This window comes from Quercus robur, chromosome 6 (assembly GCF_932294415.1).
Source record: "Quercus robur chromosome 6, dhQueRobu3.1, whole genome shotgun sequence".
Classification (NCBI taxonomy): Eukaryota; Viridiplantae; Streptophyta; class Magnoliopsida; order Fagales; family Fagaceae; genus Quercus; species Quercus robur.
The window spans coordinates 25,260,778-25,532,946 of NC_065539.1; the positions used below are offsets into that span (position 1 = coordinate 25,260,778).

Below are 272,169 nucleotides of genomic sequence, written 5' to 3' on the forward strand. Positions count from 1 at the left end.
TCAATTTCTATGTACAGAAACTGAGTTTAACAAACTCGATTTCTATACATAGAAACCGAGTTTATTAAACTCGATTTCTATGTATAGAAACCGAGTTCGATAAAACTGAGAATCTGCTCATCATTTCTGCTCAAAAAATCTCAACTCAACATTACACCCAAAAAAAAAAAAAAAAAAAAGAACATAAGAAACAGAAAATAAGCAAAACCAACAACCCATTTCTCTAAAACACAAAGACAACCAAAAAACCACATAGAAGAGATCAAATGAGAGAATGATACCCTACGATTGTTGGGACGGCGACGGCGACGGAGTCTCAGCTCCGGTCATTCCCGCTCCGTCGCCGTCCATCTCTCTCAGATCCGGTCATTCCCGCTCCATCACCGTCCGTCTCTCTCACTCTCATTCCCTCTCCTGCAGCTCCGTCACCTGCTCCGTTCCGTCACTGTCACCCCTCCGTTCCGTCGCCGTCGCCCCTCCGTCGACATCGCCCCTCCGCTCTGATGCCGTCGCCCCTCCATTTCGTCGCCGTCGCTGTCCCAACAACCGCAGGGTATCATTCTCTCATTTGATCTCTTCTATGTGGTTTTTGGGTTGTCTTTGTGTTTTAGAGAAATGGGTTGTTGGTTTTGCTTATTTTCTGTTTCTTATGTTCTTTTTTTTTTTTTTTTTGGGTGTAATGTTGAGTTGAGATTTTTTGAGCAGAAATGATGAGCAGATTCTCAGTTTTATTGAACTGGGTTTCTATACATAGAAATCGAGTTTAATAAACTCGGTTTCTATGTATAGAAACCGAGTTTGTTAAACTCGGTTTCTATACACAGAAATGGAGTTCACTAAACTCGATTTCTATGTATAGAAATCGAGTTCAGTAAACTCGATTTCCTACTTTGTCCACGTCACCTTTCTGGGTAAATCGAGTCCACTGAACTCGAATTGTTAGAAATGCAATAAGTTTGAAACGTTGTCTAACTTATAATATAGTATGTGTTTTATAGTTATTTTTTAAAAAAACCCTAAAAATAGAAACTGAAATGTTGGATGAGTTGTAAAATAAGATGTTAAAATAGATAAAGTAAGTTTTGAGATTGTTAAATGGAACTTTTTTGGAATCCCGGATGAGAATGCTCTTAGCAACTTGTTCCATCTCAAGATTTTCAACTTTACCGTTAGTACTATTTCTCTCTTGCAAATTGTAATTTTCACAGCCAAGAAAACCAAGCTCCTACTCATCCTCCAAAATCGATGGATAATCTTCTTAGGATGGAAATGGTACTGGTTTTTTCATTCTTTGTGTATGATGTTTCAATCTCTGTGAATCCATCAAGAAAAGGGTAAGCTTGGACACTAAAAGGACATTCAAAGGTGGGTACTGCTAGTGTTGAGAATCTTACAAATAAAGAAGCCAAAACTGGGTTCTCTTCTACGGCAACGAAGTTCCACCAACTAGGGACTCTTTCGCTCCATTAGGATTAGGGTTATGGCGTGAGAGTGAAGGAAAGGGATTTGGGTCTAACGAGAGAGAGTGAGAGTTAGGGATTAATTTTCCCCTAGACAAGAATAGAAGTTAGTTTTTTTTAGTATGACGTGGTTGTACAGTTGTTTGTTGATATGGCATAATTTTTATTTTTATTTTTATTATTAGTCCGTTAGACACGTCGGATATTTCCATCCAATACATAACGGTAAAGATCAAATTGATACGAGACCAAAAAGTTAGGGACCAAATTGACACAATTGAAATTTTAGGGACCAAATTGACATGATGTAAATGATATGGACCAATTATGTAATTTACCCTAAAAATAACCCATAGCACTACTACAATTGACAAATTATAGTGAGTAAGCATGGGTCACATACTAGTTGGATTTCAATTAGAGTATAATTTTGTGTCATATGTCATTTTTTATCTAAGGTTTTTTTTTTTTTTTTTTTTTTTTGGTGCCAATTGAGTTATTTCAGTGTAGAAAATGGTGAGTCAAATATAAATAAACCATAAAATAATAATTATATATTTAAGTCTATGGATCTGTTTGAGGTCCACTTATTTTGCTGAAACTGAAAATTTTTTGTTGAAAGTACGGTAGATAAAGGTAAATGTTAGTTGAAATAGTACAGTAGGACTTATGAATAGTATTAAAAAGTCAGTAGGATCCATGAATAGTAGCAAAAACAAGCTGAATAGTAAAATAAGTTGACAAAAAATAAGCTAGCCAAACAGACACTATGGGTCCGTTTAGGATACACTTATTTTGCTGAAACAAAAAACTTTTTACTGAAAATACTGTAGATAAAGGTAAAAGTTAGCTGAAATAGTATAGTGAGATCCACGAATAGTATCAAAAAGTGCAATGGGACCCATGAATAGTTCTAAAAATAAGCTGAATAGCAAAATAAGTGGCCAAATATAATCTATTCAAACACAAGCTATATATATATAATTAAAGGAAGAGAGAGTTTAAATGATTTTACTTTTGAGCCTTTTTTCCTTTTAGCTAAAGATAATTCAAATTTATAATATAACAAACTAAGTGGGTCCACCTGTTACAGTAAGTCATGTGCTTTACATGTGCTATTATTTAAGTAACTAGGGGGTGTTTGGTAATATTGTTTTAGTAACGTTGTTTGTATTTTTTGGAAATACGTGTGGGTGAAAAAATATGTGGAAATATGTGTAATGTTGTTTAAACACTGAAAATCGTTATCGTTTAAATAACAACACTAACTGAGACATGTCGTTTAAGCTTCAGCTCTTCTAGTTGTTGGCTGCTGCTTCTCTGTTGGTCTTTGATAATGTGAGAGTGAGAGAGGGAACAAACGACATTCTTCTCTATTGGGATGTTCAGGTCACAATTTGAATTTGTTTTTATTTCTGTCTTGTTTTTTTCGTTTTAAATTATGAATGTGATGTTAACGGCAAAAATTAATGAACACAAATACATATTGGCTATTGGGATTTGGGTGTGCTGTCGCTCTTAAATATGAGGGTGTATTATCAATTTATAAACGTTGTTTTAAACTAATATTTTTTTGATTTTTCTAAATAGTGCAATACCTTTGAATTAAAATTGCTTAGGCTATCTATCAAAAATATAATTAGTAAAATAATTGCTTAGGCTAAAATGACAGTTTAATCACTTCATAAGAAAAGTATTAAGGCCTCGTTTGGTAACGGTGTTTAAATAACAAAAACTGTTATTTAAACACCACAACACGTATTTCCACAAAACTTAAACAATGTTGCTTGAAATCTCTTACCAAACGAGTCCTAATTATTTCAGTTTTTAGAAAGTTAGGCCTGGAGTGGTGAGGCTACGGCTACTTGGACATATAATATATTCTTATGGCGTAGCGTTGGGTATTAGATGCTTTGTATAATTTTTTTCAAAAAAAAAAAGATGCTTTGTATAATAAATTGGATTGTGCATCTTTGCCTGAATTTCATTTTATTTCCTTGCCCAACACATCCTTCCTTTAAGAATGCCAGGAAACATCCTTCCTTTAATTTTCCTTTGAGATTATTTTTCAACTTTTATTATCTCAAAATTTGCTGGTTATAACTTTTGTTATTACTTTTTCTAAATAACACCCAAAATGATCACCGAGGAGAAAGCAAGCTTAAATTAGTTTTTTTTTTTTTTTTTTTTTTTTTTGGGTATATGTCACCATTTGGATGATGAGAATATATTACATAGATAGTTGATCTTACAAAGAGAGCAGTACTGATTGTTGCACATCAGAGTGTATGTATTGTGTTTTTATTTCATGATTTCAATTGTTGCAAACTTGTGTCCATATACACTGATGTGCAACAAGTATAGATGCTTTCAGAAGAAGTGCAAAACAAAAGCACTTCCATTTTTTTCAACAGCAAAAAAAAAAAAAAAAAAAAAAAAAAAAAAAAATCTGCTATATATTATCATATTCTTAGGCTAAGTGATGAACTCTTCTTCGTAGGCTTTGCACAAGTAACTTGGATGAGGAAACGGTACCAAAAACCCCAAGAAGAGAGCCAAATGCAACGAGGGTCAAGTTGAGAATTATGAGAGGTTTTGATATTTGACCCCAACAAATCTTGGTGTGGAATGCACAAGGAAAGATTACGCAGATAGCAATGCTAACAAGGGAACCAGTAAGGCTGAGAACGTACTGAAAATATGGAACAGAAAGAGCCAGTGCTAGTATTAATAGAAGTAGAAATGAACCTACGCAACCCCTTATGATCATCTTTAGCTTGGAACTCATTGAAGCCGGAAGGTTATGCTCAAGTTGAATGGAAAATGGTGCTATTTCCAATGCATATTTGGTCATGGGTGTCAGCACAGTGGCCCATAATGCAATCTTTGTCACTAGAAGATGTGGAGGCATGCTGAGAGTGATTTGAGAGTTGACTTCTGGCCCAAACAATTTGGCTCCCAGGAAAGCTAATACTGTATATAATGCTGTCACTATTGTGAAGCTGACAATAGATACCTGAAATTCCAAGATGAATAAATAAATAAAGTAGAAAACGAAATATTAGCTCTATTTTTTTTATTTTTTTTTTATCAAAGGCCAGCTAGTGCTATCTCTCTTCAGGCCTTTCTCTAAATTCCCAAGCCTCATGTAGAAAAAAGATTCTCTTAATTTGTTTGTAAAATAGGGAGGTTCTAATATTGCAACATAAAGATTTAATATTTAACCAATTTAAATGTGATTGTGTTCTCATGTCATTTGAAATCAAGGGGGAAGGGGGGATCTTTGATTTTTTTTTTTTCTTGTTTGTATGCATGTGCCTGCGCACTTAAACTCCTTTGAGGTTCTGAGTGTAACACAAAACTTTTTATGTATTATTTTTTGTCTAAACCTTTAATTGTGTAACACTTAAAATTCGTGGGATTTTTTCTAGACTTTATCACTTGACATGAATTCAATCTTTAAGTTTTTTTATTCTGGACTTTACTGCTTTGACATCTATTTCTTATTCAAGGATCATACACTTTACCACCACAAGCTAAGTGATGTCTATAGAATATTAAAGCCATTCTTGTATAAGGTTAATGTAGGGCTGTTCACGGGTCAGTCCGGGTCGGTTTTGGCCTCAACTCGGATCGACCCGCTCAGATCGGGTGGAACAAAAAAACACTCGTAACCGACCGCCGACCACCACAGGTCGGGTCGGCCAAGCTTAAGGGAACAAACGGTCGGGTCGATCGAGTCCGATGATGAGCGACGGCGAGCGGAGGAGAAGTTCTATCTTCGCCGATCTGAGTTGAAGGCGCCAGATTCGAGTAGATCAGAGTCTATCTTTGCCGATCTTAGTAAGAATAGCCGGATTCAACCAAATATCTGAGTTTATCTTTGCTGATCTAAGCCTATCTTCGCTGATATGAGTCAGATCTAACCATATATCGTCGGATTTGAGCAAATCTAAAGAAGGAGGAGAGTAGATTTGGCCGGATTTGAGTGAATCTGAGCAAATACCATCGGATTTGAGCGAAGGAAGACAAAGGGTGGCCGGATCGGAGCTAAGGAACTCTAGAAAGTCGCTAGATCTAGGAAATTTTAGCTTTTTCTTAGCATTTGTCAGTCGGATCTGGTGGCTCGGGTTTTAGAGATCAAAACCTGCCACTCGACTCGTCGAAGTCAGGTTTCAGAGGATAGGAAACGTCACCGTCCGCCGGAGGTGTCGGATTTGGCCGTGATGGGTCGGGTCTGGTCGATTTGATCAGGTCTCCGGGTTGCTTGGACAACCCTAGGTTAATGTATAAGAGCGTTGTACATCCAACTTTATAAAAAGAGGTAGGACTATATACCTATGTATAAGGTAGTATTTGTTACACACATTTAATTTTTTAAAATTGAAATCTTGAGTTGAAGATATAATTCAAATTGTGTCTTCAACTCACAATGAAATTGTGTCTTCAATTTACAATTTTAGTTCAAAAGTTAGGTGTGTAAACTATATATGTGTGTGTGTGTGTGTGTGTGTGGAGGGGGGGGGGGGGGTGTGTATCAACTGTCAAGTGCTTTATAAATGGGAGACGAATAAGAGGACCTGCATAGTGCATACCTTGGTAAACCTGGATGGATCTTTCATTTCTTTATATAAATTAGGGAAAACAATGTGCCCTGCATAGCTGAAGATATATAGCCCAGATATTGCAGGAATGTTATGGAGCTGGAGGACTGGTATCTTGTGATTGGGTTTTACACCTCCAAAAATGGAAATGCATGGCACTGATATAAAAATAAGAAGCGACATGAGAATTCCGGCAGATGAGATGAAAGATATTGAAGATAAATTTCTCAACCACACACTAGGGAGTGCTATTAAGACTGCCATCATTGTTAGGAGCTGAGATGAAGATAGTTTAGCCCGTGGCACCTTAATCTGCATCCCTGAAAGTACTGTAATAAGGTTGTCATGCAATGATATTGTATAGGACACTAGTGCCATGAAAATTTCCAAGTAGATGAAGGTTGCAGCTAAAACTCTTCCTTTTGTTCCAAATGCATGTTGTCCAATATCTGTAAAACTTCTTGACTTGGGATTCTTGTCAAGACATTTTCCAAGTAGATGAGAAGTATATGCACATATTATCCCAAGTCCTATAAGCAGAAAAGCAGATACCCACCCTCCTCTTTCCAGTGCATATGGAGTTGATAATTGCCCCAACCCTGTGAGAAAATAAGTAAAAACATAACCAATTAAGTTGCTTGACATCAACAATGGATTTGATAACTGAGAATACAAATCTTCTTTCTCACTTAGTATTTCACTTTATACTATATCTCTATTGCAACCTATTATATGCTTGATTTAAAAAAAAAAAAAATTGTTTGCTTTACGAGGAGAAAAAAGGGACGTGTGACAGGCTACAATTATTAGAACATAAAATGGAATATCTTGAAATTCAAGGAGAAAAATAATTAATTGTAGGTGAGAAAACAAAGAAGAAAAATGAAGAAAGAAAGATAATACAAGAAATTACATGGTTCAGCCTAAACGCCTACATCCATGTAAGAAAATCTTTGCTGGCTATATCTTCACTATATTAATTAAATTATGGTTACAATGAACCTTAAGTAGGAGATATGTTTTAGGAGATAGGTTTAGGTATATATAGACTAAACACTATAATTGGACTCTTGGGCAAAACAAGAGAAATGCTAAGTTAACAACATTTTCATAATAAATCCTAAGTGGCATATTGTTACTAGCTAGCTGGTAGCAACTTACCATTCAAGATTTGTTGTAAATGTAACATTTCCTAAACACATAAACCTATATCTCTAATAGAATACTGAGTGTTTGTTTGGCCAAATAAAATTAGCTTTTTGTCTCCGTTATTTTTATTAAAAAAATTAACAAATCTTTTTTTAATAAATAATCTAGTTTTTAGCTTCTTCTTTTTTCATATATTTAACATAAAAGTTTACAAAAATTATACTAATTAGATGATGGAAGAACTTGATTACCTATGAGCATCCCAATCATATTAATGACAGCATGAGCAAAAGAACCAGTAGCCCCCACATTATGCTCAATGGCTATGTCATTTTCGACAGACTCTAAGTTGCTGTGATTACACATGCATGGTTTGCTTTCCTCTAAACAAACATGGGAGCTCACCCAGTTCACATCCAAATTGGCACCACGCAGTGTCTCATTAAGAACTTCATTACGGTGGGCACCATGCAGTGTCTCATTAAGAACTTCATTACGGTGCAGAAGACAGTTTGGTTGAAGGCAAAGTAAATTTCTTATGGACTTTGATATCTTTTTCCACATACTCTTGAACAAGTTCCAACAAGATTGGAGTGATGGAATTGAGGGAACTATAAGGCACTCAAGCTTAATATACAAGACAATGGATGGACCTTGCCAATGAAGCATACGGCCGGGTATATTTATAATAAATCAGCTGCCCACTCCTAGTACTAAATATTAGATATAAGAATCTAACTAGAAGATATAGTGGAAACTTTGTATGTGAACCTTGAAGATGAAGTAAAAGGATTGGGGAATATTTATAACCAAATGCTAGTAGTACACGTTATACTGCTTACCATTTGTAAGAATCTTTAATTGTAAAATATGCTTTGGCTTTGCTTGTGTGTGAGAGAGAGTTTTGATCTAGATTAATAGTGGATGCTAGCTATATAGCTTATTGGAAATTTGATACAGGAATAGGAGTTGCCAAATTGAACAATTTCTAAAGCATGCAGCCCATGAACATCAAGGTAATCAACTTGATTGGATGCATTTCTGACGAATCTATGGTCCTGATTTAGGAATCAATCAAATTAGTTAAATTGCACATTCCCCCTTTAGGAATATAAGATAGATAAAGCTAGCCCTTATAGGATAGTTAGCAATGTCCTTCCATTAGTTTCCAAACATTGTAATGATCCCCTTTTTGTAAGGAGCGCTGTACTTTATCCAATGAGGCTATGTGCTATTATTTTCTCAAATGAATGAGAAATCTAATTGTTTGAAATATGTGTCTGAACTCACAAGTTAAAGATCTTAATACTTTCTTCTAATAATAATAACAATAATAATAATAATAAAAGATATAACATGTATAATAATAACTTTAGAATCAGAATTTGGTAAAGATGGATTATAAAATCCATGTTTTACACCATCCAATAAGAGATTGTCACATTAGCTTTTTACTTAAAATTCAATACGTTCTACCACACCTATTAGCATTTCAATAAACTTCTAATTTGGTTCGATTTTTAGATGAGTATTAAAATTTTTTTTTTATTTTTTTTTATTTTTTTGAGAAACAGATGAGTATTAAAATTGATTGAACATGCTTATTCTTTAATATGTGATAAGATGACGTGGCATGTTAGGATTGGAGGATGTGAAATTTGAGTTTTACACTATAGAATTTAAACTCATAACTTTATTTCCTTTCAATAACAAAAATATCACATCCATTGCTATCAAAAAAAAAAAAAAAAAAAAATCACATCCACTCATTAACATCTGGGTGTAGACACATTTAAAAATGAATTTTCTTCTTTAAAAAAAAAGAAAGAAAGAATTTTTCATTAATTTTGACCCCCAAAAAAAAAAATTAATGGAGGGGATAAAATTTTCATTAAAAAAAAAAAAAAAGATAAATAGGGAAATTACAATGTTTCAAACTAAAGAGAGAAATTATCTCTTAGGTTCCATAAGAGGGATGCATGGCTGCGCAGCCTGCAGGAAGAAAGGTTCACGCATAGGAATTTCCATTTTAATTAATCTTATTCACACGATGTGTTTTGTTATATTATTCTTTTATTTTAGGAATCCCTGAATTTCCTTCAGTTTAATTGTTTGGAGGTTTTTCTCAACAAAAAAAATAATTGTTTAGGGGAAAGTTTTTTTTTTTTTTTTTTGAGAAAGTTGTTTGGGGGAAAGTGATGCCATGGGCCATGGTGAGGTGTGATATACGAATACAACCCAAATCTTTCTCCTCCATATATATATATATATATATATACATAGAATCTCATGCCAAAATATTTGTAAAGGAAAGCTACGGCAAAAGATTCTAATGATAATTTGATCGATCAGATCTGTCATGCATTACAGCGAAAACTAATTCTACCGTTTACATTGGAAAGATTCTGTTGAGAATAAAGAGAAAAAGTATCATAGAGAATATAGAAAAGTGGAAGCATGTGAAAGAAAGAAAGAAAATGCAAAATCATTCAGCCTGACGAGATAAAAACAAGGAAGTCGACACCGTACTGTACCAGCCAGTACGGCCGGAATTCTTCATACCTGTCGATGAACCGGTACCGAAACACCTTCAAAATGTACCGCTCAAGATACCGGCCTATATCGGACAATACCGGCCGTACCGGAGTATACCGGACGTTGCGGCCGGAAAAGAGAAATTCGGCCGGTACAAAAACTAAAAGGAAAAATAGAAGAAATGCATGATTTGAACAAACCCCAGTGCAGCAAGTTGCCACCACATTGACATCGCCGATTAGATCTTCTTCTTCCTTTTTTTTTTTTTTTTCTTCTTCTCGTCTGTTGTCCTTCTTCACTGCTCTGATTTCTTCTCTTTTTTGCTGAACAATGAACATTGCTACGTGGTTTCTCTTTCTTTGTTTTTATTTGATTTTTTTTTGAAACCGGAACCAAATGACTTTCATTAAATCAAAAGACTAGAATCCAAATACAGAGCATCCACAGCAAGGGGAGGATCCTCCTCCATCCATACAATATCATTATCAGATAACCTAGCAAATTTTGCCAAAGCATGAGCAACACCATTGGCACTACACCTAACACAGCTAGTTGAGATGGATCTAAAACCTGCAGCCAAGCACCAAATATCTTCATAGATCAATCCAAGCCAAGAGAAGTTTGGTTGAGCCTGTGAAATTGTCTTCATAACCAGGGCATTATCACCTTCTAGTATCACCTCCATAAAACCAGCGTCTATAGCAAATTCCAAAACTTTGCGACAAGCCATCACCTCTAATTCTTCACTATCCCTCACAGCACCTCCCTTGGCAGATACAACAGCCATAACTTCACCATTCCTATTGCAAATAACAGCACCATATCCCGAAGTCGCACCATTATCAAAACTGGCTCCATCAAAATTCAGCTTGAAGAGCTCTCCTTGTGGTGGCTGCCATGCTTGACTTGTAGGGATGTGGACTGATACAGGTACACTCAGTTGGTCTTGAGCCTCAACAAACTCTTTCAAATAATCTGATGCACGTTGGTGAGATCGTGATGGGTGTTGGAAAACACCCCCATGCAACACCGTGTTCCTCTGTAGCCAGATTTGCCAACAAATCACCTAAAATAAATCCCATTCCTCCAATGACAGCTTCGGCATAAGACCAGCTACTAGCTGTCTAAAATCCACTTGCTCAGTCCCAAATTTTTGAAATCTGATAGCACTACTCGCCCGCACATCCTGTGCAACCCTACACTCCCAAAGCACATGCAATACCGTTTCTGTAGCTCTATGACAGAAGCAACAACTCCCATCCTCCACCACCCTTCTCCGAACCAAATTATCCCGTGTAGGCAATATATTTTGACATGCTCTCCAAGAAAAGAGTTTTACCTTATTGGGGACCCTTGCTTTCCAAACCCGTAACCATAAGGAAGTGCTTGCTCTTTGCACTGAAGTCTCTCCTGAGGAACTCTCTGCCATCTTCAATAGCTTAGCGACACGGTACCCGGACTTCACACTATAGCTGCCCTTCTTTGTAAACAACCATACCAAGGAATCTTGCACAACCCGCCTGCTCAAAGGAACCTGTAGAATAGCTTCAGCATCAAACTGATGGAATAAAGCCTGAATCCGTTCTCTATCCCACTGGTGGATCTGCCAATCTATTAAGTCTGAAACCCTCCACTCCCAAATATCCTCCTCGGGTTGGAACAAAATTTTTCTAGCTGGCTGATTAGGTAACCAAAAATCCTTCAGAACATGGATGGAAGCACCATTACCCACTCTCCAATAACACCCTATCCTCAAAACCGGTTGGGCAGCCAGCAAGCTCTTCCAAACGTAAGAGCTATTTTGACAATCCTTCGCCTCAAGGAACTCACACCGCGGAAAATATTTTGCCTTAAAACAATTATACAAAAGAGAGTTTTTATCTTGCAACAACCGCCATCCTTGCTTTGCTAGCATAGCTAAATTAAAGGATCTAATATCTCGGAAGCCCATCCCACCCTCTTTCTTTGACTGTGTTAAAAAGCTCTAGCTTTTCCAATGAATTTTCCTCTCTTCACCAACTTGGCCCCACCAAAATCTGGCACACATAGCATCCAACTCATCACATAATTTTCCAGGAAATTGAAACATCCCCATCGTATAGGTGGGAATAGATTGAGCCACTGCTTTTATTAGAATCTCTTTCCACGCCCTAGAAAGCAACTTCCCTTTCCAACCTTGCATCTTTTTCCAAACTCGTTCCTTAAGGAAAGCAAAAGAATCATATTTCCTCCGTCCAATCAAAGTAGGCAGCCTCAAATAAGAATCAAACCTTTCCACGGCCTTCACCTTCAGTTTATCAATAATCCATGCTTTTTGCTCCACAAATACATTGCTGCTAAAGTAAGCAGAAGACTTCTCTAGGTTAATGCATTGGCCAGAAGCATTAGCATAAAGCTGTAGAGTATCTGAAACAACCTGCACTTCATCTTTATTAGCCTGACAAAAAATCAAAGAGTCATCAGCAAAAAGCAAATTAGTTATACGAGGAGCATTTCTACAGACTGCCACTCCATGCAACTTCCCATCTAGTTCTGCTTTAGCAAGGAGCGAGGTAAAACCTTCAGCACATATCAGAAACAGATAAGGAGACAACGGATCACCTTGGCGAAGACCTCTAGAAGGAATGACATTGCCATAGGCTTTTCCATTAATCCGAATAGAGAAGGATGGTGTAGAAACACACCTCATAACCCTATCCACCCAAACCTTCGGAAAACCCAATTTTATCATCATACCCTTAAGAAAGCTCCATTCCACCCTATCATAGGCCTTACTCACATCTAGCTTAAGGGCTAAAGCCCCCTTTTTCCCCTTCCTTTGAATATGCATGGCATGCAAAGTCTCATAGACTACAAGCACATTGTCAGTAATAAGGCGACTTGGTACAAATGCACTTTGAGAAGGAGAAATTATTTGTGGCAAGATCAGCTTTAACCTGTTCGCCAAAACTTTTGAAATGATTTTATATATCACATTACAAAGGCTAATCGGTCTAAAATCTGCCATTTTTTCTGGTTTCTTTACTTTAGGAATTAGAACAATATGAGTAGAATTAACATCAGGCTCCATATTACCAGAATGTAAAAAATCTAACACAGCATCAGTCACCTTATTACCCACAATATGCCAAAATTTTTGATAAAAAAGTGCATCATACCATCAGGTCCAGGAGCCTTTGTTGGTCCCATTTGGAACAACGCTACTTTAACTTCTTCATTGCTATATGGCCTGGAAAGCACCTCCTGCATATCATCTGTGAGTTTATTAGTAGCTGTAGTAAGGCAATCTTCCATTCTGTCACACGTGCCTGCTTTAAAAATATTCATGAAATAATTTGACGCCACCTCTGCCACTTCCTCAACTTTTTCCACCCATACCCCATTAGCATTCTTGATTCCCTCAATATAATTTCGTCGCCGTCTTTGGGAGGCTTTGGAATGGAAAAATTTAGTGTTCTTATCTCCATATTATAGCCAAGAAACTCGAGACCGCTGACGCCAAAATATCTCCTGCTTCAACAATAAATCATCAAGCTGTTTGCTCACCAGTAGGAAGTCACTTCTGCTTTCTTCAGTCAACTCACATTCATTCATCAACTCCAATTTCTTTTGTAGCCTCTTAATCTCCTCAGCTTCTGGTTTGGTCTTTGAAGAACCCCAAGCATAGAATTCAGCCCCACAAGTTTGGATACAGTCCTTAACACCCCTCAAACCTAAGGTGTCACCACCACCTTTTGCCCATGCCTTAGTCACGACTTCCTCACAATCATCCCACAACAACCAATTCTCTTCAAACTTGAAGCCACCAAACCCCCTTCCTCTAACTTGCCGATCCTTCATAGTTTTCAACAAAATAGGTAGATGATCAGAAGCATGACTGAACAAATGAGACACCGAACTTGCAGGAAAATTTTCCATCCACACCCTATTAGCCGTAGCTCTATCCAGCCTTTGTTTTGTATGGGTTGAACCTAGCCGCCTATTAGTCCATGTAAATTTATGCCCGGAAAACCCCAAATCAGCCAGCCCACAATCCTCCAAAGCAACCCGAAAATCCTCCATCTGATTATAATAAGGTGCATGGACACTTTGTTTCTCAGATGCATGAAGAATGGCATTAAAATCACCTATACAACACCAAGGACCCTCAATGAAAGACCGTAGATGAGTTAAAAGAGCCCATGACTTCCGCTTTTCATTTGCCTCTGGCCATCCATAGAACCCTGTGAGGTGCCACACAAAACCATCGTCTTCCATTACCTTTGCTAAAATATGGTTATCGGTAAAATTAATAACATCTAAGTTCATCTCCTCTTTCCACAGTAATGCCAACCCACCACCCGAATTTGGCTTTTTCAGAATCAATTTATTTTTAAAAGGTAAGTCACCACAATGCATCTCAAAACCACTTTTATCTAACCTTGTTTCCATCAAGAAACATACATCAAGAACTTGTTCCCTCACTAATTTGTGAAGGCTTTGAATTGTCCAAAGGTTCCCATGCCCTTGGCAGTTCCAACTTAAGAGCCTCATTGCTCTCGGCAAGGATGATTCAACACCCCTGCCGCTTCTAACATGTGTAAATCCTCACCAATCTTCCCCCTCTTGCCTGTACTCATTGTATCTTCTGCCTCCCCATCAGCACCCATAGCTAGCATGTTCCTTTTCCCCAATATGGACCTAGCTCCTTCTTTAATTAATTCCACAGGCCCAACATCCATACGGGCCAGCCTAGTCCATGTGGATTGCTTTTTAAGTTTGCTCAGCCCAGCCCCTTCTACAATGCTTTGCACGTGCTCTGGTTGAAGTGATTGCACCAAGTTAGTCCCCTCATCAACACCTGAATTTGGAACACCTAAAACTAAGGAGCAAGTGTCTCTGTTTTCCTTATCCAACCTTTCAAGCCCATGATTCTCGACCCTAACCTCGTGATGTGCCAAATCATCTCCACCTAAACCGGTTGCAACTTCCCCAACTGCTGTCCCTGTTTTGCACTGGTTGCTTTCCTCACCGCCGCTGCTCTCCTCCCCCATCGCCATACTCTGCAAACCCTGAGTACCTTCCCTCGCTTCATGGACATTATCATGCTTATTATCCTTCCCAAACCCCCTTCCTTGTGGTGACCGTGCCCTTCCTCCCATAGCCTTCAGCCAGTCGCCATAGCCACACTCCACAGCAGCTCCAGTTTTTCTTTTACAAAAGTACTTAGCACAGTAACGGAGATCATGCCCTATGAGACCACAGTAATGGCAAAAGACAGGCAAGCGTTCATACTTGAAGTTTACCCAATGTTTCCTCCCATCCGACCCTGCCAGAAAAGCCCCTCGCCTTATCTCTTTTTCTAACAGAATCGCAACCTTAACCCGCATAAAAAAGTTTTGACTCTCATTGATGCGCCGCTTCTCAACTTCCAAAACCCTACCCAACCGATTCCCCACCTCCTCTACTACCCGAGAAGTTCTCATGTCAAAAGGAGCCCCCCAAATTTGAACCCACAAAGATATGGATTCAAACTTGACATTCGCCGCCGTCATCCCCGACTCCCATCTGGTTAACAACAATGCTTGATTATCAAAACACCAAAGACCACCGGTATATACTCTGTCCAACTCAAACTCTGATCTGAACTTGAATTGAAATAGGTTTGACCCCACCTCAGCAACCTGCACTCCATCTTCCAACCCCCATGCTTTTTTGATTGTACTTAGAGCTGCTCTTTTATTAAACGGTTTGCAGGTTAAGAACTTGCCAATAAGACTCAAAGCACAACTTTCCAACTCTTCTCTCCGACCTTCATCTGATATTGGAATAGTCTCTTCTTCCCCCAAAGTTAATGTCATCTTCTCTAAAAACTGTGAGACGTCGTCTGCCATGGCTGTATAATCCGCAAAAGAAAAGGAAAAGAAAGGCAGCCCCTTAGGAAACCCTAAAGGAGAGAGCTCTCGTAGCCGAGAGAGAAAACGTTTTTATTTGAAATTTTCGAAATGTTGAAAACTTATATTTTTTTAATAAAAGATGGGATGGTTCAGCCTTTACTTCTTTTTCAGTTTTGAGCCCCACGTTGTGTGATGCATTAATTGCATCACATCAATAGAACCTTTTAGGTTTTTTTTTTTTTTTTTTTTTTTTTTTTTTTTTTTTTGAGTAGCAACTTTTTAGTTTTTTTATGCGAACAATTAAACTTTTTTGCTTTATATAAATAAATAAATAAATATATATATATATATATATTTTTTCTTTATATGCAATGAACAATTGAAGTAATGTTTTACGATAAACAGAGATTTTTGAAGTAATGTTTTATGGTAAATAGAGATTTTGTGTGTGTATAGATATATATATATATTAAATATATAAAATAGCGGTAAACTCGAAACAGTACGCCGGTATTGACTGGTACCCAAAACATATCGTATTGCTGGCCAAACCGGTACAGCCTCTAATGCGGTATTGACTTCCTTGGATAAAAATCTTTACCATATTCTCAAGTAGTTTTATATTACAATCAACCCTAATAAAGTATATATATATATATAAGAGTCAGGTCAGGGACTAGGGTCAGTCCGAGACAGATTAGGTGGAGCATCACAGATATACATCTACTTAAATTAGACTAGAATAATAGAATTCTATTTCAGATCTTAAGATAAAAAATAAATAAAATTAAAAAAAGATCTTAAGGTAAATAATAAATAAATAGATAAATAAAGAAGGAGAGAGACAGACTTATAATATAATTGAATCTCTTATATCATTACACATAATAAACCACAAAACAAACCCATTAATATATATATATATATATATATATATATATATATATATATATATATATATTTATATCTTCAAAAGATTCTACATAAACCACAAAACAAACCCATTAATTAATTTTTTCTCCAAAAAAAAAAAAAAAAAAGATCTGCATTAATTTATTGGATATTGAATAGAAGTGGTTGATGTCACTAATTCCATACCGTAAGCATGCCCAAGTTGCAGATTAAGATATTACTACATGCTTTAATTCTTCGATACAGTTCGCATCTTAAGAGGGCTAAGAGAACTAGTTCTCTCTCTTTTTTCATTTATAACTTTTTAATAGGATTTGTTTGCAATGTGCCATATATTGTGCGCATCAGTGGGAATAAGCATCTCACACACACACACACACGTACACACACACACACACATATATATATATATATATATATATATATATATATATATATATTAACAAAATCGATCTCAATTTCACTTGGGAAGTTATATATGTTGATTACCTAAAACTTCAAGATATATAACATGTTGGCAAATATGCTTTTTTGTGATCCTTAAAGTCTAAATCCTAAGGCACATTAGGCCGACATTCCCTAAAGCACAATAAGGTCGAATTTCTCTAGCGCACCACAAAGAAAATGATTGATACATGTAACCAGGCAAATAATGTAAATTTTATAATATTGATTAATTATAAAATAACTTTTTATCACACATTTAACATAAAAGTTATCAAAAAATAAATCTTTTGATAAACACTATGCAAATAAGTTACCGGAAATAAGCAAACTAAATCTAAACGCACTTTAAATCATCTTGATTGAAGAGAACTGTGATAAATTAATCTCCATGAGTTCTGCATTTGATATGAGATTCTTATAGTTGAATTGAGCTTGATGAACATGGAATATTTAAACAGATGAATAACTAGAACAAGACATGACCACTTCCTAGTTCTCCTTTCCCCTCCCAATAATTATCTTATATATCCGGCCAATATGGGTTTTACACCTTCTACGTACCCTCCCAAAGTTTAAGGCATCGTTCAATTAAAAAGGAAGCAGTAATTGTACAAGATACTAACAAGAAACAATAGATAGCAATTATTCCTCAGAGAGTGAGAGAGAAAAACCTATATCAATTAAAAACAATCCAAGTCAAATTAATTATGCACCATTTTGGTCCATTCTTGGTTGAAACTTGAAACTTGAAACTTGGAAATAAAAATCTTTGTCTTACTCTTCCCGTTTGGTTGGATGGAAAACTGGAGGATTGTTTTTATTTATTTATTTATTTTATAATCAATATGAGAGGATTGTTGTGGGAGCTTTTATTGTTTAATTGGGTGGATAGTTTATGGTAGATGTGGTTGTTTTCCACTCATGCCTACTCAAACTTATCCTTCCAAAATTAAAGGAAAATAAGAATAAAAATGTGTGTGAGTATCAAAAGACATTATTACCCTTATTACTCTATTATTTCAAACTACAACAAGGGTATAATAGTAATTTACTTTCTACCATTCCACTTTTCCATCCCTCCTACTAATAAGTGTGTGTTTGGCACTTACTTAAAAAGCTATATTATTTTATTATTCAACTTATTTTTGTTATTATTCATGAGCCCCACTACACTTATGATGGAAAATTAAAATTTTTTTTATTCTCCCACTTTTCAATCATCTCCAACTTTTTCCCATTCTCCCAACTAAACATCATGTAAAGTGCCTGATTTATTTTCTTTTTTTATTTTAAATTTGGGTTACTTTATAAAGATTAAAAAAAATGATATTTTACGGGCAATGGAGTCAATATTGTACTGTATCGGCCGGTTCAATCAAAATTTTTTGTGCCGATTAGTGAATCGGTACAGAAACCTCCTCATTTTGTGCTGCTTTACATACCAGTTGGTGACAGACAATACCGGATATACTGAGTAATATCGGCTATTTTAGTTAGAAAACAAAAATTGATCTATTTAAAAACTATTTAAAAAAAAAAAAAAAAAAAAAGAGAGAAAGAAGGAAGTTAGATTTTTCTTGGTGATGTCACTGACAATCACCACCATGACAACACAGATCGCTTGTCGCTAACTTGTGATACTTTGGAATAATTGGAATCTATAGTTATATTTTATATTTCCATGTCAATTCTTTGGTTTAGAAACATATTCATTGTCATTTTTACTACCAATAACGTATATGGTAGGGGTGATAATTCGTGTTCGCGTATTAAATTTTTGTCATGTCGACCTGTGAATATTTGACTATATGAGTTAACACTAATCTGACACGTTTATTAAATAGGTCAAGATTCCTCAACCTTAACACGACATATTTATTAAACGGGTCAGTTGTGTTGACTTGTTTATCAAATTTTATCAAAGTGGAAAAAAAAATACAAATTTTATTGTTAACCCAATTGATCTAAACTATGAAAAACCAAACAAATAGATTTTTTAAATATAAAATTTAGAACTAATGAATAATTACATCACAAATAATAATTTAAAACTAAAGCATATCTTAATATCACAAATGATTAATCACAATATGTCAAACAAAATAACATACAACTAATAAGTTTATATACCTAGGGTTTTGAAGGATGTATTAGTAAAATGACATTTAGTTAGACATGTCAAACGAGTACCATGAGTTGGACCCAAACACAACACGTTTATTAAACGGGTTAATCGCATCAACTCAAATATGATACGAACCTGTTAAGTTTCAACCTATAACCTGCTAAATTCATGTCATGTCAGGTTCATGGGTCATGTTGGATTTTGCCACCCCTGGTATATGGTAATAAATTCATTATTTTCATCATTGTCTAATTACGGGATATAATTATATAAAATTAAGGAAAAACAATACTTATTAAATGTAAGGTTTTGAATTATCAACTTTATAGGACTTATCATTTGAAAAGTTTACTATCTTGGATAGATTTAATGGAGAGCAATAATAATATTACCCATCTAACAAATTCTAAAAAGAAAAGATTGAGATAAAAAATGATGATCAAGTATTGTTTATGGGAAATAATAATTCAATCATGGAAGACTTTTATTTTCCTCTCATTTTCTAGTAATTCCATGATAATAGCAACACCATAATTAAAAACCAATTTTTATCAACATAATATTGGAATCATAGAAAAAAAGAAAGTGCTAGGTCAAAGGTGTAGTATTTCTAAAATCAATTATTGTACCTACAAGTACCAAAACCTCCCACATTATCATCACATACACAATATATAAATCAAAATGCAAATTGAATCTAAAAGAAAAAATAAATTTAAAGAGGAAAAAGAAAAGTTTCTCAATGTCGAAATCCTTTATTATTTCTCATGTGTGAACTTCATGTCATTTGCTTAGTGGTGGGTCAATCTTTAAGAATGAAGATCAATAAAATTACGCCTCTTGCTTCCCATAGCACGCATATCAAGGTGGTTGCACACTTGCCGCTTGAAATAGTAACAATCATTTGTGAATGGTAAAAAAAAAAATTTAGCCATAAAAGAAAAAAAAAATTTTCTCCATCACAAATACTTAATTTGTTCGTCATAAGATATGTATATGAAAAATATGTAAAGTAAGAAAATAAAGTATTCAATGGTGTTGAGGGAGGGGAAATATTAAGGAAGAGGAAGAGGCCTTGTATGTTTTGGTAATTAAAAAGTGTATATATATCTAGTAAGTTGAATAGTTAATGCGATGTTTTTTTTTTTTTTTTTTTTTTGAAAAAAAGAGAAAAACCTCGTCGAATCTAATGTAGTAGCATAATAGTAGGTTTGAATAAAGGCCTTTTGGGCTACCATATAGGTTTATGGAAAACTTTGAGACTTTTCATATTCATTATTAATTTTTTTACCAAAATTTTTTTTGGAGAGAAAATAATTTCTTTTATAAATGAGAATTAGATTTTCTATTCTATATTTTTTATATTCATTTTCAATATTTTTCTAAAAAAATCATTGTAAAAATAAATATATACATATAAATAAATAAATAAATAAGTAGATAGTTATTTTATAACCTACCATTTATATCTATTTTTTTAATTTTTTGTTTTGTAATTTTGTTTGTGAAAAGTAATTAATGGACATTGAAAGCAATAAAAAAGATGACTTGTCTTTGTTTTATGTCTTTAGAAAGAGACGTATGTCATTACTGTGTGCATCTTCCAATTTGGAAATCTAATTTTTATATTATATAATATAATAGATAAATAGATAGATAGTTATTCATAAATAATGACTATTCCTTTTAATAAAAAAAATAACTAAACTACATTTTAGCTAAATTACAGTTGACTAAACATTTTGCTAAGTGTTTGGGGTTAAAGGGATAGGGGTTAGGGTAGTTGTTAGAAGGAGCATTTCTAACCAATATCCAATAAGGAAAAAAATCAGATTACATATTTTTATTTTTTATTAAATACACGTTTAAAGGCATTTTTTTGCTAAATATTTGGTTTTTGAAAAAAAAAAATTTGTTTCAAAGCTTCCATCACAACTTATTTAGTTATGTAACTTTTTTTAAAAATTTTATTTTATAGAAAGTCAAGTTCCAACATGAAACTCGATTTTTTTCTAAAATCAAGTTCTATACAATTTAGTGGAACTTGAGTTTAAGAAAATCGAGTTCCACACTTACTATGTGTATGTTTGGATAGCAAGTTTAAGTGCTGCGTCTGCGTATTCTCTTCTTCTTCTTCTTTTTTTTTTTTTTTTTTTTTTTTTTTTCAGCCGCAATTGTTGACCGGTTTTTTGTGAACAGTGCATAAATGTACTGTTCACGGGTCCCACAAACTCCACTTTTTATCAACTTTTTCATTAAAAATAGGTCCCACGATACTATTTACACATTTAAAAATTATTTTGCTACAGTGTTTTCAGTTTTCAGTTTCAGCAAAATAAGTTCTATCCAAACAGACCCTATATATCACTGAATTGCATATATAAAACTTAATTTTGGAAAAGTCCGAGTTTGGAAAAAGGCTATTAAAATAAGTTGCAAAAGAAGATGTGCATGAATTCGAGGGAATGTTTCTTGGCTTTCGCACTCAATTTAAAGTCACCTCAGTCATTGGGCATGTGTTCAGGTCATTATTCTCTCATAAATCTCCCAAAAATTGTACTTTAATCAATACTATACTGGTTACTTGATACCCTTAAATTCAACTTTCTTTGTTTACTGTAATGTGCTTGTTCAATGTAGGCTTAAATGAAGTGTTTGCTTTGGTCCTTTATATGACAAGGCCAAACAAAAAACTGACATGTTATCACTCCATAGGGACTAAAAGTGGTAACTTTAAGCTTTTTTAGGGACTAAAATTGCAATAATGCTAAGACCACAACTAAAGCCACAACTTGTCAACGGGGCAAGTTGAGTGATGGAGTTGTGGATCCACTACTCATAACTTACCACATGGACAAATTGTGGCAAAAATTGTTGTCCTAGCATTTTTGCTAAAATTGAGCACTTTAAGTTTTTTTGGGGACTAAAATTGCTCACAGGTTAAAGTTTAGGGATCAGCAGTGTATTTTGGACTTCTATGTATTATTTGGTCTTCATTGATTCTTATTTATGCTTTACAATATTTGGATGCATCCATGTACTATCTTTAAACGATTTCTTGTTACAAGTTATGCCATCAGTGTTTTTTCTTTGTAATTTTCCAGTGAGCATGTGCTCTCTTCCACTAATAAATTCAAAACTTGTGCATAGTTTGAGCATAGGAAGAAATGCTAGTTCCAGTTGAGAGAAAAAAAAGTGAAATCTTTTGTTGGAACACATAAAATGTTTCTGTTTTCATAGAAACTGACAAGGAACCAAGTGAATTCTGTTTTCGCAGATTTGAATATTGATTTTAAATTATAATGTCATCATTTGCATTCGTCGTGTTCAGTTACTCGAGTAGTTGTAACTTGTAAGTCTAATCATCTGAGAGAAACTGGAAATTTCCAGTGTTTAGCAAATGTAACAAGTAGCATTAGTTTTAATTCACCACTGCTTTTGAATTGTTAATTCTATCTAGTACAACTTTCTATGCTTTGCCGGTCTCGATGACTTGTGGTTAGATTTTTCAATGTACTGTTTTTTCTTTGTGTGAATCTAGTGTAGATTTTCCAGCAACATATCAAACTTGGACAGCCACCGACCCTTTGGATCTTTTCCAAGCTCAAATTACTAAGGCAGAATCAAACCCTAAGGTATAGCCTTTTTTATGCTTCCTTTCTATTTTTAGTTTCTTTTTCTTTCCATGTTCGTCTTTTTTTTTTCTTCCTCCACACCCTCCCCCCCCCCCCCCCCCCCCCCCCCCACCCCCCCCAAAAAAAATTCTGGAATTTTTTTACTAATTTAAAAGGACTGGTTGGAATGAATTTTCCTTTGTGGCCCAAAACCTTTTTTATTTTTTGATAAGTTGCCCCAAACCAGAGTTCTTGCAGTAGTTGGCAACTTGGCATAACCTTTTACATGCTGAAATATTGTTGCTGGATATGTAAGCTGCATTATCCGAGATTCTGAGTACATGAAAGATACGTACATATAGAACAGATTTGGCACATGAAAGCAGTTTTTCTATGGTTTTAACTTATATCTGGTTTGAAGATTAATCTAGGGAAATCTGAGTGCCAGGGCTTGAAGTTGTGGTCGGTTTTTTGAGGTGTAAGGTAGCTCACTTGCCCATGACTTATTTGGGTCTATCTCTAGGCTCCACTTTTAAAGCAAAAGCTGATTGGCCTGGTGTTCTAGAGAAAATGGAGAGGCACTTGGCTGGTTGGAAGAGCATGTAGCTTTCTAATGGTGGACAGCCCACATTGATTAAGAGTACTTTATCTAGCTTGCCTACTTACTATCTATCTCTGTTCCCAATCCCAATGAGTATTGTGCGGCTCATGGAGAAGTCACAGCAGGATTTTTTTTTTTTCTTTTTTGGTTGTGTGGGGGGAGGAATGGGAAATATGGGGGGTTTAGGCGTTTGGGATTTGGAGGTATGCAATGGAGAGGGACACTTTGTGGAGACAGGCGGTGTATACCAAATATGGAAGAATGGGGGGGGGGGGGGGGGGGGGGGATGGTGTTTTAATAATGTGCAGGGGATCTTATGGTGTGTGCTTGTGGAAGACTATTAGGAAGGGATAAGACACCTTTCAATGATTTGTTAGCTTTAAGGTGTGGGATGGCTCTTCTGTCAGGTTTTGGCATGATTCGTGGTGTGGGGAGCTCCCTTTCAAAGAGATTTCTCCTGAGCTTTATGCTATTTCCCGTAATAGGAATGCTTCAGTAATAGAGCTCCTATCTTTCTCAAGGGATAGTCACCGTTGGAATTTCAGTTTTAATAGGTTGGTACAGGATTGGGAGTTAGAGTGCATTTTTTATGGATCTGATTTATTCGACACCAATGAGACGGGATGGAATGAATAGGATATGTTGGAAAGTGTCTTCTGGAGGTATTTTTGAAGTTAATCCTATTATAAGGTGTTGCATTCTATAGCTAAATCGGCTTTTCCTTGGAAGCTTTTGTGGAAACCTAAAGTTCCAAACAAGTTTAGTTTTTCTATGGACTATGGCGTGGGGAAAAAAAATTAACCATTGATGAGGAGGTGCCCAATCATTGTGGTCATTGGTGTTGCATGTGCAAAAAGGATGGGGAGTCCACAGATCATTTACTATTACATTGTCCTGTAGCTAGGGAGTTGTAGAATATGTCACTCTTGCTCTTTGGGGTACATTTTTTTATGCCTAGTGGTGTTAAAGGAGCTTCTTGCTTGTTGGAGTATGATCCCTCATTGCCTCATGTGGGGTATGTGGCAGGATAGGAATACTCGGACCTTTGAAGGGTGTGAAAGATCAATTCAGGATTTGAAGCTTGCGCTCTTCTAGACTTTGTTTGAGTGGACAAATGCATCAGAAAGTTTTTACTTTTTCTTCTTTGCTTGATTTGCTTGATAGTTGTAATTTTCATGTGTCATAGTTTTGTATGTTCGCTGGGTTCTTAGCACACTGCCTGTGCTTTGTTTCTTTGTACTCTTTCTTTTTTTTTTTTTTTTAATGAAGCATTATTACTTATATAAAAAGAAAGTATACATAGTATTATTTGTTTTATTTACTTAGCCAAAAAGAATTATTTGTTTTATATGGAAGTATTAAGAAACTATGCGATGTGTTGCTTGTATTGTGTGGTTCTTGGAAGTTCGGGAAGCTGTTATGAGTGTTTGAATATAGAAGATTTTAATGAATCAGATATGTGGACATATCAGTGACTGTGGGCATGTCCGCTTGCTTGCATCAGTTGACATCTTTTGCAAGTTCTTGTCCCATGTCATGCATGCAAATTTTTTTTCCTCCCGCAAGAGGTGCAACAAGTAAAATTTTTGGATTTGAATTTATCTATATTACTATTTAAGGGGCCGATCATGTTTGGATCGAATTTTTTTTTTCCCCAAATACCCCTACACCTGGACAAAATTAGAGGACAATCAAGTAAAATTATATTTCTAACTTTTAAACAACCCACTACTAAATAACTTCACATCCACTAAACCACTACAACTAAAATTCAAATTTGCTACAAACACTCCTATCAAAATCAGGCAACCAACTATCCTCTTCTTCTTCCTTTTTTCTTTTTTCTTTTTCAAAAAAAAAAAAAAAATCTCTTTTGCAGGATCTCCTATTTTTTTCCCTCTCCTACACGATAAGTTGCTTTTTTAAAAAAAGCCTTACTTCTTTTTATGGAAGAAAAAACCCTTATTCTTATCCCTTTTTTTTTATTTATAATTATTATCCTTATTCATCATTAAAAAAAAATTCTTTTTTGCAACATCTTTTTTTTCCCTCTCCTTCACGTTAATTTCGTTTAAAAAAAAAAAGAAAAAAAAGAAAAGAAAAGAAACACTCTTACTTTTTTTTTGCTTATCCTTATCCAGAAAAAACTCCATCAGGAAAACTCTCCACGTGTTTATTACAATAACTTCCTACTAAATATTACTAACATCCCAGTAACAGTGGTCACTAACTACAACAAATTTCTCCTAAATTCAAGCACCGAATTTTGCTATTGAAATTTTAATAAAAAAATAATTGAAGCGTAGTATTTTTTGTTCGGGTAATTCTATAGTACCCTCCCCTTTTTTTGGGGATACAGTATCCACTAGTAAGTAACCTGCTATATTAGGTTACCAAAACATCACATTTGATGGTACCATCCTCTTCTTCTTCTTTTTTCTTTTTTTGTTTTTTTTTTTAAAAAAAAAAAAATCACTTTTGCAAGATCTCATCTTTTTTTCCCTCTCCTACACGTTAAGTTGCTTTTTTAAAAAAGCCTTACTTCTTTTTTTGGGGGAAAAACGCCTTATTCTTATCCCTTTTTTTTATAATTATTATCCTTATCCCATCATTAAAAAAAATTCTTTTTTGCAAGATCTTTTTTTTTTCCACTCCTTCACGTTAATTTCATTTTTTTTATTTTATTTAAAAAAAAAAAAAACTCTTACATTTTTTTTTTTTTTTTTTGCATATCCTTCTCCAAATAAAACTCCATCTGGAAAACTCTCCATGTGTTCCTTACAATAACTTCCTACTAAATATTACTAATAGCCCAGTAACAGTGGTCACTAACTACAACAAACTTCTCCTAAATTCAAGCACCGAATTTTGCAATAGAAATTTTAATAAAAAAATAATTGAAGAGTGGTATTTTTTGTTCAGATAATTCTACAATACCCTCCCTTTTTTTTAGGGGTACGGTACCCACTAGAAGGAAACTTGCTATATCAGGTTACCAAAACATTACATTTGATGGTACCATCCACTTCCTCTTCTTTCTTTCTTTTTCTTTTTTTTCTTTTAAAAAAAAAAAAAATCTCTTTTGCAAAATATCCTCTCTTTTTCCCTCTCCAACACGTTAAGTTACTTTTTAAAAAAAGCCTTACTTCTTTTTATGGGGGAAAAACCCCTTACTCATATCCCCATTTTTTTTTTATAATTATTATCCTTATCCCATCATAAAAAAAAAAAAATCTTTTTTGCAACTTTTTTTTTTTCTCCTCCTTCATGTTAATTTGGGTAAAAAAAAAAAAAAAAAAAAAAAAAACTCTTACTTTTTTTTTTTGCTTATCCTTATCCAAAAAAAAACTGTATCTTGAAAACTCTTCACGTGTTCCTTACAATAACTTCCTACTAAATATTACTAACATCCCAATAACAATGGTCACAAACTACAACAAACTTCTCCGAAATTCAAGCACCGAATTTACAATTGAAATTTTTATAAAAAAATAATTGAAGCGTGGTATTTTTTGTTCGGGTAATTCTACAGTACCCACCCTTTTTTATGGGGGTACGGTACCCACTAGTAGGCAATCTGCTATAACAGGTTACCAAAACATCACATTTGATGGTACCATCCTCTTCTTCTTCCTTTTTTCTTTTTCTTTTTTTTAAAAAAAAAAAAAAATCTCTTTTGCAGGGTCTCCTCTTTTTTTGCCCCTCCTACACGTTAAGTTGCTTTTTTAAAAAAGTTTTACTTCTTTTTATGGCGGAAAAACCCTTTATTCTTATCCCTTTTTTTATAATTATTATCCTCATCCCATCATTAAAAAAAATTATTTTTTGCAACATCTTTTTTTTCCTCTTCTTCACGTTAATTTCGTAAAAAAAAAAAAAAAAAAAAAAAAAAAAAAAAAAAAAACTCTTACTTTTTATTTTGCTTATCCTTATCCAAAAAAACCTCCATCAGGAAAACTCTCCACGTGTTCTTACAATAACTTCCTACTAAATATTACTAACATCCCTGTAACAATGGTCACTAATTACAACAAACTTCTCCTAAATTCAATCACCGAATTTTGCTATTAAATTTTAATAAAAAAAGAATTGAAGCGTGATATTTTTTGTTCAAGTAATTCTACAGTACCCTCCCTTGTTTTGGGGGTACGGTACCCACTAGTAGGCAACCTGTTATATCAGGTTACCAAAACATCACATTCGGTGGTACCATCCTCTTCTTCATCTTTTTTTCTTTTTTTTTAAAAAAAAAAAAAATCTCTTTTGCAGGATATCTTCTTTTTTTCCCTCTCCTACACGTTAAGTTGTTTTTTAAAAAAAGCCTTACTTCTTTTTCTGGGGGGAAAAACCCCTTACTCTTATCCCCATGTTTTATAATTATTATCCTTATCTGATCATTAAAAAAAATTCTTTTCTGCAAGATCTTTTTTTTTTCCTTTCCTTCATGTTAATTTGGTTTAAAAAAAAAAGGAAAAGAAGAAAAAGTCTTTTTATTTTTTTTATGCTTATCCTTATTCAAAAAAAAAAAACTCAATCAGGAAAACTCTCCACGTGTTCCTTACAATAACTTCCTACTAAATATTACTAACAGCCTTGTAACAGTGGTCACTAACTGCAACAAACTTCTCAGAAATTCAAGCAAAGAATTTTGCAATTTAAATTTTAATAAAAACATAATTGAAGCGTGGTATTTTTTGTTCGGGTAATTCTACCATACCCTCCCATTTTTTTGGGGATATAGTACGCACTAGTAGGCAACCTGCTATATCAGGTTACCAAAACATCACATTTGATGATACCATTCTTTTCTTCATTTTTTTTTTCTAAAAAATCACTTTTGCAGGATCTCCTTTTTTTTTCCCTCTCCTACACGTTAAGTTGCTTTTTATAAAAAGAATTACTTCTTTTTATGGTGGAAAAACCCCTCACTCTTATCCCTTTTTTTTATATAATTATAATCGTTATCCCATCGTTAAAAAAATTCTTTTTGGCAACATCTTTTTTTTTTCCACTCCCTCACGTTAATTTCGTTATTTTTTTTTAAAAAGAAAAACTCTTTCTTTTCTTTTTTTTGCTTATCCTTATCAAAAAAAACTGCATCAGGAAAACTCTCCACGTGTTCCTTACAATAACTTCCTACTGAATATTACTAACAGCCTAGTAATAGTGGTCACCAACTACAAAAAACATCTCCTAAATTCAAGCACCGAATTTTGCTATTGAAATTTTAATAAAAAAATAATTGAAGCGTGGTATTTTTTGTTCGGGTAATTCTACAGTACCCTCCCTTTTTTGTGGGGGTATGGTACCCACTAGTAGCCAACGTGCTATATCCGGTTACCAAAACATCATATTTGATGGTACCATCCTTTTCTTTTTTTTTCTTTTTTTTTTTTAAAAAATCTCTTTTGCAAGATCTCCTCCTTTTTTCCCACTCCTACACGTTAACTTGCTTTTAAAAAAAAATTTTAAAAAGCCATACTTCTTTTTTCTGGGGGAAAAACCCCTTGCTCTTATCCCTTTTTTTCTAATTATTATCCTTATCCCATCATTAAAAAAAATATTTTTTTGCAAGATCTTTTTTTTTTCCCTCTCCTTCATGTTAATTTGGTTTTAAAAAAAAAATTTTTCTTACTTTTTTTTTTTTTTTGCTTATCCTTATCCAAAAAAAACTCCATCAGGAAAACTCTCCATGTGTTCCTTACAATAACTTCCTACTAAATATTACTAACATCCAAGTAACAATGGTCACTAACTACAATAAACTTCTCCTAAATTCAAGCACCGAATTTTGCTATTTAAGTTTAAATAAAAAAACAATTGAAGCGTGGTATTTCTTGTTCGGGTAATTCTACAGTACCATCCCTTTTTTTTGGGGGTACGGTACCCACTAGTAGGCAACTTGCTATATCAAGTTACCAAAACATCACATTTGATGGTACCATCCTCTTCTTCTTCTTTTTTTCTTAAAAAAAAAAAAAAAAAAAAAAAAAAAATCTATTTTGCAGGTTCTCCCTTTTTTCTCCCTCTCCTACACGTTAAGTTGCTTTTTTAAAAAAGCCTTACTTCGTTTTATGGGGGAAAAACCCCTAACTCTTATCCCTTTTTTTTATAATTATTATCCTTATCCCATCATTAAAAAAAATTCTTTTTTGCAACATCTCCTTTTTTCCTCTCCTTCACGTTAATTTTGTTCTAAAAACAAAAGAATAACGCTTACTTCTTCTTTTTTGGCTTATCCTTATCCAAAAAAAACTCCATCAGGAAAGCTCTCCACGTGTTCCTTACAATAACTTCCTACTAAATATTACTAATAACCCAGTAACAGTGGTCACTAACTACAACAAACTTCTCCTAAATTCAAGCACCGAATTTTGCTATTTAAATTTTAATAAAAAAACAATTGAAGCGTGGTATTTTTTGTTCGGGTAATTCTACAGTACCCTCCCTTTTTTTTGGGGGTACAACACCCACTAGTAGGCAACCTGCTATATAAGGCTACCAAAACATCACATTTGACGGTACCATCCTCTTCTTTTTCATTTTTTCTTTTTTTCTTAAAAAAAAAAAAAATCTATTTTGCAGGTTCTCCTTCTTTTTTCCCTCTCCTACACGTTAAGTTGCTTTTTTAAAAAAGCCTTACTTCTTTTTATGGGGAAAAAACCCCTAACTCTTATCCTTTTTTTTTATAATTATTATCCTTATCCCATCATTAAAAAAAATTCTTTTTTGCAACATCTTTTTTTTTTCCTCTCCTTCACGTTAATTTCATTCCAAAAAAAGAAAAAGAATAACTCTTACTTTTTTTATTTTGCTTATCCTTATCCAAAAAAAACTCCATCAGGAAAACTCTCCACGTGTTCCTTACAATAACTTCCTACTAAATATTACTAACAACCCAATAACAGTGGTCCCTAACTACAACAAACTTCTCCTAAATTCAAGCACCGAATTTTGCTATTGAAATTTTAATAAAAAAATAATTGAGACGTGGTGTTTTTTATTCGGGTAATTCTACGGTACCTTCCATTTTTTTTGGGGGTACGGTACCCACTAATAGGCAACTTGCTATATCAAGTTTCCAAAACATCACATTTGTCGATACCATCCTCTTCTTCTTCTTTCTTTCTTTTTTCTTTTTTTTGAAAAAAAAAATCTCTTTTGCAGGATCTCCACTTTTTTTCCCTCTCCTACACGTTAAGTTTCATTTTAAAAATGGCCTTACTTCTTTTTACGAGGGAAAAACCCCTTACTCTTATCCCCTTTTTTTATAATTATTATCCTTATCCCATCATTAAAAAAATTCTTTTTTACAAGATCTTTTTTTTTTCCTCTCCTTCATATTAATTTGGTTTTAAAAAAAATAAAAATAAAAAACTCTTACTTTTTTTTTTTTAATCTTATCTTATCCTTATCCAGAAAAAACTCTATTAGGAAAACTCTCCACGTGTTCCTTACAATAACTTCCTACTAAATATTACTAACAACCCAGTAACAGTGGTCACTAACTACAACAAACTTCTCCTAAATTCGAGCACCGAATTTTGCTATTGAAATTTTAATAAAAAAATAATTGAAGCATGGTATTTTTTATTCGGGTAATTCTACGGTACCCTCCCTTTTTTTTGGGGGTGCGGTACCCACTAATAGGCAAACTGCTATATTAGATTTCCAAAACATCACATTTGTTGGTACCATCCTCTTTTTCTTCTTTTTTTTTCTTTTTTTTTTTTAAATAAAAAAATTTTAAAAAAATATCTTTTGCAGGATCTCCTCTTTTTTTCCCTCCCCTACACGTTATGTTGCTTTTTAAAAAAAGCCTTACCTCCTTTTATGGAAGAAAAAACCCTTATTCTTATCCATTTTTTTTATAATTATTATCCTTATTCATCATTAAAAAAAAAAATTCTTTTTTGGAACATCTTTTTTTTTCCCTCTCCTTCACGTTAATATCGTTTAAAAAAAAAAGAAAAAAAAGAAGAAAAGAAAAGAAACACTATTACTTTTTTTTTTGCTTATCCTTATCCAGAAAAAAACTCCATCAGGAAAACTCTCCACGTGTTCATTACAATAACTTCCTACTAAATATTACTAACATCTCAGTAACAGTGGTCACTAACTACAACAAACTTCTCCTAAATTCAAGCACCGAATTTTGCTATTGAAATTTTAATAAAAAAATAATTGAAGCGTAGTATTTTTTGTTCGGGTAATTCTACAGTACCCTCCCCTTTTTTTGGGGATACAGTATCCACTAGTAAGTAACATGCTATGTTAGGTTACCAAAACATCACATTTGATGGTACCATCCTCTTCTTCTTCTTTTTTTTTTTTGTTTTTTTTTTTTTTTTAAATCTCTCTTGCAAGATCTCATCTTTTTTTCCCTCTCCTACACGTTAAGTTGCTTTTTAAAAAAAGCCTTACTTCTTTTTTTGGGGGAAAAACACCTTATTCTTATCCCTTTTTTTTTTTTAATTATTATCCTTATCCCATCATTAAAAAAAATTCTTTTTTGCAAGATCTTTTTTTTTTACACTCCTTCACGTTAATTTCATTTTTTTATTTTATTTAAAAAAAAAAACTCTTACATTTTTTTTTTTTTTTTTTTGCATATCCTTATTCAAATAAAACTCCATCTGGAAAACTCTCCATGTGTTCCTTACAATAACTTCCTACTAAATATTACTAATAGCCCAGTAACAGTGGTCACTAACTACAACAAACTTCTCCTAAATTCAAGCACCGAATTTTGATATTTAAATTTTAATAAAAAAACAATTTATGCGTGGTATTTTTTGTTCGGGTAATTCTACAGTACCCTCCCTTTTTTTTGGGGGTACAACACCCACTAGTAGGCAACTTGCTATATAAGGCTACCAAAACATCACATTTGACGGTACCATCCTCTTCTTTTTCGTTTTTTCTTTTTTTCTTAAAAAAAAAAAAAAATCTATTTTGCAGGTTCTCCTTCTTTTTTCCCGTCTCCTACACGTTAAGTTGCTTTTTTAAAAAAGCCTTACTTCTTTTTATGGGGAAAAAACCCCTAACTCTTATCATTTTTTTTTTATAATTATTATCCTTATCCCATCATTAAAAAAAATTCTTTTTTGCAACATCTTTTTTTTTCCTCTCCTTCACGTTGATGGTACCATCCTCTTCTTCTTCTTTTTTTTCTTTTTTTTCTTTTTTTTTCTTTTTTTTTTTTAAAAAAAAAAAAATCTCTTTTGCAGGATCTTCTTTTTTTTTTTTTTTCCCTCTCCTACACTTTAAGTTGCTTTTTAAAAAAAGACTTACTTCTTTTTATGGGGGAAAAACCCGTTACTCTTATCCCTTTCTTTTATAATTATTATCCTTATCCCATCATTAAAAAAAATTCTTTTTTGCGACATCTTTTTTTTTCCTCTTCTTCACGTTAATTTCGTTTTTTTTTAAAAGAAAAAAGAGAAGAAAAGAAAAACTCTTACTCTTTTTTTTTTTTTTTTTTTGCTTGTCCTTATCCAAACAAAACTCCATCAGGAAAACTCTCCACGTGTTCCTTACAATAACTTCCTGCTAAATATTACTAAGAACCCAATAATAGTGGTCACTAACTACAACAAACTTCTCCTAAATTCAAGCACCAAATTTTGCTATTGAAATTTTAATAAAAAAATAATTGAAGCGTATTATTTTTTGTTCAGGTAATTCTACAGTTCCCTCCCTTTCTTTTGGGGGTACAGTACCCACTAGTAGGCAACCTGCTATATCAGGTTACCAAGACATCACATTTAATGGTACCATCCTTTTCTTCTTCTTTTAAAAAAAAAAAAAAAAAAAAAAAAAAAAAAAAAAAACTCTTTTGTAGGATCTCCTCTTTTTTTTTCCTCTCCTACACGTTAAGTTGCTTTTTAAAAAAAGCCTTAGTTCTTTTTATGGGGGAAAAACCTCTTACTCTTATCCCTTTTTTTTATAATTATTATCCTTATCCCATCATTAAAAAAAAATTCTTTTTTGCAAGATCTTTTTTTTTTCCTCTCCTGCACGTTAATTTGGTTTTAAAAAAAAAAAAAAAAAAAAAAAAAAAAAACTCTTACTTTTTTTTTTCTTGTGCTTATCGAAAAAAAAACTCCATCAGGAAAACTCTCCACTTGTTCCTTACAATAACTTCCTACTAAATATTACTAACAGCCCAGTAACAGTGGTCACTAACTACTACAAACTTCTCTTAAATTCAAGTACCGAATTTTGCTATTGAAATTTTAATTAAAAAATAATTGAAGCGTGGTATTTTTTGTTCGAGTAATTCTACAATACCCTCCCTTTTTTTTCGGGTAAGGTACCAACTAGTAGGCAACCTGCTATAACAGGTTACCAAAACATCACATTTGATGGTACCATCCTCACGTTGTGTAGTACTAACATCACTTGTGATTGTACTTTTGTCACATTTGATGATTCCTTTATTTTTTCTCACATTTGATGGTACCACCCTCACATTATGCATTATCAAAATCACATGTAACTGTACTTTTGTCACATTTGGTGGTTCCTTCATTTTTTTTCCTCACATTTGATGGTACTATCCTCACATTGTGTAGTATTAACATCACATGTGATTGTACTTTTGTTACATTCCCTGGTTCCCTTATTTTTTCTCACATTCGATGGTACTATCCTCACATTGCATAGTACCAACATCACATGTTACTGTACTTTTGTCTCTTTCGATTGTTTTTTTTTTCTTCTCACATTTAATGGTACCATCCTCACATTGTATAGTACCAACATCACATGTGACTGTACTTTTGTCACATTCAGTGGTTCTTTTATTTTTTTTTTCCTCACATTTGGTGGTACTATCCTCATATTGTGTAGTACTAACATCACATGTGTTTATACTTTTGTCACATTCGGTAGTTCGCTTATTTTTTCTCATATTTGATGGTATCATCCTCATATTTCGTAGTACCAATATTACATGTAACTGTACTTTTGTCACATGCGATGGCTTTTTTATTTTTTTTTCTCACATTTGATGGTACCATCCTCACATTTTGCAGTACCAACATCACATGTGATTGTATTTTGCCACATTTGGTCGTTCTGTTATTTTTTTCTCACATTTGATGGTACCATCCACACATTACGCAGTACCAACATCACATGTGACTGTATTTTTGTCACATTCGATAGTTCCCTTATTTTGTTCTCACATTTTATGGTACTATCCTCACATTGCACAGTACCAACATCACATGTGATTGTACTTTTGTCATATTCGGTGGTTCCCTTATTTTTTTTCTCACATTTTATGGTACCAGTCTCACAAAGTGCAGTTCTAACATCACATGTGACTGTAATTTTGTCACATTCAATGGTTCTTTTTTTTTCTTCACATTTTATGGTACCAGCCTCACATTGCACAGTACCAACATCACATATGACAGTTCTTTTATCATATTTAGTGATTCCCTTATTTTTTCTCACATTTAACAATTTTATCCTCACATTGTACAGTTCGAACATCACATTCTTTTGTCACATTCGGTGGTTCCCTTATTTTTTTTCCTCACATTTTATGGTACCAGTCTCACATTGCACAATACCAACATCACATATGACAGTTCTTTTGTCACATTTAGTAGTTCCCTTATTTTCTCTCACATTTGACAATTCCATCTTCACACTATGCTGTTCTAACATCACATTTGACAGTACTTTTGTCACATTTGGTAGTTCCTTTTTTTTTTTTTTCTTACATTTGATGGTTCCATTTTCACATGAAGTAGTACCAATATCATTTCTAGGATACCCTTAAAACTTAAAAAATGACTGAAATACTCTTAGAACATAAAAAATGATTGAAATACCCTTAGAACCTATAAAATGACTGAAATAACCCTAAAACCTAAAAAATGATCGAAATACCCTGTAAACCTAAAAAATTACTAAAATACCCTTAGAACCTAAAAAAAGATATAAATGATCCTAAAACCTAAAAAATAATTGAAATAACCCTATAATTTAAAAAGTGACTTAAATACCCTTAGATTCTAAAAAATGACTGTAAAACACCTGAAACCTAAAAAATGACTTAAATGACCTTGTAATGTAAAAAGTATCTGAAATACCCTTAGGGAGCATTTGGTTCGCTATGATATGTCCTTGATGTAATTCACATTACAATGATTTAACATTGAGGTTTTTGGTGTATTTTATTTTTTCTAATATTACTAATTTTAAAATTACAAAATATATCACATCATCTAAATTTCATCACTTCATAATCAATTTAATGTTGTATTATTATATTGAGATTATAATAACGTAATATTACAGCTTAATGTAACATAATATTTCCGTAATGCACTTGAAACCTAAAAAATGACCGAAATACCCTCGAAACCTAAAAAATGACTGAAATACACATAAAACCCTCTAAAAAGACTGGAATACCCTTAGAACCTAAAAAATTATCAAAATACCCTTAAAACATAAATAAATAAAAAATGACCGAAATGACCTTGAAATCTAAAAAATGACTGAAAATACCTTGAAACATAGAAAACGACCAAAATACCCTTATTCTTTTTCACATTCGGTGGCATCTTTTTTTTTTTTTTTTTTTTTTTTTTTTTTTTTTTCTTACATTTGACAATTCCATCATCATATTAGTAGTATCAACAACACCTGTGACTATACTTTTACCACATTTGAATATTTGATGGCTCCCTCATCTTTTTTCTCACATTTGACTGTTCCGTTATCATTTTAAGCAATATTAACATCACATCTGACTAAAAAGAAAAACTGAAGAACTCGACATAAAAGCCTCTCCATCGCCAAAGCTGAGAGCAACCAGAATTGAAATACTTTGTTTCTTCTTTTGTGGGTCTTGCTTAGGGTTTTGTTTAGTAGTCGTGGCTTTGGAAGAGAAGAAGCTTACAAAGAGAAGAAGCGTAGAGAGAGTTAGAGACTAATTCGTAGGGATTATTTATTTTTCTATAATGAGCTTAAAGGGCAAATGGTTCAAAATATGTTTCGTCATTCTATTTCAAAAAAAAAAATGTCCTTAAGCAAGCACAAGAAATTAAATAAAGATGATAAAGAAAATGATTCATGATCTCGCACAACTTTTGAGTGCAATGGGCTTTGATGAAATCACTCATAAACTTTCAATATGTGCTTACATGCTTGCCAAAAACACTTTATATATGATGCGATTCTTTGGGAACTAAATATAAAGAAACTAAGAACCAAACATTCTAATATTTGATTTTTTTAGTAATAATTAAAATTTTAACAATGAATCGTCCCAAAATATGCACAAATCTTAAAATTTACAAAAATACCATGGAAATTACAGATGTTCAAAAATAGTCCTAAAATCTATGAAATGAAAAAAAAAAAAACCACAAGGCCTTGAATATGACCAAAATTCCCTCATTAACATATAAAGTGACTACAAAATTATCAAACTATCCCTTAAACCTCAAAATAATAGAAATACTCATAAAACCTTAAATTTAAAAAAATGACTAAAATACATTTTTTTAACTTCCAAAATTAATAAAAAAAAAAAAAAAAGATGCAACAACTTGCTAAGTGATTTGATTATACAATAGCAACAATAAAATGCAAAAACAATGTCATGGCTATACAATAGCAAAAATGTTTTGGTTTTAACATTGGAATTGAAAACAATTATTAATTAGATATGGTGTAGGTGGGATTGTGATAGTTTGGGTTTGGCGGGGCACAATCCAATGAAAGAGCTCCTTGACTTGTCGTTCCATGGGTCCAATAGAGGCATGGTGCATTTTTCAATCTGACAAATCACCCTTACGACTGCACAACATGCATATAAATAGTTTAACATCACTTCAAAATTTATAACATACAATTTCACAAGTATTTTCTATGCATTTCCAAAAGCAGCATTAGAATAAAATATATTTAAGATTATAAACACTCCAAGGTTAAATCAAAATCAAGCAATTCAAAGCTTCACAGCAAGCGCACAAGTTTCTATAAAACAATGTTACTTTGCGTTTACATAATAATAATGTTTGAAAACTCAACAATACAAATTTGAATGCGCAAAGCTAATAATCAACATGTCACTAGCAAGTTAACAAAATTAATAGTATAATTACATGAATGACTCAATGAAATAATCAAGCATCTACGACACAGATAAGATATTCAGTCCCCTAAAAGAGTAACAATTCTTAAATCCCCAAGTTCAACACACTTTTGATGGCTAATGCTAAGATATTTATGCCACTCTAGTAACCTGAAGCCATGATAACTCCCATGCTTGCCATTGCTAGCACCAACGACATAGTAGAGGTGTATCTGATAAACATGACAATAGGAATAAGAGCATACACTTAAATTTGTGGACTTAAACTTAAGGCTACATACCAATGGCCAATGTCACCTTTTTGACCAATCTAACATAAAGAAGCCATGAAAAAAATAGCACACAACTAACTAATTCAATTTAAATGACAGGAATAGAATCAAGTAAGGTCAACAACAACACCACCAAAATTATAAAAATAAAAATAAAAAACTAAAACAACAAATATCTGAGCCTTTTACCGTAAAAGGAAAAAATTTACGAAAAAAAATGGTAGTTGCTAAATTTTAAATATAAGCTTTTTTTTTAGTTTTTGTTATGGATGTGTAGTTCAAGGCTAAATTTTAGGATTAAAACACTGTGAGGGTGCTTTTTTTCTTAACACACAGGCCCATGTAGAAATAAGGATCTTGGGCCCTTTACTTGTTTTGGTGGACTGGGCTTGGTTCACTGCAGCTAAATTGAGCTGATTACAAACCAATTTGTGCACAAGTCATATAAAGCTCCTCAAGACGAAAATGCGATTCCTCCTAAGTAATAAAAAATACTATTATAAGTGTTTTAGTGTCATAAAATGACCCTTTACTCTTACAAAATAAGTAAAATAAGTATTCATAATATTCACAATGAGAAAGAGATTGAAATAGAATATTTAAGGCTTATCTTTTATTATATAAACATTTAAAAGAATTCCTTCACTTGGTACCCCAGGCGTACTGTTGTAGGATCCCAGGCGTACTATCGTGGGATCCCGGGGTGTACTAGGCTTGTAAGAACCCAGAATACTGATTCTCTGAACTATATGATCTTTCTCCATGCTTATTATGTAATAGAGTTTTGCTCTTTCCCTTTACCTCTATAGGTCCTGCATAAAAAACACACTATACAATACACATATCTTCAAATAATTAGTAGTTTTTTAAATTAGGATATACATTTTATTACATATACATATATGTAAATGAATTTCATGAGAATGATTCAGTCACGAGGATCCTGGCCCCAATTCTCACAGACTAAGTGCCTTTGCACAAGACTTATGGGATTTAGAACTCAAGTCCAAGTGTCTTTACTTAGGCATTGCCTTCCAAGATAGTTAGGTGAGAAGGATTTTTGTGGGAGAGAGTGATATCTGATGTGTGCATGTTTTGGCATATGTTTTTTTGGAGGTTAAGTGTGTCCAAGACCCAAGTTGAAGTGAGGACCCCTGTAAAAAGACTCAGCTTTTGGTTGAGTAAAAGGAAAAACTAACAAGCAAGAATATATGTATTGAGCAGCAAGAAACAGTAAAGGAAGACAATGTAATAAATAAATACGCGAAATAATTGTTAGAGATCCTCAAATCAATATGAGATATTTTGTTATTTTTCTTAATTGTGGATTACAATGTGCTCACTAGGAAGTGTTATAAGGTCCAAATAAGCTCAAAAATTACAGACTTAGATGGCTATCTAAGCCTCTAAGACTTGCAAAATTTGAATCCCTTTGAATCCAAGTATGTTCTATAGTGGCTGTTTCTGGGATACCGAGTGCTGTTTTCTACTTTCTTTGAGTTTTTAACAGAGTTTTCTCAACGATTCTTGTTCTGATTTCCTATTGCTGAATCTCCCTTTCAATGTTGACTGTCTTCTCCTTTTATAATGTCATTATAGGGTTCAAATACCACTGATTCTCCCCCTTTGGCTCCTTGGGTCCCAAAGCCATTGTTATGTCAGCCACTTTAATGGTTGGTTCTTTCCCTGTTTCTGATAGTTTTCATCTTTTAGTGCTGTTTCTCTAAAAGTCACTTGCTGACTTTCCATTCCGGGGCATCCTTGGGCAGCTAACTTTCAATCTCTCTTCTTTCAAGGTTTCTTACTTTTCAAACTCAGCTTTTGGTTGTCTTTCTTTGTTGTCATTTTTCCCAGGTGAGCGGAATCCATTTCTGCTGGGTTAAAGGTTTTCCCAGCCACTTCTCCTTATAGTTCTTCATTCTGGGTTCCTCGAGGTACCAGCCTTTTGTTCATGAATTGTCACTCTCCAAGCTTTCTAGTTCTTTGCTGCACCACTGGGTGCTTGAGAAGGACATATCTGTTCTTCGTGTCTTGTATTTCATGGTACCCCTTTTGAGCTGTCTCAATCCCACTTTAGCTGTGCTACACGTCCCAAGGATCCCGAGCCTCTAGCAGCCTCTAGGTATCCCAGTCCAATTCTTTCACTGGATTTTTAATGGCCTTTTTGCTTGAAATTTGAACATACATAGAGCCTTGATGTTGATTCTTTTTAATGGCCTTTTTGCTAGAAATCTGAACATACATAGAGCCTTGATGTTGATTCTTCTTGCTGCATATCCTCTGGCCTGGCCGAGATCCTTGCTGCATGTCCTCTGGTCTTACCCGAGATCCTTGCCGCATGTCTTTTGGTCTTGCCCTAGATCCTCTTCTTTTTTCTTTATTATTTCTTTCTTTTTCCTTCTTTTTGGGACTTTGAGCCTTTATGGTCCTTCTTAACTTCATGAATTGGGCCTTCTTTTGTTAAGGCCCATGGTCTTTCCTTACTTTTCATGGAATGGGCTTTCTTGTGAAATTTTGACCCTCAACAAACACTACATTTTAAGATTAAATATAACTTGATAACTGCCACAAATAAAACAACAACACACCAAAAAGTAAAAAACGGATGCATCTATGTTAACAGCATAATCAACTACACATATAACATCCTATTTCAAGTTCACTTCCAATTTAAAGATAGATAATTGCTTCTGTATTCCAAAGGGTAATTTAATTGTGTGACACGAACGAATTGAACAAACAATTACACAAAAATTAAACAATACCCGCCTAGATTTTTTCGTCTCTCCGCACTATTGTTTCCATTTTCAATCTTGGTGATTTAAAGACCCCTTCTTCCTGATATAAAATTTAAAAAATAAAAATAAAAATAAAAACAAAAACCATAGCTTTCCTAATACTCCTTTTAATTGTGCCAGTATTATCTATCTATCAACTCAAGAATTATGAACCCTTTAGAATGTGTAGTAAGTAGCTGACACAAATAAATCTTAATTATTAAATCATTCTCTTTTATTGATGTTGTATGAATCATGCTTACCTTGGCTTATGTTATGCGTATGCTTATCTTGGCTTATGTTATGAGTATGCTCACCTATTCCACGTTTTAGATGTAGTGAATTATTTTACAGCTTTAACTGATGTAAATATTTCAATTTCCTACATTGATCCATCAACTTCTTCATAATAGCTTTTGTGAAGGTCATCACATGTATTTTGTAAGTAGTTTTATTGTTACAATTTCATTATGCATTTTTAATATATACATTATTTATAATATTTATTCAATGGATCTTTTTTTTTTCCTCCCCTAAAGGTTAATACTAAATTATAGCATCATCTTCTAATCAATAACACATTGATTACTACATAAATAAAATTGGCAAAAATTGATAATAATTACGAAATACTAGTCTCTGAGCACGCGCTCACGTTCGTGCTCAGATGCTCTTCTATTTTTTGGGTAAGGGTTAATTTAGAACATTTATTATAATTTAAGATTACTATATTCTCCAATCACACAAAAAAAAAAAAAAAAAAAACCTAGGGGTGCGATGATAATTTTTTCATTACACCCCTAGTTTTTTTTTTTTGTGATTGGAGAATGTAGTAGTCCCAAATTATAATAAATATTCTAAATTAACCCTTACCCAAAAAATAGAAGAGCCTCTGAGCACACGCTCACGCGCATGCTTAGAGGCTAGTCTATACTACTATTTAAGAGGCTTCCTCCTGCTTGGACCAAATTTTTTTTCTTTCCAAAATACCCTTACACCCTTAGGTTTAAGTAGAGGCAAAACTAAAGGATAGTCCTGTAAAAATACATATCTAATTTGCACTAAAACATTACCTACAAAATAAGAACACTCTCTTACTAATCCACTTTTTCAAAGCAACTATACGTTTATTTTATTTTTTTTTTTTAAACAGAAAAATAGATTATGAATTATCACATCAATTAAATAGGTTTAACTATATAAAAAAAAAAATTAAAATCTCCATCTGACCACTTTTTTTTTTTTAATTCTACCAAAAAAAGAAACACTCCCCCATCTTTTGTGCAAATTAAAAAAAAAAAAAAAAAAAAAAAAAAAAAAAAAAAAAAAAAAAAAAAAAAAAAACCCCGAGAGGGATAAACACATATATAAATCCCAAAAATCTAAACCTCCCACTAACCCACATACAGTTCATCCGTTTCCTATGCACACACTACACACCAAAACTACCTCCTCACTCTTCTTCTTCCACTCCATCTCCTTCCTAACATTGCAACAACTACAAACCAACACCAAAACCCTTCCACTATAACGTGACTGCAGTAGCCATGGCAGACAGGCAGAGTCTTCCTAGATGCACCATCGTCAACTTTCAACATTGAACCCTTTAAAGAATATTGCTAGCCAAATCAAAGTGAGTAGCATTTAAATGAATTTCGCTAACAATACATTTTTGGGTTTTTTTTCCCCTTCCTTGGTTTTTGAAAATGAAAATTGAAGTGTTTACAATTTGTTAAAGTAGGTTCCCAAAAATTTTGACACTGGCAATAACGAAGTGTTTACAATTTGTTTAAGTAGGTTCCCAAAAATTTTGACATTGACAATGACACATGATAAAAATTTTCGTATAAGTTTAGCGTCTTATTTGTTCTTCACCCTATAGTTAAATAAGTCTTACACTTTTTCTTTAATTGAACAATTACAATACATGCCCATGCTTTGGCATATTGGTCTATCTAAACATTGATGACAGCTTTTATTTTAGGAACATACGCAGTGGTGCCACTTTCCTTGGGGAATACTACAGCTGTTATTATTATATGCAGTAAGTGCAACTCTCACTCCCAGATCTTATAATAATTAATAGGTAACACTTCAAATACATAAATCTATATGTTTATTCGATTGGTAATTCTTATTTAATTGGGATCCCCTGCTTTATAGGATGATGCAATACACTTGAAAATGAAAACTGGTTGTTGTTCATATACAATTTGATTTAGAATAGATTTTCAATGATGCAGTAAATCTATATGAACAAGCCCAAGGGAGAGGCATTTGTGAGCATTACAATTTTCATTGGATACCAATTGAGTAAATAAACACTCTCTCTTTTGGTCATTGTTCAATTAAAGAAAAATTGTTTCTTTGGATGCTATGGAACCATAAACTTTTTTTTCTACACGTTGATGCTTCAGAAATTTCATGGTTGAAGACTTACTTTTCACGAATCTATTTTTTTTAAGCATTCTTTGAACTTATTATTTTACATTTTACTTTTCCATGAAATCTAATTGACATTTTTAGGTAATGCCTTGATTTCTATAAATTCTCTAATTTTTTTTCTTTCTATCTGTCTTAGGAGCTGGGAGGTCTGCCCTAGATGATGATAGTAGGAAAAACAATTTGCCCGGAATTCATAAGTCAGTTTGATTTGCACCAAGGCATTGGTATTTGTTTCTATCACCATTTTAGGAGGAATATGAGATGAGGAAGGGGATCAGGGGATAAAAGAAGGGCAAGGGAAGTTTAGAAAATTGCGTAAATATGAAATATGTGGTTACAGGCTTACTGCTTTCGATGAAATCTATTACCCTTTCTCTCTTTCTCTTTAATGTGCCCCATCCTCTTAATGTAAGTTCATATAATGTATCAAATGCTTAAAGTCATATCCATATGAATGGATTTGGAAATTCTTTATGGTGGCTTCATATTTGTCTTCTAAAAAAAAAAAAAGTTCTGTTTTGTTTTTGTTAGTTTTCATGTGAGGACTATGCTGTGAAATTTCATAAACTTTTCCTGTTTAGGAAAAATAATGTGAAAAAAAACTAAAAATAAATCACAATTACAATGGGAAGATATATATTGCATAGAATATTTTTCCCTTTTTCATAATCAAAATGGGGAGTGTATTTGGATTTTTTTTTTTTTTGGTAATGGACATTCGCACAACAAGTTTTTGTAATGGATATTCCCACAACAATTTTAAGTATTGTGTCTCATGATTTTAAACCATGGCAAATTTTTCATCCACACTAGCCTCTAAGCACGCTTGTGCGCGTGCGCAGAGGCTCTTCTATTTTTTTGAAAAAAAGTTAGTAATTTGCATCTATTATAATTTAGAATTACTACATTTTCCAATCACAAAAAAACTTAGGAGTGTGATGAGTATTATGCGTTAGCAAGTGAAATAATTTTTTCATCACACTCCTAGATTTGTTTGTGATTGGAAAATGTAGTAATTCCAAATTATAATGGATGCAAATTATTAACTTTTTTCCAAAAAAAATAGAAGAGCCTTTGAGCATGCGCATGAGCACGTGCTCAAAGGCTAGTATCATATATTTGTCTTCCAGTAATTTTATTTGGATAATTGTCCATGTAAATCAAACTTATAGTTAGAAATCATTGTTGGGTTGAAGCGTAATTCCATTTCTATGCTGATTTGGATATTGCAGACTTTCTTTCTTTTGCAATAATTTTGACCAGTTCTCTTGGTATAAGGCTCATATTTGTAGGCATTTAAGTCAAGAAGCTCGCAGCTGTGGTTATTTGGTGTTATGGTTGGATTGTGACCATGAGGGAGAAAATATTTGCTTTGAAGTTGAAGGTAACTCCCCAAAAACCCGCTATTTATTTTTCTTTCTTTCATGTGAGTTTTTGTGGATAGTATCAAGTACGATTTTCTTGTTTTTATGACAATATCTTTAACAAGAGTGTGAATGTGACACGCTGTAACTTCTACCCCACGTTGAAAGTTGAAACACTACTTCATCAAAATGTAATGCACGTATGATAGTTACAGTGGGAAGTTTTTTTTTTTTTTTGGTTTCCCACAGTGTTTCCTCAAGGCTTTCAACCAGAGACTAATCATTGTTCGTGCCAGATGGGCCCACGAAGGGGTAAAGCACTGGTCCAGGAAATTCTTTTCAAAGTGCAGGTAGCAGGACTCGAACTAGGGAGCACACCTAGTCAAGCCCAGTACAAGCACTTTGAAACCAAGAGCCCAACCAACTTGGCCAACCCCTGGATTTACAATGGGAAGTTACATGTAACTAAAACACTCCCCACGTTGAAATACCTTCCCACCCACTACAAACAAAAAATTCTCAATAGCTGAACTTCTCACAGACAAAAACTCTTCCCAATAGTTTGTCACGTGTACAAGGACTACTATTCCTATTTCTAATTGAAATAGAATTTTTGTCAGCAGCTACTATGCTCACAAACAAAAATTCTTCCCAGTCATTTAATACGTGTACAAAGATTACCGTTCTATATATTCCTAATTGACATACACTTTTTGCATTCCTCAAGGACCATGTATCATATGTATGAAGTTTACTAAAGCTTTAGTAAACACTGATACCAATTTTGATGTGTTATATTTATAAAAAAAATCACTAAATTAGGATTCTTGATGAGATCTGGAAGAATTCTTGAGATAGTTTTATGTTTAAGGGTTTGGGTAAGGTTAGGTAAATAAAAGATTGGATTTTTAATAAATATGGATGGCTGTTTGGTGTTAAACAGTGAATATAATGAGGAGAACAAGAAGATGAACCATAGGAAATCACACCAAGATTCCCTAAGTAATTACACTTAGGAAGGAGAAGGCAATCACCCCCTCAAAACTTAAAATAAGCTACTGAAAGTTTATTAAATTCAATCTCTTACTAGGATTCATAATAATGAAGAAAACTTACTCAGAATTTCTAACCAATTAGGAGAAGGACTAACATTTACTAAGACTCATTGGCCATTGCTACAATCTAATAGCGATGCAAGAAAAATATTAATGCTTTCAAGAAAGAGAGAGAATTTGAGTAGAGAGAGAAAGTGGCTTAGAGAGAGAGAGAGGGGGGGGGATCTCAACATCAATATGATCAAAGATAAAATCCTATTCAATCTTTATATATTAAGAGGATTCAGAAAGTTAGTTTTTTTTTTTTTACTGTCAAAAATACCCTTAAATTAATTAATCAACAATTTAAAAATATGGTTAAAATAGTAAATTGACAAAAGAAAGTTAGTTATTGTTTTTTTTATAGTAAAAATACCCCTACCTAAAACCTAAAAAAGTGGTTAAAATAGTAAACTGACAAAAATAATAAATCCCTACTTCTACGTTAAAATGTCTTCCTATTTCTAATAAATTTCTACTTCTACTCAATAGCTTAAAAAACTCCCCACGTATTTATCTTCTCCACATTTTCTTAATAGAATTTCTCATAAAAAAGAAACGTGTAACATAAAACTTCCTCACTTTTCTTCTCAAAAAAAGAACTTCCCACTACTCACATTTGAAAGAAAATAACTACCCCTCTAATACAATAAGGAAAAACTGTCCCACGTTAAAAAAAAAAAAAAAAAAAAAAAAAAGTGTCAAGACAAAACTATCCCATGTTTCTTTTTCAAACTATTATATTATCATTTTTTTTTTTTTGGATTTATTACATTATCAATTTTTTTTTTATAACTATTACATCATCAATTGGATTTGGATAAACACGCAAAAGCTTCTAATTGAAAAATGAATCCTATTCTCTTTGAAAAAAAAAAATCCTATCTATTTTTTCAAATTGTGATGAAAGAAAAATTACAATACTAAATCCAAAAAAACTATCCTGGGCTTGGGAGTTTCCATCTAACCTGAATTAAGTGTTTTTCATAGATAAACCTTTGGGGAATGACAATACAAGAGAACTCAGATGCAAGGATTTCAACATCACTCAACAGAGAAGGTTTGAGATTAGAATGTTGAAAGTTGCATCTATTTCTTTGAAGCCAAAGGTTCCAAATACCAAAAAGAAAGAAGATATCCAAGGTAAAGGATTTATTAGGAATGGTGCTACTAGTGAGGGCATTAGATTTAAGCCATCTATTACAGGGAGAAGAGAAAAATTCAGGGTCATTAGCAGGAATCCCTGCCTCAATCCAGAACCTTTTGGCCACATGACAATCCCTAAGGACATAAGAAATGTCTTCCACCCGAGAGCAGTGAATGCATGAGGGATTTACTGTGAGCCCTCTGTGATGAAGTGTATTTTTAACTGGGAGACCATTATGAATACATTTCCAAATGAAAAAATGCATCTTAGGGTAGCATTTGAGTTTCCAAATCCATCTGCCGTCAAAGGAGAAAGTAGGACCTACCTCTCCAAAAGCCAGATTATAGGCATGTTTAGAGTCAAAAAGGCCTTTGGCTTTCCCATCCCAGCAGAGAATATCCTTGCCAACAGAGGCTTTTCTAAGGGGAATGGCTTTCAAAATCAACAACCAACTATCAGGAATTAAAAAAGGATATTTGGGAGCAATCCCATTGACCATCAGCCATGGTGTTCTTTACCATAAGATTTTCTTCAGCAAGGGTGAGTGGACCCTGTATCAACTGCCTGAGAGGGCCAAAGGTGGTCCACTTATCATACCAAAAGGACAAGTTGCTGTTGTTGCCAATAATCCAGTGAGATCCTTTGGTGCATAGTTCCTCACTCTTGGTGATGGCCGACCAAGTTCTAGAGAACCCATGTTTGCGAGGGTGATTTCTATTCAAGTATTTCCTTTTGAGAGTTTCAGCCCACAGCTCCCCTTTACAATTTTTGAATCTCCAACATAACTTGGTTGTAAGAGACAGATTTTTCTGTTTCGCAGCTTTAATTCCTAAGCCTTCCTCATCTTTATGGCTAGTCACTTTATCCCAACCAACAAGGTGAATTTTCCTTTTAACCTCAGTAGATCCCCAAATAAAATTTCTGTTAATTTTATCAAGAGCATTATGAATTCTGGCAGGAAGATCATTGTCATCTATTAATATGTACAGAGCTATGGTATTTCAACAATGCCTAAATTCTTGTAATCTTCTGGACTTGGGTTTCCAGGGACCTAGGTTCACCTGCGTTAATAAGAGAGACTTCCTAGCCTTCATTCAAGAACGAATTGATCGATGATTTGCTAACACTAGTTGGCGAACTATGTTCCCTGAGGCCTCTGTTTATCATCTGACCAGGCTGCATTCTGACCACTACCCTGTACTTCTTAGCCTCAACCCAAGCATTGGGAACCATACTAATAGACCGTTTAGATTCCAACCTATGTGGCTTTCTCACCCCCTTTTCAAAAAACTTGTCGAGGATAATTGGAATGATTCCTTGTCTCTTCAAGCCAATAACTTAGCCTTCACTAATGCAACCAGGGTGTGGAACAAAGAAGTTTTTGGCAATGTTTTTCATAAAAAGAGCAGACTAGAAGCTCGTATCAAAGGCATTCAGCATGCTCTAGCTAGTAACCCGAACCAATTTCTTATTAATCTGGAAAGGATTTTGTTAAAGGAATACAACCTTATCCTTCAACAGGAACATGATCTTTGGGCCACCAAATCGAGATACAATTGGGCTATTCTTGGCGATAGAAATACTTCCTTTTTTCATACCTCTACCATTGTTAGAAGGAAAAGAAATAGGATAGACAAAATCATTGATAGCTCGGGTAATTGGGTGCATGAGGCAAATGAGGTTGCCGATGTTGTTAGAAAAGGATTTATGAAGCTGTTCTGTACTGAGAAACATAGTGCTCCCAGAAATTATTGGGTGCTACCCAGTTGGTCCAATGTCCTGTCTGAGGAAGCCTTGTTTTCCCTCAACCACCCCATCTCTTCAGAGGAAATTAGGGATGCCCTGTGGTCCATTAAGTCTCTCAAAGCCCCTGGACCGGATGGTCTCCATGCAAGCTTTTATCAAAACTCTTGGGCCATTGTTCATGAATCTGTTGAAAAGGTGGTTTTTGAGGCTTTTCAGACTAGCTCCATCCCTGATTATCTTAATCAAACCTTGCTGGTCCTAATACCCAAATGCCAAGGTCCTGATTCCATTAATCACTTCCGTCCTATAAGCCTTTGCAACACAGCTTACAAAATCATATCCAAACTCATTGTCCAAAGACTTAGACCCTTTCTGGACCAAATTATCTCTCCCCTCCAATCTGCCTTTGTTCCTGGGAGACGAGGTATGGACAACATGATCATTGTTCAAGAACTAATCCACACCCTCAGTTTAAAGAAAGGAAAATCTGGTTTCATGGCAATCAAGATTGACTTAGAAAAAGCCTACGATAGGCTAGATTGGAACTTCATAAGAGATATGCTAAATCTGTTTAAATCTTCCATCATACAGCACATTCTAGAAAATTTGAAAATTAAAAACTATAGGAAAGCGTTGTTAAAATTGAATTATGAACTTTGTAAGTGGGTTGGACTTGGTGGGTCAAATGAGTTGATAGATTGGACCAATTGGTCGATGGAGCATACCTACAAGGCATACAATTTGGGTTGGGTTTAATGTGGGTCAAAAATGTATTGTGGGCTCAACACTTTATATAAATTAACTGGGCCCACATTAAACCAAACAATGGGACTTACAATTTGGGGCTATTCCTATCCTAGAATAGGGAGAACCAAGCATTGTGATCCAAACAACGATTCTGCTTCAAACTTTGGCAAATCAATGTTGTGGACGACACTTGGAATCTGTCGACATCCACCACTCTGGCAACGGAACTTGCCATTGACAACTGAGGAACACAGGAAACGCTACAATTCTTCGGCAACTAACCACTGCGATCAAAGGAAAAAACACTGAGCCAAGTAGAAACATGTTGAGAACCACGGTACCCCTACTATAAAGGCTGTAAAAGGCCTATGAAGCATCCTGTTCTCATCGGAAAACACCAACTGCAGTAGCCATGGGCTTGGTTCCACTGTTTCACGACAACAACAGTTGTGAAGACGGCAGCCATTACCAACATTTCCACTCACCACCCATATAAAACAAGGGTACTACCCATAATAGTATCTTCATGATACCATGTCAAAGAAAAGAAATGAAAATCATATTGCCAAAGGGTAGGAGACTGGCGCTTTTAAAATGCACTGTTGAGTTTACCGACGTATTACCTCTCCTTGTTTACGATTCCCTGTAGTGTGGCTAAATGGTTGGAGAGGTTATAGAGAAACTATCTGTGGGGTGCCTCGAATGAAAAGTTAAGTTCTCTTTGGTGGCATGGGATAGTGTGTGTTCTATTGCTACTAGTGGGTTAGGGATACGAAGGTTGGGGAGTTTTAATCAAGCTCTAAAGTGTTTATAGCAATTTGGGACTGATGTAACTCATTTATGGAGATGGGTTATTGCTACGAAATTTCGGGAGGAATGGCGTGGTTGGACTATGGGATTAGCTAGGGAATTGCATGGGTGTAGCTTGTGGAGTATATGGGGCTGGATGGGACACTTTGCAGCTGTTTGTGTCTTTGGAGGCAGGGGATTGTTCTCGTTTAAGATCTTGGCATGATGTATGGTGTGGGAGTCATTCTCTTATTGAGTTGTATCTGGACATTTATGCTTGTTTGCTTGATCAGGATGCCTCAATCCGTTCAGTCTTGGGTTGTCCAATGGGAGGAAGGGCGGATCTGAAATGTGATGAGATGGTTTTCATTGGGAGCTGGAGGCAGTTGATTCTTTCTTAGATCTCTTGTATTCCAATATTCCTAGGAGGGTGATAGGATGATATGAATATTCAAAGGGAGTGGCATCTTTTCTGCCTGCTCTTATATGAGGCTATTCGTGGTGCACCGAAAAAACATTTTCCACGGAAGAGCATGTGGAGTGCTACGGCCCATAAGAGGGTCTCTTTCTATGTTTGGGCTGTTGCCTGGGAGACGATCCTTACCTGTGATAATCTTATTAAGCGGGATCTTACATTACTTTAGTTGGGTGGTGTTCTATGTGCTTGTGTAGTGGGGAATGGGGATACGGTAGATCATTTGCTACCAAATTTTGATGTTGCCTTGTTTTTATCTGGGTGGAGAAATTGGTTTGGGAAGCATTATTCAGCGATTTGGAATTCTGTACTGTTTTGTTTGATGTTGCTATTGTGGAAGGAGTCAAATAAGCGGAACTCATCCCTTTGAAACTTTCTGACCCTTTCTAGAAGATTTCCACCCATACAGCATAAGGTGCAACCCATAATAGTATCTTCCTTTTCAGGCTCAGCATTTCGCTAGTAATGGACTATGCAATGTGTATATTTAGTGGATTCATTAATGATAAAGTGACAGTTTTACACTGGCAGTCAACTTATTGCAACCATGCTCGATAGCTGTGAATAGAATATATGACAAGACCAATAGTATTGGTATCTTTAACAAATTGATTGCCAGTTCCTCTCAAACAAGCATTTACTTGTCAGAAAAAGTTCCTACTCTCTCAATTTTTTTTAATTGCTGCAAAATGCATATATAAATGCATGGCAGTTTGGATAAAAACTGCACGTTATCCACTTGTATTTTTTCCCCCGTCCCTTTACTATTCGCATGATGCTCACGCCAGGTAAATTTCAGGTCATGCTTTTATTTCAGGGGATGCTTTAAAACCTCTGCAAATAACATTAATTGTTTTTTGCAGTTATTGATTGCACTGGCTTTCGTATGAGGGAAGCTAGAAGAAGGGTTTATCGTGCGCGGTTATCTTCTGTTACAGACAAAGACATTTTGAAGGCCATGGATAACCTTGTTGAACCCAATGAAGATGAGGCACTGGCTGTAGATGCTCGGCAAGAGGTAGATTTGAAAGTTGGAGTTGCTTTCACGCGATTTCAAACTACTTATTTCCAGGGAAAATATGGGAATCTTGATGCTAGAGTCATATCGTTAGTTCTATTTTGTCCCTCCCATTTTATTTTGTAGTTTATTTATCTGACATCATATATTGCTTTTGTCCTTAGTGCTTTTGCTCTTTGTTTTGATGTTTGTGAATGATCAGGAAAACTCATATTCTCCGGAAATATGTGAATTACAGATATGGCCAGAAATTATATTATGGAAAATAGAATGGATGAAAGAGACAAAACTAGGATCAAAATTTAGGGGGGGAACCTCAATAAATACATAATTCTATTAGCATATATTTAATGTTAAGAAAATATCAACAAAAGAGAGAAGAAACAAAATAACCGTTTATTAATATATTTTAAATTAATAATTTAAAAATAGAATTCAACATTCTTTTAAATAACAAAAATCACCTACAGTTGATTTTGTACTAAACTTTGCAACAATCTCCCTTTCAATCCTAATTTTCTTTTGATTAATGATACATGAATTTATAAAATTTATATAATAAAATTTGTAATACTAATGACTATACACTACACATTAGCACCAATTTATTAACGCAACTATTCAATTATATAATACCCCACATAAAATTAAACTAATTTACTAATAAACAACCAACTAGTAAGTAGTAAGTTAAAAATATATATATATATATATATATATATATTTTAAGTTAAAAATTAATAGCCAAACACACCTGCCATCCCACCCCACACACTGATTAATGGCCACCCACCCACCCCACTCTCACTCACTACAAGTACATTAACTTAGTTTGTAATTTGTATTCATCTATCTTTCTTCTTTTTATCTTTGCGCATATTTTTTCTTTTCAGCAAAAATAGTCATATCTTTTTTATGAAAATTCAAATAGTGAATCTTAACACTCATAAAAAAATAGCTTGGATCTAAAAAGAAAGAGTAAGAAACAGCTAACACAGTAACATAGATGTTGTAGTATAGTTGTTTGCCAGTTGGGTTTTATCAATTTCATGGGCCAATTTGTAACTTATTGGGAGGAGGGGGGACCAAAAATAATTATTTTGGGCTCAATTGTTAAACTATTCATTAAATGTGTATACTATTACTATTTTTAATTAAAAAAAAAAATTGGGAGGGGGGCAATGGCCCCCTCAACCCCTTACTAGTTCTGTCTCTGGATGAACACCTAAAATTAAAAAAAAAATTAAAAAAAAAAAAACATAGAATGGGTAAACTAAAAATAGGGTAGAGAAAACTACAGTCTTAGTGATGGAGTCTTTGGGTTATTTTTTCTTCATCAATAACTTCTAGAGGATAGATTCTTTTTTCTTTATTAGTAACTTCTAGAGGATAGATAGAAGTGACAAAACCAAGTCAAGCGGCAAAACATAGGTGTAGGTACCAAGAATTTTTGCCTTTGGCTTTGGCTTTTTTTGGCTTGATTGTCTTGCCTTGCCTTGGCTTGAATTCTTAATCCCACATTGGAAAGATGACTTCCCTCTTAATTTAGATCGTGCCGCCCCCATCGCTGCCCCCTCCGCCCAGATCACGCCGCACCACCAAGATCGCACTGCGTTCGCACCAAGATCGCACCCACTTAACCTCACAGCCATGCTCCACCACTGCATGTCTCCAATCCACCACTGCCATCACCACCCTCGCTATCATCCAAGCTACCCTCCTCCATGCGTTTCGATCCACATCCAAGCTACCCTCCGTTGGTACCGATCTCTGTCTTTCCCGATCTGGCCGCTGCCGTCCTCCGTTGATACCGATCTTTCTCTTTCTCGATCTATCTCTCACTCTTTCTTCCTCCTCTCACCGAGTATATTATGGATATATTGTGAATAAATGATTTTATTTTGATTTTTGGTTGTATTAAGTGTATATTTTGAAATTTTCTGTTATAAAATTTGTTTGGAAGCTGAGAAAATAGCTGAGAAAATGTGAAGCATTTGTAGGAAAATGGCATTTTCAGAATGTTATCAAACACTGAAAATTGTTTTCCGGACTATTTTCCATTACTGAACCAAACACCCGGATTTTACTTTCCTTACGGGAATTCATTTTCCCCTACATTCATTTTACACTCAGAATTCGATTTACACTCAGAATTCGATTTACATCGAACCAAACGCAACCTAATAAGTCAGTGACTTGTCTAGTCATCTGACTTTGAGTTTTATTTTTTTTAATTTAAATTTTCTTGAATAAATAAATAGTTAATATTATACTATTGTTTATACAAACTAAAAGATAAAGCTTAAATGTTAAATAGTTTATTCTTTGTCAACCATTACTGACAAGAAATGAAAGGTGGTATGAAAAAAAAAAGCACTTTTTTTTTAATATAAGTTATTAAAATTCAAATTTTTAAAAAAAATTATTTTAATATTTTAATTAAATTATTTATGACATCACCGATTCAACAATCGGTCGGATCCCGATCCAACCAGAAAACTGGTAATTAGCTACTTTTTCGGTTCTTTCTCCGTACCGGTTTTTAAAACCTTGAGATTCTGTTGAAATTAAAGAGAAAAAGTATTATAAAGACTATAGAAAAGTGGAAACATGTGAAAGAAAGAAAGAAAACGCAAAATCATTCAGACGAGATAAAAATCTTTACTATATTCTCAAGTAGTTTCATATTACAATCAACCCTAATAAAGTGTATATATATATAAATAAGAGTCAGGTTAGGGACCAGGTCAGTCCGAGATAGATTAGATGGAGCATCACACATATACATCTAATTAAATTAGACTAGAATAGTAGAATTCTATTTCAGATCTTAAGATAAAAAATAAATAAAATTAGAAAAAGATCTTAAGATAAAAAAAAAATAAAAAAATAATAAAGAGAAGGAAAGAGACAGATAGTGGTACGGAAAAAAGTTCTCTGACCTAGGGTAAGGTGCGCTGAACCCTATCAGTCAGGAGATTAGATAGTGCCTACTCTTGTGGTGAGGCAGTCACAGTCAGATAGTGCAGTGAGCAGTGAAGTGTGTCCTTTCTCTAGGGTACAAGTCATGGAAAAGTTGATGGGTTCTTGGGATAAACTATCCCTTTCAAAGTTCGAAGGAAGTAAGTTTGAATTAAAAGATGAACCAGGGGCGGAGGAGCATGTTTTGGCAGCAAAGTTTCTCACTAGAAGAGCTCTTAATATGGAGGCGATCGCTAAGACCTTCACGCTACTGTGGAAAATCAGAAAAAGGTTTGAAATATGAGACATGGGTGATCATAGAGTTATGTTTGTTTTCCCAGATGCTGCGGATGTTGAAAGCGTATTGAAGGTAGCGGATTGAGGGAGAAAAGGAATATGGTGGTGGAGGAGAAAAGGGGTGCACGACAAGGGGAGGCAGACGGTAACGTGGTAGATACAATTAATGAGGGGGCAATTGGTACGGAAAGTCCAACGAATCCGGACTCCATTAATTACGGTTACACAATCATGGACGTTACTCTTAACAGTCTGGCTCACTTAAATTCAAGCAATAATAGTCAAAAGGAGGATTTTTCGGGACAACTGGAGGAAATTGATAAAGAGATTTTGAAATTTGACAACGTGCATGTTAGTGGAGTAAATCTGGCTAACAGTGTTCCTAAAGAGGAAGTGGGCTTACAAAAGGTGCATAGGGTTAATGGGCTTGGAGAAGTGGGCCTTAACTTAAACAATTGGGCTGGGAAAGAGAAACTTTTGACACCAAAAAGAAGCTGGGTCCGTAGGGAACAAAATAGAGGTGAGCCCAGTGGCAACACCTCTTCTTTACTGAAGAAAAGAATGTCCAGAGAGGATGATGTAGAAACTGAGTTTACAGAAGGGTGTAGGAAGAAGTTGACAACAGAGACTTTATCGGCAGCGGCGGAGGCTGGGTCCTAGCCCCACCGGGTCCAATGAACCTCATGGCTTGGAACTGCAAGGGGCTTGGGACCCGTCGTGCAGTTCAAGAGCTTGTAGAAATAGTACAAGCACAAGGTCCCATGATCGTGTTTTTGTCGAAAACATGGTTAGACAGAGATAGAATGGAATGGATACGATGTAAGTTAAAGTTTGATGGATGCTTCACGGTTCCTAGCACAGGTTGGGGAGGTGGTTTGGCCCTTTTATGGAAGGAGGAGGATATGGTGTGGGTGGATAGTTTCTCAAACTATCTTATAGACGCGATTGTGCAGAGAGGTACAGAGAGAGCCTAGCGGTTAACGGGTTTTTATGGTGAACCAGAGACAAGTCGACGTTCTGAAGGATGGAACATGTTATGGATGTTGAGCTTAAAGCCGAAACTACCATGGTGTTGTTTCGGTGATTTTAATGAGCTACTGGAAGTGGTAGACAAAAGGGGAGGTGCACCACGGTCTCATAATTTAATGCAGTCATTCCGGGAGGTTTTGGATGAGTGTGGGTTTATAGATTTGGGTTTCTCAGGGACCAGAGTTTACGTGGCATGGGAGAAGGAGAGGAGAGTTAGTGTGGGAGAGATTGGACAGAGGGGTCGCTAACTATGAGTGGTTGAACAGGTTTCCTACAGGTAGAGTAAGACATCTCCACTGCTTTACTTCAGATCATAGACCCTTACTACTTGCTCTTGATCCGAATGGGGAAAGTCATAAATGGAAGCGGAAACCATTTAGGTTCGAAGCAATGTGGTTAATGGATCCGGGTTGTAGTGCCACGGTGGCTAGAGCATGGACACATCAGGCAGAGGGTACCCTTATGTTTCAAGCTACAGAGAAGTTAAGGAAATGCAAGAAGATGTTAAAGAAGTGGAGTAGGAACCATTTTGGTAGTGTAAAGCAGCAAATAAAGAAGACCAAGGAAAAGTTATGGCAAGTTGAGGTGAAGTCGACCAGGGATGGGATTGATGAAGAAGCTATGAGGTTGAAGACTGAATTGAATAGGTTATGTGAGAAAGAAGAGCAAATGTGGCATCAGAGATCAAGGTTACAATGGATTAAATGTGGAGATAGAAACACTCAATTCTTTCATGGGACAGCAACTCGGAGAAAGTGGACAAACTTTATTAAAGGGCTTAGAGATAGTGAAGGGAGATGGCAATCAGAGGAGGACACTTACACAAAAATTTTTGTGGACTATTATGCTGATTTGTTCACAACTTCTAATCCTCAAAATCTTGAGAACATTGTGGAAGGAGTCCAAAGAGTTGTAACAGAGGAGATGAACTCAAAACTTACAGCTACCTATACAATGGAGGAGGTGGGGGTGGCAATTAAGGAGATGACACCATTGAAGGCACTTGGACCGGACGGCATGCCACCATTATTTTACCAGACATATTGGTCTGATGTGGGTATGGACATCTCTCATGCTGTTATTTCCTGTCTAAATTCCAGTTCTCTATTGAAGTCCATAAATCATACCTTTATTACTTTAATTCCAAAAGTAAAAAATCCGGAAAGAGTTTTTGAATTTAGACCTATAAGCCTATGCAATGTAATTTATAAAATTATTAGTAAAGTTATTGCAAATAGGCTTAAACCTCTCCTCAATGATATTATTTCTGAAACACAAAGTGCCTTCACTGCTGGTAGATTGATCACTGATAATATTCTGATTGCTTTTGAATCCTTGCATCATATGAAGACTAGTTGTTCAGGAAGAATGGGGTACATGGCTTTAAAATTAGATATGAGTAAAGCCTACGATAGGGTGGAGTGAGTTTTCTTGGAGAAAATCCTTCTAAAGTTGGGATTCCAAAACTCATAGGTGTCTTTGATTATGGAGTGCATCACTACGGTGACTTATTCTATTATGGTCAATGGAGAGCCACAGGGTATGATTACTCCAACTAGGGGAATTAGACAAGGGGACCCATTGTCTCCTTATCTTTTTCTCTTTTATGCGGAGGGTTTGGATGCTATTCTTCGGAAAGCAGCGAATGATGGGGACATCACTGGATTTTCTTTGTGCAGAAGAGGGCCGAAACTAACCCATCTCTTTTTTGCAGATGATTGTCTATTATTTTGCAGGGCCACCGTAGCAGAATGTGAGCAAATAAAAAATATTTTGAACATGTATGAAGCTGCCTCTGATCAAATGGTGAACAAGAGCAAGACAACCTTATTCTTCAGTAGAAATGCAGATGATGCCACAAAAGAAGCCATCAAAGTTTCCCTTGATCTATCGGCTATCCAACACTATGAGAAGTACTTGAGGCTACCTTCCTTTGTGGGGAGAAATAAGAAGGCATGCTTTACTCACATCAAGGAGAGGATATGGTAAAAAATGCAAGGATGGAAAGAGAAGCTGCTATCTTAAGCGGGCAAAGAAGTTTTGATAAAAGCAGTGATCCAATCAATCCCGGCCTACTCAATGAATGTGTTCAAATTACCGGTTAGTCTTTGTAAGGATATAGAGGCCATGATCCGAAAATTTTGGTGGGGAAGTGGCAAAGGAATGAAGATTCATTGGGTGAAATGGAGTACACTATGTTCTTCAAAATCTATTGGAGGTATAGGGTTCCGAGACATAAATAATTTCAATGATGCCATGCTTGCGAAGCAAGTTTGGAGGCTCTTTCATCAAAGAAACACACTGTTGTATAAGGTATTTAGTGCTAAATACTTTCCAGGAGGCAACATATTGGATGTACCAATCCCTACCAATTGTTCTTATGCTTGGAAAAGCATATTACAGTCCAGGAAGGTTATACAAAAAGTGATGTTTGGAGAGTCGGGGATGGATGAAGCATAAGCATTTGGGACCAAAGTTGGCTACCCGAACCAGGCATGAGTAGAGTGGCGTTGCCAAAATTGGATGTGGGGCTGAACCGGGTTTGTGATCTTTTCTATCCAAGTACAAAAAGCTGGAATGTGGAGGTGCTGCAGAATTATTTCTACCCGTGGGAAGTTGATGCAATTAGAAAAGTATATGTGAGTGAAGCCTGCAACCTGGATTGTCTTGTATGGCCCAAAACATCAGATGGTAGTTACTCAATCAAATCGGCATACCAAATGCTAGCAACAGAAGCGATAAATGAAGCACCATCCTCGTCTGGTGGGATAGGTACAAAGGTATGGAAGACTATTTGGAAGATCCGAGTGCCACCAAAAATCAGACATTTTATGTGGAGATTAGTGATGGATTCCCTACCAACAAAACAGAACATAGCACGACGGAAAATACCCATTGACGAGACATGTTCTTTGTGTGATGATCAGCAAGAAACAAGCATGCATGTGATATGGCTGTGCGATCAAGCAAAAGCGGTGTGGAAGTCTGTTCCAAGCTTCTCACACTTGTATCAGGTCGGATATTGGTCCTCTTTTGATCTCATAGAGGTTGTGCTTGAACAGGGTTTGGCCTTCATAATAGCGCTATTCTCAACCATCGCTTGGAGCATTTGGCAGTGACGGAATAAAATCAGGGTGCAGCAACCTTCATGGCCCTTACATGAGATTAGTAAGAAGGCAAAGGAGTTGGTGGTTGGATTTTTTGATGTTCTTCAACAGCCCACTAGGCTAGAGGTGCAACGACACCATATAAAGTGGACAAAACCTCCAGAGGATTGTTATAAGGCCAACTTTGACGCAGCTCTCTTTGCAAACAACAACACGACAGGTATTGGAGTGGTGATTAGGGACTGCAATGGGAATGTTATGAGTGCTCTAAGTCAGAAAATAATGTTGCCTCAATCCATAGAACATGCTGAAGCATTAGCGGCTTCCCGGGCTATGACATTTGCAGGGGAGCTTAGTCTTTCCAAAGTCATGTTTGAGGGAGATTGCCTACGGATTATTAATGCTATCAATACAAAAGAGCCATGCCATACTCTATTTGGCCACATCATTGAAGAAATATGGAGCGGTACTACATCACTAGTGACATGTAATTTCCAACATGTGAGAAGGGAGGGAAATAATTTGGCACATGCTTTAGCTAGAAGAGCAGTTGTATCTGCAGACATTGATGAATGGGTAGAAGAACTACCCTCGGATTTGGATGATGTATTCAATCTTGATTTAGTTTAATAAAGTTTCACTTATTTGTTCCTCAAAAAAAAAAAAAAAAAAAAAAATATATATATATATATATATATATATAAAATTGAATCTCTTATATCATTACACATAATAAACCACAAAACAAACCCATTAATAAATACTAGCCTCTGAGCACGCACGTGAGCGCGTGCTCAGAGGCTCTTCTATTTTTTATGGGTATAGGTTAATAATTTGTCTCTATTATAATTTAGAAATATTTTTTTTTTATTTTTCAAACAAATAAAAATAATTATTGTAGGGAAAAGACTTGCCTGTAAGAAATTGTTATTAACAGAAGAGATGGGTTTATTTGACCATCGAAGAAGTCCATTGTGAATTCCAATTGAGAAGAAAAAAAATCAAACCCACAAAAGTTACATGAGAATTAATTGAATTTTATAAATCTAATGGAGATGTTGTTTAGTGTTTGTCCCCGAAAAGCAAGTAAGAGGCGAAATTTAGGTGAATAGTAAACTTCACTCATGAAAAAAAAAGGACTTCTAACTAAGGAAGAATCTCATTAGATGAAGAGAATAAATATTGCATACCTTCTTTTGGAGAATAAAGCCAGTTGTATGAACAGTTTTTTTGAACATGCTCCAAAACCAATTTTTTTTAAGACGCTGGAAGAAAGTTAAGTGAGGGTAGAAGCAGTTTTCCTCAATCTAATAGGTTGGAAATAACTGTATTTGGGAAGGAGTAGGGGGTGGTGGTTTTATTTGTGTTCGTCGGATGAAAATATTTTTTGTTTTTTAGAAATAGGAGAGAAGTTTGAATCTATTTAGGACTCTAGTGGGAAGTTATATAGAGAATTATCTGGAAGTTTTTTTAGTTCTTTAATTTGAATTTATGTATTGTTAGTGAGTTTATACGGGAATGATTTTTTAAGAAACTACCCTAAAATTTAGGATTTGAAATGGAGTAAACTTCTAGTTTAGTGTTTGCTACTTTTTAGGAAAAAAAATATGTCAAACATGCGTGAAATATATTTAAATAAAGATTGTGCTAATTTTTAGGAAAAAAGTTTATTTGATATTTTTTATTTTATTGAATTTTGTTGAATTACAATTTTAACCGCATTTTTTATTTTTTAAGAATAAGGGTTATCTGATTAGATTAGGGGTATTTTTGACAGTGGTGGTTTTATTTGTGTTCGTCGGATGAAAATATTTTTTGTTTTTTAGAAATAGGAGAGAAGTTTGAATCTATTTAGGACTCTAGTGGGAAGTTATATAGAGAATTATCTGGAATTTTTTTTAGTTCTTTAATTTGAATTTATGTATTGTTAGTGAGTTTATACGGGAATGATTTTTTAAGAAACTACCCTAAAATTTAGGATTTGAAATGGAGTAAACTTCTAGTTTAGTGTTTGCTACTTTTTAGGGAAAAAAAATATGTCAAACATGCGTGAAATATATTTAAATAAAGATTGTGCTAATTTTTAGGAAAAAAGTTTATTTGATATTTTTTATTTTATTGAATTTTGTTGAATTACAATTTTAACCGCATTTTTTATTTTTTAAGAATAAGGGTTATCTGATTAGATTAGGGGTATTTTTGACAGTAAAAAAAGCAATAACTACCTTTCTGAATCCTCTTAATATATACAGATATATATCTTCAACAGATTCTACAGATCTGCATTAATTTATTGGATATTGAATAGAAGGAGTTGATGTCACTAATTCCATACCGTAAGCATGCCCAGGCTGCAGATTTAGATATTACGACATGCTTTAATTCTTTGATACAGTTCGCATCTTAAGAGGGCTAAGAGGACTAGTTCTCTCTCTTTTTTCTTTTATTACTTTTTAAAAGGATTTGTTTGCAATGTGCCACAACTTTTTGTCACACATTTAACATAAAAAAGAGGGCTAAGAGGACTAGTTCTCTCTCTTTTTTCTTTTATTACTTTTTAAAAGGATTTGTTTGCAATGTGCCACAACTTTTTGTCACACATTTAACGTAAAAAGTTGACAAAAAAAAAAAAATATTTTGATAAGCACTGTACAAATAAGATATCGAAAATAAACCAATTAAATCTAAACATACTTTAAATCATTTCTTTTTTGGAGAAAGCACTTTAAATCATCTTGATTGGAGAGAACCGTGAGAAATTAATCTCCGTGAGTTCTGCATTTGATATTAGAATCTTATAGTTGAATAGCGCCTGATCGAGAGACGCAGAACCAAAAAAAAGAAAAGAAAATCCGAACCCAAAAACCGAAGATTAAACAAATCTCATCAATCTTCTTCTTCTTCTTCTTCTCATGGCTCCTCCCAAAGTTGTTCTCATGGTACTCTGTAACATCATTATTCTAAAAATTTATCTTGTTTGCTTATTTGTTTTAGATTCTCTCATTCATACTCTCTTTTTCAATCTTGTTTCTATGCAGGTGGCTGAGAAGCCCAGCATCGCTGTCTCCATTGCTACCCAACTCTCCCATGGCCAAGTACTCCTCCTTATTTTCAACATTCTCAAACCCTAGCTTTATAATTTCTAATTTCAGATTCAAATTGTGCCCTTTAATTGTTAATTATTTTATTTTTCTGTTATTTCCTGAATTTTTATTTATAATAAAATTCTATGTCCTTGTATTGTTGAATGTGGAGTGTTAGTGAGGTTTATTCAATGGCAAATGTGTGTGTGTGCTGCAGATGTCTACTAGAAGGGGTAGCACAGATGTGCATGAATTCGAGGGAATGTTTCTCGGCTTTCGCGCTCAATTTAAAGTCACCTCAGTCATTGGGCATGTGTTCAGGTCATTATTCTCTCAGAAATCTCCCAAAAATTGTACTTTAATCAATACTATACTAGTTACTTGATACCCTTAAATTCAACTCTCTTTGTTTACTGTAATGTACTTGTTCAATGTAGGCTTAAATGCAGTGTTTGCCCAGTAATCACTTTTGGTCCTTTATATGACAAGACCAAACAAAAAACTGACATGTTATCACTCCATAGGGACTGAAAGTGGTAACTTTAAGCTTTTTTAGGGACTAAAATTGCAGTAATGCTTGGACTACAACTAAAGCCACAACTTGTCAACGTGGCAAGTTGAGTGGTGGAGATGTGGAACCACCGCTCATAACTTGTCACGTGGGCAAGTTGTGGCAAAAGTTGTCGTCCTAGCATTTTTGCTAAAATTGAGCACTTTAAGTTTTTTTGGGTACTAAAATTGCTCACAGGTTAAAGTTTAGGGACCAGCAGTGTTTTCTGGACTTCTATGTATTATTTGGTCTTCATTGATTCTTATTTATGCTTTACAATATTTGGATGCATCCATGTACTATCTTTAAACGATTTCTTGTTACATGTTATGCCATCAGTGTTTTTTCTTTGTAATTTTCCAGTGAGCACGTGCTCTCTTCCACTAATAAAGTCAAAACTTGTGCATAGTTTGAGCATAGGAAGAAATGCTAGTTCCAGTTGAGAGAAAAAAAAAGTGAAATCTTTTGTTGGAACACATAAAATGTTTCTGTTTTCATAGAAACTGACAAGGAACCAAGTGAATTCTGTTTTCGCAGATTTGAATATTGATTTTAAATTATAATGTCATCATTTGTGTTAGTCGTGTTGATTCAGCGTAAAGCGTGTAGAAGCAGAATCTGTAACACACAATTACTACAACTCTTCCACGAAACCTATGTTCCACAAGAACATTAGGCTAGTAGGCAAAATAATAGAGAAAACATCTCTAACAAACTTTTATTAATCAACGCATAATATCAATAATCAACCCTTCTATAAAGAGTATTTATAGAAATAGAATTTCTCCTACTCCTTTTAGGAAAAGAAATAATAAACCTACTTCTACTTGAGAAAGGAAAAACAATTTAACTAGGAAAAGAAAAACAATTAAAATCCTAATTCAACTAGGAAAAAGAAAATAACATAAAATATTAAAATATTTTATTCTTCCTTAACCAATCTGCATCACGTGTTCAGTTACTCGAGTAGTTGTAACTTGTAAGTCTAATCATCTGAGAGAATCTGAAAATTTCCAGTGTTTAGCAAATGTAACAAGTAGCATTAGCTTTAATTCACCACTGCTTTTGAATTGTTAATTCTATCTAGTACAACTTTCCATGCTTTGCCTATCTTGATGACTTGTGGTTAGATTTTTCAATGTACTTTTTTTTCTTTGTGTGAATCTAGTGTAGATTTTCCAGCAACATATCAAAATTGGACAGCCACCGACCCTTTGGATCTTTTCCAAGCTCAAATTACTAAGACAGAATCAAACCCTAAGGTATAGCCTTTTTTATGCTTCCTTTCTATTTTTAGTTTCTTTTTCTTTCCGTGTTCATCTTTTTTTTTTCCTTCCTCCCCCCACCCCCAAAAAAAAAATTCTGGAATTTTTGTACTAATTTAAAAGGACTGGTTGGAATGAATTTTCCCTTGTGGCCCAAAAACTCTTTTTTTTTTTTTTTTTGGATAAGTTGCCCCAAACCAGAGTTCTTGCAGTAGTTGGCAACTTGGCATAACCTTTTACATGCTGAAATATTGTTGCTGGATATGTAAGCTGCATTATCTGAGATTCTGAGTACATGAAAGATAAGTACATATAGAACAGATTTGGCACATGAAAGCAGTTTTTCTATGGTTTCAACTTATATCTGGTTTGAAGATTAATCTAGGGAAATCTGAGTGCCAGGGCTTGAAGTTTTGGTCGGTATTTTGAGGTGTAAGGTAGCTCACTTGCCCATGACTTATTTGGGTCTATCTCTAGGCTCCACTTTTAAAGCAAAAGCTGATTGGACTGATGTTCTAGAGAAAATGGAGAGGTGCTTGGCTGGTTAGAAGAGCATGTAGCTTTCTAATGGTGGACAGCTCACATTGATTAAGAGTACTTTATCTAGCTTGCCTACTTACTATCTATCTTTGTTCCCAATCCCAATGAGTATTGTGCGGCTCATGGAGAAGTCACAGCAGGATTTTTTTTTTTGGGTTGTGTGGGGGGAGGAATGGGAAATATGGGGGGTTTAGGCGTTTGGGATTTGGAGGTATGCAATGGAGAGGGACACTTTGTGGAGACAGGTGGTGTATACCAAATATGGAAGAATTTGGGGGGGGGGGGGGATGGTGTTTTAATAATGTGCAGGGGTCTTATGGTGTGTGCTTGTGGAAGACTATTAGGAAGGGATAAGACACCTTTCAATGATTTGTTAGCTTTAAGGTGGGGGATGGCTCTTCTGTCAGGTTTTAGCATGATTTGTGGTGTGGGGAGCTCCCTTTGAAAGAGATTTCTCCTGAGCTTTATGCTATTTCCTGTAATAGGGATGCTTTAGTAATAGAGCTCCTATCTTTCTCAGGGGATAGTTACCATTGGAATGTCAGTTTTAATAGATTGGGACATGATTGGGAGTTAGAGTGCGTTTTTTATGGGTCTGATTTATTCGACACCAATGAGACGGGATGGAACGAATAGGATATGTTGGAAAGTGTCTTCTGGAGGTATTTTTGAAGTTAAATCCTATTATAAGGTGTTGCATTCTATAGCTAAATCGGCTTTTCCTTGGAAGCTTTTGTGGAAACCTAAAGTTCCAAATAAGTTTAGTTTTTCTATGGACTATGGCGTGGGGAAAAAAATTAACCATTGATGAGGAGGTGCCGAATCATTGTGGTCGATTGGTGTTGCATGTGCAAAAAGGATGGGGAATCCACAGATCATTTACTATTACATTGTCCTGTAGCTAGGGAGTTGTAGAATATGTCACTCTTGCTCTTTGGGGTACATTTTTTTATGCCCAGTGGTGTTAAAGGAGCTTCTTGCTTGTTGGATGGGCAAATTCAGCGAGCATAAAAATGTAGTGATTTGGAGTATGATCCCTCATTGCCTCATGTGGGGTATGTGGCAGTATAGGAATACTCGGACCTTTGAAGGGTGTGAAAGATCAATTCAGGATTTGAAGCTTGCGCTCTTCTAGACTTTGTTTGAGTGGACAAATGCATCAGAAGTTTTTACTTTTTCTTCTTTGCTTGATTTGCTTGGTAGTTGTAATTTTCATGTGTCATAGTTTTGTATGTTTGCTGGGTTCTTAGCAGACTGCCTGTGCTTTGTTTCTTTGTACTCTTTTTATTTTTATTTTTTTTTAATGAAGCATTATTACTTATATAAAAAGAAAGTATACATAGTATTATTTGTTTTATTTACTTAGCAAAAAAGAATTATTTGTTTTATATGGTAGTATTAAGAAACTATGCGATGTGTTGCTTGTATTGTGTGGTTCTTGGAAGTTTGGGAAGCTGTTATGAGTGTTTGAATATAGAAGATTTTAATGAACTAGATATGTGGACATATCAGTGACTGTGGGCATGTCCGCTTGCTTGCATCAGTTGACATCTTTTGCAAGTTCTTGTCCTATGTCATGCATGCAAATTTTTTTCCTCCCGCAAAAAGTGCAACAAGTAAAATTTCAGGATTTGAATTTATATCATATAATTGTCTTCCAGTAATTTTATTTGGATAATTGTCCATGTAAATCAAACTTATAGTCAGAAATCGTTGTTGGGTTGAAGCGTAATTCCATTTCTACGCTGATTTGGATATTGCAGACTTTCTTTCTTTTGCAATAATTTTGACTAGTTCTCTTGGTATAAGGCTCATATTTGTAGGCATTTAAGTCAAGAAGCTCGCAGCTGTGGTTATTTGGTGTTATGGTTGGATTGTGACCGTGAAGGAGAAAATATTTGCTTTGAAGGTAACTCCCCAAAAACCCGTTGTTTATTTTTCTTTCTTTCATGTGAGTTTTTGTGGATAGTATCAAGTACAATTTTCTTGTTTTTATGACAATATCTTTAACAAGAGTGTGAATGTGACACACTGTAACTTATACCCCACGTTGAAACACTACTTCATCAAAATGTAATGCACATATGATAGTTACAGTGGGAAGTTACAGGTAACTAAAACACTCCCCCCCGTTGAAATACCTTCCCACCCACTGCAACAAATAATTCTCAATAGCTGAACTTCTCACGGACAAAAACTCGTCCCAGTAGTTTGTTACGGTACAAGGACTACTATTCCTATTCCTAATTGAAATAGAATTTTTGTCAGCAGCTACTGTGCTCACAAACAAAAATTCTTCTCAGTCGTTTAATACCTATACAAAGATTACCGTTCCTATTCCTAATTGACATACACTTTTTGTATTCCTCAGGGACCATGTATCATATGCATGAAGCTTACTAAAGCTTTAGTAAACTCTGATACCAATTTTGATGTGTTATATTTATAAAATAATCACTAAGTTAGGATTCTTGATGAGATCTGGAAGAATTCTTGAAAGAGTTTTATGTTTAAGGGTTTGGGTAAGGTTAGGTAAATAAAAGATTGGATTTTTAATAAATATGGATGGCTGTTTGGTGTTAAACAGTGAATATAATGAGAAGAACAAGAAGATGAACCATAGGAAATCACACCTAGATTCCCTAAGTAATTACACTTAGGAAGGAGAAGGCAATCACCCCCTCGAAACTTAAAAAATAAGCAACTGGAAGTTTATTAAATTCAATCTCTTTCTAGGATTCATAATAATGAAGAATACTTACTCAGAATTTCTAAACCAATTAGGAGGACTAACATTTACTAAGACTCATTGGCCTTTGGTACAATCTAATAGCGATGCAAGAAAAATATTAATGCTCTCAAGAAAGAGAGAATTTGAGTAGAGAGAGAAAGTGGCTTAGAGAGAGAGGGGAGGGGGGGGGATCTCAACGTCAATATGATCAAAGATAAAATCCTATTCAATGTATACTATTGAGTTTTATAAGGTTAAGCTTTGCTATTTAACATTTATAGCCTAATGGGTTAGTTATAATGACCTCATGATGGCACCATTTTACCATCATTCTTAACAAACTTCCTAGATTTTAGCTTGTTCATTTATTTATCTTTTGATAGGTAATCAGAGAACTAATATTAATGAGAAAAAAGAAAGGAAAAGAAAAGAAAAGTACAAGATGTTAATGATGATGAACAAAAGGAAACAATTGAAACAAACAACAAACAAAGGAGAGGGAAATCAGAAAGTTAATCTAAGGGAAAACATAAACTTGGAAAGAGACGAAGAATCAGTAAAACCCCAACATCGAGACCACTCAAAAAGATTACGCTGGCATAAAACCTTTAACTCATCCAACGTCTTCTCCATGTTCTCAAAATAGCAACGATTTTGTTCCAACCAAACAATCCACATTAAGCATCTTGGAATCAAATTCCAAATATTTGAGTTATGCTTCCCAAGCCATTGATACCAACAAGATAACAATCCCACCATCGATCCTGGCATAATCCAATGAATACTGAAAGCCTGAAGCATGAAAGTCCATAAAGTATGTGTAACAGGACAATGGAGAGGAAGATGGTCTACTGACTCCCCATCACAGCAACACATACAACACCGATTTACCAAAGGGTGACCCCTAAGCATGAGATTATCCAATGTGAGAATCTGATCGTGAGCAGCTGTCCACAAGAAGAAAGCCACTTGCTTAGGAATCTTTGGTTTCCAGACACCCTTCCATGGAAACAAAGAATCCGGAGCACCCTGAATTACTTGGTAATAAGATCGGGTGTCAAACTTATCATCACCTTTGAGCCGCCAACAAAGAATATCCCTCCTATCACCCTAAGGAATACGAGGTTAGATAAACTGAAGTAGAGATTAAGAGGCGGCTAGCTCCCAATCTTCAAAAGCTCTAAAAAACCTTAAATCCCACACTCTAATAGTACCACCTTCCGGAAGCCACAAAACCTCAGAGATGCAAGCATCCTTGGCATTTGAACACGCATAGAGCTCAGGATAGAGATCTTTTAGGGTATTATCCCCAATTCACTTATCATGCCAGAAACGGATACGGGTGCTTTCACCCACTACAATAGACAAATGCTTAGAAAAACTCTCCCACCCTTCATGAATGCTTCTCCAAAGGCCACATCCATGAGTCCTCCTGCACACTTTTGTACACCACCCCCCTTGACCCTCACCTTATTTAGTGGAGATAACTCTCCGCCAAAGATAGGTAACTTCATGCCCATAACGCCACAACCATTTCCCTAGTAAAGCTTGATTGTACGACGGCACACTTCTTATCCCCAAACCACCCAATTTAACAAGCAAACACACCTTATCCCAAGCCACCAAAGGATATTTGAAACTCCCCTCAAAAGACCCCCAAAGAAAATTCCTTTGAATACTTTCCATTCTAGTAGCCACAGCTTTAGGAATAGTGAATAGAGATAAAAAGTACGTAGGAAGACTTGAGAGAGTACTTTTTAGTAAAGTGAGCCTACCACCCTTAGAAATATAGAGACGCTTCCACCCTGATAGTTTCTTTTCCATCTTCTCCAAAATAGGATTCCAAATCGAAGCTGTCTTAAAAGAAGTTCCCAACGGCATTCCCAAATATTTCATAGGCAGACTCCCCTCTCTACATTGAAGAATACTAGCCAATGCAACTAGATTATTCACCTCCCCAATAGGGACAATCTCACTTTTCCCAACATATACCTTCAAACCCGTAAAAGCCTGATAACAAGACAACGCCAACCTTATGGACATCAACTGTTCCCTAGAGGCATCACACAATAAGATAGTGTCGTTCGTAAACAACAAATGAGAAATTTGCACACCAACCGAATTCACTGCTCCCACCTGAAAACCCCGAATAAGGTTATTCTCCTTTGTCTTCTTCAAAATTCTGCTTAAAACCTTCATTATCAAGAGAAACAAAAGCGGGGATAAAGGGTCTCCTTGTCTTAATCCATGAGAGCTTCCAAAAATACCTTCAGGGGATCCATTTACCAGGATTGAAAAACGGATAGAAGTAACACAAGCCTTAATTCACCCCCTCCATTTCAATCCAAAACCCATCTGGTCCAACAGATAAAACAAGGCCTCCCAGTTTACATGGTCATATGCTTTTTCAATATCAAGCTTGCAGACCACACTCGGTAACTAGCTCTTCAACCTACTATCTAGACACTCATTTGCAATGAGCACTGAATCCAGAATTTTCCTACCACCAACAAACGAATTTTGAGACTCTGAGATAAGTTTATCCAAAACCGCCCTCAACCTGTTAGCCAACACCTTGGACAACAACTTGTACACACTGCTCACGAAACTGATAGGGCGGAAAGTCCATAATGTTAACAACATTACTCTTCTTAGGAATTGAATGAGAAACGAAGCATTCAAAGACCGTTCAAACACAGAGTGCTGATGAAAAGAATCAAAGAAATCCATAACATCCTTTTCCACAACACTCCAACAATTGTGAAAGAAAGCCATGGTGAACCCATTAGGACCAGGGGCTTTATCACCCTCCATCTCCCTTAAGACCTGGATAACTTCCTCCTTAGTGAACTCCTTCTCTAAGGTCAGCCTCTCCTTCTCTACAATGCATGCAAAATCTAATCCATCCATAGTCGGGCATCCCAATTCAGTTTCCTCGTACAGCCCCTGATAGAATAGAACTAATTGAGAACTCACATCCGACTCATCCTCATAAAGAATACCATCCACCTCAATCCTCTTAATAAAATTAGCATTTCTATGAGAGTTTGCTAATCTATGAAAGAACTGAGTATTATTTATCTTCCTCCACATACAAAGCCCAAGATTTTTGTCTCCAGGAAATTTCCTCAAGAGAAGCCAACTGTTCTATATCTCCTTTAAGTTGGATACGACGAATCTATACCTCATTCGATAGACCCAGCATCTCTTCTCTCGCATCTAAGCCCATCAGCTCAGTCAACAAATTTTTCTTTCTAAAAGCCAAGTCACCAAACTCCTCCCTGTTCCACTTTTTTAAATCTGCTTTCAAAGCCTTCAATTTTTGAGCCAAAATAAAACCTGGTAAACCCACAAAACTGTACCCATTCCACCATTGCTGAACTCTATCAACAAAACCCTCAACTTTAAACCACATATTTTCAAATTTAAAGGCACTACGACCACGACGAATAGCACCAGCTTCCAACAAAAGAGGGCAGTGGTCTGAAATAACACGAGGAAGCACCCTTTGGGAAACATTCTCAAAATGTTCCTCCCAATCTAGAGAAACCAAAGCCCTGTCAATTCTTGACATAGAGGGAAGACCAGAGTCTCTAAACCAAGTGAAGGAAGCCCCCTCTAAAGGTAAATCAACTAATGAATTGCTCTCTATAAAGTCCGAGAATGCAAACATAGCAGGGCTAAACGACTCACAGCCAAGCCTTTCACTTGGGTACCTAATGATATTGAAATCACCTACTAAGCACCATGCCATGGGCCATTTGGCACGCACCTGTGACAACTCCTCCCACAAAGTAGCCCGCTGCCCATCATCACTGGGGCCATACACACCTGTATAAGCCCAAACAAAGTCATCCACCACTCCTCTCAATAAGACGCTGACAGAAAACTATCCAGCAATTACATCCAATTTTTCAAAAACCCTCTTATCCCAAATTAGCAAGACCTCTCCTGAAGTCTGCACAGCGTCTAAAATAGCCCAATCAATAAAAGGACTACCCCATAAACTCCGAACAAAAGCAACATCAGTAGAATATACTTTCGTTTCTTGAAAACAAACAATATCACACTTCCATTCTTTTAGAAGATTCTTACAAACCTCTCTCTTCCGAGGATTGTTAAGTCCCCTTACATTCCAAGAAAGTAGTTGTAGAGTCATTTACAACTACCAACAACCCCCACAACAGTCGAAGAAACTTTGCTCCTACTCCTAGAAGAGACACCATCGTAATTAACATTACAGATAAGCCCCTTAAGCTCCCTGAGACCTCGTGACCCTGAATTTGCAGGTCACTTGGGCACCCCATCATCAATCACGTTGAGACACTCCTGCTCCAAAAGGTGAAATAGAGCCACACATTGAGCTTCCTGTTTCACGATTGGGAAACCCACCATGTTACAGAAATTTTTCATCAACTAGGACACCCAGTTCGAAGGTGGCCCTGATTCCGTCACCTGAGTTCCTTCTGCAGAGTCCTGAGCTAGCACCAACTCTATGAGTTCATTGGGTTCCTTCCGAGACAAAGGGTCACACTCCAACACACAAAAAGCTTTCTCTCCACTACCACAGATATGGTTAGACACTTCCCTGGTCTCCCACGGTAGGAGTTGAAGCCCAAAATCTGTTTGAAATCCCCCAACAGAATCCACTGACCTTTGTAGTGTCGTATTGTCATGGTGATTACTCCTCTGAACTTCTTCATGATCATCCCCTTCCACAAACACATCTTCTACCCCATTACCTAGGTCTGAGAGAGGAGAAAATCGATTTTGAACCACCCATGGATACTGACCAAGGCTCGGTAGCACAACATTCAGAATTGGAGCTTCAATCGTTGCCATCACCGAGCCAACCACCGTTTCACCGGTGAACCCAGAGCCTCGGTTACTAAGTCCATGAGTTACCTCGGCATCGGATACTGTGCACCTAGAAGAAACCGCCTTACCGGAGTCGAGAGCAACTGCGGTGGAGCTACTCCTTGACGCCGAGACTTTACCGGTCTCTGGAGCTCCTAACACACTCTTCGGGTTGGAGGCAAGAAGCTTCGAATCTTGATCGGGGCAAGATATTGGTGATATACCCGCTGTCAAAGCCTCAGGCGTCGTCGGTAATACCATTAACTTCATGGTGGTTTAGAAGTCTTGCCCACCACCCTCGCACTTTGATTACGAAGCCAACTCGTCCAACCCATGATAATAAGAAACCTCCCCTTGGGCCTTACCACATGGGTCAGCTAACTAGGCTTTGTCATGCCCAGAAAACATATCAGGCTCACTATTAATAGACTTATGAGGATTATGTGGGTTCAACCAAGTAACCACACATTTATTACCATTTGACTTAGACACTCTTAGCGCCAAATTAGCAGGAGTAAGCTCAAACGTAAACTCATGCGTGGGTCTGCCATTGATGGAAGAGACAGTAACGCCAAAAGCACCCTTTAGCACGTTATGTCTCAAAATAGCTCTAGAAATTTCAAAATTCCTTAACTTCCACTGGTTCCTGATTTTGAAAGATTTCTTCCCATTTTGTCCACCACAATCCGTTAGACCACCACCCACATCTTCAGCAGAAGTCCTCCCTTCCACCCAAACAGAGTTTGAACTTGATAGGAATCTGTCTAATTCTTTTGTAAACAAGCACCACCCAGACCGGTTTGAGCTCGTAGGTACCATAACCCAAACACGTCAAGCTCCACTGTAAAACACAGCTATTTCTACAAAGATACCAGCCTTATTCGATCTTCCCCGAAATTCAAAAAACTTATTATTCTCTCTATATCGTTTGTAGAGATAATACTTTCCAGGAACCCAATCATGAATACCGGCAAAACATGAGAGAATCCTTTCCAATCCCTTACGGCTCAACCAAACAGAACTTTTAAAATTCCGACGACTTTCGTGAATAGCATTAGAATCAGCCCACCCACCGTCAAACGAGAAAGAAAAAGTTTTGGAATCTATGTGAAAAGAACCATTACTGCCCCCTTTGCCTTGAGGAGAAGGTTTAGGAGTAGTGTTAGGGGGAGGCGAACTGTTAGGACGAGGTGAGGGTGATACTGTAGTGGTTGGTCTAGGCCATAATGGTGGTTGTTAAGGCAAGTTAGAAGGAGGTGGGGTGTTCAGAGAAGAAGAATGTGGTGGACAGAAAGAGTGAAATGGAAAAAAACAAAAGGAAGATGGGAAGGGTGATGGAAAGAAAGGTGGTTGGTTGAATGGCAGTGGTAGAGAGGGGAGCAGAGGAGGGAAAAGTGTTGGCTCCATGCTAAAATTCAAATACAAGCTATAGCTATCTCTAAGTTTAATTAAGCACATGCTTAATTAACTTTTACAACAATAATGACATTTCTAAAAACATTTAATCACATGTTAAAGAAGCCTTACTTTAGGAACACTACCACATCAATTTTCTATGTGGGATGATATGCTTGACCACCACATCATTATGCCTAGTTGGCCACCTCATCATTGCTTCCATCATACAGCACATTCTAGAAAATTTGAAAATTAAAAACTATAGGAAAGCGTAGTTAAAATTGAATTATGAACTTTCTAAGTGGGTTGGACTTCGTGGGTCAATTGAGTTGATAGATTGGACCAACTGGTCGATGGAGCATACCTACAGGGCATATAATTTGGGTTTGGTTTAATGTGGGTCAAAAATGTATTGTGGGCTCAACACTTTATATAAATTAACTGGGCGCACAAATAATAAGAAGGCTGAATCAAACAAAAAACCAAATAGTGGCTAAAGACAAACATGGGAATTACAATTTGGGGCTATTCCTATCCTAGACTAGGGAGAACCAAGCATTGTGCTCCAAACAAGGGGTTCTGCTTCTAACTTTGGCAATCAATGTTGTGGACGACACTTGGAATCTGTCGACATCCACCACTCTGGCAACGGAACTTGTCATTGACAACTGAGGAACACAGGAAACGCTACAATTCTTCGGCAACTAACCACTACGATCAAACGAAAAAACATTGAGCCAAGTTGAAACATGTTGAGAACCACGGTACCCCTACTATAAAGGCTGTAAAAGGCCTATGAAGCATCCTGTTCTCATCAGAAAACACCAACTGCAGTAGCCATGGGCTTGGTTTCACTGTTCCACGACAACAACAGTGGTGAAGACTGGAGCCATTACCAACGTTTCCACTCACCACCCATATAAAACAAGGGTACTACCCATAATAGTATCTTCATGATACCATGTCAAAGAAAAGAAATGAAAGATGATATTGCCAAAGGGTAGGAGACTGGCACTTTTAAAACGCACTGTTGAGTTTACCGACGTATTACCTCTCCTTGTTTACGATTCCCTGTAGTGTGGCTAAATGGTTGGATAGGTTATAGAGAAACTATCTGTGGGGTGCCTTGAATGAAAAGTTAAGTTCTCTTTGGTGGCATGGGATAGTGTGTGTTCTATTGCTACTAGTGGGTTAGGGATATGAAGGTTGGGGAGTTTTAATCAAGCTCTTTTGGGTAAGTGTTTATGGCAATTTGGGACTGATGTAACTCATTTATGGAGATGGGTTATTGCTACGAAATTTTGGGAGGAATGGCGTGGTTGGACTTTGGGATTAGCTAGGGAATTGCATGGGTGTAGCTTGTGGAGTATATGGGGCTGGATGGGACACTTTGCAGCTGTTTGTGTCTTTGGAGGCAGGGGATTGTTCTCGTTTAAGATCTTGGCATGATGTATGGTGTGGGAGTCATTCTCTTAAAGAGTTGTATCTGGACCTTTATGCTTGTTTGCTTGATCAGGATGCCTCAATCCGTTCAGTCTTGGGTTGTCCAATGGGAGGGAAGGGCGGATCTAAAATGTGAGATGGTTTTCATTGGGAGTTGGAGGCAGTCGATACTTTCTTAGATCTCTTGTATTCCAATATTCCTAGGAATTTATCAAAAAAAAAAAAAAATTCCAATATTCCTAGGAGGGTGATAGGTTGATATGAATATTCAAAGGGAGTGGCATCTTTTTTGCCTGCTCTTATTATGAGGCTATTCGTGGTGCACCGAAAAAACATTTTCCATGGAAGAGCATGTGGAGTGCTATGGCCCATAACAAGGTCTCTTTCTTTGTTTGGGCTGTTGCCTGGGAGAAAATCCTTGCTTGTGATAATCGTATTAAGTGGGGTCTTACATTAGTTGGGTGGTGTTCTATGTGCTTGTGTAGTGGGGATACGGTAGATCATTTGTTGCCAAATTTTGATGTTGCCTTGTTTTTATTTGGGTGGAGAAATTGGTTTGGGAAGCATTATTCAGCGATTTGGAATTTTGCACTGTTTTGTTTGATGTTGCTATTGTGGAAGGAGTGAAATAAGCGGTTTTCTGAGGATAAAGTCAGTTCAAAGAACCAGCTTGAAGTCTTGCTAATTTGATCTTTGTTTGATTGGTCCTGTGCATGGGCTCTCATAGATGTACCACTTTCCTGGATGTCAAAGAATCACTTTCTTTTTGTGCATAATTTTTGTTATTCTTTTAGGTAATGGAGTGCTCATCATTGTGAGCCTGTTGTAACCTTTTTCATCAATGATTTTTTTTTTTTTTTACTTATAAAAAGGAAGTGGAAAAGAAAAAGAAAAGAATAGAAGAGAGAGGAGCTGTTAGGGGCTGCTCTTACTATTCATTCCATTTATAGAATGGGTGATTAAAATAAGACTAGGAATATTCTTGAATAGGACAGGTGGTAGGGACAACTCATCCCTTAGAAACTTTCTGACCCTTTCTAGAAGATTTCCACCCATACAGCATAAGGTGCGACCCATAATAGTATCTTCCTTTTCAGGGTCAGCATTTCACTAGTAATGGACTATGCAATGTGTATATTTAGTGGATTCATTAATGATAAAGTGACAGTTTTACACTGGCTGTCAACTTACTGCAACCCTGCTCCTTTTCCTGGGCTTGGGATAGCTGTGAATAGAATATATGACAAGACCAATAGGATTGGTATCTTTAACAAACTGATTGTCAGTTCCTCTCATACAAGCATTTACTTGTCAGAAAAAGTTCCCACTCTCTCAATTTTCTTTAATTGCTGCAAAATGCAAATATAAATGCATGACAGTTTGGATAAAAACTGCACGTTATCCACTTGTATTTTTTCCCGTCCCTTTACTATTCGCATGATGCTCACGCCAGGTAAATTTCAGGTCATGCTTTTATTTCAGGGGATGCTTCAAAACCTCTGCAAATAACATTAATTGTTTGTTGCAGTTATTGATTGCACTGGCTTTCGTATGAGGGAAGCTAGAAAAAGGGTTTATCGTGCGCGGTTCTCTTCTGTTACAGACAAAGACATTTTGAAGGCCATGGATAACCTTGTCGAACCCAATGAAGATGAGGCACTGGCTGTAGATGCTCGGCAAGAGATAGATTTGAAAGTTGGAGTTGCATTCACGCGATTTCAAACTACTTATTTCCAGGGAAAATATGGGAATCTTGATGCTAGAGTCATATCGTTAGTTCTATTTTGTCTCTCCCTTTTTATTTTGCAGTTTATTTATCTGACATCATATATTCCTTTTGTCCTTAGTGCTTTTGCTCTTTGTTTTGATGGTTGTGAATGATCAGGAAAACTCATATTCTCCTGAAATATGTGAATTACAGATATGGCCAGAAATTATATTATGGAAAATAGAAATGGATGAACACCTATTAAAAAGAAAAAGATAAAAAAAAAAAAAAAACGTAGAATGGGTAAACTGAAAACAGGGTAGAGAAAACTGCAGTCTTAGTGATGGAGTCTTTGGATTATTTTTTCTTTATCAAAAACTTTTGGAGGATAGATTCTTTTTTCTTTATTAGTAACTTGTAGAGGGTAGATGGAAGTGACAAAACCAAGTCAAGCGGCAAAACATAGGTATATGCTTAGGGCTTTCAATTCTACTTCGGTTTTAAGTTGCAATTTTTTTTCTCCATAGTTTAAGTTTCAATTTGAGTTTGCTGACTAATTGAGGTCTGATTCAAAATACATTGGAGGCTGTGATCTATCACAGAACTTATAATTATTACATGGTTTTTGTTCTCAAGTATTATGTTTTAATTAAATAAGAATTTGATTGTGTTTTTATCTTCCTTCTTGTCAATCGATGCGTGATCTATTATGAAATATTATATTTTTTTTGAGTTCCTTCTTTGATGCACTGTGTTGTGCCAGCTATAGATTCTTTTGCTTACGTATGTGAGTTTATTTTATTTATTTATCATAATACTTTAAATTATGACGTCTTTATTTTGTTTTGTTGCTTTATTATGTTATATCATATTTGCATTGGTATTTATTCTTGGTGGTTTAGAATTATTCTTATTAACACATTGTCTCTGGGAATCAGTTTAATTGCCTTGGGTTTGTGGATTTCATTCCCTTATAATGTCAACTTCATGTATAGTGTAATATTAATTATTACTTTAGCTATAGCTCAGGTGATAGACCAGGTGGACATGAGTTGGGTAGATCCTAGGTTTACTGTTTTTCTAACAGCATTTCTAAAAGAATTTTAATCTTATATAATATATAAAAGCAAAAGCTGAGAGAGTTCAGCCAAGACTCTAATTTAGATTTTGATTGCACTCCAATTTTGTGTTAAGTGTCATTCTAATTGTCATTATTTGATGCCAAGTGTTTCTAGATGTAATGCACTCCAATTTCATGCTAAGTGTCCTTCAAATTAAATTCTAATTGCATGTCAATTACGTTTACTTGCAAATTTATGTATCTATACTTAGAAAATATAAAAACACTCAATCAAATTTGTTATGCTTCTAAGTAATACTATGAATGTATACAGTCTATTACTTATTAAGTAGAAACTTATACATGTGTGTGTGTGTCTAAATATATATATATATATAAAGTCCTATTTGAATTAAACCAAAGCCCATAAATAAAGACCCATAAACTAAATAAAACTTATTTATAAAATAATACACATGGTCCATACCCAAAAATTGTAAAATTACTAAAATACCCTAGACTCTAGATTAACTGAATAAAAAAATTGTAAAATTACTAAAAATACCCTTTACTCTAGATTAACCAAATAAAATATTGAAACCTAATTAACTACCATGGACACTTATTCTTGGGCTTTGAATTAGCTTAGGCTTTCAAAGAGGATATTCTTTCTTTAACAATGCTATGGTTGTGCCATCAATTCTCCCCCTCTGAAAATAGCTTGATTTCATCGGGTTAGGAGTGAGACGAAGAATGCCATCAGAAGGCACAATTTTTTGAATAAGGAAGGCACTCTTCTTCAACTTCAAGATTGGCATGTTTTTAGCACATGTGAGAGTATACTTCTTGTTGCCTTCAACAAAGGGTAAGTATTGACATATGCCCAGCATGGTGTGCATCGCACTCCCGTATCCATGGCTGACCCAAAAGTATGTGACAGCGTTTTAGGGGAAGCACATCACACATAAAAGTCTCCTAAGCTTGCCAATTTCAAATGTGTTAGTGATCCGTGACACATGATAAGGTTCTGGATTGAACTCTAATTTTAATCCCAATTTCTTCATTGCGTCCCCAGATTTATATATGTTTTTGATAAGTAATAAACTTCACTGAAAAAAGATGTAAGAAAATATAGAGGAAAAAAGCACACAAGTAGTGTGCTAGAAACAATGAAAGTACATAAATCAAGCATATTAGGTAAAGAAATGAAAGTAAAAACACCCGAAGCATTTGCCCAATCAAGCAAAGTCTGAAAAAAGAGAAGTTTCAACTCATGAATTGATCTTTCATTCCCTTCAAAGGTACGTATATTCATTTCCCTCCAAATGACTCATATAAGACAATGAGAGATCATTCTCCAAAGCACCTTAGTTTTGTGTCTGTTAAACTTGCTTGACTGACTTGCTCTAAGTTCCACAATACACGACATGACTTAATAAACCCCAAAAAGTGAACACACCATATTCCACAACTCTTGAGCTACTATTGAGCTATCGGGCGGTGTTAGAGTAAGTGATCAATGGTCTCCCATTCCTCTTGCACATGCAACACTAATCCACCACCACCACTTTTCGCTTCCTTAAATTATCAACTATTAATATTTTCCCCAGTGCCGCTGTTCAAATAAAGAAACTAACTATTTAGGCGCTTTTGGTTTCCACAAAGGTTTCCATGGAAAAGAAACGGAATCTGGTGATTGTAAGGCCCTATAATAAGACCGAACATTGAAAACACCCCTAGGAGAGAGTTTCCACCATCGCATTTTTTCCGCCTCAGTTCTCCAAGATCCAGAATATATAAGGTACATAAAAGAGACTACCGATTCTAACTTCCAATCTTGAACCGGTTGAGTAAAACTGATATTTTAATGGTAGTTTGCCTTTGAGGATGATAACAACTTAGCCATTGAAGTAAATTTTTTTTTTGATAAATTGCCATTGAAGTAAAACTAGGTTATGCACTCCCAAACCTCCATATTGAACCGGTACACAAACAGCCTTCCACTTATCAAGTGATACTTAAACTCATCTCCCAGTCCGCCCCACAGAAAATCCCCTTGTAATTTTTCAATTTCTCTAGCTCACCAATCCATATAGTTGCTACCTTGAAAGTAGCACCTAAAAAGGAAGACCCAGATAAGTCAGAGGTAACAATTCCACTCTACATCTTAAAATACCCACCAAAGCTTAACATTGGGTACATCTCCAATTGGAACCCGTTCAGATTTCCCCAAATTTATTTTTGAACCAAACATAATCTGAAACCAGACGAAAACTACTTTCAAATGCCAAATTTGTTCTAGAACTGCTCAACAAAAATTCAAAGTTTCATCTGCGAAGACGAGATGAGAGATCTAACTAACCCACAAAATCTCCACCCACCAAAAAACCTAAAACAAAGTACAACTCTCTGTGTCAATTGCCAAAGAACATATTTGTTCCATGCAATTAACTTGATTTTGAAAATTCTTGCCCCTATGATAGCGGTCTTCATTCTCTTGAACATCTTGTTTAAATATAGTAAGAAGCGGACAAATGACGCCTGTCATACCCTCATCATCTTGATCTAGGAAGTCAACATTCACTTTTAAGTTAGCATTGAGGGGTTCACAAATCTCATCTTCAAGTTCAAGCTAGGGAGCATGAACACATCATTTGAGTTGTCTGTGTTCGTGTTTGACACATTTGGGACACATCATAGCCTTTTTTTTTGTTGTTGAAATATGACGGGACATGATCGAGGTGCATTTTGTTTTTTGGATTTTGTTATGGTATTATCCATTATTGCTCTTAATTTGATATATTTTTAACATTATATGAAAAATGAATTGATGCTGGACAACCTAAGCTTCCCACCTGGATTAGTCCCACGGTAAACCTCAGGTGGTGACCTTAGGCTTCACCACCTAAGGTTGTTTGTATTCACCACCAACCACAATGCAAACAACCTTAGGTGGTGAAGCCTAAGGTTGTCCTGCATCAACTTTGGTATTAGAGCTAAATCCGATCTATCTAGCTTTCAGCAACCCAAACCAAATAAGACGTACATCTCACCAATTTTAACCCAATCCAATTCAATCATCAAAGGACAAACCAATTAGATATGACATTATTCAAGTTCTTACCCCATGAGATTTTGAGCAAGCTTGAACCAGAACCAAACCCAGTCCACCGTCTATACCCACTTTAACCACATGAATTTTTCATCCCAAAAAAAGTTTCCTAGCCAACAGAGAAGCTTGCTACTTCTTCCAAGCCTGTGACCCCAATCCATGCCTAACTCTAGATTACAAGATCCATGATTCCAACCACCACAACACCATCACCCAACTGCTACAAAACCCAAAATTTTCAAATCCATGACAACCACAACTCCAACCCAACAAATTGAGAACAATGGCATTTGAAAGCCATCAAGCAACCACCGATCTCGCCACTGGAATGACGCCATCACACAATCTACCGCCAAAATCCACCGTCACTGACAACCTTCGACCCTACCATCACCGATCTCTCCATGTTGCTTCATGAAACCTAGCTTTGATACCAAAGTGCCACGGTAAACCTTAGGCTTCACCACCTAAGGTTGTTTGGATTCACCACCAAACACAATGCAAACTTTGCATGAATAATCTTTGAATAATATTAATCATAGTATGAATACAAAATAAACCATGTGGAGCTTTATATAGCTTCTAGGAATTACAATAGATAAAAGATATGCATACCTAATATGAATTCTAAACAATGTTAAATACTAATCCAATACTAATCAAATGCTAAAGATAAACCCAAATAAAGATAAAGGTAACATAAATGAAGTCGTTGAAATTGGATTTGAAGAGATGGAATGTGGAGGAGTTCGGTAATATAGGTCTTAGGGTTCAGAATCTGTGGAAGGATCTCAATGTGTTGGAAGCTATCGAGGATGATCGTGTTCTTTCAGCGGAGGAGAGTTTGGAAAAGGATCGTATTCGTGGAGAGTTAGAAAGATCAACCTTGTTGGAAGAAATCTGCTGGAGGCAGAAATCTAGGGCTCTTTTTCTTAAGGAGGGAGATAGGAACACTAAATTTTTTCACCGTATTGCAAATTCTCATAGAAGATGTAATACCATTGATAGGCTTCTGGTGGATGGAGAGTTATCCTCGGATCAGGGGATCATTGAGGGGTGTATTTCTCATTTTTATAGGCAGTTATACTCGGAGACTGAGGTCCACAGACCTATTTTGGATGAGGTTGTTTTTTCTAGCATTTCTGAGGAAGATGCCAATTGGCTGGACAGACCTTTTGATGAGGATGAAGTTTTTAGAGTGGTCCTTGATTTCAATGGTGATAAAGCGCCAGGTCCGGATGGTTTTTCAATGGCATTCTTTCAGTCTTGTTGGTGCTTGTTGAAAACTGATATTATGAATGTGTTTCATAATTTTCATACCCACGCAGTGTTTGAAAAGAGTCTCAACGCTACTTTCCTTGCTCTCATTCCTAAGAAAAATGATGCTGTGGATGTTAAAGACTTTCGGCCTATTAGTTTGGTGGGAGGGTTGTACAAGATTATTGCTAAGGTGTTAGCCAATCGAATGCGGAAGGTGGTTCATGGTCTTATCTCAGAATGCCTTTCTGAAAGGTCGTCAGATTTTGGATTCTGTCCTTATTGCTTCTGAGTGTTTAGACAGTAGACTGAAGGCAGGAGTTCCGGGGGTATTGTGCAAACTGGATATTGAGAAAGCTTACGACCATGTGAATTGGGAGTTTCTCTTGTTTTTGCTTCAGCAGTGTGGCTTTTCTGACAAATGGAGAAGGTGGATTAGGTGTTGTATTTCTACTGTTAAATTCTCCATTTTGATCAATGGTTGTCCTTCTGACTTCTTTGGGAGTTCTAGAGGTTTGAGGCAAGGTGATCCGTTATCCCCTTTTCTCTTTGATATTGTCATGGAGGCTTTGAGCCGTATGTTGGATGTAGCTATTGCGGCAGGTCAGTTCTCAGGCTTCTTAGTGGGGAATGCAACTGGTACCTTGTTGACAGTGTCTCATTTGTTATTTGCGGATGATACTCTTATTTTCTGTGATGCTGACAGCAATCATATAACAGCTCTGTGTGGGATTCTATCTAGATTTGAGGAGGTGTCAGGGCTAAAAATTAATCTAGAGAAGTCTGTTTTGGTTCCAGTTGGGGATGTGCCTAATCTGCATGAGCTAGTGGAGATTTGGGGCTGTAGTGAATCTGCTCTTCCGCTGAAATATTTAGGTCTGCCGTTGGGTGCTTCTTTTAAAGATAAGACGGTTTGGAATCCTATTTTGGAGAAGATGGAGCAAAGGCTAGCTGGTTGGAAGAGATTGTATTTATCTAAGGGGGGCAAGATTACTCTTATTAAGAGCACTCTCTCTAGCTTGCCTACTTATTTTCTTTCTCTTTTCCCTATTCCTGTTAAGGTGGCCAAGAGGATGGAGGAATTACAGAGGGATTTTCTTTGGAATGGTATTGGTGATGATCGTAAACTTCATTTAGTTAGGTGGTCGAAGGTTTGTAGGCCACTGAAGAATGGAGGGCTAGGCATTCGGAGCTTGAGAAGGTTTAACTCTGCCTTATTAGCCAAATGGTTGTGGCGTTATGGTGTGGAGAATGATGCCCTTTGGAGAAGGGTAATTGGGGCGAAGTATGGGAACGAGTGGGGCGGTTGGTGTACAAAACCTGTGTTTGGGGCACATGGTGTTTGTTTGTGGAAGTCCATTAGAAAAGGCTGGCTGAATTTTTCGAAGTTCCTTCGGTATGATGTGGGTGATGGCACTCGTGTGAAGTTTTGGATTGATGTGTGGTGTAGGGATCGTCCTCTTAAGGAGGTGTTTCCTGACTTATATAATATTAGTAGGTCTAGGGATGTTTCGGTCTCTGAGGTTTTGTGCTATGCTAATGGGAGAATTTTTTGGGACCTTCAATTTCGCCGCTTAATGAATGATCAAGAGTCTCAATCTTTGGATTCTTGTTTGGGTTTGATCTATTCCACTAAGGTGCGAGGTGTTGGTTCTGACAAATTTAGTTGGAAGCCAGCCAGCAGTAGGGGTTTCTTGGTGAGCGGGTATTATCACTCTCTTTCCCCCTCTATCGTCTCATCGTTCCCGTGGAAACTTTTGTGGCATTCGAAGGTTCCCCCCCGGGTAGCTTTTTTTTCTTGGACTGCTGCTTTAGGCAAGATCCTAACTATTGATAACCTTCGGAAGAGGCATCTTGTTATTCTTGAGTGGTGTTATATGTGCAAAAGGTCTGGGGAATCTGTTGATCATCTCCTCCTTTACTGTCCTTTTGCTTTTGAGATGTGGAGTATGGTTTTTTGCTTGGGTGGTTTTTGCTGGGTGATGCCGCAAAGGGTAGTGGATTTGTTAGACTGTTGGTCTTGCAACTTCAGGCGTCATCGTAATATAGTTATTTGGAGGATGGTGCCTCACTGTTTGATGTGGTGTATCTGGAGGGAGCGGAATGCTAGAAGCTTTGAGGGTCGTGAACGGTCCATTCTTGAGTTTAAGTCTTTTTTCTTTCTTACTCTTCTCGAATGGTGCTTAGTTTTACCTGCTTTTTCTTGTTTATCTCTTCCTGCTTTGTTTGATCTTTGTAATTTGGTTTCTTGATGTTTTTGCCTTCTTAGTACATTTCCTATGTACGGGGCTGAGTTCTTCTTTTTTATATATCTTCCTTTACTTATCAAAAAAAAAAACATAAATGATAATCTCCTCAGATGTGATATAATGTGGTGTCCGCACCATGAATGCTTAACCATATATAAAAAATAAAAATAAAAATAATATTAATAATTGATTAATATACATATCCCTATCATGTTGTGTCCTCGTTTTTTAGAAATTGTCGTATTGTCATGTCGTACCCGTGCCTGTGTCCGTGCTTCCCAGGGTTCAAGTTGCTTGGAACCCTTGTCTGCCTCTTGACTAGGATTATCCTTTTGGAGCACAACAATTGGTTCTGAAGGACATTGAAAAGACATATGGCCAAAACCATGACAAATATGACACTTACTCTAGGACTGAAATTATCTTGAGACTTATCAATAGACTTCTCCCAATTTGAACCCACAATTGTTATCTCACTTCTACTTATCAAAAAATTGTTATCTCACTTCTAATATTGCTTGCCGTTGAAGCACTCATTAAGGCATTGCCTTCACCTTAGACTTTCTTTGGATAGTAACCAATTAGTAAATTTATAACCAAATAAAATATAAAAACCAAATTAACTGCCATGGACACTTTTTTTTGGCTTTGCCTTAGCCTTGGGCTTCCAAAGAGGATATTCTTTCTCTAACTATGCTATGGCTGCGCCATTAATATACAACTTGGTAGATTCCTTTTGCTTTTCTGAGGGTGAATGTCCACCATGTTTGTATTTTGCTGAATGCATGCTCCTTGGTTTTGCTTTTCTCTTTTGCTATTGGAAGAGAAATGGATGGAATTCAACAAAGGAGAGGAGGACCACCTGTTGTTCTGCTTACATCTCTTATAGCCTTTCTTCTATCTTTCTCCCATTCTCTTGTAACTAAAAAATCCTTCAATCTTCAATTCTCACTTTCAAACTTTATTTTAAGTCTTTCAAATTTCAAAAATCAAGTTTATAATTCCAAATTCATTATTGTGGGTCAGAAGAAACCTGGTATGCGTGTGAGTGTGTGGAGGTACTTAAAGAATAAGATATAAAACTAGAGAATATTGTATTTAAACTATTCTATAACAATAGAAGTATAGAACTATAAAACATGTAAAACAAGTAAAAATTAAATATAAAATAAACCTGGTGTGTGTGTGAGTGTGTGGAGATACTTAAAGAATAAGATATAAAACTAGAGAATATTGTAGTTTAAGCTATTCTATAACTATAAAACTATAAAACATGTTCCTATCAAAAAAAAAAAAAAAACTATAAAACTATAAAAAATGTAAAACTAGTAAAATTAAAATATAAAATAGACCACAATAATGAATTTGGAATTGTAAACTTGATTATTGGAATTTTGAACACTTACAATTAAGCTTGAAAGTGAAATTGAGGATTGACGGATTTTATGGTTACAAGGAGAGGATGGGAGAAAGATAGATGAAAGGCTACAAGAGATGTAAGTAGAAGATTATGGTGGTGCCCTCCTTTATAGGAGAAATGCACTTCTTATAGAATTTTATTTCTTGGAACTTTCTCTTTGGTCTTCCCTTGTCATTAATTGTATTGTTAATTTCTCTGGTCTTTGTAGCCATCATTTTGTGTTAGATTGTTTTTAATCATGTGAGCCATTATTGGCTTTTGAATTGCTTTTGAAGTTGGATGCTGATGGAGAAATGCATGTCTTTGTATTTTGCCTTGGTTATTTGATGCCTTTGTTGTTCTTTGAATCATTTTGGATGGATGCTTAGTTTTTGTTGGTGGATGCACAACTTGGTATGTGTATGTGTGTGTGTGTATAAGTATGTATGTATGTATGTATTGCACCCCTGCATATGCACATGGGTTATAAGCTAGTTTAAAATAATTTCCATGAAGCTATGTTATTAATTGACATAATTCTATCTGCATTCTAATTTTAATTTCAGTCATCAATAAATTGTGCTTATGAATTACTTGTTTCAGCTACGGACCATGTCAGACTCCTACACTTGGGTTTTGTGTACAGCGTTATTTGCAAATAACTACTTTTAAGCCTGAGAAGTTTTGGGCTTTGCAACCTTACATGATACAAAATGGTTATGAACTTAAGCTAGAATGGGAGCGTGACAAGTTGTTCGACTTAGATGTGAGCCCTTATTTGCGTTAGCTTTGCAGTTCTCTTTCTTAACTTTTGGCAAACATAATACGAGTTATACTTGTACATGTTGCAGGTTGCTACGATGTTTCAAAAGTTAGTAATGGAAGATGGAATTTTAGAAGTTACTGAAATATCAGAAAAACAGGAAAGCAAAAGTCGGCCTGCTGGTCTTAATACAGTGAATCTTCTGAAGGTCAGAAATTTTTGCAAATTGACTTGTCTTTTATTGTCTAATATCATTTGGATTGGGAATTAATATTACATTGGGCAGATCAGAATGTTTTTAGCATATGGGTTTGAGATGTGTGCTTTACAAGCCAGATATGTTCTTAACCAGCTTATCAATGAGATACAACCCAACAAATATTTCCCATGAGGAAAATGATAAGAGATTGATTACTATAGTATCTAGGAACAGAGGTTTCCTTATTGCATGAACAGTTAAATATGAGTGACATGTGTTTTAAACGTGCTGTTTTATTTAAGTACTTCATAATTTTGGCCTAGGTTGTGAAGGGAATGTGAATAAAAAATATATCAGCCATGTCTTGGCGTGGGCAAGTGGGAGGTAGAACGAGACTGCTGCTTGAGTTTCTTGGCTGTAATATGCCTACATGTGCATGCAGACATACACATTCACATCCTCATATGCATACATAGATACTTACATATGTACATTTAGTACATATATCTGATTAATTGGCACTTCTTGGTGTTTCCAACGGAGATGTCTAGGGTTTAAATCCCACTCTCTCCCAACTATCAAATTATTAAAAAAGAAAAGAAGTACATACATCTGATTTAAATATATTTGAGGGTATATTCTTAGCCCAAAAAAAAAGTGCATTTGAGGGGTATATTATCATGCCCACACTTCCAAAAGTTGTAGGGAAACCCAAATATATGATGTTGCTTGATTATCTTCCTTATGGTAGCTGCATGATAAACAGGGTTTCCCATTATGACCAAAAATGGATACTTGAACATAAGCTGGATGCAGCTATATGTTAGCTATACATGTGTCAATATGTGCCTGCATATCTTAAATTCATAAGTATTTTTTGAGAACTCGTTCAAGTCTAGGTTGACATATGACAAATTGGAGAATTTGTCTATGTATGCTTGTGGTAGGGATAGCAGTAATTGTAGACCTATGGTTTTGGAATTGTAATTGTTGAATAAAGGTTTATGAGGTTGTGTTAAGAATTAAAAGTTGTTCGGTGAGTTATTTGATGGCAATTTGGTAGAATTATGTAGGGTTTTAGGGTTTTGATAGGTAAAAGAGAGGGCTTGATTTGGGGTTGTATGGACGAAGGAATAGAGAGGATTTTATTGTGTTCAGGGGCTGTATAAACAGTACCCGTGATTAGTAACACAATAAAGAGAAGAAGAAAAGACAGAAGAGAAACGGAGAAAATAACACACAAAGGCTACCATGTCTCAATGCTCAAAACGCTCAATAATTTTATTAATCAATTCCATCTCTCTTTGAGTAAATTGAACGCAAATATATATAGACTCTTTCTTTTTTTTTTTTTTTTTTGATAGGTAATAGATATTTCAATTAAGAAAAAGTACATCATGTTCACGATGATGAACAGATTGTATTAGAAACAAATACAAACAAATCAAACAGAAGTAAATTGCACGAAATCAAAAATGGAAATACATTGTGTAAAACTCCAAATACGAGACCACCCAAACAATGTCCTAACTGGCAAAGACTTAAAAAATCTGCAAATTTCTCAACATCGGGTATTTCATGTACTAGTTTGTTGTTTATTTATTTATTTATTTATATTATTATTATTATAAATTTTTATAGGAGTCTTTCTTGTACTAGTAATATTATGATTTATGACTAAGGTAGTCAATACCGTATCGGTACTGGCACTGGTGGTATATTCTGTACCGGCCATTAAACCGACACTTATCTAAAATGTTCCGGATAAAATATTGAGATGTACCAACTTGTACTGGTTATAATGAAGATTTTTGGGTATGTATTTCAGCTGGTACATTAAAAAATTGTTATAAAACATGTTATTTAAGCGAATATATTAGGGTGATGTATTTGTGCTTATAACATATGTGAAATTGAAATTATAAGTTTATAAATAAATAAATAAATACATACATATATAAATACACACGCGCACATATATAGATATATATATATATATATATATATATATATGGAGAGAGAGAGAGAGAGAGAGAGAGCAGTAACCTCAAAACGGTACACCGGTATCAATTGGTACGGAAATATTTTGTTTTCTTGGCCAAATTGTATCAGTTTCTGGCACGAAATTGACTCCCTTGATTATGACTTTGAGTTTGACTGGTAAACTAAAAACTTAAGAAAAGACTAACTTGGACTCAAAGAAAATAAAACCTAAGATACCTAGGATCTTCAACAAAATTCTAGACACAATTAAACTACCAAAATACCCTTAATTTGCAGGAATTCTGAAAATTGTAGATTTGCCCCTTAATATAAAATTGCCTATATCTAATGAAATAAAAAAGCATGGAAGAGCATTTGGTGTACTAAGGCCCCGAAGAGGGTCTCGTTCTTTGTTTGGACAGTTGCATGGGGAAGATCCTTACATGTGATAATTTATTTTTATTAAGTGGAGTCTTACCTTAGTTGGGTGGTGCTCTATGTGCTGTTGTAGTGGGGAGACAGTAGATCACTTACTAGGATGGGACAAAGTGTGTGCACCTATGGACAATGGTGGTTTAGGAATAAGGAAAGTAATTGCCTTCAATAAAAAAGCCTTACTAGGGAAATGGCTATGGAAGAGGGTGGTAGTTTCGAAGTTTGGGGAATAGTGGGGGGATGGACTTCTAAGCTAGGTAGGGGTGTACATGGGTGTGGTTTATGGAGAGGTATTCGTATGGGTTGGGAGGATTTTAGTAAAAATACTTAGTTTGAAATTGGGGCGGGGAATAGAGTGAAATTTTGGCAAGATTGGTGGTTTGGGAATCAATCTCCCCAATTGACTTTCTCGTTTCTGTACGAAATTGCCACTAATAGAGAGGCCTTAGTTGACTTTTCCTTGGCAAGGCAGGGAGCGGGGGGAAAGGAGAAGTTGGGCTGTTCGTCTCACTCAGAATCTAAATGATTGGGAGTTGAATGTAGTGATGGATTTCCTTCATATCTTGGAATCCAATATACCTTCAACAGATAATGGGGTTCATATGAGGTAGAAGTTGAAGAGGAATGGGGATTTTGACATCCGTTTGTTTTATAATGAGTTGAGATGTTCTTCTTCCATTGTCTTTTCTTGGAAAGGTATTTGGAAAGTTAAGGCCCCTCAATGTGTTTCTTTTTTTGTTTGGACCGTAGCTTGGGATAAGATTCTTAGAGGTGATAATTTGAGGCATAGGGGTTTTGATTTTGTTGATTGGTGTGTTATGTGTTGTTGTTGTGGGGAGATTGTAGATCATTTGCTGCTTCATTGTGAGAAGACTCATCGGTTATGGAGTTTTGCTTTTAGATCTTTTGGGATTTCATGGGTCTTACCAAGAACGGTTCCAGATATTCTCTTTGGTTGTTGAAATTGATTGGGGAAGCACTCGTTTAACATTTGGAATTTGGCTTTGTTGTGTTTAATGTGGTGTATTTGGAGGGTGCATAATTGGCGGACTTTTGAGGTACGGATAGTTTCGAAGACCAGTTGCTTGCTTCTTTTAGTGGTTCTCTGTTTGACTGGTCTCAGGCATGAGGACTCACATCTAGTGATTCTCTCCTTTTATTCCTTAATTCTCTCATTTTGTTGTAATTAATTATTTTCTTTGTTTTTTTGTTCATCCTTGTAATTTTTGGACTGCTTTATTCTTTTTATGCATAAGGCAGCTTTTGAATATATTCCTTTCTTAATTATCAAAAAAAAAAAAAAATCCATTGTGAGGTTACTTTTGAATTATGGAGTTAGTTTTTTAGATTGTTTGGGATCCATTTGGTGCTACCAAGGTTGGTGGCTGATCTTTTTTATCTAGGTGGAGAAATTGGTTTGCGAAGCACCATCTGGTGATTTGGAATTTCGCACAGTTATATCTGATGTGGCTATTGTGGAAGGAGTGCAATAATTGGGCCTTTGAAGATAAAGTCAATTCAAAGTACCAGCTTGAAGACATACTACATCGATCTTTGTTGGATTGGTCCTGTATGTGGGGTCTCATAGATAGATAGTACCTCTTTACTAGATTTCAAAGAATCACTCTCTTTGGCATAATTTTGTAATTCTTTTAGGTTTTGGAGTGCTTATCATAGTGAGCCGGTCATAACCTTTTTCATTATTTAACTTAAAAAAAAAAAAAAAAAAGAAAGAAAAGAAAAGAAAAGGTCATTCAATATTCAATCCCTCTATTTTTTTTCTTCACTAATCTAGTTTGTTGCTGGAATTTATTCTTAAACCCTTCTTCTACAATAGACCTAAGTTATCTTTGCTGTATCATGTACTTTTAATCTATTGGCTACATGGGCAGGTGTGGTAAATCAGATAAGGAAATACATGGTAGTGTAATCCTCTTCAACAAATATAATTCTGACAACCTACATTTGTTCTCCTATCTTTTTGAGGATATTATCCGACACCGCATGAACTTTAAATGAGGAACCCAAAGTCTGTCCAGAATAGTTCGTGGGCAATTGCTCACCTTACACCTTAAGACCCCAGCCAGATTTTTAACAACTATACTCTTGTACCCCCCAATGCCAACTTATTCTTACTCAAGTTTATCCTGAGGCTTGAAACTACTTCAAAAGAACAGAATTATAATTCTTAACTTTCAGGACCAATATTGCAAGACAATATATATATATATATATATATATATTAATCATTAATGAAGAGCAAATGAGAGATTTTCATTCCACTGTTATTTCTTGTCTTGATCAGAAACCATGTACCCACCTTCCATTAAACTCGAGAGCATCTTTTAAGAGGTTCACATGTCTTAGAAAATTCATGATGCTAAAGTCTGAGTTAGAAAACAATGAGGAGCATATTCTGGAAATTGATCAACTACAATCTTTTACATTTGTTACTTCTCCAAAAAAAGAAAACTTTTACAGTTGTTAAAGTTCATCTATGACCCCATCATGAAGTAACGTGTTTTATCATTTTAAATAATATATTTTTTATCGTGATAAAATTAATACTTCTTTTTAATTATATAAGCCTGGTTAACTTGTTTAATATGTAAAAGCTCCTCCTAGTATATTCTTTGTGAATTTGAGAAATAAAACTAACTTGCTTAGTTTGTACAAGAATATTTTTGAACTTGGGGATAATTCAAGTACCTTGCTTTAATTTATCCAGGTTGCTTCAAGTGGCATGGGCTTTGGACCTCAAATGGCTATGCAACTGGCTGAACGCTTGTACACTCAAGGATTTATAAGGTCTTGTAGTAATCTTTTTCCCATTGTGAAGTCATATATATGTTGTAAATGATATATATTCTACAGGAAATACTCCGAAAGTAAAGCAGATATTATAATTTTATTTGTGGAATTTTCCTTATTGGAGAACATAAAAATAAGATTTGTGACAGAAAATGCTGCAATGTCTTAAATAAAATTGATATGGTTCAGCATTTTATTAGTTTCTTAATTGTTTATTGTTCAATGTTTGGAACCTAACTACTAATAATTTTCATATGATCTTCATCTAGTTATCCACGCACAGAGAGCACAGCCTATCCTTCTTCATTTGACTTCAGAGGCACACTTGGTGCACTAGCGAATAACACGATATGGGGCAATGATGTACAGAGATTACTTGCCAATGGGTATCATAAACCGCGATTGGGATCCGATGCAGGCGACCATCCTCCTATTACCCCAATGCAGTCAGCAACTGAGGATATGCTGGGCAAAGATGCTTGGAGACTATATCAGTATGTCTGTCAACACTTTATAGGGACTGTCTCTCCTGACTGCAAGTATTTAAGTTTAAAAAAAAAAAAAAAAAAAAAAAATCTATCCTTTTTGTTTATTGTTTCATCTTATTGTCTTTGTTCATTCTATAGGGATTTTCCTTGGCACTACAAATAAGCCTTGTAGCTTATGAGCCACTCTAAGCTCAAAGGCACACTTCTTTTTTGAAAATAATCAAACAAGCTCAAGCTTGAGCAAACATAAGCTTGACTTTTATTAGGCTCACAAACAAGGCTCATGAACGAAGTTAGTAAAAATAGTCTTGAAAAAAATTTAAAAAATGTTAATAATAATAATAATAATAATAATAATAATAATAATTATTATTATTATTATTACATCTAGATAGAGAAAATAACTGGAGAAACTGAGTTTCTGTCCTGGTATGAAACTAAGTTAAGTTTATATCAAAAAACTGATTCTGCTCTTACATAAAAAGTCTATTTATAATCTTTAACTACTAGGGAATAAACTAGCTAATAGTTACATCTAGACAGGCTATCACAACATAAGTCAAAGCTGAAATTAATGAGGATATATGGCAGATTTCAAAATAAGGGGATGGCTGGCTGCCCTAAGAGGTCAGAAAGAGTGGCTGGCTGTTTGGCTTGTAGAGAGTGGCTGGTTGTCAGTCCTAATTGTAGAGGGGGGTTGGTTGGCTGGCCTAAAGGTAGAGGGTCGCTACATCAATCCGAGTATAGTCCATTGGTTTTCTTTTGCAGAAAAATTACTATATTTTTCTTGTAATTAATCAATATGATGAGGACAGAGAGTACGCAATTGATAAGCTTACCATTCACCTATGTTCATGGCCCAACCCCATTATCTTGTACACACAGATTTTAATCAGAGCCCCTGATCATACCCACCTGAAAGAGATAATGAAATCTGAAACTAGCAAACCAGCCCTAGCCATATTTTCGCAACAAGGATTTGGGGTTTTTTTGGGTGTTGGCTAGGAATTTAGGACACGACCTTTCTATGTGGGAATGGAGAAATCTAGCAAAGGTAAATGAGAATGATTCTTCTGAAAATTTCCATACCTCAAGTTATTTTTCTTTAGAACCTTATTGGATTGGTTGTTAGCTTTGCGAAACCAATCATTTTCTTATCTTCTTGATTTGCTTGATTCATGTAATTTTTGTATTTGATTTGTTGACCCTTGTACTTTTCCTGTGCACTAGGGTGTCCCCTTTTTGATATTAATAAATCTTGTTACTTAAATAAATAAATAAATAAATAAACAATTCTTTTGAAAATGTGAGATTCCATTGGTTTAAAAGTTAAACTAAAATTTTCCCTATTGTTGGGTAACATTCTCCGTTTAAGGTGTGTTCTCTTGTTGAGTGTGGTGGACTAGGGATAAGGAAGATCACTACCTTCAACAAAGTTTTATTGAGGAAATGGTGGCGTTTTGGGGTTGAGGAGAATCTGATGTGGGAGACGCAAGAAGATTTTTATTTAGTATTATTTATGTTTGCAAGTCAATTATATTTTTATGTTTTAGGTCCTATTTGTTTATTGGGCTATTAGTATTTTAATTTGGAAGCAAGGTTATATCCGGAACTGTTTGTCTGTGTTGTGGTTTAAGAAGCTTTAATTTCTGATATGATTTTATATGCGCTAGATGGGGGAAGTAGGAGTTGGAACTTACTTTTCCATCGTGAATTTAATGACTGGGAAACAGGGAGATTTTACTCTTTTTGAGCATGTTTCTGCCAGAATACTAGGGGGGGAGGGTGATGATGTTCTGATTTGGCAGTTGAATCATAGTGGTATCTTTGATATGCGCTCCTTTTATAATTCTTTATTAAAAGTCCCTTCTATTTCTTTTTCTTGGTAGAGCATTTGGTGTATTAAGGTACCTAAAAGGGTGGCTTTCTTTTTATGGATTGCTGCTAGGAATTGGATTCTTACCATAGACAACCTTGTTAAGAAAAACTTGCCTCTTGTTAATTGGTGTTGTCTTTGTCGGTGTGACGAGGAAACTATGGATTACCTTTTACTCCATTGTAAGTTTGCTTAAGCTTTGTGGAGTGAGGTTTTCCTTATGTCTGGGGTTCAGTAGGTGATGCTGTATACAATTGTCTCTCTTCTTTTTGCTTGGAGGATGGTTTGGGAATTATTCTTCAAATGTTTGGAATATGGTACCGGCTTGTCTTACGTGATTAGTATGGAAGGAATGCAATGCCCGAACTTTTGAGGACATTGAGAGACCTATTGAACTGTTGAAGACAACGCTAGCTAGGACTTTGTTTGAGTAGTCTCGTATTTGAGGGCCTCACACATTGTATTTCCTTGTTTGATTTCCTTATTTTTGTTAGTTTCTATTTGATTTGTTTGTATTCTTTCTTTGCCGTGTGTTTACAATTGTAAACACATTGCATTTTCACTATCAATAAAACTTTTATTACCTATCAAAAAAAAAAAAAAAAAATGGAAACAAGGTTATTTTTGTAGTAAGGCAATTAGGGTTTTCTATGCCAATTAGAACTAGGGTTAGTTTAGCAACCCTTTATAAGCAACCTATTGTATCCTTGTGGAGATAATTGATATTTTGATGAATGTAAAGAATGGCCATTTGATCTCTTTGGTCTGGTGTTGATTCTAGGTCCACACCCTAGGTGCTGACTCCTAGTGGTTTTCCCGCTTGGTGCTAACTCTAAGCTAGGCATAGGTGCTGACTTCTAGGTCATATCCCTTTATTTTTTTTTTGTTTCATTTTGTTTTGGTTGTCCTGTGTCTTAATTGATCATGGAGGCGTGTAGTAGTTTCAAAGTTTGGGGTGGATAAGGTGGGGTTTGTGTTTGAAGTGGGGTAGGGCTTCACATGTTTGTGGCTTGTGGAGGAGTATTAGGATGGGTGGGAGGGATTTTCCTAGTATATTCGGTTTGAGGTTGGTTTAGGGGATAGGGTACAGTTTTGGCATGATCAGTGGTGTGGAGATCAGCCTCTGAAGTTGACTTTTCCGCTATTAATTGCAATTACTTCAAATAGAAAGGCGACGATGGAGGATGTGTTGGTGAGACAAAATATGGGGGAAAGACACAGTTGGGATGTGTGATTCCAACGTGGGTTTAATGATTGGGAGGTGGAGTTAGTAGGGGTTTTTTTTTCACAAGTTGGAGCTTCATATTCCTTCAAATGTGAATAGGGGTCGATTGAGGTGGAGTTGAAGTGTTGAAGAAAAGTGGAGATTTCGACATTCCTTCTTTTTATAGTGCTCTGAGGGGATCTTCTCCTATTATTTTTCCTTGGAAAAGTATTTGGGGGTGTGAAGGCTCCACTCTCGAAGGGTATTTTCTTGGTAGATATCCTTAAGAGACTATCGGTTGTGGGGTTAGTGGATTTTGGTGTCAATAGTGTGGATAAAGTTGGAAGTGAGAGTAGTGTGCTTTTGATTCAAGGGGCGGATAACAAGGACACCAGGTCGATAGATATAGGTGAGATTGGTCAGCCCAAGTTAGCATTGATGGAACCAAGTTTAGATTGTGGCCTATCTGGTTTGGGTGTCTTGACGGTGGAGGAAGTGGCTTTCTCAGAAGTGGTTTCGGGTGAGGAGGAGAACTTGGCAGATTGTAATCTGTTGTTTACTATTATCCCTTATGGGCTGGCCTTGTCGATGGAAGTGGACAACGATTCTAAGGTGTTAGATATTGGTGGTACGCTGGATGTCTCTAATTGGGTGAAGAACAGAATCCCAGGTTTTATTAAAGTGATTGGGCTTCCTATGAATTGTCATGAAAAGTTGTGTATTGCTTATCTTCAAAGGCTGGAAAGGGAGATGGCGGTTATTAACCAGCAACGGAAGAAAGCAGTTGCTAACCAAAAAGTAGCTTCCTCCACGGGTAAAGGGAAAAGAGAGTTGATGAATTTAATTTCAACGGTTAACTATGATGGGAGATAGTGTGGTGGAAGTGTGGTAGAGACAGTTGTGGGGCCATAAAAGTTTTTATGAAGCTGAAAATGGTTTCATGGAATGTTAGAGGTTTGAATGACTCCCAAAAATGTCTGGTAGGGAGAAACTTGTTACGTGAGTAGAAGTGTGATGTTGTATGCCTTCAAGAAACAAAGCTTGCTAGCATAGATAGGCAGCTGGTTTGCAGTATTTGGGGCTGTTTGTATGTGGATTGGGTGGCTTTAGATGCTGATCAAACGGCTGGTGGGGTCTTGATTATATGGGATAGGAGGGTTTTAGAAAAGTTGGAGGTTCTGGTGGGCACGTTTTCGGTGTCAGTTCAGTGGAAAGGTGTGGAGGATGGTTTTATCTGGGCATGTTCAAGGGTGTATGGCCCAAATGGTAACAATTTGAGGGGTGATTTGTGGGATGAGTTGGTGGGTATTTAGCAGTATTGGAATGTTCCTTGGTGTTGTTTTGGGGATTTTAATATTGTTCGTTTTCCTAGTGAACGGAGGGGTGGGTCTAGGCTTACTCCAGCTATGGAAATTTTTTTTGAATTTATTGAAGATTTAAACTTGATAGATTTGCTGTTGGAGGAAGGGAGTTATACATGGTCTAGTGGTATTGACCAGCCATCCATGTCTAGGATCGATAGGGCTCTAATGTCACATGACTGGGAGCAACACTTTCTGGATGTGACCCAACGGATTCTACTACGACCAGTTTCAAATCATTTCCCAATTCTCTTGGAGGTAGTGGGTATGGCAAGAGGAAAAAGTCCCTTCCGGTTTGAGAATATGTGGTTGAAGTCAAATGGGTTTGTTGATAGAGTAGATTCATGGTGGAATCGTCATTCTTTTTCGGATACACCTAGTTATGTGTTTGCTAAAAAATTGAAAGTTTTGAAAGAAGACATTATGCAGTGGAATCGCCAAGAGTTTGGCAATGTTGGGCGCAAGAAGAAAGAATTATTAGGGGCTTTAGAATTACTAGATGCTAAGGAAGGGGTTCTTGGAGTCACTGAGACGGAGAGAAATGAGAAAAATGAAGTGAGATTGCAAGTAGAGCATCTTATTTCTCTAGAAGAGATCTCCTGGAGACAAAAATCGAGGATGTTATGCATTAAGGAGGAAGATAATAATACTAAGTTCTTCCACAAATATGGCCAATTCTCCTAGAAGGTATAACCATCTGAGTTTCTTAGAAGTGGATGGAGTGATTTATGGGGAAGGAGCAACAGTGGCTGCTCAGGTAGTTTAATTTTATAAAACTCTGTATCAGGAGACTGAGGAGTGGAGACCTTTTGTGGAAGGACTGGAGTTTGATCAAATAGGGGAGTTGGAGATGGGCTGGTTGGAGAGGAGATTTGAGAAGGACGAGATCCTATCAATGGTCAGAGATATGGAAGGAGATAAAGCTCGAGGTCCAGATGGCTTTTCTGTGGCCTTTTTCCATCATTGCTGGAGTGTAGTAGAAAAAGATGTTTTAGCAGTCTTTGAAGAGTTCTATCAACACTGTAAGTTTGAGAAATATCTTAATGCTACCTTTATAGCTTTGATTCCTAAGAAGAATGATGCCTTTAACATTTGTGATTTCAGACCTATCGGTTTGGTGGGGAGTTTATATAAAATCTTGGCCAAGGTTTTGGCAAATAGATTGAAAGTGGTGTTAGATCAACTAATATCTGAATCTCAGTATGGTTTTGTGGGAGGTAGGCAAATCCTTGATTCAGTTTTCATTGCTAATGAATGTGTTGATAGCAGAATGAAGAGTAAGATTTTGGGGGTGATTTGTAAGTTAGATATTGAGAAAGCTTATGACAATGTGAATTGGGAGGTACTTTTGAAGTTGTTGAAGAAAATGGGTTTTAGGGAGAAATGGTGTTGCTGGATTCGAACCTGTATCTCTACAATGCAGTTTTTTTTGTGTTGGTAAATGGGACCCTAGCTGACTTCTTTGATAACTCTAGAGGTTTGAGACAAGGGATCCGTTGTCTCCCTTATTATTTTTAGTTATGATGGAGGTGTTTAGTAGGATGGTGAAGAGAATGGAGGGGGCAGGTTTACTTAGTGGTTTTAGGGCGGATGGTAGGAGGGGTAGAGGGGAATGTGTTTCACATTTGCTGTTTGCGAATGATACTATTTTGTTTTGTGATGCAGATGTGGAGCAAGTCCTACAGGTTCGATTGCTGCTACTTTGTTTTTAGGCTGTGACTGGTTTGAAGGCTAACGTGGCTAAAAGTGAAATGGTCCCTATAGGGGAGGTAAATAATGTGCATGCAAAGGCGAGGGCATATTTTAGTAGATTGGCATTGTCTTTGTTAGCGTAGTTTGGAGGATGTCAACCATCTGTTGATTCATTGTGAGGTTTCCAAGTTGTGGAATTTTGCCCTTATGTCTTTTGGAGTTTCTTGAATCTTTCTGAAGAAGGTGAGTGATTTATTAATGGGGTGGAGGAATTGGTTGGGGAAGCATGCTTTGAATGTTTGGAATTTGGTGCCCTTGGCCTTGTGTGTAATGTGGATTATTTGGAGGAAGCAGAATAGTCATATTGTTAAGGATCAGGAGCATTTGGTGGATTAGCTTATAGCATTATTTACAGGGATGCTGTTTGATTGGTCTCGTTCTTGGGGATTCACTTTTAGTGATTCTTCTATTCTGTTGTTCTTAGATTCCCTTCTTATTTGTACATAGTTTGCTTTCTTTTGCGTTTTTGTATGTATCTTTTTGCTACTTCATTCTTCTTGCATGAAGTAGCCCTTTTCTAATGAAATTTTTATTGATCAAAATGGAATCACCCATATACACCAGGGGGTGTACTCAGTAGCAGTACAATCAATCTTTCAAGATTTGGTTTCTTTTTCTTTTTGCCTTCATTTTCTCCATAACCAAACATATAAAGACAAAAGAACAGAAAGTAGATGAATGGATTATCAAGGCCAAGACCTACTAAGATGAGATTTCTAAGAACACAGTGGGCCAAAGCATGGGGTTCTCACACACAGAGAGAGAGAGAGAGAGAGAGAAAGAGATCTTTGCTTGAGTCAAGATTCATGCTGGTGGTGAGGAGGAAATATGGCATGAGAATTTTTAAAGATTTGGTTGTTTAAGGTCCATTCTAGTTTTTTATTTTATTTTAATTATTAATTTAGGCCACTTGGCAGCCCATGTGGCAGATTTTATTTTTAATTTTTTTTTTATTATCACCGTTAGCCACGTTAACTTTTTTCATCCACTACTTAACGGTAGGGATTATTTTGACACAATATCAAAAGGTTCGGGACTAAATTGACATATTTAAAACGTTAGAGACCATCTTCACATATAAGGCAAATTTTTGGGACTAAAATAGGAACTAATCCTTATAATAATATTAATTGACAAGCACACACTCAGTGGTCTTGAACCCTTCCTCTATCCCATCACTATAGTGGGAGGAAGAACCATTGGAGTTAGATTTCATTTAAGAGTGCATGCTTGTGTGGTTTTAAAACAGAGCTTCAGCTTTGGCTTGATCTCAAACAAAAGCTTGAAGTTAACTCTTTTTGCTACTTAAGCCAAGCTTAATTAAAAATTTTCAAGCTATTGCTCAAACGTGGTTATTTGGATCTACAGTCAGACTGGACTCAAGCTTGGGTTTGTAGTATTTGCACAAGTAAAGCTCTTAAAGCTCTGCTCATATTCAGCACCGTTTTTGTAGGTAATTAAATGTAGTCAAGCATGAATTCATGAACTAATTGACTTATGACCACTGCATTCTCTCTCTTCTTTTGTGATTAAGTTGCAAATGCTCTTTAGGCTCAAAGCTTTTGCCTACTTTTAATCTGTTTTGAGCAAAGGTTTTTCCCCTTCATACGCATCATGTATGGTGCTGAAGAAAGCCATTTATTCTTTTAATCTATTCCAGGACAAAGGTCAAATTTTCAATTGGTGGAGAATGCTTCCATTGCACTGGGCAGCGCGTTATAGATGAAGGATTTACATCTATTATGCCATGGTTGGCAGTAACTGAGAGAAATCTTCCTCGGTTTACAAAAGGAGAGAAGATAGAAGCTTCAAAAGTGGAGCTATATGAGGTAGTAATTTTATCCTCCTAAAAAACTATTATATTTGTTTACAATTTTCCATTTATCCATTTTTTAATTTCGTTTGAGCTGTTAGAAATTCAAAATGCTCTTGTATTCACCTTTTTGGGGGTGGAGAAATGGGGCTGGGGGTTGGTTGATGGGTAGAGAGTTTGGCTCTAACATGCTGCCTCTCCTTTAAGGATAGGGTGATATGCTACTCTCTAAGATGATATTGAATAAGGGGAAAACAAGGAAAGGAAAAAGCTAAAATCAAATATCTTGATATACTGATGGTGCATTTTATTATGTTATTGATGATATCTGAATTTCAAACAATCTCCAGGGGAGTACCATGCCTCCAGATTATCTTAGTGAGAGTGAACTGATTTCCCTGATGGAGAAGAATGGAATAGGCACTGATGCTTCAATACCTGTGCATATTAACAACATATGTGAGCGCAACTATGTGCAGGTTTCTGAATCTTTATATTGCTAAATGACTTGTCTCATTTGGGACATTCCATGGGTTTGTGTAGAAAAATTCTCTTTCCAAGATTTGAATATTCTCTTTACAATGAAATTGCAGGTACAAGCAGGCAGGAAGTTGGTTCCAACCAGCCTGGGTATCACCCTGATAAGAGGCTATCAATGTATTGATCCAGATCTCTGTTTGCCAGATATTCGAAGTTTCATTGAGCAACAGATTACTCTTGTTGCTAAAGGTCAAATGGATCATTTTCGTGTTGTGCAGCATGTCCTACAACAGTTCAAACAAAAGTTCACTTATTTTGTTAAGCAGGTGAGAAAATTTCATCTTGTTGCCCCCCCCCCCCCCCCCCCCCCCCCCCCCACCTCCCCCCCCAGTGCTTCTTTTATTACTTGCTCACTGTTATCTTCCAATTAAAAAGGGGAATTATGCCTTGTGTATTTCTCAACCTGCTTATTGAAGCCCTAATCCCTGGTCCTTGGGGTTTGCTGCACAAATACTTTCCGCCATTTAGCTTTGTGTGGTGCTTGATCTTTTCCGTAAGTGTGGGATCAATGGATCATGTTCCTTTGCACTTATGTAATTGTGTTCTTTTTTGCTTTGATCACCTTCAATTCAAATACTGGTGCAACCTTTGGTCTGTATTCCATGTTATCAAATTGTTTGTAAATGACTTGCGTTGTCCTGAATTTGTACCATCTTTCGCTTGCCCTGATTGCACCCGTTCCTTTCTTTGATCATCCCCGTATTTCTATCCATCCATGTCAATATCCTTATTTCAGCTGAACATTTCTGTATATGTACATTTGTCTGGCACATACCTTACATGTCTCACTGACTATAATTTTGTTTAATAATGTAGAGAGAAGGTGACCTGTTTTCACCTTTGCTATTTATCCTATAGATTGAGGTGCTTAGTAGGATGATTACTATAGCAGTGATGGGAGGAAGATTGTTGGGCTTCAAGATAGAGGGAGGAGAGGAGAGGAGCTAGTAATTCCCCATTGATTATATGTTGTTGACACTATCTTATTTTGTAATGCAAATATGGAAAATATCTGAGCACTGAGATGGGTGTTGATTTGGTTTGAAACAGTTATGGGTTGAGGGTCAATTTGAATAAGATTATATAAGATGTAAGGTGGGTTCTTAGCAAAGGATTATATGGGCCTACTATTGTGGCCACTTAGTTTAGAATGATTTAATTGAAAGGACCAAGAGTTGGGTAGCAGTGTGGGAGAAATTCTCTCTCAAGAGGGGAAGAATTTGGGGGGGGGAGGGGGGGGGGGGGGGCGCGGGTGTGTGGGGTTGAGTCACTATTATTAAGAGTACCCTATTGAGCTTGCCCATATACTTGATGTCTTTGTTTATGGTACCAGTAAGTGTTACAAATAGATTTGAGAGACTGCAACATGAATCATCTGGTAGATTGGAGACAGGTGACACTATCATTGAGAATGGGGCAGTTTGGCCTTTTTTCCCCTCCTAAAAGCTGGACTGGGCAAAGAACTGGGAAACGGGAGTGGTTTTTAGTTTTCTAGTCCAACTGGGGTTCAAACAGTGGTTGATAAATAATTTAATTAATAATTATTTAATAATATTAAATAGAATAAATTTATATGGTTTTCTATTTTATTTTGGGATGTTTCAAAATATTTTTCAGAGGTATTTCTTGTTTTGACCTTGGAAGAAGATTTATAAACACTTGTAGTTAATTATCATGCAAATTTTCATGCCACTGTAGTACATTTTCAGTGTACTTGGGTTGGCTATTCTTTAATAAAAAGTTCTTACGTTATATATCAAAAAAAAAAAAAAATCATGCTAAATTTGGAACTTTTCTTCTCTAGAATGAAAGGCAGAGAAAAAGAGTGGCTCCTTTATTAGTACAAACATTCTTAATATCATTTTATTTTTTTCAATCTTGGATTCCCATTGGGTGCACCTATAACTTACCAATTTAAAAAAAAAAAAAAAAATCAATGAGGGACTTATTGTTTTGTAAGAAAGACTTATTGAAAGTCCCAGATTGAAATGAAAGGGGATACTATACTTCCTCCTCAAGAAATACCTCTCCATCAAGAATTTCAAAAATGAATACATTGTTTAGTTTTTGCAAGGGCCTAACATTCTTTAGTTTTTAATGTTGGGCTAGCTTATGTGTAAACCTAACATATAAGGGTTATTTATTTATTTATATATATATATATATATATATATATATTAGATTGTTACTTATCAAAAAAATAATATACAAGGTTTTCTTTTGTAAGATAAGAAAAAATTTAGTAATTAAAAAGGGGCCAAAACTGATCAAACTGCTCAAAACCAGGAAGCGGTTTGACTGGTTTTGAGCCCTTCCAATTTTTTCCTGGTTTTTTAATGTGGACCATACCAGTCTAGGTCCCAGTTCACTGTTCAACTGGTCAGACTGGCCGCTCTGGTCTGCTTTAAAAATTTAAGCTCCTTCAACTTTGCATTGTTGGATAAGTGAATATGGTGCTTTACTCAGGGAAATGACCAATTGTGGAGATGCCTTCTGAGAATTAAATATGAGCAAGATTCCCTGTGGACTACAGACGGAGTAGAATTTCCACATGGAGTGGGAGTGTGGAGAGGAATAAGAGCAGGTTTTGGGAGTCCTATAAATTTATTAGATTTAAAATTGGGGATGGCATGAGGGTGAGGGTATATGGCTTGATGCATGGTGTGGGAACAAGGCTTTTAATTGGTTAGTTTACGTTAGTTTATGATCCTTTCCAAATTGCAGCTAACAAACATGCTAGGGTTAGTGATTATTTGGATGTTAGGGGTAAAGTAGTGCATTAGTACCCTATCTATGTTAGGCAATTGCAGGATTGGGAATTATTGTCTCCCTGCCCTGTTTGATTTACTGTATTCTCAATGGGTTCAGCTTTGGACAGAAGACAGCATATTGGAAACTAGATAGAAATGGTGACTAAATCCATGTGTATGCTTGCTAGCCTGCTGTGAGGATACAGAAGGAAACCAAGCCCCTTTTGAAGTCTTGAACCTAGTACCATTGTGCTTGATGTGGACTTTGTGGAGAGAGAGAAATGGAAGAACCTTTGGGGGGCAGGAGTTGTCAGGTGCAAGGGTTAAGTCAGTATTTGTCAACTCATTATTTCATTGGATATTAGTAGATATGGATAGACCCAATGGTAATGTAGACTTTTCATTTTTTAGAGTTTGTTTGTGTTGTAGGTTGGTATACACTCAGTACACTCACTGCATCCAATGTACTGTTGTACTTATTTTATTATTAATAGTAATTCTTATTACCTAAAAAAAATCGTACTGCCTTAATTCAATTCACTCCACAGTATTCCTGCTTTTGCCTTTGTTCAATTATTTTTGTTTATATGGTAAAATTCTTTGGTATTTGGACAGAACAATACTCTAATAGAGTGTCACTAAAAAATTTGTCACAATCGTGTAAGATTACAATTTTTTCCATTCTGACAATTTGATATAATATGCACTTTTATTGTCCTTAAGGCATCAATACACAAAGTTCAAAGAAAGTTGTGTATGAATCCTTTTTTTTTTTTTTTTTTTTTAAATTTAAACTTTAATTTTTTTGACAGTGTAGCTTATGAACCTTGATGTACCTGTTAAGATCATATTTTCTGTTTTTTTTTTTTTTTTTTTCCTCAAATGGACTACTGTTAAGTTGGTTGGCCTATTGTCCAGCATATATATGAACATGTTATTGGGCACAATTAAATATAAAACCTTTTTCATCATGTTCACCACCGTGAACATGATGTTCAGTTTTTTTGAATAAAAATATTATTACCTATAAAAAAAAATGTATAAAACTTTTAAGCTCTAAAGATCTATTATATGCGAGTAGCGTCTACTGGCATAATGCAATCTGGAGTCTTAAGAGAGATTTTTTTTTTTTTTTTTCTTTTTTTCTTTTCTTCTTACAGGAAAGTATAATTTCCTTAAAAAGCACAAAAAGGGGGTGCCACCTAGTACATGGGAAGTTTACAAAGGAAGAGTCTAAGGGAGAGAGATATGAGGGGGCTAACAATTTTTACATATTTTTCTTTTGAGTGGTATTAGTGGTAATTCTAAATTACACCTGGTGAAATGGCTAAGGTTTGTAGGCTTGTGCAGCTTGAGAGGCTAGGTATAAGTCGTTTGAGAAGTTTAACTCTGCCTTGTTAGGCAAGTGGTTGTGGAGGTATGGCATAGAGACAGATGCTTTATGGAGGAAGGTTATAGAGGCAAAATATGGGAATGTTTGGGGTGGTTGGTGCATGAAAAAGGTGACAAGTGCGTATATGGTGTTAGCCTCTGGAATTTTATTAGAAGTGGTTGGTTGAACTTTTCTGAACTCCTACGGTATGAGGTGGGTGATGGTACTAGAGTGAAGTTTTTGAAGCATGTGTGGTGTGGGGATTGTACCCTCAAAGAGGATTTTCTAGAACTTCACTATCTTAGTAGGGCAAGGGATGCTTCAGTGGCGGAGGTTATGGGTTGGTTTGGTGGGAGGATTCATTGGGATGTTCGATTTCATCGTCCATCTTAGGATTGGGAGCAAGAATCTTTTGATCGGTTTATGGGCATTGTCTACTCTTCAACCGTGAGGGGCTTTGGCCCTAACAAGGTTTGTTGGAGACTAGCTAGGAGTAGAGGCTTTATGATGCGGGAGATGCAAGAAGATTTTTATTTAGTATTATTTATGTTTGCAAGTCAGTTGTATTTTTATGTTTTAGGTCCTAGTAGTTTATTAGGCTATTAGTATTTTAATTTGGAAGCAAGGTTATTTTTGTAATAAGGCAATTAGGGTTTCCTAGCCAATTAGAACTTGGGTTTAGCAATCCTTTATAAGCAATCTATTGTAATCTTTGAGGGTATAGTTGATATTTTGATAAATGAAAAAAAATGGCCGTTTGGTCTCTTTTGGTTTGGTGTTGACTCTAGGTCTACCCTAGGTGCTGACTTCTAGTGGTTTCTTCGCTTGGTGCTGACTCCTAGGTCATATCCATTTATTTTTCCGTTTTAATTTTGTTCTGGTTGTCCTGCGTCAGTTTTGGTATCAAAGCAAACACCGATTTGTTTGAAGCATCATCGCAAGTCAATCCAGAACTAGACCAAAAAAAAAAAAAAAAAAAGACATTCACCATATTTTTCCACCACTAGAAATCCAGCCACCATACCACCTTCAAAATCCCTTTCCACATCTTTGCCAAACCAACATCAGAAAACCATCTATCAATACCCACGGGGCCACACGTATCAAGCCACCAAAAGGTTACCCAACAACCAACAAACCCCACAGCCAGACTTGGTCAAGTTCTTTCAAAAGGTTCTTCACACGCCACCACCCATTGGAAAGCCAACGCTGCCATCCCAATAAATGATTGAAGCACCAACCTATTCCCCGACCACTTTGAGTTCCTCCTTTGTCTCAATGCAACACTGCTCCACCTTGCCGTCTCAGAGTACCACGTCGCCAACCCACTCCACTAGAACAGTACTACAAGAATTCTTTAATGTCGAACTCACCCAGTCATCCCAAAGTCACTGCCCACAGCCATCACAAGACCACCGTTGTTGCAACAAATAGCCAGTCCATCGAACCCATATCAGAGGTAACCCGATAGTCCCATCTGAGTTCTTTCTTCCTAGCAGCATTAGTGTCCTGTTTCACTCTCAATTAGGGGAGCCAATGTTTGACCCAACCCACGGACACGACACGAACTCGATACGGATTTTTGCGGGTTAGGGAAGGGCCTTAGCGGGTTTGGGTCATAAATGAGTCAACCTGAAAACGACACGATAAGAAACGTGTTGTAAGCGAGTCAACCCGCGTAACCCGCAATAGACACGTTTGACACGCCAATTTATTTGTGTCAACCCAAAACGACCCATTTAACACAATCCGTTTAACTAGTATAACAAATAAATATTCATTTTATTTTATATTTGTCAAATAACTTTTATATCCAACCTATATTTTAAATTTAAAAAGAAAAGCAAGTAATTACAAAAACTTACAAGAGATATAATTGGAAATTGAAACTTTACAAACCCTGAGGATATTATATTTTTGTTGACTATGTTATTTTATTTTTTTGAACTATGTTATTTTATTTTTGTTGAACTATGTTATTTTGAATTTGGGTTGAAGTGTATGCACTTTTTTTGGGGTGTAAAGAACTTATTTCTAGATAGATATTATATTTTTGTTGAATTATATTATTTTGAATGTGGATTAAAGACTTGAAGTGTATGTACTACTCTTGGGATGTAAAAGAAAAATTATTTCTAGATGGATGTCTCAATACACACTTGTTTCAACCCATAAAAGATATACCAACCCAACTTGCCACTTAAAAAAAATATATATATATATATATATATGATTAAAAAAAAAAAAATGATAGCCCAAGTTTCACCAGCCCAATTGCCAAAAAAAAAAAAAAAAAAAACCATTAGACCCAGAAGTCAACCTATGCGCTTCAACTTTGAGCAGAAAATTTAGTTTCAATCTCTGTGTTTCACTATTTTGTGCCTCATAGCTGAAAATGACTTCCTTTGATGGAAAGCTTGAGAAGCAAATTAAGGAGGTTGGGAATAGACTCCTTAACCCTCCTTCCTCCATTGATGATCTTCTTACTCTTCTTGATAAAGTTGAAAATTTGTTAGCATATGTGGAGCAAGAACCATCCAAATCAATGTGAGATGCACTTTTACCCTCAGTGAAGGCATTGATTGCTAATAAACTTTTGAGACATGTTGAAATGGATGTGAAGGTTTCAGTTGTATCTTGCATTATTGAGATTACAAGGATAACAGCACCAGATGCCCTATATAAGGATGAGCAAATGAAAGAAATATTTCAGTTGATTGTGGCAGTATTTGAAAATATGCCTCACGTGTCTACTCGCTCTTATAAGAAGGTGGTTTCAATTCTTGATACCATTGCAAAGGTCAAGTTATGCTTGGTGATGCTGGATCTTGAGTGTGATGCATTAGTTGTTGAGATGTTTCAAAATTTCTTAAAGATAATTAGGTCCAACTATCCACCTGTTGTACTTTCAGCTATGGAAACAATTATGAATCTGGTCATAGATGAAAGTGAAGACATTTCCTTGGATCTTCTTAGTTCACTTTTTGCTAGTGTAAGAAAGGAAAATCAGAATGTTTCACCTATGTCGTGGAAATTGGGGGAGCAAATAATCACTAGGATTAATCTAGAAAAGATAATGGCACCCACTCAAAAACAAAGCAGCAAGCTTGAGGGTGCACATGATGTGAAAGTTGAAGTTGTTGAATGTGCTTTTGATCAACTATCCACGGTGCTTGAAGATCTACATCTTGGTGAAGTCGAAGAGGTTAAAACCACACTTTTTCCTATGGTTCATAAGGTTCAAGATGAGATTATATTGATCCCACACATTGATTTTGTTATTCCAAATGAGTTTGATGTGGTGGAATTCAAGGTTTTTCTTTTTCTTGTGCTCCCTAAGGTGATTCCAAACTTGAAGCAAGTGTTACTTGTCAACATCCTAATCCTTCAATGCTTTAAAACTCGAGGTCGAGTTTTCTCCAACCAGAGGAGAATGATGCTGGAGACACAAGAAGATTTTTATTTAGTATTATTTATGTTTGCAAGTCAACTGTATTTTTATGTTTTAGGTCCTAGTAGTTTATTAGGCTATTAGTATTTTAATTTGGAAGCAAAGTTATTTTTGTAATAAGGCAATTAGGGTTTCCTAATCAATTAAAACTAGGGTTTAGCAATCCTTTATAAGCAATCTATTGTACACCTTAAGGGGATAGTCAATATTTTGATAAATGAAAAAAATGGCCGTTTGGTCTCTTTTGGTATGGTGCTGATTCTAGGTCTACCCTAGGTGCTAACTTTTAGTGGTTTCCCCGCTTGGTGCTAACTCCAAGTCAGGCCTAGGTGCTAACTCCTAGGTCATATCCATTTATTTTTCCATTGTTTTAATTTTTTTTCTGGTTGTCCTGCATCACTTAAAGGTTAGAGGATTTTATCTTTCTTTCCACCCTCCTACTCTTACTTCTTTCCATTGGAGAATAGTGTGGCAATTGAAGGTTCTTCCAAGGGTAGCTTTTTTCTCATGGTCTGCTTCTTTAGCTAAGATTCTTACAACTGAAAACCTTCACAAAAGGTGTATTATTGTTCTTGATTAGTGTTATATGTGTAAGAGGTGTGGGAAGTCGGTGGATCATCTTCTTCTTTATTGCCCCATAGCATTTGAGTTATGGTCTTTGGTGTTTTGTTTGTTTGGAATTCACTGGGTTATGCCACATAAGGTAATTGAGTTGTTTAAGTCTTGACAAGGTAAGTTTGGGAATCATCGCAATATAGGCTTTTGGAGACTCATGCCTCATTGTTTGATGTGGTGTATTTGGAGTGAGAGGAATGCTAGATGTTTAAGGGATGTGAACGGTCCCTGCTAGAGATTAAGTCTTTCTTTTGCCATACTCTCCTTGTTTGTAGTGTGGCTCTGTCGCATTTTACTTGTTTTTCCATTCCTGTTTTACTTGATCATTGTAATTTTGGTTCTTGATTTTTGCCCCAATGTACTTGGGTTGGCTTCTTTTTTAATAAAACTAGTGTTTAACCCGCGCGATGCGCGGGATCATTTAAAATCTCATAAGTAGAAGAAAATACAGGTAATTGCTTTACATATATATTATACATTGTTAAGACTCTTAGTCATTACAACTCTACTGTGTATAACTATAAAAATGGTTTCATTAGAAGTAATAAAGTTGTAAGAATTAGATATTTTTATATTTCTTTTAAAATAAGAAAGAAGAGAGGAAAAGAACTGGAAAGAGAAATTATTTAATTTTTTATATTTCGTAGGTAAAACTCCATAGTGTTTTATTAAGCAATTGAGAAGGAAAAATAGCACAATTGACATTATAAGGGAAATCAAACAGCCATAGTACAATTACATACACTATATTGACACACATAACTTTTTACTTTACAATAACAGAACAATAGGGGAAAATCTATTTATTTTAATAAAGCAAATCCTGTTGTCTACATTCTTCATTCAGCTTATACACTTTGAAATCAACCATTTTGGGCCATCACAGTGTCTAACATACCAAATTGTGAAATATAATTACATTTTATAGTAACGTTGTTCTAATTTGTCAGTTTTAGTCAGTACATTCAGTTTATTCTTCTAAAGGCAAAAAAATTAAAATTAACAATACTATGAAATACGTAAAGATTCCTAGAGTAAGGTAGTATATACAATAGAGTTCAGTTTTTTTTCTTCTTTGTAGCAATTTGCTTAGTAGTTTTTTGACGCTTCAAGCGACATTCTTTCAGGTCTTTGAACAGATGTTTCTCCTATTTCTATTTTTTGATTGGCTGTGTACTTGTCCTTCCTTGATTTTCTTACAATTTCCTCCATTGTTTCCTGCAATAATTTGCATTGTTATGTATCAGTTAGATATGTAAAGTAGATTATGTGTAGACTAATCTTTGAATCATATAGTAAGCAAGTTGAAGTAAATATGTTTCAATCACCTGATGTTCTTCAACTTTACTTGAGTCTTTTTGCTTATGTAAAACTTCCATCTCCAAAATTTTTGAGACCGTGAAATTTTCTTTTCCATACTTCAAATTATATTCATCAAGATGCAGTTGGAACAAATATTCATTGCCAATTATTTTTTGAATCTCTTTTGGTAAAGTATTCTCATCTAATTTCAACATCTGTATAAACAAAGTATCATTCTATTAGCAATATATATAAATATACATGCAACATTGGTAAGAAAGTATTAAAACTTCAGTTTTCAGAAAATAAATATATAGGACTGACATTTTTATATGAAATTACCTCTTCATGTATCTCTGCAAGTTCTTTTGCAGTTTTAGAAATAATTTTCTCAGCTCCTTTGTCAAACAATATGAATGTGGTTGATCCGGTTTCATCTTGTACTTGGACTTGTATTCTATAGCTGTTTTAGATACAAAGTTGTTATTAGAATGTTATATATAATTTGTGTGTGTTTTAGAATTTACAAATCAAAAAAAAAAATTTAATTACCTTGGGACTGCAAATTTTGGCTCATTTTTACAACGTTCACACCATAGAACTCCTTTGACTTGTTTCACTTTCGTCTTGCATATAAAACATGCAACATAATAAATAATAAATAGGTAAACAAAATAAATAAAGCTAACAACAAAATTTTAAAAAGCCTCCCAATAAACTGAGTGTAATAGTCTGAGCAGTACAAAAATTAAAAGAAACAAAGACTTATGAGCATTCTAGTAAGTTAAAGACATATATCAATAAGGAAATAACAATAGATTTTACATTAAAAACTCAGTAATTAACATTAAATATAAAAAATTTTACTTACTAAAAATTACAAAATAATTTTACTCCTTCAACATTCTGTTCTTAAACCATCCATCTTACTAAATGTAAAGACAATCAGAAAAGAAAAGTGAGATAAACGAAGAACCCAAGAAATGGCTCTAACAACCATATATAAAAGAAAAGCCAATAAGAAATAACAAAATGCTATTCTAAATAAGAACCAAGTAAAAGCATTGTTAAATATTATGTGTAAATAATTAAAGATTATAACTTGAGGCCAAAACATTGAATGAAAGAGAATAGATGTCCGGATTTTAATTCAATTTCAAATAACAAAAAATAACGTTGAGGATGTGAAATAAGAACTGAAATTAATGATTACATAATCATCACAAATAGAAATTCAAATCCTTCAAAACCAACATAATGTAATCATTGAGCTGCACTGAATAGTAAAATACCCAAAAACTGATCCACATATCTTAAGAAATAGGATTGGATGATTTGCAAGTTTTGGCAAGTAACAAAAAATTATTTTGGTCCTTCAGGAATTTTAATCAAACAATCTGGACTCAAAAGAGAGTTTATCAATTAGGAACAGCTACCAAGTTAAATTTAGATCCAAATCCCGTTGAACAAATGTTACCCATTTACTAAGACACAAAAAAAATATATAAATACATGCTTACTAATTTCTTCTTCATCAACTGCTTTCGTTATAGTTTTTTTGTAACATAGACTTTTATCTATAATGAAAACATATAAACTTTTAAAATACCAAGACAAAAGAAAAGGTACAAAGGAATTAAAAAGTGAAGTTCCAAACTTTAAGAAAAATAAGACAAACAATACTTTTACAGGTCAATTTACTGAAGAAAAAAAATTTAATTGAAACCAAATACTTCAAGAACAATTATGACTATATTGTGCAAGGAAAAAACTAATTCAAACCCAATGACATCAAATGAAAAAAACGTAACCCAAAAAAAAGAGAGAGACAAAAGGAAAGTCAGGCCAATCTAAACCCTTCAATATGATTCGGTATCTCTTCTTGCAAAATACCAAACCATCGTATCTGGTAGAGAAATGCGTAAATCTGTAAAAGAAGAACCCAAGAAATGGCTCTAACAACCAACATAAACTTAGTTCTCATACTTCTACTACATACATTAAAACCTAAATAATTTAGTATATTTAAGCATATAGTATCCAATATCCCCTAAAAATTTTAAACATTACTCTGTTCAAATCACATCACGTATGTACTTCTATTCTCCAATAGGCCATTCTTCAAAGCAATTAACAACATCATCTAACTATAAAGCTTTTTTTTTTTTTTAAATAATAAGTAAACTATGATAACAGAGTATAATTTTTAAAAGAACATGCCAGATCAACTGGTTTCTCATTTGATTGAAATTTAATCACATGAGAAACCATAGCAAGCTCAGATCAAATGCATAGCCAAACAAACTTCGGATTAGCCAAAAATAATTACAAATTTACTGAAAGAAATAAAAATAAATAAAATCAAAGAGAGGAAAAAAACAAATAGTGGATTGCTATTGGCAAAACAATGTGAGAGGAGATAGGAAGATTGCAAATCTGCATAGAAAAGTCATTAATTTAGTTGAAACTAAAAATAAATCTACAAAATTTATATAAAAAAAAGAAACTAATTATAATCAATTCAACGTTAAATATTTACTCAGAGGAGTTTGAATATGTACTAAATGATGAAGGCCGGGACATAAATTTATATGAAAATGCCTTCATATTGTAAATTAGAGATAAAAGGAGGGAAAGAAACACCTTAGGAGGCTTGATGTCAAAGTTTTCATATAGCTCATTGCAGAGAGTTCATCTGCCTCTCAAATCTATGGTAAACCACTTATGGTAGTGTATGATTCTAATAGAGCCATCCCAATCGACTTGGACATAGCTAAGACACTAAAACACTAATCAGCCTGAACATTGCAAGTAAAGTTGTGGCCCACTCTTAGAAGATATTTCTTTAGGGAATAAGAAAATCAATTATGACTGTTCTGTCTATTAGAGTTTCTCAACAAAGCAACCAAATAAAAGCATGAGATGTTTCAATATTAATGGTTTGAAAGTATATTTACGTTTTTGGTGAGCTAACAATAAAGAATTAGATAAAGGAAACTAAATGTTACATACCTATTTCTACACCCCCTGTTCTGCAAAATGCCAGAATAGCCATTAAGATTGCAAATTGTTCACTTTAAAATGGCTGGCTTTGCAAAGTAACCCACCATTCAACCAATAATAGTCAAATTCACAAACTCACAAATTCTTGGGAGCATATCACACTCTTAAAATACAAATTGACTTTAGAAACCAATAATAGACAAACTAAAAGCCAAATATCTAATGTTGAATTGACTTTACAAATTTACTTTAGAAGTCAAATTGATTTTAAAACTGAATAAAGGTTAAAACGATTCAAAAAAAAATCTAATGTTGCCCTTGCCATTGCCATCTACGCCATCAATCTCTGCTAAGCATTTAAAACAAAAGCACACCCAAACATAACTTTAAATGTTAACAAAAAGAATATATCAAGTATTGAGCACACACTTTACACTAAATTTTTTTGATGATATTATTCTTCCTTGAAACTTGATTATCCAATCAGTAGCTGTATTTTCTAAATTTGTCATAGTTCTATTTTCTCCTAGGCCTTTCCTAAACACATCTATTTTCAATAGGGCGATACTCCCAGTGCTATTAAAAAAAAAAAAGAAGTAATGATGATATTTTGAGACCAAAGAATTCAAAGAAAAATACTAATCCCATCTTTTTTTAAACTGTTTTTGTTTAAAGTTTTTTTTAATCAAACATTAACGAATGATAAAGAGATACAAATTAAAAAAAAGCAACAAAGGAAAATTAGGCTAGCCTGACCTTTATATTTAATCAAGTAGCTCTTCTTGAATAGATACCAACTGTCTTATAAGCCAGAGCAGAGATGATAGATCTACATTAGCACGTGAGGGAAAAAAAGTCATTGAAAATACAAAATTACTGAGAAGCAACAATGTAAATGAAGCCCTCGAAAATTTGGCATATTTATGAATTATTAGTACTTGACAGGAAAAACTCAGAGAATCTGAATTTCAACAAAAAATGAAAGGGTAAGAAGGTTTTTTAAACTGACAGAAGAGAAAGATGAAAGATAGACACACACCAAACAAATAACCATAAAAAACGATGAAGATGTGAAATAAGAACTGAAATTAATGATTACATAATCATCACAAATAGAAATTCAAATCCTTCAAAACCAACATAATGTAATCATTGAGCTACACTGAATAGTAAAATTTCACAAAAACAAATAAGCCAAAATTAATTGCAAAGGAAGATGAAGAGAGACTATAAAAGAAGCGGATGCAAACATTGTAATATGGTTTGAGTTGCAAAAAATTTGGAAGATTGTTTTACTTTTTAATAAGCTATTACCTATTTCCAATATGATGATGGTAAAGAATTTGGCTTCCATTAGCCAAGGATATATATAAATAAATATTTAAAGCACATCAAACAGTAAAACTTAAACCAAAATTTACATTATATTTTGTAAATAAAACATAATAGTTCAATGTCATATGACCAGTGAGTTTTATGAATAAGTAAACTTAGTATATATTTACACCCATTCAAAATAACAGAAACAGCTAGTAGCCTAAGGTAAATTGTAATTGCCAACTTCTAAATTTTAGTATGTATTTACTGCTTTAAATTAATTCCATGAGCTTACAGATAAATATAGTCACTATTCTACTAACAAATGTGCAATTAAACAATTAGGAAGCAAAAACATTAATACATCAAAACAAAGAACCATAAACTTTGCATATGAAAAAGAATCCAACAAATTTAGACAATATTTATACATTTTGGTGAAAACAGATTCAGTACTTAGGAAATATAATCTTGAACAACATTGAACAAACAATTTTAATTTCAATCAAATGTTTGATACCCCTTTGCAGCTTCAGTTTTGTGGTCATGCCACATTGGCTGCTGCACATACAATCTTTGTAAGTATTCTACACTATGAAACTCAAAGAAAAAGAGGTGTGCTCCAACCAAACATGATCTACTAAATGAATTACAAACAATTTCTGTCAATTTAATAGTAATTACATTCATTGTTTTATAAATGAAAATTCACCTACCAGCAACCATAAAGTTACAACAACAAAAATACATTACACTTTCAGATTTCAAAGTCTTACAATCCAATCTAACCAACAACACAAATATACATCAGAATTGAATCTCACACCAAATCCACAAAACAAAATCAATCATAACCCAAACACCTTAGGTTTTACAAATTAAGTTTGTACCCATATAAAATTATATATATGGCAAGCCACAGTATCTGAAACTTAAATTAATATATCACATACATCAATCACAGCACACAGATTTATCGAACAATAGTTCTTAAACGAAATTATGCAGGAAAATTCCTGCAGAAATTTGAACAACCAAACTTCACAACAAAGCACCAAAAGGGGAAAAATGAACACAGAGAATTAATGCATATATTTCGTCCAATTTTCACAACAAAGCACTCAAAAAAGGTAGAATGAACAAACAGAAATGATGCGTACCTTTCGTCAGAATATCGCCAATCTCTAACTCCGTATCTCAAAACCTATGAGGCGTTTGATCGTATTTAGCTTTGACGGATGCCGATTGTGATGCTCTAAGTCCGGCAGGGTATGGCAGTGGCCGGCCGTACGAATATCCACTGGTTCGCAGAGTCTGAAGAGAAGATCGATAGGGTTTTAATCGCTAAACAGATCAACAATATTCCGTAAATTGACGGAAACAGGAGAAACTTATTCCAAAATCACAGAGAAGTTTCAAAACCGAATCAAAACAACAAAAAATCATAGAGAGAAGGAGAGGGAGAGGGAGAGAGAGAAGAACGTACCTGGAAAACTCAAAAGGGGATAGCGATGATCAATCGAATCTCCACTGTGGCGCAAGTCTTTCTTCTTTTTTCTTTTCTCGTAGCGGAGTTTGATGTGAAAAGATCGCCTCTATCGTAGTATGGCTAGGGTTTTTTTTAGAGAGAAAAAAAAGTTAAGAAGACTGATGTGCAAAGAGTAGGTTTTTCCCCTTTTTCCCTTTCTCTTTCTCTGTATCGCAATATTGGCAGGGTTTTTTTATTTTATTTTATTTTATTTTAAAGAAAGAGAAAATGTTAAGTAGTCTGAAGAGATAGGCAGATATTTTAAAATTTCTGCGTTTTTTTTTTTTCTTTTAACAGGTTTTTTTTTTTTTTAATATAAAAAAGTACAGTCAAACGGTGTTAATATTTTGAAACAATATAATGTATCGCTTTTTAAAGTTACACATGTCTGAATTTTAAGTAGGGACTTTTTCTATTTGTCATTACCTCCTTAATTCTAGGAACTCATTTTCTCTCAGCTTCTGCAATTATATATATATAGATTTTTTGTAACCTATCCAATTTTTTTTTTTTTTTTTTTTACAATTTGAGGCTTTAGTTGAAATTTCTTCTTTAGTCTCTTTTCCATATTCTTTGATTGTTTTATCAATTTGGTGATAACTTATCTATATAGGATAATTTTAAAACTAGTTCTATGTAAAATGTTCTAATACTTTTAAGGTGATTTTTCTAGTTGCCCAATGCCAGATGTTGCTTAGGAAGTCAAGTGCTTAGATCACTAGTATTCAACTCATTGACGAGACTCCCATGGAAGAATCCCTAAGGAATACGAAGTTGAGTTCCCTTGAATAAGAATGCATACTTTATAATGTAGGAGGTGGTGGGATGGGCACCAAACTGCATACAACAGTTTCAAACAGGACCAAAATATGGATCACTAATGTATAGGTCCTCAAATATTTAAAAGAGAACTGTGTATCTCATGGTAATAAGGAAACATAAACATCAATTCAAAACCTCAGCTGTTGGTGACACAAAGTAGTTAGAATGCCGGATCAAGTGTGTTTGGCATCAGCTTTTAGCATTCTCTTATAGCTTTTAACTTTTAAGTCCAGCTTTTTAAAACCTCACTTTTTCCCACTTTTTCCAAGGTACAAATATACTTTAGTACACTTTTAGCAAAAAGTTAGATAAGTTGTTCCCAAATGGACACCAAGTGACTCAGCACAAGTAACTGTACATTTAATTTATTCTTTGTAAGCTAGCCTATTGCCATGATGGAAAGTTTTAGATGTGTTTATAGGAGGCTTGTAATGCACGTGTTGATGTCATAGTTTTTCATACACACACACAATTTTTCCAGTGGTTGAGGCTTTCATCCATAACTTGATACACAAGCATATAGTACAATGGCCAATGGGTACGTACACAAACTATGCCTATGCTATTTCCTTAATTCTTTTTTAAAATATTAAGACTCTTGTATTGTCTTCCCCCTCCGTATTATAAATGAGGGAACTCCTCATCATCCCTCTTAAGCCTTAGCACATTGAGCCCCTCCTATCCCTCTCCCACTTGAATAATTGCATTCTCTCTCTCTCTCTTTTCAGCACATTGATGCTCAGTCTTATTCTCACTATGTGCAGAAGTATTTTGGGTTAGGGGAAATTATAGAAGATAATCACTAGAAGCATTGATGTGGATGATGCATGGCATTTTTTTTCCTGATCTAAGAGTGCATTTGACTCAATGTTTTATTTTAGATATTTTTCTCATTGATCTGGTGTGCAGTTACAACCCTCTTGAATCTATAGCTACATTCGTTCTTAGCTCATCATTCAACTTTTCTCCCTCCTTTTGACCCTTTCCAGATTGAAAATATGGATGCATTGTTTGAAGCACAGTTTTCTCCACTTGCTGACTCAGGACGTGCTCTTAGTAAGTGCGGTAAATGCCTGCGGTACATGAAATACATCTCTATGCAACCATCACGTCTGTTCTGTGGTACATGTGAGGAGGTTTATTATCTTCCTCAAAATGGTACCATCAAGGTAATTTTATTTATTTATAATTAATTTTCATTCTTTAACGTGTACCCTTCATTACCTTCAAAATCTATTCCCCCTTTTTTAGTATAATTGGTGGATATATTTTACTATATTCTCAGGTCTTCATATAGAACATAAGGTTGGCATTGGTTTCTGAACAATAATGGTTTACCTTATATACAATTTCTATATTGCCTTTGTACTCTACTTAAATTTTTGTTCCTCTCTCTCTCTCTCTCTCTCTCTCTCTTCATATATATCAATAAACAAGGTTGGGTCCTATTCACCGGTTCATTGGAAACTGAGCTGAGGCAAAAATACCTTTTTGGTCCCTATATTTTAGTCATGTTTTTAATTTGGTCCTCAAGTTTTTATATTTTCATTTTGGCCATTTCTGTGCCACTATGTACAGTTTTAGATTAATAAAAAAATAAATTTTCATGAAGAAATGGACCCTCTCCATTTCAAACAGAAGGAGAGGATCCTAATTCATCTTTTACTTTTAGTTCTGAGAGTTAGTGGTGTAATTTAACATTATCAGCCTTGATTTCAATCTAATTAACTTTGTTTCTTTCTTTAGCCAAAAGTAAATTGGTGTTGTATTTCTCCACTCAAAATAGAACTGTTATTACTTTTTGTCCAACATGAATTTATTAGCATCTTATGTCCAACACCCATCACTGAATATCTTCTTATTTGATATATAACCAAAAAAAAAATTATTTATCTGCAGTTATACAAGGAACTTTCTTGCCCTTTAGACAACTTTGAGCTTCTGATCGTTTCCATGCCTGGCCCAGAAGGCAAGTCATTCCCACTCTGCCCATACTGCTACAATAGCCCTCCATTTGAAGGTGTGGACACACTCTTTGGTGCTGTCAAAACCGGTAATTCTGGCAAATTGGGGAAGGGAGCTGGAATGCCCTGCTTCCTCTGCCCACACCCCACATGCCGACATTCACTGATTGCCCAAGGAGTATGTGCTTGTCCAGAATGTAGTGGGACACTTGTTCTAGACCCTGTAAGTGCTCCGAAGTGGAGACTTAATTGCAATATGTGCAATTGCCTTGTCTTCCTCCCTCAAGGTGCTCACAAGATTTCCACTACTCAGGAGCGATGTCCTGATTGTGACTCTAAAATCATAGAAGTTGACTTCAACAAGAAGACAACACCTTTGGAGGATGGAGCTACCATATATGTTGGTTGCATTCTTTGCGATGAGTTGCTTCATTCACTTGTTGAGATGAAGCATGGCAAATCATTTTACAAGCGCATGGGTTCGAGAGGAAGGGGGAGAGGAGCTGGAAGAGGGCGAGGACGGAGCAGCGGGAAAAGGGTGGACCCCAAAATGAGTTTCCGAGATTTCTGAACTACACATGATATACATACTTTTGACATCTGAAACTGCCAGCGCTGTTCAACTTAGAAACTGTTTGTTGTTTTCCCTTTTCGAAGCAAAGTTGACATTTGGGTTATGTAGAGAGTGTCGTCGTCCATGACAAGGGATTATGTCTTGTTATGTGGAGTGGCTCTCATCAGGTTGAGATTTGGTCTTGACTCTTGAGGGGATTGAGTTCTTCTATCTATTTGTAATTCTTATGTAAAAAAAAAAGGAAGAAGGGTGGGGGGGGGGGGGGGGGGGGAACAAGAAGTTAAAAAGGAAAAGCACAAGTTGTGAAATTTTTCTGTACCTAGACAAACATGTCGTAATTTATGTGAGTTTATTTTTAATTGTCCTTTATTTATTACTTATTTATTTTTTAATTTTTAATTTTATAGGTAGAGGTAGTGGGGGAGGGGGAAGAGTTTTTTAGAACACATGAGAATGAAAACCATTAAATTTTGTCATACATGCATGATGCATCTGCTGGAATGTATGAAGTCATTATTTTATTTTCTCTATTTTTCCTTCGTGATTTTGACGCCTCTGTTTGTTTGTTTGTTTTTGTTTTTTTGGTTGGGTGGTGTCACCGTTCGAAGTCTCTTTTGACTTTCCATTGCAAAAAATATATATACTTTTCTTGTTTTGTGAAAATTATTTTTATGATTATAGTGATTAGGGCTGTCCATAGGGCCTGAAAAATTGAAACCACCCCGGCTGACCCAATGTCAAGGTGATCAAGTAACGGGTTTTTGGGCCTTAAGAATTATGGGTTTGGGTTGAGTAGCGGGTCCAATGATCCTGATTCGTTGAAATCAACTCAGCTGTATATATATATATTAAAGATTTGCTTGATTAGGTGTTGCACCCTCATTGTTTGGAATTCCAACCTTAGCACATATTAAGTTTATTTTTTCCTTGATCAAAATACATCTCTCTCTCTCTCTCTCTCTCACATGTGAATGGTATGGAATGGGATTAAATCTATGCATTTGGATTAAATAGTGACTTTTTTTTTGTTGATGAAAAAAGACTTTATTGAACAGAGAAACAAAGACTAGCTTCTTACCTAATAACAGAAACAAAACAGGGAGGGCAACTACCATAATAAAAATAAAATAAAATAAAATAAAAATTACAAGCTATAGACCACTTAGGGAGTGAGCTACCATATTAGCTAGCCTCGGAACCGAAGAGATAGAAACATAAGAATAAGTTACAAGAAGAGATTGCATGTTAGCTAAGATTGAAGCAATTTTCCAAGGTGGGGGGAAAATCAACTCATAAATAGCATCATGACAGATCTTAGAATTTGGCTTAATAATAACATTCTCAGTCTCCAACTTAGCAGCAAGTGATAGAGCCAATCTAACAATTTTAGCCTCTACTTGGAGAGGGAATGGTGGTTTTCGCTTTTTGAGAGCAAGCGAAAATCAAATCACCTATCCAATCTCTAGCCACCAAGGCTAAATAGGGTGAATGCATCTTGTCATAAACACTTTTGAAACATAATAATTCAAACCCTATACAGATATTTGGAAACACATCATATTTTAAACAAATATTTTTTTTTAGTATGGATTCTCAATTGATTAAATCATGATCGACTATATGTATTTTATTTTTATTTCTCTCTATTCTATTCTATATAAACCCATACCTTTTGTTACTTCCCTAATTGACATGCATTTTTTTTAATTACTTCTACTAATATTATTGTATTATTTTGGCCTCCTCGTACTTTAAAAAAAAAAAATCCACCAATAAAATTTAATTACCATATGCAAACAAAAATGTAATTTGGATAAAATACCCCTAAAAAAATTTGCCTTTTGTTTTTCCTCAATTGGAGTGAACTAGAAAAGTTTGGATTGAGTCAGATCTAAATGTGGGTTAGGGTAAGTATGTGGAGTAGTTATGAATTTTATTTTTATTTAAAAATAACCAAACAAAGAGAAAAAAACAGTGGTAAACGAATGAACATAATATATTTATATATACACACACACTATACTATACTATATAATAAAAGTTGAGATTAGAAACTGTGATTGCACCAAGTGACTTTACCAAAATGTAGAAATTTTTTAGATTAAAAAAAAATAGATATAATTCTTTTTTTTGTTCTTATCTTCTTCTCCTATAATTTCTAAGTTGATAAAATCTTAATTTGATTACAATCCAAATTCTTCATCTAATCCTTTTTTTATTATAATTTATAAGTTGATAAAAAAAAAATCAATTTGATTACAATCCAAAATCTTCAACTTATCCTTATTTTTTATTTAAATTATATTATTACACAAAAAAGAAATAACTTTATACATGTAAAAAACAGCAAATGTCCAAATGCTCCAGTTCAAACCTAAGTGCAATGTGCTGCTTAATTTGGTTGGCTTGCATTATTGCATACATTGGATTGGAGTGCCGTATTTACTCCTTGGCCTTTCCATTCTTCTGGATTGTTTATTTTCTATGCAATACTAATATGTTTATTTTTAGATATGCGAACATCTGGTAATGTAAAGAGAATTAAGGGTATTTAACTTTGTAATGAGAAAAACAAAAAGATTTATTTTTATCCAAACACTAACGATGCGTTAATTCAAACTAAAAAAGAAATAAGTAAACGTGAATGATGGCAATTAGGAAATAGGATAGATTTTAAAAAAAAAAAAAAAGAAAAAGAAAAAAAGAAGAAGTTATAATCAACTTAGAAGTTTGAGGTTATCCAAAGAAAAAGAAGTTAAACTCAACATAACTTTATCCAACTAAATTAGACTTTTTGTTCATATCAACTTCTTCAATGTAGAGTGTGTGTATGTGTATAAAATAATTCATAATGAATACCTACTATAAGGTTCTTTTTCTCTATTCTTCTCTTCTTCTACCTACAACCTTGCGAGTATGTATTTGTTTACTCTAATTATTTTTCCATTAAATTGAATAAGTTTTGTGTATTTTTTGTCTTTTGGTTAACCTAATTTGCTTAAGTTTTATTCAATTTATATAATTATTGTAGGGATAAGAGCCCAAGATCATATATTGGGCCTTGGGTTTTGTCCAAGGATATTAGTAGGTTCGAGGAGGAATAAATAGCTATTGTATTCTGAGGTAGGGGACGAGTGGAGGATGATCCGAGGAGGAACTCCTCCTCGGATACGATGAATGCAACTCAGATATGTATTCCGACAATTAAAGTGATCCTCCAAGAAACTCCAATGATAAGGACATGCCTCATGAGCATACAAAAATAAAGGAAACCTAAAAATATCTAAAGAAAAGCTGCTACCACTGCATTAAATACACTGCAGCTACTTTTCTAGCCGCATTTATGTGGAGAAGACCTCTGAACAGTACTACCTTGGTTACCACAACTCACAGAAAATCAGAGAGGGTGTCTGATAGGACAAGTACTCAAGTAAGGGCTCAAATGATCAACAAGTGTAAGATAAAGATGGTCTAAAGAAGGATATATAATGTGAAAGACTCTTCATGGAGAGGGGATCGGGAAAAATAGAGAGAAAACACTGTAGCAATCTAAATTATCTTTGTATCCATTTGTGATTAATTTATACAAGAAAGACCTCCTCAGACTGAAAGGATATTAAGAACAAAATCTCTTATTTGTGTTTGACTGTCATTCAAATCAAAACTATCCGTTGTTCAATTCATTAGAGTCTAGTTTTTTGATCCACTATCTACAAATTTATTGTATTGGGCTTATTGGGCCAATATCCCATACATATTGGGTTTGGACTGTAAATCGAGACCCTACAATTGGTGCCGTTTGTGGGAAGAACTTGTGTGATAGTGAAAATAACAGTCAACTATGGTAGATTCAGGCCCACACTAGGCAGAATCCATAGCATCTCAATGTGAAAATCCTTTCGCCAACCTTGACCGTAGGAGAGATCAAGAGGGCAACGTGCACGTTACGCATACAAGCAAAAGCCACTCTCGAGTTGGTAGTCACTTCTCTCAAGAGCAACACAATAAAGTCATGCAAAGGGAAATCGACCAGCTAAAGAAGAAATTACGCCATGCACAACGAAAACAAACTCCCACCCCATTTGATTCCTATTCCGAAGATGAGAAGGATAGCAGTTATCGACGTAGAGCAAGGACTCCTCCTAGTGAATCCTTCTCATATGAAGAGGAGCACCACAGTGAACGCAGATGCAAGAGCCCAACTCACAGAGGACTGGGAAATGATGCGATGAGCAAAGCCTTGAACCAGATTTCCAAGTTGCCCTTCACTCATAGGATTGAAATGGCAACTCTTCCTCGGCGTTTCCATCAGCCAACATTCACCACCTACAATGGGCGAACGGACCTAGTGGAGCATGTGAGCCATTTCAATTAGAGAATGGCTGTCTATTCTAAGAACGAAGCCTTGATGTGCAAAGTGTTCCCATTCAATTTGGGACCCGTGGCGATGAGATGGTTCGACAGCCTGAGCATTGATTCTATAAATTCTTTCAAGGAGCTCACTCGAGCATTTGGCTCCCGTTTTATCACATGTACTAGGGTCCCTCGGCCCTTAGACTCCCTATTATCTTTGTCCATGCGAGAAGGGGAGACCTTGAAAACATACTCGGACATGTATTAGGAGATGTACAATGAGATAGATGGTAACTTTGATGACGTCGCCATCAATACCTTCAAGAGTGGCCTCCCAATCGAGCATAGTTTAAGGAAGTCCCTAACAGGAAAACTAGTCACCAGCTTGTGCCAGCTTATGAACCGGATTGACAAGTATAAAAGGGTTAAGGAAGACCAGCAACTGGGTAAAGGAAAGGCTAAGGTTATCCCTCAGGAGATAATGGATTTCAGGTCGGATCGATTCAATAACAATCGACCTCGGAGAGATTTTGCTGGACAATCAGGGTCTACCAACACCCAGTCCGTTAATGCAGTATTCCGAGAGCCAGTGTATCAGGTTCTAGAGAAGATTAAGAATGAGCCATTCTTCAAATGGCCAAACAAGATGGCTGGAAACCCCATGAGACGCAACCAGAGCCTTTATTGCCAATATCATCAGGACGAGGGGCACACTACAGAAGACTGCAGGAATTTGTGGGACCAATTAGACCAGTTGGTCCGAGAAGGGAAGTTGAAGCAGTTGCTACACCATTCTAGTGGCCAAGCGGGGCAGACAGGCTCGGATCCCCAGAGAGATGCTTTTTCAAGACCTCTTTTGGGAACAATCAATGTCATCTTCGCTGCCCCCGGTAGGACCGGTTCCTATCCCTTCAGAGCGATGTCTGTGGTTCGGCTATCAACTGAAGATAGCAATTCAGAGCCAAAAAGAGTCAAAATAGAGGCCCCGCTGGTTTTGGGCTTTTCGGCCGACGATAAGATCGGAACTATCCAACCCCATGACGATGCTTGGTGGTCACACTCAGGATAGGGGGTATGATGTGAAAAAAGTGTTGGTTGATCAGGGAAGTGCTGTTGAGATAATGTACCCCCACCTGTACAAGGGCTGAATTTGAAATCCGAGGACCTAACAGCGTACGATTCCCTACTAGTAAGTTTCGAGGGGAAGACAGTTACTCCAAGAGGTTAGATTAGATTGCCCATATAGACTGGTTTGGATGTAGTGGAAGTGGACTTCATTGTGGTGGATGCTTATTCACCTTATACGGCTATTGTGGCTAGACCTTGGCTTCATGCCTTAGAAGTCGTTTCTTCTACCCTGCACCAGAAGGTGAAATATCCGTCCAATGGCTAGGTTAAAGAGATTGTAGGGAATCAGTCCATGGCTAGGTAGTGCATGGTGGCTGCCATCTTACATAGGCCCAATGCGGAGTCCTCGACCTCTGTTGGAAAGGACTTATAGCAATCAAGAACTTTGGTATTGCCCGACAATGGATCAACTGAGGAAGCAAAGTGCGAAGATCTAGAAAAGGTTGCTGTTAGCGATGATCCAGAGAAGTTCTTTCAGGTCGGCTCGCAGCTACCTCCCCAAGAGAGGGAAGAACTAATCGAATTCCTAAGAAAAAATGTGGATGTATTCGCATGGAGTGCTTATGAAGCTTTGGGGGTGGATCCAAATTTCATTTACCACCATTTAAATGTTAATCCATTTGTTACCCAAAAAAAAAAAAAAAAAAAAAAAAAACCTCCTCGGCGTTCATCTAAAGATCATTCTGATGCTGTCAAAAATGAGGTGACGAAGCTTAAGCAGGCGGGGGCTATCAAAGAAGTTTTCTATCCTGAGTGGCTGGCCAATACTGTGATAGTAAAAAAAAAGAACAGAAAATGGCAAATGTGTGTGGATTTCACGGATTTAAATAGGGCTTGCCCAAAAGATCCATTTCCTATGCCTCAGATAGACCAGTTGGTAGATGCTACCGTAGGCCATTCTCGGATGAGCTTCTTAGATGCCTTTTAAGGATACCATTAAATACCGCTAGCTCCAGATGATCAAGAGAAGACAGCTTTTGTTACTCCCACTGGAAACTACCATTACAAGGTGATGCCCTTCGGCTTGAAAAATGCAGGATCCACCTATCAAAGGATGATGACTAAGATGTTTGAACCTCAGTTGGGCAAGAATATCGAAGTCTATATAGATGACATGGTGGTAAAGAGTAAGATGGTGTCCGAGCATGTGGGAGACCTCGGAAATATTTTTGAAATACTGAGAAAATACAAGCTGCACCTTAACACCTCCAAGTGTTCTTTTGGCGTGGGATCAGGAAAATTCATGGGCTATATGGTGACCTACCGGGGAATTGAGGTTAATCCCGACCGAGTTAAGGCGATAATCAATTTGCAACCACCTCGGAATCCCAAAGAAGTTTAGAAGCTAACTGGAATGACTGCCGCTCTAAACCGGTTTATTTCTCGGTCTGCAGATAGATGCAAACCGTTCTTCTTATTGATGAATAAATGGAAGGGATTTAAGTGGACTGAGGAGTGTGCTTCGACATTTTAGCAACTTAAAGTATACCTATCTCGGCCACCTATCATGTTCAGTCCTGGGATGGATGAGGTCTTGTTTTCTTATATTGCGGTGGCCCCTCATGCTGTAAGTTTGGTGTTGATACGGGTTGACAATGGAGTACATGAGACCGAGATTCACTATCTACTGCTGGAGAAAGCCATCCTGGCAATGGTGCATGGTACACGAAAGCTTCCCCATTACCTCCAAGCACATATAGTCATCGTCCTAACTCAACTTCCACTCAGGGCCATACTTCGAAGTGCTGATTACACGATGAGGATTGCAAAGTGGCAGTTCTAGGGGCTTTTGACATCAAATACATGTCTCGTACCTCTATCAAGGGTCAGGTACTGGCAAACCTCGTGGCCGAGTTCACTGAACCCCCATTAGAAGAAACATCAACGACACAGAACATGGATGGAAAATCGGTTGGCACAATCTCCCTGCAAGAACCTTTATTCTGGAAGGTATACGTTGATGGTGCGGCAAATCAAAGTGGCTCTGGAGTGGGGCTAGTTCTAATCTCACCCAAGAAGCTCACCATTGAAAAGTCACTAAGATTGTGCTTCTTGGCCACGAATAATGAAGCTGAATACGAAGCCTTGCTGGAGGGAATGTCCATGATTCAAAGAATGGGAGGAAAGGCAGTAAAGATGTTCTCGGACTTGAGGCTGGTCGTTGGCCAAGTGAAGGGCAAACTAGAAGCAAGAGACGAGAGAATGCAAGGGTATTTAAGTCAGGTTAGGCATTTGCAATCAGGATTTGAATCCTTCACCCTATTGCACGTCCCTAGGAGTGGAAATACACATGCCGATTCCCTGGCCACGCTTACAACCTCCTCGACGTAGAGCCTACCTCAAGTTATCTTTATAGAAGACTTGTGCAAACCCACAGTGGTAAAGGGACAAGCGGTTCATGTTCACCAAATCAGAATAGGGCCCAGTTAGATGGATCCTATAGTACTATATCTGAGAGAGGACATCTTGCCGGAAGACAAATCAAAAGCTGATAAGATAAGGAGAAAAGCGCCTTGTTTCTGGCTGTTCGAGGACCAAAAATTGTACAAGTGCTCTTTTATGGGCCATATCTACTCTGTATTCACCCTGAAGCGACAGAGCTACTCCTTAAGAAGCTACATGAAGGGATTTGTGGAAGCCACACAGGAGGCAGGTATTTGTCTCACAAAGCCATCACTCAGGGCTACTGATGGCCAAATATGCAGAAAGAAGCACAAGAGTATGTGAAGAAGTGTGATCAATGTTAGAGATTTGCACCAAACATACATCAGCCGGGAGGAGTTCTTAACCCCCTGTCCAACCCCTGGCCATTTGCTCAATGAGGCTTAGATATAGTTGGCCCTTTCCCCAAAGTAGCAGGAAACAAGAGGTATCTGTTGGTCGGCACTGATTATTTCACTAAATGGGTTGAAACTGAACCTTTAGCAAATATCAAAGATATGGACGCTAAGAAGTTTATTTGGAAAAACATTGTTACCCGGTTTGGGGTCCCTCATTCCCTCATCTCGGACAATAGTCTTCAGTTTGATAGTAAGACCTTCAGGAGATACTGCTGTGAATTGGGGATTACGAACAGATATTCTACCTCGGCCTATCCCCAGGGGAATGGACAAGCCAAGGCTGTTAATAAGGTCATAGTGAATGGACTCAAGAAAAGGTTGGACAATGCGAAGGGAAGATGGGTGGAAGAATCGCCACATGTCCTGTGGATGTATCAAACCACGCCTCACAGATCAACAGGGAATACCTCCTTTTCGATGACTTATGGAGCCGAGACTGTTATTCCTTTAGAAACGGGCTTTCCAACACTAAAGACCAGCTCATTCAATTCAAGCAGTAACAATAAGTTGCTAGAAAGGAGCTTAGATCTTATTGAAGAAAGAAGAGAAAGTGCAATGGTCCAATTGGCATACTATCAACACAAACTCAAGCAGGGTTATGATGCCAAGGTAAAGCTGAGGCCACTAATGCCTGGTGACTTGGTATTGAAGAAAGTTTTGGGCACTGCAAAAAACTCAACATGGGGAAAGCTAGGACCCAATTGGGAAGGACCATATCGCATCACCTCTATGGCTGGTATAGGGGCATATTTCCTAGAAGACTTAGATGAGCATGTAATACCACACCCTTGGAATGTAAACAACCTAAAAAGGTATTATTATTAATGAAAATCTCCTTTATCAATAAGTTCTTTTGTTGTGTAAAGGCATCGTGCTTACTGTTACTCAATCTATTCAAGTATTAAACAGAATCTAAGTCTTGCATGGCTCTTCAGACCACAGGTTTAGAAGAAATTAATTACTTTTGACATCTATCCAAGTATTATACAAAACCTAAGTCCTGCATGGATCCTCAGACCACAGGCCTAGGGGAAATTAATTACTTTGACATCTATCCGAGTATTAAACAGAACCTAAGTCCTGCATGACTCCTCGGACCATAGGCCTAGGGGAAATTAATTACTTTTGACATTTATCCGAGTATTAAACAGAACCTAAGTCCTGCATGGCACCTCGGACCACAGGTTTAGGGGAAATTAATACTCAATGGTATCTTTTTAAGTGTTAAACAGAACTTGAAATACAAGGTATGTTACTTATTTCCTTCAGATTCAACACTCATTGTATGAGGGTTAGTTCATAATACAAGTGGATAATAACTCTCTCTTGCTAATACCTAGTTAGATTTCTTGAAATGTCAATAATGATTTACTATTAGAACACATTGGAAATGGAGCAACAACAGTTCAAACTTGTTTGCAATAATAATAAGTATGAAAAGCACAAAAAGTAAAGACCTAGGGAATAGAAGGAAAAGTTCATTCATTAATTCTAAAGAAGATGTATTACAAGCGATGACATAAGTCTCAGAAAAAGAAAACAAAAGAAGGTATAAAAGAAAGTCCTACAACTACTTTTTCGTTGGTTGAGGATCCTCCTTAGTATCAGTGGTCTTGGACTTAGCATCCCCAGCCTTGGGCTTCTCAGCTACCTTAGCCTGGGAGACTACATCCTTGATCGTGAAGGTGTCCTCAGACTGAGCATCATTGGTTGGAGGAAGGCCCTCCTTACCCCTACCTACCCCTGTAGAAGCCTCAGCGTCAAGAGTAAGATCTTGAATGCTGGAAACTTGCTTAGGAGGGGGTAGGGGCAAGGCGGTGGAGGAGGGGTCAGCTGGAACCTCTCTTATATGTTCAGGAAAGTACACATTCTCAGCCTTCCTCAGCTCAGAGTTCGCAGAGACCCCTACACTATTAAGAGCCTCTATCCAAGTTACAATGCAGTAATCCCTACACACTTCGGCTACCTCCTCGGCTAGCCTTTGCTCCGTCTCAAGCACCCCCTGCTCATAGGCTGCTTCTTCCGCGGCCTTAGCAACTTCCCTGATTGCCTGGGCTTTAACTTTAGCTTTTTGCAGTTCAGCCTTCAGACTTAGAACCATCGCTTTCTCGGTCGCCAGGTTCAACTCAGTTGTATAGAGAAGTTTGTGCTGGTCCTCAGCCTGGGCCTCAGCAGTTTTAAGCCCTGCCAAAGCGCTAAGACGCTAATGTTTTGAGGTCTTCAGCTTCTCGGCCAATTGTGTTTTTTCCTCCTTCACAGCCCCGAGCGCTTTCTTAACCTCGCACCGAGAGTAGGACTCAACTTCAGATTTGTTATGGGCATTTCAAACCCATTCCTCGACCACGTAGACTTGTTAAGTGACTTGCGTAAAAGCATCAAAGGGGTTACATATAAAAAAAATGTGAAAGAAAAAAGGAATGAATTAAGGTACTGCTAGAACCATACTTACCATTGCAAGGTCTCTTTTTAGAGACATAAACAAGCTAGGTTGGCTCGTTCACCTGAGGGCTTCCATGTCCCTAGGAAGGAGGAGAGGCTGCTCCAGAGCTTGGGCTAGATGCGTAGCGTGACCTTTGCTGGATTCCTTTATGGTAGAATTATAAGGGATAGGAGCTCTGTCCATCTCTAGCACGGGAGCCTATGTACACTGCTGTCGGTGCACCTTAGTGTCATCCCTGCTATCTACGGATTTAGCCCTCTTATCTCTAGGGTCTTTGGTCTTTTGCTGTTTGGTGCCCCTCTGAGGGAGCACCTCCCCTTCTTCCAACTCATGTAATGGTCTCTTCTTCTTCAGATCAAGATTGCTGCGTTGACCGAGATCAGCAGGAGGAGGAAGAGGAGTTAGAGGAAGATTAGCAAAAGCCTAGGCCTTGGGGACTTTAGTCTAAGTTGCGCCTTTGTTCCTATTGGCGATTAAACCCCCAAGCTTGGCCTCTTCTTCTGGTCCATATTCTCTCTTTCTTTAGAGCTTGTATCAACTATAGCAACTGTCTGTTCTGGCTGATGAGCTATGGAAAGCTTGTCGAACTCAGTCTCAGAATCCGAAAGCTTCACGGGCTTCTTTGGGGTCCTCTCTTCCTTTGCAAAGTGAAATCTGTCTATCTCCTCCTCAAGTGACAAACGTGAGAAGGAGGCTATCTCTTCCGCTGATGCTACCACTTCAAACGGAACCTATCGAAGTGGTATCGTGAACTGTAGGGGGTTTCGTTGAACGGGCAATACCATAGGTGGGAGATCCCGCCTCGCTAAGAACCGTGGTTTGGAGACGTTTATCCGAGCGAGCCTTGGATTACCTGCTCTTAATGCTTGGCCTGTGTCCTGGTATATGCGCGACAAGGGCTCGTAACCTAAGATGAGGTGAGCAGCCTGCAACTGATTATATTCGCTCACGAATATTTCCAACCTCAACAAAAAGTTGAGCCCGGGAACGTTGACCAAACTAAGCTTCGGAGAGACGTGATCTTTATCTGCAAAAACATCCAAAAAGGTAATTATGGTTAATTTAATAATGAACACTATCCAAGAAGACAAATTGCCAAAAATAAGTAAAGGGAGAGCTTAGAAAACTAAGGTCCCGGCCGAGAGACCTGATCTTAGGGTACCCCATCTGGTGTTCCTGCCCTAACTGGGCAGTGAAGACTGTCGTGCCATTCCTCGGAGACGACCAGATAATCATCCTTTAAGCCTTTATTGGACTTAGGGAGGCAAGATATCAATCTTACCTCGTCAGATCGAGATTTGAGGTAATATCCCCCTGCAAGGGAATGGCACTCGTACAAATGAGCGATGTCATGCCATGTTAGACCGAGGTTCATCTGGTCGTTTAGAGCGTCTACACATCCTAAGACTCTAAACATATTGGCGGTGCACTGATGTGGGCATAACCTATGGTTGAGAAGATAATATCTAGTTATCCTACCCATGGGAAGTGTCATTCCTCCCTCTATAAAGGCGATCATTGGAATGACAACTTCGCCCACCTCTCTATCTGTGAGTACATGGTCTGGGGGATAGTATTGTAGGCTTACTCCTGGAGGAATATGGTACTTAGCCCTAAAGCTCTCCATACTAGCTGGAGAGTCTACTAAATACTTGAATCTACCCATTTAAATGAACGAAAATGATGCAGGAAGAAATTTCTAATAAAGAAAGAAAGCGAGGAGGAAAGCCAAGAATAAAAAGGAGAATATAAAGAAACAAGGACTTACGAGAGTGAGTATCTTTATTTTTGAAGCTTTTAAAAGATTTTTGAAGAAATCTTGAGGAAAAGGTTTGGGAAGCTTTGTAACTTGGGGAGTTCTGTGAGTTGGAGCGCTTGAAATCACTAGAGAGCTTGAAGATTGGTAAAGTAAAAGGAAAACAAGTTCCCTCGAGGCTTTATATAGGAAATGGAAATGAGTGGAAGTTATCCCGCTCAAATTTCCAAGAAAAGGCTCAACTGTTGGATCTGAGCTTCGCCATTAAATCTGAGGAACAACACGCCGTCTGGAGCAATTAATGATGCTTTGTGGGCTGCGAAACGTCAGAGATAATCATGAGGCACATAAAACGGTACTCCCACACGTACGAACAATAGAGTCAAATAGTGTTAACTCTTGAAAAATCAAAACCCCACTTTTCTCCTCTGATGAGAGGAAAAAACCGAAGTTTTGAGGAGCTATTATAGGGATAAGAGCCCAAGATCATATATTGGGCCTTGGGTTTTGTCCGAGGATATTAGTAGGTCCGATGAGGAATAAACAGTTATTAGGAGTTCCCAGTTAAAGTCTCATAGGTAGGGGACGAGTGGAGGATGATCTGAGCAGGAACTCCTCCTCAGATACGATGAATGCAACTCAGATATGTATTCCGACAATTAGAGTGATCCTCTAAGAAGTTCCAATGATAGGGACATGCCTCATGAACATACGAAAAGGAAGGAAACCTAAAAATATCTAAGGGAAAGCTGCCACCACTGCATTAAATGCACTGCAGCTACTTTTCTGGCCGCATTTATGTGGAGAAGACCTCTAAACAGTGCTACCTTGGCTACCACAACTCATAGAAAACCAGAGAGGGTGTCTGATGGGACACGTACTTAAGTAAGGACTCGGATGATCAATAAGTGTAGAATGAAGATGGTCTAAAGGAGGATATATAATGTGAAAGACTCTTCATGGAGAGGGGATCGGGAAAAATAGAGAGAAAACACTGTAGTAATCTAAATTATCTTTGTATCCATTTGTGATTAATTTATACAAGAGAGACCTTCTCGAACTGAAAGGATATTAAGAACAAAATCTCTTATTTGTGTTTGACTGTCATTCAAATCAAAACTATCCATTGTTCAATTCATTAAGACCTAGTTCTTCAATCTACTCTCTATAAATTTATTATATTGGGCTCATTGGGCCAATATCCCATACGTATTGGGCTTAGACTGTAAATCGAGACCCTACAATTATGGTTTGAGAATCAATTATTAAATATACTTAGACATAATTTTTTAAAATTATTTTGTTTTATGACATGGGTTCCAATGGTGATATGTTGCTTTCATCCTCTTAATTTTGATTTAGAGAACAACCTTCTTTTTAGCTTATTATTAAGCATGTTTTGATATAAATTTGAGATAAAATTTTCATAACAATTTGATATATATATATATATATTTTTTTTTTCCAATTGAATTAGCTTTGGCTAACTATTAGAGTTGTACACTTTGACCTATAAAAGAAGGCAATCTGTCGATTTCATTTTTTATTTTTTATAAATACTTAAATATGGTTTAACATGATTTTTATTAATCATTAAATTTTCTAATAAAGAACATTGACAAATAAGAACAAGGATACAATAAAATTATATTCTACAAAGAGGTATTCAACGAATCAACAAGCTCCCAATGATACAAAATTCTTATTAGAGCACAATTGGTATGTTACAAAATAATAATTTTTTATTTAGATTTTATCATTTTATATTTGATAGTTATTATACCAATACAATTTAATCCTTTTTTATTATAATAATTATTTATTTCATTATTGTTTATCACACAAAATATATATTCTATAAATTGGGCTTAGACGCTGTGGTTGAGTCAAGTGGCTTCACCATATTGCATAATTTTTTTTTTAGATTTTAAAAAGAAAACATTTATATACAGAAAAAAAATTTAATACATCTTAAATTGCAGCAACGTAGACGTAGTGTAATCTAATTTTTCTTATTTTTTTAATTACTACACTATAAAGAAAAAAAAGGTCTAATGCATCCTAAATTATAACAACATATACTATACTAAAAAGAAGAAGAAGTTTAATGCATCTTGAATTGCAGCAACGTAGATATAGTGTAATCTAATTCTTCTTATTTTTTAATTACTAAATTAAAAAAAAGTCTAATACATCTTAAATTGGAGCAAGCATATACTACACACCAAAAAAAAAAAAGAGGTCTAGTGCAGCTTGAATTGCAGTGACGTTGACATATAGTATAATCTAATTCTTCTTATTTTTTAATTACTACTCTTAAAAAAAAAAAAAAAAAAAAAAAAAAAAAAAAAGAAGAAGGTCTAATGCATTTTAAATTTCAGAAACATAGTGTAATTTTTTTTTTTTAAATTACTACACTACACGTAAAAAGAAAAAATTTACCAAAAAAAAAAAAAGCCTAATGCATCTTTTAGCAACGTAATGTATTACAAAAAAAAAAAAAAAAAAAAGAGGCAATATAGTGTATTATAAAAAATAAAAAAAAAGTCTGTTATAAAATTTTATTCAACTAATATTAGATTAACATTAAACTTTTTGTTTATATCAACTTCTTCAACGTGAAGTGTGTGTGTGTATATATATAAAATAATTCATTATGAATACTTACTGTAGGGTCACAATTTTAAAGCCTAGGTCCAACAGGTATGGGGTCTTGGTCTAAAAAGCCCTGAGACAATGAATTTATAGAGAATGGGCTATGGAACTAGGCCTAAACGAAGTGTATTCTAGCTAAAGTTGGGCCATAAAACGATTGAAAGTAAGAAAATCCCCTTCACGTCCATAGATTCCCAGTCCGAGGAGATGCGTGGAATAAACACGGGACCTTGTTCAATGACTATGGTTCTTACACTGTTCTTCTGTTCTGGTTTCCTTTTTTTTTCTCCCTCTCTCTCTTCATAGGGACTCCCCTTTCTTATATAGTCTTCTTGAAGTCATCAGAGCCTTACACTTGTTAATCATCTGGACCCTCACTTAAGTGCCTGTTCCATCGGACATCCCCCTCTATCTTTCTATGAGTTGTGGTAGCCAAGGCAGCACTGTTCACAGGTCCTCTCCACATTAATGCGGCCAGGAAAGTAGCTGCAATGCATTTAATGTGGCAACTGCAGCCTCTCCTTGGACACCCTACGCTTCCTTCCTTCCTTCCTACAGGCCTGTGGGACTCATCCTTGTTACTAATGCCCGTTAGGGTGGGTCCTTCTAGTAGGTAGAGTGCACGTTTGAGCTATATTTGTTATGTCCGAGGAGACATTTCTCCTCGGATCGCCTTCTACGTGACTTTAGGCCTACGAGAACTGGACTGGGATCCCTTTTGGTATCCACGTCATCTCCTCGGACAAGGTTGATCATCTCGTATGGGGCCCAAGGCCTATTGTATGACTTTTGGGCCTGTGGGCCTTTGCCCCTACAATAGCCCCTAAAAATTCCGGTTTTTCCCTCTTTATCCGAAGAGAAAAGGTGGGATTTTGATACTTACTGAGTAAATTATTACAATCTCTTGGCTCACGCGTGCGGGGGTACAGCCTCACATGCTTCATTATTACCACTGGCGCTTCATAGCCCACGAGGCGCTATTAATTGCACTAGGCGGCTTTATGTCCCCCATATCCAATGGTAGGTCATTCAATCAACGGTTGACATTCCCCACTTCTTTGGGCGGGAGTAATCCCGTTCAGTTTCCCTTTGCTATATAAGGTTTTTGAGGGGAATTGCTTCCTCTTTTTAGAGAAGACACCCAAACGTTCCAGAGTACTTCAGTGTTTCCTCTCACAAAACACTCAAAAGTCCATAGCCACTTTCATGAGGATTTCCGGTGGATTCTTTGAAAGCTCAGGGGGTTTAGAATCTGTGTTCGCGTAAGTGTTCATTTCCCCGTATCCCTTTACTTTTCTTCTCTGTTGTTCTTCTCGGCGTCTTTCCGTTAGTAAACCTTCTCCGTGCCACCTAGGGTTAGTAGGATGGGTAAGTTTCAGAAACCGGTAGACTCTCCGGTCGGTATGGAAGGTTTCAGGGCCAAATACCATATCCCGCCTGGAGTGGGTCTAGAATACTGCTCCTCAGACCAAATCTTAACCAAAAGAGAGACGGGGCAGGTCGCCATTCCTATGATCGCTTTCATAGAAGGAGGAATGACGATCCCCATGGGAAGGATAACTAGGGATTACTTGCGCGGTCATAGGATGGCCTCCTATCAGTGCGTCACTAACATGTTCCGGATCCTAGGGTGCGTAGTCGCTCTGAACGAATAGATGAACCTCGGCCTCTCATGGCACGGTGTGGTTCACTTGTACGAGTGCCATTACTCAATGAGTCGTATTACCTGAAATCCAGGTCCGACAAGGTGAGGCTGATATCCTGCCTTCCCAAGTCCAACAAAGGCTTGAAGGACGACCATTTGATTGTCTCCGGAGTATGGCACGACGCTCTTCGCTACCCAGTTAGGGCAGGGGTACTAGGTGGGGCACTATAGGGTTAAATCCCTCGACGGGGATCTTAGTTTTAAGCTTTCCTTTCACTTATTTTGGTTTTGGTTTTGACTATTTGCCTTCTCGGACTGACATAACCCTCCCTTTGGGTATTTTGCAGACAAGGAACAAACAACTCCGAGGATAAGTTTGGTCAACATCCAAGCCCTCAACTATCTTCTAAGGTCCGAGATCTTTGTGAGCGAGGATGGGCAACTACGTACCGCTCATCTTATCTTGAACTACGAGCCCCTTTCTCGCGCTTTTGTGGATGTGGGCCAAGCAATAAGGGCTGGGAGTCCACGATTAGCCCAGATTGACGTCTCTAAACCGGGCTTCCTTGCTCGGAGAGACCTACCACCAGTACAACCTCCCGTTCAGCGCGTTCTCCAAGAGGTAGCCGCTCTAGGGGAGGGAATTGACTCCTCGCGTTCATCCCTCGAGGCTGAAATTGACCAATTCCATTTCGCCGAGGAGGGCGAGGTGTCAACAAGGCCCGTAGAGCTTTCAGATTCCGGCTTGGATCTTGATCGACTCTCGGCGGCTTACCCTTCTAGCCTGGTGATTGCTCAGATTGACACGAGCCAAGAAATCAAAGAGGCGGACATGGATTTGAAGCCAAGGTCCGGGCTGAGGGGGCTCATGTCCAATAGGAACAAGGGGCAATCCTCCAAGGATGCCCCTAAGGAGCAAGTTCCAGCTAAACTCCCTCCTCCTCCTCCTCCTCCTTCCACTGATCCCATGCTACAACCAATTCCCAATTTGAGGCGAAAGAGGCTAGTGGAAGAATTGGAGGAAGGTGAGGTCGGCCCTCAGAAGGCCAAACAACAGAAAAAAGGCAAAGAGCCAAAGGACAAAAGGACAAAGTCCATTGATAGTCGAAAGGAGGCTATCAGGAGGGAGCAGCGCACTTGGTCTCCTCGCCTAGAGTTGGATGGCGCCCATATCCTGTGGGATGCAACTCTTTGGGAGTCCCAGCGGGGGCAGGCATCCTACCTTGCCGAGGCCCTACAGCAGCCCCTCCTCCTACCTTGTGACATGGATGGGCTCCGAGCCACCAAGAAACCTGACCTCTTCATGTCGTTGAAGAGAGATCTTACCATGGTAAAACGAAGACTCTTCCTTATTCGGGTTCTTTATTCCATGCTCGTCTATTTGTCATTCTCGTTTTAATGATTTTTCCGTTATTTCTGTGCAGGTCGCTCAACAGGTCTTCGTCGCTGAGGAGTGGGTGAAGAAATCTTAGGAAGAGCTGAACACTGAGGTTCAGTCCCGCCTCGCCGCGGAGAAGGCTGCAGGTGCTCTCAAGCTGGATAAAGAGCGCTTGAGCAAGGAGGTCAAAGAGGCACTCAAGGCCCGAAACAGTGCCGAGGCAGGACTGAAGACCACAACGAAGCAGGCCGAGGATATACGCCAGCAGCTTTACACAACAGAGATAAACCTTGCGACCGAGAGGTAAATGGTCTCGGACCTCAAGGCACGGCTGCTGTAGGCAAAGGAGGTGGCTCGTTTGGCCAGGGAGACAGCTGAGGCTGCGGTGGCAGCCTCCTACGAGCGCGGAGTGGCGAATACTGAAGCTAGGCTGATTGAGGAGGTGGTTGTGGTTTGCAGGGACTACATCACTGAGTCCTGGGGAGTAGCCTTGGACCGGGCAGCAGTTCCTGCGGACTCCAATCTTAGGAGGATCGAGAATATCTTTTTCCCCGAGGATATTCGCGAGATTCTTGGTTCGGATCCTCCTGAGGAGCCCTCTTCTGCCCCGACCGTTGTTCTCGATTCCATCATACCTGAAGGGAAATGGGGGAACGAGGAGGTACAACCACCACCCAAGGACAAGTCGCCTGAGGACGCCCTCACTATAAAGGACGTGGTTGTGCAAGCCAAGGAGGCCGGACCCAAACCTACAGCAGGAGGTGACTGTCCTGCGGTTGAGGACCCTGCAAGAAGCTCAACCCAAGATAAAGATTAGGACAATAGTGTAGGACCTCTTTTGTAATTGTTTTGCTTTGTTTTTCATTTCCTTAGCCTTTGTTAATGTTTGTAAGATGACGCATCTCAGAGCTTAATGAATGATATAATTTCTTTTTTTGAACTTCATTTTACTGGTTCCATTTTTGTCTTTATTGTGAATGAATTCTGACTGTGTTACTAGACATCCGAGGATAACCTATTACTCGTAGTTTAAGTAATACGGCTGTGAGAGTGCTTTTTTCTTTAGCACACAGGCCCAAGGATCCTGGGCCAAATAGTTGTATTTTGGTGGACTGGGCTTGGTTCACCGCAGCTAAATGGGGGCTGATTACGAACCAAGTTGTGCGCAAGTCACATAAATCTCCTCAAGGCAAAAATGCGATTCCTCCTAAACAATAAAATACCATTATAAGTGTTTTAGTAACATAAAATGACCCTTTACTCTTACAAAATAAGTAAAATAGATGTTCATAATATTCACAATGAGAAAGAGATTGAAATAGAATATTTAAGGCTTATCTTTTATCGTATAAACATTTTAAAGAATTCCTTCACTTAGTACCCCGGGCGTACTATCGTGGGATCCCGGGGCGTATTAGGCCTGTTAGAACCCAGAATCTCTGGTTCTCTGCACTATACAATCTTTCTCCATGCTTGTTATGCAATGGAGTTTTGTCCTTTCCTTTTACCTCTATAGGTCCTACACAAGAACAACTATACAAAGCACATATCTTCAAATAATTGTTAGTTTCTTAGATTAGGATATATATATATATATATATATATATATATTAATACATATACATATATGTAAATGAATTTTATGAGAATGATTCAGCCATGAGGATCCTGGCCCCAATTCTCACAGACTTAGTGCTTTTGCACAAGACTTGTGGGATTTGGAACTCAAGTCTGAGTGGCTTTACTTGGGCAAAAGACTCAGCTTTACAAGCAAGAATATATGTATTGAGCAGCAAGAAGCAGTAAAGGAAGATAATATAATAAAGAAATATGCAAAGTAATTGTTAGAAATTCTCAAATCAATATGAGATATTTCATTATTTTTCTTAATTGTGGATTACAAATGTGCCCACTAAGACGTGATACAAGGTTCAAATAAGCTCAAAAATTACAGACTTTGATGGCTATTCAAGCTTCTAAGACTTGCAAAGTTTGAATCCTTTTGAATCCAAGTATGTGCTATAGTGGCTGTTTCTGGGATACCGGGAGACGTTCCTCTGTTTTTCTTAAATTTTACAGAGTTCTCATGGCTCTGTTATGATATTCTTCCTACTGAAAATCCTCCCCCCTTCAACATGGGTTTTCTCTTCCTTTTATAGCGTGTTTTCTAGGGCTCTAAGGTACTAGTGATTTCTCTCTTTTGCCCCTCAGAGCTCGTGCTATAACATTTTCTTAGGGGCTGGTCTCTTCCCTTTTTTCTTATGGTTTTCATCTTTTAATACTGTTTCTCTAAAAGTCACTTGCTGACTTTCCATTCCGGGGCGTCCTTGGGCAACTAGCCTTCAATCTCTCTTCCTTCAAGATTTCTCACTTTTCAGACTTAGCTACGGTTGTATTTCCTTGCTGTCATTATTCCCAAATAGTTGGAATCTTTTACTGCTGGGTTGAAAGTTCTCTTCTAGTTGCTTCTACGTATGATTTTCTCATTCTTGGTTTCTTGTGGTACAGCTCCTTTGTTCATGAATGTTTGCTTTATACTTTCTGATTCTTTGCTGCACCACTGGGTACTTGAGAAGGACATCTCTGTTTTTCATTTCTTGTATTTCGTGGTATCTCTCTTGAGCTGTCTCAATCCCACAGTAACTGTGCTGCATTACTTGAGGATCCCGGGCCTCTGGCAGCCTCTGGGTATCCCGGCCCAGTTCTTTCGCTGGATTTTGCTGGACTTTTTGATGACCTTTTTGCTGGAAATCTGAACATAAATTGGGCCTTAATGTTGATTCTTCTTGCTACTTGAATTGGGCCTTCTTTACTTTTCATGGAATGGGCTTTCTTGTGAAATTTTAGCCTTCAACAACGGCTTAGTATGAATGAGAGGATAGTAACCAATTTCCCCCAAGCCTGTGGTCCGAGGTGCCATGCAGGATTTGGGTTCTATTTTGTACTTAGTTAAAATGGCAGTGTGATTAATTTCCCCTAAGCCTATGGTTCGAGGAGCCACGCAGGACTTGGGTTCTGTTTAACACTTAGTTAAAAAAGCACAGTGATTAATTTCCCCCAAGCCTGTGGTCCGAGGAGCCACGCCGAGCATGGGTTCTGTTTAACACTTGGATAAAATGGCGTAGTGGTTAATTTCCTCCAAGCCTATGGTCCGAGGAGCCACGTAGGACATGGGTTCTGTTTAACACTTGGATAAAATGGCGTAGTGGTTAATTTCCCCCAAGCCTATGGTCCGAGGAGTCACGCAGGACATGGGTTCTGTTTAACACTTGGATAAAATGGCGTAGTGGTTAATTTCCCCCAAGCCTATGGTCCGAGGAGTCACGCAGGACATGGGTTCTGTTTAACACTTGGATAAAATGGCGTAGTGGTTAATTTCCCCCAAGCCTATGGTCTGAGGAGCCACACTGGACTTGGGTTCTGTTTAACACTTGGATAAAATGGCGTAGTGGTTAATTTTCCCTAAGCCTATGGTCTGAGGAGCCATGTAGGACATGGGTTCTGTTTAACACTTGGATAAAATGGCGTAGTGGTTAATTTTCCCCAAGCTTATGGTCCGAGGAGCCACACAGGACATGAGTTTTGTTTAACACTTGGGTAAAATGGCGTAGTGGTTAATTTCCCCCAAGCCTATGTTCCGAGGAGCCACGTCGGACTTGGGTTCTGTTTAACACTTAGTTAAAATGGCCTAGTGATTAATTTCCTCCAAGCCTGTGGTCCAAGAAGCCACGCAGGACATGGGTTCTGTTTAATACTTGGAAAAAAATGCACAGTGGGTAGTACCAAGAATACGAGCTTTCATTAATAATAGTACCTTTTCAGGTTATTTACATTCCAAGGACGTGGCACTACATGTTCATCCAAATCTTCTAAAAAGTAGGCCCCTATGCTAGCCACCGAGGTGAGACGATATGACCCTTCCCAATTTGGTCCGAACTTTCCCCACGCGGGATATTTTGCAGTGCCCAGAACTTTTCTCAATACCAGGTCCTTAAGTGCTAGTGGCCTTAGTTTCATCTTGGCATCATTACCTTGCTTAAGCTTGTGTTGGTAGTAGGCGAGTTGGACCATTGCTCTTTCCCTTCTTTCCTTGATGAGGTCTAAGCTCTTTTCCAGCAGCCCATTGTTAGCATTAGGGCAAAATGTGCTGGTTTTCAGCGTTAGGAAGTTTGTTTCTAGAGGAATGACAGCCTCAACTCCATAGGTCATTGAAAAGGGGGTCTCCCCTGTGGATCTGAGCGGCGTGGTACGGTACGTCCACAGGACATGCGGCAATTCTTCTACCCATCTTCCTTTCGTGTCATCTAACCTCTTCTTCAGCCCATTTACTATGACTTTATTGATGGATTCGGCCTGCCCATTCCTCTGTGGGTAAGCCGGAGTGGAGTATTTATTCGCAATTCCCAACTCGCTGCAATGCCTTCTGAAAGCTTTACTATCGAACTGGAGACCGTTGTCCGAGATTAGGGTGTGAGGGACTCTGAACCTAGTGACGATGTTCTTCCAAATAAATTTCTTGGCATCTGCGACTCTAATGTTTGCCAAGGGCTCGGTTTCGACCCATTTTGTGAAATAATCAGTGCTGATGAGAAGGAACCTTTTGTTCCCCACTGCTTTAGGAAATGGTCCAAGGATATCCAAGCCCCACTACACGAACAGCCAAGGGCTAGACAGTGGATTAAGGGTCCCGTCGGTTGATGTATATTTGGGGTGAACCTCTGGCAATGGTCGCACTTTTTCACGTATTCGTGTGCCTCTTTCTGCATGCTCGGCCACCAGTAACCTTGGGTTATGGCCCTGTGGGACAAGGATCTACCCCCTGTGTGGCTCCCACAAATTCCCTCGTGCAATTCCTCTAGGATAAGCTCCGTGGCATCTGGGTGTACGCATAGCAAATACGGTCCTGGAAATGAGCGCTTATACAGTTTCAAGTCCTCGGACAGCCAAAATCGAGGAGCCTTTCTTCTAATCTTGTCGGCCTCGTTCCTCTCTTCGGGTAAGACGTCCTCCTTTAAAAACAATATTAGAGGATCCATCCAGCTAGGCCCTACCCGGATGCTGTGAACATGCATCAACTCAGCCTTCACCACCGAGGGCCTGTGTAGATCTTCCACGAGTATAACTCGAGGTAGGCATTGTGCCCAGGAGGTGGCTAGCGTGGTAAGAGAATCAACATGGGTGTTTCCGCTCCTAGACACATGCTTTAGGCTAAAAGGGTTAAAACGCGTTTGCAAGCGCTTAGCTTAAACTAAATACTCTTGCATTCTTTTATCCCTTGCCTCCAATTCTCCATTTACTTATCCTACAACAAGCCTTGAGTCCGAGAACATGTTTATGGATTTCGTGCCCAGTTTCTCGACCATAGACATTCCTTCCAACAAGGCCTCATATTCTGCCTCGTTATTCGTGGCCGAAAAACCCAGCCTTAGTGATTTCTCGATGGTAATCCCCTCGGGGGAAATCAGGACGAGCCCCACCCCAAAGCCCCTTTGATTTGCCGCGTCATCAACATATGCTTTCCAACAAGTAGGCCCTTACTGAGAGACTGTGTCGACCAGTTTTTCGTCTATGCTTGGTACCCCTCCCCCTTCTTCTGATGAGGGTTCAGCAAACTCAACTACCAGATCCGTGAGGACTTGGCCCTTCACAGCGGTGTGAGGCATGTACCTAATGTCGAAGGCGCCAAGAACGGTCCCTCACTTAGCTATTCTCCTTGTGTAATCGGCACTTCGGAGTATTAACCTGAGCGGGAGTTGAGTTAATACAACAACGGTGTGTACTTGGAAATAGTGGGGGAGCTTTCGCGTGGCTTGTACGATCGCCAGGATGGCCTTTTCTAGGGGGAGGTAACGGATCTCTGCCTTATGCAACGACTTGCTCACGTAGTAGACAGGCCGTTGTATGCCATTGTCCACTTGGATCAGCACCAGGCTCACTGCATGAGGGGCCGCGACAATGTAGGCGAATAAAACCTCGTCGTCTTCAGGACTGGACATGATTGGCGGCCACGACAGATACTCTTTGAGCTGTTGGAAGGCTAAGGCGCATTCTTCAGTCCATTCAAACCCTTTCCACTTGTTTAATAAGAGAAAGAAAGGCCTACACCTATCCGTAGAACGAGAGATAAAACGGTTTAAGGTGGCAATCATGTCGGTGAGCTTTTGGACCTCCTTGGGGTTTCGAGGAGGCTGCATGCTGTGGATAGCTCTAATCTGGTCGGGGCTGACTTCGATACCTCTATGGGTCACCATATAACCTAAGAATTTCCCTAATCCAACTCCAAACGAACATTTAGAAGCATTCAGGCGTAGTCTGTACTTTCTCAGGATTTCAAAGATATCGCCGAGGTCCCTTAAGTAATCGGACACCAATTTACTTTTCACCACTATGTCGTCTATATAGACTTCGATGCTCTTGCCCATCTGTAATTCAAACATCCTGGTCATCATCCTCTGGTAGGTGGATCCGGCGTTCTTCAAGCCAAAAGCCATCACCTTATAGTGGTAGTTCCCAACGAGGGTGACAAAAGCCGTCTTTTCTTGGTCGTCGGCGGCCAGGGGTATTTGATGGTACCCTTGAAAGGCATCTAAGAAGCTCATTCGAGAGTGTCCAACGGTCGAATCCACCAATCGATCTATCCGAGGCATAGGAAAAGGATCCTTCGAGCAGGCCTTATTCAGGTCTGTGAAGTCCATGCAGACTCGCCATTTCCCACTTTTCTTCTTCACCACAACTGTATTGGTCAGCCACTCGGGGTAGAAAACTTCTTTGATAGCCCCTGCTTTCTTTAATTTCATCACCTCCTCTCTCACCACATCCGCATGCTCTTTTAACGGTCGCCAAGGAGGTTGTTTCTTAGGCATAACGGCTGGACTAACATTAAGATGATGGCAAATGAAATTCGGATCGACCCCCGGAGCCTCGTAGGCGTCCCATGCAAACACGTCCACATTCTCTCTGAGGAAATCAATTACCTTTTCCTTCTCTTGGGGCGGCAGTTCCGAGCCGACCTGAAAAAATCTTTCTGGATCAGAGCCCACAAGAACTTTTTCCAAATCCTCACAACTCGCCTCCTCGGCAAGTCCCCCACCACCTGAGGCCGGGGCTGTTAATTGCTATAAGCCATTCTCGACAGACGTAGAGGGCTCGGTACTCGGTCATTGCGAGATGGCGGACACCATGCATTGCCGAGCCATGGCTTGGTCCTCTATCACTTCTTTGACCTATCCCTCCAACGGGTACTTCACCTTTTGGTGTAGGGTTGAGGATACAGCTCCTAGGGTATGAAACCACGGTCTGGCTACAATGGCGGTGTAGGGCGAATAAGCGTCCACCACTATGAAGTCCACCTCCACTATGTTCGAGCCTGTTTGTATAGGTAGCCTGATCTGGCCTTTTGGAGTAACAGTTTTCCCTTTGAAACTTACCAAAGGGGAGTCGTATGCTATCAGGTCTTCTGGTCTCAGCTTTAGCCCCTTGTACCAGTCGGGGTACATTACCTCCACGGCACTGCCCTGATCAACTAGCACCCTCTTTACGTCATATCCCCCAATCCTGAGTGTGACGACTAGAGCATCGTCGTGGGGCTGGATGGTTCCAACTTTATCCTCATCCGAGAATCCGAGTATGGGCGAGGTCATCCCTTTAGCCCTCTTAGACTCACAGTCGTCAACTTCAATGGGGAGTTGGGCCACCGACATCACTCTGAAAGGATGGGAGCGGGTTCTTCTTGGGGCAGCAAGAATGACATTTATCGTGCCAATAGGCGGTCTCAAGGTGCTTTGCCTTGCCTCGACGCCCGCCTGCTCTTGTCGTCCAATGGGATGATGCAAGAGATGTCTCATCTTTCCCTCTCGGACCAGCCGGTCTAAGTGATTTTTCAAGTTTCTGCAGTCGTTAGTGGAGTGCCCTGGTTCCTGGTGGTATTCGCAATATAGGCTCTGGTTACGTTTCGCGGGGTCGCCTGCCATTCTACTTGGCCATTGAAAGAACGGTTCATTCTTGACTTTCTCTAAGATCTTATGTAATGGTTCTCGGAACACAGTGTGGACTGCCTGTGCCCCGGTGGATCCAGATTGCTCCGAGTAATCCCTTCTCAGCCGGTTATTGTTGCCAAATCTGTCCGACCTGAAGTCCCTCCTCTCCTGAGGGACAACCTTCGCTTTGCCCTTTCCCATTTGTTGGTCTCCTTTGACCCTCTTGTACTTGTCGATTCGGTCCATGAGCTGGCGCACGCTGGTGACCAGTTTCCCAGTCAAGGACTTCCTTAAACCGTGCTCTGTCGGCAGGCCTTTCTTGAAGGTGCTGATGGCAATGCCATCGTAATTTCCCTCTATGAAGTGAGAACCGAAAGCTTGGGTTAGGTGCTTAAAAGAATTTATGGAGTTTGGCTTGAGGCTGTCAAACCCCCTTATCACCATGGGTCCCAAACTAGACGGAAACACCTTGCACATCAACGCCTCGTCTCTAGAATGGACGGCCATCCTTTGGTTAAACTGGCTCACGTGCTCTACGGGGTCCGTCCGACCGTTATATATAGCGAAAATGGGTTGGTGGAACCGCCGAGGAAGTTCAGCCCCTTCTATCCTGCGCGTGAAGGGTGACTGAGAGATGCGGTCCAGGGCCTTACTCATGGCGTTGTTTGCTAGGCCCTTGTAAGACGGACTTTCGTGGCTGCGTTTGTGAGGTTACTCTTCCTCATAGGAGAAGGTTTCACTTGGCGGGGTTCTCGACTTTCGCCTGTACTCATTGTCCTCTTCATCACTGGTGTCCGGACTGGAGGAAGGACGCCTTCGCTGCGCTTGGCACAACTTCCTCTTCAGGTCGTCGATTTCTTGCTGTAGAGCCCTAGTATCGTCCCACTTTTAGGATGCATGACCTTTCCCTTTCGAGCGACTTCTGCTCAGGTGGGAGGTATTCACGCTACCCTCTCGTCGCTTGTTTTGATCTCTTTCCCGTTCGAGGTTCAGAAAATTGTCCTACCGTTGGGAGTCTGTGGGTCCCGTTGGCGCAGACCTGATCCTTCTATTTCTAACGATCTCACTTGCTGAGGCACAAGTTCTTCCCACAGACGGCGCCAATTGAAGGGTCACAATTTTAGAGCCTAGACCCAACAGGTATGGGTCCTGGTCCAAAGAGCCTTGAGACAATGAATTTATAGAGAGTGGGCTATGGAACTAGGCCTAAACGAAGTGTATTCTAGCTAAAGTTGGGCCATAAAATGATTGAAAGTAAGAAAATCCCCTTCACGTCCATAGATTCCCAGTCCGAGGAGACGCATGGAATAAACACGGGACCTTGTTCAAAGATTATGGTTCTTACACTGTTCTTCTGTTCTGGTTTCCTTTTTTTTCTCCCTTTCTCTCTTCATGGGGACTCCCCTTTCTTATATAGTCTTCTTGAAGTCATCAGGGCCTTACACCTGTTGATCATCTGGATCTTTACTTGAGTGCTTGTTCCATCGGACATCCCCCCCATCTTTCTGTGAGTTGTGGTAGCCAAGTCAGTATTGTTCACAAGTCCTCTCCACATTAATGCGGTCAGGAAAGTAGTTACAATGCATTTAATGTGGCAGCTGCAGCCTCTCCTTGGACACCCTACACTTCCTTCCTTCCTACGGGCCTATGGGACTCATCCTTGTTACTAATGTCCGTTGGGGTTAGGGGTGTCCAACCCAACCCGGAACCCAAGCAACCCTAGCAACCCGCCCGAACCCGAACCGGCAACTGTCCGAACCGACCACTCCGACGGTCGGTGACGGGTTTCTGAACCCAAGACCCGACGCCGGTGGGTCGAGTGGCGGGTTTTCTTCTCCAAAACCGAGCCACCCGACCTGACCGACGTTATATACAAATCTGGCAATATGCGATGAGATCCAACTGAGATTTGGTGAGATCCGGCGACATTCAAGCGAGATTTGGTGAGATCCGGCGACATTCAAGCGAGATTTGGTGAGATCCGGCGACATTTGAGGAGATCCAAGCAAGATTTGGTGAGATCCGGCGACATTCGAGGAGATCCAAGCGAGATCTCAACCACATTTGGTGAGATCCGGCGAGATTCGAGGAGATCCAAGCGAGATCTCGACCATATTTGGTGAGATCCAGCGAGATTCGAGGAGATCCAGGCTGATTTCGGCGATTTTTGGTGCAGATCTACTGGGTTTTTGCAGATTCCGGTGAATTTTTTGAAGATTCCGGCGACGTTTGCAGGTCTGGCGACTCTCAACACCGACCGGACCGACCCGAACACCACCCGAACCCAAAACCGACTCGATCGAGTCCCTCCGCCTTCCACTCGACGCCGGCGGGTCGGGTCCGGATTGGGTCCAAAACCGACCCGACTCGACCCGTGGACAGCCCTAGTTGGGGTGGGTCCTTCTAGCAAGCAGAGTGCACGTTTGAGCTATATTTATTATGTCCGAGGAGACATTTCTCTTCGGATCGCCTTCTACGTGACTTTAGGCCACGAGAACTGGACTGGGACCCCTTTTGGTATCCACGTCATCTCCTCGAACAAGGTTAATCATCCCGTATGGGGCCCAAGGCCCATTGTATGACTTTTGGGCCTGTGGGTGTTTGCCCCTACACCTACAATATAGTTTTTTTTTTTTTTTTCTTCTTCTAACTACAACCATGCAAGTATGTATTTATTTACTCTATTTTTTTTTTTTTTAACATCAAATTGAATAAGTTTTGTGTATTTTTTTGTCTTTTGTTTAACATAATTTTATTAAGTTTTATCCGATTTATATGGCTATGGTTTGAGAATCAATTATTAAATATGCTTAGACATGATTTTTTTTTATATTTTGTATATCGTATATCAATTAAATGTTTATGACATGGGTTCAATGGTGATATGTTGTTACACATATATTCTTAATATGATTAGAGATATTTTTCTATTGTTTTGTATATCATATATGAATTACATGTTTATGACATGGGGTTCCAAAAGTGATATACATGTTCCTTCTATCCCTCAATTTTGATTTAGAGAACAATTTTATTTTTAGTTTATTATTAAGCATGGCTTGATATAAATTTGATGATAAATTGTTCTATCTATTTTATTATTTAATTTTACATAAATTAGAAAAATGTTTTCATATTTTCTTTAGTTTACACGATTAAGCTGAAGCAGTTTGGTGGGTGAGTGTAACATTACTGCGTGATATAAATAAATATAATCCGAAAAAGATTTCAGATCAGATCTACTATAAATAATTTCGTTAACTCACTCACCCTCTCCACTTCCCTTCGGATGTTAATATTATATAAATAAATAAATAAATAAATAGCGAATAACACATATCAGTTCAGATCTCCTAAATCCTAATTTTATCTCTGCACTCTCCCTTCTCATCTCATCAGGTTCCTCTCTCTCTCTCTCTCTCTCTCTCTCTATAAGCTTAAAAGCTTTTGTAGATTTTTGATTCTCTTTATGTTTGGTTGGCGAGAAGAGAAAATTCTAGATAGGAATAAAAAGGAAGTGATTCAATTTGAAATCTACTCTCTCATTTTACCTTCATGTTTGTTAATTGCTTTCCCTCTCTCTCTTTCTCTCTCTCTCTCTCTCTCTCTTATATATGAATTTAATCTATTACATTTTTTCTCGGCAACCAAGCATGTACGGTCAACGTGTCTTTTCATTGTTTGTCAGAGTTGAAGTTGTCGAATTAGCGTTACATGTTCGTTTTTCAGGATTGCATGTTTTGTTCGTGATCTGAATTGAGAAACTAAGAACTGCCTTGTATCGTGCTTGTACGCCACATATTCTTATTCTTTCTATATATATATTTCTTTTCCTACATGATTTTTTCTTAGCAACCAATCAGATCAGTTATTTTCTTTCGATTTTTCATTCTATGCCTAAAACTCATTTTAGTTTTTGTTTGGAATTTTAACTTTAGATCTGATGGTTTTGTCATCAGCTACAATTGAACACATAATGGCAGTAGTAGCAAGTCATTTAGGGTCTGTTTGGTTGGGTGATTTTAGAGAGGATGGAAAATGAGGGAGAGTTAGAGATTTTCATCCTTTTTTGTACTAATGAAAACTAGGATGGGTGGCCAAATGGCATCATCTTGTCTCCTCTATGAGGAGAACTCAAGTTTGAATTGAATGGGTAGCATTTTCCATCCATGCCCACATAATTTAATTGGTCCACTTGGAAGAGTAAAGAGAGAGAGAGAGAGAGAGAGAGCACAATTGCCCCTGATGTGATCCTTATATATATTATTTATTTATTTATTTGTTTATAATTCAATTGTTACAAGTGGGGGAGGGGGGATTTGAATCCTTTTTCTCCTTATAAAGGAGACCAGGCAGTGCCATTGAGCTTTAAGGCTCTTGGCAATATCATTTGTTAATATGATATATTATTGTAATAAAATTTTAAGCACTATGAATAATAAGTTTCTTATATAATGAGTTATACTAAAAATTAACACAAAATTAGTATTTCTTTCCTTCATTTTCCCCTTCAAATAAACAAAGATATGTTATATACATCTTCTATGCTCCCACTTTTCTATCCCCCTCTACCAAACACTCATGAAGGAAAACAAGAATCTTTCTTTCATTCTAGTTTTCTATACTCCCTTTGTTTTCTATCCCCACACTTTTCCATTAGAGTGTTCCTTAGGAATGGCTTTTCAAGAAAATATTAAACTGTTATTCCTTAAATGATTTCTTTTAGGAGTGAAACATATTTTGTAAGGAATAAGCATATACTAAATGCATTGTCTGTTTTACTAAAAATATATATATTTTTAACTTTTCAGAAAACCAAAATAAACTTTACTATGGCATCAATTTTTTCTTTTCTTGTTTGAAAAATAATGTCTAATGGGTATTTTTATCTAATGAGATTAACTATTGCCCCTCAAACAAAAATTCCTGGCTCCACCACCGTTTGATAGCGTAGAGTTGCTTGTTGATATGGTTTGTGAGGCCTGCTGGTTGTGCCTCTGGGTCTGGAGAAAGTTGAAGGGGGTGGTCATGAAACATTTTGGTCATATAATTGTTACAAAAAAAAAAAATTGGTGAATATGTTAGAATTTGTAAACTATCAACTTACATCTTGATTTGTTTATTTTTCATTTTCTTCCCTATAAAATTTTGAAATTCAGCTGAATCATTGTAAATAAAAGGCAAAAAAATCTTTACTTCAGTTATATAAATCAAATAAACTCAACTTGGCCTCAATCCCAAATAAATTGGTTGGCCACAACTCAGCCCTTGTCATGGTTATTTCCGAATGCTTTTATGTAGTCAGTCTCAAGCCCAAACAAAGGAGGAGGATTGCACGTGTTTTACACTCAGCTTAAAACTTAGTTACTTATTATGAATATGAACACAACTTTGCTTATATGACATTATATATCACTTTTCTTTCTTTTTTAAACATCTAAGCAAAGCATTGTCATGTTCTATGGTTATTCTACAATGAAGTGGCTTGTATTTTAATTCTTGATATCAATTAACGAGTCCATTGTGCTTCTTTGAGGCAGTTAAGAAATGGAGAAATCTTGTACTCTGCTCATTCACTTTGACAAAGGAACGCCTGCAATTGCAAATGAGATTAGGGAAGCTCTCGAAGGCAATGATGTGCCTGCAAAAATTGATGCAATGAAGAAAGCAGTCATGCTTTTGTTGAATGGTGAAACCTTGCCTCAGCTTTTCATTACAATTGTTAGATATGTATTACCCTCTGAGGATCACACAATCCAAAAACTACTGCTGCTTTATTTGGAGATTATTGATAAAACTGATGCAAAGGGAAGGGTCTTGCCCGAAATGATTTTGATATGCCAAAATTTGAGGAACAACCTCCAGCACCCAAATGAGTATATTCGTGGTGTAACTTTGAGGTTTCTCTGCCGCTTGAATGAGACAGAAATAATTGAGCCATTAATCCCATCTGTTTTGCAAAATTTGGAGCATCGGCACCCGTTTATTAGGAGGAATGCTATATTAGCTGTGATGTCGATCTATAAGCTTCCACATGGTGAGCAGCTTTTAGTTGACGCACCTGAAATGATTGAGAAGGTTCTTTCAACAGAGCAGGATCAATCGGCCAAGCGGAATGCCTTTCTTATGCTATTTACTTGTGCCCAGGATCATGCGATTAATTACCTTTTGACCCATGTTGACAGGGTCTTGGAATGGGGTGAATTGCTTCAGATGGTTGTGTTGGAGTTGATCCGAAAGGTGTGCAGAACAAATCGAGGTGAGAAGGGGAAGTACATTAAGATCATTATATCCTTATTGAATGCTCCTTCAACTGCAGTTGTTTATGAATGTGCCGGGACTCTCGTTTCTTTGTCATCTGCTCCCACTGCTATTAGAGCTGCTGCAAACACTTATTGTCAGCTTCTTCTTTCTCAAAGTGACCACAATGTGAAGCTTATTGTGCTTGATCAGCTGAATGAGCTCAAGTCTTCTCATAGGGATATTATGGTTGATTTGATCATGGATGTGCTTAGGGCACTTTCTAGCCCAAATCTTGACATCCGGAGAAAGACACTTGACATTGTTCTTGAACTTATTACTCCCCGGAACATCCATGAGGTGATTCTTACTTTGAAGAAGGAAGTTGTTAAAACACAGGGTGGAGAGCTTGAGAAGAATGGTGAATACAGGCAGATTCTTATTCAAGCCATTCATTCTTGTGCAATTAAGTTCCCAGAAGTTGCAAGTACGGTAGTACATATGTTGATGGATTTCTTGGGAGACAGCAATGTTGGTTCAGCTGTTGATGTTGTTATTTTTGTTCGAGAGATAATTGAAACCAACCCTAAACTAAGGGTTTCAATAATAACTAGGCTATTGGACACTTTCTACCAGATCCGAGCTGCACGTGTCTGTTCTTGTGCTCTCTGGATCATTGGAGAGTATTGCCTGTCACTCTCTGAAGTTGAGAGTGGCATTGCAACCATTAAACAGTGTCTTGGAGAGCTACCTTTTTACTCAGTTTCAGAAGATGGGGAAGATACTGATTCTTCAAAGAAGGCTCAGCAAGTAAACTCCTTTGCTGTTTCTTCCAGAAGACCGGCTGTTCTTTCTGATGGCACCTATGCTACACAGAGTGCTGCCTCTGAAACTGCTTTTTCCCCTCCTACCCTTGTTCAAGGATCCTTGGCATCTGGGAATCTGAGATCCCTGCTTCTCACTGGTGACTTTTTCCTTGGGGCAGTTGTGGCTTGCACACTGACAAAGCTTATTCTAAGATTGGAAGAGGTCCAGCCATCTAAAGTTGAAGTGAATAAGGCATCTTCACAGGCATTGTTGATCATGGTCTCCATGCTGCAATTAGGACAATCTTTGGTTCTTCAGCATCCAATTGACAATGACTCATATGATCGGATTGTCCTCTGCATAAGATTGTTATGCAATACTGGTGATGAGATCAGAAAAATATGGTTGCAATCTTGCCGCCAGAGTTTTGTTAAAATGCTCTCAGAAAAACAATTACAGGAAACAGAGGAAATTAAAGCAAAGGCTCAGATTTCTTATGCACAACCAGATGACCTAATTGACTTCTACCATTTAAAGAGCAGGAAGGTAAAAAATTCCTGCATTGATTGTGAAGTTTTGTTGAACATCTTCTGCTGTTTTTCTTGTCATTTATTTGCTGTGTTGATCAATTCACTGTGGATATTTTATGATTTGAGTTCCTAGGTGTTGTTTGGATTTTGGTTTGGGTCTTAGCATAAATATAAAAGGTTGAGGCCAGTGTAATTTCTACTACAATTTGTAATTTTGGCTGAAGCCAGTCTATTCCTAATGATTTTGGGTAATTTTGAACTAGTCCAGAAACTTGTTAGTGCAACCCTGTTGGGCCAGCTCTTATATATTTTGTCTCTTTCTTTCTTTCTTCCTTTTTTTTGCTAGTTTTTAAAAATCTCCTTTGTATATGTTTTTTTAGTAAAATAAATTTTAGCGGTTTTGGGGCCAGAGAGTTGTGGGATATTGCTTTTGCCCTTTTTGGGGTTCAGTGGATGATGCCTAGAGGGGTGGTAGACTTACTAGCTTGTTGGCAATGCTGATTTTGGGAACTTCAGAACAACAAGATCTGGAAGGACATCCCTCATTGCTTGATGTGGTGCCTTTGGCGGGAAAGAAATGCTAGAAACTTTGAGGGGTGAGTGGAAAATTTTAGTCCTGAATTTGAATTTTCTCAGAACTTTATTTGAGTAGTTGCCAGTGTCAGGATGCTTCTCCTTTTCAAACTTATTTTAATTTATGGATCAATGTAATTATAGAGCTTAGTTGTGATGTACATCTGGAGTACATCCTGTGTACTTTAAGGGGGGGAGCACAATAATTTTATATTTGAGGATTTAGATCTTTCAGGGGACCAACTCACTTCTAGTGATTCCATTCTAGTGTTTTTAGACTCTCTCTCTTCTCTTGTAAATAATTTCCTTTTTCTCTGTTTCCTCTTTTTGTTGTTTGTACGTAATTATTTTGGCTATTTCATCCTTCTGAATGTAGTTGTCCTTTTTTATCAATAAAATTTTTCCTTTTCTATAATTAAAAAAAAAAAAAGTAGTAGTTTTGAGTGTATTCTCAACATGTGCACCATTTCCTTCCAATTTTTTTTTTTTTTTTTTCAGGCGATATTAATAGAGTTTGGTAACTAGTATTAGATGCTTAAAATTTATGGGGGTCTTTCTTTTCTTGGTAGAAATATTCTTCCCTATCTATTTAGCTAATCTGATTCCTGTGAGTCTATGGGTGTTTTTGAATTATCATGGCTGTATATGAATGTCCTAACAACATGTAACTTCCAGGGTATGAGCCAACTGGAGCTAGAAGATGAGGTCCAAGATGATTTAAAGCGTGCAACTGGAGAGTTCATTAAGGAGGGGGATGATGCAAATAAGCTTAACCGCATTCTCCAACTCACTGGATTTAGTGATCCAGTGTATGCTGAAGCATATGTGACTGTTCACCATTATGATATTGTCCTTGATGTTACAGTTATCAATCGAACTAAGGAGACCTTACAGAATTTGTGCCTGGAGTTGGCAACCATGGGTGATCTTAAACTTGTTGATCGTCCACAGAATTATACACTAGCTCCTGAATCTAGCAAACAAATAAAGGCCAATATCAAGGTTTCCTCGACTGAGACTGGAGTCATATTTGGGAACATTGTTTATGAGACTTCAAATGTGCATGAGCGAACAGTTGTTGTCCTCAATGACATTCATGTAGACATAATGGACTACATCTCTCCTGCAGTTTGTAGTGATTCTGCTTTTAGAACCATGTGGGCAGAGTTTGAGTGGGAAAACAAGGTATGCATTAAATTCCTTTTTTAACTTATGCTGTAACGCTGTAAATATTCTGCAGACTTAATGCAGTTATTGGGACTGAAAACGAATTCTTTACTACAAATTTGTGAAGATGTGATTTATTTGTAGCTCTTTCAGTAAATCAATTCAACCTGAATCAGTTGCATTATTGTGTGCATGTGAGCTTTTTTCCTTTTTGCTTGGTAGTTTGTTACCATTTCTATAAGTTACATGTATCTTGCGAAAGGATTTTTTTTTAATCCAATATGAGCTGAAATTTTTTCAAACTAGTCTCGCATCATATTGAATGTCCTTGATTATTTCTATTAAAACCAAACCTGCCCTTCTCCCACATGTTTATGATTTGATCCTGAATCTCTCACGACCTTTTGGTCCCATGTTTCGCTTGGAAATTAACCAGCCTCTACATTAGCAAATGTGAAACAATGTTGAAGCAGAGCCATTATAGTTGTGAAAACCCATTGTTCTAACAATTTGAGATTGATGCCAAAGATTTGTAATTTGTAATTTTTTTTTCCTCGATGCGAAGGATTTATTCTAGATTCAACTGTTAAATTTATGACACAATCATTCTTGCTTTACTATTTTGTTTATGCCATGATATTAGGCTTTTTGATAAGTGTCACAATATTAGGTTAAAATGGAGAAAAAGAAAAGGCAGTATTGGCTTTTTGCTTCATGGTCAGGAGGTTGCAGTTATGATGTATGAACATTAGGCCTCCAATAATCTATAGGCACATGTAATTGTTCGATCAAGAATGAAAGTGCATTTGAAATTGAAGATACAAATTATTATCCTTTTTTTTAAAAAAGTAAGATGAGAGTTATTAACCTAGTGGGAAGAAATATGGTCTTTCTTTCTACTCATTGAGTTTCTCCTTTGTATGAGATCAGTATATGCACTTTCATGAAGCGTGAGCTGCAATTAACTTGCTCCCTTTGTCTTTGCCTTCTTGCTTCTACTTTTTACACAAAGCTTTTTAGTTCAATGTTTGTAGGCTTTCCCTTGTTGAACCACTGTTTTCTTTCTCATTATTGGTGGATGGTGACTTTGAGTTAATGGGTCATGTGAATGTGTTATGCTGCAGGTTGCTGTCAACACTGTAATTCAAGAAGAGAAGGAATTCCTTGACCATATTATCAAATCAACCAACATGAAGTGCCTCACTGCACCGTAAGTTATTTCTCCTTGTTTCTTGGCTAAAATAATCCTTCTCAATTACTTTTCTTACTGTCAATGAAGTTCATGCATGTGTTATGTGCTGGATTACAGATCTCTTCTTCTTCATACCTTGCTAGAGTGGAGTTCTTCCTTTAATCTTTTCCCTTGTTCTAATTTTTTAGAAATGCTTGATCTTTGTAATTTATGTGTTTGATGTAATGTTTTCCATGTTCACCCCCAGTGTCTGGGCTGCTTCTTATACAATTCTGTTATTTATCAAAAAAAGTAGTTAACTTAATTCCTTGCTATGGTGTGACTGGTCGTGGCTTTAGTGCTTCACATTAACATTAAGACTTTCTTTGCTAAGAAATGATTGGAAGTTGCAAGATTTTTCTAGGAAGAAGGGTGGCAATCTTTCTCTCATAATAATGTTCTAGAGGGTGAGGTCAGTTGCCCATCAAGGGTGAAAAGCCCTTGGATTACTTGGTAACTGGTTCTAGCTAATGGGGTCAGTTACCTGTAGGAGTTTGATTAACAGTGAGGATTGTTGTACAATATGCTCTATGATGTGTAACTAATCTGAGTGAAGTTTTCCTGTGTCATAAAAAAAATAAAATAATGGTCTAGAGGGTGAGTTCATGGTTTTTAGACTATTACTCAATATGCATGATGGGTATAATATGAGATAAAGTTACATTTATTAGACTATTACTGAACATATGGTCAGGCTTGCGTTGGGTTTGTCTGAGCTCCAAAGGTGCTCAAGCCAATTTAGGTCTCATGAATTTGTGTCCAATGAAATCTGAGCTTATTTCTTATTTTTGAGCCCTAGCTTATCCCTTAGTTGGGTAGAATTGGCTTTGGGTTCCCACTGAAAGTTGCAGCCCTCCTATCTCAATGGTTAAAGAAAGTTGGATCAAATAAAACCAAAACAATAAAAGGGAATGCAAAGCCAAAAACCAGAATGAAAGCCTGAAATGTTTTCGTGGAAAAAAGTGCCCAAATTGCTTTTAAGTGCTGTCCGGAGACAATTTTCCATGTGTGCTATTTTTCTCCTTCTCAGTAATAATATCCCTTATATCCTATCCGTCTATTTTTCCTACAATCTTTTCTTTGGTGGTTGAGTTCCAGGTCTGCACTAGATGGTGAGTGTGGGTTCCTGGCAGCCAACTTGTACGCTAAGAGTGTGTTTGGAGAGGATGCTTTGGTGAATCTGAGCATAGAGAAGCAGGCAGATGGTAAGCTGAGCGGCTACATCAGGATAAGAAGTAAGACCCAAGGCATTGCTCTCAGTTTGGGGGATAAAATTACTCTCAAGCAGAAGGGTGGAAGTTAATGCAGTCAACATTAGTGTCACCTTTCTGTGTCATCACTGGTATTTATGTTACTCTTCTAAGAGGGCCAAGATTTGTTCCTTTTATTTCTTCCTAATCTCTGATTTTGCATTTAAAATAATTGTGATTTGTGTAGGTTCTTGCTCTCAGTGTAGAAGGATTATGTCTGGCCTTCAGTTTTCATCACATCATCATTTTTGAAGCTATACCAAAATACTTTTAAGCAGTTGCTGCAACAATTGCAGTATTTCTTTTGAGTTCCCTATAGACAGGAGTTTTGCTCGGAATATTCTTTTTCCATAAAAATTTAATTGTAGCTAGTTTGTAACTTAAAGGTCGATTCGCAATATTGTACAAACTGTTACAATAGTTTATTACTATAAACCGATTTCTACCCTGGCTCTTCATGTATTGGTATTTTCAACCAATTGAGTGTGGATAAAAACTTGAAAGTTATCAGTAATGTTAAGCAATGTCTACATGCTGTTTCAAGTAGCCTCGCGTGATCAGGCATCGTAACTAGTAAGTACTAAGATTAAAGCCATACACAGCCCGATACCAGGGTTTAATCTTTTAGATAAATTACCATATGATTCTTTGATGGTTTTATGAGATGAGATGTGCTTTACCCTACGCCCAGCGTTACATTTGTCTTTCTCGTACATATTTACATGTGGATGAGGCTCCCATTTCAACTTTATTATGTGAAATGGCAAATTTGCTGCTTCTTCCTCGTCATCTCCATCCTAAAAGAACCAATCACCATTGCCTCTCCCATAAGGCCATAACCATAACGACACAGCAAGCCATGTGAAAAGTTCTATTCTTCACTACTCCTTTTGCCTTCCTTTCAGGAATTTTCTTCTTTTGTGATTTGTAGCCAGTATTTGCATCTCACGTTGGAATTCCACTAAAAGTAGGAAAAATAAGAAAGAAAACCCAGTTACGTAAGAGTAGTCTAGAGCAGTTCAAATTTTTAAATTTGTGAGTAAAAGATTTTTTTTTTTTTTTTTTTAATTTGTGAGTAAAAATTTTAAAATGGATAAAAATTTGTGAGTATTTTAGAGAATTTGAAAAATAGGTAACATAGCAAATAGAATAGATAAACGCAAAACATGTTTAATTGATTCTGGCTTCTGTTAATAGTAAGTAACATAGGCTCTCTTTTTTTTTTCTTTTTTTTTTAAATTAAAAGATTATTTGTATTTCTATATTGCATCAACTGTTCTTGCTTTATATTTTTATATACAAAATGACCATTTGAAATATACATCCATTCTAGTGTAGAAAAGTGTTTCAAGTTTGGATGCCAAAAGAGAGTTAAGAAAAATCTTTGAAAAGAAATATAAACTTCTGTTAAAAAAAAAAAAAAAAAAAAAAGAGAGAGAGAGAGAGAGAGAGAGAGAGAAGAGAAGAAGAAGAAGAAGAAGAAGACAAACATATGATGATATGAACATGTGAGGAAGAAAACCTAAAAAAGATTAAGAAAATTACCTATGCTTATACCTCAAAGAGAAACAGAAAGAGGGGAAGAGATGACATTTATTTATGATTTCTTTTTTCTTTTTTGTTGAGGAATAGACATTTATTTATGTTTTGTTTTGGAAGCTGGGTCGTAGTACCCAAAAAAAAAAGATATATGATAGTACCTAAATTTATGGATGAGAAGTTATAGTAATTGTTTTATAATAGAAGTGTTTTTTTTTTTTTTTTTTTTTTTTTTTTTTTTTTTTTAATTCAAAATAAAGAAGAAGAGAATTGAAAAAATAAAAACAAAACAAAAAAATAAAAATAAACAAAAAAATAAACAAAAAAAAGTGAGATTAGGTGTAAGGAAACCACAAATTCAAAAAAGAAAAAAAAAAAAAACAGTTAAGACTTAAAAAAAAAAAAAAAAAAAAAAAATGAAGACATGGCTTAGTGATTGAAGGAAAATGGGGAGTTGTAGTAGAGAGTGGTCATATTTTGTAGGTAATGTTTTAGTGGGAGTTAAAGATGTATTTTTACTGGAGTATCATTTAGTTTGGTCTTTACTTAAACTTGAGGATGTAGGGGTATTTTAACCAACGAAATGTCCATCTCAAATAGAGAAAGCTCCTTAAATATTAGGCCTTGTTTGGATTTATTTTTTTCATCACTCATCACTTATCACTCAATTTCCGTCACTCATTGCTCATCGCTCATCACTTAAAATATCCTACTCGTTTGGTTTTTGTTTTCACTTCCCATCACTCAAATATTTCTACTGTTTGTGGGACCCATTGCTGGAGCACCATGTCAGTGAGTATAGTTAGCCTACCCGCCTCCCTCAACTCTTTTCATTTCATTTTCTTCTCCTTCAGTCACCATTGCCCTATTACTCTCCCTACACAAACCCAAACCCAGGTAAGATAGAAGACGATTGGTGTAGCGGCGGCGCCAATCTCCCACCTCCGACCCGTAGTAGCATTGATCGGCGCTGATCTCCCACCTTCTCAACCCAGCGCCGATCTCCACGTTTTATTGGTGTTGATTTTTGAAAACCCCAAGGCTTGATTTTTGTGGGTATTGTTCTGTTTGTGCTCTGTTTTTTCTGTTGTTGTTCATGCCCCTTTCTTTGTCTCTGTTGCTTGCGCTTTATTGCTTTTTTATTTTTTATTTTTTATGGTACTTGTGGTTACCTCTGTTGGTGCTTGGCTGAAGAGAAAGCACACAAAAACAAGATTAAGGAGAGAAAAGTTTGTGGGTTTGTGTTTCTGTGTTAGTGTGTATGATCTAACTCATGTGTTTATGGGTTTGATTTTCTGGGTTTGAGAAATCGGTACCCATGTGTTTCTCTCTTCTTCTTCTTTTTGATAAAGTATATTTGGTGTTTCTGTGAAGAAGAAAAGAAAGAAAAAGAATGAAGAAGAAGAAAAAAATGGCCATTGGAGTGAGTTTGTGAAGAAGAAAGAAAGAAAGAAAGAATAAGAAAGAAGAAGAAAAAGGTGCGCCTGATGTGACTTGTCTTTGACCGTGGGTCTCATGAATGTGTGTTTAATTACGAAAATGCCATTGGAAACTGAGACCGTGGGTCTCATGAATGTGTGTTTAATTACGAAAATGCCATTGGAAACTGAGTTTTGGAAACTGAAAACACCTAATATGTGTTTTCAGTTTCCATAACTCATAACTCAAAAATCAAAGAATTGAGTAATGGAAACAAAAACTGGAAACAACTAAAAACAAAATCCAAACAAGCTTTTTTGTATAGGTCCCACCATTTTTGAGTTGAGTTATGGAAACTCAAAATCCAAACACCCCCTTAGTATTTAAAAAGTTTATTTTTTTTTTTAAATATTCAAAATAAAGAAGAAGAGAATTGAAAAAAATATAAGCAAAACAAAATAAAATAAAAAACAAAAAGGAGAGATTAGGTGTAAGGAAACCACATATTAAAAAAAAAAAAAAAACAGTTAAGACTTGATAATGGTTACCAAAAAAAAATGAAGATGTGGGCTTAGTGATTGATGGAAAATGGGGAGTTGGAATAGATCATAGTCCTATTTTGTAGGAAATGTTTAGTGGGACTTGGAGATGTATTTTTAATGGAGTGCCCTTTAGTTTTGTCTTTACTAAAACTTGAGGATGTTGAGGTATTTTAACCAACGAAATGTCCATCTCAAACAGATAAAACTCCTTAAATATTGACCAATCTACCATCGTGTGTATGTGATTTGTGAGGTGGGTTTTTGATTTGTGGTGTTTGTGGGTTTTGTGGGTTTGGTGGGTTGTGGATTGTGAAGGTTGTGGGTTGTGGTGGAGGTCGTGGATTGTGGAGGTTTTGGGTTGTGGTGGAGGTTGTGGCTTGTTTTGTGGGTTTTGTGCTTGTGGGTGTGGGTTGATTGGGTCTGGGTCATAGAATCGGGTTTGGGACGTGGTTGCGGTGGATCTGGCTGGTAGCGGCGATAGTGGGTGGATGTGGTCGTTGTGGTATGGGTGGGTGTGGATGTGGTGGGTGTGGTGGCTGGATGTGCAGGTTTTTTTTTTTCTCTACTGTTGTTTGTGGTTGCGGTGGATCTGGCTGGTGGTAGGTGGTGGCAATGGTGGGTGGATGTGGTGGTTGGCGGTGCTAAAAATAGTTTGGTCGAGAGAGAGAGAGAGAGAGAGAGAGAGAGAGAGAGAGGAAGAATAAAAAATGATAAAGAAAGAATATTTAAATGAAGTGTTAAAAAAAAAATAGAAGTTTTGATGTAAGGTATATTATAAAGTGATGTGTTATATGTTATAAAGTTGGTTTTTTAGATGCTAAATGCTAAAAATTTTAAAATGTTTGATGAGAATGCTCTTAGGCTCTTAAAAGGAAGCATTCAAGGGAGAAGGGGTGAAAGGAAAAAGACAAAATTTGTGGAGTTTTTGGCCCTGTTTGGAAGCATTCAATATGTTTTCAGTTTTTAAACAACATTACACACATTTTCACACACTTTCCGCCTACACGTATTTTAAAAAAATACAAATAACATTACTCAAATTTGTCTACCAAGCAGGCCCTTTTGTTTCCCATTGATGCCCAGTGTATTTTCTGCAAAAAGTGGGAAGGTGCTGGCTGACCTGTTGCTAAGGAAAGAGGGGAAAATTTGGGGTTTTGTTTGCTGCCAACAATTCACATGCCTATAGGAAAATTCTAGAGCTTGGGCTTGGGCTTTCCAACCAAAGTTCATGGGCTTAACTTTTAAATTCACCCAATAATTTTAAAACACACCCAACAACCAAGTACGCAGCCTGACCGTGTTACTTCTGTTGGGGTTCTTTCCGTTTGTATTCATGCTGGATTAATTGATAAAGGACTTGAAGGTTTCTATTTGATAAAGGAAAAGATAGCTTAACAAGTATAACAAATCATTATGTTAGTATCATATGGGGATTAACAAAAAGCCTAAGAAGCTTGATAAAGTAATCTGGGCTTCTATACTTGGTGGCTGTAGCCAATAGAATTCACCCTTTATACTTGTGCTACATGATATAAGGAGCATAAACAGCAAAATCTTTCCTACCAAAACGAGAAGCTTGCAGTTGCATTTGGAATCATTTAAACTCCACCAGGAATGACAACAAGCTTTTCAACAACTTATATCTGGAGCCAGCTACTGCCATGCTATGGTGTCGAAGCATTTTTCCTTTTTTATTATTTTATAATAATGAAAATTTGTTCTTTCCTACCCCTGCTATGGAAACTTTATAAATTCGGTTCCTTGTTATTTTGTTTCTAGGTGAAGCAAATATGCCATCGTGACTAGAAGCTGGAAAACACCTAGTTGGATGGAAGCCCGGCTCCTCAGTTGAAGATATGTGTCTTTGGATATCCAAAGGTACTAGTTGTGCTTCTCTTTCTTATTCTCTCTGCAGTCAGTTTAGAGGAGACAGAAAGGGGGTGGGGGAATCACTTAGTTAAGGTGAATTATTGACTAGCTATCTTGGGAGAGTTCCAAATCTCATGACAAAACAATTATTGCAGATTCAGATGATTTTAAACTTGCTGTTAGTAGTGCGTTTTTCATAAGCGAGTTGGCAAGGACTAAAATGACAACAAATTTAAAAATATAACAACCAAATTGAAAGTTATAAAAACTTAAGAACCAAAGAAAATGAGGTCAAAATATAGACCAAATATGCGTTTTTGCCTAAATTGAATTGCAGCAACTGCCCATCTTTTCTTAGAATATATTTTAAAAATTTTCAGTGAATAGACTAAATTGAACCTGAATCTCAGAATGAATCAGAATCTTTAGACGGAAGCAAAGAATAGACAAAATGGTTTGAGGCTCAAAAACCATGCTCATGTAGTATCCAAACTCCAAAGCTCCAAGGCAAAGGTTAAGACGGTGCAGAAGTTAAATATAGATGGATTAGTACACACAGCTTTTAGTGCCATATCTTCCAAAACCAAGTTGTGTACTGTTCGGTTTGCATCTAAAATTTTTTTTTCTAAATTTATATGTAGCTCATCAATACAGCATTGGATTATATTCCTATCCACCCATTAAATGAATGACTATTGGAAAAATCCTTTATTTTGTAAGCTCCCCCTTATTATTTTCTTTGTAGCTACTGTTAGCATTGACTGTGATTTAGCATATTTCCATTTGACATAACATATTGAACCCACAACATTTTTGAAGGAGAACAATTCTCAGAAATCATTTGGGAAGCCAATTCAAGTTGATATCTTTTTCAGCCACCTTTACCTTGAGCTTGGGGAGGAATTCCTTGATAGGCTCCCACAACCTGGCCCTCTCTTCGTCACATACCACAAGCTTTAACTGCTCAAGATCCATTATTGATTCTGGAAACTGAGTACGCAATCTCAAGCACCCTTTCATGTTGAGCTCATTTAAATTACACAACTCACCAATGTGTTTTGGCAACTTCATAATGCTTAGGCAGTCAGCTATGTCTAGAATGCTTAACTTATGGAGGCTTCTAATTGAATCTGGTAGCTCTGACAAATCAGTACATGACCTAAGCCTTAGCACTTCTAAATTCACCAGCTTTCCAATTTCTTCTGGCAGTGCAAACAACTTATGACAGTTGGTGATGCTGATTTTTTTGAGGTGGATGATATCACACAGCCCAAGAGGCAATTCCTCCAAATCATTGCAATAGTCAATGTTTATCTCCATCAAATTTGGAAATGCATCTGAAACCTGAATTGTACAATTCTCAAAAGCCTTACCAATATTACACATAAACAAGGATATTTTCTTCAAACTCTTCAATGGTACTAGGGTCTCGCAAAGCGAAGGAATTGAAACCTTCTCTAATCTGATTCTTTTTAAATTGGGTAGAGACCCAAGAAATTGAAAATTGCTTATTTTGGAATGAAAGAAACCATAATTATTGATTATCAAAACCTTGAGTTTATCCATTTTCTCCACAAACTCAGGTAATGTATAATTCTTTGTATGAAAATTCAAAACTAAAACCTCAACTTTGGATCCTTGAATGTTGCACCAACTAGACGAGAATAATTCATCTGCAAAAATAATTTTATACAATGTGACAAGCCATCAACATTATGTAAATTACATATTGTGTATGTCTGTGTGTGTCTTTGATAGAGAGAAAATGTGCCAACCTGTTGATATAGATAATAGGCGAGCCTTAATGAGTTGCTGTTTTTGTTCTGTCCACCACTTTGGTATATTGTTTCCACTTATGTTAATAATCAGTCTTGACCTTTGTCCTATAGACTCCTGGCTGCTCTGATGCATAGCAAGCTCTCTAAGAATATCATGTTGTGTGACAAAGTCTTCATTATAATAACTTTTGACCTCACTTGCATCTTTCCTGTGAATGGGAAATATTTAAGCTTAGAACATATTCAAAATTTTCAGCTTCACGTATGAAAAATACATAAAATTAAGAATATAATGACACAACAAAGGGAAATAGATACTACCATCAGTTTTTATCTACAATAATTATATTCAAGTGTATGCCAGACAAGAAGCAAACAGGTGTAAACTATTAAAATTTGAAACACCCCTCTTTGCCAGGGCACGGTAGTTGGAAACTTTGAATATCTTGTTTCTAGATTGGCATAAGTTTCCTTTTTTCTAGCTCTTGTTAGTAATCACCTTTCAAATCAATGGTATGAAAAATCCTAAATTGGCCATTGACATGTCAAATAAACTATAATAACATATTATCAAATGCCATCAGAAGTTAATTAAGCCATAAAAAAAATATTTTGGGCTTTAGGCCAGGTATAGAGTTACGGCATAATACAACTAGCAGTAATCAAGTGAAGAAATCACACAACAAGAAAATTGTAGTATAGAGATAAAAAGCCAGCATACCTTGCCATAATAAGACTAGCCAGATTTCGAATGTTGAGTTCTTGTAAATTGGCAATGGCATGGATGCCATCTTCATCCAGTTTATACAATTCTGCCCACATATCAATGAGGGCAGCGGCAGGGATCCTTTGGTCTTCAGGAAATGAACCTAGGTCCATGAAACACTCTTTGATGATGACCTTGTCGTCGGAAAATTCTAGGCTTTTTTGAAGATGAGCAAGCAGCTCCGTATCAGAACTAAAATAAAATTGACCATCAGACCATTTCATTAGTCTACTGTGCCATACTACTTCATGCTGCCTACGCAGTGAACCACCAATCACTTTAATGACTAGGGGGAATCCCCCACAGCCTCTTACTATCTGCAATTCAAGGAAACAAATAAACTCAGTTATTGTTTGGAGGTTACAGGGGTAATTTTTGGCCCAAGCAAAGCTATGTATGAAAACATAATTTTGGCAGGTGTGTGTGTGTGTATATATATATATATATATATTGATAAGCTATATATATCTCTCACAGATTGACAAAGTACCTTTTTGGCATCTTCTTCTGCTGGAATGTAAGAGTTCTCATCATGTAGGGATGCTGAGCGATGAAAAAGAGTCATTGCATCAACATCATCTAGTGGTTTTAAGTGATATGTAAATTTAAATCTTGGAAATGCAGTTCTTGAAGTAACCAAAATCTTGTAATTGGGAAGATCAAACTTAAACTTTTCAGGAAGGGATTCTGACCCAAGCCAGACATCATCTAGGATCAACAATATAGGATTAGGTGTAAGATGATTCAGCAGTTGTGACAGCTGGTTGATTGCATCTTCATCACTTTGAATTTGAAAATTAGGCTGCATATTCTTATAATTTAATAGGTTCTGCACAATGACCTTCACATTGGGAGTTTTTGAAAGGTTCACAAAGAGAATATTGCCCTCAAACATTCCTGTCCAAACACAATGAAGTTAGAAAACTGCCACAGACGCACATTTCATACCGCATAATATTACACACATAATGGCCCAGTCATATGAACAGAATACCCAATCCCAATCGCAGCAAACAGTGAGATGTGAGAAGAAAAAAAATTATGAGAAACACCACAAATTATGAAAATATGAGAATTGCCGTTTAAATTTTTTCTTTTTTAATCATCTTCTTTCTTTTACTGCATTATATCATTTTAGGATTCAAGTCATTCAACAAGGAAGTTCAATGTATTTTGTTTTTGCTACCACCTAACGGTATACTTTACTATTAAGGATCCACATACTAGCACTATAAATAACTTCAAGAATATGCAAACTATACTTCCTAAAACACTAACAAATTAGAAAGTAAAAAATTAGACACTGACACACAAAAGAGATGGGAGTACCTCTAATTTGGTCATCCTGACAAAGCATTTGCACCAATGTGGTCTTCCCACATCCTCCAGGAGCAGTCAGTAGAAGCAGCTGCACCTCCTCCTTCAACAGCAGCGTCTTCAACTCCTTCATTGGCATATCCAACCCGACTGTAAAATCCGGGGGATCACGAACCGCGCACAGCACCCTTTGTTTCTGCAGATTAATATTCACATTTACCAAAGTCCTCAACACATTCCTTGTGCTGTGCACTTGCATATCAAGCTGACAGAACCTGACGATTTCTTCGACCAACTCTTTAAGTTTAAGGGAGTAGTATAGTTTGAAACAATAGTTCCACCACCGGATTTTCATGCAGTTGAGAACCAGCTTCTCTCCCTCCTCCATATGTTCGATCAAGCTATTTGTTTCCACTTCTGGGAGATCAAGCTGTTCACTTGATTGTGTTATTTCGTTTACTGTTGGCGCCAAACGATCTAACGTGGATTCGAGGTGTTTAAGAATGGGTTTGAACATACGGGCTTTGCTTACCACATCCTTAACAGTGACATGTAACACTGCAAAGCCCTCTCCAAATGCTGCTGCCATGACTTTATCTCAAAGATTTTATATCCAATATAGTATTTGGAAGCCCAATTGAGAAACTAAGACTTTTTTTTTTTTTTTTCTTTGAACAATAGACTTTTTTTTTGGAAACAAGAAACTAAAATAAGACTTCGGTATACCCAACTATGTAAAATACAAACTTTTTTTTTTTTAATTTAAAAAAAATTTTAGAACGAAATAGAATTTTATTCTAATAAATGAAAAGTTGCAACACAGTACAAGTAAAATAAACTATCAGTGAAACCTGAAAATTACAAAGCTAAGTATTCCCTTATGTAGTAGAGAATTCAAGGAAACGGATCGGAAGTAGAGAAGGCTTCATCTCCGCGCTAGCGCGTCCGAGATCGGACTTTTAGACTTTAGTTGAAGTTTCGTCCCAAGCAAGGGATAAATTGACTTTGTGGCAAAAGTTTACTTTGTACTAAGGTTTATTTGGTTGCGGCTTGTGGATACAAAGAAAGTTAAGAGGATGATAGAGTAGGAAGGTGGAAAAGAGTACCGGAGGAGAATTTGTATCAATTTACTCGCATACCATTATTAAAAATTAATGCACAATTATTATAAAAAAAAAAAAGATAATCACCTAAGTTTGTTACAAAATAAAAGACGTGCCCGGTTCTAAAAAAAAAAGAAAAAAAGAAAAAAAAGAAAAGAAAAGAAAGACACGTTCCAGTAAAACCCAAACCGAAAGAAGCTAAAAAGTAAAAACAAGAAAAGGAACCTGCATGTGTATCACTATCACACGCTGAAAAAAAAAAAAAAGAAAAAAAAAGAAAAAAAAAAAAGGAAGCTGCATGTGTATCACTATCACACGCTTAAAAAAAAAAAAAAAAAAAAAAAAAAAAAAAAAAAAAAAAAAAAAAAAAAAAAGAGAGAGAGAGAAGTAAGAAACAACCAAAATATCAGAGAGGGGTAACTTAGTAATTTTCTTGTAACTATTCTCCTTCTTTATACTTTCTCTTTAAATTGGAGAGATAATATTTTGGTGGGTTCATAAAGAAAACATTTGGGTTCCACTAATTTTTTTTCTCTCTTCTCCCTTTAATCAAACATTCATAAAATTTGTTCTCTCTCTTTTTTTTTTTTTTTTTTTTTTAATCATCCTCCTTAAAATCTATCAAATCAAACGGATCCTAAAAGTATTAGTTTAATAAATATTTTAAAAAAATTTTATGAAAAAAGAAAAAAATAATTAATTTTTTTTACGATTTTTTATATTTTTCATAAAAGTGGTTTCAAATTTTCCTAAAATTTGTTTTCTCTCCCTTTTTTTTTTCATCCTCCTTAAAATCTATAAAATCAAACAGATCCTAAAAGTATTAGTTTAAGGAATATTTTAAAAAATTTTATGAAAAAAGAAAAAAATAATTAATTTTTTTTACATTTTTTATATTTTTCATAAAAGTGGTTTCAAATTTTCCTAAAATAGTATGTTAACAATTGCCCTAATTAAGGACACCTATTAACAGGAAACTTATATTAATTGTTTGGTTTTGCTCACCTGTCCATCTGGTTATTAGTACTTATTAGTGGCAGACTTGTGCTCTACGTGAAAAAAAAAAATGAGACTTAAAAGTGTTAGTTATAAATATATTTATTTATTATTGGTTTTGCTCTAATCCAATTGCCTTGGGTATCAGTCTATGCTAAGCCGGATATTTAGCATGGTAAAACATACCCAGATGCCTTATCTCACAATCACAAAGGATAGTCACATTAGCAAGAATACAGTTTGCCAATAAATAATAATAAATAAATAAAAATATTTTGTTGGTGCAAACACTAGGCCCCTTGCAGGAATGATGGACTTTAAGTGCTTGGATTAATGCTAATATGTTTTATTTGATTTGAATTTTATTTGGTTTGAATTCTGATTTTATTTCTGAATTATATGTAATTGAATGCTTTATTTCTCTGCTTCTTGATTCTAGCTTTGGAAGTCCTACTTCAATAGTCTCCAAAAAAAAAAAAAAGGCAAAACATTGTGGTATGGTGAATTTGATAATAGATAATATTGAAGTGAAAATTCTCTAACTTGGTGGTGATTTCAAACAGCCTTAAGTGGTGAAGTTATGCACTTTCTTTATAAATCCCTAGACAAGTTTACAAGCCTTGGGTTGCATCAAATATGGTAGTAGAGCAAAACTTTGATCCATGTACCGAAATTCACAACCCAAAATGACGACAATTGTATGCTGCTTTTGAAACCAACCTCATCAAAGCATTCAAACACTACCACCCTCATCAGTCAATCATACCAATCCACATCTGGATCTCAACTTTAACTCAAATGCCATCACTAATGCTGAATCAAGTTCTATTGGTTCTTGCCTTGACATGTATAGAAGAAGTATTGTTCATTGCGATGGGAGTAATATGCAGCCTTCTCACTGGCGATACCTGATGAATGTCACATGTAATTAGGTGGACTGTTTGTGATCAATAGGAGTGGAAGGTGTAACATCTATCATTGTCTCAAGGAGCAATGTCTTTAGTTGTGCCATTACTTGTTACATCATTAGTAATTATCATATTGGAGAGAGAGAGTGTGTGTTTGTGTGTTTTGATCTTGTTATAATATCCCTTGTAGTTTGTATTCACAAATTGATTTGGTTATATGTTAGTGTAATAGTGAGTAGATGTGATGGTAATTGTGATCAGCCTTGGGCTGCATCAAATATGGTAGCAGAGCAAAACTTTGATCCATGTACCGAAATTCACAACCCAAAATGACGACAACTGTATGCTGCTTTTGAAACCAACCTCATCAAAGCATTCAAACACTACCACCCTCATCAGTCAATCATACCAATCCACATCTGGATCTCAACTATAACTCAAATGCCGTCGCTAATGCTGAATCAAGTTCTATTAGTTCTTGCCTTGACATGTATTTTTTAGGGGTATTTTTTACAGTAAAAAAAGTAATAGTTAATTTTCTGAATTCTCTTAATATATACAAATTATTTTATAGATTTTAGTTCGATAAATTTATTTATTTATTTATTTATTTTTATTTTTTACTGCTGTAAATACGCAGCCCATGTTCTTGCCAAAATAATAATTGTTAATGACTTAGTTCTTAGAAATCTCTTCCAAAAAAAAATTCTTAGAAAAAAGTTAAAACAATTACAAATTTTACTATAAAAAATTCACGAACTGATACCAAAATGATTGTGAATAGTAACATTTCAAAAAAAAATAATAAATGAGAGTTTGAGGGGGTGTTTGGTAGGTGTATTTAAACAATAATTTTCGTTGTTTAAATAACACAATATGTATTTCCACAACACTTTTTTACCCATACATAGTTCTAAAAAACTTAAACAACGTTACTAAAATAATATTACCAAACGGGCCATAAATCACTCGCTAGAGCTATTTCAAATTTTCTACGTTAACTTATAATTACATTTATTGTCACATCAATTTGTGAGATTTTTTTAAAGTAGAAACATGTTAAAAGTACTATAAGTTTTACTACATAATGCTTAAAAACTAGTGCGACAATAGATGTGATTGGTGAATTTCAATCACCTCATAAATGATTAGTGTCTCTTTGTGATTGGTGATACATTAGTTAATAAGCTCAATGTAGAAAAACTTGCAGTACCCATAACACTACTCTTTGTAGTAAAACTTGTAGTATTTTAGTATTTTTCTTGCTTTTGATGACACATTAGTGTGTAAGATCTTTGTAGTAAAAATTGTAATATACCTAATATCACTCTTAAAAATTTTTAGGAAGTTTTAAAACTTAAATCAAACTTGACTTGAGTTAAAATTTCACAAAACAAAGATTATTGTATTTATTTCAAAAAAGTATATGGTATATATTTTTGTATTTTTGTTACAAATTTTTTAAAGATGAATGTAATATACTCGTACTATACACATACCATTCTTTTTCCATTTCCGTATTTTTATGCTGAACTTTTGAAACGTACTTTTTAAAAAGATGCCAAATTGTACCCATTTTTATACCTACTATATTAAACGCGTATCGTATTTTATTAACTATAAGGTTGACAAATATAAAAATTTTAAAACTATATATATCTAAAAGCTAAAGTGTAGCATTTATTGCTGCTAAGCTCTTATTACGCCACCTCATCGCCACATTATTGCCACGTAATTATTATTTTTCTTATTTATATTTTGGTCCTATTTTTTTACAAAAAAATATAAATAGATTGTTAACTTTACACATTCATCTTGAGTAGTTTTACGTTACATATAATTTTGCATTTTCATATTCATCTACTTTTGTACGGCGCCGAGATTCCAAAGCCCATACTGGCCTTGGGCCCAGACCCATCTAGGCCCCGGGCCCAAGCCCATACCGGCCTTGGGCGCAGGCCCGGCAGGAAGTTCCAGTTACCTTGTGCCCTTCTTGAAACTGCCTTAGAGTAAAAAACAAGTTTTGGGTATTGAGTTCCCTGAGTTGATCGGTTAAGTTTTCCCGGTAGAGCGTATGAGTCATCCGGGAAAATCAAGATATGCACGGGAACGTGGGTTGCCGAACATAATCGGTCAAAACGGAACCAAGTTCCAAGATCATAAATGCTTCACCGCCCTTTCACCTAAACACCCACTTTAACCAAATAATACTGGACCTTCAGTAGCACTAACGGTGACTGTAATCATAATCTCCCCACTAACCTTGGCTATAAATAGAAGAAAGTTGGGAGAAGAAGGGGTTCAGAAATATTGAGAGAAAACAGCCAAGGAGAGGGTACTAACTGGGTGTTACTTTGAGTCTCTCTGCCGAGAACGACCCATTGTAGGAAATACTTAAGCCCACTACAAATAAATTGTGAGCCCAGGTGACCTAAGGTCCAGAAGTCTTGCACTTGGTTCTTACAACTTTAATTTAGAATTTATTTTTATTCCTTTTTTTAACAAAAAAAATATAAATAAATTATTAACTTTACACATTCATCTTGGATGGTTTTAATATTATATATAATTTTATCTTTACATATTTATCTACTTTAATTTAGATGTTTATAACTAAATAATGAAATCAATGAAGAATAATAAACCAAAAATAATGTCTACATATATCTATACTATATATAATAATGGAAGTTTTGTAATAAATTTTATAAAGGTCTTTATGCACTACATCTTAAGAATCTTTTCTTATTTTTTGCTCTCTTTTTTTTGTTTTTTTGGGCAATTCTTACTGTGGGGCCCAATAATCTATGGGCCAGGCCCACCTGCTCGTGGGGAGTATAAAGGCCCAAGCCGAAGAAGGCTATGGCCCAAGCTTAACAATATAAAGTACCAAATGGCCCGGAGATGCAGCCGAGGACAGTTCAGTCCTCGGCAGACCCAAAGTTTCATTGATAAAAGTAGTATAGGAACAAACTTTAAAGATCAAGAAATATCTCAGGAAAGTTGCCCTTAATACCCTTCCCAGATAAGACTCTGCACCTAACAAAACCGGATTCTTAGGCTTTATCAACTACCCCCAAACAATTTTGGGATTAGACTGATGGGACAAATATCAGTCCTGGAAATGTTGACCCTACACGTGGACGAAGGATAGCAAACGTGGGATAGTATAAAAGAAAGTGTAAAGTAATAAAAGGGAGGTTTTTTCTCCCATCTCACGGGAGGTGGTGGAAAAATTCCAGGGGTAAGAATATCTGGACAATGTATGCACACTAACACAAAAAAAACCCACCGTCGGGTAACCGGAGAAAGAACTTAGTGCTTCTCGGACCGAATCCGAGGAGTATAATCCCTCAGACTACGAAGCTGCGGGGCTTGGATGTCCAAATTGAAGCCCTTTCTTACCTGAGTTCCCCTAAAATCCGGTCTGGATCAACGCCCCGTGACCAAACGCTAACCTTTCAAGCCCACTCTCTACAAATCATATTGTGAGGGATCTTTCACGTGCGAGCCCAACATCATTATTGGGCCGTTAAGTAATCGTGTCCTTACAATTGGCGCCGTCTGTGGGGAGGCTTGCGCGTTGGCACATGTGGCGTATGAGTCAACTCTCTAGCAAGCAGAGATTCGCGGGTTTTCCCCCATCTCCGGTAACTTGCAGTTGTCGCTCCGATATAAACTTGTACCAGGGCTTACATCCTGTGGCGCCAACGGCACGGGCAGCTCTAGGGGCTTTCGACCTCAAGTCAGCTCTCCCTGTCGTGGCCAAGGGGCTGACCTGCGAAAAAAGCAGATAAGTGCAAAAAAAATGCAAAAAAAAAAAAAAAAAGTTTTGGACAGAACCAAGGCCTTGCATGGTCCTCGGACTCAAGCCTATGGGGAAACCAAGTACTCAAAAAAGTTTTGGACAGAACCAAGGCCTTGCATGGTCCTCGGACTCAAGCCTATGGGGAAACCAAGTACTCAAAAAGTTTTGGACAGAACCAGGGCCTTGCATGGTCCGCGGACTCAAGCCTATGGGGAAACCAAGTACTCAAAAAGTTTTGGACAGAACCAGGGCCTTGCATGGTCCTCGGACTCAAGCCTATGGGGAAACCAAGTACTCAAAAAGTTTTGGACAGAACCAGGGCCTTGCATGGTCCTCGGACTCAAGCCTATGGGGAAACCAAGTACTCAAAATGTTTTGGACAGAACCAGGGCCTTGCATGGTCCTCGGACTCAAGCCTATGGGGAAACCAAGTACACCAAAGAAAAAACATAAGTTTTGGACAGAACCAAGGCCTTGCATGGTCCTCGGACTCAAGCCTATGGGGAAACCAAGTACTCAAAAAGTTTTGGACAGAACCAAGGCCTTGCATGGTCCTCGGACTCAAGCCTATGGGGAAACCAAGTACACCAAAGAAAAAACATAAGTTTTGGACAGAACCAAGGCATTGCATGGTCCCCGGACTCAAGCCTATGGGGAAACCAAGTACTCAAAAAAGTTTTGGACAGAACCAAGGCCTTGCATGGTCCTCAGACTCAAGCCTATGGGGAAACCAACTACTTATAAGGAAAAACTACATTACATGGACCTTAGGATTTATCCGAGGAAAACTCTCCACTAACAATTGGGTTAATTCCTAAATTGTGAGGATTCTTAAGTCCGCTTTCGGATCTTTAGCACTAAGGGGATCGATGCAACATAGAACAATATGTCGCCTGAAACACAATCGGAGTTCCCTACTTCTCAGTCAACCCCTCGGATGGATTATTTAGAGATTATCATTCTCAGACGATATTCTCGCGCTTATCACAGAATATTCAACTGTTACCTCGGTTAGTTTCCTAAGTTTAACTTACTATGAATTATCGTCATAATGCCTGGTAGTATTGGTAAATCAGAATTAGTTGGATTATGTTTCAAGGTTTCCTGCTCTAAATATCCTTGAAGAAACACACACATGGAGCACACCCATTCACAAAGTAGTGTTGCCAAAAGAACAGTATTCAAAACATGTAAATAAATTTCCATTTTTACTAAAACCAAGAAATAGTACAGCGTACAATGAAAAGCTGGAATCAGCTTATGTCAAAGCTCACTACATAATTGAAAAGGAAGATACAAAAGAATAAAACAAAGCCGAGGAGGCAGTACAGACGAGAGGTTGGCTTCTAAAGCTAACCTCATAATCAAAAAGAAAGATACAAGAGAATAAGATAAAGCCGAGGAGGTGGCACAGAGGAGAGGTTGGCCACTGCTTCAAGACTTTGTTCTTCCTCAATGCTTTTACATGCCCATAACTCAGGCAGCAAAAGAACCCAGCCTGGGGCCTGCACCATCGAAGAAAAGGTGCAAAGAGGACCCAACTTGAGCCTCACACCGCTGAAGGAAAGGTGCAGGGAGCCGGAAGTTGAGGAGCCTTCACCAAAAATTTGCCTGCAACAAGGCAGAGGCGCTGATGGCGGAGAATCTTTCTTCTGACACACCAAAATTCTGGCATGAACAGAACCTGCTTCGGATTTTGACTAAAAGAGGGAGAGACACCCTTTCCCCTCTGTCGAAACGGAGTATTCTCTTGAATTTATGCTTCCCTTGCCCGTACCTCACTATTTTGAGTCTCACGAGGACACGGCGCCTCTGTGGCGGAGAGAGTTCCTTCTCCCCAACCCTCGCCTCAAACATGTTATGCTAAGGGAGGATGGCACTGAATATGGGAGTTGTGATTTGGGAGGAAGCTGAAGGATTTGTGCGTAGGTAAAGCAATTTTCTCTCCCATTTATTTAAAAAGATAAAGTGGTGACATTTAATTCACGCAACGTCCTAAGGAATGCTACAGACAAAATGGCTCTGGCTCAATTTCCAACGCCACTTGCAACCACGAGATTAAAGGAGCCTCGTAAAGGCGCACCTCGAACACTGGGACGCCAAAGAGTACCGCGTGACCAAAGACTACAAAAATATCCCTTAATTTGTGGGCCTAGTGAATTCACGGCCCAGGCCCGTTCCACATGGGGGCCCAGGGACTACGGCCCACGTCGAGGAATAGCTGTGGCCGAAGACAACCTCCTGCTCGGTCCCTCGAGAAATACCTTAGGAAAGGGAGAAACTGAACTATGGTCCTCGGACTCAAGCCTATGGGGAAACCAACTACCTGGATGACAAAACTAGGTTTTGGACAGAACCAAGGCGTTGCGAAGTCCTCGGACTCAAGCCTTTTGGGAAACCAACTACTCGGATGGGGAAGGTCCTCGGCTCAAATACTGTAAAGGGTTAAGGCTAGTAAGAGTGATAAGAAGATGGCGAAACGCCTCACTATTCAGTAACCTAGGATGGCTGTGTATGTTGCGGGTGATGTGTCCTCGGATGGTTATTTCCTACACCGCATTGAGCACTTGGTTCTCACCTCGGCCAGTTTTGAGGTAAATATCGTTCTTCACAGGTCGGCATTGTTGTGCCAAACAACTATATTAAAGTTATGGTTACACCTATCTCTTAACAAGTATTTTGACCCTAGTTGTCATGAATTCAAATGCTATATTTTTGTGCCGAACAGCACTTACAAATTCGTAAAAACGCTTTTCTCTTTGAAAAGGGGTTAAGGACCCAAGTATTGTACTCTGAGGTCAGCAGTGTTGTGCTCGGCCGATTCAGTACGCTCATCATAATATCCTTTCTGTTACTGCCTCAGGGGAGTTTCAGCCCTAAGAGTCATTTGTTCGATCCAGTATTATCGGGCAAGATTATTTTTATAAATAGGGAGCAAGATCTTTTTATTAGATGGAACTCTAGCCCTGTATGTCGGTCACGGTTTAAAAATAAAAAGAATTTACAAGACTGTATGTCTATGCATTGCGTTATCATTTTTGAAAACATAGAGATATAACATGAAATGTAAAATGGCAACAATTTTTATTAATATAAAGATACATTACAACATACAAAAAGGGGGCTTAAACAAGCCTATACAAAAGGTAAATTGCCGAAGCAATAATAACATCAGCAATACAGATAAATAAACAGTCAGGTGTCTTTTAAACTCGTCTTCAAAGTCTCTCCAATCTCTGCCTCAGTATCGCCCATATTGAGAGAAGAATCTTCTTTAGAAAATGATGAAGGAGAAGGAAGAAGAAGATGAAGGAGAAGGAAGAAGAAGATGGAGGAGATGAATGAGGAAGATGGAGGAGATGAGTAAAAAGAAGGAGGAGAAGAAGAGGGAAAAGATGAAAAGAAAGAAAAAGGAGCGAAAGAGGGAGAAAGAAAAGCACCAGGATGGATCTGGTGGTGGAAAGAAGAAGAAAGTGTGGTAAAAGGAGGCGCCAGTGAACGAAGAGAGGAAGAAGCAAGGGCACTCAGTCCCTGCCCCAGTCTTGACTCCTAACACACTGGTGCCGTGTTAGATATGCTCATGAGAGAGCAGGTGGTACTGATAATGTGTGTCCTCGGCTTAATCACGCCGAAAGAGTGACGTGATGAGTTCCTGCTTCGGATTTTGGCTGAAAGGAAGGCGAGACAAATCTTGAGTTTCCGCCATCTTTGCCCTGACCGAGCCATTTCGAGCTTCGTTAGAACATGGTGTTTTTGGGAGGGGAATGGCTTTTTCATTGCTTATTACTATGGTGAGTATATTTCAGGTTACGGTATAACCAGAGGGCAAAAGTAAACTCTGGAAGGAATCTAAGGGTTTCAAATTTCGTGGGGATTAAAGGGGTTCATCTGTGGGAGAAACAACTCTTGTTCCTCCTCTTTATATAGGGGACGAAGAGGAGGGTACTTAATGCGTTCAGATCTTCAGGGAAATATGCAAACAGGAATACGCCCATTCCACTTCCCCACACCATCATTAACCGTTGAATCTGAGAGGCCTCGTGAATGGAAGATATTAAAGACGCGTCATGGATAACCAAACGGCATGGGCGCATCACGAACAAATTAAAAGGCACGTCTCGTAAACCGGTACATTTCTCGGGCAGGTGAAGAATCGCCGACGTCAGTCAAGAGCTGAATTAAATAAGCCATAATAAAGGCTCGATATTATCAAAACCACGCTCTCCCATCAGGAGGTCGAACAACAGGGTTTTGAGGGGCTATTGTGGGGCCCAATAATCTATGGGCCAGGCCCACCTGCTCGTGGGGAGTATAAAGGCCCAAGCCGAAGAAGGCTATGGCCCAAGCTTAACAATATAAAGCACCAAATGGCCCGGAGATGCAACCGAGGACAGTTCAGTCCTCGGCAGACCCAAAGTTTCATTGATAAAAGTGGTATAGGAACAAACTTTAAAGATCAAGAAATATCTCAGGAAAGTTGCCCTTAATACCCTTCCCAGATAAGACTCTGCACCTAACAAAACCGGATTCTTAGGCTTTATCAACTACCCCCAACAATTTCGGGATTAGACTGACGGGACAAATATCAGTCCTGGAAAGGTTGACCCTACACGTGGACGAAGGACAGCAAACGTGGGATAGTATAAAAGAAAGTGTAAAGTAATAAAAGGGAAGTTTTTTCTCCCATCTCACGAGAGGTGGTGGAAAAATTCTAGGGGTAAGAATATCTGGACAATGTATGCACACTAATACAAAAAAAACCCACCGCCGGGTAACCGGAGAAAGAACTTAGTGCTTCTCGGACCGAATCTGAGGAGTATAATCCCTCAGGCTACGAAGCTGCGGGGCTTGGATGTCCAGATTGAAGCCCTTTCTTACCTGAGTTCCCCTAAAATCCGGTCTGGATCAACGCCCCGTGACCAAACGCTAGCCTTTCAAGCCCACTCTCTACAAATCATATTGTGAGGGATCTTTCACGTGCGAGCCCAACATCATTATTGGGCCGTTAAGTAATCGTGTCCTTACACTTACTTTGTTCAACTTTTCATCTTCTTCAACCATTGTCTTTTTAGTTCAATCTTTCATTCCAACAATAATTTTTTTTTCTTCAGTTTTCATTTGATTTTCTTTAGATTTTAATTTTTTTTTCTTTATATCTTCTTAGATTCTACAGTTTTCACTTTGTTCAACCTTTCATCTACTTCCACCCTTCTCCTCTTCCATCTGAATTTTCGTATAAATTTCTTCTTACTTCATTTCCACGTCTCTCCCCTATTCCTTCCAAGTTATCCATGACAAAAAGGTAGACATGGCAAAACGGGTGGTTCAAGTTAGGTTAATCAAGTTGCGGGTAAAAAACGGGTCATTTCAAGCGGGTTAAAAAGGGGTTCAGATTAATCGGGTTGTAGGTCGGGTTGGGTTGACCCATATTTTTCACATGAAAATTTCTTTTTATAAAGAAAAAAAATCATGTATTTGCTATTTGGAAAGTCATGTAACAAATTACTTGATGTAGAATGTATTACTTTGAATTCACTACTTATATCAAGAATGAACTCAGTTAAACTTATTAATATTTATTCAATAATTTTAAAATTATACAAATCTTAACATTGCTATCTAAAACAAAATAACACAAAGATAAATAAAACAAATGCATAAGTTTTATTTCTACACAATATCAACATCCAAACATATAAAACAAAATTACAAATGACTTATTGGATAACTCATTTGACAAGGAATAAAAACATATAAGAAATTTACAATCTTGAAAATTAATTTTATAATCTATTATCAATTGTGATTGGCATTCTATTTTAATTTGAGATATACATTAAAGTTTGATTGTTTACTTTTTGTACATGGTCTCTTTTATGATTATCATATCATTGTTAAGCAACACACACAGGAAATATCATAATTTATTTTGAAAAGCCATTTATTTTGGACATAAATTGTTAAAAATTAGGTCTAAGCATTCATAATTTTAAATCTATATTTTTAACTTTACTGTAACCTAGGTTGTCAAATCCAGACCGAATCGGATGGTCCGACCTGGTTACTCGTGACCCGTGCCCCCAACCTAGTTCTTTAGCAAGTGAAAACGGGTCCTGAAATAAATTGGGAAAAACGCATGCTTTAGGTATAGAACCAACGACCTCCTAGGAGGTTCGGACCTTTGTCCAACACATTAACCACTGAACTAGTTGGTTTCACTATGTCCTTCTTGAAATTTATATTTTATTTATTTTAATTTTATAAGATTAATAGTTTTGGATTTAATTTTATCAGTATTTACTTAATAGTATTTTCTATTTTTTTTTGTTCCAGAATTATTCTTTCACATCAATAAATATGAATATGAAAATTGTAAATTTATGTTAAAAATGATTTTATTTTAAATTAAGATGCATTTTTTATTTGAAAGATTAATAAACACAGTTTTTAAAGCTTTTTTATATTTATTATTTTCTATTCACTTTATAAAAATAACGAAAATTCATTTGAAAGTTGTTTTAATTGCTTAATATTTTTTACAGGTAAATTTCCATATTTTTACACATTTAATACATTTATTTGAATTTTAATTAATATTAAATTAGTTTTGACATCATCACGGTTCGACCTCAGTTGAACCTCGATCCTATCTTAAAAACATCGAACCTTTCCCTTTTCCGGTTCTTTGAACAGTCCTGGTTTGAAACCATAACTATAACCAGATTATCTTGACATGTACTTTGCTATTTGATATCTAAAAATCTTTACTCATTTATAGAATGCTCAACCATTCATCTTTAAATTGATTTACATGCAGTTATGTAAATGTCTCAATTATTTCCTTAAAACTCACAACAAACAATTAAACTAATATTGTCTTAATTTTATTTTTTTTACCAAATTTTTATATAAAAAAAAATGGTTCGGCTTCGGATCAGGTTGGGTTGACTCGTAAAAAACACGGGTCAGGTCCTGGGTCAACTCGTTTTTGTTTCGGGTAAAAAAAATGGGGTTCGGGTTGGGTCGGGTCAGAAAATTCTGACCTATTTTGCCATGTCTACAAAAAGGTCAATACTCTCTTTCTCCATTTTTTTTTTCTATTTTGGTGGATTTTTTTAATTGTTTCAACCACTTTTTTTTTTCTACTAATGGTTCTTTTTGTTATTGTTGATTTAATTGTCACATCACATTTGTTTATTTTTTTTGGTAAATTTGTGTCGACTTTTATGCATATTTAGGCAGTTTGGTATTCCTACTTCCAATCGCAAGTTCTTTTTCTTTATCCCATTAGTTTGATTTGATTTGGGTTGATAATTAATTGTTTTGCAAGTTAGAATTTTTTTTTTTTTTTTTTTTTAGTTATCAATTTAGATGTTAAACTATTTGACTTTACTAATTTTTGTTTATTTTTTTAATCCTTAGGGGGTGGACAAAGTACTCTTAAAAGTTGTATTAATAGTACTCTATATTGCCATTTATTCAAAAAAAAGTAAAAGTTAATCAAACGAAAATAATCGAATGTGTGACATATTTTAGCTTTTGCAATTGTATTTTAATTATTATTAATATTTTATAACAATGCATATATATATATATATATATATATATAGAAATTTAATTCTTAGATTTTGCTAATAATTGTTTATTTGATAATATGTTTTGGGTGGATGATTTAGCAATTTTTACAAAGAAAATAAAATTAATAGATTATCAACAACAAATTATTTTCTTAATTGGTCCAATTAATCATTGTTAAGTTTTATTAATTTTTTTAGTTACATTGTTCAATGTTTTGGATTGTTGGGCAGAAAAAAAAAAGGTTTGATAAACTTTATTTAAAACTAAAAGAATAATTTCCAAATTTTATATTCTTTTTAATGATTCATAAAATGTTATTAGTACCTTTTAATAAAAAAATGAATATTTTCATTTAATGAGACTACTCTAAAAAAATTATCACACGCTATGCACAGATTCACAGCTAGTTATTATTATAAAACACACCACCTGCGGTGGAAGATCAAATGAAAAAAAAGCTAACCACATTCAATAGGAAAAGTATATGTTTCCAAGATGCAACCTGTGGTTAATTTTGTGCTGCCAAGGCTCAGCATTCTTGATGCATATGAATACGTGATTTAGAATTTAGATACAAATATTTACATGTATGTATCCCAGGCAGGAAGCAACTTAATTTAGTGCTTACTGCTTGCAGGTAATGAGAAGGGCCAAGTACTATTCTTAAATAATCCAAATACACTCCACGCCCAAGTCTGTGCATGAGCTAATAATATTGTTTTTTTTTTTTTGATACTTTAGTTTGTAACATTGGTCTATCTCTCTTCTGACCTTTTAAGTTTTAACCAATAAAACCAAATTAGCTGCTAAAACCTTTTCGTATATTAAGCAAGTTTGATAAAGAGTAATGCTATGATCATAACTTTTGCCACAATTTTTGTCATAATTTACTCACATGGCAAGTTGTGAATGATAAATTTGTGAACCCACCACTTTCGATTTTTGTCATAATTTACTCACATGGTGCTAGCATTTTTCATCGATAAACTCACAATATTCATAAATTTTTTTCGGTCACTCTTGGAACAACCAATAAGAAGTTCTAAATCCTGGCATTAAGATCCATAATTTTCATAGCCCACTTTCGATTCTCAAAACCAATCCTAGCCCCAAAAAAATGACATTAAAACTTAAAAGTCATAGATAATAAGAATGAACTGGAAAATATATATATATATATATATATATATTTTAAAAAATAATAAAATTAGAGCTCTCTCTTTAGATATATAAGAATACCATTTGAGTGTACCTAGGCAAGCTGTTCATTTGCCTTCTAGAATTGTAATCTTTTTTTTTTTTTTTGAAGCCAGAATTGTAATCTTTTTACTTGCCTGCCAATATATATGATCAATCTTAATGTAAAAGTCATCCATTAAGAGATTGAAGTACCATTTGTTTCGGTACAAATCAAAAGCAGGAAATGTAATGCATTCACTAATGAGCTGAGAAGGCTTGTTTGATGAAATGTAAAAGAATTTTATCAACAAATTAAGTTTCTGATTTGGGCCTGCTTAAATTCAAACTGCATCCCACAGGATCCTTCTCATAATCATTCCTATGATCTCACAATAAATCATTTATTGAAATGGTTCTTTTGGCTGCATTAACTGAAGAGATGTCTAAGCTGAACTGAAGCACATGCTGCAAAACAGGCATCCAAAATCTAAGTGGAATACTTTTTCTGTTTTGTTATACCTTAACATCCAACACCAGAATTGATGCTAAAATTTCCCCCTCGTCGCTATGCATAGAAATCCCCTTCACCTTAGAGTACAACTAATAATTATGCTTCAAATTCTTTGTTATCTCTACTTGTTTGAGAAATAAAATTTGTTCCTGTACAATAACTGAATAACCATGTCCTCTGTTTCCGGAGCCGTGGAGATTGAAACTAAACAAATCTAAACAATCTCTAACTTCTCTTTTATTCGTTTTGTTGTTTTTTTTTAACCTTTTTATATTTAATTTTCTTTTTAGAAAATGTTAATGTTCCCAGCATGACTACTATTCTGGTAATACAGCCTATGCACACTCCAAGTAACAATCCACCTCACTCCTCTCTAGCCACTACCAACACGAGGTGAGCAAAAAGTCGAAATTTCCAAATTGTGAGCTCAGCTATAAACTAGTTTGACGAAGTTGTGTTGATCGGATAATGAGTAAAGCCCCACTTACTCTAATGAAACCTCCCTGAACTAACTTAAATTATAAATAGAACAGAATAATGCCTATTCCCTCTACAGCACTATTCTAAAAATTCCCTGTGAGCACTGAGCAGAGCAGGCACAAAAAGCTATGTGAGCCAAGTTTGACTATGTTTTGTTGATCGGCTATTCAGGAAAGCCCCCACTTACTTTCCCTGAAACTTCCCTGAAATTACTTCAATACTTCATGAATTATAAGCTCATTGAGCCTCCCTCCCTCTACACCACTATTCTAAAAAATCCCAGTGATCAGAGAAGAGCAGAGAGCAAGGTTCCACATTCAAGCTATGCAGAGTAGGTTGAGAGATCATTTCTTTAATAGAAGAAGAAAGCAAAGGAAACAAAGAGAGAGAGCATTTGTTGAGAATGGAGGCAAGTTACTTGAGAAGCTGATTGTCTGTTGCAATGGAAAGCCTATTCCCATCCGTACCTTCTCCGCTCAACAGCTCCGCCAAGCGACCAACAACTATTCTGAACATCTGGGAAAGTATTGGTACAAGGGTTCTTTTGAAGGACGAATTATTCTCACTAGGCATTCTTCAGACTATTTAGCCATCAATGATTTAGCGATTTCTGCACAAATGAGTGCTCACAGCAATGTATTAAAGCCCATAGGGTGTTGTCTTGAGACTCCATTTCCCATTTTTGTGTATGAATTTGCGGCCAATGGTTTCCTTGCTGATCGAATTTATGTCTCCCTTGTTACTAAACGACAACATCAGCCGATGGTGTGGGAGAGAAGGTTAAAGATTGCAAGGCAGATTGCTCATGCAATTTCTTATCTCCATACTGCCTTCCAAAGACCTGTCATTTACATGGCTATAGATATGGAAAATATCTTCTTAGATGAGCATGATGTTCCCAAATTGTCCAACTTTTTAGTTTCCGTATCAATTCCCGAAGGTGAAACTGATGTGGAAGTTTATCACGGCTTTCGGAATTTAAGGTTCTGCTCCCCTGAGCTTAAAACAACAGGCAAGGTAAATGAGAAATCTGACGTATATAGTTTTGGTTGGTTTCTTCTAGAACTTTTAACTGGAGAGGATTCTTATAATATTACCCGATTGACAATTGATGAAGATTCTACCTTAGTAGCATACACACATGACCGTGCTCAAAGTAGTTCCATAAACGAGATTGTGGATCCTACAATCTTGGCAGAAGACGGGGAAGGAGGTGCTACTTTAGAGCAGCAATTGCAAGCTTTCCTGGATCTTGCCTCATCATGTACAGAGGAAGACCCACAAAGAAGGCCAACTATGGTGGATGTCACCAAACAACTCAGGCGAATTGAGAGGTTCATTCCATGACTACTTATTTACTTATTTGAGTTCATCCGATCATCTGTTATAGATAAACAGATTTGCATTATTGCATATCCAAATGTTTTAGGTACAACAACAAACAAAATTTACTTCATTTTCAAACAAATGACCATGGATAGAATTTAGAATAGTTAAAAAAGCTTATTTGATGAAGAGCCATTTAATGCTATTATCAAATCCTCTCGCTACTAAAAAGCAGTCCTAATAAACTATAAGATCAGCTATTGGTATTTCTCAATCACACAGGTTCACACAGACTGGGTGAAGAGCATTTGGGAAATTTGCAGAATTTAAAACTTCATGAGAGTTTTGAAGAGCATCCTTCTGCATCATTCAAGAGGAATGTTTCTAATGATGAAAGCCAAGCAGTAAAGGAAGTCTCTGAAAGGCCTCTTGAAGCTTAATAGTGATGCAACTGAATGATGACAAAGCTTGTATAGCTTTTCAATCCGTGATTGGGAAGGTAATATAAAAGTTAGGTGGGTCACCAATAGCAGTAGTAGCTCAGGCTAACTTTTTGGGCATTTAGATTTCTAAAGAGATGAAATTGTATTGATGAATATGTATATTGTATTAATGCTATAAGAACTGGAGAATAGATTGGTATTGGCAAAGGAGTTTGATAATTGTTCTTTTGTTTGAATAAAAGGAATGCAAACAAAGTAGTTAATAGTCTTAGTAAATAGTAACTGGCGTGTGTGTTAGGTCCCAAGAATATTATCACAAAAATTACCAACCCAAAATAGCAATTACCCTCAAGAACTGCGTGAAAAATCCCTTTCTCCTTGAAGGGTAAAACAATGAAACAAATTTTAAATAATTTCACTATTATCAAATCGATTACAATAAATCTCTTGTATATGTCTTCCGGCTAAAGAAAAATATCCTTGTTTCTTCTTTTACTTACACTATTTTTCTTTCACAAGTCGTGTCTCTCTTTTAGTTGTTCTCTTATAACCAAATGGTCTCAATTAATTCCCTTCAGCCTTATTTCTTCTTCAGCGTGCAAAACACGCTCAAAGTCTTTGCCCATGAAAATGGCAAGAAGACTTTTGTAATTCCCTTCAGCCTTATTTCTTCTTCAGCGTGTGAGACGCGCTCAAAGTCTCTGCCCATGAATGTGGCAAGAAAGACTCTTGTGTCTTGCCAACCTCCTCAGTATTGAGGTATATAATAAGTGTGGGTCCATTGGACATTTAAATTTTAATCATTCACTAGTCGCAAACTCACATATTACGCGTGATAATTTTTTTTGGTGATCTCATTAAATATATATTTTTTAAAACCTTTACATATATATATATATATATATAATGTGAATCTTTACCTGTACTTTTATGTAAACTCTATATATTCCACTTATTTAGATGCGTAAAACCATAGACTACTACTCTATAATAATAGTTGTTAATTAATTTTATCTTTTTTTTTTTTTTAATAATCTCATTTGTAACGCTTCTTACCATTGTATATTTACTAACCAATAATTTGCATAATAAAGACGTTAAATGAGAGGTAGCATCGTTCATTAAATTTTCAAAAAGTAGCCGTGTATGAAATATATATATTATTTCTTATGCAATTTTAAAAGGATATTCAAATTTTCTAACTTTATTTCTTATGCAATTTCAATTATTATTGGAGAACATCACTTTTTTAGTTATGATTGGAAATATGGTTTCTATGATTTAAGTTTGGTTAGTTTTAAGTTTAAATTTAGTACTATGATTGTATTTAATTTTTTATTATTGATTTAAAAATGAACGTAAGTGAATGTAACGGTTTATTTTACTACATTGTAAAGTTTTTAATATTCTTCGTATAGACATTTCTATTTTATTTTTTACTTCTTCTTTATCTACTCTTTATTACTTTACCATCTCTCTCTCTCTCTCTCTCTCTCCCTCCATTGGCAACCTATTGTTTTTCAAAATTTGATGATGATTCTATGGCATTAAATATGCATTATTAGTTTCTTTATGTTATATTTGGTTTGATTTCCTCGTTAATTTAAAAAAAAAATTGAGAAAGATTTTTTTTTTTTTTAATTAAGTGTTTCTAAATTGACATTTGTTTTGTATTCTATTTTTCCTTTAATGTATTGGGTGTGAGAATGAGTATTTTCCTAGCATTACTCCACTTTATGAGAACAATTTTATTTATTGAATTTAAGTAAAATATTATATGTTTAATTTAATGAAAATTTGGGACCTGACCAATTATAATTATATCCCCATCAATTGCTATGATTCCCACCCCCCCCCCCCCCCCCCCCCCCCAAAAAAAAAAAAAAAAACTGAGCATTGTTGTTTCCAAGTTGAAAATTGCTTGCAGGTCATGCCTTCTAAAAAATTGACCATACTAACCATTAGCCAATATAACAAATTCTTTTTCCTAGTGCTTGATTTTAACCGATATTTCTCGGTATTATTATACAATTTGAATTTAACTGATTCTTGTCCTTGCTACTAGTTGTTTCCTACTCATTCACTCCACTTTGTTGATCCAATTTTAGTCGTTGATTTAACTGTAGCCGAAAAAAAACAAGCAAGATTTTTTTTTTTTTTGGGTTTTTAATTGATTATTTTCAAATAATTTTTTTTTTTATGTATTCACTTTTTGAAACTTATAGATATGGTTGGGTGGCAAAAGTTTCATATGTGCAAGGGTGGCCCAACATTATTTGGGGTCTAAGACAAAAAATTTATGCGAGACTTTTAATATGTAAATATTAATTAAACAAAATTATTTTAATACTAATCAAATCTAGGTTAATTTGATACATTAAATACATAATTTGATGGAGAATACCAACTAAACTAATGTTAATTTTATATAGAGAGTTGAATATCATAATTGAACCATGGTTTTAAAAAGCGGACCGGAGGTGAAACTAGATTTGCCTCCAATTCTCGATTTTTACTTGTTTTTCCCAATTATTCATGGTTTTTACCAGACCAGATTGGCATCCAGTTCTTGGTTGGACCGGTCAGATTGGTCGATCTAGTCTGGTTTTTAAAACATTGAGGTGAACCATAAATATTAATAAAAATATGTTACAATAAAAAAAATAATAAAAAAAAAAAACTTTATTTTGGATATACAATGATACATAGTTCAGTAAAGTTAAAATCTAATTTTTAATTTTATATGTTATTTTTAAGAGAGGCGGATAGATATTATTTGGTATGTGACTTTGTAGGATATCAATTTACAAAAATTAAAGTCTCAAAATATTAGGGAAGATTAATCTATAATTGATGATTTAACACATTTGCGACATTTTTTTGAAACATTTTAGAGTTTCAATTGGTTTAGGGTTCTATTGGTCTTGTACATTGAGAGTATTAATATAAATGAAAAGGAAAAATGCGCTTAAAGCACTATAAAATATTCACAATATGATGTGACATTGACTCTCATTGATGAAATTAATCAATCTAACTAAAGAATGTTTAAATCACTTTTTTTGTAATTGGTAATATGACAATTTGTAAGTCAATAGTAAAATTTGTACTTTTGTAGTATCCTCACTAATAAAAAAAGGGACAACCTTTAAAAAATATGTATAATTTTATAAAAATTTGGGTTTTAAATTATTAGAAGTGAGCCTTTTTCCCTAAGGGGAATTTTTTTTTGGGTGGGGCCTTAGGCCTAGGCCTAACTTGCCTAGGCCTTGGGCTGGCCCTGCATATGTGCCTATCTCATGCACCTATGTGAGACGATGAGACGAGCACAAGAAATACCTTCTTGTTGTGAAATTTTAAAATACTCGCAAGTGCATGAACCGTACTGAAATATAATTTGACAAGAACGAGGTCGAACCCACAGGAACTTATATGAACATAGAAAAATTAATCAAACCATAACCAAATTGCTCCTAATCTAATTTAATAAAAATAGATTGTTTTGAAATTAAAATAAACTAAGCAAATAATTAAAAGAAGCAAAAGATATAATATAAAAGCAATAAAGAGATTAAACAATCAAGAGAAATGAATTAAAGTTTTGGAATCTGCTTTATTAATTCATATAAGCATATATTTATGATTATTAATTTTTCTTAACTATTATATGATAATCTAGAAATCAATCTTGCTATCATGGAAAATACTATCATTAAAACTTATGTTTAAAAATCTAAAGCATGCTCCTCTTCACTTCTTAAGTATAAAATCAAATTATCAATTGTATCCGTTGACAAAAAAATCACAAGAGATATCCAATTTTATAATCAAGCAATAATAAACCAAAGCATTCAATTAATTAATACAAATCCTAAATCATGAGAAAAACATGATTGAACTCATATCTAAAATTCTATCTTAGTTAATTGATATGAAGTAAGAACAATTTAAATCATTAAAGAATAACTATTGTAGGAAAAATTAAATCACATAAATACTATTGATAATCTTTAACAAGAAGGTTTCATCCTTAAACTCTAATTATAAATTAGCTACTCATGGTAATTGAAATAAGACACAAAAAATAAAACACTAAGAGCATTTCCAACAAGAGAGCTAAACACAAAATGCTCTCTACTTTAGAGAGTAAACCCACAAAATAGGCTACTGTTCATTCTCCAATAGACTCTCTATATCCTGAATTTTTTTTTGGCTCATGAACAGTAGCTCATCAAGTCTGATGGGCTACTGTTCATTCTTCAAATATTTTTTTTCTATTATAATAATGAGGTATTGAATAAAAAAATATTGGAAGATGTGTAGTTGTTAAAAAAAAAAAAAATAATGAATGAAGAAATAATATTTAAATGAGATAGAGAATCTGTTGAAAAGTGTATTTAAAAAAGTGGATAGCTAAAAAGTAAAAGTCACTATTCATTCTCTAAACAGTACAAAAATTTACCTAATCAGTTGGAGATGCTCTAAAATGTTCCAAATACAAGCTCCTTGTTTGTATCTTGATGAAGTAATTGCAAGGCGCACAACAAATATTCTAGCAAGAGTTTAAGACCACAAGCGGACAAGCCACCTGTACGTCACTCTTATCTTATTCTTTATTCTTTTCTTTTTCCTTTTACTTCATGCCTTCCAGGTTTCTTCATGTTGGCTTAGCAAATGACATAGTCCCACTTTGCATGTAAAGCCGTTATTACCAACAACAAAAAGATAATATATAACAAAAATAGCATAAAAGTAAAGTTAAATATGTAGATATGAGAGTACCTAATTGTATATATTTCATGCAAATCACTTCCCGTCCTGTGACTCTTACTTTTACTCTTAGATGAATTGAATCATAAATTCAGGTTTTATAATGCCTAATTTAACTTATCTTACATTTTTTTATGAACTGTCTTTGGGCCTTTTTAGGGCTCTTGCCAAGGGAGGCGGCCGGTGCCATGCATAGCTTCATGGTATTGGAAGATATGATGATTGATGCAAACAGGCATAGCAAGGAGTCTACTATCCAACCGTAAAAGAACATTTTCCCAACTATTGAGAATATACTTTACCAAGAAAATATCCAACGGAAATTCAAATTCATTTCCAAACCCAACCCAGAAACCATCCTTCTCACCTACCCATTTCACACAAGCCCCTTCATTTCCCACCGTTCTTGAGTCTCATGGTGCAAAGAACCCAAATGCTGAAACTTTTCCAAAGTATTCAAATGCAATTTCCTGGGCATGACCAAACAACTTGGTTTGTGCATTCAGGCTGCGTTTATTTCAGTGTAAAGTATTTTCCGGGTGTAAAATATTTTTAGGTGAAAATATTTTCGGGAAAGGAAAATATTTTCTAGTGTTTGGTTGCATTTTAAAAATTATATTAGAAAACAATTTTTAGTGTTTGGTAACATTCTGAAAATGCTATTTTCCTACAAATTTTTCACATTTTCTCAGCTTCCAAACAAATTTTATATCACAAAATCCACCACTATCCACACAAAACCCACCACCACACAACACAGAAACCACCAAAATGCCACCGCCCACACCACCACAACAACAACAAAAAAATTAGAGATCAAAGAGGGAAAGCAGATCGGCGACGAGATCGACTTAGAGGAGGAGATAGATCGGCGAGTTGCGGACAACGAGATCGACCCAGAGGAGGAGATGAACTGACCAAGAGGAGGAGGAGACCGGTCAAGTGGCGGCAGGCTTCTTGTGGCGCGATCTCGACGGGACGATCTCGATGGCGTGAAGTCGACGGCACGATCTCGTCGGCACGTCTGGGGTTGGGGCGCGATCTTGCCAGTGTGTTTGGTTGCGCGAAGTCAAAGGCTCTCTCTCTCTCTCTCTCTTTGCGCGTCTAAGTCCGGAAATGGTTTGAAATGAAAATAGAAACGTAAAACAATTTCCCAGTCAAAGCCTTTTTTTTACTGTCAAATGAAATGCTTTTCCGGAAAATTCTATTTTCCATGCGCAACCAAACACACGGTGAGGTGTAAAATGATTTCCTGAAATGGTTTGAAGCCAAAACAAACGCAACCTCAGTTGCAATTTCTGACAATCCCACCTAGTTTCAGCAAGACCCAGATGACCAACCAACTATAACCTCCTCAAGTTTAGAAGGGACAAACCGGTGGAGATATTGAGCAAGCTCTTGATCTATGCGGGCTTACATTGAACGGGGACTTGGTGCTGAATGTGGTTATGTATTTTTCAACTGGGTTTGTAGAAAGGGGAGAAAATGAAGTGGGTGTTTACAATGAGATTCTTCATATACTTCTGAAATAACAATGTATCGAGGAGGTGATCCAAGTGCTTGATGAAATGTCAAAGAGAAAGGGGCTTGTCAATGATAAGACGTATGGTATTATGGTTAATAGATTTGCGGCTGCTCATATGGTATTTTACCAAATGCTATAACTCACGACTACTTGCCTAAGTCCTTGAAGAATCCAGAGGAAGTACCCGAGCTCTTGGAGAGGATATAGAGAAATGGGAGTAGGATGACTGCTGAGTGCTGACCCTTACAACTTGATCTTGAAGTTGTATATGGATTGGGATAATTAGGGAAGTGTAAGATATACATAGGAGGCGATGGAGAGAAATGAGTTGGGACCAGACCAACGATTTTATAGCATTATGATACATAGGCTTTATGGCAAGGGAAGAATACAAGGTGCTTTGTGCTTTTTCAATGCGATGGCATTAAAGGGCATGGTGCCAGAACCAAGGAGAAAAATATTGGTATATGACATGAACATTAAGTTGAAGGAGAGCAGGCAAAAAGAGGAAACAGTGTTAAGGAATAAGGATGGATGATTGTTTGTGACTAGCATTGGTGGGTCTCATCCTTCCCTCCATTTGACAAAAGAGGTAGTGCTTCCTCTGACTTTGAATTTCATGTGATTTGGTAAATACTTTCATAAGAAAGGAAAAAAAAAATTAATTCCTTAAAACATTTTAGACATGCTAAAGTTAGGCATTTGGTGAAAACTATCTTTGGTGAAGCATTCTTAAGTAGTTAGGGTACGTTTGGTATACTGAATGTAGATTACGACAGAAATTATAATCTTTATTACTAGTAATAAAGTGTGTTGTAATGTAATAACTAAACCTATTTATTAGTTTGGTTGTGAGTTATAACATTAGAATGTGTTTCTAAAAAAAAAATAACATTAGAATGAAACTTAACATTTATTTTAGGAAATATCTTACTCATACAATTATATCTCCTTAAAAATTTTTATTTTTAAATTTAAGAAAGATATGTGTTATTTTTTATGATTTTTTATTTTTATAATTGTTAGATTTATATGGAAAGTTTGTTTATTTGGAAATATATTAAGTTTTGAAATTATTACACTTACTAAGGAATAGCTAATACAACCTTTTAAAGAGGAATAGTTATTCGTCATTTTGAAGAATAGCTATTCATAAGGAATGTGAAAGTTCAAAAACGTGTACAAAAACACTTTTGAACGTTTAGACCCCCCAAAAACCAATTTAACCAACACAAGCAATATGTCAAACAACTAGTGTGCGGAAACTTAACAAATGCTATAATATGGAATTGGTTAAACAACTATCTAAGCCATAACAAAATAAACCACAGCAGATAATGTAAAGGCAGAGATAGAGAGGAAGGAAGATGCAAACACAGAGATAACACCAGATGTGTTATCGAAGAGGAAACCGAAGACCTCGGCGAAAAACCTCTCCGCCGCCCTCCAAGCGGTAATCAATCCACTAGAAAATACAGTTGGGATACAAGGACAGCAATAGACCCTCCAAGCCTAATCTACCCAATGCACCTAAGCCCTCCAAGCTTCTTGCTCCAACGAGGTTGCGCCGAACCTTTTTCTTTTCTAGCTTTCCGGATTCCGCTACTACACCGTAGCATCAACCAATGAAGATTGGCTCCTTCCTAACTGCTTCCCAGAACTCCAAACGACTGTCTCACAGAGATGATAATGGTGAGAACCAGGTTTGGTATAATGCCTCTCAAGGATTTGACAATGGAGAGGAAGAGAGTGAGGGATTTTGATGAGACTCTAAGGTAGAGATTGTGGGTGAAACAATCTGGTTTTTCTTTAGGGTTTCTCTCTCAAAATTCTCTCTCGAAGCTCTCTTTCAATCGTGGGTTAAAAGGGTATTTATACTGAAGAGGAGTGGAATGCGAAACGTCAGGTTTTTCCAAAACAGGGGTGGCTCGCGGCTTGACCTCGCGACTTGACTAAGTCGCGAGTTCCAGTCGCGAGTTAACCGTATGGCCAGTTGTCCTGTTTTGTCCTGTAGTGCTCCAGCTAGCATGACTGTTCATCTTCCAGCATGCTTGGCACGTGTGCATCTTCTGGCGGGTTGAAGCCGCGAGTCCAGCCGCGACTCTCTGTTTTCTTGCACACTCTTGAGCAATCTTCACACTATCTCACTCACTACCCTTACAACAATCCCACCTAAATACAGGGTTACTAAATGCTGAATTACAAGCAAATTTGGCACGGAATAAAGCCAATTAGATGGTTGAATAAATTCAACCTTACAATCTCCCCCTTTGGCTATTCCGTGACAAAACCCTAAAACAGACTCTAGACTTAACATGTGAGTTGGGAACAGTTGATCAAAACTCACTCACACCTAATTCTAGAAGCTGTGAAGCACTTGAATCATATGAACATAAACTCCTGAAACACAACAATACACCATGATCATTGCAAGCAGAAAATTATTAATGCATATGAAACAGGCAAAAAGAGATCAAGCATAAGATGGAGTTAATGAACAAACCATGGCTTGATCAACCAAGTGAACACCACAAAGTAGTGATCACAGTGTTCATTCACACTTGGAATGAACACAAAGACATACAAGTTAACAAGCACAAGGCAAGACACTTGTATGCTCAACACTCAACCAATGCATAGCACACATGGCATATGCATCTAGGAACAATCCTACAAGGGCACAAGAGTGACAGTACAACAACCACAATGCAGAACATTTAGATTAAAGTACTGATTTCAACATAGCATAAAGACTGCACTTAAGCATGGTACATACCATAAAGCCTACAGACTATGCATAAAGCACTAACCCTAAAAGCTTACAAAAGCACATGGGTACAAACACATTATATTGAATAAAAACTTAAACAATATAAACTAAAAGTGCATAAAGTTTCTCCCCTTCAAAGTGATTAAAGTTTCTCCCCTTCAAAGTGATGAGAAGTTGTGATGCACTTGGAACATATTTATACTTGTACCCTGAAACACTTGCACAAACCACATTAGACCCTCAAGGTAAAGTAAGTAATAAATGACAGGTATAGAAATGACTACAATGATCACATAGCAAAGCAAATGATCATCTGAACATGCATTCAATGAAGTATAATAACATAGGGATATGTGCATGTCCAAAGCACAAACATGATGCAATGAGAACACCAAAGTATAACACAAAGCACCATAAAGCCAACAAGAAAACAAACAGAACAAGGTTTTCTAGTTAACACAATGTCTTCTCCCCCTTGGTATATGCATCTCCCCTATGGAATAACTCTCCCCCTACAAATGTGCATGAGAAATAGAATTTCTCCCCCTAAGGATGTGCACAAGAGTCATATAGAAAAGACAAAATACTCCGAAACATTCTCTAGAGTATACTCTCCCCCTTTTTGTCAGGAATAGACAAAGGGTCAAGAAGAAACGAGGGCAAGAGATGAAGGTATGAACAATGCTAATGATGCATGAGGGGTGCAAGATGAATGAGAAAATGAAACTCAAACCTAAGACAAAGTAACATGCTACAAAGCATAAGGTAAGCATGACATGCTAGGATGAAACAGCAAGGTCAAGACCAATGCATGACAAGGGTAGCAAAGGTGTGTGCAAGAAGTGGCTAAGTGCAATGCATGATCAATGCATGAAAAATGCACATGTGGGGCAAAGTGTGTTAAAATACACAACCAATGAACCAAACATGTTCCTAATGAGGAAACATGAGAAACCCCAAATTTTGGTACTCATCGGAGTCCAAACAAGCGAGAAAATGTCTAAGAGGCATTTTATCGAACACCTAGCATGCACACTATAAACAAAAATGTGAAACAATGCATGAACATCATGAAAACCACCCTTAATACATGTTCTTACTGCCATAAGGGGCCAACATCCAATGCATATCAACAAAAGAAACCAATCCCATGAAGAAAAATGACAAAAAATAAGTTTTCCCAACCCCTATGATGAAAATCCCAACCAAGAGCACAAAACTCTCCAAAACATAATCTAAGGATCAAAATCAATGAAAAGAGTTTATAATTACCTTAGAGATGTTAATGGATTGAAAAACCATTCAAATTGGTTGGGTTTTGATGTAAAAATATTGAAAGAGGGGTTTTAGAGAGGATGGGAGAGGTTTAAAACAAGTTTCCCACGAAAAAGCTCTTTAAAAAGCTGATTCTGGGCGACTCGCGACTGGCGAGTCGCGAGCCAAGTCGCGAGTGAGCCGCGAAACCTCTCTGTCTGAACTCGCGGCTTAGACTCGCGGCTTGCAAGCCGCCAAACCGATCAGCCAAAACTGGCAGCTTGCTGGCAGCTCACGCAAGTAGCCAAAATGAGTGGCCAAAAAATCTGACACTTGTTTTTCAAACCAGAACATGTTTAAACATTGAAAAACAAAGTAAGCACTAAACATAAACACAAAAAGTGATAAAAATCACTTCCAAAAACATATAAAATGATTAAAAATCTTTTTGGACTAATCCATATAAGATTGAGCACACACACATCGCATTTAGACAAGTACAATCTAACAAATGAATAAGACATTCATTGAACATTAGGCATGTGTGTTGTGTGTGTGTATCAAATGTGGAATAGTCCTTAGTCTAGAGTGAAGTTTCAATGATCAATTCAATCAAGTCATACACAACTAGTGCTAAGTCAAGTGGTCTATCTCAATTATAGAAATGAGCATATATGACCTCCCACAAGAAAATGATTACATATGATGAAGCTTTTCATTTGGCTTCTTTACAATTCATAACATTTGATCATTTTGAATCAAAACATCTCATTTTGAGATTGATGCCTGAAATTTGTGATATTTCAATTTGATGAACAAGCCTTTGGCTTTTTGGGCATCATACAATTTCATTTAAGTCGCTTTCCCTTTTTCCTAGTCGAATACTAGTATGTGCGACGGCTTTTGCAGCTCATTATCTCTTTTCATTTTGAGATTTACATTTATTGAGCTCTTTAAGCAATAAAAATAAAAGAGTGGGAAGAGATATAAGCACAAGTCTACGCATGTATCAAAACCAACATGACTATTGACAAATCATTCATGACAAGCTTGAAGATCGATTTACAACAATCACACAAAGATGTCAAGATTTTTCCCACAAAGATATAAGTGCAAAAACTAACAAGCTAAGCTCGTAAATGCACAAAGCCATTTGTACAAAGGTACAAGGTCAAACTCACATGTGATATGTGCTCAAACATATACGATCAAACTTTTTGAATTTTTCACTTTTTATGTGGTTTTGGATTTTTACTCACACAAAATAGAAACATAAAAGTAAGATCAAAAACGAAACAATGCATACAAATAAATGCAAGATGCACAAAATGCATGAAGATATGACATTTAATGCATGAAGGGTCCTACAAAGATCGAAAGAATTAGATCAAGGACCAAAAAAGCAAAAGCTCAACCATAGGAACCCTTCCTCATCCAAATGGAACGATTGTTTGGAATGAGTGTCTCAAGAGAAGCGAGACGAGGGTTGGAAGAATGAGAACCGGAGATGCACATAGTCAAGGAGTTAAGAGCATTAAACATTTTCTTTAACAACATGCTATTTTCACTCAAATCCAGTTTACTCTTTTTAGCACAACTTCCAAAAAGCTCAAGTTTCTCTTTTCTTTTGATTCTCTTAAGAGCTTGAAACTTAGAGCAATGAGGTCTTAGATGACCAAAGGCACCACACTGGTGACAAATAATGTGTTTAGGTCCACTAGGCTTTTTGGGAATGGATCTAGCAACATGGTTTTGTTCCCTCTTCAACTTATGACATTGAGGTCTTATATGACCAATCACACCACAATGGTGGCAAGTTGGAACAAACTTAGATCCATCCACAGCCTTAGGTTGAGACCTAAACGAAGGCTTTGACTTAACAGCCTTTCTCTCCACCTTTTGATTTCTTTTATGTGGAGGAATGTACACCGATTTGTCCTTTAAGGTAGAACACACACTAGGCACAAAATCGGGTACCACAACATGATTGCAACAAACATTATCATCCTTTTTAACAATAGGTTCAGCAATCAAACACTTGGCATGCATCTTAAGAGATTCATTTTCACATTTAAGATCATCAACAAGTTTGTTAGACAAAACAAGTTTAGCATCCAAATCCATATTCAAACATTCAAACTCTTTCAGCTTTTCAAGAGAAATTTCAGCAAGTTTTTTATATTTCTCAACCAATTTGTTGGATTCATTGAGCTTAGCAATCAAATCATCCTTTTCACAAAATAACTTGCTCAAATTCTTTTGAAACTTCTTAGCATTTTTCTTGAAGAGTTTGTCAACAACACCCATAGATTCAAATAACATGTCATCACACTTATGAGGATTAACACTCATAGAGGCATTTTCACAAACACGTGGCATGTTACATTCATCACCAACCAAATCATGCAAAGAGTCATACAAAGCACAATCCATGGCAAATAAACACAAGGGGTCAAGGATCACACTTAGGTATTTAAACCACAACAAGTGTACCCGCTCTGATACCAATTGAAAGTTCAAAAACGTGTACAAAAACACTTTTGAACGTTTAGACCCCCCAAAAACCAATTTAACCAACACAAGCAATATGTCAAACAACTAGTGTGCGGAAACTTAACAAATGCTATAATATGGAATTGGTTAAACAACTATCTAAGCCATAACAAAATAAACCACAGCAGATAATGTAAAGGCAGAGATAGAGAGGAAGGAAGATGCAAACACAGAGATAACACCAGATGTGTTATCGAAGAGGAAACCGAAGACCTCGGCGAAAAACCTCTCCGCCGCCCTCCAAGCGGTAATCAATCCACTAGAAAATACAGTTGGGATACAAGGACAGCAATAGACCCTCCAAGCCTAATCTACCCAATGCACCTAAGCCCTCCAAGCTTCTTGCTCCAACGAGGTTGCGCCGAACCTTTTTCTTTTCTAGCTTTCCGGATTCCGCTACTACACCGTAGCATCAACCAATGAAGATTGGCTCCTTCCTAACTGCTTCCCAGAACTCCAAACGACTGTCTCACAGAGATGATAATGGTGAGAACCAGGTTTGGTATAATGCCTCTCAAGGATTTGACAATGGAGAGGAAGAGAGTGAGGGATTTTGATGAGACTCTAAGGTAGAGATTGTGGGTGAAACAATCTGGTTTTTCTTTAGGGTTTCTCTCTCAAAATTCTCTCTCAAAGCTCTCTTTCAATCGTGGGTTAAAAGGGTATTTATACTGAAGAGGAGTGGAATGCGAAACGTCAGGTTTTTCCAAAACAGGGGTGGCTCGCGGCTTGACCTCGCGACTTGACTAAGTCGCGAGTTCCAGTCGCGAGTTAACCGTATGGCCAGTTGTCCTGTTTTGTCCTGTAGTGCTCCAGCTAGCATGACTGTTCATCTTCCAGCATGCTTGGCACGTGTGCATCTTCTGGCGGGTTGAAGCCGCGAGTCCAGCCGCGAGTCCCAGCCGCGACTCTCTGTTTTCTTGCACACTCTTGAGCAATCTTCACACTATCTCACTCACTACCCTTACAACAATCCCACCTAAATACAGGGTTACTAAATGCTGAATTACAAGCAAATTTGGCATGGAATAAAGCCAATTAGATGGTTGAATAAATTCAACCTTACAGAATGATTATTCCTTGTAATAAAAACATAACCAAACTAAAGAATAACTAAATCATAGAAACAACTATTACATTACAGCGCCTATTACAGTGTACCAAACATGCCCTTAATACTTGAGAAATGACATAGACAAGATTATTATATTTTTTACATAGACAATTTTATTACATGGAGTTTAATTGCCAATTGATCATGAATTTGCACTTGGAAGTAAATTTTACTCTCTGGACATCTTGCTAATTTTTGTCTAATATATATTTATTAGGATTCTAACTATAATTGAAAATATAAGTGCTATATGGAGAAAGGTGCCTAATGATTTCCATGTACATCTGTGTACATGTCATTGTCTCATTAAGCTTTTGAAAATGTAAAAGGGTGTAAATGGTTGAAATTTATATCAATATCATGGCATGGATTCAACTTGAATATCTCAGTATCAAGTAGAAATTCATTATAAATATATAAATATGAAAAAAGAGATGTGCCAAGTAGCAAAAGGGTATCATCTCAACGGCTTCTTCTTTCGTAGGAAAGAAAGATTGAAAGGGAAATAAAACTCTAAGAGCACGTTTGGTAGACTGTAATAAGCATTGTAATATAATAGTTATTCATATGGTTTAGCTATTCAATAGTTTGGTTATGTTTTTATTACAGGGAATAGTCATTCTTTATGAATAGCTATTCTTTAAAATGAGGAATAATTATTCCTCTCTAAAGGAGTTGTAATAGCTATTCCTTAGTAGATATAATAATTTCTAACATTAATATATTTTCAAATAAATAAACTTTCCATATCCACCTAACAATTATGGAAATAAAAAATCATCAAAAAATAATTCATCTCTCTAAAATTTAAAATATATTATTTTTTAGGAAATATATTTGTATGAATGAGATATTTCCTAAAATAGATCATAAGTTTTATTCTAATATTACAACTCACAACCAAACTAATGAATATGTTTAGTTATTCCATTACAACACCTTTTATTCCTGGTAATAAAGATTACCATTCCTGTTGTAATCCACATTCAGTATACCAAACGTACCCTAAAATACACAAATAAATCATCATATACACTTTTCTGTTTCTCCGCTATTGCCTCTTTTACCTTCAACTTGGAAGCATCCTTTCGGAACTAGAAGCGAAGCAACAAAACAAGTGATATTTTTACTAAATTACTATTATTGGTTTGGTAATAATTTTTTTTAAAAAAAAGTAAAAATTAATAAATATAGAAGTTAAAAATTTGTGTTAGACAGAGAAGGGTAATATTGCTCTGATCTCAGTCCTTGTTCACCTGCCCCACTCTACTTTAGTGCTTATTACAGTTTGACTATATTATAATGTCTTTGACGTGAAGGTCGAGGCGACGATGATTTTTTTTTTTTTTTAAATTTTATAAAAGTCGATCCTTTTGATGAATTATTTATGGTCCTGCCTGTGGTCCCTCAAGGCTTTTAAGGCACTAGGCCCTGACGGACTACATGTTGGGTTTTTTTAGCATTTTTGGGCGGATGTTAAAAATTTTGTCTGCTCTAAAATAAAGGAAGTCTTCACTAAGGGAACTGTGCCAAAGTATCTCAATGAAACTTTGGCCACTTGAATCCCTAAATGCCAAAACCCAGAGTCATTGGGGAACTACAGACCTATCAGTTTGTGCAACTCTGTGTACAAGGTCATTTCAAAAATCATTGCAGCACGTATTAGACCTCTACTCGATAAACTTACTTCCCCATTCCAAACTGCATTTATACCAGTGCGAAGAGGTTTAGATAATGCTCTTATTGCTCAAGAGCTGATCTACACACTTGACAATAAAAAGGGAAAAGTGGGTTACATGGCTGTGAAGTTGGACTTAGAGAAGGCTTATGACATATTAGAATGGAGTTTTATACATAAAGTGTTGCAAGCTTTTCACTTGCCTCCTATGCTAATAAAGATCATCATGAGTTGTGTGATATCATCAAATATAGCTATTTTGGTCAATGGGGGCGCTTTAGAATCTTTTGAACCATCTAGGGGCCTTAGATAGGGGGATCCCTTATTGCCGTACATTTTTATTATGTGTATGGAATATCTAAGCCACCTCATTGAGCAAAAGTGTGTGGCTGGTTCTTGGACACCCTTAAAAGCTTCTTGTGGTAATCTAGACATTTCACACCTTCTATTTGCTGATGACATCATTTTGTTTAATAAAGTTGAAGTTGCAAAGTGTGAGGCCATGGTTAAGGTTCTAGAGAAGTTTTGTTCCGAGTCTGGTCAAAGAATCAGTATGGAGAAATCTCGCATCTACTTTTCAGCTAATGTGAGTAATAGTGTAAAAGAGGAAGTTCGTGAGATATTGGGCATCCAAGCAACTCAAAACATTGGGAAATACCTTGGCTTCCCTATAGTACATAGAGAAGCAAGCACACGGCAGTACAACTTTATTGTTAAAAAAGTCATGAATAAACTTGCGGGTTGAAGGCGAAGTTCCTTTCCTTTGCAGGACGGGCTATCCTAATTAAATCTATAATGCCTGCCATCCCCAACCATGTGATGCAAGGGGTGGCTCTCCCTATGCATGTATGTGATAAGTTGGATAAGATAAATAGAGATTTTTTGTGGGGTTCCACGAGTGAGAAGAGAAAAATGCACCTTGTTGGCTGGAATAAAATTGTCAGACCCAAAGAGGAAGGGGGTCTTGGAATACAAGAAGCTAGAGCTAAGAATATAGCTCTTCTTGCCAAACTGAATTGGAGAATGTATTAGGATCAAAAGGCACTATGTGCTAGATTAATCCTGAAAAAATATTGCTCCTCCTCAAGAGTAAGAGCTAGAGATCCGGATAAGCTTCCTTCATCCCCTAATTGGAAGGCAATCAAACTGGGATTTCCTGTTTTCCTTAAAGGAGTTTGTTGGGGAGTTGGTAATGGCTCAAGAATTCGGGTTTGGCTGGATAATTGGATAAAAGGTGAGTCTCTTAGAGAATTAATTGAAGGCCCACTGAAACAAGAAGATAATTTGCTGACTGTGGAAGATATCCATGGGGATTATAGTTGGAAGTGGGAGCTATTGTCCTTTGATCTCCCTAAGTCCATTAAGGATAAAATTAAAGCTATCCCAATTCAAAACTATGGCATTAGGGAGGATACCATAATGTGGAAGCACACATTAGATGGTGAGTTCTCAAAAAAATCAGCTTACCTTTTATCTTTCAAGGGAGAAAATTCTAGCCCGGTCTTCAAGGGAGCATGGATATGGAAGCTTGATATTCTTCCAAAGATTACTACCTTTCTATGGCTATGCTTACACAATAGTATTCCTGTAAAAGAGGTTTTGGCCTCAAGGGGCATTATGTGTGATAAAATTTGCCCATTATGTAAATCTCAAGAAGAAACAATTCTTCATCTTCTCAGAGATTGTGAGTTAGCCCGTGATTGTTGGAGGAAACTTGAGGTTCCACCCATGTTAGTCTCCTCCTTTTCCAGAAATCTAGAGGATTGGTTGCAAGCCAATTGTCTAAGCAACGTAGGGCATAAATTTGCCAACCCGTGGAGCACACTTTTCCTGTTCACAGTATGGTCCCTCTGGAAGAACAGGAATAAGATAGTATTTGACAATGCCATTCCCAACGCCTCTCTCCATAAAATCTGCTTAAGCCAAGCCTATGAATACTCATTTTATGTGAGCAAATCTAAAATCATAGCGCAGAAAGTTGTTGTTCCAGTTAGATGGAGTAAACCTTTGGAGGGGTGGTACAAGCTTAATACCGATGGTGCTTCCTTTGGGAATCTAGGCAAAGCTGGTGGAGGAGGCATTATCAGAGACAACCAAGGGAATTGGGTGAAAGGATATTCTAGAGCTATTGGCTTCACTACCAGCATCATTGCTGAACTGTGGGCTTTGAGGGATGGGTTGAACTTAGCCATTCAACTGGGGATACAGTAGTTAGAAGTTGAACTTGATGCCAAGGTGATTGTGGACTTGCTTAAGTCTAATAAAAAGCCTAACATAGCCTACTCCCCTCTCTTGTTTGACTGCAGGTTACTCCTCGCCATGGTTCCATAAGTCAGGGTAGCTCATGTGTTTAGGGAAGCTAACAAATGCACTAATTTATTGGCTAAGAAGGGTTGCTCCTTGCGGGATGATTTTGTTCAGTTTGATTCTCCCCCCTCTTCTGATTTTGAGTCTATGCTAACCATGGACTGTAATGGTCTGTATGCTGTAGAATTGTAAATGCCAATGTGGCTGCTGTACTAAACTAGCTTTAGCTACTTTTGTTTAATAATATTCCCTTTTAACCAAAAAAAATTTATGGGTTTCAAATTTTCAAATTTTTTTTTAATGAATAATTGATTCAGAAAGAAAATAATAATAATTGTATTATTATTCTTTGAAGATTAGGTCCTGTTTGATAGACTATCTAAACAACATATTTTCAATTTTTAAACAACACTACCCACATTTTCACACAATTTTTTCACCCACACGTATTTCAAAAAACTACAAACAACATTACTCAAACTCCTCTACCAAACGGCCCCTAAGTAAGCTTTACCTTTCTTTCTCTTTCCCTTACCTTTCTTATTTCCTTTCTTTTCCCTTTCCATGACTACAACTAAACATAGAGTTAGTTCCATTTCCGCCCAAATTGGGTAGATGCTAATACAGTTGGGCCCACAGAAATATTATCATTCCAACTTATTCACTTTTCTTTTCTCTTGTACAACCAAACGGAGGAAATGATATCCCTTCCTTACTTTTCCATTTTTTTCTCTTTCCTTCCCTCATTTCTAGACACAGTGTAAGGGAGAGCATTAATTACGTAGGATCCACCACTTTATATTAAATAACAAATATGTCCTTAACATTTTTTTATAAATTATAAGTATTCTAATATATGAATTTTCTCATTATTAATAAGGGTACAAAGGTAAAAACACACATTTTTCCCTTTGCAAACCAAACAAAAAAAAAGATAAAACTCTAACATTTTCTTCTTTTCTTTCTTTCCTTCATTCAAACACATCAAAAGGAAATATTTTCTCTTCTCTTTCCCTTCCCTTCCCCATTTCCTTTCTTTTCCCTTTGCATAGCTACAACCAAACATAGTGTAAATACTAAACACAATTAACTCAACCATAAAAAATCACAGTTTCTAAGCAATGCTTATATCTTTTTTTTTCTTTTTTAAATGTTTCCTACATCTTTCAAGAACTGTTTTTGTTTTTTTTGTTTTCCCAGCAACTTAACTAACTTTCCAATTAATGCTTTGAAATTGTAAACTAAATACTAAAAAGTAAAAACTGAAATTTGGAGAAGCAATAACTGTCTATTCCCTTAACACTTAAAAAGTTAAAATTCACAATTATTAAAAAATGAAGAAGAATCATGAAAATATTTCGTGAAGAAAAAAAAAAAAGAAAGCAAAATATGAAAGATGCGTACCTCCATCTCTACTCATACAAGAACCATTGCAAGTTTTTTGGTTCTGGAAAAACTTTTCTTTTTATACTAAATTGTATTAGTTATACTTTCACTAACTATAGTCAAAGTTTGATATAAAGAATCTTTTTAAAGTTTAGAATATTCCATCATTGATATTAATGTTAAAGCAAGATTTAGGTATAGTACTTAGGTGCTGTTCCTTAAGTTTCCTTTTTAAGATTCTGCCATGTGGATTTTTTCTCATGGGATGGAAGTGTATTTTTTTGTTAAATAACCACATGGCTAAATCTTAAGAGGAGAACCTAAGGAAAAACATCTAAGGTAATGTACCTAAGTTTTGTCCTTAATGTTATATAGGGAAGTGTTATTTTCTTTAATTGTCAAGAGAGAGGAGTATTTTTTTTTCCTCCAAGTTTGGGATAAAGTGTCATTCCAGTGTGAACAAGGATTTAAGATCTGACTCAACACAATGAGATTATTGATTTAGTATTATTAATGTAGAGGTCACAATTACATAAGTACCTGCAATTTACAACCTCAAGAAGAGCTCTCTTCTCCCACACTAAGTATATCTCTTCCCATCCTCAATTTCTTCTCTTTTGTCTTTTTCTTCACTCCTATAATAGACCCACCCCTTTCCTTCCTAACCTTGATATTTACAAAGCAGGTGAGGGGCGAATTTCTAGGTACGAACAAATGTGGTAATGGGTCCTTGTTAAATCATTCGCCATGTTAGTTCTAGGGGTAGAGGGTAGGTTTGGCACTACTTCCCTACCTCTAGATATGCCATTTGGTTTGTAATGACCCAAGAAAAAGAGCTAGTCACATCTACGCTATACCTCAAAAGGACTAATCACAATTGAGACTCCTTGTAGTTGTTAATAAAGCCCAGATCTATCCAGTAAATGCTTGATGTGGGACTCATCACACACCCACACACATCACACAATCAATCAAATTGGGGCATCACAATCTCCCCCACTTAAATCTCTAACATCCTCGTTAGGGCCCACTTTGTGGAGTAGTGTCTCCGAGCCCACATAGGGTTACTGGGCCAGCTCTGATACCATATGTAACAACCCAAGGAAAAGAGTTAGCCACATCTACGCTATACCTCAAAAGGACTAGTCACAATTGAGACTCCTTGTAGTTATTAATAAAGCCCAGATCTATCTAGTAAATACCTGATGTGGGACTCATCACACACACCCACACACATCACACAATTAATCAAATTTGAGCATCACAATTTATCTAACGACCCAAGGAAAAGCGCTAGTCACATCTGCACTATACTTCAAAAGGACTAGTCACAATTGAGGCTCCTTGTAGTTGTTAATAAAACCCAGTTCAACCCAGTAAATACCCTATGTGGGACTCATCACACACCCACACACATCACACAATCAATCAAATTGGGGCATTACATGGTTGATGTCCGATGGGTAGGATCATTTAGTGTGGACGTGACATATGCCTTTTTTTTTCTTCTTTATAGACGTCTTTCCCCATCCTTATCTCGCTTGGCTTGGTCATCGATTAGCTAGAGCTATAAGATCCTCTTTATACCCTAAGAGCATTCCCATCAAACATCTTAAAAATTTTAGCATTTAGCATCTAAAACACCAACTTTATAACATATAACATATCACTTTACAATATCCCTTACATCAAAACTTCTATTTTTTTTAACACTTCATTTAATATATTCTTTCTTTATCATTTTTTATTCTTCCTCTCTCTCTGTCTCTTTCTCCTCTATCTCTCTCTTTCTCAACCCAACACTGCCAGCCACCACATCCATCCACCCATACCACATCCAACCACCATCGTCGCCACTAGCCACTAGCCAGATCCACTGCAACCACAAATAATAACAGAGAAAAAAAAAAAAACCCTCCACATCCAAAGCCACCGAATCAACCTAGACCCACAAATCAACTCAGCACCCAGACTTCTTGACCTTCAACCATGACCTCTCCCTCACGCACCTCACCAACGAGATCAACAGCCGCACCATCATAACTGTCTGCGCTGTCAACAATGCCGCCATGTCCGACCTCCTCTCCACCCACCCATCCATCTACACCATCAAAAACATCCTCTCCCTCCATGTCCTCCTCGATTACTTTGGTGCCAAAAAGCTCCACCAAATCACTAACGGCACCGCCTTGGCCACCGACTCCACCCCTGGCTCCTTCCGCTTCGTCAACATCACTGACCTCAAGGCAGAAAGGTCGACTTTTTCCCTTAAGGACAACAACAACCAGATCAACACCACGGAATCAACCCAACAGTGGAGAGAGGCATAGAGAAGGAGAGAGAGAGAGAGAGAGAGGAAAGCAGTGGAAAGGCACGGCACACGAGAGAGTGAGAAAGAGAAAAAGAAAAAAAAAATAATAAAAAACTCTAACATCTTGCTACAGTAGGGTGTCAAAGATGAGACTCCATTGTAGCTGAATGCTAAAATATTTAGCATTTAGCATCTTTATTGTGGGTGTGTTTTTATGATTTGAGGTGTTAAAAATGCTAAAAAAATAGTATTTAGCATTTTTAGCACCTTTGATGAGAATGCTCTAACTGAGGGGACTTAGGATTGGACAAGGCATAGTGCTCATTAGCCTGCTGGGATAACTACATGGTTGGCTTCCTCAATTAGACCTAGTGGACTGACTTCCCTTTGCCCATGATCCATGGGTGTGTTTAATAAGTAGTTTGTTTTCCCTTCACAAATTTCGACCTAAAATTTAACAAATTAAATTGTATTGCTTTTCATCATTAAAAAAAAATACATTGCTTTTTAAATGTAGCAAACTAAATTTTAAGATTTAAAATTTTTTTTTTCTATAATCATATTTCAAGAATTTAAAAAGTATCAAATCAATAATTGAGGAAGAAGGAATTTGAACCTTGAATGTTTATGTTGAAAACATAAAAAAGTACCAACACTCTTAGGCATAATAATAATAAGAATAATAAGAGCCTGTTTGGTAAAAAATTTCTAATAACGTTGTTTAAGTACTATAGAAATACATGTGGATGAAAAAGTGTTGTGAAAATATATGTACTGTTGTTTAAATAACGAAAACGATTGTTTACCGTACCAGCCCTAAAATACTTTGTTTCACTCTTTTCACCTTTTTGTCCTATATAACATATGATTCTACTTTCTACATAGCCATTGTTATGCCCATTTTATCAAAGGGCCATAAAAAGTTAAAAACCCATAAAGCAAGGCACAGTCCTTGTAGGCCCATTATGTTATTTTCAATCTTTTTATTTTTGGAATTGGCCCAAGCCCAAGAAATTTTAATAGAGAAATTGAAGAAATGTGGTATGAAGGGTAAGAGAATGGGCCTATTTTAAGCATACCCATGGAGCCAAGAGATGGATTTTACCAAATGAGATGGGAATACTTGCAAAGTCTATGGGCCCATGTGCACTTGATTGATTTGCTGTATTTACCCAAAATCGCATAATTGCTTTAAGCCATAAGAACCACGTTGGCTTCACTAAATAGTAAATACCCACTAACAAATTCCCACAAATTTAGCAAATTCTTCGGGGCTTTTTTCCACCAAGAGGACACAACAATGATGTTTTAGTAAAAACATCCCCAAAATTGTTACAAAACGATTGTCCTAATGTCCACACAATAGCAAAACTCATTGTTGTCATTCATCTAAAAATCTAGCAACCAAAAGCTTTGATCCTTAGGAAATTAGGCATGCCCCTAACTTGTAATAAAACCTAGTCACCAATTCATACATTAATAACACATTTTTACCTGCCTTACCAAGCTACACTTATTCTTCCAACTTAATTCTAAGCTTTTGATATACTAAAAATTAATATATCACTTTGGCTTTGTTTGGTTGGAATGATGGAAAATGGTGGAAAGAAAGAAAACAGTTTAGTTTTCCATCATGTTTGTTTGGTTGGAATGATGGAAAACTAATATAAATTTCATTTGTTTGATTGAGAAAAAAAGTGAGGATAAAAAATGTAATTTATATAAATTTACTCATACATATATCCCTACTAGTACTACATAGTATATAATAAATAATTTGACACATTATAAAAGTGACACATCACTTATTATGTTAATATGTCTTTTATTTTTTTTTTTTTATTTTTTATCTATCAGTTCCTTTATACATAAAAAAATAATGCCATTAACTAAATTATTCAAAATGAAATATTAAAAAAAAAAATCCTTTATACATAAAAAAATAATGCCATTAACTAAATTAGTTAAAATGAAATATTAAAAAAAGAAGGAAAAAAAAAAAAAAAGACTTGTTGATGGGTGGTTACCTGGCAGCTTTAGATAGGATGAAAAAAAAAAAGTTTGAATAGGATAAAATTGAAAGAGGATTCACATTAAAATATGCTAAAATATTTTAGAACTTAAAACACTAAAAAAACCCACTACATCAAAGATGCTAAATTTATAATTTTTTAACACCTAGCTACAATAAACTATTGAAAAAAAAAATTATTTAAATGAAAGTTAGAGAGAGACTTCTTTTTTTTTTTTTTTTTTCTTTTTGAGAAATTGAGAGAGACTTGAAGGGTAAAAGAAAGAATAAAATAAGAATATTTAAATGAACGGGCAAAAGAATAGAATATTTGATGTTAGGTGTATTAAAAAGTGTGGTGTTAAAATAAATAAAATAATTTTTTAAATTGCTAAAAGCTAAAATTGCTATTTTAGAAAGAAAGGTGGCTACTTGTGCAATATTATATAATGAGGTAAAATGCATTTTTGTTTGATGCCAATCTTGGGAGAGAAAATTTTGTAGGCTTAGGTGACAAACACCCTTGTGCCCAAGGTTTTCATTTGTAATCATTTCCTTGACATGTATGTGAAATGAGGATGTACTGGATTCCTAGAAAATGTGGGATAAAATGGGTGAAAGGAATTGTTGATCTTGGAACACAATGAAATTTGGCTATGCCGGCAGGGAAGCTTAAAGAGACTAGAAATTTGTTCGATGAAATACCCAAAAGAATAATTTTTCGTGGATGGCAACAATATTGTGGTGCCTAAATCATGACTGGGCTAAAGACATGAAAATTCAATATCAAATAAGGTCACCAAATCTAGTGTTGTTGCTATCTACAAGTCCAAACTTACATACGGGTAGGGATATACAATCTAGGCACATTTTTGACAAGATGGTGGATAGGGATGTTGTTTCTTGGTCAACATTGATTGATGGATTAGTAATGGGACACAGCTTGTGTCCTATGCATTAGTGCATTAGACTTAAGATATAGACATATGTCTAAAATTGAACATGTATTTGCATCTTAATGTGTATACATCTTAATGTGTCCAATGCAACTGATGCATTGGACACAAGCTCTTCCCTCAGTAACGTATGTGAAAGACAAGAAGACAAATCTTCTTTGTTCTTGGCATTGAAGACATTAGGGATTAATTAGACATTAATCAACGTTTGCGAGGATTCCAAATGTTTTTTAAAAAAATATTCAAAATAAAGAAAAAGAGAATTGAAAAAAAAAAGAACAAAAAAAAAAAGTGAGATTAGGTGTAAGGAAACCACAAATTCAAAAAAAAAAAAAAAAAAAAAAAAAGAAACTGTTAAGACTTGATAAAGGTTACCAAAAAAAATAAATGAAGATGTGGGCTTAGTGATTGAAGGAAAATGAGGAGTTGGAATAGAGAATAGCCCTATTTTGTAGGAAATGTTTAGTGGGAGTAGGAGATGTATTTTTACTGGAGTGCCCTTTAGTTTTGTCTCTACTTAAGCTTAGGGTTGTAGAGGTATTTTTGAATCAAAGAAATGATCATCCTGAACTGGCGAATCCCCTTAAATAGTAGTATAGATAACCAACACTTATCTCCAATAAAATCAGATAATTTATGGGTTCTTTTCACTATGGAGGAGCATGAAGGCGAGAAACAAAAAGATGAGTTGTGGTTGGGGGAGACTAAAATATTGTTTTCATCCTTAAACTTTACATGAAAATCGGTTTTTTGTCTCTAAATTTTAAAAAAGTTCGTTCTTCATTCCTTTACTTTTGCAAACATTCAAGTTTATGTCTTTCTTTTTTGCTTAGAACAGTTTGTCTTTCTGTCCACTCATGTTACTTTTTATCCTATGTGGCCTACCCAGAAGTTGAAGTGGTATAGTTTTTAGTATTACTTGATCTAACTTTGACCAATTCATTTATATATATATATATATATATATATATATATATATATATAATAAAAAGAATACATTGCACCAAATGGTTGGTCACACGCACTATTGAACAGTAAAGAGAGACAAAATTATCCCTAATGAAGTCTCCCCAAGGGTTCCCTCCCCAAAATTGAATCTCAAGTGGTGTCATTATAAGTTATATTAACTACTCAGGTGGAGTTTTTTCAAGATATTCTTTCCCCAACATTGTTTTAATTCCACATTTTCAATTAGTTAGTTAGTTTTAGTTAGTTAGAAAGCCATGTAAGCCAATGAGGTTAGAGTTAGTCTTCTATAAATACATGATTCTTCATAGTTAGATATTGAATGAAGAATAACGAATTTGTTGCTAATGTATCCATACAATTTCCATTTATCCCTTTTAGGACCTATATATATACTACTCCTCGATGACATGGTGAGGTTTGAGCCACTTCATTGTTAGGTGACTTTAGTTGGTTTTGTCCAGCATATGTATTCAACTAATGTTTTATTTGACTTGACACTCTGTTTTGTATGACGTGGCTAGAGAATTACGTGAATTTTTTTTTTCCTTCTTTGTCTTGGCATGTGCTGACTGCTAGGTGACTTTGACTTATTTGGAGTTTGGGTTATAAATTTAAGGCAAAAATCCAAAACTAATCCTCTAACTTTCAGCTTTTGTCATTTCAGTCCTTTAACTTTCAATTTTTGTTAATGTAGTATTTCGTTAGACATTAGTTAGTTGTCTTTGTTAAGTGAGCCAAAATGATGTTGTTTTGGCTCTTTTTTTTTAAATAATAAATTTCGTAATTAAAACAAAAATGAAATATGTGTTATAAAAAAAAAAAACAAAAAAAAATTAAGGGAACGACGTCATTCCCCTTACTTGAAATCAAAACACAAAATAGAAACACGATCAGTAGCCCTAAATTGAGAAAATTGGGGGAAAATGAGAGGTTTGGGTTGGTAGTAGTCTGACGTGAGATTGATGAGAGAGAGAAATTGAGATTGAGAAACCGAGATTTGAGAGAAAGAGAATCCGAGATTGAGACCGAGATAGAGATATTTCACGGCAACCTGGGGTCTACTCCAGCAGGCTAGGGTGTACTCCGTCAACTCCAACTCCTCCAAGTATAGTTTTGGGTAAGTGATGATATAACTCTTTTGAACTTTGTGTGTTTTTGGGTATAGGTAGCAGCAAAACAATGAATTTTGTGCTAGATTTGCTGTGTTATATAAAGCTGGTAACTTTTTCTATTAAAGAGTATTTTTGTTTCATTTTGTTTGTTTATGTTGGACTTTGTTGACTAATAGGTGAGATTAAATGCTTTGGGATAATCTACATATTGTTGGACTTTGTTTTTTTGTTTTTCCTCTTTTTTGTGGATAATATACTTTATTTGTTTATTTGCTGAACATCTTCACATGCAGTTTTATTGTTTTGAAATAACTTGGTCCCCATTAGTTGTTTGCTGTGTGGGATACTTAGAAGTTAGAATTTTATTTTTTAGCTGATATTTTGGTGTGTGTGGGGGTACTTAACACTATCTTTGTCAGTTAAAACACTTGTGTTATTTGTTGACTTTTTAATTTAATACTTTCACAGTAAAGATGCTTGGTCAAAATTTTACATTATCTTTTCACTACAACTAAGTATTGTACCACTCGGTTAAGAAGATGAAGTATACATGTGGTAAGATGAAAGTGTATGATAATGTAGATTCGGACTGCTTTTTTGTACTAGAGGTTAAGCATTACTTTGCAGAGTTGGGGGTATTGGATTATGTCCAATTTTATTTTCTTGCGCATGGGTTGGATCTTCATAATGGTCTAAGATATTTGTTCACTGATGCTGATACTTGGGAACTATTTAAGTGTCTTGACCTCATTAATCCTAAAATAGACATTCATGTAGAACATGCAACCTTTGTTCAGAAACAGTTGTTAGTCAGGGATGTTAGTGTTATTAATGTTGCAAATTTGGTGGGTTGTGGTGTTGGTGTGGAGGATGTGAATGTTAATGACATTGATGGTGATGGTGATGATAATGAAGTTAATGTGGAGAATGGGGATGAGGCTCTTGCTGATGATGAGTTTGAGGAGAATGGTAATTTGGTTGATGAAGGGAATGATGCTAGGGGCAATGATGGGAATGGTGCCGTGGAAGATGTCGATTATGAATGGTATGACTGACTGTGAGTGAGAGACCATGGATGGTGCTTTATTTCAGACCAACAGAAAGGTTTGCATCCTGTTTTAGTTGATATGGTCCTAAACGCTTACAATGGATTCTGTGTAAGGCATTTGTTTGCTAACTTCAAGAAAAACCATCAAGGAAAGGAGTTAAAGGACTTGATGTGGGGGTGCAACTAAGTCATCGACAGTAGTAGCATTCAAAAGTTATATGAAGCAAATAGAAATAGTGAGCAAAGAAGCTTGTGATGAGGTAAGGGGTAGGTCTTTGTTACAGTGGGTTAGGCATGCTTTTCCCTATTATCCAAAGTGTGATATGCTATTAAATAACATTTGTGAGACTTTTAATTTAAAGATCGTGGAAGCAAGAGAAAAGCCATTGGTCAATATGCTTAAAACCATTAGAAAATATCTCATGATTAGAATCTATAAAAATAGGAATTCAATGGCTAATTATCAAAGCCCTATTTGTCACAAGGTACTACAAAAATTGGAGAAATGTAAAGAGGCTAGCATTGATTGCAAATCTATTTGGTCAGGTGGGACAAGATGGGAGGTGAATAGTTATGGCAAGCAATTTGTGATTGATGTGGAGAAACGTTCATGTGCTTAAAATTGCTAGGATTTGATTGGGATCCTTTGTAAGCATGCAGTGCACGTAATAACTTTCAAGAAAGAACAGGTTGAGGATTATGTGCATGAATTCTATAAGAAAGATACATATATTCACATCTCATTCAGCCATGCAATGGTCCTGATTTGTGGTCGGGCACAGATGGAGATGCAATACTTCCTCCAATCCATAAATTCAGCTACTGTGGCCTAAGATTGATAGAAGAAGAAAGGATAAAGATGAAGTTCATAACCCTTACAGGATGAAGAGGAATCAAATAAGTCTAAGATGTGCATGTTGTCATTAATTGGGGCATAACAGAAGGACCTACAGGAGCAATCAAAGACCACCAAGAGTAGCAATTGCCAAGGGTAAAGGCAAGGCGGCAACTGACAAGGGCAAGAGCAAGGCAACAAGTGGTGGTACAAAAAGGGTATTTGAATTCATTTAAATTCTTTCCTTAATGCAGCAAAATGTGTATAGTGCTAATGTTTTTCACATGCAGGCCGTCAGCTCTAAGGAGCACTTCATGAGATTTAGAGTGCAAGTAGATGGTGCATTTAGCAGCCAACTAAGCAATGTATGCATGAACAATGGCTTTTATCATTGCTAGAATCATCTTTGTTATTTATATGTACAATGGCTTTCACCAAGAGTAGCAACTGCCAAGGGCAAAGGCAAGGCGACAACTGACAAAGGCAAGGGCAAGGTAACAAGTAGTGGCAGAAAGAGATTATTTGAATTATTTCCTTAATGCAGCAAATTGTGTACAGTGCTAATGTTTTTCACATGCAGGTAGCCAACTCTAAGGATCACTTCATGGGATTTAAAGTGCAAGTAGACGGTGCATTTAGTAGCCAACAAAGCAATGTATATGTGAACAATGGCTTCTATCATTGCTTGTATCGTCTTTATTTCTTATGGAATTTATTACATTATATCATCTTTATTGCTTATATGTACATTGGCTTCCACTAGCATACAAGCTATCTAATTATCTCTTTGGTTTCTCTTCTTGTTCTAAAAGATGTAGTTTGCTTGTTTGAAAAGATCTTTATAAAGACATGACATTGTCTGTCATATATAGAATCTAAACTCAAACAGTTTCATCCTTTTTATTACTTATATATATATATATCATCTTTATTACTTGGTTTTTGTTGTCAACTTCTAATATCTATGTACTTTTCACATTCAGGTTGCCAATATTGAGGGGAACTTGAAGAGATTTAGAGCAGGAGTTGATGGTAGTCAACAAAGCTGCAAAAATTTTAATAGTCAACAAAGCAGCAGAACTTAGTTAAGCCTAACAAGAGTACTTCAGAACTTAGGCATGTAGTTTGTTATGTAATTGGCCAAACTCTTAACACTACTATTATTTTGTGATGTTATTGCCAAACTATTAAGGCAATTTAGTTTTTAAAGGAAGTAGACTCTTTTTGAATTTATTTTGTCATGTTAAAGTCAAAAGGCAAAGTAGGTTATGTATTGGAGTTGAAATTTTATGCCTTTGGTTTGTTTTTAAGGTTTCCTGAATATTTTATGTTTATAATACAGTGGTTGGCAAGGCAGGTTATATACAAGATATGAAATTTCATGCCTCTGGTTTGCTTTTAAGTTTTCCTTAATATTTTACGTTTATGATACAATGGTTGGCAAGGCAGCTTATATATAGGATATGAAATTTCATGCCTTTGGTTTGCTTTTAAGGTTTCCTGAATATTTTATGTTTATGATAAAGTGGTTGGCAAGGCAAGTTATGTACAGGAGTTGAAATTTCCAGCCTTTGGTTTGCTTTTAAGGTTTCTTGAATATTTTATGTTTATGATATAGTAATTGGCAAGGTAGGTTATGTATAGAAGTTGAAATTTCATGCCTGAATATGTTTATGAAATTTTATGTATATGAGTGGCAAGGCAAGTTATGTGTATGATATAGTGGTTTCCTGAACTTTTTGGTTTTTAAAGATATATATGGCCTCCATATTTAGCTTTACATGCTTAATTAGAACTTTTTGGTAGATATAGGAACTATGGAATAACAGGAATAAATGACTAATGATCATTTTCAATGATTCAAAAAATCATAATTGGTTTTTGTGGCTCAAATTAATTCCAAGTTGTAACTAAAAATATGAGTGTACAAACTACTAATAACCAAATAAGAACATGCAGATGTAAATTTACATTTTAAATATGGATAAGATAGAGAAACAGATAAATGAACTATATATATATCATCTTTATATATCAACCACCCTAAAATCCCATCAGTCAATAAGACCCTCAATTAAGTCATCACTCCTATAAAAAAAAAAGAAAAAAATAAATTTAAGTCATCATTGCAATAATTGCACATTGCCATAATTGTACACATTGAAATGGACTAGCAATATATATCATCTTTATTAATTGAACAAAGTAATAATTGTACAATAAATGGGGTCCTTGCTATACAAAATATTTCATTTAAAAGAATTAACATTGCATTATATAGGAAGAACTCACATTACATCATCACATGTCCATACACATTTCTTCATAACAAGATTATCTTGTTATGGCAAGTACATTCTTTTGTTAGACCTAATTTGTATGTCTGCACTAAATATGAAGATTGAAATAAAAAATAAGCACACATCACATATATAGCACCACATGATAGCTTTCTTCCGTTGTTGCATCTTTGACATATATCTTTTTCCTGCATTGTTTTCTTCTCCTAGTCTTTTGATTGTCCTCTCCATGTTTGCAATAATGGAATATTTCCTTTCGTTCATTTCTTCCTGTCGAACCGTGTGCCTTACCAATCCATCCAAACACCAATTGGTGAAGAATGAGAGGGCACAAATTTTTTATAGCATTTGATCATAGACCAAGCCCATTGGTATTGGAGCGAATTGTGAAATCCCTCACACTTCCAAATGTTGATTTTCCAGTTTCACATTCAGAATATTTCTTACCAATCCATTCATAATATCTGGCCCTTTGTCACATAATTCAATCTTAAGCCATTCAAAGTAATCACATTTGTGCTCCCTCTGCAAATTACAGTTATGGTAACATATTACTCAAAATACATTAAAAAAAAAACCATTACAAGTTGGATACGAACTATTGCTACCACCACATTAAATGCTCTGTAGTTAACTTTCTAGTTGCATTAATGTGAAGAAGACCCTTGAACAGTGTTGCCTTGGCTACCCCAACTCACAAGAGGGCTTGAGGGGGTGTCTGATGGGACAAGTACTCAAGTAGTGGCTTAGATGATCGACAAGTGTAAGACCAAGATCATTCAATGAGAACTATATAACATAAAAGACCCTCCGTGGAGAAGGGGATCGAGAAATCAAGAGAGAAATACTGTAGCAATGAAGAAACAAATTTGTGATCAAACTTAAGAGAAAGACATAAGAATTGATGTCCTTGGATTGTGCCGAGAACGATTTTCTTTAGTTGAATCAATTTGTCTTTCTGATCTTGCCATTGGAACCCACTTTATTGGTCATTCAACTTGTTTAGACCCAGTTTTCTAACTCACTCTCTACAAATTTATTGTCAATCTTAAGTGAAGAAAGAACCAGGAAGGGAGTGTGCATACTACCCATACTAGTAGAAGCCATTCTCGAGGTAGTAGCCACCTCTCTCATGAGAAAAATACCAAAGCCATGCAGCAGGAGATTGACAATTTGAAGAGGGAGTTACGCCACAAGCGAAGAAGGTGAACTCCCTCCATTTCTGATTTCTCATCTAGTGATGAAGAGGATGGTAGTTATAGATAGAGATCAAGGACTCCTCCCAGTGAGTCTTTCTCGTATGAGGAGGAATATCACCATGAGCACAGAAACAGAAACTCATTTTCCAAAGGCTTGGGGAATGATGCGATAAGCAGAGCACTCAAACAAATTTCCAGATCACCTTTCACGCGCAAAATTGAGAAAGGGAGACTTTCTCAGAGGTTCACTCAACCCACGTTCACTATGTACAACGGTCGTACAAACCCCGTGGAGCACGTAAGTCATCTCAACCAGAGGATGGCTGTACACTCCAAGAATGAGACCTTGATGTGCAAGGTATTTCCATCCTGCTTGGGGCTTGTGGCGATGAGATGATTTGATGGTCTGGATTCAGGCTCTATTGGCTCCTTCGAGGAGCTCACCTGTGCATTTAGATCCCATTTTATTACGTGTACTAGGGTTCCTCGGCCCCTAGATTCTCTATTGTCTATGTCCATGCGAAAGGGTGAGACTCTGAAAACATACTTGGATAGGTACTAGGAGATGTTTAATGAGATTGATGGAGATTTTGATGACGTGGTCATAAGGACCTTCAAGGTCAAATTGCCCACGGAGCATGATTTAAGAAAGTCCTCGACTAAAAAGCCAGTCAGGAGTGTTCGTCGGCTTATGGATCACATCGATGAGTAAAAGCAGGTCGAGGAAGACCAGTAGCAAGGTAAAGGGAAGATTAAGGTTATCCCTCAAGAGAGGAGGGATTTCAGGTCGGACCGATACAATAACAATAGACTCCGAAGGGATTTTGCGGGACAATCTGGATCTACGGCTTCTCAGGTGGTTAACACTGTGTTCCGAGAATCAGTGCATCAGGTCTTGAAGAAAATCAAGAACGAGTCATACTTCAAATGGCCAAACAAAATGGGAGGAGACCCCTTGAGGCGCAACCAAAGCCTCCATTGCCAATATTACTAGGAGCGGGGACATACCACCGAGGACTGCAGAACTCTGTGGAACCACCTGAAGCAATTGGCTAGAGAGGGAAGATTACAGCAGTTTTTGTATCGACCCAACGGACTAGGAGACCAATTAAGGTTAGGGGCTCAGGGGAACACTTCTTCAGCGCCTCCTTTGGGCACCATTAACGTCATCTTTGCAGCTCCTGGGAGAACCAGTTCGCAACCCTCTAGGGTGATGTCCGTGGCTTGATCGCTCACTGAGGACATTAATCCTATGCCTAAGAGGCCTAAAGGGGAGGTTCGACCAGTATTGAGCTTTTCGAATGAGGACAAGGCTGGAATCATACAACTGCATGATGATGCTTTAGTGATCACACTCAAGATAGAAGGGTATGACGTGAAAAGAGTGATGGTAGACCAGGGCAGTGGTGCAGAGATTATATACCCCGATTTGTACAAGGGGCTGAAACTGAAACCTGAAGATTTAACAGCATATGACTCACCTTTGGTAAGTTTTGACGAAAAAATAGTCATCCCAAAGGATCAGATTAGACTACTCGTGCAAGCAGGTTCGGAAGTGGTGGAGGTAAACTTCATTGTGGTAAACGCCTACTCTCCCTACACGGCCATCATGGGAAGACCTTAGCTTCATGCCCTGGAGGCCGTCTCCTCCACCCTACATTTAAAGTTGAAATATCCGTCTGGAGACCAAATCGAAGAGCTTGTTAGGAGTCAATCCAAGGCTAGGCAGTGCCTGGTGGCCGCCATTTTGCAGTAGCCTGGGACTGAGTCCTTAGCCTCTACTGAAAAGGGCTCATAGCAATCAAAGACCCCAGTCTTATTTGTCAAAGTGCCGGCTGAGGAGGCGAAGTGTGAGGATTTGGAAATGATTATTGTGGGGGATGACCCGAAGAAGTTTTTTCAGGTTGGAGCCCAGCTACCTCCTCAGGAGAAGGAAGAACTGATAGAATTTCTTAGAAAGAACGTCGATGTATTCGCGTGAAGCACTTACGAAGCTCCGAGGGTGGATCCAAGTTTCATCTGCCATCATTTGAATGTCAATCCATCTGTCACCCCCAAAAAAACCTCCTCGGCGTTCATCCAAGGACCATTTTGATGCTGTCAAGGATGAGATGATAAAGCTTAAACAGGCCAAGACCATTAAAAAGGTTTTTTTATCCTGAGTGGTTGACCAATACCGTGGTGGTAAAAAAGAAGAATGGAAAGTGGCTGGTGTGCGTAGACTTTACAGATCTGAACAAAGCCTGTCCAAAGGACCCCTTTCCCATGCCTCAGATTGATCAGCTAGGGGACGCAACTGTAGGCCATCCTTGGATGAGCTTTTTGGACACCTTTCAAAGGTACTATTAAATACCTTTAGCCTTAGATGATCAAGAGAAGACAACTTTCATCACTCGCACTGGGAATTACCACTACAAAGTGATGCCATTTGATCTAAAGAATGCAGGATCCACTTATCAGAGGATGATGACCAGGATGTTTGAACCACAACTAGGGAAAAACATTGAGATTTATATAGACCACATGGTGGTCAAAAGCAAGCTAGAATCCAAGCACGTTAATGACCTTGGAAGTATCTTTAAGATCTTGAGAAAAAACAAGCCCCAACTTAATGCTTCCAAATGTTCTTTTGGTGTCAGATTAGGGAAATTCTTGGGGTACATGGTTACACATCGTGGAATTGAGGTCAACCCCAATCAGATTAAGGCAATCAACAATTTATAGCCACCTCAGAATCCCAAAGAGGTCTAAAAGTTGACAGGGATGATCGATGCTTTAAACCGATTCATATCTCGGTTAGCAGATAGGTGTAGGCCTTTCTTTCAATTGTTGAACAAGTGGAAATGATTTGAATGGACTGAGGAGTAAGCCTTGGCCTTCCAGCAGTTGAAGGAGTACCTTTCTCGTCCGCCCATTATGTCCAAACCCGAGAGGGATGAGGTTTTGTTTGCCTATATTGCAGTGGCCCTACACGTGATGAGCTTGGTGTTAGTACGGGTTGATAGTGGCATATAGAGGCCAGTTTACTATATGAGCAAGTCACTACACGAGCCTGAGATCTGTTACCTACCCCTGGAGAAGGCCATTTTGGCAGTTGTGCACGCTATGCGTAAGCTCCTCCATTACTTCCAATCACACATAGTCGTTGTCCTGACCTAGCTTCCGCTTAGATCTCTACTTTGGAGCGCCGATTGCACAAGAAGGATTGTCAAGTAAGGGACGATCTTAGGGGCCTTTAACATCAAGTACATGCCTTGCACCTTTGTTAAAGGCCAAGTCCTTGCCGATCTGGTGGCCGAGTTTGCTGAAACCCCATTAGAAGAGAGAGTAGAAAAGCAAAGCATGAATGGAAGATCAGTTGGCATAGTCTCCCTACAAGAACCTTTGTCTTGGAAGGTATACGCTGATGGTGCGGCGAATCACAAAGGATTTGGAGTTGGGCTAGTTTTGATATCCCCACAAACAATAAAGTTGAATATGAAGCTCTAATAATAGGAATTTCTGTGGTTTAGAAAATGGGTAGAAAGACAGTAGAGGTATTCTCAGATTCAAGGTTAGTGGTGGGCCAGGTTCGGGGAGAACTGGAGGCTAAGGACACAAGAATGCAAGGGTACTTAAGTAAGGTTAGGAGGTTGCAGTCTGGTTTTGAGTCTTTCAATTTATAGCACATTCATAGAAGTGGAAACACCCATGTCGATTCTCTTGCCATGCTTGCAAATTCCTCAGCACAGAGCTTACCTCGGGTCATCCTTGTTGAAGATCTGTGTAAACCTACTGAGATGACGAATGACGCGGTCCATATCCATCAGGTTAGGATGGGGCCTAACTGGATGGACCTTATATTGCTATTCCCTAAGAAGGATATCTTGCCCAAGGACAAGTCAGAAGCTAATAAGTTGCGAAGGAAAGCTCCTTGATTTTAGCTGTCCGAGGACAAAAACTTGTACAAACGCTTTTTTTTCTGGACCATACCTATTATGCATACACCCCTAGGCATCAAAACTACTCCTCGAGGAGTTGCATGAAGGGATTTATGGAAGCCACATTGGGGGCAGATCTTTATCTCACCGAGCCATCACTTAGGGCTACTGGTGGCCTAACATGCAGAAAGAAGCACAAGAGTATGTGAACAAGTGTGACCAATGTCAAAAATTTGCACCAAACATACACCAACCAGGGGGAGTCCTTAATCCCCTGTCTAGTCCTTGGCCATTTGCCCAATGGGGCTTGGATATTTTTAGTCTTTTTCCTAAGGCCGCAAGGAATAAGAGGTACCTGCTGGTTGGCACAAATTACTTCACAAAGTGGGTTGAAGCTGAACCAATGGCTAACATTAGGGACATGGATGCCAAGAGATTTGTTTGGAAGAATATTATAACGCGGTTTGGGGTCCTTCATACCCTTAACTTGGACAACGGCCTGTAGTTTGATAACAAGGCCTTTTGGAGATACTATTGTGACTTGGGGATTACGAATAGATATTCCACCCCGGCTTACCCCCAAACAAATTGACAGGCCGAGGCTGTTAATAAAGTCATAGTGAATGGATTTAAGAAGAGGTTGGATGATACAAAGGGAAAATGGGTGGAAGAGTTGTCACACGTCCCTTGGACATATCGGACTATGCCTCATAGGTCAACGAGAGAGATGCCATTTTCAATGACGTATGGGGCCAATGCCGTCATTCCTTTGGAGACTGGATTCCTAACACTGAGGAAGAGGTCTTTCACTTAGAGCAACAACGATGAGTTGTTAGGAAAGAGCCTAGACTTAATTGAGGAACAAAGAGAAAATGCAATGGTCTGATTGGCCTATTATCAACACAAGCTCAAGTAAGGGTATGATACCAATATGAAGCTAAGACCACTAGCACCAGGAGATTTGGTATTAACAAATGTTTTGGGTACTGCTAAGAACCTAGCTTGGGGAAAGTTGGGGCCCAACTAGGAAGGACCATATCACATTACTTCGGTGGCAGGGATAGACGCGTATTATCTAGAGGATCTGGAGGAAAATACTGTACTCCGTCCCTGGAATGTAAACAACCTAAGAATGTATTATTATTAATAAAAGCAGTTTTTACCATATTTCTAGTTTATCATATTATATGTCATCCATTCTACTACTTGTTAAGTACTAAACAAAACCTTGGTTATGCCTGATCTCTCGGACCATATACTTTGGGTAAATTAATACTTCAGTTCATTTCACTAAGTATTAAACAGAATTTTAATCATGCCTGGTCTCTCAGACCACATACTTTGGGTAGTTTAATACTTCAGTTCATTTCACTAAGTATTAAACAAAACTTTAGTCATGTTTGGTTCCTCGGATCACATGCTTTGGGTAAATTAATACTCTATGACACCTTTCTAAGTGTTGGACAGAATCTCGAGTATGTTTGGCTTCTCAGACCATGTGCCTTGGGTAAATCAACACGACCTACTTATTTTCCAAAGTGTCAGAATAGATCCCGGATTATGCCCAACTCGTCGGATTAGTGGCTTTAAGTAAACATTTTTGGATATTTATATAAGTGTTGAGCTAAATAAGGGTTGTCTGCCCTGTTTATTTTCTACAAGATATATTATTCATCTCGGTATAAATATGTGATAATTCTCTTTGTTGCTGGCACTTGTTCAATTTATTTGAATGAGCAGTAATGTACTATTATTAGCTTTTGTTAAAAGGAAAAAGAAAGATTCATGAAACAAAAGGCAAAGTCTTTTCATTGATCAAAAGGTAATGTATATTACAAACAAGTGGTGAAATACCACACCAAAAGAAATATAGAAAGATAATTAAAAAAAAGTACAATAAAGAAAAATCCTATACCTAGGGCTTTACTTAATGGGGGTCCTCCTCGGAGTCAGTTGCTTTGAGTTTGGTATCCCCAGCCTTGGACTTGGACTCAGCATCCTTAGCCTTGGAAACCACATCACTGATTATGAGAGTGTCCTCGGATTGAGTGGCCTTGGCAGGTGGCTGAACCTCCTTACCCTTACTAGCCCCCATGGAAACTTCAGCAACAAGAGGAAGGGGAGGATTAGCAATAGGAGGAGGGAGCATCGTTGGGGCTGCTCGGATGTCCTCCGGGAAGAAAATGCTACCAGCGCTCCTCAGCTCGAAGTCAGCAAGAACTTCTGCTCGGTTGAGCACTTCTACCTATACTTCAGTGCAGTAGTCCCTGTACACTCCCGCCACCTCCTCTGCCAGTTGCGTCTCGGTCTCTAGCACCCCATGTTCATAAGATGCAATCTCTATGGCTTCTGAAGCTTCCTTGACCACTTGAGTTGCATCCTTAACTTTTTGCAACTCAGCCTTAAGATCCAAGACCAACTGTCTCTGGATGGCCAGCTCTATCTCAATCATATGAAGTTGCTTACGTTGGTCCTCGACTTGGGTCTCTGCACTCTTCAAGAAAGCCCCAGCACTTTTTCTCGCCCTTTCCTTGGCGATCAACTTGTTTTCCAGCTCCATATGCTCTTGCTTGAGGGCTCCTAGGGTTTTCTCAATCTCGACGCAAGAGTGGGCCTCAGCCCTAACCTCATTACGGGCATTCCAGACCTATTCCTTAGCCACAAAAACTTGCTGAGTAACTTGTATAAAAATAACAAGGGAATCTTATATGTAAAAAAAAAAAAAAAAAAAAAAAAGGATGAATGAAAGCGCAACTTATCATTTAATTCAGAGATGTGTTGGATAGCTTACCATAACAAGGTCCCTCTTCAAGGACAGGAAGAGATCGAGCTGCTTCATGTGCCTGAGAGCGACCATGTCTCTAGGGAGGAGAAGAGGCTGCTCTAGGGCTTCAGCAATGTAGGCTGAATGCCCTCTCTAGAAGTCCCGGACAGAAGCATCTCATGGGATGGCAGCGCCATCCAACTCTAGCCTCGGAGCCCAACTACGCTATTGTCGGCACACCTCAGCCCCAATAGGGTCCTCCCTGTTGTCTGCGGAGGATGCCCATCTATCTTTGACGTTTTTGGACTGTTTTGCCCCCTTCGAAGGAACCACCTTGCCCTTCTCTACTTCTTGCACTTTCCTCTTCTTCTTTAAGTCAGGACAAGGGAGCAGTCCGACTATAGTAATAGGGGGAGGAGGAGGAGGGGGGAGATTGGCAAGAAGTTGAGTCTTTGGGACCTCTTTGAATGATGACCCTTTATTTCTCCCAACTACTAGATCTTTAAGGCCTCTCCTCTGATTCAAGGCCATTTCTTCCTCTTCCTTGGAGCTGGGATCAACCCGGGCGACTACAAGTCTTGGAGATTGGGCTGTGGAAAGTCTGTCCAATTCAACTTCAAAATCCGAGAGCTCCAAAGGCCTCTCTAGCACTCAGTGGAAGATCTCTTTAGGCCAAGAAACTAGACACAGAAACGTCTATCCGAGCTAGTTTGGGATCACTAGCTCTTATTGCATGGTCCGCATCCTGGAATGAGTTTGATAGGGGCTCAAAATTGAGTATTAAGTGTATGGCTCGGAGCTGCCGGTCTTCACTTATGAATATCTCTGACCTCAGCAAATTATTGAGACTCGAAACGTTGACCAAACTGAGTCTCGAAGAAGTGTGTCCTTTATCTGTTAAAACATCTGAGGAGGAAATCATGGTTAGACCAACAAAACTTGCCATCAAAAAAAGACAAAAGGTTAAGGGGGAAAGGTAGTGAAACTAAAAGGGCTAAATCCCATGCCAAGGGACCTAATCCTAGGGTACCCCACTTGGTTCTCCCTCCCAAGTATGGTAGTGAAGACCGTCATGCTACTCCCCGGACGCAATCAGGTAATCATCTTTCATGCCTTTATTGGACTTAGGAAGATACGATACCATTTTTACGATGTTGGACTGAGACTTGAGGTAATATCCCACATTGGCAAGTTTGTGGCACTCGTACATGTGGACGGCATCATGCCACCTGAGTCCCAAGCCCATCTGCTCGTTGAGAGCATCTACGTTACCCAAGACCTTAAATAGGTTAGAGGCGCACTAGTGGGGACACTACCTATGGTTGATTAAATAGTCTTGGGTCACCCTACCCACGGGAAGTGTCATTCCTCCTTCTATGAAAACGATCACAGGAATGACAACCTCCCCTTCTTTTCTATCTATGACTATTTGGTCTGGAGCACAATATCGCAGGGCTACTCCCTGTGGAATGTGGTACTTGGGCCCTAAAGCCCTCAATACCGGCGGGAGTGTCTACGAGGTGTTTAAACCTACCCATTGGGTTCAGTTAAAGAGAAGTGAGTGAAGTTTGTAAGGAAAGGAAATAAAGAATGGAAGGCCGAGGAGACTAGCCGAGGAGAAAAGAACTTAAAAAAGGAAGAAACTTACAAGAATAAGCACATGTACTACTTCTGATACTTCTTAAAAGTTTCAATTTCTTAAAGAAAAAGACTTGGAGATTTCATAAATTTGGGAAGCCTTGAAGGTTTGAGAGCTAAGAAGTTCTTGAGAGTTTGAAGACTTGTGAAATGAGGAAAAATGATTTCCCCGGGTGCCTTATATAGGAGGAGGAATTGAGTGGGAGTTATCCCGCTCAAAATTCTAGGAGAACTGTCAACCATAGGATCTGCGTCTCACTGTTGGATGCGGGGAACAATGCACCACCTAGAGCAACTAATGACGCATCGCGGGCTCCGAAGCATCAGTAACAGTTATGGGGCACGCAAAACGGTACTCCCACATGTGTAAGCCAAAGAAATGAGTGGTCTTAATTCGTAAAAATCAAAACCCCATTTTTTCTCCACGGATAAGAGGGAAAAATTGGAGTTTTGAGAGGCTATTGTAGGGATAAGGGCCCAAAATTATATATTGGCCTTAGGCTCTGGTCGAGGATGTTGATTGGTCCGAGGGCGAATAAAAAGTAGTAAGGGTGTCAAGCTTAGAGCCTTATGAGTATGTGGCAAATGGAAAGGTTGGGAGAGATGGTCTGAGGAGGAGTATCTCCTCGGATCAGCAAAGCACAGACCGAATGTATATCCTACTGTCCAAAGTGATCTTCTAGGAAATCCCACTGATAGGGACGTGCATTGTGAACGTACAAAAGGAATGAAAGCCCGAAAATATCTAAGGAAAATCTGTTGCCACCGCATTAAATGCTCTGCAGCTAACTTTCTGGATACATTAATGTGGAGAAGACCCCTGAACAATGCTGCATTGGCTACCCCAACTCATAGAGGGCCTACGAGGGTGTCTAATGGGACAAACACTCAAGTAGTGGCTTAGATGATCAATAAGTGTAAGACCAAGATCATTCAATGAAGACTATATAATATAAGAGACCCTCTGTGGAGAAGGAAATCAAGAAATCAAGAGAGAAACATTGTAGCAATTAAGAAACAAATTTGTAATCAACTTAAGAGAAATACATAAAAATTGATCTCCTCAGATTGTGCTAATGACGATTTTCTTTAGTTGAATCAATTTGTCTTTCTGATCTTGCCATTGGAACCCACTCTATTGGTCATTCAACTCGTTTAGGCCCAGTTTTTTAACCAACTCTCTATAAATTCATTGTTTTGGACTTTTTAGGCTTGAGTCTATCTATCCTTTGGGTCAAGATCCAAAACTGGTCCTTACAGATTAGTTATTTTTTTATGATTTTTTTTTTTTATTTTCATAATTTTTATATGCATATGGAAAGTTTGTTTATTTGAAAATATATTAATTTTAGAAATCAATATACATACTAAATAATAGCTATTACAACCCTTATAGAGATGAATAGTTATTCCTTATTTTAAAGAATAACTATTTATAAGGAACGACTATTTTATATAATAAAAATATAACTAAATTATTAAATAGTTAAACCATAGGAATAATTATTACATTACTGTGTGCTTATTACAGTTTACCAAACGTACCCTAAGTTTAAATTTTAGTGTGTATATATATATATATATATATATTTTCTTTTTTTATAAAAGGAATACCAACTGGGTAGAGGTTGTAAATGAAAACAATTTCATAAATTTAACACTTTAATTGGCAAAAATAAAAATAAAAATAAAAATTTTAAGACATAATTTTCTTTGGACAAGGTTTGGCTATAATTCCATATGAATCTTGAAAAATCAACCATTGGATTTCATTTTTTTTTATATCCTTTATGCTTACAAAATTTTCAGAAGATTAATAGTAAATAATTATATTATCAATTAAATATTAAAATTTCACGTTTTTATAGCCTAAAATCATGCATAAAAAATAAGTATATGAATTAAATTATAAATAATATTTGATTGATACAAAATTTAACATGCGTGTTCGGAATATAAAAAACATGAAATATAACCGTTAGATTTTCAAAATAGATGTACTTACTCATTTTTATAATAAAAAGTTATAGTAGTAATTGATTATTCCATTTTCTCAGAAAGATTATTACCGTCGGACAAGGAGCAATAGCGGGCGCTGTGTGCTTGACACATGGACTGATGCATCTATAATTTGTCCATTGAAGAATATTCTTAATGGTGACCAAACCCAAATGAAAATGAAAACAGCCAAACCGATACAAAAGAAGTGCAAATTCCACTTACGTATGTCCTAACGCACTCTCACTCATCAGTTATCACTATTTATCACCACAAACTAAACTAACTACTCTCTCTCTCTCTCTCCTCTGGAATTGAATTGGACTACTAGACACTAGTACTATCCCTTTTGCTCAAGGTAACTGAAGCTCACTTTATTTAATCTTCATTTCCATTCTTCTTTCAATACTTGAAATTTCTTTCATTATCTTTAATTGTTTGAACTTGTCAAATCAAGAAAAAATAAGTAAAGTACTTTTTCAAACTCTAGCCAATCAGAAAGAGCCTGAGCATAACTTCTGGAATTTTGATTGTGGTTTTTTATTTATCTAGTACTTGAAATTTTTTTTTTTTGGGTTTTCTTCGTATGCAATACTTGTTTGTTTGTTTGTTTTCTCTTTTTGGGTATTTGGTTTGCTGAGAAATGATGCTTAATTAGCTTTAAGCGTCTTTGAAAATTCTGTCCAAACAGTACTTGACATATACTAAACATTGAAAATGATTATGGGTTGCCTTCATCGCTTTTACTAGATTATTTGAATATTTTATTTGCGTGAAATTCAATTCCTTGGTATGGTTATTTTGCAGGGTCTTCACAGTTGAAGTTGGAAACTATTTGTTTGTTGAATTTTGTGTTAAATACATTCTTAAAAAAAAAAAAAACCCTAATTTGGAAATTGGGTTTGGTGAAATGACCATTGGTGGGTTTGTTTCGGCTGCAAACTTGAGCTGCCAAAGTACTTTGACAGGAAATCAAACTCTAAGATGTGGGTTTCTTAATAATTCAGTGAAAACCAATGCATTAGCATTTGGAGGTTGTGAATCCATGGGTCATAGTTTGAGAATTCCACTTACAAAGGCTATTAGATTGAGGCCGAGGAAGGGTGTCTCTCCTTTGCAGGTTCGTTTTGTGATTCAGAGGTTTGGTTTCAAAATACTTCTCACTAAGTTGCCAGAGAAAATTAGTTATTTGTTAATAATGCAGGTAGTATGTATGGACTTTCCAAGACCAGAGCTTGAGAATACTGTTAATTTCTTAGAGGCTGCTTATTTGTCTTCTTCCTTTCGTGCATCTGCTCGTCCATCTAAACCCCTAACAGTTGTAATTGCTGGTGCAGGTGAGGAATATATATATATATATATATATCTGGATATATTCTTTTTGACTCTTTAGTTTAGAATATCAAACTTGTATCTGTTAAATTGGAATAACTCTTTGAGTCTTTGTGCTTATTCTAGTTGAATTTACCTAATATTTGCTTTTGTTGATCTAGGTTTTCCAATATCTTATATTATTGGTGTTCAATCATCATAACACGTTCGTCTTTTTGGTAGTGAATGGATTTTGTTTTTATTTTCATCTTTCAGATTTTGGTTGTTTGTTGTCATCCTGAATTGATGCTCTCTCCTTCTCTTACTCAGGCTCATGAACATGTATGTGCTAAAGGGGGTTGTTGGGCTTATGTTGTTACTTGCTATCTTGATGTAAATCCAAAGTACATGGATATAAAAATTTTCGTGTTATCAAGTGATTAATTTTATGCCTGTGATGTCATTTGTGTTTTTTTTTTTTTTTAATTTGTTATTTTTTTTTAAGAGTAGCCTCTAGAACACCTCTCAAAATATTTGTAGAAATGGATTCTGCTTGTTTCAAGCTTGATATCTGAAATATTTTGTAGTAAAAGCTGTCAGGTGTGGAAATACCTTTTGGGTTGACATAAGTGTGAGTCTTTGCATGCTTAATTTCTGGTTGGTTAGGATCTATTATTTCAACCTTATTTGATTAGGGTTGAGTTTTGTCTAAAGTTATAAAAGTTTTCCTCTTTTTCTGAATGTTTTCCTCCTTTTTTGACATTTTTCTGTGATTGGTAGGCTTTCATAAATATAGTTACATTACTCTTGGGAGATCAAATAATGCTAGCTTAATGGATGATTAGAATTCTTTTTTTAATTTCCCTTAATTGGTGCGCTGTAGACTAAATTTTACAAATTATTGCAGGTTTGGCTGGTTTGTCTACTGCAAAGTATTTGGCAGATGCTGGTCACAAACCTATACTATTGGAGTCAAGAGATGTACTAGGAGGAAAGGTTTTTATGCTGCTCTGTTTTTGTCCCACTTTTTCAATCAGCTGACACCAAACTGGTGCTTGTTCTTCATTTTTGCCTTGATTGTCACTTTCAAAAACTAGAATATTTTTTGATAGGTAATAAAAATTTCATTAAATAATGAGAGAAATATTAATGGAACCATTGGTAAAGGATGCATACCCAAAGTTTCCATGCTAAAAATTACAAATGCAATGTATCAAAAAAATCATAAACAGTTGGTCTACTTGCATCCAAGAATAGCCAATACAATAAAGATCCTACAAACTGAGATTGAAATCTCTTTATATGGTTCTTACTCTTCAATGTACTCCCATTCCTGTCCCTCCATGCATTTCATGTTAAGCACCAGGTGTAGTGTTCCAAACTCTTTTCTTGAAAGTCTTGGAATTTCAACGCCGATGCTGAAGCAATATTTCTGCCATCGTTGGTATCACCCAAAGCTACAAATATAAAATTCCATAACTCCAATGCTACTGGACAATGTGATAGCAAATGATCCACATTTTTCACTAGTGTTCCACATAATACACATGTTTTCCAACACCATACCTCTTCTAATAAGATTATCCATTGTAAAAAATTTCCCGCGTGTTGCACTCCACTCAAAAGAAGCTACCTTCTCTTTACCCTCCAAAAAGCCTTTTAAGGAATATTTGTACAGGCAGCACCTCTTAACACCTGTGGCCTCTTGGATCAGGGTTGTATAAAGCAATTAAAAAAAATTGCAAATGCTTCCAGCTCCCAATCTTGGGCTAACCTCAAAAAAAGAGGATTCAGTGACTTCCCCATCATGTGTCTCCATGTAATCCGAGACCATATCATCTTTTATTAATAGCTAACTGAAATAGCTATGGAAATAAAGTTGCTAGGTCCCTATCTGCACACCAAGAATCACACCAGAACCTTATCCTTTTACTATTGCCAACAAGATATCCAACTAATCTAAGGAATGAGTCTCATCCAGCTTTAATTGCCTTGCAAAAATTCAAACCCATATGAGTGTTGAATAGGCTATGATGAACATCTCTTTACACATTTCCCATATTTTGCTCCCATCAATTTCCTCCAAAAATGCTTCTTCTCTTGAGTGAATCTCTATAACCACTTTCCTAATGATGCTTGATTGAAAGTAGACAACTTGATACCCAACCCCCTGCACATAATGGGGTAGTAGAAATTTTCCAATTCTACAGGATTTTTTTTTTTTTTTTTTTTCCCTCCTTCCCCTTCCCCCCCTAGAGAAACTCCACTGTAATTTCAACCGGTCTACTAGCAACATTTATTGGCATAGTGAAAAGAGACATAAAAATAAATAGGCAACTTGGACGAAGCACTTTTTGCTAGAGTAATTTGCCCCCTTTTGAGAGGTATAATCTTTTCCACCTTGTTTTCTGGCTGGAGAAGGAAAATCAGCCCAGGTTCCGTTGACAGTGGCGTGCCCCAAGGCCCTTCCCCAGTCCTTTGATCTTGAGCCAGGAGTGTCGGACCGGTGCACAAAGCCTCCGTTGGAGGCCGACGGCCCCTTCTCCGTCGGAACCAGCTCGGATGAGCCCATGTTGCCACCGGGTAAGGCCGATGGCCCCTTCTCCGCCGGAACTAGCTTTGTTGAGCCTTCGTTGCCACCGGGTAAGGCCGACAGCCCCTTCTTCGTTGGAACTAGCTCCGATGAGCCCATGTCGCCACCGGGTAAGTCAGATAAGGTGTTTTTGCGGTCATTGGTTGAATGCTTCTTATCTGATTTCTTTTTGAGCTTATCGAGGGCTGGGCTTGTGGTTTTGGGTGACAATGATGGGGATGAAGGTGGCTGGGACAGTTGTGCCAATTTCAGGCCGAAAGCTGTTCTTGAATTTGAGCAATCCAGTTTAGTGGTGTTACCCATGAAGGCAACGTGTGTTGTCTCTGGGGCGAGTGCTTTGGTGGAGGAAGAATTGAATATTTCAGATATGGGTTTGGGTGGAGAGGATAGTTTATCAATTCCTCTGTTGTCTATCACTTCCTTTGGGTTACCTTTGTCAGCTGAGTTGAACTGTGGTAATGAGGTAGTGGAGTGTGTGAATACGTTGGATATTTCTAAATGGGTGAAGAATAGACTTCCTGGTTTTAGTAAATTGGTGGGGCTGCCTTTGAGCCGACATGAGAAGTTATGTATTGCTTTGTTATGAAAGATTGAGAGGGAGACGGAGGCTGCCAAAGTGTTGAACAGGAAAGTTACAGTTCCTAGAAAAGTTGTCATCTATAAGGATAAAGGGAAGAGAGAGCTGAGGAATTTGCAATCTTTGGTTAATTATGATGGTAGGTAGTGTGTTGGCTGCTGAGCTAATTTGTCAGTTGGGGATTTCATGTCTTTATGAATTTAAAAATTCTTTCTTGGAATGTTAGGGGTCTGGATGACTGTCAGAAACGTTTGATAGTGAAAAATTTATTGCGTGAGTGGAAGTGTGATGTAATCTGCCTTCAAGAAACTAAGCTTACTGGCCTGGACAGACAGATGGTTGGCAGCTTGTGGAGTTGTCCTTTTGTGGATTGGGTGGCTTTAGATGTTGTCTAGACGGCCGGTGGAGTTTTGATGATGTGGGATAGGAGGGTTTTAGAGAGGTTGGAGTTTTTGGTGGGTTCTTTTTCTGTGTCTGTTCGGTGGCAAGGGGTGGGGGATGGCTTTAGTTGGGCGTGTTCTGGGGTTTATGGCCCAATTGATAACAATGCGAGGGGGCTAATGTGGACGAGTTGGTTGGTGTTTAGCAATACTGGAATGTCCCTTGGTGTTGCATCGGGGATTTTAATATTGTTCGTTTCCCTAGTGAATAGTTGGGTAATTCTTGTTTTACTCTGGCTATGGAACTTTTTTCGGAGTTCATTGAGGATCTTAATTTGATAGACTTGCCTTTGGAGGGAGGGAGCTATACTTGGTCTAGCGGGTCAGATTAGCCTTCGATGTCTAGGATAGACAGAGTTTTGGTGTCTCATGATTGGGAGGAGCAATATCCGGATGTGATCCAACGGATTTTACCTCGCCCTGTTTCAGACCATTTCCCAATTCTAGTGGAGGTAGGGGGAATGGTGAGGGGGAAAAGTCCGTTTAGGTTTGAGATTATGTGGCTAAAGACGGACGGGTTTATTGATAAAGTTCATTTTTGGTGGAATCGACATTCTTTTTCTGGTACTCCTAGTTTTGTGTTTGCCAAAAAGCTGAAGGCTTTGAAAGAAGATATCATTCAGTAGAACCGTTTGGAGTTTGGTCATGTCGGACGCAAAAAGACTCAATTATTAGAGGCTTTGAAATTCTTAGATGCCAAGGAAAGGGAGTTTGGCCTCTCTGATGTAGAGACATGTGAGAGAGCTGTGGTGAGATCTGAAGTAGAGTATCTTCTCTCATTGGAAGAAATCTCATGGAGACAGAAATCAAGGATGTTATGGATTAAGGAAGGAGATAATAACACTAAATTCTTCCATAAGGTGGCTAATTCCCGTAGAAGGTTTAATCATCTGAGTATTTTGGAGGTGGATGGGGTGATTTATGAGGAGGAATCCAAGGTGGCTGCTCAGGTGGTAAAATTTTATAAAAATTTGTATCAAGAGACAAAGGAGTGGAAGCCTTTTGTGGAAGGTTTGGAGTTTGATAAGATAGATGGGTCGGAGAGGGGTTGGCTTGAAAGGAGGTTTGAGAAGGAGGAGATTCTTCTAGCTGTTAATGAGTTGGCTGGAGATAAAGGTCTAGATGGTTTCTCTATGGCTTTTTTCCACCATTGTTGGAGAGTGGTGGAAAGAGATGTTCTAGCAATTTTTGAGGAGTTCTATCAACATGGTAAGTTTGAGAAATCTTTGAACGCTACCTTTATAGCACTAATTCCTAAGAAGAATGATGCTTTCAATATTCGAGATTTCAGGCCTATTGGCTTGGTGGGGAGCTTGTACAAGATCTTGTCTAAGGTTTTGGCAAATCGTTTGAAACTAGTTTTAGATCAATTGATTTCTGAGTCTCAGAATAGTTTTGTGGGAGGTAGACAGATTCTTGACTCAGTTCTTATTGCCAATGAGTGTGTTGATAGTCGAGCGAAGAGTAAGATCCCAGGGGTTATTTGTAAGCTAGACATTGAGAAAGCTTACGATCATGTGAATTGGGAGGCTCTTCTAGATCTTTTGAAGAGAATGGGCTTTGGGGAGAAGTGTTGTAGATGGATTCGCACTTGTATTTCAACTGTCCAGTTTTCTATTTTGATTAATGGGGCTCTAGCTGATTTTTTGGGGGCATGAGGGGTCTGAGACAAGGGGACCCGCTATCTCCAATGTTGTTTTTGGTCATGATGGAGGTCTTAAGTAGGATGTTGAAAAGAGTTGCAGGTGCTGGCATGATCAGGGGTTTTAAGGCTAATAGTAGACGGGGTGAAGGGGAATGTGTTTCGCATCTTCTGTTTGCAAATGATACTATTTTGTTTTGTGATGCGGAAGTGGAGCAGATCCTTCATGTGCGGATGCTTCTCCTTTGTTGTGAGATGGTTCCAATAGGGGAGGTTAATAATGTCCATGCCTTGGCAGAGATTCTGGGTTGTAGGATTGGGTCTTTGCCTATGACCTATCTTGGTATGCCGTTGGGGGCTTCCCATAAGTCCCCTTCTATTTGGAATCCTATTTTAGAGAAAATTAATCGGAAGTTGGCCGGGTGGAAGAAGTTGTAATTGTCAAAAGGTGGAGGAGTAACGCTGCTTAAGAGTATGCTTTCTAGCCTTCCTACTTAATATTTATCTCTTTTTACCATCCCTTCGCATGTGGCTAATAAGATTGAGAAGATGCAGAGGGACTTCTTGTGGGGGGATTCGAAGGTTCATTTGGTGGGGTTGGATAAGGTGTGTGCTCCTAAGGCTAATGGTGGTTTGGGAATAAGGAAATTTACTACTTTTAATAAAGCCTTATTAGGAAAATGGTTATGGTGGTTTGGGGTTGAGGAGACTCATTTTTGGAGGAGGGTTGTAGCTTTGAAGTTTGGGGAAGAGTGGGGGGGATGGTCTTCCAAGCTGGGTAGGGGTGTTCATGGGTGTGGTTTATGGAGAACTATCCGAAAAGGTTGGGAGGTTTTTAGCAAATATATCCGGTTTGAGGTAGGGGTGGGGAATAGAGTGAAGTTTTGGACAGATTAGTGGTGTGGGGACTTACCACTCCATTTATCCTTCCCAGTAGTGTATTGGATTGCTACTAATAGAGAGGCATCTGTGGCCTTGTCTCTCGAACGGTTGGGGACCGAGGCTCGGAGAAGCTGGAATGTTCTTTTACTTAGGGATCCAAATGATTGGGAGATGGGAGACGTGGATGAATTCCTTCATGCCTTGGGTTCTAATTTACCTCAATCTGAGCATAGAGACCGTATGATATGGAAGTTGTCGAAGAAGGGGGATTTTGACATCCGCTCTTTCTACGATAAGCTTCGAAGTCCCTTGCCTATTATCTTTCCTTGGAAAGGTATTTGGAAGGTTAAGGCTCCTATGCATGTCTCTTTCTTTGTTTGGACTGCAACTTGGGAGAAGATTCTTACAGGGGACATTCTGTAGTGTAGAGGCTTTAATTTTGTTGACTGGTGCATTATGTGTCGTCGTAATGGGGAGACGGTGAATCATTTGCTTCTCCATTGTAAAAAAGCTTATCAGTGTTGGAGCTTGGTTTTTAGATCTTTTGGGATTTATTGGGTATTGCTGAGATCGGTTGCAGATACGTTTTTCGGTTAGTGAAATTGGTTTGGAAAGCACTCCTCTAGCATTTGGAATTTAGCTCTGTTGTGCCTAATGTGGTGTATTTGGAGGGAGCAAAATTGGCGAACTTTTGAGGACAGGGACAAATCTGATAATCAGTTGCTCGCTTATTTTAGTGGTTCTCTTTTTGATTGGTCTAGGGCTTGGGGACTCACCTCTAGTGATTCTCTCCCTTTGTTCCTTAGTTCTCTCCTTTGTAATTAGTTCTTTGTTGATTTCCGTTTGTTTTCTTGTTTTTTTTTTCTATCTGTTTGTTTCTTTCTCTGTACTCTTTGTTTTGCCTTATGTTTTTCATGAGGTAGCTTCTTGATTATACATCTTTCTTACTTATCAAAAAAAAAAAAAAAAAAATCTTTTCCACCCTGCTAAACACCTCTCCATTTTCTCACTAATGCCATTCCACACAAACTATGGCCTTAATGTGAGATCCTAAAAGCCCAAATAAGTCTTAGGTAATGAGTTTGAATCCCATAGCCAATGTTAACCTTCCATTGTAGATATCAGCTCTGTCAATACTAACTCACTCTTACTCAAATTCATCCTTAACCCTGTCACTGCTTAAAAAAAGTAACAGGATGCCCTCACATTCTAATTTCTCCATATCTTCACCACAGAATATAATCCTATCATTTATAAATAATAAATAATATATCATTAAAGTATCTCCATTGCTCCTATCTTTGGTAAACCCCAACAAATGCCCTCTTGTAACTATTCTTTTTATCATTCTGTTAAGCACCTCCACAACAAAATTGAACAAACGTGGTCATCATGAATCTCCTTGCCGTAATCTGCCCCTGCTGAAGAATTCCAAGGCTCCCATTTATGAGAATGAAGAGTTTGACTGAAGAAATACATGATTCTATCCATGTCCAACATTTTTCTAATAAGTGAAGATTGCTAACTCAATTGAGCATATTTGAGCACATCCTCTTTAACCATGTTCCAACATCTTTGATAGAAAGCTATGGTGATGCCTTCTGCTACCCGTGCCTTAGCCTTGTTCATATTCTTTATAGCAAAAAGAACTTCTGCTTAGTCAACTACGACTTAAGTCTTGTGCCACTCTCTATCTTCCCCTCAAATGTAGCTAACTCAACACCATCCACACAATCTCCAATCAGCAGATTTCTCATACTAAAATGCTAGACTATGATGATGCCATCTTTAATCTCATTATCCTCCCTTTGCATCTTCCATCCAGTTTAACATTCCCATTAAAGTTTGAATGCCTAGTGCCCAGTGAAAACTTTGTATTCTTCCCCCCCTCTTTTAAGCCAAATTGCCCTAGATTTTTGTCTCTAGCTAGTTTCTCCAAAAGTGCAATTTTTATTATTTATTTATTTTTCTCTATCTGGCTCTCTAACTTGTCGCTCCTCCTATCCTTCATACTTAAGCTACTTTCCTCCTCCTTCATATCCTGTTTCAATAAGTCAGTCGAGGCTCTACTTTTTTGTATCCTTATGTCACCAAAACTCTCATTGATCCATTTCTTCCATTCTTCCTTCAACTGATGTGATCCTTGGCCATTATGAAGCGGGTTGGCTCCATCATCCTATAACTGCTCTACCAATCCCTCACCCTATCAATGAAGGCTGGACCCTGTTGCCAAATATTTTCAAATTGGAATGGGGCTTTTCCTTTTGTAATCTCCCATAGTCCAGAAAAATATGATGGTGGTCTGAAACCACTTTGCGGTAGTACCCTTTGGATCATGTGAGGTTAATGCACTTCCCACTGCGTTGAGGCCAAAAAGTGATCAACATGCAAGAGAGCCTGCTGATCCTGACTATTGCCCATGTATAAGAGCATCTTTGCAATGGAAAATCTAATGCTTAAGTTCATTTATGAAATATGAAAAAATTAGCATTGCTTTTGACATCTAGCAATTCTGTCTCATTTATGAAATCTGAAAAATTATGCATTGCTTGCCATATATTCTGTATAAAGGCTTACACCAAATCTTGGCTTCATTATCTTTGGTTGGCATGTAACATAGACTATCAATTAAGTAAAGGTTATATAATGATATTAACCAACTATTTTGACCTCTTCTCTCCTCTTCGTCCTCTCCCTACTCCTCTCTCTCTCTCTCTCTTAAGTTTAAAATTTCATTGGGCTTAACAAGTTATTTGTTATGTCTAAATTTAGTAATAAAACTCTTACTGAAGTAGATTGTTGTTATTAATTCTTAGGTATAAGCAATCAGAACTAATTTGCAGGGTTACTATAAAATAATTTTAGCTTCCAACTTGACTGTTCCATCTCTAGTTTAGGGATATGCTTTAGCGTATTAAAGTTTGACCTTTTTCCTATAGGTGGCTGCATGGAAAGATGACGATGGAGACTGGTATGAGACTGGATTACATATATTCTGTAAGTTCTAATACTTTTTAGTTTGCAATTTGTGACTCTAAATCTATTTTTGTTTCAATACTTTTTAACTAGGAGGAAACCACCAAGTTTGAGTGCTTTCATGAGTGTTTTTGCATTTTTACTTTATGGTTCTTACTTTGGATAAAATAATATTGAGGAAAAGAATACATGGTGCCAACCCTAACTAATTTGTTGAGGATCCATAGCTAACCCCAAAAGTTTGGGATTAAGGCTTGTTGTTGTTGTTGTTGGTTCTTACTTCAATATCAATTTTTTTTATAGGTAGTAAAAATATCATTTATAACAACAATCATAATTAATGATGTGAAGTAGTAATAAGTTATTACTTCAGTATCATCATTATGATTTTTTTAGATGTTTGCCTTTATGATAATTTTTCAATTATTTAACTCATTTTGTCCATCTTCCACTTAGATGTTCTAAAATTAACCTTATATATCATTACAAAATTAGGCTTTTTATTTTTATTTTTATTTTTCCTTGCGGGCTAGTTGGGGCTTACCCAAATGTGCAGAATCTGTTCGGAGAACTTGGTATTGATGATCGGTTGCAATGGAAGGAACATTCTATGATTTTTGCAATGCCAAATAAGCCGGGAGAGTTCAGCCGATTTGATTTTCCTGAAGTTCTTCCTGCACCATTAAATGGTAAGCTTTTTATTTCCACTTATAAGGGTTAAGGTACATATATTTGTTAAAACAACTATCAAAATTTGTCCCCATGGAAAAATTGTTGTTTTCATTATATGATGATTACCCTGTGGTTTTGAATTAATCAAAAAGCTTGTATTCCCATTTATGTAACTAAATCTGCCCTCACTCTCGCTGCACTTTTTATGCAAATGTCAGTTAGTTTGGTAAACTCGTAATTGGAAACATAGCACATATTGCTTGCATTGAGGTGCCTTACCTGATGCATAAAACTGGTAGTTAGAATGTCTGTGCCAAAAATATGACCCAATTGAGAACCTGCTTTTCCAATCTTTTCTCGTGATGATGATCTTTCAGCTGTTATTATATTAATCCCTGATATATCATTAACTTACAACTTGAGTGTAATGAAGTTCAGAACTGATGAACAACTATAAGGATATTCATGCAATGCATTATACTTTGTATATGAGGATTAAAAAATTATGAAGTCTAATTAATATTTGGAGTTTATAAATTAAAACGATGCTCTGATGCAGCCGTTGGACTCAACGCTTTTTTCACATAAGAGGACTTAAAATATTGTGCAATAATTATTACATATTTTGGTGGTGAATATATGCAATAATGATAGCTCATTGGATGGTGAATATCGTTTCTTGATTTTGTTGCATGGGACCCACATTGTTGTGAGACGATCCCAAATATTAAGAAAGTATTTATTCTCTTGATTAGTTGCTAAAAGTATTTTATGTAATAATCAACCATAAGTTTGTTGAATATTTATTCTGAATGTAATGGTCAGGAATATGGGCTATCTTGAAGAACAATGAGATGCTGACTTGGCCAGATAAAGTCAAGTTTGCGATTGGACTCTTGCCGGCAATGCTTGGTGGACAGGCTTATGTTGAAGCTCAAGATGGTTTAACTGTTAAAGAGTGGATGAGAAAGCAGGTATACAAATCTTACACTGTTTTGGGGTTAATAACTGTAGTCCACATTTTTCTGGACTCTCTCCTGTAACTATGCTGGACTTCCTTTCATGTCCTCATTCCTCAACACAATTTCACGTGTCAATGCTGATGTTGTTTCGTTTATCTCTTATCAGCTTCCCTAGACCAAACCTAGTCTTTGGTCCTTTAATTGCAAAGGTTTGAACTGAGACAAGTGGATTAATCTCAATGCTATTATGAATATGTGTTTGGGACTAGCTTATAAGCTAGCTTTTTGCTTTTTAGCTTTTATATACAACTTTTTAAAATTTCACTTTTTTAAAGTACAAGTATACTTTAGCACCCTTTAAGCAGAAAATTTTCAGCAAAAAGATAAATAAACTGTTCCGAAATGGACAATTTATACTACTGAGAAGAATAATTGCAGGCAGTGTTGTTTTTGGGTCTGCAAATCAATGCTGAGGCTATTATAGGCGGGACTTTTACTACCTGTTGTCTTTTATTTATTTATTATTTTTAACACACACACACACACATAGGTTTAAAAGTTAAAACTTCCATTTCTTTGTAAAGTAACATGTATATGAACCATTTTGATGCCAGTAAATGTTATGCTAGACATTTTTGGAGCTGCTGTGTTCAATACCCCATATCTGTATTCACATGTATGTTATATGTCTGTCTGCAAATTTTACCTTGATGTTCCATTTGTTTATACTGAAATGAAATCTTAGGATAGGAGATACTGGTTGGTGTCAGAAGAGGCATGTGTGGGTAATGTTGTGTCACTGTAGTGGACAAAATAATGGGAGTGCCCTAAGCTTCTAGAAATTTCAAACCCAAAGAAAATCATATAAATATTTCTTTAAAATGGGGAATAAGAAAAATTAGAATCATTGTTTTGAATCTTTCTTTTCTCTCCATGGGGCAAGAACTTCTTAAAAAAGAAGCCTATGATGTTGGTATATACTTTGCAATATGTAATGGTTTTTTCCTAATTTCAGGGAGTACCTGATCGTGTAACTGATGAGGTTTTTGTAGCCATGTCAAAGGCGCTAAACTTCATTAACCCCGATGAACTTTCAATGCAATGCATATTGATTGCTTTGAATAGGTTTCTTCAGGTATTCACATTTTTTTTTTTACTCTTAATAAGGTACTGCAAAACTATAATATCTTAATAGATTCAAGATAGGTATGCACATGCATTCATGCGTTAATACTCTTGACGTACTCATACATCCTTTGCCAGATCCAAATTTGTATATAAATTTTCCTTGATTGAAGTGATAGTGGTATCACTTAGGTGCATACATATAAATGTATATGTTAGCTCTTTCTAATGAAACATTTTCTTTTCTCCAAGCATGCTAGAACTGTTGTTTTCTGTTTCATTCATGTTATGAGAATACGCAAAACAATAAAATTTAAACATCGCAAGACATTAAATTTAATATAGTTTGGCAAACTTTATGTCTAAATCCACATACAATGCCAACCAAATTCTACTATTAATGATAGAGATTACAATTATGCTTACAAACTCTCATAACATGAATTAACTCAAATCCTCACTACATCTAAGGTGCTATCACATTAACATACTAGACAAAACTATCTTCTATCTCTTACATTTACACCAAAATTTGCAACAACATTCTATATACTAGCACACCTTCATCTTTCTTTAGTGTCCACTTTTTGTACTTCCAGAAATAACCCTATTACCTAATTGAAAATGATTTAAGAATAAGCTAATTAAGTGATGACGCAAAAAGATTATTATTATTTGGTCTTTCTTTTGGTCTGGTGTTGACTCCAGGTCTACCCTAGTTGCTGACTCCTAGTGGTTTTCTCGCTAGGTGCTGACTCCAAGTCAGGCCTAGGTGCTGACTCCTAGGTCATATCCATTTATTTTTTCTGTTGTTTAGTTTTGTTTTGGTTGTCCTGCGTCAATTTTGGTATCAGAGTAAACATTGATCTGTTTGAAGCATCACCACAGTCAACCAAGAACCAGAAAAATCACACCCAAAAAAAAAAAAAAAATTTCCAGTGCAGTCATTATTTTCTAACCATTGGAATACCAGCCACTACAGTAAACTAGATTTCCCAGCCAAGCAAAAAATAACTACAGTTGCCATCCTTCAAAACCACTGCTGGATATGCTGCTAGCAGTGGATCCCTATCGCACCGGCGACCTCTGGTTTCACAGTCAGTGACACCAGACCGACTTCCCAATATTTGGTCCGCTAATGACTTTGCTGGTTTTGAAGCTCTCCATCTCACCCGACGCAGCTGTCGAACCGTTGCACTTACTGGGACTGAAGCTTCGTTTTGTTGTTACCAATCCACACCACGTTGTATCTGGCTTTTTAGTCGTTAAAAAAAAACAAAAAGGGGGTCAAGTCCTCTGGCTCGTGAAAAACCAACTCCACGTGAGGCCCAATACGCTTAGCCGCCATCACAAGGGCCAGGTTCTCTTACTATCTTTAGTGGACTCAACTTTTCATTTAAGATTCTTCTTTAGTTTCTTTACGTGCATACCAAAAAAAAAAAAAAAACCAAGTCTAGGCCTTCAGTCCAGTCCACGTGGATGTATTGGTTTTTCTATTAGTGTTCAAACTTCAAATGGTGAAGCTTTATTTGGTTAATGCCATGACAATCCCTTCTTTAGTGGGCCATACTTAACAAGTCAAGTTGGCAAAATCTTTTTGCCCAGTGAGCTATGGTAATATCCGAAGCACCTTATTTTGATGGTTATAAAACTAATCTACGGGATTTTGTCAATTGGATGAATGGTAGGGGTGACCATGGGTCGGTTCGGTTCGGGTTTGTGCCCAACCCGCAACTGACTTGACCAAGTTGGGCTACCAACTTTCAAACCCACCGCCAACTAGTCAGAGAGTCGGTTCAGATCGGATGGTTCTTTGCTGGAAGTGGTCGAGTCTCAGTCGGGGTCAGATCTGGCCGAAAATTGGGCAGATCTGGCCGAAATTTGGCTAATTTGGCCAAAAATTGGCCTTGTATGGTGAGATCTCGCCGGATCTCTACAAGATCACGTCGGATTTGGCAAGATCGGACTGAGAAATCGCATATACGGTGGGGATCGGCGGCCTTTTTGGTAGTAGAATCGGTCGGGTCGGTTGAAATCAGGTTTAGATGCAAGGACCTGCCAACCGACCCGCCGGAATCGAGTTGGATACCTCAAAAACCGTTGTTGACCCATCATGGGAGTCGGATTGGGTGGGTCGAAAAATTCGGGTGGGTCGGGTACACGGTTGAACTTGGACAGGCCTAATGAATGGGATGGAGCAATTCTTTGAGCAAGCAAATTTTGCGGGTAGCATAAAGGTTAGGTATGCAAAGTTGAAGTTAAGAGGTGAAGCACAAATGTTTTGTGAGGATCTTGAATATTTCCGCTATATAAAGTATGAACCTGCCATTAGCGTGTGGGAAGATATGAAAGAAAAGTTTTGTGATGAGTATTTGTCACCATACTTTCGAGCTAAGTATATACCCCAATCTCAGTTTGGTATTTTTCAAGTTGAAGCAAATACAATGAATCCTCATCCCATTTCATGTCCTCAGTGCACTTTTGAACAATCTACCGAATTAAAGGAATTATTTGAAAAGCTCATGGAAGATTTTTTTTTGATAGGTAAGAAAAAGTATATTAGAAAAAAAACACTAGATGCAAAATAGCACCAGCAGAACAGAATTACAGAAAAGAAGAAAAAGCAAAAACATAAAAAGTCAATAAATACAAAGAAGAAGAGAGCTAAGGAATAAAGGAATAGAGTCACTAGATGTGACTCCCCAAACCCTAGCCCAATCAAAAAGAGAACCAGAGAAGAGAGCAAGTTGGTCCTCAGATCTATCCAAATCCTTAAACATCCACCGATTGCGTTCCCTCCAAATACACCACATTAAACACAGTAGAACTAGGTTCCAGATGTAAGATGAATGCTTCCCCAACCAATTCCACCAACTAAGTAGAAAATCTCTCACCGTACATGAGAGAATCCAAGAGATCCCAAAAATCCTAAAAATAAAACACCACAGCCGATAAGCCTTCCCACAATGTAACAACAAATGATCCACTATCTCACCACAGCAACGACACATAATGCACCAGTCAACGAAATCAAAACCCCTAAGTCTCAAGATATCTCCCTTGAGGATCCTATCCCATGCGACTGTCCAAACAAAGAAAGAGACATGCCGGAGTGCCTTAACTTTCCAAGGAAAAGCAACGGAAGAAGAGCCGTGTAACTTATGGTAAAAAGAGCGGATAGTAAAATCCCCGTTATTTGTCAACCTCCATTTCAAACGATCACCATCAGTCACGGAAGGTAAATTGGAAGCCAAGAAACAAAAGAAATCATCCACCACATCTGTCTCCCAATCATTAGGACCTCAAATGAAATGAACTTCCCAAGTTCTCCTATCCCCTGCTCCTTGACAAATCAGAGATGATTCTACGGATGCCTCTCTATTTGCAGCAAAATTGTACAAGGCTGGAAAAGCCAAATGGAGAAGATCTCCGCACCATTTGTCTGTCCAAAATTTCACTCTATCCCCCACCCCAACTTTATACCGGACATTTTTGTTAAAAACTTCCCAACCCATCCGAATACTTCTCCATAAACCACACTCATGACCTCCCCTCACGGAAGATGTTCAAGACATAATTACTTAGATGAAGCAAATGAAGACTCAAACCGATTCAATTGGGAAACCAAGGATAATTGATCACAATGAAATTATTGCTGCCCTCATAGAAGACAACATTGATGATGATATCTTGGTCATTGAGAATTCTCAAGCAACACCAAAGTCTAATGTTGACAAAGACGTAAATGCTTTGACAAGTGTTGCTTTAACATGCGTGCAAGGAAACGAATCTATTGAAGAGCAGCAAGGAGAAGAGATGGTTTCTAAAGAGAGCATTATGTTAGAGGGTGCAAATGATGTGATATTGAAAGCTAATGAATCTGCTTTTGACCAGCCTTCCATGGTGTATGAAGACTAACAATTTGCTAAAGTGGAGAAAGTGGATAATATGGTGCTTCCAATAGTTCAAGATAAGATGATGTTGATTCCACACATTGATTTTGTTATTCTAAAAGAGTTTGACAAGATGGAATTCAAGGTTTTTCTTTTCTCTGTGCTCCCTAAGGTGATTCCAGACTTGAAGTAAGTATTACTTGTTAGCATCTTAATCCTTCAACGCTTTATAACTCGAGGTCGAGTTTTCTCCAACTAGAGGAGATTGATGCGGGAGATGCAAAAAGATTATTATTTAGTATTATTAATGTTTGCAAGTCAATTGTATTTTTATGTTTTAGGTCCTAGTAGTTTATTGGGCTATTAGTATTTTAATTTGGAAGTAAGGTTATTTTTGTAATTAGGCAATTAGGGTTTCCAAGCCAATTAGAACTAGGGTTTAGTAATCTTTTATAAGCAACCTATTGTACTCCTTGAGAGATAGTTGATATTTTGATGAATAAAAAAAATGGTCATTTTGTCTTTCTTTTGGTCTAGTGCTGATTCTAGGTCTACCCTAGGTGTTAACTCCTAGTGGTTTCCTTGCTTAGTGCTAACTCCAAGCCAAGCCTAGGTGTTGACTCCTAGGTCATATCCATTTATTTTTCCTGTTGTTTAGTTTTGTTCTGGTTGTCCTGCGTCATTAAGGGTACAAAGGTAAATTAAGAAATTTAAAAGTACGCATCAAATTCTACTCCAACTAACAATGCCACACATGACTACATAACTACTTGTGATTACCAGTGATTTCAAGAATTGCTTTTAATTTTTTTTTTAATCATTCTTTTTCATTTTTCAAGAGGGAAACAATGTCTCTCTTAAAAAATGAAAAGGAAAGCCTCTCTGAGGAAGCTAGTAGGAATTCTCATAACTCATTATCCTTTCTAGTTAATGTGGGATTCCAAAACCAACATGGAAGCTCCAAACATAAATCTCCACCTCCAACTCATGAGATGTCTTCACTAGTACCTTTTTGGCTACTTCCTTTGCAGGAGGCCTTTTATGGGTAGGGGTGCTTCACCATGTCAACGAGTGATGCAATCAATTGAATTCAAGCAATTTGTGAACTTCTTGTTCGAACTTGGATTCATTAATATATCTGTTATACTATCTACTTATCAAATGTATATATATCTGTTATACTATCCATAAATTTCAATTTCTTCCATCCATGATTATCTTTCTCTCTATGGTGTTTTGACCAAAGACTCCTCTTTGTCTTTTGCTTCACCTCTGTTGTTTGCTTCACCATGTGCTCCATCTTTGAACATGTCACCAATAACCTTGTACAAATTCTTGGAGTTTTTCTCTCCCGTCTTTACCATCAAAGAAATTTTGCTAACTTTCATAACTTTGCCTCTTGTAAAAGTCCAAAGAATCCAACCGACCTAAAGACATAATAAATTACCGATTGTCCCAAATGCTTTAACCGATTGGAAATGGTGAATTTGATAATTTATACTCTAACACTCCCTTTCACGTGTGGGCCAAAAATCTCCTTTAATAAATGAGGCCCCACACCTAGGATTTTAACTTTTAAATGGGAATTAAAGTGAAGACAAGGTTCGAACTCAACCAAATAATATGATACCATGATAGATTGCTAATTGTCGCAAAAGTGTAAGTTAGGAAACGGTGGATTTAATCATTTAACCATAATTCTAATACCCATCAAACATCTAAACTTTTAGTACGTGTCAAACCAATCTTTATTCCTAAAATCCATGAACTTTTAATTGAATATGTGACTTTTCTAACCTCAAAAAAACATCAGCACTATCTTGCTCCACTTTTTGTTGTAACAAATTAACAATCATTGCATTTGCATATCTTTGGCAATCAGTTCATGTCATAAACTCTTTTAACATAGGTCTCAACTTCTTGCATTAGTACAGATAACATCCTATCTCATGGCACTAATAATACCCTATGTCATTAATATTTTTCCTTGGTCTAGACTTTGTTATGGACTTCTCCCTTTCAAATTCTTCCTACTAGCCTTTTGCATGTGCTATGTGCGTGTTCATAGGTTCTTATTTGTTTATTATATATATATATACTAGCCGCTAAACTATGCGATGCATGGAAGAGTTGAACAAAAACTTTAAATGTTGACTAAATACAATGGTTCTAAAAATTGAAAATATCACTAAAACTTCCATCAAACTAAAAGATACAACCATTTAGGTTTTTTTTTTTTTTTTTTTTAAATGTACACGTGGCATTAATCTATGTAGCCATGTGGCGCAATGAGAAGTGGTCAATAAAAAGTCAAACGTTTTGGCTATTAGTTATTATATATATATATATATAGAGAGAGAGAGAGAGAGAGAGAGAGAGAGAGGACAATTTTAAGTTATGTTGGCAATTAGTTATTTAGTTATCGTTTAAGTGTAAAATGTGTCATAGTTTTATGGAATTTGAATTTTAAATATCTCAATTTGTCATTATATCCTTAATTTGCCTTATTATGAAATCATTTTTAATTTGATTATAGGTTTATTTTTGGAAGTACATGAAAGTGGACAGTCAAGAGTTCAATTCCAATTATATAGAGATTTGACGTATTCCTATCGTGACTTGATTCATACTTCACCACAAATATCTCAACTTTAGAATTTTCGTTGTCTTCTTGAACTTCTTTGGTTCCAACATAATTGTTGTGCCTCTTCTAACTTGAGTGTCTCCTTTCCAACTAACACTGTAATCACCATGGTATCATACAAAGGTGGAAGTGAGGTTACAAAAAAAGGAGTTGATTCTCCTCAATCTTGGCTTCCATGCTTGATAACTAAGAAGTGATCATTAAGATGATTCTTAACATCAGTACTTTCTTCCATATACAAGTGATATAGCTCTTTATTCAAGTACAATCAATTTCATATGACTTTGACATATATACATTTTCTATCTTTTTCCATGATTCTTAGGGAGAAATCTCAATCAAGAAGTCATACTTCACCTCTGGGAAGAGACTCAAAATATGTTACACACTGCTTTCATTTAATTTCTTCCCATTCATTATCTGACATAGTATAGTAGCTTCTTTGACTTTTCATATAACTCCTTAATCAATCCTTGCTGCACACAGGCATCATGGACACTGCTTTGCCAAACTAAATTAATTCTCCCCATTAAAGAGCTCCACCACAAACTTTGTGCTTTTCGTCTCTAGGATCCTTAAACAATAGTTCTAATACCAATATGTTGTGAAAAAATTATCATAAACAATAAAAGGTAAACACCATGAGGCACATAATTTAATGTAGTTTGGAAAATTTTATACTTACATCTATGGACTAAATCGATCAAAGTCCACTATCAACAATATGCATTACAGTTACACACACAAACTCTCTCAAATGCAAACCAACCCAAATCCCTAATACACTCATAGGCACTCTCACACAAATACAGTAGACAAAAACTTTTTCTTCTTACTCCCACACTCACAACAAAAGCTATATCATTACTATTTATAGCAGAGGCGGAGCTACAGCCACCCTTTTGGGGGCCATTAAATTTTTTTATTAACTTTGCTAGACAATTTTGTAATTTTTATTGAAAATGAAAATTTTAAAAATTTAACTATGAAAATGGTATAATAATTTTATTCCATGGAAGATCTACAATGAGAATAATTTTTATTGGAGATACTATGTTCTTCTTGTTGGTTTTTTTCAGACTAATATCAAACTAAGCAACTTTTGTATACTCATTAAAGTTTAGAAGATAAGTTTGTATACAGTGTATTTATAAATCATGACATACTCTAGTATTAAAATATTAAGATTTATTTGTATTTGTGCTTACGCATGTGTGTGGGAGTTTGTTTTGACTAATATTACTAACACAATTTGGCCCCACCAAAACAAAAAATCCTAGCTCCGTCCCTGATTTATAGGGACTAATTACACCTGTCCACTTCTTTTCTTATCAATGTGGGATTACCACTCGTAATGGGAATTATGACACCTTTTTATTATTCTTCAAATCAAAATAGGATTCCAAAACCATTATGGAAACCTCTAACTTATCTTCTCATGGGCTGGATGGAGTTAACAATTCATTTTCATTTCCTTTTCAATTTTAGAAAGATCAATCCAATGGCTTTTCAAGTGAACATACACTAAATGCTTTGGGACATTAATTTTAGACTTTATTGGGAAATGCTAATTCTGATATATTAGAGGCAATATTTAGTAGCATTCTATAGATGAATCATAATCATTTTGGTGAGTACTATCAATATATATAATGTTGAAAATACAAGTAGTAGATATTGAAATAAACAACTTCTTACACCTTGACACTAGCTGCTTTATGAATTATAAAAACGCATGTATAGGAGAAGAATGGTTCCAAGATGGCTTTCTTGGATGGTAATCCCCCAGAGAGACTCTGTATGCCAATTGTTGATCATATTCAATCACTAGGTGGTGAAGTAAGACTAAATTCGAGAATACAAAAAATCGAGCTAAATAATGATGGAACAGTGAAAAGCTTTTTACTGAATAATGGGAACATGATTGAAGGAGATGCTTATGTATTTGCTACTCCAGGTATACTACTAACTTCATATGGAGTCATATAATTTTTGTCATGCTTTAATACCAGCTTCCCTCATATTGTTATTTGTCCCAATCAGTTGATATCCTGAAGCTTCTTTTGCCGGAAAACTGGAAAGAGATTCCATATTTCCAGAGATTAAAGAAATTAGTTGGAGTTCCAGTTATTAATGTCCACATATGGTTAGTGACTGATTCTACCATTGTTAATTAAAAGAAAAAAGGTTGCTCTCTCCAATTCCATTTTATTCACTTAAAAAGTGTTGAGTCCCTATAATGCATGATTAGAGTTAGAAGGTCCCAGTTGAAAATAGTGTATATTTGGTTTTATATAAAACTGATTTGGCAAACAAATTCCTGAAATGGGATTTATTTCTCAATTTTTGAAAATGTTATTTGATGCAGCTGGGGAATGAAATCTTGTATTATATTTATCTATTTTACTGCAATAATGAAATTATTTGAATTGGATATTTTTATACTTTCTTTTAATAAGTTTAACAAATGTATTAATCCTTGTTATGCTATGAATCTGTTGCTTTTTGGGTTGGAGACAATTCATATCCTCTTTATGTCACAGCCAGTGATAATTAATATGTTATCTCAATGGTTTCACCAATTGCAGGTTTGACAGAAAACTGAAGAACACCTATGATCACCTACTGTTTAGCAGGTCCTGCTCATACTTGTTACATCAATTTTGTTGTCTAGTGGAGAGAATACTTTCTTTTCTGCTTAATTTTTTCTCTCACTGATTTTGCCAGCCTTGCTACTGAACAACTTAGTCTTGCAATGATATGTGCAATCTTCTTGAATCATTCTTTTGAGATTTTGAATATTGCTAATGTTCTCAAGCTCAAATCACTCCTTCCCATATACACAAACTGTGAATGATAAGGCCATGGCTTCAAGAACTATTGAGTGCATGTTCCTGATCAAAATTGAGAAAAAGAAAAAATAATGGAATTCAGAATATTTAATATAGGTTGCATAATGAAAAGTTTCTTTTTCCTCATAGAAATGTGGAATCAGTGTTACTGTCATTCTTGACTACTAGAGCTAAAATATCTTTGTCATTTAATTATTTAATTATTATTTTTTTTTGGTATGGTGGACATTTATCATTGGGTAATTTAAAATTTGGTAGGATTGCTTAGTTATGATAGGACTTGCAAAATATTCTGTAAACTGTTTATAATAATTTAGATCTAGATATCTTGTTTTCCCTCTTTTACCCTGTTGCCTGAGTTGGGAGAGGAGGGTCCCGCCCCCCCCCCCCCCCCCCTTCTTTCGGGCGGCGCTCTTCCCGTCCAAAACATACACACACTTCCATTAGGCTAATTATTCTGTTATTGTTTCTTCTGCATCTCATTTCTGGCTATTTTCTTTTCTTTTCTTTTTCCCCTTGCAGAAGTCCACTTCTCAGTGTGTATGCTGACATGTCAGTAACATGTAAGGTAAAAGCTGGTACTTTTGTTCTCCCCTGCCCCCCTCTTATTTCTCTGGTTTTTATGTCCTTGAATATTTGGTAAATTATGGGACAGTTGGTTAGCTTGTGTCAAGTGTTGGGTTGGTTTGTACCAAATAAATGAAGTACATGAGCATGCCTACATGGCATAGTGGCCATTAAAACACTTAAATATGTCTCTATATGCATCTTAAAATTTTCAAAATTCACCAGTATCCTTCACTGAATTGATCAGACAGAGACATAATTATAAGCTTTGTGATTAATTTGATTCTCCTCCATTACTATGTGGAAACTCTGTAATTCATGATTTTTTGTTGTATGTAGGAATATTACAACCCTAATCAATCTATGCTGGAGTTGGTTTTTGCGCCTGCAGAAGAATGGATTTCACGCAGTGACTCAGACATTATTGACGCTACAATGAATGAACTTGCAAGACTCTTTCCCGATGAAATTTCCACGGATCAAAGCAAAGCAAAGATTGTGAAGTACCATGTTGTTAAAACACCAAGGTTTGAATACATGGCCTGACACTTGGAATCTTTTGGTTCTCTTAAATAAATAATGGAAAATTATAGAAGTGAGAATTCAGTACCTTCCATATGGTTAAAGCAATTCACCTAGTAATATTATTAAACTTGTGACATGTTGTATAGAGACTATTTTATTTAAATTTTTGACATGTTTTCTAATGACTATTTATTTGAATTTTTTAGTATGATATTCATTATTACCTATAAGTCCATTCCCTTTCTGTAACCTTAAATAATAATTGTCTCAGGTCTGTTTACAAAACTGTCCCAGACTGTGAACCTTGCCGTCCCTTACAAAGATCTCCTATTGAGGGGTTTTACTTAGCTGGTGACTACACAAAACAAAAATATTTGGCTTCAATGGAAGGTGCTGTTCTGTCAGGAAAGCTTTGTGCTCAAGCTATTGTACAGGTAATTTCTTATATGTATGATCTAAGGTAATGTGTTCTAGTTATCCTTCATGGAGAAATGGTGATTTTAGCTTATTATGATGGTAGTAAAAAAAAAAAAAAAGAGGTGGTGGGGGGCAGGGGTGGGGTTCGTGAACCGTGTTTTCCTAACAAGACCCAGCTGTATAGCTAGACTTTATTATAACTAGTTTGGAGAGAAACTCTTCAAACTTCTATATCTTTTTATTGGATGTAAATTTTGAAAACTATTGGATTGCACGTTCTTATTATATCTTTCATGCTTGCAAAATTTTAAGAAGATCAAAGATCAATAGCTATGTCATCAATCAAATGTTTAGATTTCAAGTTTCTGTGGTTTAAAATTAACATAAAAAATAAATTTATTGATCAAATAGTAAATGATATCCGATTTGAACAAAATTTGACATGCGTGTTAAGAATATAAAGAACATGCAATCTAACAGTTAGATTTTCAAAATTTACATCTAATTAAAAAATATATGAAGAGTTTGAAGGGTTTCTCTCAAACCTTGTCCAAAATGCTAAAACTTTATTTTCACATTGGTCCCTCAGCAAACCCCCCCACCCTGCATGCAAAAAAGTAAAAAATAAAAACCAGGAAAATGCATTTACAATTAAAACAAAAGGAAGGATAAATACAATTATTATTATTATTTTTTAAATGTTCTTATATGAACTACTTTGTCCTCATATTGAAATACTCAGGATCATGAGTTGCTTATAGCTCGGGGGCAAACAAGGTTGGCTCAAGCAAGTGTTTATTGACAAAAATCTTTGCAAATGGAGGTAAATTTTTCCTTGGTTCAAGAGGATCATTTAAGTAATAGTTATGGCTCGTGGATCAATGATATATCAACACTAAAGATATATTTTCAGCCCTTGGGGTACTATACATGATGATAGCATATTGAGCTGTCTATTTCTGTAGCTTTTCTGGATATAGGATCTTCTTTTTGTTCCTCATATGATGCTCATCTTGCTGTAAGTGTACATAATTTTCTCCACTGTCTATCTAAAAGACAATGAAATTAAGGAGAGTAAATAAATTTGATTCAGTTTGTGTACTTAAACTGGTGTACCTTATGTGCAATGTAATGCACTGTATACGAGTCAATATGAAAAAAGACATTTTTTGATGGAAAATAAAAAGAAACTGCGACTGAACTGAGAACCTTCAGTAAAAAGAGGTGGAATATTGGAACATGTTTTGCGATAGATGTAAAATTTTTGGCTGTGACTATTTTCAGGCCAGTTGTTAAAGGTAAACTAAAAAAATGAAGTAAATCTTCTTAAGCTAGTTTGTTGTATAAGGGTTAATGGATCCAATTGAACCACCTTTATAGTGGCCAAGGCTTGGAACAGTTGAAACATTGGTAGCTAGAGTTTCATCTGTCCTGGTTCCATTGGATATTAATATATTATGATCTCCCTGGAAATTATGGGAGTACTTGTGTTTATTATAAATCAGGAATTCTTCATTTAATGAAGCCATCAAGAATTCTTCATTGATGAAACCATGATTGTATTACAACCCTCAATTGTCATTGAAAGATATCTTTTAGGTCTCTTGGCAGTACGGGGGAACCTGCCATCTCCCATGGTTCTTCTTTCAGCCACACTGCCATGGAGACCATCCCATTCTACAGTAGATTAATCAGATTTACAAACTTGCAGCAGTATAAATCATAGATATCATGGTATATATAATTTTTTTCCAAAACTTAATGCATGCTGTAGAGAATCTCTCTTGGGAAAAAATTTCATTGATTTTGTTTCTATTACTGAGTGCATATATTAAAATTTTGATCAATAAGGTCATCAAAATAATATAAGAGTTAGCAAGAATTGGGTAGGTGAAGGTCCGTGCCAAATGATCCCTAAAAAATCTCTCATTCCAAGAGCACCATTAAATAATTACCCAAGTGGATGTGGTGCCCCCACAAAATGAAAAGATTTTCCCAACCACAATATTTCCGTTTTACCGGGGACTGTATATTAGATGTATTGGAGGACTAACACATTCTACATCCAAAATGATCAACTTAAACATTTGTGGTTTTTCCTTAAAATGTGTTTTTTTAACCTCAAATGAAGAGGTTGGTTACGGAAGCCTAATGGAGTAGAATTCGGGTGGGTAAAATGTTAAATTTGAAATAACAGGTAAACAACTTAAATTCAAGCTAAATTATAGGTGGGTGAGTTGTAATTTGCCCTTCTATTTTTTAATTTATCATTGTACATATATTAAGAGTTTATGCATTATTTATTAAATCAGTCAAGAAGTTTTACTTTACCATGATGTATTGGTTAGACGGTGAACACATCCATCGTGCAGCAGATTCTTATTGATTGATTTTGAAATGTTATTCCCAATTAAAAAATAAATAAAAATTTTGTTGATTCACTTAGTAGTTGACCATATTTGGTATACAAAATGTCTAATTTTTTTTTAACAAGTTCGGTAATTTAATTTGTTTTATAAATGAATTCAAAGTGTAATATATCAATCTACTGTTATGCTCATTTAGCCTATGTGATGAAAGACATCCATGATGTTATGAACATTCTAAATAAGTATTGAAATTGTTCACTGGATTAAAAATAATAATTTTCACTTTTACATAGATTTGTGGGATTATAAGAAAGTTAACCAACAATAGGTTATTAGAGGGCAAAGAGCTATCACTTCATATGTAATATATTGAATTCGAACCATAATCAGAATCCGAATTAGCTTCTTATTGTAGTCTATTTTTGTACTAAGTGTCTATTTTAATTTTCTATTCATATTAGTTAACGCAAAAGCTAAGATGACCAATTCACTAACCAAAGTAAAACCACCTTATCATCACTACTAAATGTTCTCTTACGTAAACAATCTGCTTCTAAATGGTTTTGTTACATGCAAGTAGGTTAGGTTTTGTTACATGAAGTAGGTTAATGTGAAAGGCATAGTATTTTATCAAATTCATTAACAAGTTTGTTCTTTTTTCCGCAAGACCCTTAAAATATAAATAAAAATAAAATATAAAAACGCACAAATCACAACATGCTCAAGTAAGTAAGTACAAGCACTATGAGGAACCATAAAAGCACAAGATTTGAGTGTCTAGCTCATGAAAGAACCTAAAATATTATATAACATCTTGCTCTATTGCAGGTGGAATTGATTGAGTTTACTTGGACGGAACTCCTGTTTCGGTGTCAGTTTCGGTCTCAATAATAGTGGTATACAAAAAAACATCAACCTCACGAATTTGTACCTAGTGTAAGGTGTTTGTTAAAATAAAAAATTTATGTCAAATTTTTTGCTTCGACTTTATATAGGATGTGAGCTAGTAAAGGACTTAAAAGGTTATGAAGTCAATTTTTTGAGTTCTATTTATTATTTCAATAATATTTATAGCACCTTTCAATTCCATCAATTCATGCCCTTTTTTTTATTAGCAGGAACTTATAATAATTCATCCTTAAAAATTAACATTTCAAAAATAAAAAATAAAAAAATTCATGTCATGTCTCATCAAAGATACCAACAACCCTTATTGTGTTATATGGACAGTGGACACTTTTCAGCCTCTTGTGTATAGGGTCGTTTAGTCAGTAGTGTAATCCATGATTCTTCTGCCTTCTACTTTTTATAATTGTCATCCAAGATTAATGGTATTGGTTTAGCTTTAGTACTTTGATACTTTTATTATTATTATTATTATTAATTTTTTTTTATGGTCGGTTTGTTTTCACATTAATTTTTTTTTTAAAAAAAATTGATTGATTTTTTAAAGTATATATATTTTTTAAATTATCTCATTTTCCATATTTAGTAGTAGGTTCAAAATGAGAGAGAGTAGTTGTTATTTTATTTTTTATTTTTGATACAAGATAAAAATTCTACTTTAACCTAATCTAAGTGTATATGTGTGTGAAAACTCCCTCCTGGAAACTTCAACTTCGGCCCTTTCTCTCCACACCTTACTAGCACTTATACTTGTGGAGTGATCATCTCACCAAGGGTATGTGGTGGTTAGAGTAGTTGTTATTAATAATTTACATATTTCTTCTTAACTTTCTTTATATAGTGTGACATTAAATAGAGTTGTTTTTTGCAAAAATTTAGTGAAAAATAATCTCTAAAAATAAGTTATATTTTTAGTAGAATTTTTTGTTGACCAATAATAGTTTTCTTTTGATTTATTTTTTCTAATGCTATAAAACACACAAATATATATATATATATATATATATATATATATATATTGTAGGGGCACAATTTTAATGGTCCAATCCTTGTCGGTCAAGTCTTGGCCCGAGAAGTCCCACACAATGATTTTTCTGTAGAGTATGGACTAAAGAACTTGGTTTCAGTTAGCTTAAATGGTTTGCTGCATGGGTTCAGGAAATACAGAAACAAGAACAAAAGGAGATAGCAGTGAAGAGAGATCCTTCTCAAATGATAAGGTCTCAAACTTGATTAATGGGCACAGATTCATGCAAATAAAATTTCTCTACAGTGTTCTCTCCTCTCTTTTTCTCCCTCTTTTTTTTTTTTTTTTTTGTCCTCCTCTCTTGGGGGACTTTACATATTATATAGGCCCTCTCCTATCATCTGGGCTTTACACTTGTTGATCATCCAAACCCCTACTTGAGCATCTGTCCCATCAGACACCCTTATCAGTTCTTTGTAAGTTGCAGTGGCCAAGGTAGCACTGTTCAGGGGTCTTCTCTTCATTAATGCGGCCAGTAGAGTAGTTGTGGTGCATTTAATGTGGTGGTGGCAGCCTTTGCTGAGATATTTTGGGTTTCCTTTCTTTTTACGTACTTGGAGGGAGGACTACAGTAGCTGGGACGCACCTTTGACCCGGATTTTGGAATGTCCGAGGAGGAATTACTCCTTGGACACGTTCTCTTTGCCCCAGTAGGCCTAAACAAGGATTCTGGGCCACGATGTCTCCTCGGACGGATTGGTCCTTGAACGGGCCCGGGGCCCAGCCAACCTATTATTATGGGCCGGTCCCCACATATATATATATATATATATATATATATATATATAGAAAACTATCTTCACAATAGGTTTTCATCGGAACAAACAAAGTGTAAACATATATAACTACTCTTTTATTAATAGCGGAAAAGCACTTTTGATCTCTACATTTTGGACCAATTCTTGTTTTGGTCCCTACTTTTTGAAACAACTATTTTAGTCCCTAAAAATTGAATTCTATTACCATTTTAGTCCATGTCATCATTTCAGTAACGAAAATATCCTATGTGACAAACGAAGTGCCCTGCTTGCTAACATAACCCTGACGTGGCCATTAAAATAAGATTAAAAAAATTATTTGGGTATTTAAAAATGCCACATCAGCATTTTAATTAATGAAAAATCCATGTCAAAAAAATAATAAAAACATAATTCTAAACTTCTGATTTTTTAACAAATAAAATAAAATAATTAAATTAGAAAAAAAATATTTTCATTATTATTTTGGAAGATTTCATGTTCTTCCCCAACATGACTTTTCACTGTTAATGTTCTTCTAAAGAACATTATTGTCCATGTTCTTCATTTTCTTATCCAAATAACATGTTTGGTTGCCTAGAAAATTTAAAAATCAAGATTTTCTTTTTTATTCTTGCATTTTCTTAGCAACCAAACCCATCAAATGACCAAAACAATGAAACCCAAAAAAACCGAGAAATCTGAAACCTCCAGCAAATCAAACCAAATCCTCAAGCAAATCAAACCTAGCAAATAAACCCATAAACCCAGGAAACCAAAACATTGAAACCTAGAAAAGACTTTGCAATCCAAAACCTCTATCAAATTAAACCAAAGCTTGACGCAAATTGAACCCAACAAATAAACCCATAAACCCAACAAGGAAACACATAGAACATGCACAAGTACAAAGATCTTGAATTTTTTTTCCCCAAATAACCTTAAATATCAAACCATTTAATTAGTTGTTACGTTTCAAAACAATGTGGAAAACTAGCATCTCGAGTGTTTAAAACTCGAGTTCCAAGATAAAACTCAAGTTTATAAGTCTCGATTTGTAAGTGGCGAGTGGTGATGTGGGAGAAAAAATCCACGTGGAACTCGAGTTTTTAAGACTCGAGTTCCACCATTTTATTTCTCTTCTTCTTCCTTGCATCTGTTCGTGTTCTGTGTTCTTCTTCGTCGCTCCATTCAGCGTTCTTCTCCAGCCAGATCGCCCAGCGTCACTGGTGTTCTTCTTCATTGCTCCACCCAGTGTTCTTCTCCAGCCAGATCGCCTACCCAGCGTCTCTTCGTTCTTTCTTCATATCTTCTATGGGTTCTTCTCTTCTTCTCAGATCTTTTTTTTTTCTCTCTCTCTAGGTTTGTATGTTTTTTGTTCTCTATTTGAAATCGAGTGTAAAAAACTCGAGATTCATGTTTTTTGAACTCGACTATTAAAAACTCGAGATCTATGTGGCATAATCATGTCCAACATAGCGAACTCAGCAAGTGGGAAACGAGTCTTTGAGGCTCGAGATTCATATGGAACTCGAGTTTCTAAAACTCGAGATGCTAGTCTGCAATTTTCTTTCAAACCCGTATTAACTTACTATATTCTATCCCTTCACAACGTTAGTATGCAAATATCCCCCAAAGAGCTTCAACAAATTTACAAATAAAAAATTCAAAGCATAAAGATCTTCAACAATACACACTTTCAATTTCCCAGTACAAATCGATTCTTTCAAATGAAATCCAAAGGCCATTTGATTCTTTCAATTTCTTGATATAAACATAATGAAATGAAAACCAAACTAATTCTTTCAATTTCTCGATACAAACATATCCTAAAAGTCATGGTAGACAGTCCACCACCACTGATTAGTCACCAATGGACACATCAAGCCACACCAACAACAAACCCAAACAACAATCGGCCCTCACCCTCTACTAGACTGACCACCGCTTCACAATCACTACCACCGATCTCATCCCCTCTCTCTCTCTCTCTCTCTCTCTCTCTCTCTCTCTCTCTCTCTCTCAAAAACCTGATCAAAGCCATATCCTAAAAGCCTATCCCAACAAGAAGTGAGAGAAAGTCGAAAGAGAGAGATTTTGATTTGAGAGAGAGAAAGCTTTAGAAGAGAGAGATGGAGAGATAGGAAAATGAAAACTAATTGAAGTATGGCACTATGGCTGTAATGACTGAAATGTGTAGCATTATGGCTATTGATAAATTTAAAGGTTGATCACTTTAATTTTTGTGATGTTGTGTTTGATTTCCAAGAAATTTTAAAAATAGTTGAGAAAGTTAGTACAAATTTTTTTCTCAATCTTTAAAATTGAAAAAGTAATTAATTAATTAATTATTTAATTAAAATTAAAATTGAGGAATTAAAATTTTTTATTTTTTTAATTAAAATGTTGACATAGCACTTTTAAATGCCTAGATAAATGTTTTTAATAATATTTTAATGGTCATGTCAATGTTATGTCAGTAAGCAAGACACTCTATTTGTCACGTAAGATATTTTTGTTACCGAGATAACAGCAGAGACCAAAATGGTGACGGTTTTCAATTAATTTTCAAGGACTAAAATAGGGTACTTCAAAATAGTAGGAACCAAAACGAAAATTGACCCAGAATGTTGGGATCAAAAGAGTATTTTTGCCTTTATTAATTTAGCCCTGTATTATTACTTTGTTACCTTAATGATTGTAGTTATTACTTGGCACTTTTTTGTTTACTAATACTCGATGTACTTACATGATGTCATTTTTAATTTTTTTTAAAATAATTACATGGTGTATTGTTGATGCTGTAATACTTCATTATTTCTCATACATTTGTTCTAATTAATCTTATTAAGAATTTATAGAAAAAATTATATTTTTTTCATTCTAAACTATACCTCATTTTACATTTTATCCTTTGAACTATCAAAATAAGTGGTGAAGCCAAGATTTTAGTTTAGAGGAGGGGCAAGGTTATGATTAAAAACAAAATTAATCTAAAAAATATTAGTCCATATTAATAAAAATAAATAAATAACTATATAATAAATAAATAATGATAATCAATTTATATTAAACAAAAATTAATTGAAGAGATTAATCAATGTATTTATTTACAATTCAAGAAATTACTCAATGTACTCAAAATAAATTTTCAGATTAACTCAATATAAAAGTGTCAAAAATATAACAATATATTTGAAATGTTGTATAATGACTCATTAGGCCATCGGCTAGAGGCCTACTGCTCTAAGTTGAAGTGGTGAGAAATTTTAAACTTGGTTTAGTAGAAGATTATAAAAAAGACTTAATTAAGAAATGAAGTGATATGAGAAAAATCAATTTCAATTATTGTGAAAGATCATGTGTTGTTATTTGTGAGTCAATTTTTATGTATCTATTATCTTATATACATAAAACACTTTATAAATTTTTAATAGATAATAGATAATAGTATATTTTTTTAATCTGAAAATTTTTACTTCATTGTTAACTTAATAATAATGGTACAATAAGAGCAATAGCAATTGCTATTTTACAACCAAAACCTCAAAAACATGCTCTATCAGCGTACGAGTCTCTATAATTTTTTACAACATGTGAATAGTTGGTTTTTATATATAGAACCAACTGTAAACATGGACAGACAACAAAGAACACAACAACACTATCACTGGCTAGAAAAGAATGGTTCTGATACTACAAAGGGAGGTGGAACACAACGCTAAAGGTGGAAGCACAATAATATTATGTTGAAAATAAAGTAAGCAAAGTAGAACCAGCCAAGAAGGCGGTAGTGCAAGATATAATCAAGGTAACTTAAAACAGTAATAAGGTGGTAGAACCAGCCAAACAGTATATCAAAACAATTTAAAGTATAAAATCGTCCAAGAAGGCGGTAGCAGCAAATATATTGAACACAAAGCTGAAAGTAGTTATTATTGAAAATAGAACACAGTACTTACAACAGTAGTAGTTACAGGATTGAAATAGTTCAATAGTTACAAGGCTTGGAACTAGTTCTAGTTACAAGATTTGGAACTAGTTCTAGTAGGAAATCCTAAGGTGGAAACAAGGAACTCTCTCTCAAAGAAAGGCTCTAACGAAAGTTTCTGAAAGAAAAAGTTCTTAGTTTAACATAAGGGACATCCCCCCTTAAATAGGCATAAAAAAGCATAGTGAACAGTACCAGTGAACAGTAAAAAGTGAACAGTAATTAACGAATAGTATTCAATGAACAGTAAAAAGTGAATATTGATTTTTCACTTTTTGACTCAAATTATTAGGAGTAACGGCTTTGTTTGGTTCTTCAATCCAAAAGAGCCAAATGTGCCAAAAGAAAGTATGAGGTGACCAAAATGATGAAGAATCTTATTTTTCAAAAACATCATCATTTGCATGGGCCAGTAGTAAAACAATAGTGGGAACTTCACCAGGGGTAAACATTGTAGCATTTTGGCCGTTGTGTAGGCCAGACAAATAGGGTGAACCAATCAATCAATCTTCTGCTAAATCAGGAGTATCTTTTTCATCACGACTAAATCACTCCTAAATGTAGGGGTAGTAAGGGTTTTTTTGTAACAAATGCTTCAGAGGACCGTTCATCTCCTGAAACATGATTGTCAGCATCTTTGAATATCATCAAGTAGACTTATCAGTAGGTTAAACAAGCTTGGCATATGAGGAAATAGGCGCATTGGCTGATTCAACTATGATGGCTTAATCAGTATCAGGGGCATCAGATGAGTAACCGTCGTAAGGATATCATGGGGAATCATCATTACATTCATGTTCATGATAAGTAGCATACTGGTTACAGAATCCGCAATATAGAAGTGGCTCATAAATAGGATTTTTTCCTGCTATAAGGAACTTTCTTGGATCATCATGACTAGTTCTTTCTAAATGACGGACAACAAAGATGTAGTGTTTAATGCCAAAAACATGGATTCTATCTGTGTTTCCTATGAAATGGTAGTCTTTCCATAGGTCTTGGATAACATAAAGAATGCTATTATTGAAATAATTTCTCCAACATTCTGCAAGAGCATAAGAGCCCCTAAATGATATATGGGAATTTCCTTTGTACCATTGACCTTGATGGGTGAACCCATTGATGAGTACGAGATGCTTGGAAGGTTGAACATTCATCCAATTATCTCTTTCCCATTTTGGCAAGGTGCTCCAACATCTGATGGAAACAAAAGGACTATTGATTTGTGAAACAGCCCTTTGGATAATATGCGGGAATTGGCTAATCTGGTCATGGCTTGTTAATTAGATAAGCCTGATAAAGTCATATTCAAACATCTGGGATAGCCAATCAGGGTCTCTGTCATCATCATCTGTTCCATCTTCGTAATTGACCAAGAGGCCTGGAAACGGATGCTTCTTTTCATACACTTTGAGATTGCTCCTAAAGTGTTCTTCCCAGTCCAGCATGATAAAGATGTTGTTAGATTCATCTAAATCATCAGGATCAGGAATAGTGGTTGTAACAAGTTTCTTGAAATATTTGTACCATAGGTCAAAAGACCTAAACATAGCCTTACTTTCCAAAATACTAAAATGTATTTCAGTTGGCAAGTTGGCAAGTTGGCAAGTTGGCAATTGCACTTCTTAACAGAGATTGGGTCTTAAGACTCAATCTTGCATAATCAGTGCCCATAATAGTCTTTTTATCCATTGAATGGATTTCCTCTTTGCCAAAGAGTTGACTAGTGTAGGGATCATTTGTAATATTTGGGTGGTTAACAAGATAGCTTCTAAAAGCCTCATTTTCTGAAACAAGGTTAGCATAGTGGCTTGTATAAGCCTCATTTTGTGCAGTAAGGTTAACAAGGTGGATTTCAAGTGCTTGGAGGGTTTTTTTGGAAAAGGGTGCGGTGTTTTATTGTAAAAGCAGCTTGTAGATTATCAAGAATAAATTTAATAGAATCTGGTAGTTCTGAATAGGTTCCATTATGGAATTGCAAATTCTTAGATAAAATTTCCTGCAAGGCAATAATCATTTCACCACTGGAATATGTCACCTCTACTGGGACAAATTCCTGAAGGGATGTTGATCCACTAAGTTTTACCCTAGAAGATGCACCTTCATGCATTACAAATAGTTGTCCCGCTGGGAGCCTTTTGTCTTGAGAATAACCTTATGCATGTGCTTTTCCCTTGTTCTTCCTCTCTGTCGAAGAAGTCATATTAATCCACTTACTAGTGGTATAAGTATTAGTATTCCACTTATTAGTGGTTCTTATCCACGTGACATGCCCCGATTTCTACAAAAAAACATTGAGAAGTTTAGGATAATCAGTAGTGGTTAATATTTTGGCATTATGAACATTACCTTTAAAAACATCTGTGAAATATTGGTAAGAACTCATCCCTGGTTCTTGAATAAACACATTAGTAAGAAAATCTTTAACATAAGGCAAACTAATAATATGTTTTTCCTTAGGCCAAAAAGCATTAGGGACTATCAATTTATCAGAAAGTTGTTTAGTAATTTTCTTGTATCCAACTTCCTGTTTAAGAGAGTTAAGATGTTTAGTTTTAGCATGAATCAGATTTAAAGCATCAGCAATATCAATTTCAAACTTTGAAGCAAATTTGAATTTTACTTTCTGTCCAAAAGGATCAGTAGTAATTCCATCATGTTCAACAAGAAAAGGATACAAAGCATTTATAAATGGCAAACCAAGAATTACCTTAGCAGTCATGTTTTTAACAAGAACAAAAGGAATCTTGAAGCAGACATTACCATGGCAAACATGAGCATTATTCAATTCATATTTAATTTTCATTTGAGTACCATTAGCAAAAGCCAATCTTTCAGTTGATTTTTCAAAATATTTTGAAGAGATTAATCCTTCCTGGATACAGTTCATATCTGCACCAGAATCAATCATGACAATAATAGTGAAATGACAATCATGGGAAACAACAATTTTAACTATTGTAAACCATTTTGGAGGAAGCACTTTATTAACAAGATTAAGTTGAGAATTATCAGCAATACCTGTATCAGAAAGAAGAGCCTGTTGACTGGATTCATCTCCATCTTTGTGCTCATCTTGTTCATTATCGAATTGGTGTTTATCAAGATTTTTATCAATTTTTAACAGTAATCTATGATCATTGTTATCACTTCTAATGTTTTTTCATTTTTAAATTCAATTATTTCTTGTTTAATAACAATAATTTCATGTTGAAGATCATTAACAGTTAAATCTTTGGATTTCTTTTAATTAAATCTTTGTAGAGTTTCTTCAAAACTTATAGTTGATTTTAGGTTTTTACCAGTTTCATCTTTTATCAAATTTTTCTTAAGCTTATCCAAATATTCTTTTTGCAGTTTAGGGTTTTCAATTTGACTTATCAATTTAATCAACAAACTTTCATTTTCTTCACTTTTGGTGAGAACATTAACAGATTTAATAACATTACAACAGGAATCTCTATAACCAATTTTAATATTAGGAGAATCAGAAGAATCATTAGCAGATTGATAACAAGAATCAGATGAGGAAGAAAAATCCTCTTCCAAGGAATCAGATGAATTGTTTGATTTAAGGATTCAAAATAATTCTTCTTGATCTTTATCATCAATTTTTAACATGTTAAACTTATTTTTTAACTTACCAGGCTTTTGTGTACAATCTTTATTGTAGTATCCAGATTTACCATAGTTAAAGCATTTATCTTTACCTAATCTTTGTTTATCATATTTTTAAGAAACATTTTTCTTTTTAGCATAAAAATCATTGGGTTTAACAAAGTTGGTTCTGTATTTTTTATGGCTATAATTTTTGTGGATTTTATCATGTTTTTTTCCCTTTTTGCCTGGAAGGAGCAATAGGGGGCAAACCATATTGTTCACAGAAATTACCCATTCATATTTAGCTTTTCTTTTATTTTTAAATTGGTATTTTAACAGTTTTTCATCATTGCACATATTAATACCAAGTTTTTTAATAGTGCTTAAAATATCACCATAAGTTTAAATGATCATAATCAATGGAATCATTTTTACCAATTAATTATTGTTTTACCTTATAAGCAAAGATAGGAGGCAGACCATTAATAAACTTTTCTTTCCAATAAGGCTTGTAGCAATCTTTCCAAAGCATTACTCTGGAAATGAAAACATCTTGGTACCATTTGTAATTAGACATAGTAGGACATCTCAAATTGTTCAGATAATCAAAAATTCAAGACAAAATATTGGATGGAGTACCAACAAAATGTTTGAGAATAGTATAGATTAAGGTATTAACACCATCATGAATACCTTTAACAATATTTTCATCAAAAATAGGCAAACCTTCATCATTCTTTTTAACAGCATATTTAATAGATTCTTTGGAATCTTCTGTGAGATATGAATCTCACCATCTACGAAGAGTACCCGAAAAACCAATAACAAGAAGGTCAACAATTTCAGGATGGTCAAGATTATGATTATTCATATAAGCAATTCCAACCATAGACATATGACCCATTTTAATGATTTCCTGTTTAGACAAACCATCAATATTCCATTCATAAATTTTATCAGCAGAAACAGAAAATTGTGTTTGAAAAAATCTTTCTTCAGACTGCATATTAGGAAACCTGTGAATAGTTGGTTCTTATATATAGAACCAACTGTAGCTGGAGAAGTAAACACAAAAAATATTATTTTAATTAAAAATATCTGATGTTTCTCTCTCTTTCAATCACACGTACTCCTCACCTCTCAATCTCATTTCTCATCTTCCTTTCTTTCTCCCCTCTCTCTATTGCAGTGTCTCTCTCAGTTTAACCTCTCTCTTAAATCGGTGTCGACGATCGGCATCGACGGTGTGGTGGTGGCGGCGAGATTGGTGTTGATGACTGGAGATTAGCCTCACTCTGCTTCTCTCTCTTTCTCTCACTTTGATTCTCTCTCTTTCAGATTGGGTTTGGGTTTTGCTTTTACTGTGATTTTTTTGTTGTGAGTATTAGTGCATTTACAGGTTCATGGTGGTGGCAGTGGGGTTGCTGTGGTGATGGTGGAGATGGTTAGGTTTACGGAGGTGGTTTTACGGAAGTGGGTTTATAGAGGTGGGTTTACGGAGGTTGTTGAGTTTACAGAAGTGGGTTTACGTAGGTGCTCGTAGGGCCGTTTGTGCTTGTGGGTGGTCATGATTTTGCTTATCGTGGGCCGCCACGGGTCTTGGGTTTGGTGGTTGTGGCAGAAAATGGATCTAATTTGTTTTTGTTTTTTTATTTATTTATTTGGGTTTGTGGGTATGGATTTGGCAGTTGTGGCTGTTGATGCTGGTGGTGTTGTTGGCTGACTGTGATTGTGATTGTGGTGGCGGTGGCAGTGGTGGTGGAGGTTGGTTGTGGGTTGTGGTGAAAGTGGCTAGTTTTGATGGTGGGTGTGTGGTGGTTGGTTATATTTGTGGTTGGGGTGTGGTGGTTGGCTATATTTGTGGTTGTGGGTGAAGAGAAAAATAGAGTGAAAGGAAAGAGAGAGAAGAATGCTTTTTATTATTTTAGTAGATAATTTATATTATTTTAATCGGTTGTATATAAAAATAAAAATTGAGATGTAGGGTGTATTGTAAAGTGAGTTGATATAATAGATAAAATAGGTTTTTAGATGGTAAAATAGCAACTGGTTCCGATCCCCAAATGCTAGTGCTCTAAGTGTGCGTTTGGCTCCAAATTAAAAAAGTCAGTTTATTTTACTATTTAACTTATTTTTGTTACTACTTATGGTCTCACTACACTTTTTGGTACTATTTATGGGTTTCACTATACTATTTCAGCTAACTTTTACTTTTATCTACGGTACTTTTAGTAAAAAGTTTTCAGTTTTAGTAAAATAAACGGATCCCAATGGTTGGTTATATTTTTGGTACTGTTTATGATTTTTTTTCTTTTTTTTTTGAGAAACTCTAAGAATATGAATTAGTAAGAACCATTTCAATGTGGCCACATTAATCCCATTTCATGTTAACTTTGAACTGACGTGTGGTGTTCTCCTTGATTGCTGGCATTATGAGTATTGGATATATATTAGCTTAAACTAAATTCATTAACCTGAGAGGAATATCATCTAACAAAACCCTCTATCCAGTCCTCATCCTCACCTAATGAAAATTTGACTGGCTTAAAAAACCCTCTGATTTTGGACCAAGAAACAGCATAGCTCCTAACATGAAAGGGAAAAGCACCACTTGGATAGCCACAAACAAGTGTAAAATTTGTAAATCAACCAAAACCCTTCCTCTCCTACTCACTAACATAGCTTATATATTTGTAGGGAGACAAACTAATCTAAAGATCCAATAATAAAGAAGAATGAAATACACAATTGAACCCCCAAATTAAGTTATAACTCTGTAACACTTAACCATTTTTTTTGTTTGTTCGGAGTAAATTCAAATGAAATTTAACATTAAAATACCAATTTACCCTCCCTTTAAAAGAGTCGGTACATGATAAATTAATTGACCTTTTTAACATGTAGGTCAATTTAAAAGCCAAATTACTAAATGAAATAGGTTGACTAACTATTTTGTGAGTTTACCAAACTCCCACCTAACCTGATCATGTCCAATGATCGAAATAAATAGTTAAAACGCAATAAATAGTTAAAACGCTTTACAGTAATATACGTCAGGTTTAGTAAAAAAAAAAAATGTCACGTACAACAAAACACAAGTTTATCTACAAATATAACTGGATAGTAATTACTAATTACTAGTAATATAACCAACTAATATTTGGAAAATAACAAAATAATTAAATTGACGAAGAAAGGAGGCCAGTTCCAATACCATTTTATTTATTATGAATCACGACTTGAAACTTTACATACAAACGACATTTTTTTCTCCAAAAAAACAAAAATTTAACATTCAAGTACACCACATATAACCGAGCACATGATTCGGTTTTATTTTAGTCCCGGAAGTGGCGAGGAATAAAAAAGAGTGAAGAGCAAGTTTATATATAATCAACCTTTACATACTTTGTGACACATTCCACCACGACTTTAAACTTTGAAGACACAAAAATTAAGCCCACCGTGTCAGGTTCGCCAAATATATATCCTCGTAACTAATTAATTGAATGGTTTGATTAAAAAGCAAGAATGCAGCGAGACCCAGATCTCCTGTGCCCTGTAATGTAAACCCATTGGAATGTCACCAATTGGGTCAAAAAGTGAATAGCACATGATCGAGAGTAATTAAGGCCACACCCACTGCCCATAAAACCAAACCAAACCGGACTGGCATGGACAAAGCTGAAACGAAAAAATAATATGCTATCTACGTACATAACTTTTTTTTTCCGAGACAAATTTCACCAATAGTGAGTGATCAATCACGAGTGATGAATAAAAAGTGGTGGATTTATAAGTGGTGGTTAGTATCCACCACCCACATTTGAAAACTGTGAAAATTGTCGCAGAAAAAGTTGTGTCCGTAGGAAGGGTTTTATTTTTATTTTTTTATTTTGGGGGAAGAAAAGAAGGGAAAAAAGAAAAAGAAAAAGAAAAAAAAAAGTAACAAATGCGAAGCTAGTCATCTCCATGAATATACCAGCACAATAGCATGGTGGCACAGCGTCGGAGAACGTAAATTCTGGCTCGTTGTTCCTTGACCAAGGAGGAACACTTTCTTGTGAAGCTCTTTGATGAAGGGATTCTACTTCTACTAGCCATGATCTTATTGCTTAACTGAACCTCAACTATGGTTGATAAAAATAATAGATTGGAAAATTAATTTTGAAAGTACACCAAGAGAGCTAACTAGCTCACAACCAGCTGAGGGGAAAAAAAAATTTTATGTGGGAAAAAGCTAAGATCTGGTGTATTTATACAATTATTATCCAAGATTAATTAGCTGGCTTTAGAAAGTGGGGGATGAACATGGTCAATATCAAAATAGGGTTGTAATCAAACTTACTTTACTGAAAAAGAGAAAGGTTGGCTTGCTTTTGAAGTGAGGGACTGAACATGGCCAAGTTGAAAATCGGGTAAGACAATTTCTTGGAAATTAAGCTGTACGTAGATTCAGCACAGTTTTCTTGGGATAATTCATACTATTTTTTTTTAGGGGGAGTGCACGTGGAATTTGCTCTGTCTTACTTGATGTACAACCTTAATTAAACAGTTAATTATTTTTAGGGGCAGTGCACGTGGAACTTTTTTTGTCCTACTTGATGTACAACCTTAATTAAACAGTTAAACCAATTGATCGGTTTAAGCCAGGTGCGTGAATTATAGTGAGCGTTTGGGCTCCGCGTTCGCTGCGTCTGCGTTTTTCCAGTTCGCGTTTTCTCTTTTTTTTTTTTTTTTTTTTTTTTTTTTTGGCCCGCTTTTGTTGACTTTGGGAGACAAATTTCACTATTATGAACAGTAAATGTACTGTTCACGTACTGTGCTGTTACTGTTCACATATAAAAAATATTAAAAATGGGTCCCACGGTACTATTTACACATTTAAAAATTATTTTGCTACAGTGTTTTCAGCAACAATTTTCAGTTTCAGCAACAATAAGCTGTATCCAAACGGACCCATAGTATTAATCTTCCAATGATGCTAATGATGTTGAGTTCTACAAGAGACATAATTGTCACAATATTATCACAACAGCTGTGTTAATTTTTTATAGGTCAAAATAAAATAATAAAACACTAAATTGAATCCATCACAATCAAAAATAATAGTTTAATGCAAATGTGTTAAGATTTTGTTGTCCAAAAAATTTCTTCTGTTATGAATTATTCTGCTTAAGCCTTTCAGTCGTGTTAGCATTTTTCAAACACTTTTTTAAAGGGTTTAGAGTTTCTTTTCTAACTTAATAAAAAAAATGAAAATGTTATAATAAAAAATAAAAACAAATGAAAAATAGGAAAGGGACTCACATGCGAGCAGCCCGTATTTGTTCTAGTGAATCCTCTCCTAATTTTTGTTGGTTTATCAATTAGTTTGGAGTTCCACACGGAGTAACACGGAAGCAAGTGATGAATTTATTTATTTATTATTATTTTTTTTTTTGAGTAGGAAGAATAATGAAATGGAAAACACGACAATACACTGTCTTCCTCGGACAACATTCTTATTCCAAAATTTCATTGGAAAGTTTTTTTGTGATCCAAGAAATTTAAAAAACAGTTCATTTCTTTGCTTAAGAAAGACAATTAATAAGGCAGACCTATGAATTACAAAAAGTTATTGATGTGGTGGGAATGGAATCTAGAAAGGGCCAAATAGGGTTAGCAACTTCAAAGAGACAAGAACTAGGGTTGCCCACCACCCACCTGCACCCGATGCTTTTTTTCCCGATAATTTCCTAATTCAAGTGGTGATTAGATAGATTGTGGATCGTTGGTGTCAAGACCCAATCCCTTCGTTTCAAGTTATGATTTAGCCGTCTAAGAATCTGACAAATCCGACCCGCCCAAAGATTGGTTCTCTCCTTGTCACAAATTGTGAATTTTGGCTAAAAATTATCTCCATCGATATATAGAGATCTCAGCCAAATCTGGTAGAATCTTAGCTAGATCAAGCGAGATCTCGACTAGATCTAGCTAGATTTCAACAAGATCCAACAACATTTCGGCCCTTATCTGCAACTCGACTTAGACCGATACTCACCCGACACCCGATGAGACTCGACCTGGCTAATCCGATGCTTCTTTCGAGTCAGCTGCTAGTTTTGATTTTCCCCATCTGATCCAAACCGACCTGTGGACACCCCTTAACAAGAAATATAAGCCAAGCTCTTTAAAGTCATTCCCTACCACTTTGGGATTAGGCCTATAGTTTAATCTACAGTTTAGGTATAGAGATTTCTTGATCCTTTAGAATGAAGGTGGAGTGTCTTATTTATAAGCTTGGGGAAGTAAATGGGGGTCAACCGACAATCTGGCTAGCTAGTTGACCAAATCAACCACAAAAATGGAAAATGAGTATTTCAGGATTTTATCTCTAAGTGGTGTAAGCGGACTGTCTATGGGTCAAGTCGAGTTAGGTTTATGTCCAACTCGGACTTGACCCAAAAAATTTGAGTGGATGAAAATATCACGATTTTAAAAATCGAACTAAGGGCAAAACCAAATTTTCCTCTGATTCATGGTTCAATCCAGTTTTGACTAGTTTTTGGGAGACCAAACTAGTGGCTGGTTCTTGGTTCAACCGGTTGGACTTGCCAGTTCGGTTCGGTTTTTAAACCATGGATAATATAACCCAAAACTGGTCCGGATGATTTGGTCGGATCTTCTAGTTTGGGTCTCGTCAATTTCAGGTTTTATTGGGTCAGTCTCGGGTTTTATCATTGGGGCCGATATTTGGCCAAATCCGTCGAGATCTGGTCGAAATCTGGCAGAATTTGTCAAGATCTGGCCTAGATTTCATCGAACAACGCAAGATATCGCTGGATCTTGAAGAATCTGGACCAGATCTCGATGAGATTTCGCCGAATTTGGTTTGGAATGCTTAATAAATCACTTGAAAGGTAGGTCAAGTTTCACGTGTTTTAAAAGAGGAAATCCGAAACCAACCCGCCGGGGTCAAGTTAGAGAGGTTGGAACTCGTGTCCGACCACCAGAGTTGTTGGATCAGGTGGCGGTAGGTCAGACGTGTGCAGGTTGGCCGGGTTGGGCAGGCCGCTTGGACACCCCTATGTAAGCCAGTTATAAGATGCATACTCAAAAAGGTCTTTGGTTCTTATATATGACTTTGTTTTATATTTAGAACTAGCTCAATAAAATTTGAGGCCTTAGGTTTTACAAATGAGGATTTTTTTTTTTATATATTTAATTAACAATTTTGTATCTCAAGATACAAAATTATTAATTAAGCTTTTGTATTTAAATTTTTCTAACATGTCATTTCAATCGATAATATAGCTAATTTAGTCAATCTTAAGTAGTATTTTATCAATTCTAATTAAAAAATAATATTATACCAAAACAATTATTAGGATGGGTCTTTTTATTGGTGTGTGAATTTTTTTTAGACCAATTATTCTCTCACAATAATTGGCTTTTTTTAAAAAAAAAAAAAAAATTTGAGATGGGCATTTTTATTTGGGACCTTAAGTCTAGACCTAACTGGCCTAAGCCTTGAGCAGTTTATTATCTTTCCCTGGCCTCTACTTTGTGGGTCAGTGATGGCCCAGGGATGGACCTAGGTGGGGGCCCAGGCCCCCCGGTCCAAATTAAAAAAAAAAACAAATTATATACATCATTTTTGTAGTTGGGCCCCTTCCAAAACCTTAGGCCCCTCTCCAAGTAGTAACTATCCAATTAAAATACTTAACAAAAACAATAAAAACATTCACAATTGTGATTGTATTTTAGCAAAAAAAAAAAAACTATTTTACTACCAAAGAACCAAAAAACAATTTGTTATTGGAGAAGCTAAAGCTAATTTTTTTTGCAACTACAGTAAACTGGTATAACTAACAGTTGATTGTAGCAAGTTGTTAAAAATAAAATAAAATATTTTATTAAGATTGTCTCTCTACCTTCAATTTAAAAACTCAAATTCCCTCTCTTCCTTTATTATTTTAATGAGTTGTTTATATTATTTTAAATGAAGTGGTAAAAAAAAAGAACTTTTGATGTTGGGTGTATTGTAAAGTGAGGTGGTAAAATAGATAAATTAGCCTTTTGAGGTGCTAAAAGCTAATTTTTTTAGCATCACTACTATGAATACTCTAACTTTCAAAAAAATAAATAAAAATCCTAGCTAGCATAGTATTAAAAAAAAAAAATATTTTGTTTTGTTTTTGTCTTTGTTGATAGATGATTGCATTTTAATGTATTAAAA

At 36.4% G+C, this 272,169-nt stretch overlaps 9 protein-coding genes and 1 long non-coding RNA gene across 14 annotated transcripts; 5 read left to right on the forward strand and 5 right to left on the reverse strand.

The window, feature by feature from the left end:
• Positions 1-3,671: 3,671 nt before the first annotated feature.
• Positions 3,672-7,930, reverse strand: LOC126733365 (amino acid transporter AVT1H). Its single transcript, XM_050436628.1, has 3 exons — positions 7,465-7,930; positions 6,056-6,663; positions 3,672-4,476 (listed from the first exon to the last, which is right to left on the reverse strand). The coding sequence occupies exons 1-3, from the start codon at positions 7,880-7,882 to the stop codon at positions 3,931-3,933; spliced, it is 1,572 nt and encodes a 523-aa protein (XP_050292585.1). The 5' UTR covers positions 7,883-7,930; the 3' UTR covers positions 3,672-3,930.
• Positions 7,931-13,216: 5,286 nt separating this feature from the next.
• On the reverse strand, positions 13,217-14,281 carry LOC126690037 (uncharacterized). Its single transcript, XM_050385179.1, has one exon. The coding sequence runs from the start codon at positions 14,279-14,281 to the stop codon at positions 13,217-13,219; it is 1,065 nt and encodes a 354-aa protein (XP_050241136.1).
• A 7,317-nt stretch (positions 14,282-21,598) lies between these two features.
• Positions 21,599-119,538, forward strand: LOC126733366 (DNA topoisomerase 3-beta). 4 transcript variants are annotated; one of them, XM_050436629.1, is made up of 15 exons: positions 61,418-61,655; positions 61,755-61,811; positions 62,017-62,120; positions 63,518-63,611; positions 65,964-66,063; positions 76,112-76,355; positions 85,972-86,134; positions 86,220-86,339; positions 91,477-91,556; positions 91,829-92,105; positions 99,899-100,069; positions 100,404-100,532; positions 100,647-100,859; positions 117,743-117,922; positions 118,653-119,538. In XM_050436629.1, exons 1-15 carry the CDS (start codon positions 61,629-61,631, stop codon positions 119,286-119,288), a joined length of 2,595 nt encoding a protein of 864 aa, XP_050292586.1. In that variant the 5' UTR covers positions 61,418-61,628; the 3' UTR covers positions 119,289-119,538. The 4 variants fall into 4 exon arrangements, with proteins under 4 accessions (XP_050292588.1, XP_050292589.1, XP_050292586.1 ...); XM_050436630.1 differs by having other exon boundaries at positions 63,523-63,611; XM_050436631.1 differs by lacking the exons at positions 61,418-61,655; positions 61,755-61,811; positions 62,017-62,120 and adding an exon at positions 21,599-21,632 and having other exon boundaries at positions 63,523-63,611.
• Positions 109,561-116,080, reverse strand: LOC126733368 (uncharacterized). 2 transcript variants are annotated; one of them, XR_007659678.1, is made up of 5 exons: positions 115,890-116,080; positions 115,564-115,717; positions 113,843-113,915; positions 110,110-110,298; positions 109,561-109,999 (listed from the first exon to the last, which is right to left on the reverse strand). It is a non-coding gene; the product is annotated as an uncharacterized LOC126733368 (long non-coding RNA). The 2 variants fall into 2 exon arrangements; XR_007659679.1 differs by lacking the exons at positions 109,561-109,999; positions 110,110-110,298 and adding an exon at positions 111,993-112,010 and having other exon boundaries at positions 115,890-116,072.
• Positions 119,539-126,575: 7,037 nt separating the features above from the next.
• Positions 126,576-127,103, forward strand: LOC126690038 (uncharacterized). The gene has a single exon (XM_050385180.1). The coding sequence runs from the start codon at positions 126,576-126,578 to the stop codon at positions 127,101-127,103; it is 528 nt and encodes a 175-aa protein (XP_050241137.1).
• Positions 127,104-144,709: 17,606 nt separating this feature from the next.
• On the reverse strand, positions 144,710-146,119 carry LOC126690039 (uncharacterized). Its single transcript, XM_050385181.1, has one exon. The coding sequence runs from the start codon at positions 146,117-146,119 to the stop codon at positions 144,710-144,712; it is 1,410 nt and encodes a 469-aa protein (XP_050241138.1).
• Positions 146,120-148,694: 2,575 nt separating this feature from the next.
• Positions 148,695-157,806, forward strand: LOC126733369 (coatomer subunit beta-2). The gene is made up of 6 exons (XM_050436633.1): positions 148,695-148,861; positions 151,003-153,055; positions 154,288-154,797; positions 155,904-155,989; positions 157,109-157,352; positions 157,448-157,806. The coding sequence occupies exons 2-5, from the start codon at positions 151,010-151,012 to the stop codon at positions 157,311-157,313; spliced, it is 2,847 nt and encodes a 948-aa protein (XP_050292590.1). The 5' UTR covers positions 148,695-148,861; positions 151,003-151,009; the 3' UTR covers positions 157,314-157,352; positions 157,448-157,806.
• Positions 157,807-162,881: 5,075 nt separating this feature from the next.
• On the reverse strand, positions 162,882-167,581 carry LOC126733370 (probable disease resistance protein At5g66900). Its single transcript, XM_050436635.1, has 5 exons — positions 166,503-167,581; positions 165,664-166,070; positions 165,129-165,490; positions 164,405-164,616; positions 162,882-164,302 (listed from the first exon to the last, which is right to left on the reverse strand). Exons 1-5 carry the CDS (start codon positions 167,077-167,079, stop codon positions 163,467-163,469), a joined length of 2,394 nt encoding a protein of 797 aa, XP_050292592.1. The 5' UTR covers positions 167,080-167,581; the 3' UTR covers positions 162,882-163,466.
• Positions 167,582-183,075: 15,494 nt separating this feature from the next.
• On the forward strand, positions 183,076-185,029 carry LOC126733371 (serine/threonine-protein kinase ZRK1-like). The gene is made up of 2 exons (XM_050436636.1): positions 183,076-184,387; positions 184,662-185,029. Exons 1-2 carry the CDS (start codon positions 183,378-183,380, stop codon positions 184,678-184,680), a joined length of 1,029 nt encoding a protein of 342 aa, XP_050292593.1. The 5' UTR covers positions 183,076-183,377; the 3' UTR covers positions 184,681-185,029.
• A 42,384-nt stretch (positions 185,030-227,413) lies between these two features.
• LOC126733372 (15-cis-phytoene desaturase, chloroplastic/chromoplastic) lies at positions 227,414-252,425 on the forward strand. Its single transcript, XM_050436637.1, has 15 exons — positions 227,414-227,598; positions 228,048-228,360; positions 228,445-228,577; positions 229,459-229,547; positions 237,625-237,682; positions 238,195-238,350; positions 239,159-239,307; positions 240,311-240,430; positions 248,701-248,914; positions 249,001-249,103; positions 249,546-249,593; positions 250,332-250,377; positions 250,716-250,903; positions 251,173-251,335; positions 252,061-252,425. Exons 2-15 carry the CDS (start codon positions 228,151-228,153, stop codon positions 252,118-252,120), a joined length of 1,737 nt encoding a protein of 578 aa, XP_050292594.1. The 5' UTR covers positions 227,414-227,598; positions 228,048-228,150; the 3' UTR covers positions 252,121-252,425.
• The last annotated feature ends 19,744 nt before the right edge of the window (positions 252,426-272,169 follow it).

What these genes read in the sequence shown, in the direction of transcription:
- LOC126733366 (XM_050436629.1), top strand. Translation starts at nt 61,629, where the DNA reads ATGGCTCCTCCCAAAGTTGTTCTCATG. An exon ending in ACAAGTTGTTCGACTTAGAT is followed by an intron (nt 86,135 to 86,219) that starts GTGAGCCCTTAT and finishes TACATGTTGCAG; the next exon opens with GTTGCTACGATGTTTCAAAA. An exon ending in CAAAAGTGGAGCTATATGAG is followed by an intron (nt 100,070 to 100,403) that starts GTAGTAATTTTA and finishes AACAATCTCCAG; the next exon opens with GGGAGTACCATGCCTCCAGA.
- LOC126690038 (XM_050385180.1), top strand. Translation starts at nt 126,576, where the DNA reads ATGTCTCGTACCTCTATCAAGGGTCAGGTACTGGCAAACCTCGTGGCC.
- LOC126733372 (XM_050436637.1), top strand. Translation starts at nt 228,151, where the DNA reads ATGACCATTGGTGGGTTTGTTTCGGCTGCAAACTTGAGCTGCCAAAGT. An exon ending in AGGGTGTCTCTCCTTTGCAG is followed by an intron (nt 228,361 to 228,444) that starts GTTCGTTTTGTG and finishes TTAATAATGCAG; the next exon opens with GTAGTATGTATGGACTTTCC. An exon ending in AAGAGTGGATGAGAAAGCAG is followed by an intron (nt 239,308 to 240,310) that starts GTATACAAATCT and finishes TCCTAATTTCAG; the next exon opens with GGAGTACCTGATCGTGTAAC.
- LOC126733365 (XM_050436628.1), bottom strand. Translation starts at nt 7,882, where the DNA reads ATGCTTCATTGGCAAGGTCCATCCATTGTCTTGTATATTAAGCTTGAG. An exon ending in TATGATTGGGATGCTCATAG is followed by an intron (nt 6,664 to 7,464) that starts GTAATCAAGTTC and finishes ATTTTCTCACAG; the next exon opens with GGTTGGGGCAATTATCAACT. An exon ending in ATCCATCCAGGTTTACCAAG is followed by an intron (nt 4,477 to 6,055) that starts GTATGCACTATG and finishes TTGGAATTTCAG; the next exon opens with GTATCTATTGTCAGCTTCAC.
- LOC126733369 (XM_050436633.1), top strand. Translation starts at nt 151,010, where the DNA reads ATGGAGAAATCTTGTACTCTGCTCATTCACTTTGACAAAGGAACGCCT. An exon ending in AGTTTGAGTGGGAAAACAAG is followed by an intron (nt 154,798 to 155,903) that starts GTATGCATTAAA and finishes GTTATGCTGCAG; the next exon opens with GTTGCTGTCAACACTGTAAT. An exon ending in ATGAAGTGCCTCACTGCACC is followed by an intron (nt 155,990 to 157,108) that starts GTAAGTTATTTC and finishes GTTGAGTTCCAG; the next exon opens with GTCTGCACTAGATGGTGAGT.
- LOC126690039 (XM_050385181.1), bottom strand. Translation starts at nt 146,119, where the DNA reads ATGAGTAAGGCCCTGGACCGCATCTCTCAGTCACCCTTCACGCGCAGG.
- LOC126690037 (XM_050385179.1), bottom strand. Translation starts at nt 14,281, where the DNA reads ATGAGGCTCTTAAGTTGGAACTGCCAAGGGCATGGGAACCTTTGGACA.
- LOC126733370 (XM_050436635.1), bottom strand. Translation starts at nt 167,079, where the DNA reads ATGGCAGCAGCATTTGGAGAGGGCTTTGCAGTGTTACATGTCACTGTT. An exon ending in TCAGGATGACCAAATTAGAG is followed by an intron (nt 166,071 to 166,502) that starts GTACTCCCATCT and finishes GTGTTTGGACAG; the next exon opens with GAATGTTTGAGGGCAATATT. An exon ending in GCTAGTCTTATTATGGCAAG is followed by an intron (nt 164,617 to 165,128) that starts GTATGCTGGCTT and finishes TCCCATTCACAG; the next exon opens with GAAAGATGCAAGTGAGGTCA.
- LOC126733371 (XM_050436636.1), top strand. Translation starts at nt 183,378, where the DNA reads ATGCAGAGTAGGTTGAGAGATCATTTCTTTAATAGAAGAAGAAAGCAA.